The sequence below is a fragment of the Haematobia irritans genome, chromosome 1 (assembly GCF_050003625.1).
Source record: "Haematobia irritans isolate KBUSLIRL chromosome 1, ASM5000362v1, whole genome shotgun sequence".
Classification (NCBI taxonomy): Eukaryota; Metazoa; Arthropoda; class Insecta; order Diptera; family Muscidae; genus Haematobia; species Haematobia irritans.
This window is the reverse complement of record NC_134397.1, coordinates 70,622,904-70,911,261: the sequence shown is the minus strand read 5'-3', so window position 1 is coordinate 70,911,261 and position 288,358 is coordinate 70,622,904. Positions and strand designations below refer to the sequence as shown.

At 33.9% G+C, this 288,358-nt stretch overlaps 1 protein-coding gene across 5 annotated transcripts; it reads left to right on the top strand.

Annotated features, from left to right (window-relative positions):
* Positions 1 to 74,707: 74,707 nt before the first annotated feature.
* On the top strand, positions 74,708 to 266,959 carry Irk1 (Inwardly rectifying potassium channel 1). Of its 5 annotated transcripts, none has more exons than XM_075290700.1 (7): positions 74,708 to 74,915; positions 108,226 to 108,974; positions 248,407 to 248,521; positions 261,927 to 262,457; positions 265,617 to 265,806; positions 265,876 to 266,112; positions 266,185 to 266,959. In XM_075290700.1, the coding sequence occupies exons 2-7, from the start codon at positions 108,538 to 108,540 to the stop codon at positions 266,565 to 266,567; spliced, it is 1,893 nt and encodes a 630-aa protein (XP_075146815.1). In that variant the 5' UTR covers positions 74,708 to 74,915; positions 108,226 to 108,537; the 3' UTR covers positions 266,568 to 266,959. The 5 variants fall into 5 exon arrangements, with proteins under 5 accessions (XP_075146815.1, XP_075146814.1, XP_075146818.1 ...); XM_075290699.1 differs by having other exon boundaries at positions 74,708 to 75,547; XM_075290703.1 differs by lacking the exons at positions 74,708 to 74,915; positions 108,226 to 108,974 and adding an exon at positions 165,999 to 166,849.
* The last annotated feature ends 21,399 nt before the right edge of the window (positions 266,960 to 288,358 follow it).

Sequence of the window (288,358 nt, the reverse complement as noted above, 5' to 3'; positions counted from 1 at the left end):
CACCTCTTTCGGGCGTCCACTGCGTTCACAGTCCTCCGTGCTCATTTCACCACGCTTGAATTTTGCATACCAATCAATTATTGTTGATTTCCATGGGGCAGAGTCCGGAAACTCATTATCAAGCCAAGTTTTTGCTTCCACCCTATTTTTTTCCCTTCAGAAAACAGTATTTTATCAAAACACGAAATTCCTTTTTTTCCCATTTTTTTTTTCACAATAACAAAAGTTGCTTGACAAAAGACGCTCTATCTCACTAACTAATTGACTTACAGCCGTCAAATTTTGACACGAATCATTTGAACGTTGGTACTATATGCATTTAATACCAGCTACGCCACCTATGTGTCAGACCGGGGACTTATCAGCCAACCTGTTACATTTTTATCTGATTTTTTTTTAATTCAATAGCGCTCGTCCTTGTTCCAAAAAAAAACATAGTGTACCAAATTGAATCAGAATCGGTTAATAATTGGGAGCGGAATCCTGCGAACAACTAATACATGGACAGACGCACTCAAAAAAAAGTGAACTCTCTATTTCACTAAAGCCATATTAACTTTATATTAGTTCATAGAATCATTATGTTTGGAAAAAGTTTATTTTAGTCAAATAATTTTTTGCGTATGTTAGTTAAATGAACTAAAAAACGGGAAAAAGTTATACACAAATAAAGAATAAGGATTTCCTAATTTCGTATTTCTTACAAAATAGTTCATTATTTCTTTAAATTTGTAAATTTTACCAAAAATGTGTCCATCATGAACTTCGTATGTCACTAAAGACATTCTTGCAATTTTGAACTCCAAGATTTCTCTTAAAACTACAAAATTTTCTTTAACTACTGAAAAAATGTAGTTATGTCTAATAAATTTTCTTGAATTTGTCGAAAAATATTTACTTATTTTTGCCATATCGGAGTGATGCCAGCGCTTGTAATACCGTTTAGTTAAAATTTTCTAAAAAAGTTCCAAATTTTCTAAAATTAATCGAAAGTTATCTTTCCTGGTGGGTTCACTGTTTTTTCAGTGCGGAAGGACACCAAGGGCTATATCGATTCAGGAGGTGATTCTGAGTCGATCGGTACATATTTTATGAGATCTAAAATCAATATGTTTGGTAGGGACATTATTTTGGCAGTTCAAAGTTATGATACCCTGACCACTATGCGGTTAAAGAAGTCATTCAGTTTTGCCTCTTCCTTAAATAGACTAGAATTTTCTCAAATATATCTTAAAGTCCAGACTTATATTTCTATTTTGTCATGTAAACTGTAAATTAATTGCTGCCAAAAACAGAATTTACATTTCCTTCGACTTCTTCGTATTTGCATTGTTGCATATTTGAATTGTCTAGCTTGACATCCTGTAATATTGCCACTCCAAAATGGATAGCTTTGGCACAAAAAGGTATCTGCCATTTAGAAATCCCATTTACAGTTCATGAAATTTGGCAAGTTTCAAATGTTTCTCTTAACCAGCAGGAAGTATACAATCAATAAAATTTGACCCCAAAATAAAAATACCCCTGAAATGTATGTGTGACCTTGACTTTATGTGAAATTGAAATAAAGTGCATGAGTCTTCTGCCTATCAATGGGACATAGTATATTCGGAGTAGCTTCGTTCAGTTCACCATCCTAGTGCCAAAATAGCTTAATGTTTTTTTTTGTCATGATGCATATATAGTTACAAGAGATTAAGGCTTGATAATGTATATACTTATAAATACACGCAGAGAAGAAATATGATTGTCACAATCATATTCGAAGAGCAAAATAATATGATAGCAGCTATTTTTGCGGCGACCATGTAACATTTTAACCTGCAACCATGTTGGCTCAGTGAACATGGTTCTAAGAAAAATACAATTGTCCTCATCTAAAATGTTATTATATTGATAAAAAGAATTTTGTTTCCATTAAAAGACAATGGTCACGATCTAAAATGTTATTTTATTCGTCAAAAATGTTTTTCTTCTAGTTAAAAGAACATGGTCACAACCTAAAATGTTTTGATTTTTATGAAAAAACTTTTTTCGTCGTCGAAAAAAGGACGCCACTTGAGAAAAGAAAACACAAAATCAACTTTATTTATTTGTTTTTATTTATTTATAAACTAATTCATTGTTTATTTGTATTTATAATGTCGTGCAAGCAAACATCACATATTTTTACACACTCTAGTTTGGTTCAATTTCAACAATAAGTAATCATTCCATATTTACTTCGTGACCATCAAATGTACAAACACAGACATCATATAACTGCAAATAAAATAAATTATACCATATGTCAAAATGCAGAACAAAAACCAGGTACATTTGTTTCAATTACACTTTCCTTTTTTGTATTCACATAAAACCACGTGCCATTTCTGAATAAATAAAATAACACAAAACACAATAATTCCGTATTCTGCGTCCATTCCAAGAAACAATCAACACACGACTGACGCGCAAAATGAAAATCGTGTGTACCTGCTCAATGTTTTTATAAAATTCTTGTCGCTGCAAAAATATTAAAAAAATAAATGGTCACGAAAACAATGTACATGGTCTTTATGGCCATGTAATGGTTGTAGACATGTCTATACGTAAACTATAAAAATACTTTTTTCTCTGCAAAAAAGTAAAAAAATTGAATGGTCAGGTACATGATTTTCCTGACCATATAATGGTGTCAAATTCTATCATTTAAATAATAGAACATGTTTGCGGCATTTGAGAACCATTTAAATGCTTATTGCCAACATATATTTTTCTCCGCTCGAAAATTATTTTTACAAAGATAAAATACATGGTTTTCGCGACAATTACATACTCTAAATAAGCATTAAATGGATGCGGCAACCATGTCCAAACATCTTTTTTCTGTGCGTGTATATAAATATATAAATATGGGATTGTGTCAAACAATTATCTATTCTTAAGTGCCAAATAAGATAGAGTCATTTTTTTTTTAAATCTAGGTTGGGTTGTGGTAACAATTGCCGATGGCAAGATATCTTAAAAAATCTTAACAAAGTCTATGTTAGATCAAAAAGCAGATTATATTGCTACCCAGCAAAAAAATTTGGAAGTTCTTCCAAAGGCACAATTTTAAAAGTACTTCCCAATGATGTTCTTTATTTTAACTACCCAGGAAGTTCTTTTAATTCAATTTTTTATAACTTGGTATTTTTCATACCTTTAAGGGGTAATTTTAGCTTTTTTTCAAATAGGTTAAAAACAGAGTAAGAATTTTTAATATGGTACAAATCATTTAAATTTTGTCGAAAAAAATGCTAAATCCAATCTGAAAAAATTGTGCATATTTGAAGTGGTCAAACGTTTCAGAGAAGCGTTAGAATCCATTAAAAATTATAAAAAATTATAAAAATTATTTATTTGACAAAATATCACAGAATTTTTTAATTTACATTCAAAACATTGAATTCGGATCACACCTAAAGAAGTGATGCAAATTCAGTGCAACGGCTGTTGAAATGGAGGACTATGACAAGCCCATGTTAAATTCATCGCTTCTGCCTCAACTTTGCACCACTTCCGGATCCAAAAAGAACATTTTCACTACTTTTTTGGCGACGCGTTTTTTGCTGGGTTGTTTCGTTCAGAAAGAATCGAATTCGCCACAACCCATATTATATAGACTTTATTTTATGGAATCTAAGACCTCTCCAACCGGATATCACGTACCCCATATTAATTTCATAACTTTCCACTGGTTCCCCATAAATTTCAAGTAAATCACTAAAAGTGAATACCCCTTTGTCGACCAAATGCCGAAAAAAACATGTACACTGAATTAATTGTATCACCTTCTACCGTGTTTCCTGTAAATCGGAGATGTTTGTCTGTCCGAATGATGCAAATTTAATGCAACGGCTTTTGAAATGGTGGACATCCGCAGATAGGCAAATTTCAAATACTTTAAATTATAGAAAATATTGGTGGCTTCGGTCATATTAAACTCCCCCTCTGTTGCTTTACCTACCAACCTCTAGGTTAGATTATCTATTGTTTATTGTATTAGTATTATAAATATAAACATGGTGGACATCCGTCCTGTGACAAACCCATGTTAAATTCATCGCTTCTGCGTCAATTTTGCACCATTTCCGTATCCAAAAAGAACATTTTTCCTCCTTTTTGGCGACGGTGTTTTTGCTGTGATGCAAGGCTGGCATGATTTGGCACTGATCCACGGTGGCCAACTGAAGGTATGTGTCTATCAAATAAAGTTTCTTTACATTGGGTCGTGGGCGCCCAAAACTACTTTCTATAAATATAACTGCTTAACTGTTTGCGTTGCTTTTGCGTTGATGGCTGTAGAAATAATTGTCTGTTGATGATACTAACACCTACGTATAAGGTCCGCGGTTCGAATCCCTCCGCCCAGGCGAAAGATATAATTTAAAAATAGTATATACGGCCGTAAGATCGGCCAGGCCGAGTCTTATGTACCCTCCACCATGGATTGCGTAGAAACTTCTAATACAGACTGTCATCCACAAACGAATTACTTGACTTGCGGTAACACTTGCCGATGGCAAGGTATCTTACAACTTCTTAACACCGTCTTCTAAATTGTAAGTTAGTACATACGGGGTATATATTAAACAAAAAAAAAGGCCGATTAAATACGTATATAATTCAGTTTGACAAAATTTTCTATAGATATAAAATTTTGATAAAATTTTCTATAGAAATAAAATTTTGACAAAAATTTTCTAGAGAAATAAAATTCTGACAAAATTTTGTATAAAAATAAAATTTTGCTAAATTTTCTATAGAAAAAAAATGTTGATAAAATTTTTCTATAGAAATAAAATTTTGGTAGATTATTTTTGGGGATCGGCTATATATAACTATAGACCGATATGTACCAATTTTGGCGTGGTTGTTAGCGGCTATATACTAGCCCAATGTAACAAATTTCACCACGTACCAAATTTCAACCGAATCGGATGAAATTTACTCCTCAAAGAGCTCCGGGGGTTATGTATATAATTAAGACCAATTTTTGCATGGTTGTTAGGTACCATATACTAACAAATTTCAACCGCATCGGATGAATTCAGCTCTTCCAAGGGGCTCCGGAGGTCAAATCTGGGGATCGGTTTATATGGGGGCTACATATAATTATGGACCGATATGGTCCAATTCCTGCATGGTTGTTAAAGACCATATACTAACACCATATACCACATTTCAGCCAAATTTGGGGTTCGGTTTATAGGGGGCTATATATAATTATGGAGCGATGTGGACCAATTTTTGCATGGTTGTTAGAGACCATATACTAACACCATGTACCAAATTTCAGTCGGATCGGATGGAATTATCTTCTCTTAGAGGTTCCGCAAGCCAAATCTGGGGATCGGTTTATACAGGGCTGTGGAGTCGAGCCAATTTTGCTCGACTCCGACTCCGACTCCAGCATTTGTCATCAGCTCGACTCCGACTCCGGAGTCGACTCCGGGTAATATAACTAAATCTCATTTTAATACCACTAATTTGTAGTTCTATTGTGGGGGTACCGTAAGTGGACGATATAAAGTATCGTGTTTATTTATGTGTGCCAAAAAAGATCTTAATTTCACATTAGATGCCAATTGAATTCTATATTTCAAATTTATGGCAATGTTTAAAAAATAAAATAATGATATAAATACCCATCATAATATGAGAATATACCAACAGTATATGTATTTGTGGACCAAAATTATTGATACTATTTCAAATCCTTTAAATTTGTTGCGAGCTATATAAAGGTTTATATTTCCATATGCATGAATTTGAATCTGAAGACAAAATTGTATATACTTCTACAAAATCTATGTACTTAAAATTTAAATCTAACGTTATGGGACGTAACACAATTTTAACGAAAAATAAAAATGCAAGGAAAGTCTAAAGTCGGGCGGGCCGATTATAATATACTCTGCACAACTTTGTATTTAGATCTACATTTTGATAAAATCTCAAATCAGACTTCTACAAAACTCGGGCAATATTTGGGAAATATTTATAATTGTTTAGACAATTTCGCAAAAATGAATTTATGATTCATTCATTGAAAAATTCGAAAATTTGAGTCATTTCTACAAGCTTTCGACTTAGCAGCAATTTTTCCAAAATTGTATGCTCACTGAATACAATTTTGGAAAAATTTTTGTCTAGTAAATAAAATTTTGCAAAATTTTATATAGAAATAAAATTTTGGAAAATTTTCTACAGTAACAAAATTTTGACTAAATTTTCTATAGAAATAAAATTTTGGCAACATTTTCTATAGAAATCAAAATTTCAACTAAATCGGAGTTAAAAATTGGCCTCTGTGGTCATATGAGTGTAAATCGGGCGAAAGCTATATATGGGAGCTATATATAAATCTGAGCGTCGGTTTATATGGGGGCTATACGTAAAAGTGGTCTGATATGGCCCATTTGCAATACCATCCGACCAACATCAATAACAGCTACTTGTGGCAAGTTGATAGCTTGTTTCGTTCGGTAGTTAGCGTGATTTCAACAGATGTACGGACGGACATCCTTAGATCGATTCAGAATTTCACCACGACCCAGAATATATATACTTTATGGGGTCTTAGAGCAATATTTAGATGTGTTACAAACGGAATGACAAAGTTAATATATCCCCATCCTATGGTGGAGGGTATGGTTAGGTTAGGTTATGTGGCAGCCCGATGTATCAGGCTCACTTAGACTATTCAGTCCATTGTGATACCACAGTGGTGAACTTCTCTCTTATCACTGAGTGCTGCCCGATTCCATGTTAAGCTCAATGACAAGGGACCTCCTTTTTATAGCCGAGTCCGAACGGCGTTCCACATTCCAGTGAAACCACTTAGAGAAGCTTTGAAACCTTCAGAAATGTCACCAGCATTACTGAGGTGGGATAATCCACCGCTGAAAAACTTTTTGGTGTTCGGTCGTAGCAGGAATCGAACCTTGTGTATGCAAGGCGGGCATGCTAACCGTTGCACCACGGTGGCTCCCATGGTGGAGGGTATAAAAATATAGAATTGATTCTACATTGTTTGTATTACATTACATTGTTTACTAAGAACTAATAAACATTGTGGAAGTGTGAAAGATGTGAGGGAATATGTAATTAGCCAGAAAAGAAAAAATGTTTTGAGTTAGTCTTTACACCCAAAAATAAGTGAACCCTACATTTTAGAAATTTTTAATTAAAATAGGTTTCTAATTACATCATGTTACAAATAAGTTAATACTTTTTGTCAAAGTGAAGAAAATCTATTAAAAATAATAATTTGTTTTCTGTTGTTTAAGAAAATTGCATGTGTCGAAAAAAAGTGGATTTAAAAATTGTTAAGATATCTTTGGAGCTATATGAAGTTCATGATAGGTACAATTTTAGTAATATTTACTCATATGAGAAACTTATGAACTGAATTTAAGCAAACTTCTCCCATTTTAGAAAAATATGAACTGCGCCACACTGTGGAACAGGGTATTATAAGTTTGCAACATCCAGAAGGAGAAGAGATAGACACATGATGTCTTTGGCAATAATGCTCAGGGTGGGTCTCTGAGCCGCTCTAGCCATGTCCGTGAACACATTTTTGTGATCAAAGTCTAGGTCGCAGTTTTAGTCCAATTAACTTCAAATTTGGCACAAGTTTCTGTTTTGGATCAGAATAGAATCCTATTGATTTTGGAAAAAAACGGTTTAGATTTAGATATAGATCTCATATATATCTTTCGCCCGATATGCACTTATATGAACCCAGAAGCCAGAGTTTACACTGGTTTGCTTGAAATTTTGCACAAGGATAACAATTAGTACTGTAGTCAAGTGTGCCGAATTTGATTGAAATCGGTGCAGATTTAGATATAGCTCCCATATATATCTTTCGCCCAATATGGATTTATATGGGCCCAGAAGCCAGAGTATTAGCCCAATTTGGTTGAAATTTTGCACTAGGAGTACAATTAGTACTATAGTCAAGTGTGCCGAATTTGATTGAAATCGGTTCAGATTTAGATATAGCTCCCATATATATCTTTCGCCCGATTTTCCGTCATATGACCACAGAGGACACAGTTGTACTCCGATTTACGTGAAATTTTGTACTGGGAGTAAAGTATGTATGCGTGCAAAATTTGGTTGAAATCGGTTCAGTTTTCGATATAAATGTATAGTCAAAATACCAACATTTTCCTTGTAAAATCGCCACTGCTCAAACTCAAATTTATAAGAAAATTGTTTTTTAAACTTCATTTCTCCGGAATCAATATCAAAACCATTAGAATAAAGACAAAATTTTTGGAACCGGACAGGCCCTTGTTTTTTTTTCAGTGTATCCCCTCTCGAATGTACAAGATTGTATAACAAGTACTAACTAATAAAGACCTACATCAAATAGACAGAGGAGTATTCATCAACATTGTTAACTAGTTATACAAATATCATTCTTAACTAAAAATCCTTTTTAAGGCAAACACTTCTTTGTATTAGACAAACTTAATAAAGAAAACAAACAAAAAAATTATTCTAGCAATTCACATAACCAAATAAATGCCTTGAATGTTTTGCAAATTCATAACAAATTCTTATGTGGCATTCAGAAAATAAAAAAAAAATTAACATGATGGCCAGACAAATTTTCCTCATGGAAATTAGATTCCCTCTTCAATTGTCTACAAATTGTTCTTCTGATTTGCAAGCCAATCAATTTCCATTTTTCGTACACTTTCCCTACGTTTGATGAGGCTGAGAGAGTGTTGGCTTCATTTCTACATCAAAGGCTAGAATCATTTGGCACTTGATTTTATTTGATTTTTGCCAATTTTCCAAAATTATGAGATTGCTCCATAAGTATTTGTTAACGCACTTGAATATTGCGATTGATTCGTATGGTGTGTATGCTGTTTGGCGCATTTCTAATTGCCATTATTAAAGCGATTCTGTATTTTGTTGTTGTTGTTGTTTCTGAGTCTTAAATGTCTACGCGTGTGAGATTATCATGATACTTTCCTTTGAATATACACAGTGGCGCAGAGGAGTGTGGCTCATATAGACGACACACCCTAAAAACTTCTCCTAAAAGTTTCTTTAACTCGTGTCTCAAACATTTATTGCAAGAAGCATGTGTCTTCTCATATTCTGGATTTATACACAGAAAAAAAAGTGTCTCGTAAATTTAAGAAGATTTTTACAATAATTTATTACAAGAATTTTCCAGAATTTTAGTTCATTTTTCGTATCTTCAACGAAAATTAACTACTCGAAAGGAAATTTTACAAATTCTAAGTAGCTATCGTTTAGTTCATGGCCTACAAAATACGATGGAAATTTCCTTAAAAAATTTCTTAACTGGTAGTTAAAAATTCGTTTGTCATGCTATAAAACTACTTGTGAAATGTAAAGTATTTTCTAAATAATAAGTGCAATTTACTATAAGATTTTTTTGTATGAGAAAATATTTTTTTACGAAAAATGAACTTGAAAGTGGATAGCAATTTCGTACTGACAATTCCTATAGTTAATAATTGTTGGTAAAAAATTACCCAATGAAATATTTTTAGTTCACATGTAATAACATTTATAAAATTTTCGTCAAAAATGGTAGATAACATTTCATGAAGATTTTGCAAATTTTAAGTTAAACGTTTCATCGTTCATAAACTGGTGTGCCTTTACGAATATTATTTTTAGAGTAAATTGTCAACAGATGCGATGAACAAATGCATAGTACAGAGATCTGTTTCGGCATAGTGGAATGTTATTAATGTAAAGATGATATTACTTGAGTTTTGTTTGAGTGAGAGTAATGCATTAATGAGAAATGGTAGCGAGAGCTGGGTATGTTGTGTATACTTCAGCGTGGGGTTGTTTTTATTTTTGTTCATTTAGTTGTTTTTGTGTGTGTGTGTGTGTGTTATACGCGGATGGTTTATTTGACTGGATGAGGTGTTGTTTTCAATAAAGGCACATGTGTTTTTGTTGTTGTAGGAATGTTTTGGCTTTGCTTGGTTTTGTTTGGCATGCTTCAGTTGTATAGTTGGCGTTGGCGTGGGTTGTTGCACCTTTTAAGCAGGTATGCAACAAGGGAATATAAAGGCATGGAATATTTTGGATTTTTGGTGTTTGTTTATTAAACCTTTGAAATGAAAGTTATTAATATATTATCGGTAGTTTAGAAAAAAGTTATTAAGAATATTTAGGAAAATATGTTGAAATTGAAAGTGAATTGAAATTTTTATTATTCAATGTGAAAAATTAATATTCAATTCCAGATGAATTTGGAAAATTTTTGTTATATCTCTGCGTATAGTTTAGTCATAAATTGGTAAGTATTTTTTTAATATGGCATTCTTTTAAAAATAATATTTTTTATGTATATTATTATTAATTAATTTTTTTGGATACCAGTTTAATATTTTTCTTTGTTGTAAAAGCAATATTTAATTTCAGAGAAACTTCAGATGGATTCGAACAAATTTAAAAAATAGAGAATTGGTAAGTTTTCTTTTACAAATTGGCTTTCTTTCAACTAGAATATTTACCTTTTTACCATCAAAATTACAGGTTTTAATACCTTATTTTAGTATTTCTTTAATCACATTTTTTGGAAACGAATGTAATATTTTTAATGTAAAAAACAAATATTTAATTTCAGAATAACCCCTTAAAAATGTGGAAACATTTTTAGTACTCCTTTGCTTGTAATTTAATAGTGAATTGGTAAGGATTCTTTAACTTTCTTTTAACCCTGGACAGCCATCCTTAGTTGTTTTACATTAACGTCATCCTTCGTCATTTTGACTACGGCTCATTTCAAGACGCTATAATTTTCATCGTGAGCGATACTTGAATTTATTTTCTTATTCAATATTCAATTTGGTTTTAATTAGTATAAAACAAAAATTCATAAAACGGTCGAATTAGTATAACTTAAATTTCCCATTTCCCAATAGACTAAAATGCATTTTAAATCGAAAATGAAATTACGTGTCGTCATTTTGACGAATGATGACTGTCTAGGGTTAACCAGAATATTTGGTTTTTTTATGCATATTATTATTTTTTTCATTAGATTGTTTGAAAATCTATTTAGTAATTTTATTTAATGTAAAAAATAAATATTTAATTTCAGAGTAACCCAAATAAATTTGGACAACTTTTTATATTTCCCCTCAGCGTACAATTTAATAGAGAATTGGTAAGTTTTATATTAAAACTTTGGCTTTCTTTCAACTAGAATATTTATTTTATTATATCCTTCACATCGATAACAACACAGTTTTATGAGTTTATATAGAATACTTCATTATTTCTCTAGTTGTTTAAGGTACCAATTTTATGAGATACGTTTTCCAAAGAAAAGTTGAATTCCATACACCATTTGATAAAATGCCCCCAAATATGGTAAGTTACAAGCTAAAATGATGAATTAAAAAATTATATTTCATTACATGGTGTTAATTTTTAACAATTTTCATTATTGCTTCCATTTTTTTTCAGCAAGGTATGTGAAAAAATTACCTACGATGAATAAAAAAGGATAAGTCAAAATGTCCAAACAGCGAGTTCAAATGAACTACTCTCTGTTCCACGTGGTCATAATTTTTATTCACAAAAACATTCTATTAAGAACTTTCATCATAAGTTTTTATAATAAAGTACTTTTGCTTAAAGAAAGTTTATTTTTAATGTATGAAAAATTTCATAATAGTAAAACGGTTTGTTGTTCCTTTAATTATTTAATTTCTCTGTACTGTGGAATGATTGATTTAAAAATAGTTTAGTCGTCGACATTTTAAAGAGACTGTTAACCAAAAAATAAGCAAGTAAACCAAAATAATACTGACTTTTTAACTTGGTAGGGGGTATATAAATCTTATGGTGTTGTAAAAATGAACTAAAATACAATGTTATAGATGAACTAAAATTTAAGAGAATTATAAACTAGACAAGTTGAAAAAAATCTTAAGGGCTAAATCATGGTCAATATTACTACAGTTTAGTTCATTTTGCAATGGAAAAGGGTTCAGTGTTTTTTCAGTGTAAGAACCAATTTTGTTTGAGTTTTAGAGGAATCATAAACATCTCATGTAAGTGTGCAAGAAAATGATGATTTTAAATCTAAAATCTGTAGATTTTTACCGCCATTATTTAAATGGTTACGAAAAGTAAAATCTGGAAATATCGGGATATCGGTCTATATGGGGGTTATACCAAAACATGGGCTGATACACAAAATATTCGGCTCACCTATTCGAGGTCCTAAAATATCTCTCGATTTCTAATTTCAGACAAATTGGATAAAAACTATGGATTCTAGAAGCCCAAGAAGCAAATTCGGGAGATAGATCTATATGGGGGCTATATCAAAACATGGACCAATACAAACCCTTGTCGGCACACTTATTTGTGGTCCTAAAATACCTTTAGATTCCCAAGAAGTGAAATCGGATGATCGGTCTATATGGGGGGGGGGGGGGGGGGGTGGGTGGCTAAACCAAAACGTGGACCGATACTCACCATTATCGGCATAACATTTTGGGCCTAAAATACCTCTAGATTTCCAATTTCAGGTAAATTGGATAAAAACTATGATTTTTATAAGCACAAGAAATAAAATCGGATGATCGGTTTATGTTACATGGGGGCTATACCAAAACATGAACCGATACTCACCATTTTCAGCGTACATCTTTATGATCCTAAAATACCTTTCAGCAAGAACACAATCTTCTTTGGTAGAAAATGCTTCCAAACATATTATATTTTGTGATGTGATATGTTCACATAAAACAAACATCGTAATGTTTCGGCAATATCCAAAAGTATATATCCTTCCAGCAAAATATGTTTGCAATATATATTAGAGAAGCGATTTGTTGAGGGTATTATATTAAGTTGCCCATTGATATTTGAATTGTTAAATATTTTACCAATGGCAATATTCCAAATATGCCAAAGTAATCTCCCCTCATAATATCACTTATTGTTTATTTTTTTTTTTGCCTTTAAAAATATATAAATATAAAAAAAATTGTTTAAAATAAAATTGTCATTTTATTCCAGATTACAATGATTTTCTATATACCCTGAGGGTAAGTTGTAAATGTCAGAATTAAGTTTATTTGAAACTAAAACTTGCGTCGTGGTGAAATTCTGAGTTTAATGTAACGATGTCCGTCCATCTGTCGAAATCACGTTATCTTCCAAAGGATCAGATGGTAGTGCAAATGGGCAATATCAGACCACTTTTTGGGTCTAGCCTGCATCTAAACCGAACCCAAGATTTGATTTCCGGATCAAATTTAATCAGATCCTTTGAATTTTGGCCCACTAAAAACCATCATGGTTGCCACTCGATAAAAAAAAATCTACCTAAATTTCGTGAAGATTTTTTCAAAAATCTATACTGATAAAAATATTGTAATGAGACCAAAAATTTCATATCCTTAAAATACGAATGCGTTTTTTAAGGATAGCATAGAAGACTAATTTTTCTGATATAACGTTTTTTCATTGTCCAAAAGTCAATGAAGTTGTTTTGTCCTTATAGTTCAGTGATTCGACATAAGGTTAGATAGCCCAACCACGGTTGCCACAGTTGATAGAATTCAACCGAAAATGGTAGATTTTTTATTGCTTAGTAGATTGGTAGAATTCTTGATGTTTTGGTAGATTTTCAATTTTTTATAGAAATACAATTTGGAAAAATCTTCTATAGAAATAAAATTTTGACAAAATTTTCTATAGAAATAAAATTTTGAAAAAAATTTCTATAGAATTAAAATTTTGACAAAATTTTCTATAGAAATAAAATTTTGAAAAAATTTTCTATAGAATTAAAATTTTGATGAAAAAATCCATAGAAATGAAATTTGGTAGATTGGTAGAATTCTTGATGTTTGTCTTTATAGAAATACAATTTGGCAAAATCTTCTCTAGAAATAAAATTTTGACAAAATTTTCTTAGAAATAAAATTTTGAGAAAATTTTCTATAGAAATAAAATTTTCAAAAAACAATTTTCTATAGAAATAAAATTTTGAAAAAACTATATGAAATATAATTTTGACAAAATTTCTATAGAAATAAAATTTTGAAAAAAATATATAGAAATAAAATTTTTACAAAATGTTGGTAGATTGGTAGAATTCTTGATGTTTGTTTTTATAGAAATACAATTTGGCAAAATCTTCTCTAGAAATAAAATTTTGACAAAATTTTCTTAGAAATAAAATTTTGAGAAAATTTTCTATAGAAATAAAATTTTCAAAAAAACAATTTTCTATAGAAATAAAATTTTGAAAAAACTATATAAAATATAATTTTGACAAAATTTCTATAGAAATAAAATTTTGAAAAAAAATATATAGATATAAAATGTTTACAAAATGTTGGTAGATTGGTAGAATTCTTGATGCTTTGGTAGATTTTTAATTTTTGTATAGAAAAACAATTTGGCAAAATCTTCTGTAGAAATTCAATTTTGACAATATTTTCTATAGAAATAAACATTTGAGAAAATTTTCTGCAAAAATAAAATTTTGAGAAATTTTTCTATGGAAATAAAATTTTGAAAAAAAAAACTCTATAGAAATACAATTTTGACAAAATTTTTTTTACAAAGAAAATTTTCAAAAAAAAAAACATTATAGAAAAAAATTTTTGAGTAAATTTTCTATATAAATAAAACAAAAATTGTATCTAAATAAAATTTTGATAAAACGTTCAATTGAAATAAAATTTTGACAAACTTTTCTATAGAATTAAAATTCTTGGCAAAAACTTTCTATAAAATGATCAAAAACCTTATTTTTTAATTTGGTAAAATTATCTTAAAATTTTGGTAGACTATTTTTGGCACGAGTGGCAACCGTGATCCTTACATGAAACAAGTATATACGGCCGTAAGTTCGGCCAGGAGCTTATGTACCCTCCACCATGGATTGCGTAGAAGTTAGGTTAAAGTTAAAGTGGCAGCCCGATTAAGATTCAGGCTCACTTAGACTATTCAGTCCATTGTGATACCACATTAACTAAAAGTACCTATTACATATGGGCACTTCTAGTTTTAACCGCTGAACCTTCTTGATTATTTTTCTTTGTTGAACCAACCAGATTGTTCCAAAAACAGTAGCAGACTGCTTAAGTTAACGTTTTCCAGATCCGCCAGTAATCTGAAGCTATATGCTCCTAAAAGTTGCTTGCGCTTTACACAAAATGCAGGACACTCACACAAGAGGTGTTTAATTGATTCTTTTTCCTCCGCATCATGACAGCTCATACAATAGTCATTATACTTCGCGCCAATAGTTTTTGCAAAATCGCCTATCAGGCAGCGACCCGTTATAGCAGATATCAGGAGTGATATCTGACGTCTCGAGAACATTAGCATATCTAGTGTGCGGTTTAAGTTGAAATGGGGCCATATTTGCTTGGTGTCGTTACAACCCTTGCAATTCTCCCATCGAACATTTGCCATCATAACAGCCTTCTCACGCAGCATGAGCTTGCAGGTAGCTAGGGGCATACCAACAAATTCTAGTTCCCCTGGAATATGTAAGGTAGTCCCTAGCCTTGCCAACTCATCCGCTTCGCAGTTCCCCGGTATGTTCCTATGGCCAGGCACCCATATTAGGTGAATATTGTACTGCTCAGCCATCTCATTGAGAGATTTGCGGCAGTCGATGGCCGTTTTCGAGTTGAGGAACACAGAGTCCAAGGATTTTATTGCAGGTTGACTGTCTGAGTATATATTAATGCCCACATTTTTTGGAACATTACTTCTCAGCCAATTCGCCACCTCTCTTATTGCTGATATTTCAGCCTGAAAAACACTACAGTGATTAGGTAATCTTTTCGCTATTCGAAGTTCCAGATCATTAGAATATACTCCGAACCCCACTTGTCCATCCAATTTGGAGCCATCAGTGTAGAAATCTATATATTCTTTATTCCCCGGGGTCTGTGTGCACCACGCCTCACTGTTGGGGATTAGAGTCTCAAACTTTTTGTCGAAAAGTGGACTCGCCAAAGTGTAATCCACTACGTTAGGCACATCTGGCATTATTTTGAGGACAGAACTGTGACCGTAACCTTTTTCCGACCACAGCGATAGTTCGCGCAACCGCACAGCCGTTGTTGCAGCTGACTGTTTGGCCAAAATGTCTAAAGGCAATAGATGCAGCACGACATTAAGGGAATTTGTTCCTGTCTTGCTGAATGCGCTTGAAATACACAAACACGCCATACGCTGAACTTTATCTAAACAAGTCGGTTTCTGAAGTGCCGGCCACCAGACTACAACACCATATAGCATTATAGGTCTAACCACTGCCGTGTATAGCCAATGCACAATTTTTGGTTTCAGTCCCCACTTTTTTCCTATTGCCTTTTTGCACGAGTACAAAGCTACAGTTGCCTTTCTCGCCCTTTCTTCAATATTAAGCTTAAAGTTCAGCTTCCTGTCCAAAATAACGCCAAGGTATTTTGCACATTCACCAAAGGGAATTTCAATACCCCCTAAGGAAATAGGCCTAACCGTGGGAGTTTTGCGATCGTTGCAGTACATGACTAATTCTGTCTTTGCAGGATTTACCCCAAGACCATTGTCTTTCGCCCATTTCTCAGTCATCCGGAGGGCCCTCTGAATAATATCTCTGATTGTGGATGGGAATTTTCCCCTGACTGCCAGAGCCACATCATCTGCGTATGCCACCACTTTTATCCTTTCTTTTTCTAGAGTAACCAGAAGGCTATTTATAGCAACATTCCAAAGAAGAGGTGATAGAACTCCTCCTTGGGGAGTGCCTCTGTTCACATACCTTTGTATGTTTGCTTGTCCTAGTGTGGCTGAAATACGTCTCTTCATTAGCAGTTCGTCTAACAGCCTGAGTATACATGGATCAACATTCAGAGTTGTCAGTCCATTTAATATCGAGCTCGGATGGACATTATTGAACGCCCCTTCGATGTCTAGAAACGCCACGATTGTGTATTCTTTGACAGATAGTGAGCTTTCAATAAAGCTGACTAGTTCATGTAGTGCGGTCTCAGTAGACCTGCCCTTCGAGTATGCATGCTGTCCTTTCGAGAACAACCTTGAATCGATGCTAGTTCTAAGATAAATATCTATCATCCTCTCCAGAGTCTTAAGTAGGAATGAGGATAAGCTGATTGGTCGGAAATCCTTCGCCCTCGAGTGAGAGGCTTTTCCCGCTTTAGGTATGAAAACGACTTTTGTTTCCCTCCACTTTCCTGGGATATATGATAAGTTGATACATCCTTTATATATCACTGACAACCAGGGGATAATTTTGTCAGTTACAGCTTGTAACTCCGCCGGAGTAATTCCATCAGGTCCGGGGGATTTGAATGGTCCAAAGCTATTTAGCGCCCATCTTATTCTAGTTTCCGATACAATTTCCTCGACAGGAAACGACCGCTGAGCAACTGTGGCACCGCCAGTACATGGTTCAACCGTCTGATTTCCAGGAAAATGTGTGTCCAATAGTACCTCCAGCGTCTCCTCACTGGACGTTGTCCAATTTCCCTCCGATGTTTTAATGAAACCTGGAGCGGAGTTGGTGGATGCTAGAACCTTCCGTAGTCTGGAAGCCTCGGACGTATTCTCAATACTGCTGCAGTAGTCATTCCAAGAGTTATGCTGAGCCTTTCTCAGTTCTCGCTTGTATCCTCTCAGATTCTTCTTGTAAGCGTCCCAGTCCTCAGGGGCTCTGGTGGACTTTGCCTTGTTAAAGAGCTTCCTGCAGGATTTCCTCATATTACTTAATTCCGTAGACCACCATGGTGGTCGATGTTTCCCCCTTGGCTTTCCTCTAGGGCATGCAGCTTTCAGTGAGATGTTGAAGGCCTTAGTAATCCGCTCCACTGCGTGTTCGATATCTTGCACATTTCTCATATTTGTCTCTGTTATTTCCGGTATCATCATATTGAACGATTCCCTATACCTATTCCAGTCAGCTTTCCTAACATTTGGCGAAAATATGGTCTTGGTGATATGAACATCAAATTTGAAACTGATGTAGCGATGATCTGAGAAGCTGTGTTCACTTAAAACATGCCACTCAGATATCATTTCATTCAGTTCTTGCGAGGCCAAGGTGATGTCCAAAACCTCTTGCCTGTTTTTAGTGACAAAGGTTGGGGCATCTCCCTTGTTGCAAACTACCAGATTAGTACGCAAAATAAACTCTATTAGCGACTCTCCCCTTGCATTAGTATCACTACTTCCCCATATACTATGATGCGCATTCGCATCGCATCCCATTATGAGTTTCGTCTTTGTTTTCAGTGACTCCTCAACTAAGGTCTTAACGGAACATGGAGGCATCTCCCTGTCATGTCCCATATAGACCGAAGATACCCAATATTTGCATTTGGCTATTTCTAAATTGGCAACGACAGTGTCTGCATTGCACATTGAAGGAAGCAGAAACAAGTTAAGCTCGTTTTTAGCAATTATACAGGCTCGAATTACATCATTACCAGTATACTGCAATAGTTTGAACCCCGGAGTACTTAATTCACATATTTTGTTTCTATAAACATATGGTTCTTGAATAAGAACTATGTCTATGTCCCCTTTCATCAGGAGAACTTTTAAGGCAGCACATGCAGCCTTACAATGATGAAGATTTATCTGGAGGATCCGTAGGACCATCGAGATTTTCAACAACCGTCACATCAGCCGCTTCAATCGAGTCATCAAGAATGTCCTCTTCAGAGATATCGGTGACTCTCGCAATAACCATAGGTTCGACTTTGGTGAGTTCTGAGGCAATAGAAGCCTCCTCACGCATACGGTATCTATCCATGTCTTCAACTTTGGTATCTCCCTCGACTTCGCAAGAGGATCCGCTTACTTCTGATTCAGACAGAGGCTTGTCCATTTCTGAATCCTTTAGCTGATCGTTTTTATACACCTTCATTTGGATATAATGAAAGCCATAACATACACGGCCCTGGGACTTTGCCAGATGTGGCAAAGACTGAGTGTTCAATATAAACACTGCATGCCGTCTTGGTCCATCCACTTCATCCAAACGGCCAACCTTCCAATTAGCTGTTGGAAGATCTGGATTGCATCGTTTCAGTCTATTTAAAATAGATTCAGGGTCAGAAGGGTTTGCAGGTATCCAGGCATGTGCTCTAGGTCTAGCCGGTATGTCTTTCTTCTCGACTAACTCTAGAGCAGCTCCTTCCCAAACTTCATTGCGTAGAAACTTCAACTCATAACTGTCATCCACAATCGAATTACTTGGGTTGCGGTAACACTTGCCGATGCCAAGGTATCATAAAACTTCCTAACACCGTCTTCTAAATTGCAAGGTAGTCCATACGTGGTATATATTAAACTAAAAAAGGCCGACTAAATACGTATATAATTAAGTTTGACAAATTTTTTTATAGACATAAAATTTCCAATGGAAATAAAATTTTGACAAAATTTCCAATGGAAATAAAATTTTGACAAAATTTCCAATGGAAATAAAATTTTGACAAAATTTTCTATAGAAATAAAATTTTGGCAAAATTTTCTATAGAAATAAAATTTTGACAAAATTGTCTATAGAAATAAAATTTTGACAAAATTTTCTATAGAAATAAAATTTTGATAAAATTATCTATAGAAATAAAATTTTGTAAAATTTTGACAAAATTTTCTATAGAAATAAAATTTTGGTAGATTATTTTTGGCTCGCGTGACAACCATGATTATGAACCGATATGGACCAATTTTTGTGTGATTGGGGATCGGCTATATATAACTATAGACCGATATGGACCAATTTTGGCATGGTTATTAGCGGAGGACAAATCTGGGGATCGGTTTATATGGGGGCTATAAATAATTATGGACCGATGTGAACCAATTTTTGCATGTTTGTTAGAGACCATATACCTACACCATGTACCAAATTTCAGCCGGATCGGATGAAATTTGCTTCTCTTAGAGGCTCCGCAAGCCAAATCTGGGGATCGGTTTATATGGGGGTTATATATAATTATGGACTGATGTCGACCAATTTTTGTATGTTTGTTGGGAGCCACCGTGGTGCAATGGTTAGCATGCCCGCCTTGCATACACAAGGTCGTGGGTTCGATTCCTGCTACGACCGAACACCAAAAAGTTTTTCAGCGGTGGATTATCCCACCTCAGTAATGCTGGTGACATTTTTGAGGGTCTCAAAGCTTCTCTAAGTGATTTCACTGGAATGTGGAACGCCGTTCGGACTCGGCTATAAAAAGGAGGTCCCTTGTCATTGAGCTTAACATGGAATCGGGCAGCACTCAGTGATAAGAGAGAAGTTCACCACTGTGGACTGAATAGTCTAAGTGAGCCTGATACATCGGGCTGCCACATACCCTAACCTAACCTAACCTACCACATTTCAGCCGGATCGGATAAAATTTGTTTCTCAGATCCCCAGATTCGGCCTCTAGCAAGCCAAATCTGGGGATCGGTTTATATGGGGGCTATATATAATTATGGACCGATTTGGTCCAATTTTTGCATGGTTGTGAGAGACCATGCACAAACACGATGTCCCAAATTTCAACCGGATCGGATGAATTTTGCTCCTCCAAGTGGCTCCGCAAGACAAATCTGAGCGTCGGTTTATATAGGGGCTATACGTTTCAATATTAATATTAATAATATTAATATATTAATGAAGTCGTTTTTAGGGCATGTTGTTTAACACTTTTTTAAAGACGATTTTTACTTGAAACATAGCATAATTTTTACTTGTAGTCGATTCTGAATTTTGAAATTTAAGTAGTCGTTCACACGTTTTTAAGGTACTTTGATAGCATGTGACAAAAAAGAAAAAATTAATAAATTAAAATTCGTGTCCTAAAATCAAGTACGCAAAACTGAAATCTAAAAGAGAATTGCGTCTTAAATGTGTCCTTACTTGAATTCAATACCAAAATCATTCATGTAAAGGCAAAATCTTTGGAACTGGGCATACTTTTATTCATTGCGGAGAAAACTAACCCAAAAATCGTTGAGCCTTTGCAATTTTTTGGAAATTCAATGCCTTTAATCCAAACTCAATTTTCAATGTGTGTTGCATCCGTTCTCGCGATATCTTCAGCTCACGAACAAGTTTTCTACAACTGAATATCCTGGATATCGATAAAATCTGGCGTTCACTTTTCGGATCATTTCTGGTGTTGTTACCGTTTGTTATTATGGCAACGAGTACACACAAAAAAATTTTTTTCTGATTCAATCACGAAAGTAATTGATCCAATTAATTTTTTAATTGAAATGTCTTCAATCACGAAAATGATAGTATCAATCACAGTTTTAATTGGACATAGAAAAAATTCTTGATTAAAAAATTAATTGATTTCATTACCAAATTTCAATTAAGTTTTTAATTGATTCAATTAAAAATTTAATTGATGTTGATTGCAAAACTCAATTAATTTAGTAATTAAACAAAGGTAACTATTTTCAATTACATTCTGAATTGGCTTAGAATTTTTATTTGGATTAACAATTGATTGTTTGAAAAAAAAAATAATCAAAAATTTAATCACTTTTATAACTGACTTAGTCTTCCGAATTTGATTAAAATTTAATTGTATCAATTAACTTTTTAATTAAAAATTTTAAAATTTTCAATCATTGACTAAATTAACTTAATGTTTCTATCTTGATTAAAAAATTAATTGTACCAATTAATTTATTAATTGAAAAAAATTTCAACTTCAATTAACTTTTTAATTGGAAATATTTTGGTGATATTTTTTTCTGTGTAATGGTACGAAAAAACAAAATATTTATTTACATTTAAAAGCTAGATGGCTCCAACGCCACTTTTATTTTTTCCAGCCAAATATAAAACAATCACACTATTTCGTTTGAATTTCATCACGAATAACTCTATTTCTGAATGCAAAAGATCAAAATGCCTTTGTAGGTTTACCGGTTTAAAAATCCGAAGTTGGTAGCAATACATATTAGCCAACCAGTAGAATTTAATTCCAATTGTGAATAGAAAAGGAACATTTGTTTTCATTAAATTCATAAACTCATTTCATTTACCTGAAATCTCTATTTTTAATAGCAAAATTACTTTTCACATTAAAACCGCCTATACGATTTCTAATGAATCGAAGCAATCGAATGGCTTGACGATAAGGACCAAAAACGTGACATACGTGGGCTTTGAGTTGCGGTCTATATGTGGGTGCACATGTGTAGGAAACATGTAAAGACTATTACACAAGAAATCTCGTGTATGTGAAAATCTTATATGAGGCCATATTGGAATTTCCTTTAGATGTGAACTTTTCATATGCTCAATTACGCAATAACCCAGTAAAAAAATAGAACTTGTTCTAAAGGCATATCTTTAAAAGCACTTCGAAAAATGTCCTCCCAAAGTTGTTCTTTATTTTAACTACAAAGGTAGTTCTTTAAAATAAACTTTTTATAACTCGCTATTTTCATATTTAATAAAATGTTACAAATTATATAAATTTTATCGAAGAAAGTGCTAAATCCATTGTAGAGAAATTGCGATTTTTTTTTAAATATTTGACGTCAAACTTTTCAGACAAGCCTTAGAATCTATAAAAACCATAAAAAATTTTTTTTAAATATATATTTTGCAAAATATCACAAAATTTTTAGTTCACATCTAAAACACTGAACACGGATTGCACCTTAAGAAGTGATGCAAATTTAGTACAACGGCTGTTGAATTGGTGAACATACGTCCTATAATAAGGTCATGTTCAACTGTGGAACAGGGTATTATAAGTTAAAGCATATGTTTGTAACACCCAGAAGGAGACGAGATAGACACATGGTGTCTTTGGCAATAATGCTCAGGGTGGGTCCCTGAGTCGATGTCCGTCTGTCCGTCCGTCTGTCTGTGAACACATTTTTGTGATCAAAGTCTAGGTCGCAATTTAAGTCCAATCGCCTTCAAATTTGGCACATGTCCCTAATTTGGGTCAGAATAGAACCCATATATATCTTTCGCCCGATATGCACTAATATGGACCCAGCAGCCAGAGTTTTATACCGATTTGCTTGAAATTTTGTACAAAGATAACACTAAGTCGTATAGTCAAGTGTGCAAAATTTGATTGAAATCGGTTCAGATTTAGATATAGCTCCCATATATATCTTTCGCCCGATATGGACTTATATGGCCCCAGAAGCCAGAGTTTTGGCCCACTTTGGTTGAAATTTTGCACAGGGAGTAGATTTAGCATTGTAGCTATGCGTGCCAAATTTGGTTGAAATCGATTCAGATTTAGATATAGCTCCCATATATATCTTTCGCCCGATATGCACTTATATGGACTCAGAAGCCAGAGTTTTATCCCGATTAGCTTGAAATTTTGCACCAGGAGTACAATTGGTAGTATAGTCATGTCTGTCAAATTTGATTGAAATCGGTTCAGATTTAGATATAGCTTCCATATATATATTTCGCCCGATATGGACTTATATGGCCCCAGAAGCCAGAGTTTTGGCCCAATTTTGTTGAAATTTTGCACTAGGAGTACAATTAGTAATATAGTCATGTGTGCCAAATTTGATTTAAATCGGTTCAGATTTAGATATAGCTCCCATATATATGTTTTTCTGATTTCGACAAAAATGGTCAAAATACCAACATTTTCCTCGTTAAATCGCCACTGCTTAGTCGAAAAGTTGCAAAAATGAATCTAATTTTCCTAAACTTCTAATACATATATATCGAGCGATAAATAAACTTTTGTGAAGTTTCCTTAAAATTGCTTCAGATTTAAATGTTTCCCATATTTTTATACCCACCACCATAGAATGGTGACGGGGATATAATAAGTTTGTCATTTCGTTTGTAACACATCGAAATATTGATTTCCGACTATATAAAGTATATATATCCTTGATCAGGGAGAAATTCTAAGACGATATAGCCATGTCCGTCTGTCCGTCTGTCCGTCTGTCTTCAATAATAAAGCAATCGTGCTGAAATTTAGTCTTTTGTCTGCAGGCAGGTCAAGTTCGAAGATGGGCTATATCGGTCCAAGTTTTGATATAGTCCCCATATAAACCGACCTCCCGATTTGGGGTCTTGGGCTTATAGAAACCTTAGTTTCTATCCAATTTGCCTGAAATTGGAAATCTAGAGGTATTTTGGGACCACAAAGAGGTGTGCCAAAAATGGTGAGTATCGGTCCATGTTTTGGTATAGCCCCCATATAGACCGATCTCCCGATTATATTTCTAGGGCTTCTAGAATCGGTAGTTTCTATCCAATTCGCCTGAAATTGAAAATCTAGAGGTATTTTAGCACCATAAACAGGTGTGCCAAAAATGGTGAATATCGGATGATGTTTACGTATAGTCCCTATATAGACCGATTTCCCGATTTTACTTCTTGGGCTTCTAGAATCCGTAGTTATTATCCAATTTGGTTGAAATTTGAAATCTAGAGGTATTTTAGGACCATAAAATGGTGAGTGTCGGTTCAGGTTTTGGTATATCCCCCTAATAGACCGATCTGTTGATATGGGGTCTTGGATTCTTATAGAATCCGTAGTTTTTATCCAATTTGCCTGAAATTTGAAATCTAGAGGTATTTTAGAACAATAAAGAGGTGTGCCGAAAATGGTGAGTATTGGTCCATGTTTTGGTATAGCCCCCATATAGACCGATCTCCAGTTTTTACTTCTTTTGCGTCTAAAATCTGTAGTTTTTATCCAATTTGCCTGAAATTAAAAATCTAGAGGTATTTTAAAACCCTAAAGAGAAGTGCTGAAAATGATGAGTATCGAACCATGTTTTTATATAGCCCCATATAGACCGATCTCCAGATTTTATTCTTGGGCTTATAGAAACCGTAGTTTTTATCCAACTTGCCTCAAATTGAAAATCTAGAGGTATTTTAGGACCATAAAAAGGTATGCCGAAAATGGTGAGTATAGGTCCATGTTTTGATATAGCCATCAGATAGACCGATCACCCGATATTACTTTTCGGGCTTCTAGAAACCGTAATTGTTGCCCACTTTGCCTGAAATCGAAAATCTGGAGGTTTTTAGAATACAAATAGGTGTGCAAGAAATGATTTTATTTTTTAGGCTTCTAGAATCCGTAGTTTTTATCTAATTTGCTTGAAATGAGAAATCTAGAGGTATTTTAGGACCTTAAATATGGGAGCCGAAAATGGCGTGTATTGGTCCATGTTTTGGTTTATCTCCCAAATAGACCGATCTCCCGATTTTACTTCTTGAGCTTTTAGAAACCATAGTTTTTATCAAATTTACATGAAATTTTAAATCTAGAAGTATTTTAAGAACATAAAGAGGTGTGCCGAAAATGGTGAATATCGGTCCATGTGCACTGATAATGAAAATTGCTTGAAACTGAATTATAGTTTCCAGATTTTACTTCTGGTAATCATTTAAATAATGGGGGTAAAAATCTACAGATGTTAGATTTTAAATCAAGGCGTTATTTCATCGTTTTCTTGTACACGATGTTTATGATTCCTCTAAAACTCAAACAAATATGGCTCTTATAAATCCAGAATCTGATCTAGTCTTCATAGGTAAAATCTTTGAATTTATCTTCGGGAAGTGTACTGGTTGAACTGATCTGCTTATCATCAAATCCCCCTGAAATTTTCACAGGAAACTATAATATTTGATTCATGGTGGTGGGTATTTAAGATTCGGCCCGGCCGAACATACTGCTTTATGTACTTGTTTTTTACTAACATTGTGTTCCACCCTAGTGCATTAGTCAACTTAAATTTTGAGTCTATAGATTTTGTACAAGTCTATCAAATTCTGTCCAAATCGAGTGATATTTAAATGTATGTATTTGGGACAAATCCTTGTATATAGCACCCAACACATTTGACGGATGTGATATGGTATCGAAAATTTAGATCTACAAAGTGGTGCAGGGTATAATATAGTCGGCCCCGCCCGACTTTAGACTTTCCTTACATGTTTTTTAATTGAAAAAGTTTTCAGACTCGATTAACTTTTTAATTGGAAATATTTTAGTGATATTTTTTCTGTGTGATTGAAGACATTTCTTTAAAGAAAATAATTGGATTAAATAAATTCGTGATTGATGTTTTTGTGGTTTGTAACCCACACTTATTTTAATAATATACCACAAATGCTTTTGGTTAGTAATGTAGTAGGTGGGGTTAAGGGTATGATAATTTGGCGGCGTCCGAGTTTCTACGTTACTCAATGAAAAAAAAAAAAATGAATTTAAATAATTTCGATTACAATAATTACTTAAGTAAAATCTGATAATGACCAATGAAAACACCTGGAGTCACTGAAATTCCCATTATCACTTCTAAGAAGATATTTGAATTTATGTTCGTGACCTTGAATTACATTTCCATTTTAATTGTAAGCAATTAAATGCACCCATTTATCATCTTACGCCTGACAATCTTATCTCCATAATTTATGGCAATTCACAATTAGCACTCACGCTTTTATCTCAATTTTCAGACTGTCCTCGTTTCAATTGGTTTTTGTTTACTTCAGCAGCAGTCATCTAGCCTCGGGGTCTGAGACCAAAAGTCGCAACTTGCACTACTGGTCTCTATGAATTATTGGACTCCAGTGTATATTTATAAGAAGTGTTCCCTATTTTTTTTCCTAGTCTTTGTTTGTTGTTGTTATTAATACTGGTGTTCTTGGTGTTGTTGTATATTGCATCTATTTTAAGTTAAATGTCTGTTTTTGTTAACAAAAACCAGAAAAACGCATTTCTAGCCGCAAGTTTCGTATGTGTACAAAAGAACAAAAAAAAAACAATCCACAGAGATTGAAATGTAAGTTTTTCCTGGTTTGTGTTCTTGTTTTTTTTGTATTTTTTTGTGTTCAATGGAAGAAGGAAACACAACTATGTATCAACTAAATGGAGATGAAAATAATTGTGCATTGCAGCAACTACGTCAGAACTCTTTGAAAGTTTGTTCTTTGTCCCATTTGGAATTTTTTATCTGGCCACCAAATGAAACTAAAAATAGTTCCTACTTGAGTTGTGTGCGTCTATCCTTAGGAAAGATAACTAGATTGGATAATTTAGTTGGCTCTCGAAGAAAATCTTGTTTAGATGGCCAACGATTTGGTAAAACACAATAATCTTTTGGCATGCAATGGATCTTAAGAGAGTTGGCTTCTGGGGCAAACGATTATTTTCCAAGAGTTGAGGGGAAGGCAAATTATTTGGTTACGTCTTTATGGCTAATATTAAACTGGGCCAATATAACATACCCACTATGGTCTCTATTCCTATGGCATAACAATCGAATGTTAACATCATTGATTGGTTAACTAAATTTAATGGCACACTTGTAATGGCCTTAAAGAATTTCTTATGCGTTGCATGACGTTACTCGATTTGTAATGTATGCACATCACGTGGATATCACACCCGACACATCATCTTCATCGATGATGATGATGGTGAACTTCAAAAGTGCATCATGTGTTTATGCACTTAACACATTTCTATGTATAAAATTCATTATGGCTAGCCCGTCAGGCACCCGTAATTTGAGGCCTTATTGTTATAGAATACCCTCCACCATAAGATGGGAGGTATATTCACTTTGTCATTCCGTTTGTAATACATCGAAATATTTTTCTAATGGTCAGTTTCTCATCCTCCGATTAATTTTAACCGGTGGATAGATCTCCGGTTAGTAAAATTTTTGTATGGGATCAGCTGTTTTATCGACACGATAAATAATAACAAGACATTGGGAAACTGGCCCTAAGATCCCATAAAGTCTATCTAGTTTCTGGGTGGTGGTGAAATTCTGAGTCGATCTAGCGATGTCCGTCCATCCGTATGTCCGGCTGTCCGTCCGTCTGAGAAATTATTCTTATTTCCGAACCAAACAAGTTATCGACTTGGAGCTTAACATAGACTCGGGCAGCACTCAGTGATAAGAGAGAAGTTCACCACTGTGGTATCACAATGGACTGAATAGTCTAAGTGAGCCTGAAATATCGGGCTGCCATTATACCTAAGGTCGACGACGATCTTACAATATCAGTTAGAGTAAAGCATCAATGGTTTCCGGAAAAAACAATTGATTTTGGACATCCTTGACTGAAATTCGTATTGGAGTCCTCCAACGAAAATGTTCACGATTTAGTTCCATTTTTGAGCGAGGTGAATCTCTTAAGTTTCTGTAAATAACTCAAATAGCGTTCGTATGTCAAAACTGTGTAAATATAACCTCAGTAATGTCAAGCTTTACGATAGAACTATGTCAGTTGGCCAATTTTCCCAGTCCAATATAAAACCACTATATACGGCCGTAAGTTCGGCCAGGCCGAATCTTATGCACCCTCCACCATGGATTGAGTAGAAACTTCTACTAAAGACTGTCATCCACAATCGAATTTATTTATTTAATAAGAATTATTTATTTATTTATTGAAATATTGGGGTCGCCTTGTAAGGGGGCTATATACAATTACGAACCGATATGGACCAATTTTTTTGTGATTGGGGATAGGTTTATCTGGGGACTATATATAACTATAGACCGATATGGACCAATTTTTGGCATGGTTGTTAGCACAATGTACCAAATTTCAACTGAACCGGATAAATTTTGCTTCTCTAAGAGGTTCCGGAGTTCAAATCTGGGGATCGTTTTATATGGGGGCTATATATAATTATGGACCGATATGGACGAATTTTTGTATGATTGTTAGAGACCATATGTTAACGCCACGAACCAAATTTCAATCGGATCGTTTTAATTTTGCACCTCAAACGTGCTTCGTAGGTTAAATCTGGGGATCGGTTATATGTGGGCTATATCTAATTGGACCGATAGGACGAATTTTTGCACGTACCAAATTTCAACCGGATTGTATGAAATTTGCTTCTCCAAGAGGCTCCGGAGGTCAAATCTGGGAATAGGTTTATATGGGGGCTAAAGGGTGATCCGGTCAAAGTTGGTCAAGGGAAAACGCGTGTAAATCGGTGAAATCGTTTATTTAAAAAAAAAAAAAAAAAAAACAAATTAAATTTCTTTTTCAAGTTCAATTAGTATAAAATTCAGGAAAATTATTCAGTTAGACTTTCGCTTTTCCAAATCCGAATTGCCGGGCCTCACGCTTGACACCTGCCATCAGATTTTGTACAGCCACCTTGTCCACCTCTTCGCCGCAGAAAGCCAGTTTTCCTGGAACTGCTGCTCGTCCTTAGCAGTGTTTTTGGTCTTTTTTAGGTTCCGCTTGACAATAGCCCAGTATTTCTCAATTGGACGGAGCTCTGGCGTGTTGGGAGGGTTCTTGTCCTTGGGAACCACCTGCACGTGGTTGGCGGCGTACCACTCCATGGCCTTTCTACCGTAATGACAAGATGCCAAATCCGGCCAAAACAGTACGGAACAACCGTGTTTCTTCAGGAAAGGCAGCAGACGTTTATTCAAACACTCTTTCACGTAAATTTCTTGGTTGACAGTCCCGGAAGCTATGAAAATGCTGCTTTTCAAGCCATAGGTACAGATGGCTTGCCAAAACAGATATTTCTTTGCGAACTTTGACAGTTTTATACGCTTGAAAATATCTGCTACCTTTCCCTTTTGCCGTATAAAACTCCTGTCCCGGAAGCTGCTTGTAGTCGGCTTTGACGTAGGTTTCGTCGTCCATTACCACGCAGTCAAACTTCGTCAGCATCATCGTGTACAGCCTCCGGGATCGCGCTTTGGCCATCGTATTTTGTTTATCATCGCGATTTGGAGTCACTACCTTCTTGTAAGTCGATAGTCCGGCTCGTTTTATGGCTCGATGTACGGTTGTAGACGATACACCCAGCTTATTTGCGGCATCTCGGAGAGAGAGGTTAGGGTTTCGCTTGAAACTACCGGCAACTCTCTTTGTCGTCTCAGCGGCTTCCGGTTTTCGACTTCCCCCCGATCCAGACTTCCTGGCTGTCGACAAACGTTCCCCAAATACTTTAGTTACATTTGTAACGGTTGATTTGGCAAGTTTTAGCGATTTTGCCAGCTTTGCGTGCGAGTAGCTCGGATTTTCGCGATGCGCGAGCAAAATTTTGATACGCTGCTCTTCTTGCTTGGACGGCATTTTGACAAGTGAAGAGTGAATTCCAAAATCAAAATAGGAGCAACATTCTACACACACACACCTTCAAAATGAGGGGTGTTCAGGTTTTTTAAATGCAAAATTGAAAGAAATACGTCAAGTTTATATTGACCAAATTTTGACCGTATCACCCTTTATAACTCATTGGACCGATATGGACGAATTTTTGCATGGTTTTTAAAGACTAAATACTTAGACCACGTACCGAATTTCAACCGGATCGGATGAAATTTAATACTCCAAGAAGACTCCTGAGGTCAACTCTGGAAATCGGTTTATATGGGGCTATTTCTAATTGGACCGATAGGACGAATTTTTGCACGTACCAAATTTCAACCGGATCGGATGAAATTTACTACTCCAAGAGGCTCCGGAAGTCAAATCTGTAGATCGGTGTATATGCGGGCTATATATAATTATGGACCGATATGGATAAATTTTTGCATTATAGTTGCAGACCATATACTTACACTACGTTGAGTTTTGCTCCCCAATAGGGTCCGGAGGTCAAATCTGGGGATCGGTTTATATGGTGGCTATATATAATTATGGACCGATATGGACCAATTTTTGCAAGGCTGTTAGAAGTTATAAACTAACACCACGTACCAAATTTCAACCGGATCGGATGAAATTTGCTTCTCTAAGAGGCTCCGGAGTTCAAATCTGGGGATCGGTTTATATGCGCGCTATATCTAGTTGGACCGATATGGACGAATTTTTGCATGATTGTTAGAGACCATATATTAACACCACGAACCAAATTTCATCCGGATCGGGTGAATTTTGCTCCTCAAACATGCTTCGGAGGTCAAATCTGGGGATCGGTTATATGGGGGCTATATATAATTATGGACCGATATTGACCAATTTTGACATGGTTGTTAGAGACCACATACTAACACCGCGTACAAAGTTTCAACCGGCTTGAAAAAATTTTGCTCCTCCACGAGGCTCGGGAGTTAAAATCTGGGGATCGGTTTATATGGGGGCTATATATAATTATGAACCGAAATGGGCAAATTTTGGTGTGGTTGTTAGAGACTATATACTAACACCACGTACCAAATTTCAACCGGAGCGGATGAAATGTATTCAATCATAGAAATGATAGTATCAGTCACCGAAGTCAATTAAAAAATTATTTGATACAATTAAAAAATTTATTGATACTACAGTAATCCCACGTTTTACGTCGTGATTTGTTCCGGCAATTGACGACGTTAATTGAAACGACGTAAACCGAATTAAAAATTGTTCATACTTACTCCATACAAGTCCATTTAATTATTTATGTATGTGAGTGTACATAATAAAAAACTTAAAAAATAAAGGTAATCCAGTCGTTTATTCATAAAAAAATAAATAAATATATACATAAAGAAAACAATAAACAAAAAATAATAATAATTCATTATTCAAAAATATCATGGTTAAAAATTAAATTTATTAACAAATGAAATCCCGTTACATTGTAAACATACACGCAGAGAAGAAACATGATTGCCACAATCATATTCGAAGAGCAAAATAATATGATAGCAGCTATTTTTGCGGCGACCATGTAACATTTTAACCTGCAACCATGTTGGCTCAGTGAACATGGTTCTAAGAAAAATACAATTGTCCTCATCTAAAATGTTATTATATTGATAAAAAGAATTTTGTTTCCATTAAAAGACAATGGTCACGATCTAAAATGTTATGTTATTCGTCAAAAATGTTTTTCTTCTAGTTAAAAGAACATGGTCACAACCTAAAATGTTTTGATTTTTATGAAAAAACTTTTTTCGTCGTCGAAAAAAGGACGCCACTTGAGAAAAGAAAACACAAAATCAACTTTATTTATTTGTTTTTATTTATTTATAAACTAATTCATTGTTTATTTGTATTTATAATGTCGTGCAAGCAAACTTCACATATTTTTACACACTCTAGTTTGGTTCAATTTCAACAATAAGTCATCATTCCATATTTACTTCGTGCTCATCAAATGTACAAACGCAGACATCAGACTGCATAACTGCAAATAAAAATAAATTATACCATATATCAAAATGCAGAACAAAAACCAGGTATATTTTTTTCAATTACACTTTCCTTTTTTGTATTCACATAAAACCACGTGCCATTTCTGAATAAATAAATTAACACAAAACACAATAATTCCGTATTCTCCGTCCATTCCAAGAAACAATCAACACACGACTGACGCGCAAAATGAAAATCGTGTGTACCTGCTCAATGTTTTTATAAAATTCTTGTCGCTGCAAAAAAATTAAAAAATTAAATGGTCACGAAAACAATGTACATGGTCTTTATGGCCATGTAATGGTTGTAGACATGTCTATACGTAAACTATAAAAATACTTTTTTCTCTGCAAAAAAGTAAAAAAATTGAATGGTCAGATACATGATTTTCCTGACCATATAATGGTCTCAAATGTTATCATTTAAATAATAGAACATGTTTGCGGCATTTGAGAACCATTTAAATGCTTATTGCCAACATATATTTTTCTCCGCTCGAAAATTATTTTTACAAAGACAAAATACATGGTTTTCGCGACAATTACATACTCTAGATAAGCATTAAATGGATGCGGCAACCATGTCCAAACATGTTTTTTCTGTGCGTGTATAAAAACAACATCGCCACTTCGACAATTGCGATATATTAATCAGAATTTGACGAATTTTCGGTAAGAATTTCAGAAATAAATGTTTCGTTGTCATCATCGTTGGTACTTATTTCACTTATGGAAGGCGTTTCTGATAAAGTTGGCAATAAAATCGACGACGTAAATCGAAGTTGTTACGTTGTTTCGACGTAAATCGAAACAACGTAAACCGAGGCGACGTAAATCAAGGGATTGCTGTACTAATTTTGGTGATTCGGTTTTATTTAAAATAAAAAATTTTTTGAATCAATTACATTTTTAATTTAATATTTTTGAAAGTTCAATTAAAGATTTCATTGGAAATATTTTGTTAAAAATTTATTCTGTGTACGGCATTCATGGCAGACATTTAGCTAAATTAAATCATTTTAAAATTAGTTTTTAAAAATAATTTAAGTAAAAATTACTCATATGAACTAGTTTATTCGAATTAGTAAAAATATTTAAAATAGGGAATTATTTTCCCTATTTTAGATCGGGGCGAAAAATAAAATAAGGAAAATTTCCTCTTATTTTAAATTGGCTTAACTTGGCTGCAGTGGGTGACGTTAGCCGAAATCGACTTTATACCTTGACTTTTTGAGCACATGCATCCAGAAAAGGAATATGACCAACCTGAATATATTTCAAGAGCATAATGTTACATTTTCATGGAAAATATATTGCAAAAATATTGTTTTCGGAAAAAATAATATGGTTGTCACAACCATGTTATTTACTGTGAAAAACGTAAAAGTACGTATTTAAGTAGGCACCAATTTGCCAATCACAAAATAAAGGCCCTTGATGAATCCCCTTACAATCCCTTCTTACTCATTCGATTTTATGGCATGTGTGTTACACATGCCTTTGAAGTAGTGTGCCAGCCATTGTGTGCAAGTGTATGTAGCTTTTCGCTTTATATTAGGTTCGATTGGTTGTTGTTGCTGATTTATTGGGGAAAATATAGACGTCATGTAACATGGCAACACTGTGAATTGTCGCCATAAATGCCTACACGTAAAATACTTGGAAAGGAGATTCTATATTTATATCGACTATGTTGGCCTTTCTTGTCTGATTTCAGTCTTTTAATATTTGATGTTTCTGGGTTGGTGGTGATGAAGAGGAGGCAATAATTGTTTAAGGATTATCATAATTGTTTTGTTCTGTATATTAGATTTAAGTATATCTATCATATGAAAGTAAGCTTAGCATACACATTGAATTTGGAATAGCTAAGGTTTTTAGATGAAACTAATAAGCAATTCAAAATGCTTTCGGTATAGATTTCGAAAAATTGAACAAATAAAATGGGTTGTCTTAATTATTTCATTAAAATGGTTATCTAATTATTGGATAGTGGCTTTTGTTAAAGAACACAAATCTTTGACTTAGTGTATAATTGTGACAAAATTATTGTACACTTATCTAACCAACGTAAATTTTAGGACACGTAATTTAAGCAATATTAGGGATAAATTTCTTAAAAATAAAGAAATTTTTGTTAAAAAAGATAATCTTTGCTTTAAAAATTGGTCTCTTTAAATTTACTACAAAAGTCTTTGAAATTTGTGTCCTTTTGGTAAAGTTGTATGGAATAATAATAAAATAATTTTAAATTAACTGAGATAATGAATTTATGAACTAAAGAATAAAAATATGCCAATATTTTTTTTTTAATTAAAAAAACATGTTTTGCTTTGAATTGTCTGTTATATTTTGGAACAGGTGTCCGGCATATTTCACTATTGGATTCTTCTTTATTCATGCATCAGTATAGACGCATGAAAAGTAGTGCTGTTTTCCATCAGGCCAAAAATGCTATACTCAAGATTATATATCACTTCTGAGCAATATGTCTATTAAAATGAGCAATTATATCAGCGCTATGTAGAAGCTGCTCTAAATCTGGACATCGCCCACAAAAATCAGCGTTGATTCGGTTGTTTTATAAGCAGTTGGTACTGCCTCTCTCCCTTACTATCCTGCTGAAATAGTGCTCCATTTTTTGCTGGGTAAGAGAAGCAAATTTAATTTAAATTTGGTACATGGTGTAACTATATGCTTTCTAACAACCATGCAAAAATTGGTCCATATCGGTCCATAATTATATATTGCCCCCATAAAAACCGATCCCCAGATTTGGCTTGCGGAGCCTCTAAGAGAAGCAAATTTCACCCGATCCGGTTGAAATTTGGTACGTGGTGTCAGTATATGGTCTCTAACAACCACACAAAAATTGGTCCATATCGGTCTTAATTATATATAACCCCAATTTAAACCGATCCCCAGATTTGACCTCCGAAGCTCATCCGATCCGGTTAGAATTTGGTACGTGGTGAAATTTGGTACATTGCGCTAGTATATGGCCGCTAACAATCATGCCAAAATTGGTCCATATCGGTCTATAGTTAGGTTAGGTTAGGTGGCAGCCCGATGTATCAGACTCACTTAGACTATTCAGTCCATTGTGATACCACATTGGTGAACTTCTCTCTTATCACTGAGTGCTGCCCGGTTCCATGTTAAGCTCAATGACAAGGGACCTCCTTTTTATAGCCGAGTCCGAACGGCGTTCCACATTGCAGTGAAACCACTTAGAGAAGCTTTGAAACCCTCAGAAATGTCACCAGCATTACTGAGGTGGGATAATCCAACGCTGAAAACTTTTTGGTGTTCGGTCGAAGCAGGAATCGAACTCACGACCTTGTGTATGCAAGGCGGGCATTCTAACCATTGCACCACGGTGGCTCCGGTCTATAGTTATATATAGCCGATCCACAAAAATAATCTACCAAAATTTTATTACTATAGAAAATTTTGTCAAAACTTTCTTAATACTATAGAAAATTTTGTCAACATTTTATTACTATACAAAATTTTATTGCTGTAGAAAATTTTGTCAAAATTTTATTTCTATAGAAAATTTTGTCAACATTTTATTTTAATTTTGTCAAACTGAATTAAAGGGTGGTTAAATTGTAAGGGCCGATGTTGAATGTGAACCACACCTAAACGCCAAGTTTTTTTTTGGAATTTTATTTGACATTTCTCTATTTCAGACTTACTCAATTTGAACCATGGAGAGATACACAGTCCAACAACGTGTTAAATGGTTCCAAGAAATGGCAACAGTGGATGATCAATTTTCGAAGAAAATCATCTTCAGTGATGAGGCACATTTTCACTTCAGTGGATTCGTCAATAAACAGAATTGCCGCATTTGGACGAATGAGAATCCAAGAGTGATTGTAGAAAAACCAATACACCCACAAAGAGTGACTGTTTAGTGCGGTTTATGGGCTGGCGGCATCATCGGGCCGTATTTTTTCCAAAATGAGACCGGTCAGGCTGTTACTGTGAATGGTGTTCGCTATCGTGAGATGATAACGAACTTTTTATGGCCCGAATTGGAAGATTTGGATGTGGACGGTATGTGGTGTCAGCAGGACGGTGCCACTTGCCACATAGCTAACGAAACAATGGCTCTTTTGCGCAACAAATTCAATGGCCGTGTTATCTCACGTAATGGCGATGTCAATTGGTCGCCAAGATCATGTGATTTGACGCCGTTGGACTTTTTTCTTTGGGGTTATTTGAAAGAAAAGGTATACGTCGATAAGCCAGCAACAATTCTAGAGCTAAAGGATGAGATAATTCGGTACATTAACGGCATAGAACCTCCATTATGCCTCAGCGTCATCTAAAATTTGGACCATCGGATGAAGGTGCGCCACCGAGGTCGTGGCGCCCATTTGGCCGATATTTTCTTCCATACATAATTGAGTACTACCAATATATCATAATAAAATAAAATTACAATAATTTCCTAAATAGTTTGTGTTTTATTCAAAATCAACGTCGGCCCAGAAAATTATCGCTATAGCCATAAACGCACGACAGTTATATTTATATAGCTTTGAAAACTTTATTTGACAGAAACATACATTTATTTGGCCAAAGTGGAGCAATGGTTAGCTCGCCCGCCTTGCATACCAAGGGTAGTGTGTAGTGTGTGCCTCTTCGATCGAACACCAAAAAGTTTTGTTTTGTTTTTTTTTTACATATTTTCCAAATATATTCGGAAGATTCCCAAAAGATGTGTCTAATAAAGGGTGATACGGTCAAAATTTGGTCAATATAAACTTGACGTATTTCTTTCAATTTTGCATTTAAAAGACCTGAACACCCCTCATTTTGGAGGTGTGTGTGTGTAAAATGTTGCTCCTATTTTGATTTTGGAATTCACTCTTCAATTGTCAAAATGCCGTCCAAGCAAGAAGAGCAGCGTATCAAAATTTTGCTCGCGCATCGCGAAAATCCGAGCTGGCAAAATCGCTAAAAGTTGCCAAATCAACCGTTACAAATGTAATTAAAGTGTTTGGGGAACGTTTGTCGACAGCCAGGAAGTCTGGATCGGGGGGAAATCGAAAACCGGAAGCCGCTGAGACGACAAAGAGTGTTGCCGGTAGTTTCAAGCGAAACCCTAACCTCTCTCTCCGAGATGCCGCAAATAAGCTGGGTGTATCGCCTACAACCATGCATCGAGCCATGAAACGAGCCGGACTATCGACTTACAAGAAGGTAGTGACTCCAAATCGCGATGATAAACAAAATACGACGGCCAAAGCGCGATCCCGGAGGCTGTACACGACGATGCTGACGAAGTTTGACTGCGTGGTAATGGACTACGAAACCTACGTCAAAGCCGACTACAAGCAGCTTCCGGGACAGGAGTTTTATACGGCAAAATGAAGGGAAAAGGTAGCAGATATTTTCAAGCACATAAAACTGTCAAAGTTCGCAAAGAAATATCTGGTTTGGTAAGCCATCTGTACCTGTGGCTTGAAAAGCAGCGTTTTCATAGCTTCCGGGACTGTCAACCAAGAAATTTACGTGAAAGAGTGTTTGAATAAACGTCTGCTGCCTTTCCTGAAGAAACACGATTGTTCCGTACTGTTTTGGCCGGATTTGGCATCTTGCCATTACGGTAAAAAGGCCATGGAGTGGTACGCCGCCAACAACGTGCAGGTGGTTCCCAAGGACAAGAACCCTCCCAACACGGCAGAGCTCCGCCCAATTGAGAAATACTGGGCTATTGTCAAGCGGAACCTAAAGAAGACCAAAAAAACTGCTAAGGACGAGCAGCAGTTCAAGGCAAACTGGCTTTCTGCGGCGAAGAAGGTGGACAAGGTCGCTGTACAAAATCTGATGGCAGGGGTCAAGCGTGAGGCCCGGCAATTCGGATTTGGAAAAGCGAAAGCCTAACTGAATATTTTTACTGAATTTTATACTAATTGAACTTGAAGAAGAAATTTAATTTGATTTTTTAAATAAACGATTTCACCGATTTACACGCGTTTTCCCCTTGACCAAATTTTGACCGTATCACCCTTTAAAGTCAGATGAAATCTGTGCTTGATAGAAATGAAATAGACTGTGTATGTGGCAAAATTACGTTTTTTATGGCAAAAATAAAAATTTTGTAAAAAACAAATTTTTTGGGTGATAAAAGTTTAAAATTTTTGAATAAATAAAAAAAAAAATTCGGTATACGTTTTTCAAACGTTTTCTTTGGAGGTTGGCAATAAATTCGTTTATTACAACATATCTGTGTAGTGATGCAATTGTCTATATTCAATATTAGGCAATACTAATTGCAAAAATTACTCCTTTCTAGGTAGCAATCAATGAAAACCCATTGCATCGCCATAAATACTCTGCAATTTTCTATATTGCATGTTGCGATTTGATGAGTTCAGTAACCTTAAACTACAAAATATCATTGACCTGAGTGGCAATGGAATTGAGCTAAATTACACAGTTCACCTATAACAACGGTATGGCAGAGCATGCAATCGTATTGTGAAACGGTAAAAAGGACATTAACAGCGTAAATTAGACGTCACGGAAAACCTTCCCTTCATTGTTCTTGACGAAGGCAAAAACGAAAGGAGAACATCAAGTGAACACAAAGTATGTGAAAAGTGTGTATCAATGTGGTGGTGAAACAAACTTCAAAGCGAAAGGCTAGCAAATTTCCTTAAGAAATCAACAACTGAGTCACCAATACCACTGCAAGTCTGCCATGCCTTTAAGATCGGTTAACACGCACGCACATCCCAAGACTACAATAAGGAAAACAATTTTCCAAGAAATGCATGAAGCACCGAGAAAAGAGTGAAAATCATGACATAGAAATGCATATAAATTTTTAAAGTGAATATAACTTGTGTAAAAGGGCCTTTTTTCAAGGCCCTTGTAGATGTAGAGGGTGATTTTTTAGCTATTATCTTTGCGGCAATACTGTTTTAAAGTGCTCACGCACGTTTCGTGTCTTTTTGCACTCTTCAACACCTTCACTTTGGGCTAGGAGTTAACTAAGAATCGTCTTACAAACAAAAAGCACTTGGATTACCATGCCCGCCTTGCATACACAAGGTCGTAGGTTCGATTCCTGCTTCGACCGAACACCAAAAGGTTTTTCAGCGGTGTTTTATCCCACCTCAGTAATGCTGGTGACATTTCTGAGGGTTTCAAAGCTTCTCTAAGTGATTTCACTGCAATGTGGAACGCCGTTCGGACTCGGCTATAAAAAGGAGGTCCCTTGTCATTGAGCTTAGCATTGAATCGGGTAGCACTCAGTGATAGGAGAGAAGTTCACCAATGTGGTATCACAATGGACTGAATAGTCTAAGTGAGCCTGATACATCGGGCTACCACCTAACCTAACCTAACCATCAATGAGCTAAACATAGAATCGGACAGCATTCAGTGATAAGAGAGTGGTGAACTTCTCTCTTATCACTGTGCTATCACATAGATAAAAGACCGAATAGTCTATGTGATCTTGAAATATCGGGCAGCCAATATACCTAACCTAACGCTTGCATATTATTGGACTTTATGTCTACAAAATTCGTGTTCTGTGAAGAAGTTCATCGCTCGCTTCTTTCTTTTTATGGTCAGAATAAATCGACCCACGGAAGTACTTATTCGGGCTATTGTGACTAAATTTCGCACCAAATTTACATTGTTGGACATTAAACTACCAGCTTTCGTAGAGCGCGAACTGAAGAAAATGTCGCTGCTGTATAGGCCAGTGTGATTAATCACCATCAATCATCGATTCGTCGCAGTTCGCAGCAATTGGGCCTCTATTACCGCAACGCAGAATTTTTGGTGAATGGACTCTTGGAAAGTTGGCCGAAGTTCCACTTTTTATACCCACCACCATAGAGTGGTGACGGGGGTATAATAAGTTTGTCATTCCGTTTGTAACACATCGAAATTTCGATTTCCGACTATATAAAATATATATATTCTTGATCAGGGAGAAATTCTAAGACGATATAACCATGTCCGTCTGTCTGTCTGTTTGGCTGTTTGTGGCTGTCTGTGTACAGTCTTCAATAATGAAGCAATCGTACTGAAATTTTGCACAAACTAGTCTTTTGTATGCAGGCAGATCAAGTTCGAAGATAGGCTATATCGGTCCAGGTTTTGATATAGTCCCCATATAAACCGACCTCCTGACTTGGGGTCTTGGGCTTAAAAAGTAGTAGTTTTTATACAATTCACCTGAAATTAGAAATCTAGAGGTATTTTAGGACCATAAAGAGGTGTGCCAAAATTGGTGAGTATCGGTCCATGTTTTGGTACAGCCCCTTTATAGACCGATCTCGCGATTTTATTTCTTGGGCTTATAGAAATCGTAGTTTTTATCCAATTTGTCTGAAATTGGAAATCTTGAGGTATTTTAGCACCATAAAGAGGTGTGTCAACAATGGTGAGTATCGGTCCACTTTTTGGTATAGCCCACATATAGATCGATCTCCTGATTTTACTTCTTGGGCTTATAGAAACCGTAGTTTTTATCCAATTTACCTGAAATTGGAAATCTAGAGGTATTTTAGGACCATGAATAGGTGTGCCAAAAATGGTGAGTATCGGTCCATGTTTTGGTATAGACTCCATATCGATCGATCTCCCGATTTTACTTCTTGGGCTTATAGAAACTGTAGTTTATGTCCAATTTGCATAAAATTTGGAATCTAAAATTATTTTAGGACCATAAAGAGGTGTGCCAAAAATGGTGAGTATCGGTCCATGTTTTGGTATAGCCCCCATATAGTCCGATCTCCTGATTTTACTTCTTGGGCTTATAGAATCCGTAGTTTTTATTCAATTAGCCTGAAATTGGAAATCTAGAGGTATTTTAGGACTGCCAAGAGGTGTGCCAAAAATGGTGAGTATCGGTTCATGTTTTGGTATACCGTAGTTTTTATCCAATTTGCATAAATTTTGAAATCTATAGTTATTTTAGGACCATAAATAGGTGCGCCTAAAATTGGAAATCTAGAGGTATTGTAGGACCACAAATACATGTACCGAAAATGGTGAGTATCGGTCAATGTTTTGGTATAGCCCCATGTAGACCGATCTCCCGATTTGACTCCTAGAGACCGTAGTTTTTATCCGATTTGCCTGAAATTGTACTGTAATTTTAGACTCATAAAAACGTGTCTCGGATTTTGTTTTTATCGGTCCATTTGGTAAGACCTACATATAGACCGATTTCACTTCTTCTAGAAGGTGCACTGATCATGAAAATTGCTTGAAACTGAATGTAAAATGTCCACATATTACTTCTCGTAATCATTTAAATAATGGGGATGAAAATCTACAGATTCTAGATTTCAAATCAAGGCGTTATTTCATCATTTTCTTGCACACTTACAAGAGATGTTAATGATTCCTCTAAAACTCAATCGAAAATGGTTCTTATAAATTCAGAATCTGATATAGTCTTCATAGGTAAAATCTTTAAATTTATCTTCGAGAAGTGTACTAGGTGAACTGCTCTGTTTGGGAGAATATCTGTCATCGAATCTCCCTGACATTTCAAAGGAAACTATAATAATTGATTCATGGTGGTGGGTATTTAAGATTCGGCCCGGCCGAACTTACAGCTTTATATACTTGTTTTATCGAATAATTGTATTCAGCGACGAATCTCAGTTTTGGCTCAATGGGTACGTTAATCAGAAGAATAGTCGATGATGAGGTAAAAATCAGCCAGACGCATTGCAAAAGCTACCAATGCATCCGGAAAAAAATCACAGCTTTATGGGCTGGTGGCATCATTGAACCGTATTTCTTCAAAGTAGATGCGAGTCGTAACGTAACTGTGAATGGTAAGTGTTACCGTGAGATGATCCCATGCTTCCCATGGTCGCGGCCCATACCTAAACGGTGCTTGAATTCAAATTTTTGGGGTCAGTTTAGATTTATTGGTATTGGCTACCTTTGGCACAAATCCATCCTATTTTGGTCCATTCCTTGAGATGATCGACACTTTGGTATTTTTAATGTCAATGTTGTTCAACGGATTGAGATGCTGAGATTTTGGTGGCCATTTTGCGGTAGTAATAAAGCGAGGTACCACTTTTTTAAGCCATTTATAGATGACACGTGGTGAGTGCGATGGTGTCGAGTCCTGTTGGAATGTCCTTGGTCTGAAGCTGAAAATTTTGTCCTCAATACTGTCTTCAGGACAAATCCCCTATAATACTTGGCATTTATTTTGACCCCATGATCGAGGGTCGACCTTCACCCGTTACAGCGGCCCACACCATTACTATCAGCGACACTTGGGTTCTGTTAGCCAGTTGAAAATGTAAATTTTCAACTGTCCATTTGGCAATAAAATCGGACCATTCTGTTTGATCATTTGCTCCATGGATTTCGATCTGGCATTCATTTCTGGTATTGATATCGTTTTCTTCTGCACTTTTTGGACGCCATGCAACACTGCCAGTATTATGGTACGAGAAAAAAAACATTTATCCACATTTAAATGCTGGAGGTATCTAAAGATTGCTACTTGCGATTTGCAGCCAAATATAAAGCAATCACACAATTACGCTTGAATTCTATCACGTATAACTTTATATCGGAATGGAATAGATAAAAATGCATTTGTAAGCTTGTAAACAATAAAATGCACTGTCACTGGAATAAATCTGTCAGCTGTCACACGAGCTGTTTAGAAATGATAGCAAACTAAGTTGGTTGCAATAACTATCAGCCACCTGTAACTATGGGCCGGTATGAAGAAGTTTTTCCACGAATATTAGAATGCATATACTGACTTCATATAGGAAATTTCAACCGAACCGGATGAAATCCTCCTAGAGGCTCCGGAAGTCAAACCTGGGGATAGCTTAATATGGGGTCTATATAAAATTATAGATCGATCGATGGACCAATTTAGGTTAGGTTAGGTTAGGTATAGTAGCAGCTCGATATTTCAGCCTCACTTAGACTATTCAGTCCATTGTGGTACCACTGTGGTGAACTTCTCTCTTATCACTGAGTGCTGCCCGATTCTATGTTAAGCTCAATGACAAGGGACCTCCTTTTTATATTCGAGTCCGAACGGCGTTCCACATTTTAGTGAAACCACTTAGAGAAGCTTTGAGAAACTCAGAAATGTCACCAGCATTACTGAGGTAGGATAATCCAACACTGAAAAACTTTTTGGTGTTTGGTCGAAACTGAGTTTGAACCCACGACCCTATGTATGCAAGGCGGTGCAAGCTTACCACTGCACCATTGTGGCTCCCAAATGACTACCAATGGTCTCTATACTGCATTACGTATTTCAACCAGATTGGATGAAGTTTACTCCCCCAATAGGCTCGAGAAGTCAAATCGGGTGCAATCAGAATTCGACTCTGCAGTTTACCACGACCAATAATTTATAAACTTTATGGGGCGTGAGACCAATATTTCGATGCGGATTGACAAAGTTAGTATACCCCACTTCCTATGATGGAGAGTATAAGAAATTGATGCGTTGCTTAAAGATGAAGGAATCATTTCTGAAATTACACTGAAGAGAGAGAAGTTCACCAATGTGGCATCACAATGGACTGAATAGTCTAAGTGAGCCTGATACATCGGGCTGCCACCTAACCTAACCTACACTGAATATTTAAAATTTTGCTCATGCCATACTGCTGCGTCCAGACTAGGCCTTTGGAATGTCAGGCCTTACCATTTACCTCTCTCTACATAGTAGCTCGAGCAGTAGACGGAGTCATAGACGTAATAAATGTGACTGACTCAACATTGATTTGCCATAACGTGTCCACATTTACAATGCAAAGCAGCAGCATAGCCATGTTGCATGGACTCGAGAGTTATTGGAATTCTTTTGGGGGGTATTACAGGCGACTGCAGACTTCGTCCTCTTCCCCAGCGTTTAAGGAGTAGAATGGCCAAGAGGATATAATCAACATTTGTCATGTCGTGGCATGAACTTTTTAACCTACTTTCGTTTGCAGTTCGCTTTTGTTTGGCCGTCGCGTTTTCGTTGTTGTAGTCACTCTCGTAAATGAAGTTAACTCTGTCTTTAGTTCAGCATTGGCGCTTGTTTTTGCTCTTTTTTCTGAATGACTGACACTCCTTGAAATTTTATTTTAAAAATAGATTTCATGTGTTTGCGGTGAATTAAAAATAGATTTTGCCCCCCCCCCCTGACTACAGGGTTGTCAAATGCTATGCAATTTTGCCAAAGCAATTGCGAACGAAGTAGGGAAGGAAAGAAGGAAGGATATGTGTTGTTTTTACATTTTGTTTACTCTCTTATTTTCTATAAAGGGGAGCGGGAGCGATTTGAAGCGATTTTCATGCCAGTCACAGCCAAAGGACATTGAAGGATACACTTAACTGCATTCTTGGTTATTACAATATGTTGCGGTTTGGTTTGGTTTTACATTTTGCGAGAAGTATGCAGCAGCAGCAAAAGTCCATTGCGCATTTTGACGTAAACGAGTTATTTTTATGTGATTAAGGCCACATTAATTGCTGGAGTAGCAAGCAATATTCTTCAATGTCCAATGTAAACAAACCACAATTGGAGCATTTGAAATTGGGACAATTGTGACGTCCACAATTTTGTGTGAAATGTATTTTGTATGATGTAGTTATCGTTGGGGCGGGATCCTTAAAATAATGTAAGTCAAATCTATGTTTATATGACTATGGGGTGATATGGTCCGGTTTATATGACTATGGGGTGATATGGTCCGATATGGACCAATTTCAACTGGATCTGATGAATTGTGCTCTCCCAACAGGTTCCGAAAATCAAATCTGGGGATCGGTTTATATATATCGGGGATGGGACTATATATATATATATATATATATATATATATATATATATATATATATATATATATATATATATATATATATATATATATAATTTTTACATGGTTGTAAGAGGCCAAAATCACGTACCAAATGTCAACCGGATCGAAGGAAATTTGCTCCTCCAAGAGGCTCCGGATGTCAAATCAGTAAATCGGTTTATATGGGAGCTATATATAAAGGGTGATACGGTCAAAATTTGGTCTATATAAACTTGACGTATTTCTTTCAATTTTGCATTTAAAAAACCTGAACACCGCTAATTTTGAAGGTGTGTGTGTAGAATGTTGCCCTTATTTTGATTTTGGAATTCACTCTTCAGTTATCAAAATGCCGTCCAAGCAAGAAGAGCAGCGTATCAAAATTTTGCTCGCGCATCGCGAAAATCCGAGCTACTCGCACGCAAAGCTGGCAAAATCGCTAAAAGTTGCCAAATTAACCGTTACAAATGTAATTAAAGTGTTTGGGGAACGTTTGTCGACAGTCAGGAAGTCTGGATCGGGGGGAAATCGAAAACCGTAAGCCGCTGAGACGACAAAGAGAGTTTCCGGTAGTTTCAAGCGAAACCCTAACCTCTCTATCCGAGATGCCGCAAATAAGCTGGGTGTATCGTCTACAACCGTGCATCGAGCCAAAAAACGAGCCGGACTATCGACTTACAAGAAGGTAGTGACTCCAAATCGCGATGATAAACAAAATACGACGGCCAAAGCGCGATCCCGGAGGTTGTACACGACGATGCTGACGAAGTTTGACTGCGTGGTAATGGACGACGAAACCTACGTCAAAGCCGACTACAAGCAGCTTCCGGGACAGGAGTTTAATACGGCAAAATGAAGGGAAACGGTAGCAGATATTTTCAAGCATATAAAACTGTCAAAGTTCGCAAAGAAATATCTGTTTTGGCAAGCCATCTGTACCTGTGGCTTGAAAAGCAGCATTTTCATAGCTTCCGGGACTGTCAACCAAGAAATTTACGTGAAAGAGTGTTTGAATAAACGTCTGCTGCCTTTCCTGAAGAAACACGGTTGTTCCGTACTGTTTTGGCCGGATTTGGCATCTTGCCATTACGGTAAAAAGGCCATGGAGTGGTACGCCGCCAACAACGTGCAGGTGGTTCCCAAGGACAAGAACTCTCCCAACACGCCAGAGCTCCGCCCAATTGAGAAATACTGCGCTATTGTCAAGCGGAACCTAAAGAAAACCAAAAAAACTGCTAGGGACGAGCAGCAGTTCAAGGCAAACTGGCTTTCTGCGGCGAAGAAGGTGGACAAGGTGGCTGTACAAAATCTGATGGCAGGTGTCAAGCGTGAGGCCCGGCAATTCGGATTTGGAAAAGCGAAAGCCTAACTCAATATTTTTCCTGAATTTTATACTAATTGAACTTGAAAAAGAAATTTAATTTGATTTTTTAAATAAACGATTTCACCGATTTACACGCGTTTTCCCTTGACCAAATTTTGACCGTATCACCCTTTAGCCTGCACTCAAAAAACAAAAAAGAACCCTCTATTTCACTAAAGCCAATTTAACTTTATTTTAGTTTATGGAATTATTATGTTTGGAGAAAGTTTCCTTTACTCTAATAATTTTTTGCGTACGTTAGTTAAATTAACTAAAAAATGGAAAAAAATTATTCGCATTTGAAGTATAAAGATTTACTAAATTCGTACTTCTTACAAAATAGTTCATTATTTCTTCAAATTGGTAAATTTTTTCTACAGATCCATCCAACGTGAACTTAGTATGGCACTAAAGACATTCTTGCAATTTTTAACTCCAATTTTTTCTTTCAAACTACAAAATTTTCTTCAACAAGTGAAAAAAATGTATTAACTTTAATAAATTTTCTTGAATTTGAAAAATATTTACTTATTTTTGTGATATCGGCGTGATTGTCAGCGTTTGTAATACTGTTTAGTTAAAATTTTCTAAAATCAACCAAATTTTTTCTTCCTGGCGGGTTCACTGTTTTTTGTGGCCTATAAAAAACTTTATAACAGAGAAATACGTCTTCCATGTTAAGTAAAATTCGCATTCGTATTTCAAGGAGATGAAATCTTTGACATTACGACAATATTTTTTTCAGTGTGTTACAAACTGATGGACAATGTTAATTTAACCGACCATCCTATGGTTCCGCATATAAATTAAAAATCCACACTAATGAGGAGATAAACAAGTCTCTTAATCACATGCTCATCACCTACTGTATCTTCCATTTAAGATCAAGTTTGAGTATTTAAAATTATTAAATTATTTTGTCTAGATCATAACCTTACATCATTGATGTGTTTTTTTTTTGTTTGTTTGCATAATATCGAGAGGAAAAAGCCATTTGTGTTCATTGTTTATACAAAATTTCACGCAAAACGACAATTCAAAATCAAATTTGAATTTGATCCATTGATTCAGAGAGTATTCGAATTCGTGGTGGTTTTTGTGTTGAGATGTCAAATCATATGATTTGATATTTTCGAATATTTTTGATTTGAATACGGTGAGGAAGATTGTATTCTGTTGTATTGTCTTCTAATACTTAGGAATCAGGTTTTTATAAAATAATAAAACAATAAATGCAATAAATTATTTGTGGCTATCACGGATATTATAATTAAGTACACACAAATTCATTTATTTAATCGTTAAGCAATTAAATCAATATGATGTGATTAAGTGACATATGCATTTGAGAAATGTCAAAACAAATTCTTCGAAATTAATTTTTGTGGGGATTTTTCTTTTTATATTGATAAGAGTAAACAAATTTTAAAATGAATATCATTAATTATATCGTGTGATAAATATGATAAAAAAAAATAATTGTTTTAAGAGAACTTTATTGAAAAGGCAATATTTTTTACAAGTAAAAATGACACTTATTTCGGTTCGGCTCATAATTTCCATATATAACTCATTAGGTTTGAGATTCTGCACAACAAAGGGATAAAAATAGTGGAGTATGAAGATGATATGGTCATAATGGCATGATACAAATTTCTGGAACGATCTCCGATATGAGATGAGTGGCGCCTTAAGAATATTATCCGATTGGACAAAGCGGAGCGGATTAGGTGTTAACCTAAGAAAAACGAAGCAAGTGCTTTTCACTTGGGGTAGAAAACCCACCGGGTATAAGGACCCACAATTTCAACGAACAAGATTAAGTCTCACAAAATCGTCTAAGTATTTAGGAGTTGTCCTACACGCTCACAAAAAATCGCTTCTGTAACATATACTCCCAAACATATTTTGCTTCAAGCATATACATTTTTGGGTATTGCCCAAACATTTATATGTTTGATCTCTTCCAATATATAATATGTTTGAAAGCATATTGGTCTAAACAATATATGTTTGGGTAGTCTAAGTTCCAAACATTTTGTATTTTTGCATCCAAATTCAATAATGTTGTCTTCCAAAAAACAATATGTTATTATGTGAACATATAAAATGTTTGGAAGCATTTTGCACCCAAAAATATTATATGCTTAAAAATTAAAAATTCTCCCAAACAATATTGTGCTCAAAATTTTATTTATTTATTTATATATTTACAATCATAACGAATTATGAAAATAAACAGGTAATATAGGTGCTAACAACATAGGTTTTCGACCTGAATGCTCAAAATTTTGTTTCTACCCAATTGTATATTCCCCCACATCTTTCTCACTTCCACGAGATTTTTTAGTTCTTAGCACCTTTTTCTGTAATACAAACATTGTAGAAGAAATTCAATTGTATGATTTTTTTATTTTAATTTTACCTTTTGCCGGACGGGGATTCGAACAGCGGACCACACAGTTTGTAAGGATCAAAGAAGTAGCTGATCAATTGCCCAAGGAAAAATAAAATGTTAATTTTGTAATAACAAGCAACAACCACCAACTTAGTTCAATATCGCTCCCTGTTAAATAGCGCTCCAAGCTACTAAACACATATATGTGTATAGGCTATTTCTAAATTAATATATGTTTGCATCCAAGCATATTATATTTACAAACATTTTATGTCCCAAACATAATATGTTCTAACATATTAACATATATGTCCCAAACATGTTATGCTAGTTTATGAACATTATATACTTGCACTCAAAAATATTGTGTTTAAAAATTTGTGTTCCAAACATATAATGTTTATAGCCAAACATATGAAAAACAGTCTTTTTCATCCGTGTAGACTTCAGACTGAACTGACTAGAGAATACGGTTGTTAGACTACAGAAGACCTATGCGGCACTGTATGCATGCCAAAAGCTGGTTGGGGAACGTTGGGGAATGAAGTCCTCCTTGGCTGTTTATAACAGTTATAAGGTCTGCGGCTACCTATGGATGTCACGTCTGGTGGACGATTACACTCTTAGAAAAATATGTTTTTCATATGTTCCGATATAAACAAAATGTGTTTCGGGCACAATTTTAAAACACAATATATTTAAGTGCAAACATGTAATGTTCCTAAACTAACACTAAATGTTTGGGACATCTATGTTAATATGTTAGAATATATTATGTTTGGGGCATGAATTTTTCATAAAAATCATATGTGTGAATGCAAACATATATAAATTTACACATTTCGACTAAACATACATATGTTGTGATATTTTATTCAAAGCGACAGAGAGAGTATAGAGAAAGAAATAGAGATGGAAACCGGGAGAGTTGACAAAAGATATCAACATACCAAAGTGAAAGAATCAAAAGAGAACAATTTCTGTGAAACCGCTTGTATGTTGTTTCGGAAAAATGTTTTATGATAAGGCCAAACATTTGATATGCTTAAGTCTAAATATTATTTAATTTGAATAAAGAGAATGGACATTCGAAACCAAGAGAATAGACATTTGAAAAACAAACATCATATGTTTTCGCCTTGAGATCAGCATTTTATGTATGTGTGGACATGTGTTTTGTTTATCATTTTGGCATTATGGGCACAATTTTTTTCTTGGTTCGTTAAAAGAAAATGGGTCTTCATAAAAATATCGAAAGGGTACTGTACTCTTTTTAGAGTTGGGACTGTAAAATAAAATAAGGAGGAAATAGTGAAAAATTACACAGTAAACTGTATAAAAACAAAGTTTAGTTCCTCTTTATTAATAAGTAGTCCACGAGGAGTTGACGGATACCTTCAAATATAAAAGCGGGCAATACGTTCGAGTTTTGCAGCTAAAACAATTTAAAAAGTTTATTTTCTTTAAAATGAATTATTAAAGAAAAATAAAAGGCATTTTAGAGCGATGGTGTTAAATGCTAGTAAAAAACTGTTCACGCCTAAATAAATTTATGTTTATATTATAAAATTATTTATGTATGTTTATACTCGACTCCACGTACTTCTTTTGAATTCCTCCCAAATTTTAAAGTTTTGTACCAAAAACAGTTTTTTGTTACAAAATTGTTTTTTTTTTGCAATAAAAAAATATTTTATCCAAAAATCAGTCAATTTCGTTTATATCAAGCACTGTTACTGACTATAAATCTTTAATAACCCACATTTCGAAGTTTCATTATAGAAATTTTATATAGTATAAATCTAAATATGTAAATTAAAAAAAAAAAAGTGTTCGGTCGGAGCAGGGATTGAACCCACGACCCTTTGCATGCAAGGCAGACATGCTAACCACTGCTCCACGTGGCAAACAAATGTATGTTTCTGTTAAATAATATTATGTTTGCATGGGCTCGTGGTCGCTGCAAACTATGCTATATAAGTGTAACTTATAACGATAATTATCTACTGGTGACTATAACAGCTACGTAGTCCAGTGGGTAGTTTGTTGGCTTACAAACTGTATAGTCCTCGGTTCGATTCTCCGTGCAGGCGAAAGGTAAAATTTAAAAAATTTATAAAAGTGAATAATTTCTTCAACATTATTTGTATTACAGAAAAATATGCCAAGAACTACAATATTTCGTGGAAGTGAAAATTACGAGTATGTTAGGCAAAAAAATTCTTCCAAGCATATAATATTTTTGGGCTCACAATGCTTCCAAACATATAATATGTTCATATAAAACAAACATATTAATGTTTCGGCAGTATCCAATAATATATGTGCTTCCTGCAAAATATGTTTGGAACATATGTTAAATAAGCGTTTTTTTTAAGGGTGTATGAACCATCAGAATCATATACAGAAATTCATTGCACCAGTTATTTACATGACTGGTGCAATGAGAACAACGGCCACCGCAGCTCTAGAGGTACTGATGGGAGATTGCCCACTTGATCTGCATACCAGGAAAACAACGGAGATGATATTCGTGAGGCTGGACTCGCTCGAAAACGCGGAATGCAGACACAAAGAACTCGTTGCTTCAGTTGGGCGAGATATTAGGACAGACTTTAGGGCAACTCAGCATGTATATGAGGGCAAGTTGAGATCGATTATACCAAGTATGGAGGAGTTTAAAGAGGGATGCATACATTTTGAAGACCTCAATGGAAATGGGAGTGGAAGGCAGTGATATTTACTGCGCAGAGTTGGAGATTAGGGATTCATACAGAATGAATTGTCGACGCAAAATCGTTCAGGAGGAGGTATTTGCCATTATGAATGCTGCGAAACTACTGTTGATGACCCCGATATACAGGAGCGATATCAACTTCTTCATCGACAGTCAGGCAGCAGTAAAGGCCTTAAGAAATCCGAACATAACGTCGAAGGTAGTCAGCCGCTGTCGTAGAGAGCTTAGAGCTCTCACTGAACAGCATAATATCCCTTTGTGTTGGGTACCTTGACATTATGGAACAGTGGGTAATGACGAGGCGGAATTGCTGGCTAAAGAAGGTCCATGCGGGACGAATAACATCGTTACAGATGTCTTTCCCCTTGCTATCTTTTATTTACAATAGGATCAATGTCAAATGCAAGAACTCTGATTTTCGAATGGAGATACATAGAGATGATTTGAGACCACTGATAGGCGTTTCAACAGGACATAACACACTTGGAAAATACATGGTTATGACTGACTTAATGACTGACGATATTTGTAGATGGTGTCTGGACCCAGAGGCAACAGAAATCTCCTACCATTATCTGTGCCAGTGTGCGGCATTATCCTTTAGAAGAAACAAGATACTGGGCTCCTTTTTCTTTCAGGATATGACGGATAGTGTGAAGTTGCGAATGAGAGGTGTAAAACTAGTAGAGTTTTGAATAAAGCATTTTTTTGCATCCCTTGAGAAGCCAAGGAGTTTTGCTGACACGTAAGTGGCCAGTTCAAATTGTTTACAAACTTAATAACTTCAACCTTATTTATACCACAAAAAAACAATTTATATCACATTTCATCAAAATCGGTCATTAATTGCAACCAGAATCTAGAGAACAACAAATATATGGACAGACGGACGGACACCAAGGGCTAGTTCTAACCAGAAGCACGGTTGCCACAGTTGTAAATTTTGTACTGTGTGGTAAATTGGTAGAATTCATGATGCTTTGGTAGATTTTGCCGAATATTCCTCTCCCTCTAAGAGGTAAATTTTCTATAGAAATAAAATTTGGACAAAATTTACGATAGAAATAAAATTTTGACAAAAATTTCAATAGAAATAAAATTTGGACAAAATTTTCTATAGAAATAAAGTTTTGACAAAATTTTCTATAGAAATAAAATTTGAACAAAATTTTCTATAGAAATAAAATTTGGACAAAATTTTCTATAGAAATAAAATTTGAACAAAATTTTTTTATAGAAATAAAATTTGGACAAAATTTTCTATAGAAATAAAATTTTGGGGGGATGGCCTCGAATTAAAGCCCTTTTCGCTGTACGACTCTAAGTTTAGGAGATATGGCCAAAAGAAGTTTTTCATATAAAAATTTTAATATTTTTAGTTTAGGAGACATGACCTAAAGAAGCTTTTTATAATAATTTCAATTTTTTTAGGACTGGGGTTGATTTTTCAAATTTTTGGGGGTGGTAACGTAGGACGCTTAGTTTAGGAGATATGACCAGAAGAAATTTTTTATATAAAAATGTCATATTTTTAGGATTTGGGTGGATTTTTAAATTTTTTTGGGTGTGGTCACGAATTAAAGTCCTTTTCGTTCTAGGACTCTAAATTTAGTATATATGGCCAAAGGAATTTTTTTTTAATAAATTTTGTAGGATTTGGATGGATTTGTAAATTTTTTCGGGGATGACAAAATTTTCTATAGAAATAAAATTTTGAAAAAATTTTCTATAGAATTAAAATTTGTAAAAAATTTTCTATGTAAATAAAATTTTTGCTAAAACTTTGTATAGAAATAAAATTTTGATAAAATTTTGTATAGAAATAAAATTTTGACAAAATTTCCTATAGAAATAAAATTTTGAGAAAAATTTTCTATGGAAATAAAATTTTGATAAAATTTTCTATGGAATAAAATTTTTGGTACAATTTTCTTCAAATGTTGGTAGAAATAAAATTTGACAAATATTTCTATAGAAATAAAATTTTGACAAAATTTTCTATAGAAATAAATTTTGGACAAAATTTTCTATAGAAATAAAATTTTGGGGGGTGGCCTCGAATTAAAGCCCGTTTCGCTGTAGGACTCTTAATTTAGGAGATATGGCCAAAAGAAATTTTTCATATAAAAAATTTATTTTTTTAGTTTAGGAGATATGGCATACAAAAGTTTTTTATAAAAATTTCAATTTTTTTATAATTTGGTTGGATTTTTTCAAATTTTTGGGGGTGGTCATGAATTAAATTCCTTTTCGCCGTTGGACGCTTAGTTTAGGAGATATGACCAGAAGAAGTTTTTCATATAAAAATTTCATATTTTTAGGATTTGGGTGGATTTCGAATTTTTTTTTGGGGGATGGTCATGAATTAAAGTGAATTAAAGTCCTTTTCGTTCTAGGACGCTAAATTTAGTATATATGGCCAAAAGAAGTTTTTCTTATAAAAATTTAAATTTTTTTTAGATTTGGATGGATTTTTAAATTTTTTCGGGGGTAGTCACGAATTAACATAAAGACCTTTTCGAAATAATAATATTTTGACAAAATTTTCTATAGAATTCAAATTTTTACAAAATTTTCTATGTAAATAAAAAAACTTCATATAGAAGAAGTTTTTCATATAAAAATTTCATATTTTTAGGATTTGGGTGGATTTTGAATTTTTTTGGGGATGGTCACGAATTAAAGTGAATTAAAGTCCTTTTCGTTCTAGGACGCTAAATTTAGTATATATGGCCAAAAGAAGTTTTTCTTATAAAAAATTATTTTTTTTAGGATTTGGATGGATTTTTAAATTTTTTTCGGGGGTAGTCACGAATTAACATAAAGTCCTTTTCGAAATAATAATATTTTGACAAAATTTTCTATGGAATTCAAATTTTTACAAAATTTTCTATGTAAATAGAAAAACTTCATATAGAAATAAAATTTTGATAAAATTTTGTATAGAAATAAAATTTTGACAAAATTTTCTATAGAAATAAATTTTGGACAAAATTTTCTATAGAAATAAAATTTGGGGGGGGGGGGGTGGCCTCGAATTAAAGCCCTTTTCGCTGTAGGACTCTTAGTTTAGGACCAGAAGAAGTTTTTCATATAAAAATTTCATATTTTTAGGATTTTGGTGGATTTTGAATTTTTTGGGGATGGTCACGAATTAAAGTCCTTTTCGTTCTAGGACGCTTAATTTAGTATATATGACCAAAAGAAGTTTTTCTTATAAAAATTTAAATTTTTTTTAGGATTTGGATGGATTTTTCAATTTTTTTGGGGATGGTCACAAATTAAAGTCCTTTTCGAAATAATAATATTTTGAAAAAATTTTCTATAGAAATAAAATTTTGAAAAAATTTTCTATTGAAACAAATTTTTGAAAAAATTTTCTATGTAAATAAAAAAACTTCGTATAGAAATAAAATTTTGATAAAATTTTGTATAGAAATAAAATTTTTACAAAATTTTCTATAGAAATAAATTTTTGACAAAATTTTCTATAGAAATAAAATTTTGGGAGGGTGGCCTCGAATTAAAGCCCCTTTTTGCTGAAGCCAAAAGAAGTTTTTCATATACAAATTTTAATTTTTTTTTAGTTTAGGAGATATGGTCTAAAGAAGTTTTTTTTATAAAAATTTAAATTTTTTTATAATTTGGTTGGATGGTCAGGAATTAAATTCCTTTTTGCCGTAGGACGCTTAGTTTAGGAGATATGACCAGAAGAAGTTTTTCATATAAAAATTTCATATTTTTAGGATTTGGGTGGATTTTTAAATTTTTTTGGGGGGTGGTCACGAATTAAAGCCCTTTTCGAGATAACAACTCAGCAAAAAAAGAGCTTTCAAAAAAGTAGTTTGGATCCCCAATCTGTGATCCGGAAGTAGTGCAACTTGGATCATCCCCAATGAATTTTACATGGGCTTGTATTACGACGGAAGTACTCCCTTTTTGGATCCTTTGCATTGCTTTAGAAGTTGTGCCCTGGAAGTAAATTTGAATGAAGAAATTTAAAAAGCGAAAAAAAAACAATTTTTTTCAACCAATTTCACTTTTTTCATCCATATGTTTTATTACACAATTATTTTCCTATTATCTAATTTTTACAATTTGAAAAATTTGTTCGCTCCGACCAGGGGTTGAACCTGGGTCTGTTGGCACCATAACAGAATGCCTTAGCGCACTCAGCCCCAAACGCCATTGAACATAAAGCGTCGAAAAGTCAATTCAAATGTTTGTGATATGATCGTAATACGACACCAAGGAATAACATTCTAGTTGCTTCCCGAGATGTTCTTTATTAGTATGAACGAAAAAATAAGAGACGCAGGTTCAAATCTCACCAGCGGCAATTTTTTTATCAAATATTTTTCTAAAAAAATATTTGTTTTATGTCATGCTTCGTTTTTATTTTTTATTTCGGCATATATTTTCGTATAAATATATTTTTTCCATTAAAAATCAACAAAAAAATTAAAAATTCTTGTAAGTTGCAAAATCTTCTCAAAAGAACTTCCATGGAAGGGAAAAAGTCAAACGGTACAGGTTCAAATCCCAGCGGGGATGAAATTTATTTTTTTTTTTTATGTTTTTACTTTTTTATTAATTTTCTAATTTTTTTAGTTTTTTATTAGATTTCTATTTTTTATACCCACCACCATAGGATGGGGGGTATATTAACTTTGTCATTCCGTTTGTAACACATCGAAATATTGCTCTAAGACCCCATAAAGTATATATATTCTGGGTCGTGGTGAAATTCTGAGTCGATCTGAGCATGTCCGTCCGTTCGTCCGTCCGTCCGTCTGTTGAAATCACGCTAACTTCCGAACGAAACAAGCTATCGACTTCAAACTTGGCACAAGTAGTTGTTATTGATGTAGGTCGGATGGTATTGCAAATGGGCCATATCGGTCCACTTTTACGTATAGCCCCCATACAAACGGACCCCAAAATTTGCCTTGCGAGGCCTCTAAGAGAAGCAAATTTCACCCGATCCGGCCGAAATTTGGTACATGGTGTTAGTATATGGTCTCTAACAACCATGCAAAAATTGGTCCACATCGGTCCATAATTATATATAGCCCCCATATAAACCGATACCTCGATTTAGCTTGCGTGCCCCCTAAGAGAAGCAAATTTCATCCGATCCGGCTGAAATTTGGTACATGGTGTCAGTATATGGTCTCTAACAGCCATGCTAAAATTGGTCTACATCGGTCCATAATTATATATAGCCCCCATATAAACCGATACCTCGATTTAGCTTGCGTGGCCCCTAAGAGAAGCAAATTTCATCCGATCCGGCTGAAATTTGGTACATGGTGTCAGTATATGGTCTCTAACAGCCATGCTAAAATTGGTCTACATCGGTCCATAATTATATATAGCCCCCATATAAACCGATCCCCCGATTTGGCTTGCGAGGCCTCTAAGAGAAGCAAATTTCATCCGATCCGGCTGAAATTTGATACATGGTGTTAGTATATGGTCTCTAACAACCGTGCAAAAATTGGTCGACATCGGTCCATAATTATATATAGCCCCCATATAAACCGATCCCCCGATTTGGCTTGCGAGGCCTCTAAGAGAAGCATATTTCACCCGATCCGGCTGAAATTTGGTACATGGTGTTAGTATATGGTCTCTAACAACCATGCAAAAATTGGTCCACATCGGTCCATAATTATATATAGCCCCCATATAAACCGATACCTCGATTTAGCTTGCGTGGCCCCTAAGAGAAACAAATTTCATCCGATCCGGCTGAAATTTGGTACATGGTGTCAGTATATGGTCTCTAACAGCCACGCTAAAATTGGTCTACATCGGTCCATAATTATATATAGTCCCCATATAAACCGATCCCCCGATTTGGTTTGCGAGGCCTCTAAGAGAAGCAAATTTCATCCGATCCGGCTGAAATTTGATACATGGTGTTAGTATATGGTCTCTAACAACCGTGCAAAAATTGGTCGACATCGGTCCATAATTATATATAGCCCCCATATAAACCGATCCCCCGATTTGGCTTGCGAGGCCTCTAAGAGAAGCATATTTCACCCGATCCGGCTGAAATTTGGTACATGGTGTTAGTATATGGTCTATAACAACCATGAAAAAATTGGTCCACATCGGTCCATAATTATATATAGCCCCCATATAAACCGATACCTCGATTTAGCTTGCGAGGCCCCTAAGAGAAGCAAATTTCATCCGATCCGGCTGAAATTTGGTACATGCTGTCAGTATATGGTCTCTAACAGCCATGCTAAAATTGGTCCACATCGGTCCATAATTATATATAGCCCCCATATAAACCAATCCCCCGATTTGGCTTGCGAGGCCTCTAAGAGAAGCAAATTTCATCCGATCCGGCTGAAATTTGATACATGGTGTTAGTATATGGTCTCTAACAACCATGCAAAAATTGGTCCACATCGGTTCATAATTATATATAGCCCCGATATAAACCGATCAGCAGATTTGACCTCCGGAACCTCTTGGAAAACCAAAATTCATCCGATTCAGTTGAAATTTGGTTCGTGGTGTTAATATATGGCCTCAAACTCCCATGCAAAAATTGGTCGATATCGGTCCATAATTATATATAAGCCCCATATAAACCGATCCCCAGATTTGACCTCCAGAGCCCCTTGGCAGAGTAAAATTCTTCCCATTCGGTTGGAATTTGGTACGTGATGTTAGTATATGGTATCCAACAACCATGCAGTAGTTGGTTCCTATCAGTCCATAATTATATATAGCTCCCATTTTAACCGATCCCCAGATTTGACCTCCGGTGCCTTTTGGAGAAGCAAAATTCATCCGATCTGCTTGAAATTTGGTACGTGGTGGTAGTATATTATATTTAACAACCATGCCAAAAGTGGTCCATATCAGTCCATAATCGTACATAGCCCCATATAAACCGATCCCGAGATTTGGTTTTGGAACCTCTTGGAGGAGCAAATTTCATCCGAGTGAGTTGAAATTTGGTATATTGTGCTAGTATATGGTCGTTAACAACCATGCCTAACTAGGTCTATATCGGTCTATAGTTATATATGGCCCTCAGATAAATCGATCCCCAATCACACAAAAATTGGTCCATATCAAGTTCATAATTGTATATAGCCCCCATATAAGCGACCCCCATATTTCAATTCTGGCTCTCTACGTACAAAAAGTCCATATCGATTCGTAATTATTTGTAGACTTAACTATACATAACTTTTTTGTCTAATATATACCATGTATGGACTAAATCACAATTTAGAAAACGATGTTGAGAAGTTTTAAGTTACAACAACCCAAGTAATTCGATTGTGGATGACAGTCTTTCGTAGAAGTTTCTACGCAATCCATGGTGGTGGGTACATAAGATTCGGCCTGGCCGAACTTGCGGCCGTATATACTTGTTTTTTTGTAAAATTTAATTGTCAACAAATTGCACTTAAAATAGCCTGATTGTGTTCTTTCTAATACTTGTCCACATGGACTGCATCGGAAGTAGAAAAAAATTATTGTGGGATCCCAAGATGCGCTGTAGAAGAAATGTTTGTGCACTTGTACAAAAGGACTGCATCGGAAGAGGAAAAAAATTATTGGGAGATCCCACGATGCGCTTTAGAAGAAATGTTTGGGGACTTGTCCAAAAGGACTGCGTCGGAAGTTGAAAAAACTCGATGGGGGATTCTGGGATGGGCTTTAAAAGAAATGTTTGTGGAACAAATTCCATTTTTTTTCTGGGAATATTTTGATAAAATTTTTTATAGAAATAAAATTTTACAAAAATTTTCTATAGAAATAAAATTTTGACATTTTCTATGTAAATAAAATTTTGTTAAAACTTTGTATAGAAATACAATTTTGACAAAATTTTCTATAGAAATAAAATTTTGACAAAATTTTCTATAAAAATAAAATTTTGATAAATATGGAAATAAAATTTTTGGTAAAATTTTCTTCAAATGTTGGAAGAAATAAATTTTAACAAAAATTTCTATAGAAATAAAATTTTGACAAAATTTTCTATAGAAAAAAAAAAATTTGATAACATTTTCATGTAACTAAAAATTTTGTTAAAACTTTGTATAGAAATAAAATTTTGAAAAAATTTTCTATAGAAATAAAAAAATCTTCGAATAGAAATTTTGATAAAATTTTGTATAGAAATAAAATTTTGATAAAATTTTGTATTGAAATAAAATTTTCTATAGAAATAAAATTTTGACAAAATTTTCTATAGAAATAAAATTTTGACAAAATTTTCTATAGAAATAAAATTTTGACAAAATTTTCTATAGAATTAAAATTTTGACAAAATTGTCTATAAAAATAAAATTTTGATAAAATTTTCTATGGAAATTAAATTTTGATAAAATTTTCTATGGAAATAAAATTTTGGTAAAATTTTCTTCAAATGTTCGTAGAAATAAATTTTGACAAAAATTTCTATAGAAATAAAATTTTGACAAAATTTTCTATAAAAATAAAATTTTGACAAAATTTTCTATGGAAATAAAATTTAAAATTTTGAAAAAAATTTCTATAGAAACAAAATTTTGACAACATTTTCTATGTAAATGAAATTTTGTTAAAACTTTGTATAGAAATAAAATTTTGACAAAATTTTCTATAGAAATAAAATTTTGACAAAATTTTCTATAGAAATAAAATTTTGACAAAATTTTCTATAGAAATAAAATTTTGATAAATATGGAAATAAAACTTTTGGTAAAATTTTCTTCAAATGTTGGAAGAAATAAATTTTGACAAAAATTTCTATAGAAAAAAAATTTTGACAAAATTTTCTATAGAAATAAAATTTTGACAACATTTTCATGTAACTAAAAATTTTGTTAAAACTTTGTATAAGAATAAAATGTTGACCAAATTTTCTATGGAAATAAAATTTTGAAAAAAATCTCTATAGAAATAAAATTTTGACAACATTTTCTATGTAAATAACATTTTGTTAAAACTTTGTAGAGAAATAAAATTTTGAAAAAAATTTCTATAGAAATAAAAAAATCTTCGTATAGAAATTTTGATAAAATTTTGTATAGAAATAAAATTTTGATAAAATTTTGTATTGAAATAAAATTTTGATAAAATTTTCTATAGAAATAAAATTTTGACAAAATTTTCTATAGAAATAAAATTTTGACAAAATTTTCTATAGAAATAAAATTTTGACAAAATTTTCTATAGAAATAAAATTTTGACAAAATTTTCTATAAAACTAAAATTTTGACAAAATTTTCTATGGAAATTAAATTTTTATAAAATTTTCTATGGAAATAAAATTTTGGTGAAATTTTCTTCAAATGTTCGTAGAAATAAATTTTGACAAAATTTTCTATGGAAATAAAATTTTGAGAAAATTTTCTATAGAAATAAAATTTTGACAAAATTTTCTATAAAAATAAAATTTTGACAAAATTTTCTATGGAAATAAAATTTTGACCAAATTTTCTATAGAAAAGTAATAAAAGTTTTATTTTTTGTAGTTTTTTTTGGCAAAATTTTCTTCAAATGTTGGTAGATTGTTTATGGCTCGAGTGGCAATCGTGCTCAGAGGATGATTCGTACTCTATTGATATATATTTTACTCGATCGGTAAAAATTTAATGGCTTATATGGGAGAGAAATCTCCGGATCTTAATCCTTTGGAATTTTGCGCCTACGGCATTTTGGAAGGTAAAGTTGGCACTAAAAAATACTAAAATGTGCATCATCTCAAGACGGCGCTTCCTTGGAATGTTTTGTCCTTAATAAGCTTAAATTTTTGTATCTTAAAACTTTGGTTGGCATAATTTTTCATATTATGTCTTATGATTATTGTGCATCTGAACAAAATCCATTGCAACAATATTTGAATGTTTTGCCATGACCTGACTATTACCACAACCAGACAAAATTTTGAATACAAAAAGAAAAAAATCCTTTCCTTTTTTAATGGATTCTTTTAACAGTCGTTTTCATTAACAGATTCATAAAAAAATATATATTTTATATTTTTTTTATTAATTTTATGGATCAAGTTATTTTACGATTGTTGTTATTGTGGTTATTATTTTGTTAAGAGCTCTTGGCTGATTTCAATTGATCTTTTTCTCGTTAAAATACGATAATTGCGTCAAGTGGTTAATGAATTTATATAAATCTTCTCATTTCGAGAATGAAACAAAAATCCCAATGAAATATCTTTGAAGGTGTGGTGTTGTAGGTTTTGGGCCAAATGATTGGTAGGCTGCTCCCTCATAATAATAAATTGGTCATAATTTCGATGGAATGGATGACGTCAAACTTTGTCCAAGGAAGCATGGAATGGTTCATTTAAGAGGAATATTTGAGATTTTTTGTTTTGCTCCTCGAATTCGGGCTATGGTCACGATTTATGAAGCGTGTGTTTTTAGGATTTTATTTTGGCGCCAAAACCAAAAAAAATAATGCACATTTTTTATTGACAAGAAGAAGAAGAAATATTTGCATTGGGGATTAGGGTAGAATAATCAGAGAAAAATGACAATGTAGAGATTTTGTCGCTTTAATGGGTTGGAATTCCACCATTAAAGTAATCGTAAACATTTTTGTTTTTTTTTTCTGTCATAAAATGATGAAGGTACATATTTGATAATTGACGAAATATTTTACAAATAATCAGCACCCACCATTTGGATTTGTTAAGAGTTTGCATAAAAAATCTCAATTGACAAACATTCTCAACATTTTACAGCGATTGTTCACAAAATTGTCATTTAAATGTTGCATACAAATTTAATTAGCATAGTTAGCACTTATTTATTTTAATTTTGTTTATGGTATGCTAAAATGTTCATTTTTTTAACTAATTGAAATCTTCAGTTGAAACAATAGTAATATTTATGGAAAAATATTTGAAATATCTCATCACAATCGAAATTTTTGTTTTATGTGTAGAAAGAAAGAGTTTTGTTTTAGGAACCCATTATGATATATATTTCGAATGATATTAAAAAAATTTTTATTTTTTTAAACAAATTGTTCACTTAAAATGAAACAATAGTACGTATTTATGTAAAAGTGTTTGGAAATGCTTAACAGAGGAAGATGTTTTTGATGAATATTTCGATTTTAAAAAGCCCAAATTGTTATACCCTCTACCATAGGATATTGCTCTAAGACCCAATAAAGTATATAGATTCTGGGTCGTGGTGAAATTCTGAGTCGATCTCAGCTTGTCCCTCCGTCCGTCCGTCCGTCTGTTGAAATCACGCTAACTTCCGAACGAAACAAGCTATCGACTTGAAACTTGGCACAAGTAGTTGTTATTGATGTAGGTCGGATGGTATGGCAAATGGGTCATATCGGTCCACTTTTACGTATAGCCCCCATATAAACGGACCCTCAGATTTGGCTTGCGGAGCCTCTAACAGAAGCATATTTCATCCGATCTGGCTGAAATTTGGTACGTGGTGTTGGTATATGGTCTCTAACAACCATGCACAAATTGGTCCACATCGGTCCATAATTATATATAGACCCCATATAAACCGATCCCCAGATTTGGATTGCGGAGCCTCAAAGAGAAGCAAATTTCACCGATCCGGCTGAAATTTGGTACGTGGTGTTGGTATATGGTCTCTAAAAACCATGCTAAAATTGGTCCATATCGGTCCATAATTATATATAGCCCCCATCTTGGAGGAGCAAAATTCATCCGATTCATCAAATTTAGAATGTGGTTTTAGTATATACAAATTTGGTCCATATCGGTCTATAGTTATATAGAGCCGATCTCCAATCACAAAAAATTGGTACACATCGGTTCATAATCATGGTTGCCACACGAGCCGAAAATAATCTATCTAAATTTTATTTCTATAGAAAATTTTGTCAAAATTTTATTTCTATAGAAAATTTTGTCAAAATTTTATTTCTATAGAATATTTTGTTAAAATTTTATTTCTATAGCAAATTTTGTCAACATTTTATTTCTATAGAAAATTTTGTCAAAATTTTATTTCTATAGTAAATTTTGTCAAAATTTTATTTCTATAGAAAATTTTGTCAAAATTTTATTTCTATAGAAAATTTTGTCAAAATTGTATTTCTATAGAAAATTTTGTCAAAATTTTATTTCTATAGAAAATTTTGTCAAAATTTTATTTCTATAGAAAATTTTGTCAAAATTTTATTTCTATAGCAAATTTTGTCAACATTTTATTTCTATAGAAAATTTTGTCAAAATTTTATTTCTATAGAAAATTTTGTCAAAATTTTATTTCTATAGAAAATTTTGTCAAAATTTTATTTCTATAGAAAATTTTGTCAAAATTTTATTTCTATAGCAAATTTTGTCAACATTTTATTTCTATAGAAAATTTTGTCAAAATTTTATTTCTATAGAAAATTTTGTCAAAATTTTATTTCTATAGAAAATTTTGTCAAAATTTTATTTCTATAGAAAATTTTGTAAAAATTTTATTTCTATAAAAAATTTTGTTAAAATTTTATTTCTATAAAAAATTTTTTAAAATTTTATTTCTATAGAAGATTTTGTCAAGATTTTATTTCTATAGAAAATTTTGTCCAAATTTTATTTCTATAAAAAATTTTGTTAAAATTTTATTTCTATAGAAAATTTTTTCAAAACTTTATTTCTATAGAAAACTTTGTAAAAATTTTATTTCTATAGAAAATTTTTTTAAAATTTTATTTCTATAGAAGATTTTGTCAAAATTTTATTTCTATAGAAAATTTTGTCCAAATTTTATTTCTATAGAAATTTTTTTTAAAACTTTATTTCTATAAAAAATTTTGTTAAAATTTTATTTCTATAGAAAATTTTTTCAAAACTTTATTTCTATAGAAAACTTTGTAAAAATTTTATTTCTATAGAAAATTTTTCCCAAATTTTATTACTATAGAAAATTTTGTCAAAATTTTATTTATATAGGAAATTTATGGTGGAGGGTACATAAGCTTCAGCCTGGCCTTGTTTTTCTTTTTCAATAGCGTAACCCGGCCCGCTTCGCTACGCCTTCTGAAGCATATTTGTAGGAACATTTTGCGTTAACTTAGTCAACCATATCCTTCGAGCTGAAAACAAGTACTGGTTTGCCACTCCATGGTCATCACATTCTCTCACTCTCCCTGCAAATTTAAATCGGAGAAAGTTAGATTTTGCTCCATTTTTAAAGGCACGTCACTTATCGACAAATATAGAATAGCGCCCTTAACCTTCCCTGAAAATTCCAAGAAAATCTAAAAAATTTCCTTCAAGTTTCAAAGTGTTGGGCAAGGAGAGGGTTCCCTCCCCGTCCAAATATCCAAAAATCAGGTACATCATATTGATTTCACCTTGATTTCAACCTTCCCGCCAGCCTTTTTTACAGCCTTTGTAAATTTCAAGTAAATTTGAGATTTTTTTTTTTCGTTTTAGAGAAGGCCCCCTTAAAATATCAAGCAAATTATAAGCCCAATTTTCAACAAGTAGGGCAAGGAGAGGTCCGCCTTTTCGTCCAAATATCACAAAATCAAGTATCCCCTATTAATTTCATAACCACTCCCACGTCCTCTGTAAATTTCACGCAAATTGGAAAAGTTTAATTGTTTCAAGTTATGGATGAATTTTTCTCCTCCAAGAGGTTCCGGAGGTCAAATCTGGGTATCGATTTATATGGGGGCCTTATATAATTATGGACCGATATGGACCGATTTAGACCAATTTTTACATGGTTGTGAGAGACCATATACTAACACCATGTACCAAATTTCAACCGGATCGGACGAAATTTGCTCCTCCAAGAGGCTCCGCAAGCCAAATCTGAGCGTTGGTTTATATGGGGGCTATACGTATATGTTTATATGGGGGCTATATATGATTATGGACCGATTTGGACCAATTTTTGCATGGTAACACCATGTACCTAATTTCAACCGGAATCGGATGAATTTTGCTCCTCCAAGAGGCTCCACAAGCCAAATCTGAGCATCAGTTTATATGGGGGCTATACGTAATAGTGGTTCGATATGGCCCATTTGCACTACTATCCGACCTACATCAATAACAACTACTTGTGCCAAGTTTCAAGTCGATAGCTTATTTCGTTCGGAAGTTAGCGTGATTTCAACAGACGGACGGACATGCTTAGATCGACTCAGAATTTCACCACGACCCAGAATATATACTTTATGGGGTCTTAGAGCAATATTTCGCCCCCATATTAATTTCATAACCTCACGGCATGTTCTCTGTAAATCTCAAGTAAATCAGAGTATTTATGTTTTTTTTGCTGTACTTTAAAAGAAAAGTCGTAGAAAGGGGAGGTTCCCCTCCGCGACCAAATATCGAAAATGAAGTCTTTGTCTAGACATCACGTCTAACCTTCCTTGGAAATTTGACCAAATTGGGAAAACTTTGGTTCAATTTTGAAAAAGTCTGGCAAGGGCGAGGTCCCTCTCCCTCACCAGATATCAAAAAATGAGGTACCCTATTTTCACCATATGATCACCCTCTACTTTCTCCGAAAAATACAAACATACTTTGCGTTCACGATCTGAAAGCGTGATGGCTACGAATTTAGAAAAAAAAACCGCTACCGTGACTCGAACCTGTGTTGTCTGCACCATACGCGTTAACAGTCGCCATAGTACATTGCACCACCAGCGGATTTACCATGACAACTTCTAACGATTATTTTAAAACTTTTTTTAAAAACTGCCCAAAAAAAACGAATGCCGTTCATGAAATCGTGAAGGCCCGTGGGCGAAATCGTGATTTTAACGGACGGACAGATCAACTCAGAATTTCACCACAATCCAGAATTTTTGCTTACGACAATATTTTTCTCAGTGTGACCATATCATAAGATATTAAATATAAACCTTCAAAATATTCCCTTCCGTATTTCCAACATTGCAGCAACTGTATATTGCTATAATACATGTGACTTGAAGTGATAAGAACAATTGTTTAATTATTTAAAATAAATTTTCGCGTATTAATTTTATAAAATACCACCAAACAAATAAACACAATAAAACGAATTAATAAATAATTTTTCCCAACTCGAAAGAATATGATGATGTGATGTCACAATACCTTGAAGTGATGAAGTAAGGCCATTAACATCAGGGAATGATGCACATGAGATCCACATGACTCTGCATATCCTCTTCATAAAAGACCAGGCACATGTACATTGGAAGTAGTTTATCTCTATACTAACTATAGTATATTATAGTATATTTAATAAATTATAAGTATCTGTGAGATTAAGTAAGTAGTATTGTACACCCTCAAAAAAAATCGCTTCTTTAACATATGTTCCAAACATATTTTGCAGGAAGCACATATATTATTGGATACTGCCGAAACATTAATATGTTTGTTTTATGTGAACATATTATATGTTTGGAAGCATTTTGAGCCAAAAATATTATATGCTTGGAAGAATTTTTACCAAACACGATTGTGCTCATTCCCTAACATACTCGTAATTTTCACTTCCACGAAATTTATTAGTTCTTGGCACCTTTTTCTGTAATACAAGTAATGTTGAAGAAAATATTCACTTTTATAAATTTTTTTAAATTTTACCTTTCGCCTGCACGGAGAATCGAACCGAGGACCATACCGTTTGTAAGCCAACACACTATCCACTGGGCTACGTAGCTGTTATAGTCACCATTAGATAATTATCGTTATAAGTTACATTTATATAGCATAGTTTTCAGCGCCCACGAGCCCATGCAAACATAACATTATTTAACAGAAACATACAATTGTTTGCCACGTGGAGCAGTGGTTAGCATGTCTGCCTTACCGAAACTTTTTTTTATTTACACATGTATATTTATACTATATTAAATTTTTATAATGAAACTTCGAAATGTGGGTTATTAAAGATTTATAGTCAGTAACAGTGCTTGATATAAACGAAATTGACTGATTTTTTGATAAAATATTATTTTTTATTGCAAAAATAACAATTTTGTAACAAAAAACTGTTTTTGGTACAAAACTTTTAAATTTGGAAGGAATTCAAAAACTCTAACAAAAGAAGAACGTGGAGTCGAGTATAAACATACATAAATAATTTTATAATATAAACATACATTTATTTAGGCGTGAACAGTTTTTTACTAGCATTTAACACCATCGCTCTAAAATGCCTTTATTTTTCTTTAATAATTAATTTTAAAGGAAATAAACTTTTTAAATTGTTTTAGCTGTAAAACTCGAACTTAATGCCCGCTTTTATATTTGATGGTGTCCGTCAACTCCTCGTGGACTACTTATTAACAAAGAGAAGCTAAACTTTGTTTTTATACATTTTACTGTGTAATTGTTCACTATTTCCTCCTTATTTCATTTTACTGTTCCAACTCTAAAAAAGAGTATAGTGCCCTTTCGTTATTTTTATAAAGACCCCTGATTTCTTTTAACGAACCAAGAAAAAAATTGTGCCCATAATGCCAAAATGATAAACAAAACACATGTCCACACATACATAAAATGCTGCTCTCAAGGCGAAAACATATGCTGTTTGTTTTTCAAATGTCTATTCTCTTGGTTCCGAATGTCTATTCTCTTTATTCAAATTAAATAATATTTAGACTTAAGCATATCAAATTTTTGGCCTTATCATAAAACAGTTTTCCGAAACAACATACAAGCGGTTTCACAGAAATTGTTCTCTTTTGCTGTGTTATGTTGATATCTTTCGACAACTCTCCCGGTTTCCATCTCTATTTCTTTCTCTATACTCTCTCTGTCGCTTTGAATAAAATATCACAACATATGTATGTTTAGTCGAAATTTGTAAATTTACATATGTTTGCATTCACACATATGATTTTTATGAAACATTCATGCCCCAAACATAATATATTCTAACATATTAACATAGATGTCACAAACATTTAGTGTTTGTTTAGGAACATTACATGTTCGCACTTAAATATATTGTGTTTTAAAATTGTGCCCGAAACACATTTTGTTTATATCGGAACATATGAAAAACATATTTTTCTAACAGTGTATGTATCCATAAGTATGTATAGTTTTGTAGGTCGCATATCTTGGTCTTTAGTTTATCGCATATTCTAATTAAATATTTAACGTTACAACGATAGTGTTGCATATGTCATTGGAAGAATATTTATATAATAATATTTACGTTGGATAAACAGAAAAAAATATATCACCAACATTTTCCAATTAAAATTTTAATTGAGTTTTAAAAAATATTCAATTTAATTGATTCAATAATTTAACTGAAACAAAACTCAATTACAAAAATTAATTGTATCAATTAATTATACCCTATGCCACACTGTGGAACAGGGTATTTTAAGTTGGAGCAACACCCAGAAGAAGACAAGATAGACATATGGTGTCTTTGGGAATATTGCTTAGGGCGGGTCTCTGGGTCGTCCGTCTGTCCGTGAAAACATTTTTGTGATCTATGTCCAGGTCGCAGTTTTAGTCCAATAGGTTCAGATTTAGATATAGCTGCCATATATATCTTTCGCCCGATATGCACTTGTATGATTGAAATCAGTTTCGATTTAGACATTGTTGCTGCCGACTGTTTGGCTAATATGTCTAAAGGCAAGAGATATAGCATGACACTAAGGGAATCTGTTCCACCAAAAGGAATTTCAATACCACCCAAAGCGATGGGATTCATCCGGAGGGTTCTTTGTATAATATCTCTAATAGTGAATGGGAATTTTCCCTGACTGCTAGAGACACATCATCTGCATAACAGGTTGGCAGATAAGTCCCCGGTCTAACAAAGAAAAACACATTTTTTTTGTCAAAATTCATTTTTATTATTCAACATAGTTCCCTTCAAGAGCGAAACAACGATTATAATGACCTTCCAATTTTTTTATACCATTTTGGTAGTACTCCTTCGGTTTTGCCTCAAAATAGGCCTCAGTTTCGGCGATCACCTCTTCATTGCAGCCAAATTTTTTTCCCTGCTCGGGAATACAACTTTGTGTTTAGAAACGTGTTTGCTGGTAAGAGTTCAAGCTTTATTCGAAGTGTACTGCAATAATATATAGTAAAAATTAAGATGAAAAAGTTATCGCGCGATGGCCATCGACTGCAGCAAATCTCTCAACGAAATGGCTGAGCAGCACAATATTCACCTAATATGGGTGCCTGGCCATAGGAACATACCGGGGAACTGCGAAGCGGATGAGTTGGAAAGGCTAGGGACTACCTTACATATTCCAGGGGAACTAGAATCTGTTGGTATGCCCCTGGCTACCTGCAAGCTCATATTGCGTGAGAAAGCTGTTACGATGGCAAATGTTCGATGGGAGAATTGCAAGGGTGGTAACGACACCAAGCAAATATGGCCCCATTTAATCTTAAATCGCACACTAGATATGCTAGTGTTGTCGAGACGGCGGATATCACTCCTGATATCTGCTATAACGGGTCGTTGCCTGATAGACGAATTTGCAAAAACTATTGGCGCGAAGTATAATGACTATTGTATGAGCTGTCATGATGCGGAGGAAAAGGAATCAATTAAACACCTCTTGTGTGAGTGTTCTGTATTTGGTGTATAGCTTTAGATTACTGGCGGACCTGGAAAATGTTAACTTAAGCAGTCTGCTCATGTTTTTGGAACAATCTGGTTGGTTCAACAGAAGAAAATAATCAAGAAGGTTCAGCGGTTAAAACTAGAAGTGCCCATATGTAATAGGTACTTTTAGTTAATGTGGTATCACAATGGACTGAATAGTCTAAGTGAGACTTAATCGGGCTGCCACTTTAACCTAACCTATCGCGCGATGTGGAGTTTTCTTTACTAATAATGGGTCTTCATCGCGGAAAATAGCGAAGGAACTAAATATAAGTCAGTCTGTGGTCATTCGCGTCCAAAAAAGACGGAATACTACTCCCAAAGATCAAACCAGAGGCCGCCGAAAACTGTTGACCGAAGCGGACGCTCGCCTCTTGATGGCAGAAATGAGGCAGAACAAGTCCGTAACGTCGAAAAATACTACTGTTGTCAAAAAAAAAAAAAAAATCAAAAGGTGCGAATAAAGTTTGCAAGAGAGCATAAAAATTGGACGACAGATGACTGGAAACGTGTTATCTGGTCAAATGAATCAAAATTTAACCGTTTCTAATCGGACGGTAAACAATATTGCTGGCGTCGTCCTGATGATACCATTCAACGCCATCATGTTAAGCAAACTGTGAAGCATCATGGCTTGGGGCTGCTTCACTTCGTGGCACATTGGGCCATTGCAGAAAATTAATGGTATAATGAAGAAGGAAGACTACCTCGCCATTTTGCAGGCTCATTTTACCGAGTTGAAAAAATGGTTTTGTGAGCAAAAATTTCAAGTGATGGATTGGCCAGCGCAAAGCCCCGACCTCAACCCAATTGAGAATTTTTGGTCAATCGTAGGAAGACGGCTAGTATTGTACAAATCAGCTCCATCAAAATTAAAAGACCTGTGGGAACGAGTACAGCTTGAATGGCAGAATATACCAGATGAAATTATACAGGAATTGGTTGAAGTATGTCAAAACGTGTAAATATGATATTAAAAAATAAAGGGATATGGGCCAAGTACTAGAAAATATTCCAACTGACACCGGTATAGAAAAATTCAAAATTGAGTACATGCGAGTTTTTTTTGTTGTTTATTTATCTCTCTGAATTCGTTACTTTTTGTTTTGAGTTTTTTTTGTTCTTTTATTTAGAATTGAAGAAGGAATAAAGAAAAACAGAAATTATTTTGATTTTCTTTATTGCTGCTTTTTTATTCGTTTAGAATTAAAAAAAAAATTATGTACTCATTTCTGCACGCCACTGTATATCTTTCGCCCAATGTCTACTAATATAGCCCCAGAAACCAGAATTTCAGCCAGATTTGCTTTGAATTTTGCACAAAAAGTGCAATTGATGGTGTCGTAAAGTGTCCCGAATTTGGGTGAAGCCATAGTTTTGCCCTGATTTGATTTCAATTTTGCACAGGGAGTAGAATTAATATTGTAGCTATGCGTGCCAAATTTGGTTGAAATCGGTTCAGATTTAGATATATAGCTCCCATATATATCTTTCACGCATATGACCACAGAGGTCAAAGTTGTAATCCGATTTACGTGAAATTTTGCACAGATAATGGAAATAACATTGTAACTATGCATACCAAATTTGGTTGAATTCGGTTCAGATTTCAATGTAGCTCCCATATATATGTTTTTCCGATTAGGGCAAAAATGGCCAAAATACACACATTTTCCTTGTAAAATCGCTACTGTTACGTCGAAAACTTGTAAGAATGACTTAAATTTTCCTATACTTCTAATACATAGCTATCGACTGATACCAACGTTTTCCCTTGCCAAATAGCCCCTTTCCTTGTAAAATAGTCCCTGATTCAATCACGAAATTAATTGATCAAATTATTTTTTAATTGAAATGTCTTCAATCACAGAAATAATAGTATCAATTAAAAAATTAATTGAAAATCAATTAAAAAATTAACTGATCCAATTAAAAAACATGTATATACGGCCGAAAGTTCGGCCAGGCCGAATCTTATGTACCCTCCACCGTGGATTGCTTAGAAACTTCTACGAAAGACTATCATCCATAATCGAATTACTTGGGTTGTGGTATCTTAAAACTTCTTAACATCGTTTTCTATATTGTGAGTTAGTCCATACGTGGTAGAGAGCCAGAATTGAAATATGGGGGTCGCTTATATGGGGGCTATATACAATTATGAACTTGATATGGACCAATTTTTTGTGATGGGGGATCGATTTATCTGAGGGTTATCTATAACTATAGACCGATATGGACCTAACATAATTAGGCATGATTGTTAACGGTCATATACTAGCATAATGTACCAAATTTCAACTGACTCGGATGAAATTTGTTCCTCCAGGAGGCTCCAAAACCAAAACTCAGGATCGGTTTATATGGGGGCTATATATGATTATGGACTGATATGGACCACTTTTGGCATGGCTGGTAAATGTCATATACTACCACCACGTACCAAATTTCAACCAGATCGGATGAATTTTGCTTCTCCAAAAGGCACCGGAGGTCAAATCTGGGCATCGGTTTATATGAGGCTATATATAATTATGGACTGATATGAACCAATTCCTGCATGGTTGTTGGATAACATATACTAACATCACGAACCAAATTTCACACGAATCGGATGAATTTTGCTCATCCAAGGGGCTCCGGAGGTCAACTCTGGGGATCGGTTTATATGGGGGCTATATATAATTATGAACCGATTTCGACCAATTTTTGCATGGGTGTTTGAGGCCATATATTAACACCACGTACCAAATTTCAACTGAATCAAATGAATTTTGGTTTTCCAAAAGGCTCCGGATGTCAAATATGGTGATCGGTTTATATGGGAGCTATATATAATTATGGACCGATATGGACCATTTTTTGCATGGTCATTAGAGACCATATACTCACACCATGTACCAAATTTCAGCCGGATCGGATGAAATTTGCTTCTCTTAGAGGATCCGCAAGCCAAATCGGGGGATCGGTTTATATGGGGGCTATATATAATTATTGTCCGATGTGGACCAATTTTTGCATCGTTGTTAGATACCATATACTTACACCATGTACCAAATTTCAGCCGGATCGGATGAAATTTGGTTCTCTTAGAGGCTCCGCAAGCCAAATCGGGGGATCGGTTTATATGGGGGCTATATATAATTATTGACCGATGTGGACCAATTTTTGCATAGTTGTTAGATACCATATACTTACACCATGTACCAAATTTCAGCCGGATCGGATGAAATTTGCTTCTCTTAGAGGCTCCACAAGCGAAATCGGGGGGTCGGTTTATATGGGGGCTATATATAATTATGGACCGATGTGGACCAATTTTTGAATGGTTGTTAGAGACCATATATTAACACTACGTACCTATCCTATCCGGCTGAAATTTGGTTCTCTTAGAAGATCTGCAAGCCAAATTTGGGGGTCCGTTTATATGGGGGCTATACGTAAAAGTGGACCGATATGCCCCATTTGTAATACCATCCGACCTACATCAATAACAACTACTTTTGCCAAGTTTCAAGTTTCAAGTCGATAGCTTGATTTGTTCGGAAGTTAGCGTGATTTCAACAGACGGACGGACGGACGGACATGAATATATATATACTTTATGGGGTCTTAGAGCAATATTTCGATGTGTTACAAACGGAATGACAAAGTTAATATACCCCCATCCTATGGTGGAGGGTATAACAACGCATGGTGTGATTCTCTCGTTGTCAGATTGACAACGATGTCAGATTGTATTAGTGAAAATGTTACGTTATATCAATGAAATATGTTTGTTGGCTTTATTTTAATGAAATTTTCTTTGTGTGTATGTGTTCTAAAATTTAGCTTGAATAATCGTTCATATTAGGTTAATATTTTTACAGTGTACTTCACAAGATGTTCCTTGTTTTTGAAAGGAATTTACACAATATTAAGGATAAATTTCCTTTTTTCCTTAATTGTCCTAATTTTTAGTTTATATATTAGGTCAATAGTGTTTTGAAGAATATGTGCTTTATACCATCTGGGGCAATGGACAAAACTCCTGCCAAACGAGGGCTTAATTAGTTTTGTTTACTATGATGGCAATGAAAATAATGTTAAAAATGATTATGAATGAAATAATGAAGTTTTCCAGCAATCCATTAACTTAATAATGATGTTGCGTTAATATATTCATATGCCAAATATTATCTAGGGGATGATGAGACTTAGCCAACTTGTGGGGCTATGGCGTCAGTCTTATCACACTAATGATTGCTATGATAATGATGAGCTAGATAATCAGCCAGACAATTCGTAAACATCATCAACAGCAATATGGGGATATTTGTTGCTGACGATAAACTGTTGCTACGAAATGTTGCGATACCCCTCGATGAGATAGAAGGTAAACGATACAGCATCGTTTTTCCGTATATCTTTGTGTGGTGTGATACACACCACCCCCGCTCCCGCCACCCATTTGTATATGGCATCAGGCCAATGGAGCTCCAATTCTGTTGGCTCCAAACAATCAAGCATTTATTCATCCAGCCAGCCAGCCAGCCTGATACAACAATTTGCTCGTTTTGTTCGGTTCAATCCAACCAGTCAGTCATAGCCGTAGTCTCAAACAGGAAGGCAAGCGAACCGGCTGTTCTTTGACGGAAATCCAACGAATTTATGTTCATAGCCCGTAAACGTTAACGCGGATCTATAATCTAAACAAAAGCATCTGAAATTATCCATTGGATGGAATAAATAAATATTCAAAGCGTGTTGTTTTGTATTTTTTTTTGGTTCGTTGTTTTGTTTGTTTCATTTGTGTTGTGTGAGTTTTGTTTTTTTTAATTAAAAAAAAAAATAAATAAAAATAATATTCCAAACGGTTTTGGTTTACAATCGTTACAAAAAAAAAAAAAATAGTGATGTTATTGTGGTTGTTCAAACTCAAATGGAATATAGAAAAATTTACATAAAACTACACATATATATGTTGGGCTAATTTGTTTTTAATGCATCTATTAAAATATCACAACAACGTGACTAAATTACCCCATAAATAAAAATTGAAAAAAATACACAAAATTTTGGTAACATAACACCCTTAAAATTTTAATTTGAAAAATATACAAGTAAAAAAATCTCTAAAATTGAATATTGCAATTTTATACGAATTTTGCAAAATGTTATAAATTATTCATTTATTTGTGTTAATCAATGCAATTACCCAATGTTTTACTTGGATAAAATTGTGCCGTATTAAATATTGGTGAAGTGGTTATTTGACACCCACAATAAGCTCCCCCCCCCTTCCAAGGAAACAAAAGATCAGTGTTTGTTTACAACTGACGTTTAATTTGAAATTAATTAATGAAACAAAAATAAAAATTAGAAAAATAACCAAATCCAAACCACAACATAGAATAAACAAATCATCTAAGTGTAAGGCTTATAAAAAAGGTATTAAAATTTTCCTATGTTTTTTTTGCATTGTGTATCTTAATGAAATATCTTATAAAAAAAGAAATTCTAATTAGTTCAGTGTTCAATGCTCCGTTTTTTTTCTTGTTTTTGCTGAGTTGAAGAAGGTGGTTCAGGTATCAAGTTTATAGATAAGAATAGAAAATATTATTACACTTTTTTTTTGGTTTCGTTTACGTAAAGAAATTTTAAACAATTTTTTGTGTATAAAAAAAAAAATGAAATCATGAGTAAACATCTGTAGAGCAAACAATCAAATTTATTTGAATTTATTTAACTATGAAGTGAGAACCTAATAAAATATATTAAATATATTATTAATCCACTGAAAGAAGAAATATTATGTTAAATATTTCCAAACAAAGAAAAATACCTAGTTTATCAAACAATAATAAAGAAATTAATATTATTTAAGAAAAGATCAATAAAGTTAAAAATAAAAAATTAAATAAATAAAACCTAAAAAAATATTAGCAAAGCTATTAATGATCCACCTGTGTGCGAATTAATGGAAAATCTGTGAATAATTTCAAAATATTTTGAAATAATTTATTTGTTTAATGATATGTGCGCTTGAAGATGTGAAACTACCAATCGTAATATAGTGAAAATATTGTTTTTAAAATTATTAAAAAAAAATCCAAAATATTTGGAAGGAAAGAAGAATATGTGTGAAATCTAAACCAGTCAAATAGGATACTGCCCCAGCAAAAAAAGAAAAAAAAAAACAAGTATATACGGCCGTAAGTTCGGCCAGGCCGAAGCTTATGTACCCTCCACCATGGATTGCGTAGGAACTTCTACTGAAGACTGTCATCCACAATCGAATTACTTGGGTTGCGGTAACACTTGCCGATGGCAAGGTATCTTAAAACCTCCTAATACCGTAGTATATACCACGTAGTCCATACGTGGTATATATTAAACTTTAAAAGGCCGATTAAATACGTATATAATTAAGTTTGACAAAATTTTCTATAGAAATAAAATTTTGACAACATTTTCTATAGAAGAAAATTTGCACAAAATTTTCTATAGAAATACGATTTTAACAAAATTTTCTATAGAAATAAAATTTTGACAAAATTTTCTATAGAAATAAAAATTTAACAAAATTTTCTATAGAAATGAAATTTTGACAACATTCTCTATAGAATTAAAATTTTGACAACATTTTCTACAGAAATAAAATGCTGCCAAAATATTCTATAGAAATAAAATTTGACAAAATTTTCTATGGGAATAAAATTTTGACAAAATTTTCTATAGAAATAAAATTTTGACAAAGTTTTCTATAGAAATAAAATTTTGCTAGATTATTTTTGGCTCGAATGGCAACCATGATTATGAACCGATATGGACCAATTTTTGTGTGATTGGGGATCGGCTATATATACCTATAGACCGATATGGACCAATTTTGGCATGGTTATTTGCGCCCATATACTAACACCACGTTGCAATTTTCAACCGGATCGAATGAATTTTGCTCGTCTAAGAGGCTCAGGGCTTCAAATCTGGGGATCGGTTTATATAAGGGGGCTATATATAATTATGGACTGATATGGACCAATTTTGGCATTGTTATTAGCGGCCATATACTAACACCACGTACCAAATTTCAACCGGATCGGATGAATTTTGCTCCTCCAAGAGGATCCGGAGGACAAATCTGGGAATCGATTTATATGGGGGCTATATATAATTATGGACCGATATGGACCAATTTTTGCATGGTCATTAGAGAACATATACCAACACCATGTACCAAATTTCAGCCGGATCGGATGAAATTTGCTTCTCTTAGAGGCTTCGCAAGCCAAATCGGGGGATCGGTTTATATGGGGGCTATATATAATTATGGACCGATATGGACCAATTTTTGCATGGTCATTAGGGAACATATACCAACACCATGTACCAAATTTCAGCCGGATCGGATGAAATTTGCTTCTCTTAGAGGCTTCGCAAGCCAAATCGGGGGATCGGTTTATATGGGGGCTATATATAATTATGGACCAATGTGGACCAACTTTTGCATGGTCATTAGAGAACATATACCAATACCATGAACCAAATTTCAGCCGGATCGGATGAATTTTGCTCCTCTAAGAGGCTCCGGAGTTCAAATCTGAGTATCGGTTTATATGGGGGCTATATATAATTATGGACCAATGTGGACCAACTTTTGCATGGTCATTAGAGAACATATACCAATACCATGAACCAAATTTCAGCCGGATCGGATGAATTTTGCTCCTCTAAGAGGCTCCGGAGTTCAAATCTGAGTATCGGTTTATATGGGGGCTATATATAATTATAGACCGATATTGACCAATTTTTCATGGTTGTTAGAGACCATATACTAATACCATGTACCAAATTTCAGTCGTATCGGATGAAATTTGCTTCTCTTTGAGGCTCCGGAAACCAAATCTGGTGATCGGTTTATATGGGGGCTATATATAATTATAGACCGATATGGACCAATTTTTGCAAGGTTGTTAAGGACTACATACCAACACCATGTGCCAAATTTCAACCGGATCAGATGAATTTTGCTCCTCCAAGAGGCTCCGGAGGACAAATCTGGAAATTGATTTATATGGGGGCTATATATAATTATGGACCGATATGGATCAATTTTTGCATGGTCATTAGAGAACATATACCAATACCATGTACCAAATTTCAGCAGGATCGGATGAAATTTGCTTCTCTTTGAGGCTCCGCAATCCAAATCGGGGGATCGGTTTATAAGGGGGCTATATATAATTATTGACCGATGTGGACCAATTTTTGCAAGGTTGTTAAGGACCACTTACCAACACCATGTGCCAAATTTCAGCCGGATCGGATGAAATTTTCTTCTCTTTGAGGCTCCGCAAGCCAAATTTGGGGGTCCGTTTATATGGGGGCTATACGTAAAAGTGGACCGATATGGCCCATTTGCAATACCATCCGATCTACATCAATAATAACTACTTATGCCAAGTTTCAAGTCGATAGCTTGTTTCGTTCGGAAGTTAGCGTGATTTCAACAGACGGACGGACAGACTAACGGACGGACGGACGGACATGCTCAGATCGACTCAGAATTTCACCACGACCCAGAATATATATACTTTATGGGGTCTTAGAGCAATATTACGATGTATTACAAACGGAATGACAAAGTTAATATACCCCCATCCTATGGTGGAGGGTATAAAAACGATTTTCCAATTTAATTTCAAACAATAAGGAAAACATTTTAAGGAATTAAACTTTTTGCAAATTTCTCCCCTTTGTCCATATAAGATCATATTTTATGTCAAATTCCATATTAGACGAGAAACGGAGTTGTTTACTTTTAGAATATTTTTCCATTACTTCATTTGTGTCCTTGCTATGTCCATCAAAGTCGATAAACTTTCCAATGAAGTCGTAATGTCCTTATAATTAAGTGTTTTCACTTAAAAATGGATATCATAACATGAAAGAAAAAATATTTGTGCTAAGGTCAACTTGACTTTAATAATTCAGAAAAATTTATGAAATTGTCTTTAAATTTGTTATCTTTTTGCATCTTGACTACAAAATAAAAAATCATTCAAATACACTAGGAAACAAATAACAAAATTTTCTTACACCTACAATTTTGAGCATATCTTTCGTCTTATTTGACCTATTTGATCCTAGTGCTACTCAAAAGAAAATTGAGTCCGCTATTTGTTGTAAGATTTTGTTAAGTAAGGGCTTATTTTCTTTGTAAAAATAATATGTAATATATATAAAAATATATATGTAAAAAAACCAAAATTGCTGTTAGCATCGTGTTTTATATTTTATATGAATTTTTATATGTTTTTTTCTGCCACATTTTTACTAAAAAAACGCCGTTTATAACCTTTTTAAGCCGCCAACATCCAAACTTCTTACCCGATTTGAAAATTTTCTGAGAATGAGTTGTAGACGGCTCAATTCTCTTTAATTTGAGTAGTATTAGGATCAAATAAGTCAAAATCAATAAGAAAAAATATGCTAGAAACAAATCACAAAACGACTGTTGGCTAGTGATATAGGACATGTTTTTCAACACTTTATTTTAAAAACGTTTTTTACTTGAAACATACCATATAATTTCTACAGGAAGTCGAGTCTTAATTAAGAAAATAAAGTTGTCGTTAACTCGTTTTTAAAGGACTTTGATAGGATATGAAGAAAAAAAACTGAAAAAGCGAAAAATTACAATTTGCTTCCTAGAAGCAAGTACACAAAACCAAAATTTAAAAAGAATTGTATTCTGCACTTCTTTGGCTCGGAATCAATACCAACATTTTTAAAGTAAAGACAAATTTTTTGGAACCGAGCATGCTTTTTTTCAGTGCATATATAGCCCTCATATAAACCGATCCCCAGATTTGGTTTTGAAGCCCCTTGGCGGAGCAAATTTCATACGATTAATTTTTTATGTTGTGTTAGTATATGGACTAATAACACTAACATCATGGGAATTTGAACCTGTGCCATATGAATTTTTCTCTTCCATGGAAGTTCTTATGTGATGATTTTGGCAATTACGAAAATTTTCAATTTTCTAATGAGTTTAAATGGAAAAATATATTTATACAAAAACGTGCGCCGAAAATACCAAATACCAAAACGATGTTTAGTATAACAAAAAAATATTTTTTTAAGAAAAATATTTGGTAAAAAATCAACCGTAAGATTTGAACCTACGTTCTTCCATTTTTATTCATAATAATGAAGAACATCTCGAGAAGTAGTTAGAATGTTATGCCTTGGTTACATGTTGCGATCATATTGGAAACAATTGAAGTGACTTTTCAATGCTTCATGTTGAATGACGTTTGTAGCTACGTGTGCTAAAAAAAATTGAAAGTTGTTCTAAAGGTACAACTTTAAAAGCACTTCTAAAAATACCCTCCCACAGATGTTCGCTATTTTTTCATATTTTTAAGGCATAATTTAAACTTTTTTCAAATAGGTTAAAAACAGAGCAAGATTAATAAAATGGTACAATTTGTCCAGTTTTTCTCATTTAATTATTTATAAAGTACATCGAAAATTGCTTTCCTAGAGATGGACTTCATTATACCCTAAACCACACAGTGGTCAGGGTATAATAACTTTGATCGGCCAAAAAATGTGCCTACCAGAAATATTGGTTTTAGACCCCACAAAATATATACCGATCGACTCAGAATCACCTCCTGAGTCGATCTAGCGCTTGGTGTCCGTCTGTCCATGTATTTGTTGTTCACAGGATTCCGGTCGCAATAATTAACAAATTTTGATGAAATTTGGTAACGTTGCGCTTTATATGTTATACACCGATCGTCGTCAAATTTGGCACAAAGTAATATTTTTCATCACTCCTCAAGTCTGCTAAATTCGGTTCAGATTTAGATATGGCTCTCATATATATGTATCGCCCGATTTTATCAAATTTGGCCATAAAACCCTTATTTATCAACCGATTTTATTCAAACTTGGCTTACTTTAATCTTTTATAATACTAGCAATATGTGCAAAATATTTTCCAAATCGGTTCAGATTTATATATAGCTCCCATATATATGAAGCGCCCGATTTTCAAAAATTTGCCTCTAATAACCTCATTATTGACCATAGTGGCCTCATCATCCAAAAATATCATCCAAAGTGGTTCAGATTAAGATATAGTTGGGAGCCACCGTGGTGCAATGTCAGCATGCCCGCCTTGCATACACAAGGTCGTGGGTTCGATTACTGCTACGACCGAACACCAAAAAGTTTTTCAGCGGTGGATTATCCCACCTCAGTAATGCTGGTGACATTTCTGAGGGTTTCAAAGGTTGTCTAAGTGGTTTCACTGGACTGTGGAACGCCGTTCGGTCTAGGCTATAAATATTAGGTCCCTTGTCATTGAGCTTAACATGGAATCGGGCAGCACTCAGTGATAAGAGAGAAGTTCACCACTGTGGTATCACAATGGACTGAATAGTCTAAGTGAGCCTGATACATCGGGCTGCCACATAACCTATCCTAACCTAAGATATAGTTCCCATATATATGTATCCCATATAAATCAAAAATTTACCCCTAATGACTTTATTTATGACCATAATAGCCTTATTTATTTACCAATCTTACTCAAATTTACCACAAGGTAACCTTCTCCGGTATCAATCAAACCTGCAAAATATCACCCAAATTCACATTTAGATATAGCTCCTATGCATATATATTGTACTTTTACTTATTAACCAATGTTACACAGATTTCAAATTTTCAACTAACCGATTATACTTACCCACACTAATTGAGCGATTTCCTCTTTTTATACCCTAAACCACATAGTGGTCAGGGTATAATAAGTTTGATCGGCCAAAAACTGTGCCTACCAGATATATTGATTGTTAGACCCCATAAAATATATACCGATCGACTCAGAATCACCTCCTGAGTCGTTCTAGCGCTTGGAGTCCGTCCGTCCGTCTGTCCATGTATTTGTTGTTCACAGGATTCCGGTCGCAATTATTAACCGATTTTGATGAAATTTGGTACAGGGAGTTTTTTGGGAACAAGGAACAAGGAACTCCCATATATATGTATCGCCCGATTTCGACAAATGGGGTCACGTTGCGTTTGTTTTCAAACGGATCGTCACCAAATTTGGCAAAAGATAACCTTTTTCATCGTTCTTCAAGTCTGCAAAATTTCATCTAAATCGGTTCAGATTTAGATATAGCTCCCATATATATGTATCGCCCGATTTTCCCAAATTTGGCCATAAAATCCTTATTTATTAAGCGATCTTACTAAAACATGGCTTACTCTAATCTTATATGGTACTGACAATATGTTCCAAAAATAATCGAAATCGGATCAGATTTAGATATAGCTCCTATATATATGTATCGCCCGATTTTGCCAAATTTGGCCGTAAAAACCTTATTTATCAACCGATAGTGCTCAAAGTTGGCTAAATATAATCTTCTATACCTCTAACTGTATGTGCGCAATTTCATCGAAATCGGTTCAGATTTAGATATAGCTCCCATATATATGTATCGCCCGATTTGGTCAAATTTGGCCGTAAAACCCTTTTTTATCAACCTATCGTACTCAAGGTTTGCTAAATGTAATCTTCTATAGCTCTAACTGTATGTGCGAAATTTCATCGAAATCGGTTCAGATTTAGATATAGCTCCCATATATATGTATCGCCCGAGTTTGCCAAATTTGGCCGTAAAACCCTTATTTATCAACCGATCGTACTCAAAGTTTGCTAAATGTAATCTTCTATAGCACTAACTGTTTGTGCAAAATTTCATCGAAATCGGTTCAAATTTAGATATAGCTCCCATATATATTTATCGCCCGATTTTGACAAAATTTGCCCCTAATAACCTTATTGTTGACCATAGGGGCCTCATTTATTAACTGATCGCATTCAAATTTTACACAAAGTGACCTTCTGTGGTATCAATCATACCTGCAAAATATTATACAAATTGGTTCAGATTTAGATATAGGTCCCATATATATGCATCGCTCGATTTTGTCATATTTGGCCATAATACTCTTATTTATTAACCTATGTTATTCAAATTTAAAATTTTGATGTACTAGCTGATCGTATTTAAACTTACATGTAGCTTTTACATAAATCTATTGCCCTATTTGCTGAAATTTGGATTAATTACCCACACTAATTGAGCGATTTTCTCTTTTTATACCCACCACCATAGGATGGGGGGTATATTAACTTTGTCATTCCGTTTGTAACACATCGAAATATTGCTCTAAGACCCCATAAAGTATATATATTCTGGGTCGTGGTGAAATTCTGAGTCGATCTGAGCATGTCCGTCCGTCCGTCCGTCCGTCCGTCCGTCCGTCCGTCTGTTGAAATCACGCTAACTTCCGAACGAAACAAGCTATCGACTTGAAACTTGGCACAAGTAGTTGTTATTGATGTAGGTCGGATGGTATTGCAAATGGGCCATATCGGTCCACTTTTACGTATAGCCCCCATATAAACGGACCCCAAAATTTGGCTTTCGAGGCCTCTAAGAGAAGCAAATTTCATCCGATCCGGCTGAAATTTGGTACATGGTGTTAGTATATGGTCTCTAACAACCATGCAAAAATTGGTCCACATCGGTCCATAATTATATATAGCCCCCATATAAACCTATCCCCCGATTTGGCTTGCGAGGCCCCTAAGAGAAGCAAATTTCATCCGATCCGGCTGAAATTTGGTACATGGTGTCAGTGTATGGTCTCTAACAACCATGCAAAAATTGGTCCACATCGGTCCATAATTATATATAGCCCCCATATAAACCGATCCCCCGATTTGGCTTGCGAGGCCTCTAAGAGAAGGAAATTTCATCCGATCCGGCTGAAATTTGGTACATGGTGTTAGTATATGGTCTCTAACAACCATGCAAAAATTGGTCGACATCGGTCCATAATTATATATAGCCCCCATATAAACCGATCCCCCGATTTGGCGTGCGAGGCCGCTAAGAGAAGCAAATTTCATCCGATCCGGCTGAAATTTGGTACATGGTGTTAGTATCTGGTCTCTAACAACCATGCAAAAATTGGTCCACATCGGTTCATAACTATATATAACCCCCATATAAACCGATCACCAGATTTGACCTCCGGAACCTCCGGAAGACCAAAATTCATCTGATTCAGTTGAAATTTGGTATGTGGTGTTAATATATGGCCTCAAACACCCATGCAAAAATTGGTCGATATCGGCCCATAATTATATATAGGCCCCATATAAACCGATCCCCAGAGCCCCTTTGAAGAGCAAAATTCTTGCCATTCGGTTGAAATTTGGTACGTGATGTTAGTATATGGTATCCAACAACCATGCAGGAATTGGTTCCTATCAGCCCATAATTATATATAGCTCCCATATAAACCGATCCCCAGATTTGACCTCCGGTGCCTTTTGGAGAAGCAAAATTCATCCGATCTGCTTGAAATTTGGTACGTGGTGGTAGTATATGATATTTAACAACCATGCCAAAAGTGGTCCATATCAGTCCATAATCGTACATAATCCCATATAAACCGATCCCGAGATTTGGTTTTGGAACCTCTTGGAGGAGCAAATTTCATCCGAGTGAGTTGAAATTTGGTACATTGTGCTAGTATATGGTCGTTAACAACCATGCCTAACTAGGTCCATATCGGTCTATAGTTATATATGGCCCTCAGATAAATCGATCCCCAATCACACAAAAATTGGTCCATATCAAGTTCATAATTGTATATAGCCCCGATATAAGCGACCCCCATATTTCAATTCTTGCTCTCTACGTACAAAAAGTCCATATCGATTCGTAATTATTTGTAGACTTAACTATACATAACTTTATTGTCTAATATATACCATGTATGGACTAAATCACAGTCTTTCGTAGAAGTTTCTACGCAATCCATGGTGGTGGGTACATAAGATTCGGCCTGGCCGAACTTACGGCCGTATGTACTTGTTTAATAATGGGCTCAATATAAGAGACTGCTAACCCCGTAGGTGCAATATCAACTACAGCCAGTGTTGCTAGAAGTAGGGGAAATTCCCTATATGTTCTAATATTTAGCGTCTTGTAGGACGTAGAGCCACGATGTAGGGACATTTTCACTCAACACAATTTCTAATAATTTTTACATTTTGGTGGCTCTAGAGGAGAAAATTAGAAGCCGGCAAGGCTTGATCTTTAACAATGTTTGGTAACAATAGTTACCACTCGTGCCAAAAAAAAAAAAAATCTAACAAAATTTTAAGATTACCACAAATCTACCAAACAAATATTTCTATAGAAATTTTTGTTAATATTTTATTCCTGTAGAAAATTTTGTCAACATTTTATTTCTATAGAAAATTTTGTCAAAATTGTATTTCTATAGAATTTTTTTTTCCAAATATTATTTCTATAAAAGATTTTCTCAAAATTTTATTTCTGTGGAATTTTTTCTCAAAATTTTATTTCTATAGAATTTACTATCAAAATTTTATTTTTATAGAATATTTTCTCAAATAAATTTGTTTATAGAAACTTCTTCCAAAATTTTATTTCTATAGAGATTTAACAAAAAAAAAAAAAAATACTATTTTTGGTAGAATTCTACCAACTGTGGCATCCGTGGTGGTAACACAAATTTATTTTCTAGGTTATATATTTTAATGTTTTAAGATAATAAAGTACTTAGCACCATTTTTGTTTTGTTAAATTTGTATAAACTTAACGAAAATATTGTAGGTAAAATTGTTTGGGAATGTGTGGGGAAGTGGGGAACTTTTTTGTCCTTGTAGGGTATACCGAACATTTTCCCTATGAGCTATAGTCAGATTGAGACAAAGCACCCATGCGGTTTATATCCCAGACCTATATCAATGTTATCCCCCAAATGCTTATGATTACTAACTCAGTAAGGGTGGTTTAGGGTATGATATAGTCGGCCCCGCCCGACTTTCTATTTTACGTACTTGTTTTAATAATGGACTTAATATTATTGGTATACTAACTCTGCAGGTATTAAATCAAATATAGATCCAAAGATCTGGCATTTCTATTCAGATTGAAATACACTCAAAAAACATTGAACCCATCAGGAAGAAAAATTTTGGCTAGTTTTAGAAAAGTTTGATTATTTTTATACAATTTCAACTAAACAGTATTATAAACGCTGGCATCATGCTTATAAGTAAATATTTTTCGACAAATTCAAGAAAATTTATTAGAAATAACTAAATTTTTTCACTTGTTAAAGAAAATTTTGCAGTTTGAAGGGGAAAATTGGAGTTCAAAATTGCAAGAATGTCTTTAGTGCCATACGAAGTTCAAGATGGGCGCATTTGTAGTAAAATTTACAAATTTAATTTAAATTTAGTAAACCTTTTTGCTTCATTTGTGTATATTATTTCCAGCCTTTTAGTTCATTTAACTAACGTACGTAAAAAATTATTAGATTAAAGAAAACTTTCTCCAAACATAAAAATTGCTTGAACTAAAATAAAGTTAAATTGGCTTTAGTGAAATAAAGGGTTCACTGTTTTTTTTTTGAGTGTAATGCTCCCATAAATTTTCATAAATATGGAACTATTTACACTTTAATTCCCAAACCTATACCAATGATGCCCTACAAATGCTTATGTATTCTACATCACTAGGGGTGGTTTAGGGTATGATATAGTCGGCCCCGCCCGACTTTCTACTTTACTTACTTGTTTTTGGCTTGAAATGAATACCAAAATAAATTAATTGAACACTTTACTTTTTGGAACTGGGTAAGGTTGTTTTTCTGTGTGTACTATTAACCAATTTTTTTTATCTTTGAGTAACATACTTCAAATACGGGTAAAGTAAAGAAACACATATCAGTTCTTTCAGAAAAAACGACAAATTTTAATATATGTATAATCATAAATCAATGATTTATTTTAGCAAACAGGAGAAAAGGCGTGGTAGCATCGCTTTGGCGTGTAAATATGATAAAAAAAACCATATTCCATAGGGTGTTAACCCTCTAATGCCCAAGCCCGCCTTTAGACGGGCTTCATTTAATAAGAAAGCTTTTAGTAAAACACTCCTTAAGACAACAAAAATGGGCAAAATAAAAAGAAAACTTATTTGAAATATTCAAGAGGCTTTGCAGCATATGCTGAATTTTACCGTATAAATTTTTCTTGCTTAGTTCTCTTGCTTTTGTGTCGTTAACATTGAAAATTTAATCAGCTGGCAAAAAAATTGGGGCATTAGAGGGTTAATATAAACAATCAAATGAAAAAATAAATTCATTTCAATAAGTAATCAATTTTATTCATTCTCACTTTTAATTGCTGGAGCTGCTATTGCAGCACCTTAAGTTAAGTGTCACACACTTTTTTGCATTTGCAAATACCCAAGGAATAGCAGTAGCCTATGGATATTACTCGTACCTGACAATAAAAAAAAAAATGTAAATTGTATGTATAAACTATTTGTTTTATTTTCTTGTTGCATTCTTTGTTTATTGAATTGTTTTCTTACATCTGGTTGTAGAATGTGGGGGAAATTCATTCATAGAGACAAAAAATTTTGCTGTCTATTTATGAATATTCTGTTGCCAGAAATGAAATAAACTCTCTTAGTATTCATTTACATTTTATTCATTCCGATGGAAATTATTGTTTTTCAATTCCACTAGAGTGTGGAAAAAAAAGAATTTGTCGTCTGTTGTTTTATCTTTTATTATTTAAAATTCAGATTTATTTTATTTACTTATGTAAGTGACTACAATGACGAGTATTAGGATGTAACGAAAATGTAATTTTGACATAATTACAAGATAATATATTTAATAGGGCGGAACCAATTTTATTATACCCTGCGCCACACTGTGGAACAGGGTATTATAAGTTAGTGCATATGTTTGCAACACCCAGAAGGAGACGAGATAGACACATGGTGTCTTTGGCAAAAATGCTCAGGGTGGGCTCCTGAGTCGATATAGCCATATCCGTCTGTCCGTGAACACATTTTTGTAATCAAAGTCTAGGTCGCAGTTTTACTCCAATCGACTTCAAATTTGGCAGAACTATGTGTTTTGGCTCAGAATAGAAGCCTAGTGATTTTGGAAGAAATCGATTCAGATTTAGATATAGCTCCCATATATATATTTCGCCCGATATGGACTTATATGGCCCCAGAAGCCAGACTTTTACCCTAATTTGCTTAAAATTTTGCACAAGAAGAACAATTAGTACTATAGTCAAGTGTGTCAAATTTTATTGAAATCGGTTCAGATTTATATATAGCTCCCATATATAGCTTTCGGCCGATTTACACACATATGACCACACAGGCCAATTTTTTGCTCCGATTTACTTGAAATTTTGCACAGGGAGTAGAATTAGCATTGTTGCCATGCGTGCCAAATTTGGTTGAAATCGGTTCAGATTTAGATATAGCTCCCATATATATGTTTTTACGATTTCGACAAAAATGGTCAAAATACCAACATTTTCCCTGTAAAATCGCCACTGCTTAGTCGAAAAGTTGTAAAAATGACTCCAATTTTCCTAAACTTCTAATACATATATATCGAGCGATAAATCATAAATACACTTTTGCGAAGTTTCCTTAAAATTTCTTCAGATTTCCCATATTTATACCCCTCACCACTACTGTGGTACAGGGTATAATAAGTTTGTGCATTTGTATGTAACGCCAAGAAGGAAAATTCTGAGACCCATCGTTTAGTATACCGATCGTCTTAGAATTAAATTCTGAGTCGATTTAGCGATGCCCGTCTGTCTGTCTGTTCGTCTGTCTGTTGGTGTATTTTTGTGTGCAAAGTACAGCTCGCAGTTTTAGTCCGATTGTCCTAAAATTTGGTATAGGGTCCTGTTTCGGCTCAAAGACGATCCCAATTGATTTCGGAAAAAATCGGTTCAGATTTAGATATAGCTCCCATATATATTTTTCACCGATCTGGTCATAATTGGCGTGTATATCAACCGATTTTCCTCAAATTCCGTACATCTGAATATTTTATGAGTCTCGAAAAACTTGCACAATATCAGCCAAATCTTTCTCTATTCAACCGTCGAACGGAACGGACGTGTTTTTCAATAGCGGATAAACTCATCGTAATAGGTACCTACTACGAATTTCAAGTGTGGTGGGATATTAAGCCACCATGCAGCGAAATTCCAAGTCATCCACTGGGTTGCTAACTTCAGGGCCCAGTGGACGGGTATCGACTGGAGTTATAAATCTGGGCAATGACCAAGAGTTAGGCCCAATTAGTCGACCTGTAGACGGGTCGACAGGTGGCGACACTCTGACAAGTCGAACTTTTTCTAAGGTAACGACATCAAAAGGAGGTAATCCCTCACGAAAGAGATTCAAGGAACGCAGAAATGCTTTGTTTATCCTAAAGAAGTTAGGATCAGTCGACTCAAGCACGCTGTCGGCTAAACAAAGCGATTCCTTAAAATGGGCTCAAGGAATTCTTGAGACTGGAAAAAGGGAACGATCGCCGGATGAGCTGCCATCCTCCAAAAGGGATCAAAGATCGTTTGCCTCAGTTGCTAAAGATAGCCTTGTGATGGCTATCATTAATAAAGGAGCATTGGACGGTATGGTTCCAAAGCAAAAATGGGGGGAAATTGAGAATGCTCTGTCTGTCGTCTACTCACAGGTGCTGGAAAAGTTTCCCGGCCCAGATCCTCGACACCAAGAGGCTGGTTGGTATCAAGGACGATTTAAGCTAGTCGCATTTGAGGACCAGAGGTCTATAGAATGTTTTAAAGCTGCTCTGATACTAATTGGTGAAGTTTGGGAAGGAGCTGCTCTAGAGTTAGTCGAGAAGAAAGACATACCGGCTAGACCTAGAGCACATGCCTGGATACCTGCAAACCCTTCTGACCCTGAATCTATTTTAAATAGACTGAAACGATGCAATCCAGATCTTCCAACAGCTGATTGGAAGGTTGGCCGTTTGGATGAAGTGGATGGACCAAGACGGCATGCAGTGTTTATATTGAACACTCAGTCTTTGCCACATCTGGCAAAGTCCCAGGGCCGTGTATGTTATGGCTTTCATTATATCCAAATGAAGGTGTATAAAAACGATCAGCTAAAGGATTCAGAAATGGACAAGACTCTGTCTGAATCAGAAGTAAGCGGATCCTCTTGCGAAGTCGAGGGAGATACCAAAGTTGAAGACATGGATAGATACCGTATGCGTGAGGAGGCTTCTATTGCCTCAGAACTCACCAAAGTCGAACCTATGGTTATTGCGAGAGTCACCGATATCTCTGAAGAGGACATTCTTGATGACTCGATTGAAGCGGCTGATGTGACGGTTGTTGAAAATCTCGATGGTCCTACGGATCCTCCAGATAAATCTTCATCATTGTAAGGCTGCATGTGCTGCCTTAAAAGTTCTCCTGATGAAAGGGGACATAGACATAGTTCTTATTCAAGAACCATATGTTTATAGAAACAAAATATGTGAATTAAGTACTCCGGGGTTCAAACTATTGCAGTATACTGGTAATGATGTAATTCGAGCCTGTATAATTGCTAAAAACGAGCTTAACTTGTTTCTGCTTCCTTCAATGTGCAATGCAGACACTGTCGTTGCCAATTTAGAAATAGCCAAATGCAAATATTGGGTATCTTCGGTCTATATGGGACATGACAGGGAGATGCCTCCATGTGCCGTTAAGACCTTAGTTGAGGAGTCACTGAAAACAAAGACGAAACTCATTATGGGATGCGATGCGAATGCGCATCATAGTATATGGGGAAGTAGTGATACTAATGCAAGGGGAGAGTCGCTAATAGAGTTTATTTTGCGTACTAATCTGGTAGTTTGCAACAAGGGAGATGCCCCAACCTTTGTCACTAAAAACAGGCAAGAGGTTTTGGACATCACCTTGGCCTCGCAAGAACTGAATGAAATGATATCTGAGTGGCATGTTTTAAGTGAACACAGCTTCTCAGATCATCGCTACATCAGTTTCAAATTTGATGTTCATATCACCAAGACCATATTTTCGCCAAATGTTAGGAAAGCTGACTGGAATAGGTATAGGGAATCGTTCAATATGATGATACCGGAAATAACAGAGACAAATATGAGAAATGTGCAAGATATCGAACACGCAGTGGAGCGGATTACTAAGGCCTTCAACATCTCACTGAAAGCTGCATGCCCTAGAGGAAAGCCAAGGGGAAAACATCGACCACCATGGTGGTCTACGGAATTAAGTAATATGAGGAAATCCTGCAGGAAGCTCTTTAACAAGGCAAAGTCCACCAGAGCCCCTGAGGACTGGGACGCTTACAAGAGGAATCTGAGAGGATACAAGCGAGAACTGAGAAAGGCTCAGCATAACTCTTGGAATGACTACTGCAGCAGTATTGAGAATACGTCCGAGGCTTCCAGACTACGGAAGGTTCTAGCATCCACCAACTCCGCTCCAGGTTTCATTAAAACATCGGAGGGAAATTGGACAACGTCCAGTGAGGAGACGCTGCAGGTGCTATTGGACACACATTTTCCTGGGAATCAGACGGTTGAACCATGTACTGGCGGTGCCACAGTTGCTCAGCGGTCGTTTCCTGTCGAGGAAATTGTATCGGAAACTAGAATAAGATGGGCGCTAAATAGCTTTGGACCATTCAAATCCCCCGGACCTGATGGAATTACTCCGGCGGAGTTACAAGCTGTAACTGACAAAATTATCCCCTGGTTGTCAGTGATATATAAAGGATGTATCAACTTATCATACATCCCAGGAAAGTGGAGGGAAACAAAAGTCGTTTTCATACCTAAAGCGGGAAAAGCCTCTCACTCGAGGGCGAAGGATTTCCGACCAATCAGCTTATCCTCATTCCTACTTAAGACTCTGGAGAGGATAATAGATATTTATCTTAGAACTAGCATCGATTCAAGTTTGTTCTCGAAACGACAGCATGCATACTCGAAGGGCAGGTCTACTGAGACCGCACTACATGAACTAGTCAGCTTTATTGAAAGCTCACTATCTGTCAAAGAATACACAATCGTGGCGTTTCTAGACATCGAAGGGGCGTTCAATAATGTCCATCCGAGCTCGATATTAAATGGACTGACAACTCTGAATGTTGATCCATGTATACTCAGGCTGTTAGACGAACTGCTAATGAAGAGACGTATTTCAGCCACACTAGGACAAGCAAACATACAAAGGTATGTGAACAGAGGCACTCCCCAAGGAGGAGTTCTATCACCTCTTCTTTGGAATGTTGCTATAAATAGCCTTCTGGTTACTCTAGAAAAAGAAAGGATAAAAGTGGTGGCATACGCAGATGATGTGGCTATGGCAGTCAGGGGAAAATTCCCATCCACAATCAGAGATATTATTCAGAGGGCCCTCCGGATGACTGAGAAATGGGCGAAAGACAATGGTCTTGGGGTAAATCCTGCAAAGACAGAATTAGTCATGTACTGCAACGATCGCAAAACTCCCACGGTTAGGCCTATTTCCTTAGGGGGTATTGAAATTCCCTTTGGTGAATGTGCAAAATACCTTGGCGTTATTTTGGACAGGAAGCTGAACTTTAAGCTTAATATTGAAGAAAGGGCGAGAAAGGCAACTGTAGCTTTGTACTCGTGCAAAAAGGCAATAGGAAAAAAGTGGGGACTGAAACCAAAAATTGTGCATTGGCTATACACGGCAGTGGTTAGACCTATAATGCTATATGGTGTTGTAGTCTGGTGGCCGGCACTTCAGAAACCGACTTGTTTAGATAAAGTTCAGCGTATGGCGTGTTTGTGTATTTCAGGCGCATTCAGCAAGACAGGAACAAATTCCCTTAATGTCGTGCTGCATCTATTGCCTTTAGACATTTTGGCCAAACAGTCAGCTGCAACAACGGCTGTGCGGTTGCGCGAACTATCGCTGTGGTCGGAAAAAGGTTACGGTCACAGTTCTGTCCTCAAAATAATGCCAGATGTGCCTAACGTAGTGGATTACACTTTGGCGAGTCCACTTTTCGACAAAAAGTTTGAGACTCTAATCCCCAACAGTGAGGCGTGGTGCACACAGACCCCGGGGAATAAAGAATATATAGATTTCTACACTGATGGCTCCAAATTGGATGGACAAGTGGGGTTCGGAGTATATTCTAATGATCTGGAACTTCGAATAGCGAAAAGATTACCTAATCACTGTAGTGTTTTTCAGGCTGAAATATTAGCAATAAGAGAGGTGGCGAATTGGCTGAGAAGTAATGTTCCAAAAAATGTGGGCATTAATATATACTCAGACAGTCAACCTGCAATAAAATCCTTGGACTCTGTGTTCCTCAACTCGAAAACGGCCATCGACTGCCGCAAATCTCTCAATGAGATGGCTGAGCAGTACAATATTCACCTAATATGGGTGCCTGGCCATAGGAACATACCGGGGAACTGCGAAGCGGATGAGTTGGCAAGGCTAGGGACTACCTTACATATTCCAGGGGAACTAGAATTTGTTGGTATGCCCCTAGCTACCTGCAAGCTCATGCTGCGTGAGAAGGCTGTTATGATGGCAAATGTTCGATGGGAGAATTGCAAGGGTTGTAACGACACCAAGCAAATATGGCCCCATTTCAACTTAAACCGCACACTAGATATGCTAATGTTCTCGAGACGTCAGATATCACTCCTGATATCTGCTATAACGGGTCGCTGCCTGATAGGCGATTTTGCAAAAACTATTGGCGCGAAGTATAATGACTATTGTATGAGCTGTCATGATGCGGAGGAAAAAGAATCAATTAAACACCTCTTGTGTGAGTGTCCTGCATTTTGTGTAAAGCGCAAGCAACTTTTAGGAGCATATAGCTTCAGATTACTGGCGGATCTGGAAAACGTTAACTTAAGCAGTCTGCTACTGTTTTTGGAACAATCTGGTTGGTTCAACAAAGAAAAATAATCAAGAAGGTTCAGCGGTTAAAACTAGAAGTGCCCATATGTAATAGGTACTTTTAGTTAATGTGGTATCACAATGGACTGAATAGTCTAAGTGAGCCTGAATCTTAATCGGGCTGCCACCTTAACCTAACCTTAACCTAACCATCAGCCAAATCGGTTCAGATTTAGATATAGCTCCCATATATAGCTTTCGCCCGATTTACACTCATTTACCCACAGAGGCCAATTTTTTGCTCCGATTTAGTTGAAATGTTGCATAGGGAGTAGAATTAGCATTGTAGCTATGCGTGTCAAATTTGGTTGAAATCGGTTCAGATTTGGATATATCTCCCATATATAGCTTTCGGCCGATTTACACTCATATGACCACAAAGGCCAATTTTTAACTCTGATTTAGTTGAAATTTTGCACAGGGAGTAGAATTAGTATTGTTGCTATGCGTGCCAAATTTGGTTGACATCGGTTCAGATTTAGATATAGCTCCCATATATATGTTTTTCTGATTTCGACAAAAATGGACAAAATACCAACATTTTCCTTATAAAATCGCCACTGCTTAGTCGAAAAGTTGTAAAAATGACTCTAATTTTCCTAAACTTCTAATACATATATATCGAGCGATAAATCATAAATAAACTTTTGCGATGTTTCCTTAAAATTGCTTCAGATTTAAATGTTTCCCATATTTTTTTACTAACATTGTGTTCCACCCTAGTGCATTAGCCTACATAAATTTTGAGTCTATAGATTGTGTAAAAGTCTATCAAATTCTGTCCAAATCGAGTGATATTTAAATGTATGTATTTGGGACAAACCTTTATATAGAGCACCCAACACGTTTGACGGATGTGATATGGTATCGAAAATTTAGATCTACAAAGTGGTGCTTGTTTTTTACTAACATTGTGTTCCACCCTAGTGCATTAGCCGACTTTAATTTTGAGTCTTTAGATTTTGTAGAAGTCTATCAAATTCTATCCAGATCGAGTGATATTTAAATGTATGTATTTGGGACAAACCTTTATATATTGCCCCAACACATTTGACGGATGAGATATGGTATCGGAAATTTAGATCTACAAAGTGGCGCAGGGTATAATATAGTAGGCCCCGCCCGACTTTAGACTTTCCTTACTTGTTTGCGGTTTGCTTACTGAATTTGAATATTCGTCAGATTTTAAGGACATGACATCTTTGGCCTCACGACAATATTTTTTTCAGTGTATATACAAACGTCATACTTAATATATGATTTAAAATTTTAAAACTTATTCATTAGCAACCATTATACCCTGCACGTGCAGAACTATAGTTATAAATTAAATAAGAATGTAATGTCGTTGAGTGAATATCAATAAATGAAATAAAATGAAAGTAATTCTCAAATGAACCGCCCTTAATTGCCTGTCAATTATTCTCAACACATTTGCTTGAGGCCATTCTGTTAGCTGCTTTTGCACTTGGGATATGTTTACAAATGACCTTGTTTATATTTTCTATTGGACTTGTTTAATTCTTTAGCAAATAGAAAAAAATATAAAAAAAAACGATATTTTACAATATTGTCCATTACAACTTTGTAAAATTTAAAAAATAAATCTATCAAATTATTCAATATGCATTTTACATGAATTGATTTACGTGATTTTAATATTCCAACTGCCCTCACCCATAAAAAAAAACAACAAAAACAAATTGACAATGAAATTCTTGGCCCAAAAGCTTAATTGGCCGGAGCAATGTCTATTACACAATTTTTTTTTTTTAACATTTGATTATAAGTTTACAACTAGGTGACAATTTGGTGACACTTCTAATTGTGACTCTTCATTAACCCATTTCGTGTTCACCGTTTGACAACGGGAGCGAGAGATATATATGTGTCTTTTAACTAATGTTTAGTTATGACGTCTTAGCCAAGTTATTACGTTTTGCTAATAGCGGATAACATGAAACTGCAATCAAAACATGAATACAAAAATACTTTGTCCACACCGTTTGGAAGTGGGGCCAGTAGCTGGGTACCTAGCTAGACAAGCTGCTGGTTTGATTGTCATCAACTAATCTACAAATCGCAAATCATTGATGTTCAGCTAATACTCAGCGAATAAAAAAAAAATACAAAAAAAAAAACATTTTTTTAATTAATTCTTCGAACAGTAAGGAGAACTGATAAGATTGAATAACACTATGAAACAATAAGATATACAATTAGTTGTGCATCTCTTCAGTGGTATGATTTACAGATTTGTTGATTTTTTTTTTTCGTCAAAACAATAGAGAGAACAAGTATAAACGACCGTAAGTTCGGCCAGGCCGAATCTTATGAACCCTCCACCATGGATTGAGTAGAAACTTATACGAAAGACTGCCATCCACAATCGAATTACTTGGAATGTTATCTTAAATCGTTTTCTAAATTGTGAGTTAGTCCATACGTGGTATATATTAGACATAAAAGGTATGTGTAGGTAAGTCTACAAATAATTACGAATCGATATGGACTTTTGTACGGTACGAAGGGAGCCAGAATTGAAATATGGGTTTCGCTTATATGGGGGCTATATACAATTATTGATATGGACCAATTTTTTGTGTGATTGGGGATCGATTTATCTGGGGGCTATATATAACTATAGACCGATATGGACTTAGTTAGGCATGGTTGTTAACGGTCATATACTAGCACAATGTACCAAATTTCAACTGACTCGGATGAAATTTGCTCCTCCAAGTGGCTCCAAAACCAAATCTCGGGATCGGTTTATATGGGGGCTATATATGATTATGGACTGATATGGACCACTTTTCGCATGGTTGTTAAATGTCATATACTACCACCACGTACAAAATTTCAACCAGATCGGATGAATTTTGCTTCTCCAAAAGGCACCGGAGGTCAAATCTGGAGCCCGGTTTATATGGGGGCTATATATAATTATGAGCTGATATGAACCAATTCCTGCATGGCTGTTGGATACCATATACTAACATCACGTACCAAATTTCAACCGAATCGGATGAATTTTGCTCTTCCAAAGGGCTCCGGAGGTTAAATATGGGGGCTATATATAATTATTGACCGATGTGGACCAACTTTTGCATAGTTGTTAGAGACCATATACTAACACCATGTAGAAAATTTCAGCCGGATCGGACGAAACTTTATTCTGTTATAGGCTCCGCAAGCCAAATCTGGGGATCGGTTTATATGGGGGCTATATATAATTATGAACCGATGTGGACCAATTTTTGCGTAGTTGTTAGATACCATATACTAACACCATGTACCAAATTTCAGCCGGATCGGATGAAATTTGCTTCTCTTTGAGGCTCCGAAAACCCAATCGGGGGATCGGTTTATATGGGGGCTAAAGGGTGATACGGTCAAAATTTGGTCAAGGGAAAACGCGTGTAAATCGGTGAAATCGTTTATTTAAAAAATCAAATTAAATTTATTTTTCAAGTTAAATTAGTATAAAATTCAGGAAAAATATTCAGTTAGGCTTTCGCTTTTCCAAATCCGAATTGCCGGGCCTCACGCTTGACACCTGCCATCAGATTTTGTACAGCCACCTTGTCCACCTTCTTCGCCGCAGAAAACCAGTTTGCTTGAACTGCTGCTCGTCCTTAGCAGTTTTTTTTTGGTCTTCTTTAGGTTCCGCTTGGAAATAGCCCAGTATTTCTCAATTGGGCGGAGCTCTGGCGTGTTGGGAGGGTTCTTGTCCTTGGGAACCACCTGCACGTTGTTGGCGGCGTACCATTCCATGGCCTTTTTACCGTAATGGCAAGATGCCAAATCCGGCCAAAACAGTACGGAACAACCGTGTTTCTTCAGGAACGGCAGCAGACGTTTATTCAAACACTCTTTCACGTAAATTTCTTGGTTGACAGTCCCGGAAGCTATGAAAATGCCACAGGTAGATGGCTTGCCAATCCAGATATTTCTTTGCGAACTTTGACAGTTTTATGTGCTTGAAAATATCTGCTACCTTTCCCCTTCCTTTTGCTGTATAAAACTCCTGTCCCGGAAGCTGCTTGTAGTCGGCTTTGACGTAGGTTTCGTCGTCCATTACCACGCAGTCAAACTTCGTCAGCATCGTCGTGTACAGCCTCCGGGATCGCGCTTTGGCCGTCGTATTGTGTTTATCATCGCGATTTGGAGTCACTACCTTCTTGTAAGTCGATAGTCCGGCTCGTTTTTGGCTCGATGCACGGTTGTAGACGATACACCCAGCTTACTTGCGGCATCTCGGAGAGAGAGAGGTTAGGGTTTCGCTTGAAACTTCCGGCAACTCTCTTTGTCGTCTCAGCGGCTTCCGGTTTTCGATTTCCCCCCCGATCCAGACTTCCTGGCTGTCGACAAACGTACCCCAAACACTTTACTTATATTTGTAACGGTTGATTTGGCAACTTTTAGCGATTTTGCCAGCTTTGCGTGCGAGTAGCTCGGATTTTCGCGATGCGCGAGCAAAATTTTGATACGCTGCTCTTCTTGCTTGGACGGCATTTTGACAACTGTGAATTCCAAAATCAAAATAGGAGCAACATTCTACAGACACACACCTACAAAATGAGGGGTGTTCAGTACGTCAAGTTTATATTGACCAAATTTTGACCGTATATATAATTATGGACCGATGTGGTTTTGGGGGTCCGTTTATATGGGGGCTATACGTAAAAGTGGACCGATATGGCCCATTTGCAATACCATCCGACCTACATCAATAACAACTACTTGTGCCAAGTTTCAAGTTTCGTTCGGAAGTTAGCGTGATTTCAACAGACGGACGGACGGACATGCTCAGATCCACTCAGAATTTCACCACGACCCAGAATATATATACTTTATGTGGTCTTAGATCAATATTTCGATGTGTTACAAACGGAATGACAAAGTTAATATACCCCCCATCTTATGGTGGAGGGTATAAAAACGAATTTTGACAAAAAAATGTGTTTTTCTTTGTTAGACCGGGGACTTATCAGCCAACCTGTTATCAGAAATTTTCTTAATTCACATCAAAAACACTGAATTCGCATCATACCTTAAGAAGTGACGCATATTCAGTGCAACGGCTGTTAAAATGGTGGACATCCGTCCTATGACAAAATTCATCGCTTCTGCGCCAATTTTGGACCACTTCCGGACCAAAAAAAAAAAAAAAAATTTTCCCCTAAATTTTTGGCGACGCTTTTTTGCTGGGTAGACAAACAGATCTTAGAATTTTTCCCAGAACAAGAATATATACTTTATGGTATATAGTCGGAAATAGTTATTTTGATGTGTTACAATGGTGGTGGGTACAAAAATATTGTTGACGAGTGTTATGTTTAATTGCTGTAAAACAAAACCTTAAATAATTGCTTTGTGATGGAGTGCTAAAATGATCGATGATTAAACATCTTTGTGTGCCTGGAAGCGCAAAAATAACGATAAAGATGACTAGAAAACAATAGAAAATGAATACTACTGCGTCAAAATGATTTGACAGAGCAGAGAACCAAAAACCCATATCGAATTTTAAAATCAAAGGTATATAGAATCCAATTCCCTCAGTGCCTGATTAGGTTGTTTCGTCAGTAACCGCAATCAGTTTTTTTTTTTAAATTATTCACTTCCAGCAAATTTTGAGATAAATACAAGCCACACTTAAAGATATCACCAATTTCTCTGACGAATACATTTCACTATCGCAATTTATTGTGATCGTCATAAATACCCGATCGCATTTAACTTAACTATATAAAAAAATAAACATTGGAGTCAACTAATATGGCAAGTCAAGAGTCTTTGTTTTTCCAAGATTTATGATCAGTCGTGAAAAATTGTCAATTTTGATTTGATGAGTTGGGACATTGGATTGATTGATTTATGATATCTTTAGAATATAAATTTTTCTATTACCAGAGGTATCTTCCAAAGAGAAAGTTTTTTAAAAAATCTTCTAGTTCTTATTTAGAAGTGAAAGTTGAATATATCACACGGTCCTATTCCTCTTCCTCAACGAAAAGAATAAATGTTTTCAAAAGTTTACCTATCAAAGCCAAACTAACAACCCAGCAAAAAGCTAGAAAGTTCTACCAAAGCAATTACTTTTAGTATACCTCAAAAAATGTGCTTCCAGAAATAAGCTTAATTTCCATTAATTGTCAAAAAACTTGTTTTGAGGTACTTAAGCAACAAATTGAAAAAAAAATCTGAAAATCGAAAATACGAACAAATAAATTACTGTAAATTAAAAAATTTTAAGCAACATAAAGGGTGATACGTTCAAAATTTGGTCAAGGGTGTAAATCGGTGAAATCGTTTATTTAAAAAATCAAATTAAATTTCTTTTTCAAGTTCAATTTTCGCTTTTCCAAATCCGAATTGCCGGGCCTCACGCTTGACACCTGCCATCAGATTTTGTACAGCCACCTTGTCCACCTTCTTCGCCGCAGAAAGCCAGTTTGCCTTGAACTGCTGCTCGTCCTTAGCAGTTTTTTGGTCTTCTTTAGGTTCCGCTTGACAATAGCCCAGTATTTCTCAATTGGGCGGAGCTCTGGCGTGTTGGGAGGGTTCTTGTCCTTGGGAACCACCTGCACGTTGTTGGCGGCGTACCACTCCATGGCCTTTTTACCGTAATGGCAAGATGCCAAATCCGGCCAAAACAGTACGGAATAACCGTGTTTCTTCAGGAAAGGCAGCAGACGTTTATTCAAACACTCTTTCACGTAAATTTCTTGGTTGACAGTCCCGGAAGCTATAAAAATGCTGCTTTTCAAGCCACAGGTACAGAATGCTCGCCAAACCAGATATTTCTTTGCGAACTTTGACAGTTTTATGTGCTTGAAAATATCTCCTGTCCCGGAAGCTGCTTGTAGTCGGCTTTGACGTAGGTTTCGTCGTCCATTACCACACAGTCAAATTTCGTCAGCATCGTCGTGTACAGCCTCCGGGATCGCGCTTTGGAGTCACTACCTTCTTGTAAGTCGATAGTCCGGCTCGTTTTTTGGCTCGATGCACGGTTGTAGACGATACACCCAGCTTATTTGCGGCATCTCGGAGAGAGAGGTTAGGGTTTCGCTTGAAACTACCGGCAACTCTCTTTGTCGTCTCAGCGACTTCCGGGTTTCGATCTCCCCCCGATCCAGACTTCCTGGCTGTCGACAAACGTATCCCAAACACTTTAATTACATTTGTAACGGTTGATTTGGCAACTTTTAGCGATTTTGCCAGCTTTGCGTGCGAGTAGCTCGGATTTTCACGATGCGCGAGAAAAATTTTGATACGCTGGTCTTCTTGCTTGGACGGCATTTTGACAACTGCACGCAGAGAAGAAACATGATTGCCACAATCATATTCGAAGAGCAAAATAATATGATAGGAGCTATTTTTGCGGAGACCATGTAACATTTTAAACTGCAACCATGGTGGTTCAGTGAACATGGTTCTAAGAAAAATATAATTGTCCTCATCTAAAATGTTATTATATTGATAAAAATAATTTTGTTTGAATGAAAAGACAATGGTCACGATTTAAAATGTTATGGTATTCATTGAAAATGTTTTTCTCCTAGTTAAAAGAACATGGTCACAACCTAAAATGTTTTGATCTTTATGAAAAAACTTTTTTCATCGTCGAAAAAAGGACGCCACTTGAGAAAAGAAAACACAAAATTAACTTTATTTGTTTGTTTTTATTTATTTATAAACGAATTAATTGTTTATTTGTATTTATAATGCCGTTCAAGCAAACATCATATATTTTTACACACTCTATTTTATTTTATAAGTAATTATTTCATATTTACATCGTGCCCATCAAACGCAGACATCATGTAACTGCAAATAAAAATAAATGATCCATATAGCAAAATGCAGAACAAAAAACAGGTACATTTTTCAATTACACTTTCCTTTTTTGTGTTCACATAAAACCACGTGCCACTTCTGAATAAATAAATTAACACAAAACACAGTAAATCCATATTCTCCTTCCATTCCAAGAAACAATCAACACACGACTGACGCGCAAAATGAAAATCGTGTGTACCTGCTCAATGTTTTTATAAAATTATTTTCGCTGTAAAAAAGTTAAAAAATTAAATGGTCACGAAAATGTAAATGGTCTTTATGGCCATGTAATGGTTCTAGACATGTCTATACTTAACCTATAAAAATACTTTTTCCCCTGTAAAAAAGTAAAAAAATTGAATGGTCAGGTACATGATTTTCCCAACCATTTAATGGTCTCAAATTCTATCATTTAAATGATAGAACATGTTTGCGGTATTTGAGAACCATTCAAATGCTTATTGCCACCATACATTTTTCTACGCTCGAAAACTATTTTTACAAAGACAAAATACATGGTTTTCGCGGCAATTACATGCTCTAGATAAGCATTAAATGGATGCGGCAACCATGTCCAAACATGGTTTTTCTGTGCGTGTGAAGAGTGAATTCCAAAATCAAAATAGGAGCAACATTCTACACACACACACAAAATGAGGGGCGTTCAGGTTTTTTAAATGCAAAATTGAAAGAAGTACATCAAGTTTATATTGACCTAATTTTGACCGTATCACCCTTTAGGTCGTTAAAAAATGTATTTATTTTAAAGAAGCCGGATCTTTGGCTCGGAATCAATACCTTAAATCCTTAAGGGAAGGTCAAAATCTTTGGATCCAAGTAAATTTTTTTTGAGTGTGGCCACCAGCGTTGCCAGAATTGTTTCACCAAAAACCGCTAGATTTGCCCAAAAAATAGCTAAAAAAAGCTAAAAAATGCTAAAAAATAGCTAGAAAAAAGCTAAATTTTTTTGTATCAAAAGTCACATTTTTGATTGAAATTTAACAAACTTAAAGGCTTTATTTCACTTACAATGCCTCTTATTTTCATTTTAGTTCCACTTCTGTGAGACTGTAACAATATCTAAGGCATATTAGCTCTGTTTGCGTATTCGATACATTTTGATTACTATCACAAATTTTTTACTGGAAGTCCTCCGTTTTGTGGGAGCTACCTTCCCAACACCTCTATTTTATTTACTTGTTATTTTAAAATAATAAATGATCTAAGCATGCTTTAGATTTGGTAAAAAAATGATTTTTCTTTTTATTAAATAAAATTTTAGTTTGGATTTGAAATTGTGAAAATTTCGAAATACATTACTTTTATTTAAATTGTAGAAAATACTATCAAAGTGCCTATCAAAGTGCTTTAAAAACGTGCTAACGCCAACTTAAATTTCCAAATTCAGACTCGACTTCAAGTAGAAATTATTGTATATATACGTTTATAAAATAAAGTGTTGAAAAACATCTTCTATTTTTGAACGCTATTTTGGTTTGTGGTTAAGATGCAAAAACTCCTCACATTTAAAGACTATTTCATTAATTCTCCCTTCTTTCATGAAAACATACCCATTTTTAAGTTGAATCGCTTAATTATAAGGACAAAACGACTTTATCGTCTTTTGGACAAGGAAAACATAAAAGAAATTCACAAATGCTATTATAACCAAAATTCGCGTTCGTATTTTAAGGAGACGACAATATCTACTATTTTAATTTAGTAATATCGTAATAACTTTAGAATATTATAATAACATAAAAAGGATAAACGAGTCAAATGATAATATTCCCAATAATTTACTGACAGTTTATCTAACAAATTTGTATGGTAATAGTAGATTTAAAGTTTACGATAACTTTTATGTATATAATGAAAAAACTTTACAACAAGGTGTATTTGCTACAAAAATGGCCGCATAATGGCTGGACTCATTATTAATGTTTCAACTGTGCTTTGAAATATGTGGAAACCCTTATACTTGCAGCAAGGCTTAGATAAAAACGACGATTTATCCATATTTCAATAGAAACATGACGAAAATAAAAAAAGCCAAAAATAGCTAAAAGGGTCATGAAAAAATGCCAGAAAAAAAGCTAAAAGCTAAATGCATTTTTTTCCCGCTAAACGTCTTCAAAAAAAGCCAAATCTAGCGGGAAAAAAGCTAAAAACCTGCTATAGCCCTGCTAACTAAAAAAATACCCCATAAAGTATATATATTCTGGGTCGTGGGGAAATTCTGAGTCGATCTAAACATTTTCGTCCGTCCGTCGGACATGCTAACTTCCGAACAAAACCAGCTATCGACTTCAAAATTGGCACAAGTAGATATTATTGATGTAGGTCGGATGGTATTGCAAAAGGGCCATATCGGTCCACTTTTACGTATAGCCCCCATATAAACGGACCCCCAGATTTTGCTTGCGGAGCCTCCAAGAGTAGCATATTTCATCCGATCTGGCTGAAATTTGGTTAATGGTGTAAGTATATGGTCTTTAATAACTGTGCACAAATTGGTCCATACGTTCGATAATTATATATAGCCCCCATATAAACCGATCCTCAGATTTTACCTCCGGCGCCTCTTAGAGGAGCAAAATTCATCCGATCCGGTTGAAATTTATTACGTGGTGTTAGTATATGGCCTCTAACAACCATGCTAAAATTGGTCCATATCGGTCCATAATTATATAGCTCCAGATTTGTCCTCCGAAGCCTCTTGGAGGAGCAAAATTCATCCGATCCGGATTATATATAGCCCCCATATAAACCGATGAAATTTGGTACGTGGTGTTAGTATCTCTAACAACCGTGCAAAAATTGGCCCATATCGGTCAATAATTATATATAGCCTCCATATAAACCGATCCTCAGATTTGACCTACGGAGCCTCTTAGAGGTTGAACTTTGGTATATATATATATATATATATATATATATATATATATATATATATATATATATATATATATATATATATATATATATATATATATATATATATATATATATATATATATATATATATATATATATATATATATATATATATATATATATATATATATATATATATATATATATATATATATATATATATATATATATATATATATATATATATATATATATATATATATATATATATATATATATATATATATATATATATATATATATATATATAAGACACCTTGCCAACGGCAACTGTTACTGCAATTCAAGTAATTCGATTGTGGATGATAGTCTTCAGCATAAGTTTTTACGCAATCCATGGTGGAGGGTACATAAGCTTCGGCCCGGCCGAACTTACGGCCGTATATACTTGTTTTAAATTAAATTGAGTAAACCAGTTCAACCACAGCTTTATTTCATAAATATCAGACTTCAAACATTGCCATCGGCAACTGCTACCACAACCAAAGTAATTCGATTGTGCTTGAAAGTCTTTAGCGGAACTTTGTGCGGTTGTATATACTTGTTTAATTTTTATAAGAATGTAAAATCGCAAATAAGTTTTCAAATTCTGGTGGGGGCTAAAATTTTTCTGGGGGGTCTAAGTCCCCTCTCCAGAGTCCTTCCTACACTTATGCTCCCTTTGCAAAGTTACACGTAAATCCAATTACAATTTTGACCTCTATGGTTAAATATGTGGTTTAGGGTGCTGTGCCAATACTTATGCGTGGCACTGTATATGGGAGTTATATCTAAAACTGAACCGATTCCGATCATCCAAAATCAATAGGGTTCTTTACTGACCCAAAATAGATACTTGTGCTAAATTTGGAACTGCGACCTCGACTTTGAGTACAAAAATATATTCACAGACAGACGGACAGATCGACTCAGGGGCCGACCCTGAGCGATATTGTCAAAGACACCGTGTGTCTATCTCGTTGCTTACTAAATACAGGGGAAAACTGTTAGGTGAATTAAACTATTCATTTGAGGGCTGCATAAAATGTAATAACGTCTTTCCTACGTGGTTTCGCAAATCTCCTAAAATGCTGTAGCACAGTGTATGTTTAAAATTTGATTGATATTTAATAGACTTTTGTATTATGTGTGGTATGACAAAATAAACACTTGTTGAGATTGAATGATTATCAGTAAAATATAGAAATCCAAATAATGTTGAATGCCAATCGCATAGACCTGTATTAAAGATAGATGTTGAATAAAATCGAAATAAAAAAATACTTCATAAAAATAGATAATTTTCGTTCTAGTTTAGAAATTGATACTGAAAATTAAAAACAACAAGTATATACGGCCGTAAGTTCGGCCAGGCCGAATCTCCACCATGGATTGCGTAAGAACTTCTACTAAAGGCTGTCATCCACAATCGAATTACTTGGGTTGCGATAACACTTGCCGATGGCAAGGTATCGTAAAACTTTTTAACACTGTCTTCTAAATTGTAAGTTAGCCCATACGGGGTATATATTAAACAAAAAAAAGGCCGATTAAATACGTATATAATCTAGTTTGACAAAATTTTCTATAGAAATAAAATTTTGACAACATTTTCTATAGAAATGAAACCTTGACAAAATTTTCTATAGAAATAAAATTTTGACAAAATTTTCTATAGAAATAAAAATTTGACAAAATTTTCTATAGAAATAAAAACTTGACAAAATTTTCTATAGAAATAAAATGTTGACAAAATTTTCTATGGAAGTAAAATGTTGACAAAATTTTCTATAGCAATACAATTTTGACAAAAATTTCTATAGAAATAAAATGTTGACAAAATTTTGTATAGAAATAAAATGTTGACAAAATTTTGTATAGAAATAAAATGTTGACAAAATTTTCTACAGAAATAAATTTTTTAAAAAATGTTCTATAGAAATAAACTTTTGACAAACATTTCTATAGAAATAAACTTTTGACAAAACTTTCTATAGAAATGAAATTTTAACAAAACTTTCTATAGTCATAAAATTTGACAAAATTTTCTATGGAAATAAAGTTTTGGTAGATTGACAAAACTTTCTATAGTAATAAAATTTGACAAAATTTTCTATGGAAATAAAGTTTTGGTAGATTATTTTTGGCGATATGGACCAATTTTTGTGTAATAAGTCATCGGCTATATATAACTAAAGACCGATATGGACCAATTTTTACATGGCTGTTAGAGGCCATATATTGACAAAATGTACCAAATTTCAACCGTATCGGATGAATTTTGCTCTTCCAAGAGGCTCCGGAGGTCAAATCTGGGTATCGGTTTATATGGGGGCTATATATAATTATGGACCGATATGGACCAATTTTTGCATGGTTGTTAAAAACCGTATACTAAGACCACGTACTAAATTTCAACCGGATCGGATGAATTTTGCTCCTCCAAGAGGCTCCGGTGGTCAAATATGGGGATCGGTTTATATGGGAGCTATATATAATTATGGACCGATATGGACCAATTTTTGCATGGTTGTTAGAGGCCGTATACTAACATCAGGTACCAAATTTCAACCGGATCGGATGAATTTTGCCCCTCCAAAAGTCTCCGGAGGTCAAATCTGGGGATCGGTTTATATGGGGGCTATATATAATTATGGACCAATAAAGACCAATTTTTGCATGGTTATTAGAGACCATATACTAACATCAGGTACCAAATTTCAATCGGATCGGATGAATTTTGCCCCTCCTAGAGGCTCCGGAGGTCAAATCTGGGGATCGGTTTATATGGGGGCTATATATAATTATGGACCGATATGGACCAATTTTTGCATGGTTGTTAGAGACCGTATACTAAGACCACGTACTAAATTTCAACAGGATCGGATGAATTTTGCTGCTCCGGGAGGCTCCCCAAGCCAAATTTGGGGATCGGTTTATATGGGGGCTATACGTAAACGTGGTCCGATATGGCCCATTTTCAATACCATCTGACCTACATCAATAACAACTACTTGTGCCAAGTTTCAAGTCGATAGCTTGTTTCGTTCGGAAGTTAGCGTGATTTCCACAGACGGACGGACAGCCGGACAGACGGACAGACGGACGGACGGACAGACGGACAGACGGACAGACGGACAGACGGACGGACGGACGGACATGCTTAGATCGACTCAGAATTTCACCACGACCCAGAATATATATACTTTATGGGGTCTTAGAGCAATATTTCGATGTGTTACAAACGGAATGACAAAGTTAATATACCCCCATCCTATGGTGGAGGGTATAAAAATGAAAAAAATCACAGATAGCCAAATATTTTTCCAATTCCAAACAAACGATTTAGTTTAATTTCATCGTTGATTTTGTGAACATTGTTGATTAAAATGAAAATTTTCGTTTTGTTTTCATTTCATTTTAGATATTGACCAAAACTCCCAGAACAGAACAGAAAATAAAAGAAAAACAAAAACTCGCTCGATGATTGTTTTAAAAATAATTTTATTGGAAATTTACAATTTAAATGCGATAACGTGATAATTCAGGACTATCCTCGAACCTCTTCCTCAACTGAACCAAGCTTCCCGGTCTACAATATTTGGTATTACTACGGCAGCAACTATACTCTACTCCTCCCATTCCTACCTCCCATCTACTATAATACCCGCAAAAATAAATCTCCCTAGAACGAATTTCATTTCATATACGACGTAACAAAAGTGTTTCTCCTAACATGATTGTTGATAAATCGGAAAATATAGGCGAACATGCCTGGACCAAATTACTCGATGATAAGGAGACTTCAGGAAAAGGTGCTGTGATCGTTAAGATGTCCAATAAAAACGAAAATAGTCTAAGACACGATAAACTCAATATAAAAAATCTTAAGGAAAATAGTCCACTGACGGCCAATCTTGTGGACACACCCGCCAAAGAATCCCTGGGTGATGATATCATGGGCGATGGGGGCAATGGAAGCGGTTGCGGCTCTCTGGGGGCCAAAGATGTTAATGAATGCACCAAATTGAATGTGAATTCCACCAATGGTGGTGGCAATGGCGAGGAGAAAAACGTTCAAATACAACGTAAAGAATCTATACTCGGTACATTCCATAGACATTTAAGGAGATCCATAAAGGCTGTTAGTGAATCACCGGGACCTATAACAAGGTGAGTAACCCAAAACAGCGTTTAATGACCTACACCTAGTAGATACTGCTCATAGTTACCTTGAAATGGGGGGTGTTCTATTCTATGACCTAATTTCCTATTTCATATGAATTCCAATCATATTATAACCTTGAAAATGACGTCAAAGTCATTATGGCTAATTGGCGAAAAAAAAATGACCAATTGGATTTCTTTTAGAAAATCGTGTGGATTGCCGTGATTCCATCTTGGCTTGTCTAAATATTTTCATTTGGCATATCAATATTTATTTTAAATTTTGACGTGTGAATAGGTTTTCTATTTTCTATACAAATTTATTTTCATTTGTGTTTTTGTTGTTTTTTTTTTTTTTTTGGTTGCAAGCAAAATTTCCACAAAATATTTGTAAAAGTCCAATTTTGATTTACTTTATCGACTGATGAACATTTGCAATTTTGCAAAATTTATTTCATTTATTCTTAGCAATCATCGAACTATGCGTAGTGATTCATAAATCTCTTGCAAATTGCTAATGGAAATAGGATTATTGCATATACCTTAGGGTGGGTCAGTTTATGCGATTTTCAATAGAATTCAGAATCACAATCAATAAAATTCAGAATCACATCCTAAATCCACATATGAAATTGTTTCCTTATAGTTGAAATCAGGGATGTAAAGTTGGTAGCATTGTACTAAATTTGGTACATCCTTTCTTCCAAAAGTACAATTGTATTACACTGACCTATTTGACACAATTTGGAATATTCATTTTGTCTTCAAAATACTTTAGAAGTCCCAGCGGCAATTTATAATAATTTTGTTCAATATAAATTATATTGTTCATAGCATTTAGGTACTGACTAAATTACAGTCAAATGGGATAAAAATTGTCCATTTAAAATCTGTGTGTTATCTGTATTTACCATCTGTGTGTTATCTGTATTTACCATCTGGCAATAGAATACAATATTTCGGAAGATTAAATGAAAACATCATATGTGACATATTCAAGAAATCAGATATGGACTCCACGAAGACCATTTTTATACCCTTGACCACTACTGTGGTACAGGCATAAGCGTAGGAAGGCCTCTGGGGAGGGGGCTTAGACCCCCCCAGAAAAATTTTAGCCCCCCCCCCAGAATTTGAAACTCTATGATTTTCCATTTTTCAATAAATGTCATTTTTATAAAAATTAAACAAGTATATACAATCGCACAAAGTTCCGCTAAAGACTTTCATGAACAATCGAATTACTTGGGTTGTGGTAGCAGTTGCCGATGGCAATGTTTCAAGTCAGATATTTATGAAATAAAGCTGTGGTTGAACTTATGATTGATTTAGTTTAGTCAATTTAATTAAACAAATAGTAATTGATATTAAAACTATTTTTTCATAAATTAATATCTTAATAATGCTGCGAAAAAGCGTCGCCAAAAAAGTAGTGAAAATGTTCTTTTTGGTCTAGAAGTGGTGCAAAATTGGCGGAGAAGCAATGAATGTAATATGAGCTTGTCATGGGACAAATGTCCACCGTTTCAACAGCCGTTGCAATGAATTTGCATCACTTCTTAATGTGAGATCCTAATTCAGTGTTTTGAATGTGAATTAAAAAAATTTGTGATATTTTCCTAAATAAATAATTTTTATATTGTTTTTATGATTTTAATGCATTCTGACGCTTGTTTGAAACGTTTTTCCTCGAACAATTTCCAAAATTATCGATTTTTCTATAATGGATTTAGCAGTTTTGTGGCAAAATTTGAATAATTTGTACCAATTTATTTATTCTTACTCTTTGTTTAAACTATTTGAAAAAAAAGAAAACAAAAAATTACACATTAAAATATGAAAAAAATCAAGTAAAAAAACTTCCTGTGTAGTTAAAATAATTGAGGACATTTTTGGAAGTACTTTAGAACAACTCACAATTTTTTTGCTGGGAAAAGTGTGGAACTACTTTTAGTTGCTTTATTATAAATTAATAGACGAGTTATTTTGATGTCTAATTTTTTATTAAATTTTATGAAATAAAACATTAATTGAACCTATAAGTTTAGTCCATAAATTTTTAGCTAGGGGGGCTATAGTCCCCCCTAGGAAAATTGTCTAGCTACGCTAATGGGTACAGGGTATAATAAGTTTGTGCATTTGTATGTAACGCCAAGAAGGAAAAGTCTGAGACCCATCGTTTAGTATACCGATCGTTGTAGAATTAAATTCTGAGTCGATTTAGCTATGTCCGTCCGTCTGTCTGTATATGAAATGTTGTGTGCAAAGTACAACTCGCAGTTTAAGTCCGATCGTCCTCAAATTTGGCGCAGAGCTTTACATTGGCTAAAAGACAATCGCTATTAATTTTGAAAAAAATCGGTTCAGATTTAGATATAGCTGCCATATATATTTATCACCGACCTGTTCATAATTGACGTATTTATCAACGTATTTTCTCAAAATATCGGGCAGCCAAATATTTTGGGGCTTTCGTAAGATATGCAAAATATCAGCCAAATCGGTTCAGATTTAGATATAGCTCCCATATATATCTTTCGTCCGATTTGAACTTATATGGCCAAAAAAAAGCCAGAGTTTTGTCCTGATTTGCTTCAAATTTTGCACAAGGAGCACGTTTAATGGTATTGTTAATTGTGCTAAATTTGGTTGAAATCGCTTCAGATTTAGATATAACTCCCGTATATATCTTTCGTCCGATTTCGACTAATATGACGGCAAAAGCCAGATTTGCTTAAAATTTGCACAAGGAGTATGTTTAAGAGTATCATTCAGTGTGCAAAATTTGGTTAAAATCAGTTCAGATTTAGATATAGCTCCCATATATATCTTTCCCGAGTTAGACTCATGTGGCCTCAAAAGCCAGAGGTTTGCCCTGATTTGCTTAAAATTTTGCACAAGGAGTATCGTTAAGCGTGTCACATTTGGTTCAAATCGGTTCAGATTTTGATATAGCTCCCATATATATCTTTCGTTCGGCTTCAAAAGCCAGAGACTTGCCCTGAGTTGCTTCAAATTTTGTATAAGGAGTACGTTTAATAGTATCGTTAAGTGTGCCAAATTTGGTTAAAATCGGTTCAGATTTAGATATAGCTCCCATATATATCTTTCGCCTGATTTACACCCGTATGACCACGGAGGCCAAAATTATTCTCCCATTTAAGTTTTTTGTTGAGATAGCAGGATTATTATTCTAACAATGCATGCCAAATTTGGTCAAAATCGGTTCATATTTAGATATAGCTCCCATATAGGGGATATAGCTCCCAGAGTAGGGGAAATATGGTAGAATGTTTCATATTTTAGATCCATTTTCAATGGGAGTTTCCTCCAATTGACTCGATAGTTTCCACAGAGAATACATTTAATATGCTATTTAAGTGTGCCATCTTGATCTAATATGGCCAAGATACCCACATTTTACACAAAATTCTGTGATGATTTCCCCATGTCGTAGTCATATCCTACACACTGTAATGCCAAACTTTCCACAGAATGGTCGAATTTTAAATAAAGCTCCGACTTGTGAAAATATCGCCCGATTGGCCAAATAATATATCACAAGCCACAATTGACCACATATCTTGGCGAGATTTAACCAATATCCTTGTAAAATCGCCACTGCTGAGTAGCAAAAATTGTAAATATTACTCAAATTGTCCTATATCTCGAATACATATGTATCGCCCGATAAATCATAAATGCTCTTTTGAACAATTGCATCAAAATTGCTCTAGCTTTATATTTCCCATATTTTTTTACTAACACTGTGTTTCATCCCAGGGTGTTAGCCCATTTAATTTTTAATTCTAGCGATTTTGTAGAAGTACAAAAAATTTTCTCCAAATCGTTTCAGATATAAATATTTGTATATGGGAATATAAACCTTGATAATAACTCCCAACAAATTTCAAGGAGTTGAGATGGTAAATTTTGGTCTACATAATGATGAAGGGTATAATATAGTCGGCCCCGCCCGACTTTAGACTTTACTTACTTGTTAAATGGAAAATATATTTTTGGGATTTTATGAAAATATTTCCATTGAACTCTAGTCTTGATACTGAGATAATGTAGAAACTTTTGTCATATCATGGACATCTCCTGAGCGAAAAATTGCGGAGCGAACCCTTTTTTGGCCGGAGCAAAGCGGAGCGGGAGCGATATTTTTAAAACCAGGAGCGGAGCGATTTCCAAAAGAAAAGCCGCTACGCTCCGAAAAACAAATATTACATTTAATCAAATGTGATGTTAATTTCTTTTTATTTCGTTTACTCTGGTACACATTTTGCACAAAGAGTACAATTGATAGTGTGGCAATGAGGTCAAATTTGGTTAAAATCGGTTAAAATTTAGATATAGCCCGATATCCACATATACGGTCCCAGAAGCCAGGGGCCAAAGTTGTACTTCAATTACATGAAGTTTTGTACACACCCTCACAAAAAATCGCTTCTGTAACATATACTCCCAAACATATTTTGCTTCAAGCATATACATTTTTGGGTATTGCCCAAAAATTTATATGTTTGATCTCTACCAATATATAATATGTTTGAAAGCATATTGGTCTAAACAATATATGTTTGGGTAGTCTAAGTTCCAAACATTTTGTATTTTTGCATCCAAATTCAATAATGTTGTCTTCCAAAAAACAATATGTTATTATGTGACCATATAATATGTTTGGAAGCATTTTGCACCCAAAAATATTATATGCTTAAAAAAAAATCTCCCAAACAATATTGTGCTCAAAATTTTATTTATTTATTTATATATTTACAATCATAATGGTTTTACAATTCATAAAGGTTTTCGACCTGAATGCTCAAAATTTGGTTTCTGCCCAATTGTATATTCCCCGACATCTTTCTCACTTCCACGAGATTTTTAGTTCTTAGCACCTTTTTCTGTAATACAAACATTGTAGATGAAATTATTCAATTTTATGAAATTATTCAATTTTATGATTTTTTTTTATTTTAATTTTACCTTTTGCCGGACGGGGATTCGAACAGCGGACCACACAGTTTGTAAGGATCAAAGAAGTAGCTGATCAATTGCCCAAGGAAAAATAAAATGTTAATTTTGTAATAACAAGCAACAACCACCAACTTAATTCAATATCGCTTCCTGTTAAATAGCGCTCCAAGCTACTAAACACATATATGTTTATAGGCTATTTCTAAATTAATATATGTTTGCAGCCAAGCATATTATATTTACAAACATTTTATGTCCCAAACATAATATGTTCTAACATATTAACATATATGTCCCAAACTGTTATGCTAGTTTATGAACATTATATGCTTGTACTCAAAAATATTGTGTTTAAAAATTTGTGTTCCAAACATATAATGTTTATAGCCAAACATAAGAAAAACAGTCTTTTTCATCCGTGCAGGGAGTAGAACAAATATTCCTATTATGCATGCCAAATTTGGTTGACATCGGTTCAGATTTATATATAGCTCCCACAATAGGTTGGCTGATAAGTCCCCGGTCTAACAAAGAAAAATACATTTTTTTCAAAATTCGTTTTTATTATTCAACATAGTTCCCTTCAAGAGCGATGCAACGATTATAACGACCTTCCAATTTTTTGATACCATTTTGGTAGTACTCCTTCGGTTTTGCCTCAAAATAGGCCTCAGTTTCGCCGATCACCTCTTCATTGCAGCCAAATTTTTCCCCTGCGAGCATTCTTTTGAGGTCTGAGAACTAGAAAAAGTCGCTGGGGGCCAGATCTGGAGAATACGGTGGGTGGGGAAGCAATTCGAAGCCCAATTCATGAATTTTAGCCATCGTTCTCAATGACTTGTGGCACGGTGCGTTGTCTTGGTGGAACAACACTTTTTTCTTCTTCATATGTGGCCGTTTTGCCGTGATTTCGACCTTCAAACGCTCCAATAACGCCATATAATAGTCACTGTTGATGGTTTTTCCCTTCTCAAGATAATCGATAAAAATTATTCCGTGCGCATCCCAAAAAACAGAGGCCATTACTTTACCAGCGGACTTTTGAGTCTTTCCACGCTTCGGAGACGGTTCACCGGGCGCTGTCCACTCAGCCGACTGTATTACGAGTTAACAGCTGCAAACACCGCTCATAATCATCAACACGTTGTTGTTTTTGATCAAATGTGAGCTCGCGCGGCACCCATTTTGCACAGAGCTTCCGCATATCCAAATATTGATGAATGTATGTCCAACAAGTTCCTTTGATATCTTTAAGATCTCTGCTATCTCGATCAACTTAATTTTACGGTCATTCAAAATCATTTTGTGCATTTTTGTGATGTTTTCGTCGGTAACCACCTCTTTCGGGCGTCCACTGCTTTCACCGTCCTCCGTGCTCATTTCATCACGCTTGAATTTTGCATACCAATAAATTATTGTTGATTTCCCTGGGGTAGAGTCCGGAAACTCATTATCAAGCCAAATTTTAGCTTCCACCGTATTTTTTCCCCCTTCAGAAAACAGTATTTTATCAAAACACGAAATTCCTTTTTTTCCATTTTTTTCACAATAACAAAAGTTGCTTCACAAAAGACGCTCTATCTCACAAACTAATTGACCTACAGACGTCAAACTTTGACACGAATCATTTGAAGGTTGGTAATATATAAAAATAATATGCATTTAATACTAGCGATGCCATCTATATGTCAGACTTATCAGCCAACCTGTTATCTATTTTTCGCCCGATTTTGAATCGTATGACCATGGAGACCAAAGTTTCACTCCGAATATTTTGAAATTGTGCGCAGAGAGTACAATTAGCCTTTTAGCAAAGTGTGCCAAAGTGTGCCAAACTGTGCCAAGTTGGTCAAAATCGGTTAAGATTGAGACAAAGCCGCCATATACTATATGTTTCCCGTTTTAGTCAAATATGGTCAAAATACGGACATTTTCAATTTAAAATCGCCACTGCTAAGTGCAAACATTACATTACAAATTTTCGCATACTTCTAATACGTAGCTAACAACCTATAAATCATAATTGCACACATAATTGTTCTTCTGAAAAACCTACAGAATCTAGACCCCAACCTCCAGATTTCTAATTTCATGCTAATACCTCTAAATTTCCAATATCAGGTAAATTGAGTAAAAACTGCGGTTTCTATTAGCCCAAGAAGTAAAATCGGGAGATCGGTCTATATGGGGGCTGTACCAAACCATCGACCAATACTAACAATTTTCAGCACAACTCTCTATGGTCCTAAAATATCTCTATATTTCTAATTTCAGGCAAATTGGATAAAAACTTCGGTTTCTATAAGCCTAAGACCCGAAATCGGGGGATCGGTTTATATGGGAGCTATATAAAAACCTGGACAGAAATATCCCATCTTCGAACTTAGTCTGCGTGCAGACCAAAGACGAATCTGTGTCAAATTTTAGGACGATAGCGCTATTATTGAAGGCTGTAGCGTGATTACCAAAGACAGACGGACATGCTTATATAGTCTTACAATTTCTTCATGATAAAAAATATATATACTTTATATAGGCGAAAATCGATACTTCGAGATGTTACAAACGGAATGGCAAACTTATTATACTCCAATCACCATTCTATGATGGTGGGTATAAAAAATAATTTTCTCCAAGAAAGAGCGGAGCGAAATTTTTTCCCGGAGCGGAGCGATTTTTTCTCTCCGGAGCGGAGCGAAAAAAATGGACCGCACCGAATCTCTGATTTCACTAAAGCGAATTTAACTTTATTTTAGTTCATGGTATTACTATTTTGAAGAAAGTTTCCTTTACTCTAATAATTTTTGCGTACGTTATTTAAATGATCTAAAAAACGGGAAAAAATTATACACAAATGAAGCATAAAAATTTATTAATTCGTTATTCTCAAGAAATAGTTCATTATTTCTTGAAATTTGTACATTTTACTACAAATGCGCAGATCTTAAACTGCATATGGCAATAAAGATATTCGTCATTTTTGAACTTACTTCAAAGTACAAAATTTTATTTAACAAGTGAAAAAAATTAATTATGTGTAATAAATTTTCTTGAAATTGTTGAAACATTTTTACTTATTTTTGTAATATCGGCGTTTGATTTATGTTTAGTTAAAATTTTCTAAAAATAATCTAAATTTTCTAAAATTTACCAAACTTTTTCTTTCTAGTGGTTTCACTGTTTTTTTTTCAGTGTAGCTGTCCGTCTGTCTGTCTGTGAACATCTTTTTGTGATCAAAGTCTAGGACGAAGTTATAGTCCAATCGACTTCAAATTTGGCGCAAGTATGTGTGTTTTAGGTCAGAATAGAACTCTATTGATTTTGGAAGAAATCGGTTCAGATTTAAATATAGCTCCCATATATATCTTTCGTCCGATTTACACAGAGACACACACAGAGACAAAATTTTAACTCCGATTTTCGTGAAATTTTGCACAGGGACAGAGAATGAAGCTGACCCATTTTTGTTGGCGGCGGCTGGCACTAAATTGTTGGCTAAGTCGATATAAATTAGTCTATTCGCCAGAGGGCAATTATCCATTATAAAATAGATTTGCAGTTACACGAATGTCAATCAGATTAGTTGTACAACCAATTTTACAATCAAATTTCCATTCATTCACATTTTCTGAGCTAAATTTTTGCAAAATTATTATAGCAACTCGATCCTGATTGATTGTGGGTGGAGGGTTCAAAATTTTAGCCAAACATACAACAGTTATTAAATTAAATTTTCCTGATTTAAATCAATATTTTTATACCCTCCACCATAGGATGGGGGGTATATTAACTTTGTCATTCCGTTTGTAACACATCGAAATATTGCTCTAAGACCCCATAAAGTATATATATTCTGGGTCGTGGTAAAATTCTGAGTCGATCTGAGCATGTCCGTCCGTCCGTCTGTTGAAATCACGCTAACTTCCGAACGAAACAAGCTATCGACTTGAAACTTGGCACAAGTAGTTGTTATTGATGTAGGTCGGATGGTATTGCAAATGGGCCATATCGGTCCACTTTTACGTATAGCCCCCATACAAACGGACCCCCAAATTTGGCTTGCAGACCCTCTAAGAGAAGCAAATTTCATCCGATCCGGCTGAAATTTGGTACATGGTGTTAGTATATCGTCTCTAACACCATGCAAAAATTGGTTCACATCGGTCCATAATTATATATAGACCCCATATAAACCGATCCCCCGATTTGGCTTTCGGAGCCTCTAAGAGAAGCAAATTTCATCCGATCGGGCTGAAATTTGGTACATTGTGTAAGTATATGGTCTTTAACAACCATGCACATTGGTCCACATCGGTCCATAATTATATAGAGCCCCCATATAAACCGATCTCCCGATTTAGCTTGTGGAGACTCTAAGAGAAGCAAATTTCATCCGATCCGGCTGAAATTTGGCATATGGTGTTAGTATATGGTATCTAACAACCACGCAAAAATTGGTCCAAATCGATCTATAATTATATATAGCCCCCATATAAACCGATCCCCCGATTTGGCTTTCGGAGCCTCTAAGAGAAGCAAATTTCATCCTATCGGGCTGAAAGTTGGTATATAGTGTTAGTATATGGTCTCTAACAACCATGCAAAAATTGGTCCACATCGGTCAATAATTATATATAGCCCCCATATAAACCGATCCCAAATTTGGCTTGTGGAGCCTCTAAGAGAAGAAAATTTCATCCGATCCGGCTGAAATTTGGTACACGGTGTTAGTATATGGTCTCTAACAAGTATGCAAAAATTGGTCTACATTGGTCTATAATTATATATAGCCCCCATATAAACCGATCCCCCGATTTGGCTTGCGGAGCCTCTAAGAGAAGCAAATTTCATCCGATCCTGCTGAAATTTAGTAAATGGTGTTAGCATATGGTCTCTAAACCCCATGCAAAAATTGGTCCACATCGGTCTATAATTTATATAGCCCCCATATAAACCGATCCCCCGATTTGGCCTTCGGAGCCTCTAAGAGAAGCAAATTTTATCCGATCCGGCTGAAATGTGGCACGTGGTGTTAGTATATGGTCTTTAACAACCATGCAAAAATTGGTCCACATCGGTCCATAATTATATATAGCCCCCATATAAACCGATCCCCCGATTTAGCTTGTGGAGACTCTAAGAGAAGCAAATTTCATCCGATCCGGCTGAAATTTGGTATATGGTGTTAGTATATGGTCTCTAACAAGTATGCAAAAATTGGTCTACATCGGTCAATAATTATATATAGCCCCCATATAAACCGATCACCAGATTTGACCTCCGGAGCCCCTTGGAAGAACAAAATTTATCTGATTCGGTTGAAATTTGGTACGTGATGTTAGTATATGGTATCCAACAACCATGCAGGAATTGGTTCATATCAGTCCATAATTATATATAGCCCTTATATAAACCGATCCCCAGATTTGACCTCCGGTGCCTTTTGGAGAAGCAAAATTCATCCGATCTGGTTGAAATTTGGTACGTGGTGGTAGTATATGATATTTAACAAACATGCCAAAAGTGGTCCATATCAGTCTATAATCATATAAAGCCCCCATATAAACCGATCCCGAGATTTGGTTTTGGAGCCTCTTGGAGGAGCAAATTTCATCCGAGTGAGTTTAAATTTGGTACATTGTGCTAGTATATGGCCGTTAACAACCATGCCTAACTAGGTCCACACCGGTCTATAGTTATATATAGCCCTCAGATAAATCGATCCCCAATCACACAAAAATTGGTCCATATGAAGTGCGTAATTCTATATAGCCCCCATATAAGCGACCCCCGTATTTCAATTCTGGCTCTCTACGTACCGTGCAAAAAGTCCATATCGATTCGTAAATATTTGTAGACTTACCTATATACAACTTTTTTGTCTAATATATACCCGGTATGGACTAACTCACAATTTAGAAAACGATATTAAGAAGTTTTAAGATATCACAACCCAAGTAATTCGATTGTGTATGACAGTCTTTCGTAGAAGTTTCTACGCAATCCATGGTGGAGGGTACATAAGATTCGGCCTGGCCGAACTTATGGTCGTATATACTTGTTGATGTATTGGCGGCTACAATTATTCAATATTAGATTTCTAAAGAAATTTCGCAAAAATCTTGCTCAAAAGTTATGAATGATATGCAAATTTGATTGTAAGATTGGTTGTACAACTAATCTCATAACTATTCAGATAACCTCAATGTGCACTTATAATGGATAAATGTCCGCCGCCGAATATACAAATTTACATCGGCTTAGCCGTCAAATCGCCGTTATCGCCGGAAGCAAAATTTTAGTATCAGCCGCCGCCGATAAAAATGGGTCGGCTTCATTCTATGGTTTAGATGGTTCACATGTATATGTTTTTCCGATTTGAGCAAAAATGGTCAAAATACTCACATTAATAAACTCACCACTGCTAAGTCAAAAACTTGTAAAAATGACTCAAATGTTCCTATATTTTTTGTAACATACATATCTATCGTTCGGTAAATCGTTTCAGATTTAGATATAGCTCCCATATATATCTTACGCCCGATATAAATACATATGACCACCGGAGGCATGGAATTTTGCACTGAGAGTAGAATTAACATTCTAGCAATATATGCTAGAATTTGCTTAAACTCGGTTAATATTTAGATGTAACGCCCATATACATAATAAAAGTATCCTTACTTGTATTCTTCGCTTCTTTGGCTCGGAATTAATACCAAAATTTTTAAAATAAAGACAAAATCTTTGGAACCTGGCATGCTTTTTTTCAGTGTGGGTACAAAGTTGAAAGATGACATCGAAAATGTAGATCTACAAGGTGGTGCAGGGTATATTATAGCCGGTCCATTTTGCTTATCCATTTGACATCGCCATCAAACTATCTCATGTTCATGGTGAGACATTCTTTCACAGTCAAATTTCTATTCTTCCAGTAATCAAATTAATAAAATTTAAATTTTCTTACCCATCCATAAAAACTAAACAGGAAATCTCATAAGAACTATCACTCACTTCTCCCCACAATACCATACAATGTCAGTATTTTTCTCGAAAATTTATTTTATTTAATAAATAAATGAAAGAAATTTGAATAAGTGAGTGAATGAATGCAATGCAATGAACGAATTGATATGAACATATCTGTCTTTCTTCGAAATTATTAATCTTTCATCACAATTGGGGGAAAAAAGATATGAATTACCTACTCTCAGATATTCATTTTCTAAAAGAAAATAAATTCGTTCACAATGAGGAAAGATCTTTTGGAAGCTCAGTGTCCTATTGATGTACATACGAACTCCCATATCTGCCCATGGGATAGTTTTCGCCTATAGGATGGTCGATGGCATTCACCGAACTGTGATGATTGTGGACCATTATGGAAAATCTCAAAGAAAAAAGAACGATAAAATGTCCATGTGTTGACTGCACATGCTCTTTGAATCTTACAAAGAGAAAAAAGCTTTCCGGGCAGAAAATGCATTTCGACATTTTGTGTCCACAAACGACCCCCACCATCCAACAAGACCGTGTCTGAAATGGAAAATTCTGCATTTGTTTAGATAAATCTATGATGTGTTGAGCGTATTGTCTGCTGGCATTTATTTATTTCTATAAGGAAACCGAATTATAAATAAATTCAAGAGTTGGCCGACAAGAGGTCTGTTCTTTTTTAAGGGTGATATTCATTTACATTCCATAAATTCGAGTCTACTTAAAAGGCATTATTCGAGCATTAAGGTGCTAATTGGTGTTGATTGGTGTTTGGCAATCATTGGGATGGTATCCGATGCTGCATACATAGGCTCGCACGAATGTCGGACAGAAATGCAGGGATCATTAAAACAAATGCACCACCAGGTACCCATAGGATTCCTTCAGGAAATAATCAAACAAACAATGTGGTAATGCAGATCAATAGGAAGTCAATTATAATAATCAGGAAAGATTAGTGCGGAAGATTGATTTCCACAAATCAGTTTCAACACCAAGTACATGCTGCTGCTGAAAGTTTGGTCAGTCCAAATTTTATGTATTTGGAAGTTCATTTAAATGAAGAAATTAAAAAAAAAATAAAGTGCATTATTATCAGGCTGACATATACAAGTATATAAATTCGGCCAGGCCGAAGCTTATGTACCCCCTACCATGGATTGTGTAGAAACATTTACTGAAGACTGTCATCCACAATCGAATTACTTGGGTTGCGTTATCACTTGCCGATGGCAAGGTATTTTAAAACTTCCTAACACCGTCTTCTAAATTGCAAGGTAGTCCATATATGGTATATAAAGGGTGATTCTTTTGAGGTTAGGATTTTCATGCATTAGTATTTGACAGATCACGTGGGATTTTAGACATGGTGTCAAAGAGAAAGATGCTCAGTATGCTTTGACATTTCATCATGAATAGACTTACTAACGAGCAACGCTTGCAAATCATTGAATTTTATTACCAAAATCAGTGGCAGAAAATCCGCTTTTTTATCGACAAATTTTGTTCAGCGATGAGGCTCATTTCTGGTTGAATGGCTACGTAAATAAGCAAAATTGCCGCATTTGGAGTGAAGAGCAACCAGAAGCCGTTCAAGAACTGCCCATGCATCCCGAAAAATGCACTGTTTGGTGTGGTTTGTACGCTGGTGGAATCATTGGACCGTATTTTTTCAAAGATGCTGTTGGACGCAACGTTACGGTGAATGGCGATCGCTATCGTTCGATGCTAACAAACTTTTTGTTGCCAAAAATGGAAGAACTGAACTTGGTTGACATGTGGTTTCAACAAGATGGCGCTACATGCCACACAGCTCGCGATTCTATGGCCATTTTGAGGGAAAACTTCGGAGAACAATTCATCTCAAGAAATGGACCGGTAAGTTGGCCACCAAGATCATGCGATTTGACGCCTTTAGACTATTTTTTGTGGGGCTACGTCAAGTCTAAAGTCTACAGAAATAAGCCAGCAACTATTCCAGCTTTGGAAGACAACATTTCCGAAGAAATTCGGGCTATTCCGGCCGAAATGCTCGAAAAAGTTGCCCAAAATTGGACTTTCCGAATGGACCACCTAAGACGCAGCCGCGGTCAACATTTAAATGAAATTATCTTCAAAAAGTAAATGTCATGGACCAATCTAACGTTTCAAATAAAGAACCGATGAGATTTTGCAAATTTTATGCGTTTTTTTTTAAAAAAAGTTATCAAGCTCTTAACAAATCACCCTTTATTAAACTAAAAAAGGCCGATTAAATACGTATATAATTAAGTTTGTCAAAATTTTCTATAGAAATAAAATTTTGATAAAAGTTTCTGTAGAAAATAAATTTTGACAAAATAAAATTTTGACAACATTTTCTATAGAAGTAAAATTTGGAGAAAATTTTCTATAGAAATAAAATTTTGACAAAATTTTCTATAGAAATAAAATTTTGACAAAATTTACTGTAGAATTAAAATTTTGACAAAATTTTCTATATAAATGAAATTTTAACAAAATTTTCTATAGAAATAAAATTTTAAACAAATTTTCTATAGAAATAAAATTTTGACAAAATTTTCTATAGAAATAAAATTTTGACAAAATTTTCTATAGAAATAAAATTTTGACAAAATTTTCAATAGAATTAAAATTTTGACAACATTCTCTATAGAATTAAATTTTTGACAACATTTTCTATAGAAATATAATTTTGCCAAAATTTTCTATAGAAATAAAATTTTGGCTCGAGTGGCAACCATGATTATGAACCGATATGGACCAATATTTGTGTGATTGGGGATCGGCTATATAAAACTATAGACCTATATGGACCAATTTTGGCATGGTAATTAGCGGCCACATACTAACACCGCGTTGCAAATTTCAACCGGATCGGATGAATTTTGCTTCTCCAAGAGGCTCCGGAGATTAAATCTGGGGAACGGTTTATATGGGGGCTATATATAATTATGGACCGATATGGACCAATTCTTGCGTGTTTGCTAGAGACCACATTCTAATACCACGTACCAAATTTCAATCGGATCGGATGACTTTTGCTCCCCTAAGAGGCTCAGGAGGTCAAATCTGGGGATCGGTTTATATGGGGGCTATATATAATTATGGACCGATATGGACCAATTCTTGCGTTTTTGTTAGAGACCACATACTAACACAACGTTCCATATTTCAACCGGATCGGATGAATTTTGCTCCTCCAAGAGGTTCCGGAGGACAAATCTTGGGATCGGTTATATGGGGGCTATATATATATATATAATTATGAACCGCTATGGACCAATTCATGCATGGTTGTTAGAGAGTATATAGTAACACCAAGTCCAAATTTCAACCGGATCGGATAAATTTTGCTCCTGCAAGAGGCTCCGGAGGTCAAATCTGGGGATCGGTTTATATGGGGGCTATACGTATAAGTGGACCGATATGACCCTTTTGCAATAACATCCGACCTACATTAATAACAACTACTTGTGCCAAGTTTCAAGTCGATAGCTTGTTTCGTTCGTAAGTTAGTGTGATTTCAACAGACGGACGGACGGACATGCTTAGATCGACTCAGAATTTCACCACGACCCAGAATATATATACTTTATGGGGTCTTAGAGCATTATTTCGATGTGTTACAAACGGAATGACAAAGTTATGTTAATATACCACCCATCCTATGGTGGAGGGTATAAAAATAGCAAAAATTAATTGTTTAATAAAAACCACGACCATTTTTATACCCTTCACCACTACTGTGGTACAGGGTATAATAAGTTTGTGCATTTGTATGTAACGCCAAGAAGGAAAAGTCTGAGACCCATCGTTTAGTATACCGATCGTCTTAGAATTAAATTCTGAGTCGATTTAGCGATGTCCGTCTGTCTGTCTGTCTGTCTGTTGATGTATTTTTGTGTGCAAAGTACAGCTCGCAGTTTTAGTCCGATTGTCCTAAAATTTGGTATAGGGTCCTGTTTCGACTCAGAGACGATCCGTATTGATTTTGGAAAAAATCGGTTCAGATTTAGATATAGCTGCCATATATATTTTTCACCGATCTGGTCATAATTGGCGTGTATATCAACCGATCTTCCTCAAATTCCGTACGTCCGAATATTTTATGAGTCTCGAATAACTTGCAAAATATCATCCAAATCGGTTCAGATTTAGATATAGCTCCCATATATAGCTTTCGCCCGATTTACACTCCTTTGTCCACAGAGGCACCGATTTAGTTGAAATTTTGCACAGGGAGTAGAATTAGCATTATAGCTATGCGTGTCAACTTTGGTGGAAATCGGTTCAGATTTAGATATAGCTTCCATATATAGCTATCGCCCGATTTACACTCATATGAGCACAGAGGCCAATCTTTTACTCCGACTTAATTGAAATTTTGCACAGGGAGTAGAATAAGCATTGTAGCTATGCGTGCCAAATTTGGTTGAAATCGGTTCAGATTTAGATATAGCTCCCATATATGACTTTCGCCCGATTTACACTCATATGACCACAGAGGCTAATTTTTTGCTCCGATTTAATTGAAATTTTGCACAGGGAGTAGAACAAGCATTGTAGCTATGGGTGCCAAATTTGGTTGAAATCGGTTCAGATTTAGATATAGCTCCCATATATAGCTTTCGCCCGATTTACACTCATATGACCACAGAGGCTAATTTTTTGCTCCGATTTAGTTGAAATTTTGCACAGGGAGTAGAATTAGCATTGTTGCTATGCTTGCCAAATTTGGTTGAAATCGGTTCAGATTTAGATATAGCTCCCATATATATGTTTTTCTGATTTCGACAAAAATTGTCAAAATACCAAAATTTTCCTTGTAAAATCGCCATTGCTTAGTCAACAAGTTGTAAAAATGACTCTAATTTTCCTAAACTTCTAATACATGTATATCGAACGTTAAATCGTAAATAAACTTTTGCGAAGTTTCCTTAAAATTGCTTCAGATTTAAATGTTTCCCATATTGTTTTACTAACATTGTGTTCCACCCTAGTGCATTAGCCGACTTAAAATTTGAGTCTATAGATTTTGTAGAAGTCTATCAAATTCTGTCCAGATCGAGTGATATTTAATGTATGTATTTGGGACAAACCTTTATATATAGCCCCCAACACATTTGACGGATGTGATATGGTATCGAAAATTTAGATCTACAAAGTGGTGCAGGGTATAATATAGTCGGCCCCGCCCGACTTTAGACTTTCCTTACTTGTTACTCATCAAACTTTGTGTCCTTCAACAAACTTTGTGTCCTTCGTTTGAACAAAACAATGATTGTATTAAATTAATTTTTTAATTAATTATTATTTTCAATCACTTTCTTAAATTGTGATTTTATTTTGATGAAAAAATTAATTGTATCGATTAATTTTTCATCAATAATTAAAAAAAAATCAATAATTTGTATACCCCTCACCACTACTGTGGTACAGGGTATGATAAGTTTGTGCATTTGTATGTAACGCCAAGAAGGACCAGTCCCAGACCCATCTTTTAGTATACCGATCGTCGTAGAATTAAATTGTGAGTCGATGTTCAAAGTACAGCTCTGCTCATAATTGCCGTGTTTATCAACCGATCTTCTTCAAATTCCGTGCATTCCAATATTTACGGAATCTGGGAAAACTTGTAAAGTATTAGCCAATCGGTTCAGATTTAGATATAGCTCCCATATATATTTTTCCTCCGATATGCACTTTTATTGTCCTCTGATATGCACTTCTACAGTCCCAGAGTTTTAGCCTAATTTGCTTGAAATTTAACACAAGGAGTACAATTAATAGTGTCGTCAATTGTAACAAATTTAGTTGAAATCGGTCAAGATTTACATACAGCTCCCGTATACGAGTAAGTGTAAAACTTGCTCATTTTCAGTTTTTATATTAACCTTGTTTGTATAAATTATTTTTAAAGTAGATCAATTTTTCAAGTTTTTCAAATGACTTGGTGGCTGATATGTCTATCTTTTCTGTGATTGCAAATAATTTCAATTAAAAACTAATTGGATCTATTAATTTCATGATTGAAAACAAAAAGTAAATTTTTCTGTCTATGTGTCAAATTTACTAGACGCTAAATATTTACAGTTTAATATTGTATATATTTTTTTAAAGTGAAATTATCATTGATATTGTTATGGTTTATTAAACGAGCTAATATTCCAAATGTTATGCATTCAGTGTTCAAAAATATCCGAAAAATTATATGTGATACACAATATAATTAATGTATGGTAGTTAACCCACTTTTTGTGAAAATCACAAATATCCAGTCACAATATCTCAATGTCAATGACAATGTCTTCTGCGCATTTTTTTTTTTTGATTTTAATATATGTTGATATAAATGTAAACGGCCAGCCAAGTGATGAGCCAAAGCGTCTTTTTATAATAAACACCAACTTTTGGCACATTTATACTAGCATTTTTCCGTATATATTCAGTCATGGGATTTTGGATTTTTTTTATAAATGTTTCAGATTTTCATTTTGATATTGATTGCATGAAGAAAAAAAAATACAAACGAAAATAAAAAGGCAAACTTGAACTTAATAATTAGCAAAAATTGGCCTTTAGCCAATTGTAACAATTAATTAATAATTTTAAAGCCATATTAAAACAATTTGTATAGATCAAAACAACAAAAATGTTATATATACGTAAATGTTTAGATATTTTTAAATGGACCAAAAATTACAAATAAATCGACCATTAATTTAAATATGGTATAACTCAACGGCGATAGGCAGGAATATATGAACGCAAAGAAAAAAAAAAACGTTTGGAAAACTTGTACCGAAAACGTTTTTTTGTTAGAGTTTTTTTTGAATTTCTTCGAAAATTTTAAACTTTTATCACCAAAAAAATCGTTTTTACAAAATTTTTATTTTTTCAATAAACAAAAAAAAAATATTTTTGAGCCAACAACACAGTCCAATTCGTTTATATCAAGCACTGTTCTTTTCTGACTTTAAGTCATTAATAAGACACATTTTACAGTTTCATAGTAAAAATTGTACATAGTTGTATGTATACTGAAAAAATTATTGCCGTGAGGCCAAAGATTTCATGTCCTTAAAATACGAATGCAAATTTTGCTTAGCATAGAAGACGCACTTCTCTAATATAAAGCTGTTTTCCTTGTCTAAAAGTCTATAAACTATTCAATGGGAAGGTCACATGGACTTATTAAAATCGAAACTGTCATCAGGGATTGGTGTTCTGCACAAGTTCAGACAGAAACTTGATCAAAGATCGAAGATGTTGTTGTATCAATCGCTGATTCATTCCCACTTAACTTATCTTCCGATAATTTATTGCGCTAGGAAAAGTGCGGCAATCAAATCATTACAGGCAATTCAAAATAAGGCCTTGAAAATAGTATTCAATTTACATTCTAGATTTCACACAATTGACTTATAAAGGGTGATTTGTTAAGAGCTTGATAACTTTTTAAAAAAAAAAACGCATAAAATTTGCAAAATCTCATCGGTTCTTTATTTGAAACGTTAGATTGGTCCATGACATTTACTTTTTGAAGATAATTTCATTTAAATGTTGACCGCGGCTGCGTCTTAGGTGGTCCATTCGGAAAGTCCAATTTTGGGCAACTTTTTCGAGCATTTCGGCCGGAATAGCCCGAATTTCTTCGGAAATGTTGTCTTCCAAAGCTGGAATAGTTGCTGGCTTATTTCTGTAGACTTTAGACTTGACGTAGCCCCACAAAAAATAGTCTAAAGGCGTCAAATCGCATGATCTTGGTGGCCAACTTACCGGTCCATTTCTTGAGATGAATTGTTCTCCGAAGTTTTCCCTCAAAATGGCCATAGAATCGCGAGCTGTGTGGCATGTAGCGCCATCTTGTTGAAACCACATGTCAACCAAGTTCAGTTCTTCCATTTTTGGCAACAAAAAGTTTGTTAGCATCGAACGATAGCGATCGCCATTCACCGTAACGTTGCGTCCAACAGCATCTTTGAAAAAATACGGTCCAATGATTCCACCAGCGTACAAACCACACCAAACAGTGCATTTTTCGGGATGCATGGGCAGTTCTTGAACGGCTTCTGGTTGCTCTTCACTCCAAATGCGGCAATTTTGCTTATTTACGTAGCCATTCAACCAGAAATGAGCCTCATCGCTGAACAAAATTTGTCGATAAAAAAGCGGATTTTCTGCCAACTTTTCTAGGGCCCATTCACTGAAAATTCGACGTTGTGGCAGATCGTAAGTCTATTCATGATGAAATGTCAAAGCATACTGAGCATCTTTCTCTTTGACACCATGTCTGAAATCCCACGTGATCTGTCAAATACTAATGCATGAAAATCCTAACCTCAAAAGAATCACCCTTTACAAGGATTATGCAAAAACTTTTCTCCCTGTACAAGGAATTTATAAACATCGCCTTTTGATGTATGTTTTCAAAAGCTTGCACGGTATTAGTCCCCATTCTGTAAAATTTGGTGATAATTTATCACAAACGGGTAGAATAACTAGACAAGCAAATCAATTAATTTTTTCTAGATGTCGTTTAGAGTTGACCAAACAGAAAATAAGCTTTAATAGACCTATGGAATACAATCAGTTGCCGTCAAACCTGAGAGATATCACAAATATATCAACATTTAAAACAAAAGCAAAAGATTATTTGATAAATAACGTGGAAGCACTTCTTACATAATTTTTTTTTTTGCTCTTCATTGTATTTTTTATGCTTTTATTATATAATGTACATTTATCTTTTTTTATATGTATTAATATAAGGAAAATTATTATGGTTTAAACCAATTTATCAGCCTCTTTAAAGCCATAGTTGGCGCTGAGGCACAATGTTTCTGTATTAAATACATTTGAATTCAATAATAAAAAAAAAGTCGTATTGTCCTTATAATTAAGTGATTTGGCTTACAAATGGGTATCATAACATGAAAGAAAAAATGTTTTTTTTTTCAGTGTAATGTTGAACACCTTTTCGGTATCTTCCGAACATATCTGGAATATATGTAAAAAAAAAAAAAATTTTTTGGTGTTCGGTCGAATCAGCAATCGATCTCAAGAGTCTTGAGTGAAGACCCTTGGTATGCAAGGCGGACGTAGCAACCACTGCACCACGGTGTCCAACTAAATGTATGTTTCTGTTAAATAAAATTTGTTTAATCGGCTCGTGGGCGCAGCCAACTATGTTATATAAATATAACTTATATGGATAATTGTCTATAGATGCTCCACACTGTGGAACAGGGTAATATAAGTTAGTGCATATGTTTGCAATACCCAGAAGGAGACGAGATAGACACATGGTGTCTTTGGCAAAAATGCTCAGGGTGGGCTCTTGAGTCGATATAGCGATGTCCGTCTGTCCGTGAACACATTTTTGTAATCAAAGTCTAGGTCGCAGTTTTAGTCCAATCGACTTCAAATTTGGCACAAGTATGTGTTTTGGCTCAGAATAGATCCCTATTGATTTTGGAGGAAATCGGTTCAGATTTAGATATAGCTCCCATATATATATTTCGCCCGATATGCACTTATACGGCCCTAGAAGCCTGAGTATTACCCCAATTTGGTTGAAATTTTGCACAGGGAGTACAATTGGTAGTATAGTCAAATGTGCAAAATTTTATTGAAATCGGTTCAGATTTAGATATAGCTCCCATATATATCTTTCGCCCGATATGGACTAATACGGTCCCAGAAGCTAGAGTTTTATCCCAATTAGGTTGAAATTAGGGGTACAATTAGTAGTGTAGTCAAGTATGCCGAATATTATTGAAATCGGTTCAGATTTAGATATAGCTCCCATATATAGCTTTCGGCCGATTAACACTCATATGACCACAGAGGCCAATTTTTAACTCCGATTTAGTTGAAATTTTCCACAGGGAGTAGAATTAGCATTGTTGCTATGCGTGCCAAATTTGGTTGAAATCGGTTCAGATCTAGATATAGCTCCCATATATAGCTTTCGCCCGATTTACGACCACAGAGGCAAATTTTTTGTTCCGATTTAGTTGAAATTTTGCACAGGAAGTAGAATTACCATTGTAGCTATGCGTGCCAAATTTGGTTGAAATCGGTTCAGATTTAGATATAGCTCCCTGATTTCGACAAAAATGGTCAAAATACCAACATCAACAATCGCCACTGCTTAGTCGAAAAGTTGTAAAAATGACTCTAATTTTCCCAAACTTCTAATACATATATATCGAGCGATAAATCATAAATAAACTTTTTCGAAGTTTCATTAAAATTGCTTCAGAGTTAAATGTTTCCCATATTTTTTTACTAACATTGTGATCCACCCTAGTGCATTAGCCGACTTAAATTTTGAGTCTATAGATTTTGTAGAAGTCTATCAAATTCTGTCCAGATCGAGTGATATTTAAATGTATATATTTGGGACAAACCTTTATATATAGCCCCCAACACATTTGACAGATGCACTGAAAAAACAGTGAACCCACCAGGAAATATAACTTTCGATTAATTTTAGAAAATTTGGAACTTTTTTAGAAAATTTTAACTAAACGGTATTACAAGCGCTGGCATCACTCCGATATGGCAAAAATAAGTAAATATTTTTCGACAAATTCAAGAAAATTTATTAGACATAACTAAATTTTTTCAGTAGTTAAAGAAAATTTTGTAGTTTTAAGAGAAATCTTGGAGTTCAAAATTGCAAGAATGTCTTTAGTGACATACGAAGTTCACGATGGACACATTTATGGTCAAATTTACAAATTTAAAGAAATAATGAACTATTTTGTAAGAAATACGAAATTAGGAAATCTTTATGCTTTATTTGTGTATAACTTTTTCCCGTTTTTTAGTTCATTTAACTAACATACGCAAAAAATTATTTGACTAAAATAAACTTTTTCCAAACATAATGATTCTATGAACTAATATAAAGTTAATATGGCTTTAGTGAAATAGAGAGTTCACTTTTTTTGAGTGTGTGATATGGTATCGAAAATTTAGATCTACAAAGTGATGCAGGGTATAATATAGTCGACCCCGCCCGACTTTAGACTTTCCTTACTTGTTTTATTTAAAAAAATCGGGTGGTACATATATGGGAGCTATAGCTAAATCTGAACCGATTTCGATGATTTTGTACACATATAGTTAGTGCTATAGAATATTACATTTAGCCAACTTTGAGTAAGATCGGTTGATAAATAAGGGTTTTATGACCTTATTTGGCAAAATCGGGCGATACATATATATGGGACCTATATCTAAATCTGAACCGATTTCGATGAAAGTTTCAGACATAAAGGGTGATACAGAAAATTATTTTGTGCTAAATTTGACGACGATCGGTTAGTAAAAAAGTGCAACGTGACCCCATTTGTCGAAATCGAGCAATACATATATATGGGAGCTATATCTAAATTTGATCCGATTTCTTCCAAATTCAATAGCGTTCGTCCTTGTGCCCAAAAAAAACTCCCTGTACCAAACTTCATCAAAATCGGTTAATAATTGCGACCGGAATCCTGTGAACAACAAATACATGGACAGACGGACGGATGGACGGACGGACATTAAGCGCTAGATCGACTCAGGAGGTGATTCTGAGTCGATCGGTATATATTTTATGGGGTCTAAAATCAATATTTCTGGTAGGCACATTTTTTGGCAGATCAAACTTATTATACCCTAACCACTATGTGGTTTACGGTATAATGACTTTAAAACAATGTGTTGAAACATTTTATTAATTTTGAAGATTTTTTCAGAAATATTAAATCCATTTTGACTTCATTAAAACGAAATTTTCATTCATGTTAGGATACACATTTTTATGTCGAATCACTTAGCTATAAGGACAAACAGACTCCATTGAAAAGTTTAGAGACTTTTAGACAAGGAAACAACTTTATTTCAGAGAAATACGTCTTCTATTCTAAGCAAAATTCGTATTCGTATTTTAAGCATGTGAAATATTTGGCCTCCCGACAATATTCTTTGCGGTGCACCATCTACTATTTAATATGTGATAGAAACCAAATTTATGAAAATGGACCAAATTCTGTTTGGTCCGACCATCGGACCAAATTTAAAAATTAGAAATCTTTTGGACCAATTTTGGTCCGATCGGACCAAAACGGCAACGCTGATTGGAATTGAAAGTCTATACACAGAGTAGAAGTAACTACTCTCCGAAAGTTTTTTTGTTTTGCAACAGACGTAGAGAAGAGGTTTTGTTATATTTGTAATGTGTGTGTGTATGTTTATGTTTGCAACAACCTCCATCGAAATCAGTCCGTGGTATACCTACGAATATTCTTACTCAGATCTAGTGTTACCTAATTTCGCTTTTTCCCCCTTTATTGTAAAAATACATTTTCGAGCAGCGTTTTTAAGAAATGTTCGTTCTCAAAAAAAGTAGATAACATGCAATAATACAAATCAAGTCATTAGTTTTCAATGTGAGAAAAAATTAAAATAAATGTATATGCGCACATTTTTCAACCAAAATTGAAACTATCCATAATTTTAATTAAATTTTCGAGAACTAATATCAGAAATAAGAGAAAGCTAGGATATAGTACAATAGTAAAGCAAATATGAATGTCCTTACACTGAAAAAAAGAATTTTTCTTACCTCAAAAATTTTATCTTTCATGTTATGATACACATTTGTAAATAAAATCACTTAATTATAAGGACATTACAACTTCATTCAAAAGTTTATTGACTTTTGGACAAGGAAAAAACTTTATTTTAGAGAAATGCGTCTTCCATGTTAAGCAAAATTTGCATTCTTATTCTAAGGACATGAAATCTTTGACTTCACGACAATATTTTTTTCAGTGTAGAAAACTAAAAAATTAAATATAAATAAGATCGTTTAATTGCATTTATTTGACCTTCATTACAAACATCTTTGTAGTAATACGGGATGAAATTGTACGAAAGTACTGTTGTTACTTTTACAACACATACTAGAGATATATTTTGACATTTGCCGTTTTTGAAAACAATTACTAAAAAACACGTTGTGTTTTCCCCAATGTACGTACGTACAAAAATACATATCGTACATTTTAAACGTTTACTCACACTACGCTAAGTACTAGCTATATTTGAAATTACCTACACAGTGTAATTTCAAAGTTACACATTTCATTCAACTAATATTTTATTCGTTTCCAAATGAAAAACCGCTCCGCTCCCGGAGCGGATTTTAGAAATGCCGCTCCCGCTCCGGCAAAAAAGGGCTTGCTCCGCTCCGGATCCCTGGATGACAATAACAACTACATACGAGTAGCTCAGTGGATAGTGTGTTGACTTACAAATTGCATGGTCCGTGGTTCGATTCTCCGTCCAGGCGAATGGTAAAATTTAAAAGAAAATTATAAAATCGAATAATTTTTGCACATTGTTTGTATTACAGAAAAAGGTGTTAAGAACTTTAAAACCTCATGGAAGTCAGAAAGATGTGAGGGAAAATGCAATTAGACAGAAAAAATTGTTTTTTTTTGAGTTAGTCTTTATGAAATTGTTTTTACATCCTGGAAAAGAATAAACGTTTTTCACAAAAAGTATATAAACTTCCTTAAAGCAAAAAGCAAATGAGAAACGAACTTTTTTTGTCTAAAATTTCGTTTGGGAGAAAAAAATAATTTTTTTGCGTGTGCTTCAGGGAATTGGCGGTATATCAGCTTAAAGCTTTCTTGCTAGTAGACACTTTTACTCACACTTGAATTATTCTACACTCAAAAAAAGTTTACTTTGATCCAAAGATTTTGATCTTCCTTTAAGGATTTTGGTATATATTCTGAGCTAAAGATGCAGTTTTTTAAATAGAGGCATTTTTAGGGACCTATCTAGGACCAATAAAATTAAAATTAGGATAGAGATCTAATTTATCGATTTTTTTATTCTCTTTTCGCGCTATATTAGTAAAGCCATTCACGTACAAAGAAATGTCAGTTTAAAAATCGAAATTATAACTGATACTTCACAATTACATATGGCCGTAAGTTCGGCCAGGCCGAATCTTATGTACCCTCCACCATAGATTGCGTAGAAACTTCTACTAAAATTCAATCTGATGAATTTTGCTCCTCCAAGGGTCTCTGGGTATCGGTTTATATGGGGGCTATATATAATTATGGACCGATATGGATTAATTTTTGCATGGTTGTTAGAGGCACTATGTACCAAATTGCAACCGAATCGGATGAATTTTGCTTCTCCAAGAAGCTCCGGAGGTAAAATCTGGGGATAGGTTTATATGGAGGCTACATGTAATCTTTAATATCACACAAATATTTTTTTCAGTGTAGTCTTTAAAGTCAAACCTCTCAGAAGTGGACAATCACATTGGCCTAAATTTGGTTAATGGGTTTATTATAATGTTTAAATTTTGACAGGGGTCCGCTTTGTACCCTGAAAGAAATATCTACGTGATATTAAGGATTACGCAACCTAAATTTTAGGATGGACCATTTTAGAAATATTAAGGACACATTTCTTTAAAATAATGAAATTTTAATTAAAATAAAGTTTATAAGCTTTGCTTCAAAATTTTTTTTATTATTTTTTTTTTTTTAAATTTAGTACACAGATTTTGGAAATTTGCGTCCCTCCGTTAAAGCCGTATTGAACGCAAGCAAATTTTACTTAAAATAAAGAAGCACAATTTTGATTTAAAGAAATTGTCCTTAAATTAACTGTACTATTGAATCTTTAGATTTAAGATTCAAACGCTTCAAATATAGGCTAAGACTTATTTTGAGGATTTAGCTTCTTTGGTTTAAAGTTTTTTTGGAATTAAAATAAAAATTTACTATAAAGTATCCGTTATAATTTGAATTTTTAAACTGGCATTTGTTTGTACGTGAATTATTATTAATATACCGCGAGAAGAGAATGAAAATTCGACAAATCAGATATTCTAATTTTAATTTTATTGATTCTAGATTTAAAGCCAGATAGGTCGTTAAAAAATTTATTTATTTTAAAGAAGCCTTATCTTTGGCTCGTAATCAATAGCAAAATCCTTAAAGGGAAGGCCAAAATCTTTGGATCCAAGTAAACTCTTTTTTAAGTGCGAATGGCCTTATTAATATACTGCGAAAAGAGTATGAAAATTCGATAAATGAGATTTGCATCCATATTTTAATTTTATTGATCCTAGATTTAAAGCCAGATAGGTTGCTAAAAAATTTCTTTCAAGTAATTTTTTCCTGAGTGTAAGTGGTTTCATCGCAATGCGAAATGCCGTTCGAACCCGACTATAAAAAGGAGGTCCCTTGAGCAACCCAGCAAAAAAGCGTCGCCAAAAAAAGTAATGAAAATGTTCTTTTTGGATCCGGAAGTGGTGCAAAATTGACGCAGAAGCGATTAATTTAACATGGGCTTGTCATAGGACGGAAGTCCTCCTTTTCAACAGTCGTTGCACTGAATTTGCATCACTTCTTTAGGTGTGATCCGAATTCAATGTTTTGGATGTAAATAAACAAATTCTGTTATATTTTGTCAAATGAATAATTTTTAAATTTTTTTTATAATTTTAATGGATTCTAACGCTTGTCGGAAACGTTTAACTACAAATATTTTCAAAAATTCACAATTTTTTCAGATTGGAATTAGGATTTTTTTCGACAAAATTTAAATGATTTCTACCATTTCATGAATTCTTACTCTGTTTTTAACCTATTTGAAACAAAAAAGTTAAAAATAACCATTAAAAGTATGAAAAAAACACGTTATAAAAAATTAAATTAAAAAAACTTCCTGCACGGATGAAAAAGACTGTCTTTCATATGTTTGGCTATAAACATTATATGTTTGGAACACAAATTTTTAAACACAATATTTTTGAGTGCAAGCATATAATGTTCATAAACTAGCATAACATGTTTGGGACATATATGTTAATATGTTAGAACATATTATGTTTGGGACATAAAATGTTTGTAAATATAATATGCGTGGATGCAAACATATATTAATTTAGAAATAGCCTATAAACATATATGTGTTTAGTAGCTTGGAGCGCTATTTAACAGGGAGCGATATTGAATTAAGTTGGTGGTTGTTGCTTGTTATTACAAAATTAACATTTTATTTTTCCTTGGGCAATTGATCAGATACTTCTTTGATCCTTACAAACTGTGTGGTCCGCTGTTCGAATCCCTGTCCGGCAAAAGGTAAAATTAAAATAAAAAAAAAATCATAAAATTGAATAATTTCTTCTACAATGTTTGTATTACAGAAAAAGGTGCTAAGAACTAAAAAATCTCGTGGAAGTGAGAAAGATGTCGGGGAATATACAATTGGGCAGAAACAAAATTTTGAGCATTCAGGTCGAAACCTATGTTGTTAGCACCTATATTACCTGTTTATTTTCATAATTCATTATGATTGTAAATATATAAATAAATAAATAAAATTTTGAGCACAATATTGTTTGGGAGAATTTTTTTAAGCATATAATATTTTTGGGTGCAAAATTCTTCCAAACATATTATATGGTCACATAATAACATATTGTTTTTTGGAAGACAACATTATTGAATTTGGATGCAAAAATACAAAATGTTTGGAACTTAGACTACCCAAACATATATTGTTTAGACCAATATGCTTTCAAACATATTATATATTGGTAGAGATCAAACATATAAATGTTTGGGCAATACCCAAAAATGTATATGCTTGAAGCAAAATATGTTTGGGAGTATATGTTACAGAAGCGATTTTTTTGAGGGTGTGGGTAGTTAAAATAAAGAACATCATTGGGAGTGCATCTTCTGGAAGTGCTTTGAAAGTTGTGCCTTTGGAAGAACTTCCAAATTTTTTTGCTGGGTAAACATAGAATCGGTCAGCCCTGAGTGATAAGACAGAAGTTCGCCACTGTGGTATCACAATAGATTAAAGTGGCAGCCCGATTAAGTTTCAGGCTCATATCAGGCTGCCATTTTTCAAATATTTTTTTTGAAAATTACACTAAAAAGGGATTACTCGGACGCCAATGTATTTAACCTTCACTTAAGAATTTTGAATTGATTGCGAAAGAAATTTTTTCTTTCCACCATAGGATGGGGGTATATTAATTTTGTCATTCCGTTTGTAAAACATCGAAATATTGCTCTAAGACCCCATAAAGTATATATATTCTGGGTCGTGGTGAAATTCTGAGTCGATCTAAGCATGTCCGTCCATCCGTCTATTGAAATCACGCTAACTTCCGAACGAAACAAGCTATCGACTTGAAACTTGGCACAAGTAGTTGTTATTGATATAGGTCGGATGGTATTGCAAAAGGGCCATATCGGACCACTTTTACGTATAGCCCCCATATAAACCGACGCATAGATTTGGCTTGCGGAGCCTCTTGGAGGAGCAAAATCCATCCAATCCGGTTGAAATTTGGTGCATGATGTTAGTATATGGTATCTAACAATGATGCAAAAATTTGTCTACATCAGTTTATAATTATATATAGTCCCCATATAAACTGATCCCCCGATTTGGCTTACGGAGCCTCTAAGACAAGCACATTTCGTCCGATCCGGCTGAAATTGGGTACATGGTGTTGGTATATGGTCTCTAATAACTATGCAAGAATTGGTCTACATCGGTCAATAATTATATATAGCCACCATATAAACCGATCCCCCGATTTAGCTTGCGGAGCCTCTAAGAGGAGCAAATTTCATCCGATCCGATTGAAATTTGGTACGTGGTGTTAGTATATGGTCTCTAATAACCATGCAATAATTGGTCCATATCGGTCCATAATTATATATAGCCGCCATATAAATCGATCCCCAGATTTGTCCTCCGGAGCCTCTTGGAGGAGCGAAATTCAACCGATCCGGTTGAAATTTGGAACATGGTGTTAGAATGTGGTCTCTAAGAAACACGCAAGAATTGCTCCATGTCGGTCCATAATTATATATGGCCCCCATATAAACAGTTCCCCAGATTTGATCTCCGGAACCTCTTGGAGGAGCAAAATTCATCCGATCCGGTTGAAATTTGCAACGTGATGTTAGTATAAGGCCGCTAATAACCATGCCAAAATTGGTCCGTATCGGCCTATAGTTATATATAGCCGATCCCCAATCACACAAAAATTGGTCCATATCGGTTCATCATGGTTGCCACTCGAGCCAAAAATAATCTACCAAAATCTTATTTTTATAGAAAACATTGTCAAAATGTTATTTCTATAGAAAATTTTGTCAACATTTTATTTCTATAGAAAATTTTGTCAAACTTTTATTTCTATAGAAATTTTTTTCCAAATTTTATTTCTATAGAAATTTTTTTCCAAATTTTACTTCTATAGAAAATGTTGTCAAAATTTTATTTTGTCAAATTTTTATTTCTAAACTCATAGAAAAAAGTCAGCTAGAAACAGCAGTCAATGTCTGCTGTAATATTTTGTACTTCAGGGCCTAATGAACAACAATTTATAAAATTTTTAGGTTATACATTTTTCCCCAAAGCATATTTAAGAACCAAAAGTAGTTTTTGGTATATTTTTGCCCTGTAATATACTTATAAACTCCTAAATACGATCAGCAAACATTTTGTTTGCTGTTATGCCTCAATTCGATAAATATTCAGATTTTTGGTCAAATACTATAGATATTCACAAAATATTGTTTTAATTATGTTAGGATAGCTCCTAAGTTGACATTTTTATTTGTTTTAGCCAAAATAAAACATGTTTTAGTGTAATCGAGCTTAAAAAATAGCAGGAAATGTTTGCTATTTCAGCTAACAGTGGCTGCTGTCCCTTTTTCAGAAGACTTTTTGCTGTTTTAGCAGACTTTTCTGCTGTCCCTACTAACAAATTTCTTTGTGTGTATAGAAACTTTAAACTTAATTATATACGTATTTAATCGACCTTTTTAGTTTAATATATACCACGTATGGAATATGTGTTATATATTACGGTGTTTTAAGATACCTTGCCATCGGCAAGTGTTACCGCAATCCAAGTAATTCGATTGTGGATGACAGTCTTCAGTAGAAGTTTCTACGCAATCCATGGTGGAGGGTACATAAGCTTCGGCCTGGCCGAACTTACGGCCGTATTCACTTGTTTTATTTGTCCTTGTTGTTTGTGTATGCACAATAAAATGAGAAAATTTTTAACGGTTGCCGTTAAAAACAAAAAAATACATTATCGTTAACTAGACCCAGTCTAAAGGAGAGCTATAAATATTAATCACTCAGTTGACCATTGACTATGAAATATTGACGGATCATTCACTATTTTCGTGGTCAGCTGGGACAGCTTGTCACTCGGCCAATTCATGGATGATAAAACACAAAACATTAGCAACATTTTAAAATATAATAAAATCAAATGATTTTTATATGATCAACCATCAAATGACACCCACCACATTGATTGATGATGAATCCAAAAAATCACCAAAAATTATCACCACCCAATTTCTTAGTGTTATAAATTATTTAATAATAACCATTTATTTATGGCCACCTTTTGAACCATTTTATTTTTATGGTGAATAACAAAATCGTTTTATGACTTCAGTGAGAAATGAAAAAGAAGAAAAATTAACAAAAATATTTAAACGGGTCTTTAAGATTGCCAGGTTGTGATTTCATTTGATTTTATCTATCACTCGTGTTAAATATACTTTTCCCATAAGTTATACGAGTATAGCATTTTTTGTTTCTGAAATTCTTGTGGTGCGATTTATTTTTTTATGATATTTTGATTGTGTTTAGAGAGGGTACTGTAATAAATCAATGGTCGAGTGTTTAACGTAATTTGCTATTTTTTGCAGTTGTAAACGCGTGTGAAAAACCTAATGAGTGGACAAAGTGAAAACTCACACCGAAAAAATTTCCGTAGTTAAACTAACGCTATTTTTAACTTATTTTCATTGGAATATAATTATTTGTTGGTAGTTAAATTTTATTATTTTTTTTCGAAATTTTCCGTAGGCCAATGAAATTTTCCAGTTTTTAAGTATGTCTCAAACATTTTATGAACTAAACGTAGGTATAAAGTTCAATGACCGTACACATGAGTTCAATATGAACTAACACAAGAGAAAATTTTCGTGCGATTCCCAAAAACAATAAGAGCGAACTACAGTATGGTTAAAATGGTCATGATTAGGCGCCAATGATTTTATTCTTTACTTTTATTTAATTTTTTCTTCTATGAGAGGGTGTAATTTCGTGAGTTGTAGATAAAAAGTACAACAGGGCATTAAATTTTCCTGGTTTAACAGCGCTTTGTGGAAATCTCAAAATGTGGAGTATAATTTAGTTAAATTTTCGTACGAGGTAGTTCATTCTTCCTATAAACGAGTTTACTTTTTTTCTGTGTAGAAAATTGATTAGGAATTTAGAATTCGTTAATAGAATAGATTAATGATACTTTGCTTCTGAATATAGACTTACTACAATTACGACTCGATATGGACTTTTGCACGGTACGTAGAGAGCCAGAATTGAAATATGGAGGTCGCCTTTATGGGGGCTATATACAATTATGAAGTTGATATGGACATATTTTTGTGTGATTGGGGATCGATTTATCTGAGGGCTATATATAGACCGAGATGGATCTAGTTAGGCATGGTTGTTAACGGCCATATACTAGCACAATGTACCAAATTTCAACTGACTCGTAGGAAATTTGCTCCTACAAGAGCCTCCAAAACCAAACCTCGGGATCGGTTTATATTGGGACTATATATAATTAGGGACTGATATGAACCAATTCTTGCATGGTTGTTGGATACCATATACTAACATCACGTACCAAATTTCAACCGAATCGGATGAATTTTGCTCTTCCATGGGGCTCCGGAGGTCAAATCTGGGGATCGGTTTATACGGGGGCGATATATAATTATGGACCGATTTCGACCAATTTTTGCATGGGTGTTTGAGGCCATATATTAACCACGTACCAAATTTCAACTGAATCAGATGAATTTTGGTCTTCTTAGAGGCTCCGGAGGTCAAATCTGGTGATCGGTTTATATTGGGGCTATATATAATTATGGACCGATGTGGACCAATTTTTGCATGGTCATTAGAGACCATATAATAACACCACTTACCAAATTTCAAACGGATCGGATGAAATTTGCTTATCTTAGAGGCTCCGCAAGCCAAATCGGGGAATCGGTTTATATGGGGGCTATATATAATTATTGACCGATGTGAACCAATTTTTGCATGGTTGTTGGATACCATATACTAACATCACGTACCAAATTTCAACCGAATCGGACGAATTTTGCTCTTCCAAGGGGCTCCTGAGATCAAATCTGGGGATCGGTTTATATGGGGGCTATATATAATTATGGACCGATGTGGACCAATTTTTGCATGGTTGTTAGAGACCATATAGTAACACCATGTACCAAATTTCAGGCGGATCGGATAAAATGTGCTTCTCTTAGAGGATCCGCAAACTAAATTTGGGGGTCGTTTATATGGGGGCTATACATAAAAGTGGACCGATATGGCCCACTTGCAATACCATCCGACCTACATCAACAACAACTACTTGTGCCAAGTTTCAAGTCGACAACTTGTTTCGTTCGGAAGCTAGCGTGATTTCAACACACTGATGAAGGACGGACATGCTCAGATCGACTCAGAATTTCACCACGACCGAGAATATATATATATATATATATATATATATATATATATATATATATATATATATATATATATATATATATATATATATATATATATATATATATATATATATATATATATATATATATATATATATATATATATATATATATATATATATATATATATATATATATATATATATATATATATATATATATATATATATATATATATATATATATATATATATATATATACTTTATGGCGTCTGAGAACAATATTTCGATGTGTTACAAACGGGATGACAAAGTTAATATACCCCCCATCATATGATGGAGGGTCTAAAACGCATTCGTATTTTAAGAATATGAAATTTTTGGCTTCACGACAATATTTTTTTCAGTGTGTAAAGTTACCATTTCCCAATCATCCACAATCCAATTACTTGGGTTGCGGTAACACTTGCCAATGGCAAGGTATCTTAAAACTTCCTAACACCGTCTTCTAAATTGCAAGGTAGTCCATATGTGGTATATATTAAACTAAAAAAGGCCGATTGAATACGTATATATTTAAGTTTGACAAAATTTTCTATAGAAATAAAATTTTGAAAAAATAAAATTTGGACAACATTTTCTATAAAAGTAAGATTTGGAAAAAAAATTCTATAGAAATAAAATTTGGAAAAAATTTTCTGTAGAAATAAAATTTTGACAAAATTTTCTTTAGAAATAAAATTTTGACAAAATTTTCTATAGAAATAAAAATTTGACAAAATTTTCTATAGAAATAACATTTTGTCAATGTTTTCTATAAAAATAAAATGTTGGTAGATTATTTTTGGCTCGAGTGGCAACCATGAATATGAACCGATATGGACCAATTTTTCGTGTGATTGGGGATCGGCTATATATAACTATAGACCGATATGGACCAATTTTGGCATGTATATTAGCGGCCTTATACTTACACCACGTTGCAAATTTCAACCGGATCGGATGAATTTTGCTCCTCCAAGAGGCTCCGGAGATCAAATCTGGGGAACGGTTTATATGGGGGCTATATATAATTATGGACCGATATGGACCAATTTTTGCATGGTCATTACAGAACAGATACCAACACCATGTACCAAATTTCAGCCGGATCGGATGAAATTTTCGTTTCTTAGAGGCTCCGCAAGCCAAATCGGGGGATCGGTTTATATGCGGGCTATATATAGTTATGGACCGATGTGGACCAATTTTTGCATGGTTATTAAAGACCATATATTAACACCATGTACCAAATTTCAGCCGGATCGGATGAAATGTGGTTCTCTTAGAGGCTCCGCAAGCCAAATCGGGGGATCGGTTTATATGGGGGCTATATGTAATTATGGACCGATATGGACCAATTTTTGCATGGTTGTTAGAAACCATATACTAATACCATGTACTAAATTTCAGCCAGACCGGATGAAATTTGCTTCTCTTAGAGCAATCGCAAGCCAAATTTGGTCGTCCGTTTATATGGGGGCTATACGTAAAAGTGGGCCGATATGGGCCAATTTTTGCATGGTTGTTAGAGACCATATACTAACACCATGTACCAAATTTCCGCCGGATCGGATAAAATTTGCTTCTCTTAGAGGATCGGCAAACTAAATTTGGGGGTCGTTTATATGGGGGCTATACGTAAAAGTGGACCGATATGGCCCATTTGCAATACCATCCGACCTACATCAATAACAACTACTTGTGCCAAGTTTCAAGTCGATAGCTTGTTTCGTTCGGAAGTTAGCGTGATTTCAACACACTGATGAAGGACGGACATGCTTAGATCGACTCAGAATTTCACCACGACCCAGAATATATATACTTTATGGGGTCTTAGAGCAATACTTCGATGTGTTACAAACGGAATGACAAAGTTAATATACCCCCATCCTATGGTGGAGGATATAATACGCATTCGTATTTTAAGGATAAGAAATTTTTGGCCTCACGACAATATTTTTTCAGTATGTAATGTTACCATTTTCCAACTGTAAGGTAGAAGCCTTCCAGTTTTAATAAGTTGCTGCCTAATGATGTTGTCCTCCTTTTACAATTCCAATCTCTACAAATAAAACAAGTAAGAAAAGTCTAAAGTCGGGCGGGGCCGACTATATTATACCCTGCACCACTTTGTAGATGCTAACCATTGCACCACGGGAGTCACCGTGAATCAGAAAAGCATTGTGACCACTATTCTGTTTGTTTCTTTAATAAAATTTCTTTCGTCGTCTGGTTTGATTATTTCTCATTAAATAAACATTTCGATTGTTTCCATCAAAAAAAAAACTTGGTAAAACAGACAGATTTCCTAGTAAAAAATATAAATTTTAAGCAAAATGACGTACTAAATTCTTATTATGTCGGAAGCCAATACAACGTATTTATTAAGCCATATATTTATACTTCATCATTTAAATAAGGGTAGCTGGAGATGGTATGATTGCTTTATCCACAATACGCCTTCGAAATGTTTATAAGCATTTGTAAGCTTTTTTTGACCCGGGTCGGAAATAGCGTCGCCTTCATTGCCATATTTAAACAATTTTATGTTTGTAGAAAATCCATCTCACCTGCATTTTTTACACTTCATTGGCAATGTGTCGCCTCCAATTAAACAATGAGGGAATAACATGAAATTCAAAAAAGAAGAAAAAGTTAAAATAACACACTTTAAAAATGGAATAATGAGTTTGGAAATGGTGGAGCGATAAGTTTTGGAAAAGAAATTTTCCTCATTCGAAAAGTTAAATACAAGAAACTCATTCCTCATTCGAAAAGTTAAATCCAAGAAACTCTAACTCCATATTGAATGTTGCAGGAAAGTGTTTGACATTTTCTTCTAGTACCAAATTCGGTACCTTTTCATATAAAACATCAATAGACGTTTCCAATAGTTGTAGTTGGTACATCGTTTGTAAGAAAGGAACCAACATAAGTGGTTTGTTTTCGGGAAATAAAGTTTCTTTACATCAACTTGTGTGTGTCCAACAATGTGATCTATAACTAATAATGTTCCTTGTGCGTTGATGGCTATAGCAATAATTGTATTTTGGTTAACCCTTACATGCGCACTGTATCTTTTAAGATACAATCAGAAAATCTTACGTCTTAAAATGTTGACCGAATTCTACGAAATTAAGTTTGTTACATTTAAAACATCATAATGCAGTTTTAAAAATATATGCTTTTCTACAAAATCTATAGTACTTCTGCGAAAACTGAAACCAAAATTGAAAGAAAATTGAGATGAAATTTTGCTAGAAAATTCCAAAGCCTACAAATTGGAGAATAAATAATTTTTACAAGATATAAAAGGAATGTTGGTATAAAATTTGTATAGTGTAAACATATCTATATTCTCTATGCTCTACTACAATCAAATTGTTTATTTATTTGTAAACAAAAACTTAGTTTTTAGATACAACTACTATTTTTGCAAAATAACGCTACAAAAGAAAAATTAGTAAAAACAAGTAAGTAAAGTAGAAAGTCGGGCGGGGCCGACTATATCATACCCTAAACCACCATTACAGAATTAGTATTCATAAGCATTTGTGGGGTAACATATAGGTCTGGGAGATAAATCGCAGTTGCATATTTAAGAAAATTAAGGGGTACATGTCTATGGGTGCTTTGTGTCAATCTGACTATAACTCATAGTCAATGTTGCCAGGGAAAATGTTCGGTTTACCCTACAAGGACAAAAAAAGTTCCCTACTTTCCTATACATTCCCAAACAATTTTCCCTACTATATTTTTCGTTAAATTTAAAAAATTTTACAAAACAAAAATGGTTCTAAGTACTTTATTATCTTGAAACATGAATATGCAACGTATATAACTTAGAATATAAATTTGTATTACCACCACGGTTGCCACAGTTGGTAGAATTCTACCCAAATTAGTAACCTTTTTTGTTAAATCTCTATAAAAATAAAATTTTGGAAAAAGTTTCTATAAACAAATTTTTGTGAGAAATTTTTCTATAGAAATAATATTTTGACAATAAATTCTATAGAAATAAAATTTTGAGAAAAAATTCCACAGAAATAAAATTTTGAGAAAAATTTTTATAGAAATAATATTTTGAAAAAAATTTCTATAGAAATAAAATTTTGACAAAATGTTCTATAGAAATAAAATGTTGACAAAATTTTCTACAGGAATAAAGTTTACCACACATTGTTAAAGATCAAGCCTTGCCGGCTTCTAATTTCCTCCTCTAGAGCCACCAAAATGTAAAAATTATTACAAATTGTGTTGAGTGAAAAAGTCCCACATTGTGGCCCTACGTCCCTACAAGACGCTAAATATTAGAAAAACCCTACATATAGGGAATTTCCTCTACTTCTAGCAACACTGGCTGTGTTGATATTGCGCCTACGGAGCTAGTATGCCACAAATATTGAGCCCATTATTAAAAAAGAGAAAATCGTTAAATTAGTGTGGGTAATAAATACAAATTTGTAAAAATCAAGCAATATTCTTATGTAAGAGCTACAAGTACGTATAAGAACGATCGGCTAGTACATCAAAATTTTAAATTTGAGTAACATTGGTTAATAAATAAGAGTACTATGGTCAAATTTGGGAAAATCGAGCGATGCATAGATATGGAAGCTATATCTAAATCTGAACCAATTTGCATAATATTTTGCTGGTTTGATTAATACCACAAAAGGTTACCTTGTGCAAGATTTGAGTAAGATCAGTTAAGAAATGAGGCCTGTATGGTCAAACATAAGGTTATTAGGGCCGAATTTTTCAAAATCGGGTGATACATATATGGGAGCTATATCTAAATCTGAACCGATTTCGATGATTTTTTGCACATATAGTTAGTGCTATAGAAGACTACATTTAGCCAAATTTGAGTAAGATCGGTTGATAAATAAGGGTTTTATGGCCAAATTTAGAAAAATCGGGCGGTACATATATATGGGAGCTATAGCTAAATCTGAACCGATTTCGATGATTTTTTGCACATATAGTTAGTGCTATAGAAGACTACATTTAGCCAAATTTGAGTAAGATCGGTTGATAAATAAGGGTTTTATGGCCAAATTTAGAAAAATCGGGCGATACATATATATGAGAGCTATATCTAAATCTGAACCGATTTGGATGAAAATTTGCAGACTTGAAGGGCGATGGAAAAGATTACCTTTTGCCAAATTTGGTGACGATCCGTTTGAAAGAAAGCGCAACGTGACCCCATTTGTCGAAATCGGGCGATACATATATATGGGAGCTATATCTAAATTTGATCCGATTTCTTCCAAATTCAATAGCGTTCGTCCTTGTGCCCAAAAAACTCCTTGTACCAAATTTCATCAAAATCGGTTAATAATTGCGACCGGAATCCTGTGAACAACAAATACATGGACAGACGGACGGACGGACGGACACCAAGCGCTAGATCGACTCAGGAGGTGATTCTGAGTCGATCGGTATATATTTTATGGGGTCTAAAATCAATATTTCTGGTAGGCACATTTTTTGGCCGATCAAACTTATTATACCCTGACCACTATGTGGTTTAGGGTATAAAAATGTGATATGCAGATGTTTTTACCATATTGCATATCATATATATTTTTTTGGAGGAATCGGTGTATTTGTGCATTTAAGGGCTAACATAACCCAGGTGAGTCGAGTGAGGATGACAGTCGTTAGTAACAGGTTGGCTGATAAGTCCCCGGTCTAACAAAGAAAAACACATTTTATTTATCAAAATTCTTTTATATTATTCAACATAGTTCCCTTCAAGAGCGATACAACGATTATAACGACCTTCCAATTTTTTTGATACCATTTTGGTAGTACTCCTTCGGTTTTGCCTCAAAATAGGCCTCAGTTTCGGCGATCACCTCTTCATTGCAGCCAAATTTTTTCCCTGCGAGCATCCTTTTGAGGTCTGAGAACAAGAAAAAGTCGCTGGGGGCCAGATCTGGAGAATACAGTGGGTGGGGAAGCAATTCGAAGCCCAATTCATGAATTTTTGCCATCGTTCTCAATGACTTGTGGCACGGTGCGTTGTCTTGGTGGAACAACACTTTTTTCTTCTTCATATGGGGCCGTTTTGCCGCGATTTCGGCCTTCAAATGCTCCAATAACGCCATATAATAGTCACTGTTGATGGTTTTTCCCTTCTCAAGATAATCGATAAAAATTGTTCCATGCGCATCCCAAAAAACAGAGGTCATTACTTTACCAGCGGGCTTTTGAGTCTTTCCACGCCTCGGAGACGGTGTCCACTCAGCCGACTATCGATTGGACTCAGGAGTGTAGTGATGGAGCCATGTTTCATCGACGGAAAAACTCGGGTGTATTACGAGTTAACAGCTGCAAACACCGCTCAGAATCATCAACACGTTGTTGTTTTTGGTCAAATGTGAGCTCGCGCGGCACCCATTTTGCACAGAGCTTCCGCATATCCAAATATTGATGAATGATATGACTAACACGTTCCTTTGATATCTTTAAGGCCTCTGCTATCTCGATCAACTTCATTTTACGGTCATTCAAAATCATTTGTGGATTTTTTTGATGCTTTTCGTCGGTAACCACCTCTTTCGGGCGTCCACTGCGTTCACCGTCCTCCGTGCTCATTTCACCACGCTTGAATTTTGCATACCAATCAATTATTGTTGATTTGCCTAGGGCAGAGTCCGGAAACTCATTACCAAGTTTTTGCTTCAACCGTATTGTTTCCCTTCAGAAAACAGTATTTTATCAAAACACGAAATTCCTTTTTTCCACAATAACAAAAGGTGCTTCACAAAAGACGCTCTATCTCACAAACTAATTGACTTACAGACGTCAAATTTTGACACGAATCATTTGAAGGTTGGTACTATATAAAAATAATATGCATTTAATACTAGCGACGCCATCTATGTATCAGACCGGGGACTTATCAGCCAACCTGTTAGAACTTTGTTCGTAATCCATGGAGGAGGGAACATATGTATGTTTCGGCCTAGCTGAATTCTACTTGTTTAAGTCACACGGACGAAAAATACTATTATTCATATGTTTGGGTGTAAAAATTACACGTTTGGAACTCAAGTTTTTTAACACAATGTTTTTGAGTGCAAGCATATAATGTTCATAAACTAGCGTAACATGTTTGGGACATGTTAATATGTTAGAACATATTATGTTTGGGACATAAAATGTTTGTAAATATAATATGCTTAGATGCAAACATATATTAATTTGGAAATAGCCTATAAACATATATGTGTTTAGAAAGTGAGACCTAGAGAGTATAGTGCAAGTAAAAAATGAAAGTAACCAATTTGCGCTTTAAGAATATATACACACAAAGAAACTTTCATTAAAAGTCTTTTCAACCAGTGTATGCCCTAAGGTAAAACATAATATGTTTGAACAATACAAACAATATTTTGTTTGGACCAATTCTGAAAATATATATGCTTGAAGCAAAATGTGTTTGGGTTATATGTTACAGAAACGATTTTTTTGAGGGTGCAGTTTATCACCTAATGTCTATACTTCGTATCAGCGAAGTATCGTATCGCTTGAGAAGAAAGAGTTTTTTATTTATTTATTAAAAAATTAAAATCACAATAAATTAAAGCATTAAAAGGCAGAATTACTTTTTGCGTGTAATTATTGTTATCATGTTTAGAGATGTTTTGTCTTTGTGGTCCACATGAAATTCACATCACCGACTGATTATAATGCCCCTCGTTGCGTGCGTTAAATATTTACTCCTGTATTCTTTTCACAGCGGAACGAAAGGTAAAACAAACAAAATCCATAGACATCGATTCGTGGAAATGGAGCAAATAATATGCAAATTATGACTCCCGCCCAATTAACTTTTAACACATCTAGACAAAGAGACAAGCATTTTGGTGTCCAATAGCAGAAAAATGTTTTGATCTCTTAAAGCATCAATGGGTGTAGAAAAAATATGACATATTCCAGGGATTACGAACGTTAACTGAACTTCAGAAGAAATATTATACAACTGAAGATAAAGCATTAAACATAACGTTATCCACTGCTTAAGTTAATTGCCAAGTGAAATGGATCGTGAAAATATATCCCAGTAAATATGAGCTTAGGCTTTCGACATTCAAGAAACAGCATGATGCAATCGTACTAAAATTCAGCACAGAGTTTTTTTGGCCGCACACAAAAATTTTTTTTCTGATTCAATCACGAAAATGATAGCATCAATTGGACACTAAAAAATGCTTTATTAAATAATTAATTGATATCATTATCAAATTTCAATTAACTATTTAAGTGATTCAATTAAAAATTTAATTGATGTTGATTTCAAAGCTTAATTAATTTTTGTACGCAACTATTTGTAATTACTTTCTCAACTGGTTTACAGCCATTTTCATATAGCTACGTTAGGCTATCTTCTCTCCGGTTAACTTTAACTGAACACTTTTCAGCAGTTAAGGTCTTAACTGTCATATGGAAATATATGTAAGATGACAGATATGCCCATGGTGCGTTTTAAAAGTTCGTTAGCTAACGAAGCACTAACGGAGTTTCTTGAAAATGGGGGTTAGTGTTTTTAGTTTGATTATTATTTGAAATAAATTTTTGTTTAAAAATTAAAAAAATTTCCATCACTTTTTTTTTTAAGTGGGTTAGTCTTCCGACTTTGATTAAAAAGTTAATTTTATCAATTATTTTTATACACTAAACCACATAGTGCTTAGGGTATAATAACTTTGATCTGCCAAAAAATGTACCTACCAGAAATATTGATTTTAGACCCCACAAAATATATACCGATCGACTCAGAATCACCTCCTGAGTCGATCTAGCGCTTGGTGTCCGTCCGTCCGTCCGTCTATCTGTCCATGTATGAACAACATTAAACCAAAAACAAGTAAAAAAAGTCTAAAGTCGGGCAAGACAGACTATAACATATTATACCCTGCACCAGTTTCTAGATCTAAGTTTTCGATACCATATCACATCCGTCAAATGTGTTGGGTGCTATATATAAAGGTTTGTCCCAAATACATTTATTTAAATATCCCTCGATTTGGACAGAATTTGATAGACTTTTACAAAATTTATAGACTCAAAATTTAAGTTGGCTAATGCACTAAGGTGGAACACAATTTTAGTAAAAAAATGTGGGAAACATTTAAATCTGAAGCAATTTTAAGGAAACTTCGCAAAAGTTTATTTATGATTTATCGCTCGATATTTATGTATTAGAAGTTTAGGAAAATTAGAGTAATTTTTACAACTTTTCGACTAAGCAGCGGCGATTTAACAAGGAAAATGTTGGTATTTTGACCATTTTTGTCGAAATCAGAAAAACATATATATGGGAGCTATATCTAAATCTGGGCGATTTCAATCAAATTTAGCACACATGACTATATTACTAATTGTACTCCTAGTGCAAAATTTCAACCAAATTGGGCCAAAACTCTGGCTTCTGGGGCCATATAAGTCCATATCGGGCGAAAACTATATATAGAAGCTATATCTAAATCTGAACCGATTTGAATCAAATTTGGCACACATGACTATACTACCAATTGTACTCCTTGTACAAAATTTCAAGCTAATCGGGATAAAACTCTGGCTTCTGGGTCCATATAAGTGCATATCGGGCGAAAGATATATATGGGAGCTATATCTAAATCTGAATCGATTTCAACCAAATTGGGCACGCATAGCAACAATGCTAAATCTACTCCCTGTGCAAAATTTCAACCAAATTGGGCCAAAACTCTGGCTTTTAGGACCATATTAGTCCATATCGGGCGAAAGATATATATGGGAGCTATATGTAAATCTCAACCGATTTCAATAAAATTTGACTATAGTACTAATTGTTCTTCTTGTGCAAAATTGTAAGCAAATTAGGGTAAAACTCTGGCTTCTGGGGCCATATAACTCCATATCGGGCGAAATATATATATGGGAGCTATATCTAAATCTTAACCGATTTCTTCCAAAATCAATAGGGTTCTATTCTGAGCCAAAACACATACTTGTGCCAAATTTGAAGTCGATTGGACGAAAACTGCGACCTAGACTTTGATTACAAAAATGTGTTCACGGACAGACGGACATGGCTATATCGACTCAGGAGCCCACCCTGAGCATTTTTCCGAAAGACACCATGTGTCTATCTCGTCTCCTTCTGGGTGTTGCAAACATATGCACGAACTTATAATACCCTATTCCACAGTGTGGCGCAGGGTATAATAAATTATAACTTAAAAACTTCTCCTTTCCCTTTGGGTTTTTGCGATTTTTATATCCCATACCAAAATCAAACTCGATATGGCTTTCGTCCAGGACCTCACATTTCCCTACAGCTCTGATCGTATAGAGCACTTCAGTTTCGAATGTTATCAGAGCGTTACGTAGTACTAAGGCTTTTGACGGCTACAATGTTCGGCGAAGCGTAAATTGTTGGGGCTCAACTTTTTGTTGGTTCCATTTTTAATCACACCAATGAATATTTATGATGGCCTATGGGCTACATCGCACGGGCATTTGTCATACATGCCTTGTACTTCTATATACTATGTAGGAATTTTGATAGAGTTTGTATTGTAGTTGTAGTTGTTGCTGTATTTGTTTATAACCAGTGGGGCGGTATTTGATTATTTTCAAACAGTTGTTATTGTTATTTTGCTCAGTTTTTGTTTTTTTTTTTTTTTTGTTTTTGCCTCTTCCCATGACATATGTTCACACATTTCGACAGCGACTAAGCCTTTTTGACTTTCCTTCTCTGGTAGATTGACGCTAGTCAGTCGACGTTAATACAGTGGTTAGAGAAATGCTAATAACTCTTGATTATTACAAAACCTATGTTTGGGTGGTTGGATGATAACTCTTAGAGGAGAAAACCATCAGCATCAAGGTCGGTACAAATATTTTTGGCCAACTTGAATTGACTTCGAAGTTGGTCCATAATGGCTAGCTCTTTGTGCAACCCTCTTTCATTATTAGTTTAAAAAAATCTATATATGTATGCATGTCCAGCAAAAAAAGCGTCGCCAAAAAAGTAGTGAAAATGTTGTTTTTAGATCTGCAAGTGGTGCAAAATTGGTGCCGAAGCGATGAATTTAACATGTCATAACATAGGACGGATGTCCACCATTTCAACAGCCCTTACATTGAATTTGAATCACTTTTTAGGGTGTGATCTGAATTCAGTATTTTGGATGTGAATTAAATAATTTTGCCATATTTTGCCAAATAAATAATTTTTATAATTTTTTAATGCATTTTAAAGATTGTCTGAAACGTTTGACCTCAAATATTTTCAAAAATTCGCTATTGTTCTAGAATGGATTTAGCACTTTTACCGACAAAATTTGAATAATTTGTTCCATTTTATTATACCCTCCACCATAGGATGGGGGTATATTAACATTGTCTAGAATGGATTTGGCATTTCTACCGACAAAATTGGAATAATTTGTTCCATTTTATACTCTTCACACCCAGAGAAGGAATATGATCACCTCAAACATGTTTTAAGAGCAAAATGTTATTTTTGGATGGTGACCATGTAACATGGTTTTCGCAACCATGTTACTTTCTCGGAAATCATGTATCTGATTTCGGCAAGCAGGTTATATTTGACGAGAAAATAACATTTTAGTGACAAACATGTTACATGGTCACCATACAAAAATAACATTTTGCTCTTGAAACATGTTTGAGGTGATCATATTCCTTCTCTGCGTGCACCATAGGATGGGGGGTATATTAACTTTGTCATTCTGTTTGGAACACATCGAAATATTGTTCTAAGACCCCATAAAGTATATATATTCTGGGTTGTGGTGAAATTCTGAGTCGATCTAAGCATGTCCGTCTGCCCGTCCGTCCGTCTGTTGAAATCACGCTAACTTCCGAACGCAACAAACTATCGTCTTGAATCTTGGCACAAGTAGTTGTTATTGATGTAGGTCGGATGGTATAGCAAATGGGCCATAGGTTAAGTTAGGTGGCAGCCTGATGTATCAGGCTCACTTAGACTATTCAGACCATTAGGTTAGGTTAGGTTAGGTTAGGTTAGGTTAGGTTAGGTTAGGTTAGGTGGCAGCCCGATGTATCAACCTCACTTAGACTATTCAGTCCATTGTGATACCACGTTGGTGAACTTCTTTCTTATCACTGAGTGCTGCCCGATTCCATGTTAAGCTCAATGACAAGGGACCTCCTTTTTATAGCCGAGTCCGAACGGCGTTCCACCTTGCTTCCACTTAGAGAAGCCTTGAAACCCTCAGACATATCACCAGCATTACTGAGGTGGGATAATCCACCGCTGGAAAACGTTTTTGGTGTTCGGTCGAAGCAGGAATCGAACCCACGACCTTGTGTATGCAAGGCGGGCATGCTAGCCATTGCACCACGGTGGCTCATTCAGTCCATTGCGATACCACATTGGTGAACTTCTCACTTATCACTGAGTGCTGCCCGATTCCATGTTAAGCTCAATGACAAGGGACCTTCTTTTTATAGCCGAGTCCGAACGGCGTTCCACATTGCAGTGAAACCTCTTAGAGAAGCTTTGAAACCCTCAGAAATGTCTCCAGTATTACTGAGGTGTGATAATCCACCGCTGAAAAATTTTTTGGTGTTCGGTCGAAGCAGGAATCGAACCCACGACCTTGTGTATGCAAGGCGGGCATGCTAACCATTGAACCACAGCGGCTCCCTACATGGTGTTAGTATAGGGTCTCTAACAACCATGCAAAAATTGGCCCATATCGGTCCATAATTATATATAGCCCCCATATAAAAGCGATCCCCAGATTTGGCTTGCGGAGTCCTTAAGAAAAGCAAATTTCATCCGATCCGGCTGAAATTTGGTACATGGTGTTAGTATATGGTCTCTAACAACAATTCAAAAATTGGTCCACATCGGTCCATAATTATATATAGTCCCATATAAACCGATCCCTAGATCTGTCCTCCGAAGCATCATGGATGAGCAAAATTCATCCGATTCGGTTGAAATTTCGTACGGGGTGTTAGTATATGGTATCTAACAACCATGCAGGAATTGGTCCATATCGGTCCATAATTATATGTAGCCCCTATATAAACCGATCCCCAGATTTGACCTCCGGAGCTCTTGGAGGAGCAAAATTTATCAGATGCAGTTGAAATTTGGTAGGTGGTGAAATGTGGTACATTGGTCTAGTATATGGTAGCTAACAGTATAGGTTAGGTTAGGTTAGGTTAGGTGGCAGCCCGATGTATCAGGCTCACTTAGACTATTCAGTCCATTGTGATACCACATTGGTGAACTTCTCACTTATCACTGAGTGCTGCCCGATTCCATGTTAAGCTCAATGACAAGGGACCTCCTTTTTATAGCCGAGTCCGAACGGCGTTCCACATTGCAGTGAAACCACTTAGAGAAGCTTTGAAACCCTCAGAAACGTCACCAGCATTACTGAGGTGGGATAATCCACCGCTGAAAAACTTTTTGGTGTTTGGTCGTAGCAGGAATCGAACCCACGACCTTGTGTATGCAAGGCGGGCATGCTAACCATTCCACCACGGTGGCTCCCATAGCTAACAGTATATGACCATGTCAAAATTGGTCCACATCGGTCTATAGTTATATAGCCGATCACCAAAAATAATCTACCAAAATATTATTTATATAGAAAATGTCAAAATTTTATTACTATAGAAATTTTTGTCAAAATTTTATTTCTGTAAAAAAAAATTTTGTCAAAATTTTATTTCTATAGAAAATTTTGTCAAAATTTTATTTCTATAGAAAATTTTGTCAAAATTTTATTTCATGTTGTCAACATTTTATTTCTATAGAAAACTTTGTCAAAATTATTTCTATAGCTGATAGCCTTTGTAGCTAATGCTATTTCTTTTTTCTTTTATACTTGCCTTATATTTATATAAGCTAAGTTAAATTTAATAAATAAATATTTCTATAGAAAGTTTTGTCAAAATTTTATTTCTATAGAAAATTTTGTCAAAATTTTATTTCTATAGAAAATTATGTGAAAATGAATTATATACGTATTTAATCGGCCTTTTTCTGTTTAATATATACCCCGTATGGTCTAACTTACAATTGAGAAGACGGTGTTAAACAGTTTCAAAATACCTTGCCATCGGCAAGTCTTACCGCAACCCAATAGTTCGATTGTGGATGACAGTCTTTAGTACAAGTTTGTATGCAATCCATGGTGGAGAGTACATAAGATTCGGCCTGGCCGAACTTACGGCCGTATATACTTGTTAGATTTAATTTGAAAAAAGAGTGACTTATTGTAGATCAGTTGAGCACTTCAATTCCATTAAGAATTGCCTATGCGTTACGTACCTTAGAACTTTGATGAATTACCAACTTGTTAATTTTTACCCTGTGTAGCACTGCTACTTTAGTTGTTTCCAAATTAATAATTCGAAATTTCAGTTGGTGGTTGCTAAGTTGCCTCATTATGAGATTTACGTTCGATATATGCTTTTGGACAATTTAAGAAGGCCATGTTTTTTTTGAAAAATTTTTGGAAATTTCAACTTGCTTTTAATTCATACCAAATAATTTTAGAAAACTAGGCAGGCCATGATTTTCTTAAAAATCAGTTTTTCTTTCATTATGCCAACTACTAATTTAAAATACTTTCTTGAATATATTTGGTTCTCCTGTACTTGCCTTGAGAATTTTGTTTCTAACCATAGCAAGCTTTGGATTTTGGTTTGGAGAATTTTGGTTGTGACAAAATAAAATGAGAAAAGAAAAAAAAAAGATATTTGATACTTGAATAGTTCGGTCGCTTTTGTGTGATAATAGACTCTGTAACAAAAGTAAAAATTTTGTAAATTATAGAGAGCTTGGTGACCGCGAGTGATTGATTATATAAACAATTATTGAGGAACTTATTCTGTGAAATCATCGATAATATTATTCCTGCCGTTTTGAATTAGTTCTAATATTCTGGACTAGAAAACTCCATTTGGGTTTGCCAATTTTGTCTTGCTGACCATTAAGGCAGAGAAAGCTGATGATTTTCGTTCGATATATTGCCAGTTTTCAAGAATACAACCAATAAGAAGGACAATCACAAATTTTGGATTTTCAATATCCTTGTGGGGAGATAGTTTCTCAAGAACGCTGCAAAGGATTTATGTGAAACATCTTTTTGATTCCCGGCTATTGGGCTGATATTGGTGAAGATTCCTAATCAGTTGGTTTATGGAAACCCCAGATTTTTGAATATCAAGATATTTCATCTACATTGCGAGAACATTTAATTACCAAGGATCATATAGAGGGATTTATTTCATTAATTGCATAAGAGAAATAGGAAAAATTATTTCATTAACAAAACTTTACGAAGACGTTTGTCTCCATGTGAGAATTCCTAGAATAATTTTGATTTTTTTTTCATAAAAATACATTTTTTTTATTTCCGAATTATTTCAGTTAAATACATTATAACTTTTCTTTAACGATATAATTAACAATTTTTTATGTTTTAAATTTATTTGAGTCAATTTTCATTTAAGATTTTATTTCATTTATAAATGTTAATGTATACCTAAAAATTAGAATTCACTTCACTTATCCACTAATCAGATAATTTTTTTTATAAAAATTTACCTTTCTCGTGAGCTATGCAATTTTGAAATATATATAATATAGATTTTATACCCTTAAAAAAAAAAAAAACAATAGATCCGAAGTCATCAGGCCTGGAGACAACTAAGGATTAAATTGGTGAGTCAAAATTTATTTATTTCATTTTTGTATATGCTCAAAATTACACTTTAATATTTAAATATTTTACTATATCACACCTATAAAATGTTAGCCAGATTTTAATTATATACGATTAATTTTGTTCTAATTCAAAAATCAATTTTATCTTTCGGTCAAATTTAAAACATTTCTCCTAAGTCATTTTTAGTACGTTTAGTAACTTTTATTAATAAATTTTATTTAGTCAGGATTTTTCTTGCAATATTTGTTACCCTATATTTATGTAAATATAATCTATTGAAATGAATTTTTAAGTTTTAGTTTTCCTTACGAAAGGTGAAAAACTCATTGTAGAAGATGGCAATGCAGGTCAACAGACAAATGTTGACATGGTTGAGTGGGAGGTTTAAGAATAGGCGGCAAGTCGACATCTAATGCAGCCCTTTTAAACAAACATCATTCAAAATTTTTAGTTTCTATTTTTCTCTAATATCCCTTCTTTGCTCATCTGTGTCCTATCAAAAGAGCTACCTTATTTTACTTATATGATAATGATTCCGTGTCTGCTTCTAAAGAGCAAGAACCGCCCAAGACTGAGCACGGCCGGCGGCAAGGAGGTAGCCAATCTCGGAGGAAGCAGGGCCCGTGAAGGTGGATCGTTACACCTGTTTTTAATCTATACGAAGCAAAAAAGTTAAAATTACCCATTAAAAAATATGAAAAAACGAGGCTTGTAAAAAAAATTTAACTAAAAGTACTTCCTGTGTAGTTAAAATAAAGAACATCTTTGGGAGGACATTTTTGGAAGTGCTTTTAAAGTTATGCCTTTAGAAGAACTTCCAAATTTTTTTGCTGGGTGCTTAAATGTTTCGACTGCGTTGTATGAGTATAATTAAAAAAATGATGCACTTTATTGAAAACTAATATCTCTTTTCTAAATTTATTAATTTCAGGTAATCATAAAACCCCATTTGATCCTAGTAAGTAAAAATTATCCCATGGGTTTTATTAATTTCCCCAAATAAAAAATTACTCTCATTCCGCACGTATACTCAAAAAAATTGATTTTCATCTTTCCTGCAGAATTTTTTTATTGACTCAGAGTCAAAGGTGATGGTTAGTAAAAAATTTAGGATGAGCAATTTACACACTATTGAGGACAAATTTCTTTAAAATAATGAAATTTTAATTAAAATGAAGTTCATAATATTTGCTTAAATTTTTTTTCATAAAATTTAGTACACAAATTTTGAAAATTTTGGCCCCCTCGTTAAAGTTCCATGCCTTTGAACTAATTTTTCCTGAATGTAAAGAAACACATTTTTAATTTAAAGAAATTGTCCTCAAATTAACTGAAATATTGAATCTTTAGATTTAAGATAAAAATGCATCAAATATAGGCTAAGTCTTATTTTGAGGATTTATCATCTTTGGTTTAACGTTTTTTTTTGGAAATAAGAAAATATTTTTTACTTTGAAGTATCCGTTATAATTTTCATTTTTAAACTATCCTAGATTTAAAGCCAGATAGGTTGCAAAACAATTTTCTTATTTTAAAGAAGTCGCATCTTTGGCTCGGAATCCATACCAAAATCCTTAAAGGAAGATCATAATCTTTGGATATAAATAAACTTTTTTTGAGTGTAGGCTATATACATTTAAATACATCTTGAATTGAATACATCTTGAATTGAATATTCATTCTTTTTTTGTTTATATATCAATAAAGGTATTCGTGTACAAAAAAGTCAGTTTAAAAATCTAAATTACAACAGGTATTTCAAAGCAGCGCTGGTTTTCTTAATTTCGAAAATCTTTAAACTAAAGATGGATACTCCTCCAAATAAGTATTAGTCAATTTGTTACGATTTTTTATCTTTAATCCTAAGATTCGATACCCCAGTTAATTTAAATATCATTTCTTTACATCAAAAATGTTGTTCTTTATCACAAGAAAAAATTGTTTTCGGGAAGAAAGCGAAAATCGGTTTTCAATAAATTTGGATTTTCGGATAAATAGAAGACTGCTTAAAAAACAGTTATATGGGTACCCTGCATTCGGAGCACTCCTAAAGAAAATAATTTATAGCAAATGGGAATTTCGTTTGTGTAAAATTTCGTTCCGGAGGAAAGAATTTTTTCTTTGGGTATAGACTGTTATCAATTATAAAGTGGCTAAGACTAATCTCCCTATGATTTGTCATATTATTTTATGAACAGTATTCATAAAAATTTTTCATTAATGAAATTCATTAATTGTATGAACAAATTTCAATAAATTGGACAGACGATCAAATTAAATTTTTGTTGAAGTCATTACTATTAAGGTACACCCAAAATTATATTTTTTTTGTGCTGGAATTCATTTTTACTTCAAAAGAAGTTCTATTGATGTGATGTGCTTTTTTTGTTCGTGTTTTGGCATTAAATTCAAGTTTTGCGAAGTTTACTGTACATAAAATGCAGCCAGGACAAATGAAATTACAGAAATTTACAAAAAACTATTTGAAAATTGTACCGATCCCTTTCTCGACAGACGTAGAAATTGCGATAAAATATTGGCTAGTATTATTCAAAAAATCTTTAAGTAGCAATTTCAATTTTTTTATTGTTTCCTGGGGAAACAGTTTTTTTTACACTCAAAAAAAAGTGAACTCTCTATTTCACTAAAGCCAATTTAACTTTATTTTAGTTAATAGAAATATTATGTTTGGAGAAAGTTTTCTTTACTCTAATACTTTTTTGTGTACGTTAGTTAAATTAACTAAACCCGAGGAAAAAAATATGCTCAAGTGAAGCATAAGGATTAACTAAATTCGTGTCTTCAACAAAATAGTTCAGAATTTCTTTAAATTTGTAAATTTTACCAAAAATGCGTCCATCGTGAACTTCGTATGTCACTAAAGACATTCTTGCAATTTTGAACTCCAAGTTTTTTCTTCAAACTACAAAATTTTCTTTCAAAAGTGAAAAAACTTAGTTATGTCTAATAAATTTTCTTGTATTTGTCGAAAAATATTTACTTATTTTTATGACATCGGCGTGATGCCAACGTTTGTAATACTGTTTAGTTAAAATTTTCTACAAATATTCAAAATTTTCTAAAATTAACCGAAAGTTTTCTTCCTGGTGGGTTCACTGTTTTTTCAGTGTAATGAAATCCAAAATACTGATTACACATCCACATTTTGCTTTTGAAACATGTTGAGGTGATCCTTACCATGTTTCAAGAGCAAAATCACACAGAAAAAAAGTCGGTTTTAAAACTAAAATGTACTTATATTTATTGCACAGAAATTATTTTGTTTTAGTTTATTTTTAAAATTTTGTAAGAAATTTTCCCCAGCCCAACGATTTTTTCTTTATTCCAAATACGTCTCAAAAAATTTATGAACTAAATGGCAGTAAAATTTTAATGTCAGACAGAAGAAATTTTTCGTACACTTCTAAAAAATAGTAAGAATGAACTAGAGTGTGGTTAAAATGGGAATGATCTGGCTCCTAAGATGTTTTCTTTATTTTTAGTTAATTTTTTTTGTTGGGTATCTCATAAGCCCTTGATGCTTTTGGCCTGTCTTGATACGATTTTTGTGAATTATGACGAGTAACTCTTGCTGCCCGTGGCCTAGGCGTTTGTTCTGACGGAGCAGAATTCGTCTACTTTTGCTCCTGGCAGACATCTCATTGTAGACAGTACATTTCCGTGCTAAGAAATTTGCGTATTTGAGCAGCACTTAGTAGTAAATCCCAACAAATGTACTTCAAAACCTCACTGGTCTGGTCATTTTCAACCTAGACCATTTTCGCTGATTTTTATACCCTCATTCCGTTTGTAACACATCGAAATATTGTTCTAATACCCCATAACGTATATATATATTGGGTCGTGGTGAAATTCTGAGTCGATTTGAGCATGTCCATCCGTCCGTCCGTCTGTTGAAATCACGCTAACTTCCGAACGAAACAAGCTATCTACTTGAAACTTGGCATAAGTAGCTGTTATTGATGGTATTACAAGTGGGCCATATCGGACCACTTTTACGTATAGCCCCCATATAAACCGACCCCCAGAATTGGCTTGCAGAGACTCATGGAGGAGCAAAATTCATCCGATCCGCTTGAAATTTGGTATGTGGTGTTAATATATGGTCTGTAATAACCATGCAAAAATTGGTCCGTTTCGGTCCATAAATATATATAGCCCCCATATAAACCGAACCCCAGATTTGACCTCCGGAGCCTCTTGGTGGAGCAAAATTCATCCGATCCGGATGAAATTTGATATGTGGTGTTAGTATATAGTCTTTAACAACCATGCAAAAATTGGTCCATATCGGTCCATAAATATATACAGCCCCCATATAAACCGATCCCCAGATTTGACCTCCGAAGCCTCTTGGAGGAGCAAAATTCATCCGATCCGCTTGAAATTTGGTATGTGGTGTTAATATATGGTCTGTAATAACCATGCAAAAATTGGTCCGTATCGGTCCATAAATATATATAGCCCCCATATAAACCGAACCCCAGATTTGACCTCCGGAGCCTCTTGGTGGAGCAAAATTCATCCGATCCGGATGAAATTTGGTATGTGGTGTTAGTATATAGTCTTTAACAACCATGCAAAAATTGGTCCATATCGGTCCATAAATATATACAGCCCCCATATAAACCGATCCCCAGATTTGACCTCCGAAGCCTCTTGGAGGAGCAAAATTCATCCGATTCGGTTGAAATTTGAAACGTGGTGTTAGTATATGGTCTCTAACAACACTGCAAAAATTGGTTCATATCGGTCCATAATTATATAGACCCCATATAAACCGATCCCCAGATTTGAACTCCGGAGCCTCTTAGAGGAGCAAAATTCATCCGATGTAGTGGATTTTTGGTACGTGGTGTCAGTATATGGTCTCTAACAACCAAGCAAAAATTGGTCCATATAGGTCCATTATTATATATAGCCCCCATATAAACCGATCCCCAGATTTGACCTCCGGAACCTCTTGGAGGAGCAAAATTCATCCGATTCGGTTGAAATTTGAAACGTGGTGTTAGTATATGGTCTCTAACAACACTGCAAAAATTGGTTCATATCGGTCCATAATTATATAGACCCCATATAAACCGATCCCCAGATTTGAACTCTGGAGCCTCTTGAAAGAGCAAATTTAATCCGATCCGGTTGAAAGTTAGTATGTGGTGTTAGTATATGGTATCTAACAACCATGCAAAAATTGGTTCACATCGGTCCATAATTATATATAGCCCCCATATAAATCGATCCCCAGATTTGACTTCCGGAACCTCTTGGAGGAGCAAAATTCATCCGATTTGGTTGAAATTTGGTACATTTCGCTAGTATATGGCCGTTAACAGCCATGCACAAATTGATCCATATCGGTCCATAGTTATATATAGCCAAAGGCCAATCACACAAATATTGGTCCATATCGCCAAAATTTTATTTCTATACAAAATTTTGTCAAAATTTTATTACTATAGAAAGTTTTGTCAAAATTTTATTACTGTAGAAAGTTTTGTCAAAATTTAATTTTTGTAGAAAATTTTGTCAAAATTTTATTTCTATTTTGTGAAAATTTTATTTCTATAGAAAGTTTTGTTAAAATTTTATTTCTACACGGATGAAAAAGGCTGTTTTTCATATGTTTGGCTATAAACATTATATGTTTGGAACACAAATTTTTAAACACAATATTTTTGAGTGCAAGCATATAATGTTCATAAACTAGCATAACATGTTTGGGACATATATGTTAATATGTTAGAACATATTATGTTTGGGACATAAAATGTTTGTAAATATAATATGCTTGGATGCAAACATATATTAATTTAGAAATAGGCTATAAACATATATGTGTTTAGTAGCTTGGAGCGCTATTTAACAGGGAGCGATATTGAATTAAGTTGGTGGTTGTTGCTTGTTATTACAAAATTAACATTTTATTTTTCCTTGGGCAATTGATCAGCTACTTCTTTGATCCTTACAAACTGTGTGGTCCGCTGTTCGAATCCCCCTCCGGCAAAAGGTAAAATTAAAATAAAAAAATCATACAATTGAATAATTTCTTCTACAATGTTTGTATTACAGAAAAAGGTGCTAAGAACTAAAAAATCTCGTGGAAGTGAGAAAGATGTGGGGGAATATACAATTAGGCAGAAACAAAATTTTGAGCATTCAGGTCGAAAACCTATGTTGTTAGCACCTATATTACCTGTTTATTTTCATAATTCATTATGACTGTAAATATATAAATAAATAAATAAAATTTTGAGCACAATATTGTTTGGGAGAATTTTTTTTAAGCATATACTATTTTTGGGTGCAAAATGCTTCCAAACATATTATATGTTCACATAATAACATATTGTTTTTTGGAAGACAATATTATTGAATTTGGATGCAAAAATACAAAATGTTTGGAACTTAGACTACCCAAACATATATTGTTTACACCAATATGCTTTCAAACATATTATATATTGGAAGAGATCAAACATATAAATGTTTGGGCAATACCCAAAAATGTATATGCTTGAAGCAAAATATGTTTGGGAGTATATGTTACAGAAGCGATTTTTTGTGAGCGTGTATAGAAAATTTAGTCAACATTTTATTTCTATAGAAACTTTTGTCGAACTGAATTATATATGTCTTTAATCGGCCTTTTTAGTTGTTTAATATATCCCCCGTATGGACTAACTTACAATTTAGAAGACGTCGTTAAGGATTTTTTAAAATACCTTGCCATCGGCAAGAGTTACCGCAACCCAAGAAATTCGATTGTGGTAAAAGTTTATTCGTAATCCATGGTGGAGGGTACATAAGTTTCGGCCTGGGCGAACGTACGGCCGTATATACTTGTTAATTTTAATTTTTATTCTTATTCTAATTTTAATTTTAGTTTTAATTTTTATTTTTATTTTAATTTTAATTTTAATTTTAATTTTAATTTTAATTTTAATTTTAATTTTAATTTTAATTTTAATTTTAATTTTAATTTTAATTTTAATTTTAATTTTAATTTTAATTTAAATTTTAATTTTAATTTTAATTTTAATTTTAATTTTAATTTTAATTTTAATTTTAATTTTAATTTTAATTTTAATTTTAATTTAATTAAAATTAAAATTTATATTTTAATTGTAGTTTTTTTTTTAATTTTATTTTTAATTCTAAGTAAAATTTAATTCAGAATATATTATTCAATCGAATAAGAATTTCATAAAGACCAGACCCTTTCGTATAGGGAATAAAAGACGTCCACTTCTTAACCACTGTCCACTACCTAAATGATTTAACACAATAGCTTAACATGTTTTTCTGCTCTCGTGGATTTTCTGCTACCTTTTTGGGTTGATTTTTGCTCTCTGATATTTTGCCCATGTTTTTGGTTTGATTTGTTTTTAATTTGCAGCCTTATTTCTCACCACAAACACAAACCAAAAAGTGTCCCCCGCACCAAACGGGATCACAACAACCTGGGTTGGATAATTTTGTGTTTTTTGTGACTTTTCTTGGATGATTTTATGTCGTTGACGTTGCGTCGTCGCTCTCATTGAGGGTTTTGCACAATAAAAGATACGTACCTGTTGGATGAATTTTTCAGTTTAAACTAAAACGTCTTAAAGGCGGCGACGTGTATAGAAAATTCAAGCGTCTGAGTTGCGTTACATTTAAATTTTCTCAAACATTAAGGCCAAAGGGAAATTGAGACAAAAACAAAGAGAAAACTTAAGCAGCGGGGGAGCATGTAAAACTGCTTTAACAAAAAACAACATTACAAACGAAATGAGTCTAACGGAATTAAAAATTTAAAAAAGGAAAAAAGAGTAGAATTTTGTGTTTTTGTTTCTCAAAAATTATTTTGTGTTTGCAAAGAAATTTAGAAAAAAATAAACATAGCTATGTTTCATAGTAAATTTTGTAAAATTTCCTATATATTTGCCTATCCCACCATAAAAAGAACGCATTTGTTGTGACCCCAACCCCACCCCATCCATTTGAAACAGTGTGTAGCAGAGAGCCAAGAGAAAGTAAAGAGAATATAACGAGTAACGAGTTGCAGTTGTAGCGAATGTTCTCTCCCACAAAAGATCTCTCTTGTTGTCTATGAGTCTGAAACGAGAAAATCCTTGAATTGCCATAGCAGTATTAATAACATTTAATTATAAAATATAAATCGCTCGAATTTGCCAATAATTGCTAAAATAAAAAAAAATCACAAAGAAAATTAAAGTGTGGAAAAGTTATATTAAAGCCAAAATAAATAAAAAATATTCATTAGAAAAATACAAGGCAAAGTTTTTACAAGCTGCCAATTGCCTTTGAAAATTGTGGGAAAATTTTTGGCATTTCATTCCAGTTAAGCAGCCAGTGCCCATCACTGACCACTCATCGTATCGCCGCCCGTAACGCACCTTTAAAAAATGAAACGCCTAATGACTTGGGAACGTGATCTGGTCGATGCCATGTATGAGTAAGTGTGAAATTTCATATGAATTTGTCATTTTTTTATTATCTACCTTCTTTGTGCCCGTTCTGCTTTACTTTGATGATGTTTCAATTAGTGGCGAAAGACCGATGATATTGGTTGTGATACAGATTTGGTTCACGTTAATTTTAGTATCATTTCAATTTTTGATTGTTTTCCACTGATTTGTTAAATTCATTTAATGGATATTTGTAATACAGTTGTGGGCAAAATAATAGTAGTCAGTATTTCTTATATAAAGGGTAATTTTTTTAAGCACATAAAATTCAGAATAATGCTTGAAATGTTTATTTGAATCGATAGTAAGGTCCATATTGCATATTGTTTGAAAATTGTTCCATCCAAGTATTGACAGCGCCTCACTCAAATGGGCCCAACCGCTTAGACTAATTTTGTCATACTTTTTGGCAATATTTATCGGCCTGTATGTCACGAATAAAGGTTTATATTTGTCTTGCAATGCGTCAGTTGAGGCGGATTTGTTTTTACAGACATAGCGCCACAAATAGTAGTCTAAACACGGACGAAAAAGACTGTTTTTCAAATGTTTGGGTGTAAAAATCATATGTTTAGAACTCAAATTTTGTAACACAATATTTTTACGTGCAAACTAATCTAAGCTATCCATATTTACGTATATTAGTATGCATCACTTTTTGTTACTGCCAAATATATACAAAACCACTTATTATAACAACTTTTTAAAATTAATGTCATGTCCAACATAATCGGCAAAAAAAAGAATGTTTTGCGCCAATAAATTATAACAACAATGGGTAGTGTAATTTGTGTTTACACCTATTTGACACATTGAGAACAATTTACAAACAATCGCATATGTTTAAACATTTATAGATAACTTTTTGGTTTTGCTTGGAATTATTTGTTTTTATTTCTCTACCGGCTATTGTTTGTAACGCATTGTGTATACGATACAATTTCCAATCGAAAACAAAAAATAAACTACACAACAACAATTTTCACAAAATTTATTTTTAATTTATGCGCATAGATTTTTTGTTTTTACTTTAGGGTTCTATGTCAATCTATTTTTGGTAATGTGGGTGAAGATTTTACGAAATTAAATATTTGCATTATTGCTGAGAAGGGGACATATAACGGCAGAAAAAGGAGAATAAAATTTTGAGAAAAACGAATATGATTTTCAAATTTCGTTTTATAAAAAAAAAAATAGTTTTTAGTAAGAACCTAAAACTTTAATGCGAAGTTACTGAAATCAATTTATACTCGACTAAAGTAATTTTGAATTTCAAAAGTAGCAAAATTAAATTCATTTACAGTATATTAATATAAAAATAATGAAATTAAATTTATTGTTTGTATCTATATTACATTCAATATAAAGTTGAAATTAAATTGACTAAAGTTATATTAAATAAAACAAATATAATAATGTATAACAAATATTAAATTAATGTAACCTATATTAAATTAAACATATATACAATTATATACGGCCTTAAGTTCAGCCAGGCCGAATCTTATGTACCCTCCACCATGGATTGCGTAGAAACTTCTACTAAAGACTGTCATCCACAATCGAATTATTTGGGTTGCGGTAACACTTGCCGATGGCAAGGTATCTTAAAAAATCCTTAACGCCGTCTGCTAAATTTTAAGTTAGTCCATACGGAGATTAAACAAAAAAAGGCCGACTAAATAAAGGGTGATTTGGTCAATATAAACTTGACGTATTTCTTTCAATTTTGCATTTAAAAAACCTGAACACCCCTCATTTTGAAGGTGTGTGTGTAGAATGTTGCTCCTATTTTGCTTTTGGAATTCACTCTTCAGTTGTCAAAATGCCGTCCAAGGAAGAAGAGCAGCGTATCAAAATTTTGCTCGCGCATCGCGAAAATCCGAGCTACTCGCACGCAAAGCTGGCAAAATCGCTAAAAGTTGCCAAATCAACCATTACAAATGTAATTAAAGTGTTTGGGGAACGTTTGTCGACAGCCAGGAAGTCTGGATCGGGGGGAAATCGAAAACCGGAAGCCGCTGAGACGACAAAGAGAGTTGCCGGTAGTTTCAAGCGAAACCCTAACCTCTCTCTCCGAGATGCCGCAAATAAGCTGGGTGTATCGTCTACAACCGTGCATCGAGCCAAAAAACGAGCCGGACTATCGACTTACAAGAAGGTAGTGACTCCAAATCGCGATGATAAACAAAATACGACAGCCAAAGCGCGATCCCGGAGGCTTACGCGACGATGCTGACGAAGTTTGACTGCGTGGTAATGGACGACGAAACCTACGTCAAAGCCGACTACAAGCAGTTTCCAGGACAGGAGTTTTATACGTCAAAAGGAAGGGGAAAGGTAGCGGATTTGGCATCTTGCCATTACGGTAAAAAGGCCATGGAGTGGTACGCCGCCAACAACGTGCAGGTGGTTCCCAAAGACAAGAACCCTCCCAAAGCCAGAGCTCCGCCCAATTGAGAAATACTGGGCTATTGTCAAGCGGAACCTAAAGAAGACCAAAAAAACTGCTAAGGACGAGCAGCAGTTCAAGGCAAACTGGCTTTCTGCGGCGAAGAAGGTGGACAAGGTGGCTATACAAAATCTGATGGCAGGTGTCAAGCGTGAGGCCCGGCAATTCGGATTTGGAAAAGCGAAAGTCTAACTGAATATTTTCCTGAATTTTATACTAATTTAACTTGAAAAAGAAATTTAATATGATTTTTTAAATAAACGATTTCACCGATTTACACGCGTTTTCCCTTGACCAAATTTTGACCGTATCACCCTTTACGTATATAAGTTCGACAAAATTTTCTATAGAAATAAAATTTTGACACAATTTTCTATAAAAATAAAATTTTGACAAAACTTTCTATTGAAATAAAATTTTGTAAACATGTTTCTATAGAAATAAAATTTTCACAACATTTTCTATAGACATTAAATTTTAATAAAATTTTCTATAGAAATTAAATTTTGACAAAATTTTCTATAGAAATAAAATTTTGATAAAATTTTCTATAGAAATAAAATTTTGACAAATTTTCTATAGAAATAAAATTTTGACAAAATTTTCTATAGAAATAAAATTTTGACAACATTTTCTATAGAAATAAAATTTTGACAAAATTTTCTATAGAAATAAAATTTTGACAACATTTTCTATAGAAATAAAATTTTGACAAAATTTTCTATATAAATAAAATTTTGATAACATTTTGACAAAATTTTCAACAGAAATAAAATTTTTACAAAATTTTCAACAGAAATAAAATTTTTACAAAATTTTCTACAGAAATAACATTTTGACAAAACTTTCTGTAGTAATAAAATTTTGGTAGATTATTTTTGGCGATATGGACGAATTTGTGTGATTGGCCATCGGCTATATATAACTATGGACCGATATGGATCAATTTGTGTATGGCTGTTAGCGGCCATATACTAGCGAAATGTACCAAATTTCAACCACATCGGATGAATTTTGCTCCTCCAAGAGGTTCCGGAGGTCAAATCTGGGGATCGATTTATATGGGGGCTATATATAATTATGGACCGATGTGGACCAATTTTTATGTGCGTGAAGATAAATTGTAAATTTAACTAGTCGAGACACAAACCAGGTAGTTTTTGCCTGCGCACCTAATGGGTTAATTACAATTTGAGGAGATAACATATTTAATGAAATTCAGCACTTTTCAACATATTTGCGCAAAATATTTTGGTATTAAACGAAAGATCTTGACAAGTACTATAAATGCAAGTTGTTGTCATGTTCGAAAGCGTCCCATAAATATTAGTTTTGCAGCTATATTTTAAAAGTCAGTTTGTCCAACTTGAAATAAAGTTATAGTACTCGTCAAGAGCTTTCATTTGATACCAAAAAAATCTAGAGCAGGTTTTGCACAGTGGGCGCTGGTGCGATATTTTCTAAAATTTCGCAAATTAATTTTACTTTTGCTTAAAACAATTTTTTTTGGGAAACTTTCGAAAATAAAAACCACTTGCATTTATAGTACTCATCAAGAGTTTTCATTTGATACCAAACACTGTATAGCAGGTGTTGCACAGTGGGCAAAATCGATATTTTTATGATGCTTTCGAATATAACAACCACTTGGATTTATAGTACTCATCAAGAGCTTTCATTTGATACCAAAAAATCTAGAGCAGGTATTGCACAGTGGGCGCATTTCAGTTTTATTTCAAATTGTGGCGATTAAATTTAAAAAAAATTAACAAAAACCTACATTTCTGGGATGTTTTAGAAAATAAAAACTACTTGCATTTGTAGTACTCGTCAAGAGCTTTCATTTGATACCAAAAAATCTAGAGCAGGTATTGCACAGTGGGCGTAGTTTAACTTTATTTCAAGTTGGACAAACAGACTTTTAAAATATAGCTGCAAAACTAATATTTATGGGACGCTTTCGAACATGACAACAACTTGCATTTATAGTACTTGTCAAGATCTTTCGTTTAATACCAAAATATTTTGCGCAAATATGTTGAAAAGTGCTGAATTTCATTAAATATTTTATCTCCTCAAATTGTAATTAACCCATTAGGTGCGCAGGCAAAAACTACCTGGTTTGTGTCTCGACTAGTTAAATTTACAATTTATCTTCACGCACATAAAAATTGGTCCACATCGGTCCATAATTATATATAGCCCCCATATAAATCGATCCCCAGATTTGACCTCCGGAACCTCTTGGAGGAGCAAAATTCATCCGATGTGGTTGAAATTTGGTACATTTCGCTAGTATATGGCCGCTAACAGCCATACACAAATTGATCCATATCGGTCCATAGTTATATATAGCCAAAGGCCAATCACACAGAAATTGGTCCATATCGCCAAAAATAATCTACCAAAATTTTATTTCTATACAAAATTTTGTCAAAATTTTATTACTATAGAAAGTTTTGTCAAAATTTTAAAGGGTGATTTGTTAAGAGCTTGATAACTTTTTTTTTTAAAAAAACGCATAAAATTTGCAAAATCTCATCGGTTCTTTATTTGAAACGTTAGATTGGTCCATGACATTTACTTTTTGAAGATAATTTCATTTAAATGTTGACCGCGGCTGCGTCTTAGGTGGTCCATTCGGAAAGTCCAATTTTGGGCAACTTTTTCGAGCATTTCGGCCGGAATAGCCCGAATTTCTTCGGAAATGTTGTCTTCCAAAGCTGGAATAGTTGCTGGCTTATTTCTGTAGACTTTAGACTTGACGTAGCCCCACAAAAAATAGTCTAAAGGCGTCAAATCGCATGATCTTGGTGGCCAACTTACCGGTCCATTTCTTGAGATGAATTGTTCTCCGAAGTTTTCCCTCAAAATGGCCATAGAATCGCGAGCTGTGTGGCATGTAGCGCCATCTTGTTGAAACCACATGTCAACCAAGTTCAGTTCTTCCATTTTTGGCAACAAAAAGTTTGTTAGCATCGAACGATAGCGATCGCCATTCACCGTAACGTTGCGTCCAACAGCATCTTTGAAAAAATACGGTCCAATGATTCCACCAGCGTACAAACCACACCAAACAGTGCATTTTTCGGGATGCATGGGCAGTTCTTGAACGGCTTCTGGTTGCTCTTCACTCCAAATGCGGCAATTTTGCTTATTTACGTAGCCATTCAACCAGAAATGAGCCTCATCGCTGAACAAAATTTGTCGATAAACACATTTCGAACCGAACACTGATTTTGGTAATAAAATTCAATGATTTGCAAGCGTTGCTCGTTAGTAAGTCTATTCATGATGAAATGTCAAAGCATACTGAGCATCTTTCTCTTTGACACCATGTCTGAAATCCCACGTGATCTGTCAAATACTAATGCATGAAAATCCTAACCTCAAAAGAATCACCCTTTACTTAAATTCAAAAATACCGAATTTTAATTCATTTAAAATTACTAAACAAAAAATAAAGAAATTAAAATAATTTTTTAATTTTTTAAAAAAATTTGAGTAATTCCAATTCACACCAGTGATGCCATGCGTAGGTAAAAGTCCTTTTTTGTAGGGATTTTTTCCTAAAATTACAACTGTAGGGAAAAAAGGACAGATTTTTCATTTTTTATTCAAATGTAGGGAAATTTTCCAATTTTCAGATTTTACTATATTTTGCAACAAGAAGAGTACTTGTGCTTAATATTTCAAATATTATAAGATCCAAAATATATGGTAGTCAAGACATCATCTAATTATACGTAATTCACCGTCAACGATGTTATTGTAATGCTATTATTTAGAAAAGGTCAGCGGTATCGTTACATGATATAGATTTACTTTTGCAGGTATGAACGCTTCCATTTAGGTACATAAACAGGTGATGGCTTCCCCAACTTGGTGTTTCCTAATATTTTCTTCAGCATTCACTTCAGCAGTGCATTTGCGGTTAGCTTATATAAATATAGAATATTTATTCCGGAATATTTTTATACCCACCACCATAAAATGGTGACGGGGGTATAATAAGTTTGTCATTCCGTTTGTAACACATCGAAATATCGATTTCCGACTATATAAAGTATATATATTCTTGATCAGGGAGAAATTCTAAGACGATATAAGCATGTCCGTCTGTCCGTCTGTCTGTCTGTCTGTCTGTCTGTTGTAATCACGCTACAGCCTTCAATAATGGCGCTATCGTCCCGAAATTTGGCACAGATTAGTTTTTTGTTTGCAGGCAGGTCAAGTTCGAAGATGGACTATATCGGTCCAAGTTTTGATATAGTCCCCATATAAACCGACCTCCCGATTTGGGGTCTTGGGCCTATAAAAACCGTAGTTATTATCAGATTTGCCTGAAATTGGAAATCTAGAGGTATTTTGGGACCATAAAGAGGTGTGTCGAAAATGGTCCGCATCGGTCCATGTTTTAGTATAGCCCCCATATAGACCGATCTCCCGATTTTGCTTCTTAGGCGTCTAGAAACAGTATTTTCTATCCGATTTGTCTGAAATTGAAAATCTAGAGGTATTTTAGGACCAAAAGGAGGTGTGTCGAAAATCGTTCGTATCGGTCTATGTTTTGATATAACCCCCATATAGACCGATCTCCCGATTTTGCTTCTTGGACGTCTAGAAACTATATTTACCATCCGATTTGCCTGAAATTGGAAATCTAGAGATATTGTGGGACTATAAAGAGGTGTGTCGAAAATGGTCCATATCGGTCCATGTTTTGGTATAGCCCCCGTATTGACCGATCTCCCCATTTTGCTTCTTACGCGTCTAGAAACAGTATTTTCTATCCGATTTGTATGAACTTGAAAATCTAAAGGTATTTTGGGACCATAAAGAGGTGTGTCGAAAACGGTCCGAATCGGTCCATGTTTTGATATAGCCCCCATATAAACCAACCTCCCGATTTGGAGTCTTGGGCCTATAAAAACCGTAGTTTTTATCCAATTTGCCTGAAATTGGAAATATAGAGGTATTTGAGGACCATAAAAAGGTGTGCCGAAAATGGTGCTCATCGTTACATGTTTTGATATAGCCCCCATAGAGACTGATATCCCGATTTTGCTTCTTGGGCTTCTAGAAACTATATTTTCTATCCGATTTTCCTGAAATTGAAAATCTAGAGTTCTTTGGGACCATAAAAAGGTGTGCCGAAAATGGTGCCCATCGGTCCATGTTTTGGTATAGCCCCCATATACACCGAGCTCCCGGCTCTATTTCTTGGGCTTCTAGAATCCGTAGTTTTTATCCGATTTGCTGGAAATTAGTAATCTATAATAAAATTATAAAGTGTTTTCGTTTATTCAACGATTGTCTCTAAAATTTGTGTCAAAAGGAAACTTTGCTTGTCTAAAATTACGTTTCTCAAAAAAGAATACACTTCTTTCAGGGTATAGCAGGCGCACTGATCATGAAAATTGCTTCAAACTGAAAGTAAAAGTTCCAGATTTTACTCATCGTATTTAAATAAATGCGGAAAAATCTACAGATTTAAGATTTTAAATCAAGGCGTAATTTCAATATATACACGACATGTTTATATTTTCTCTAAAACTCTAACAAAATTGGTTCTCATAAATCCAGAATCTTATCTGGTCTTCATAGGTAGAATCTTTAAAGTTTGTCTTCGGGAGCTGGCTCGTTTGGAAGAAGATTTGTCATCAAACCCCCTACAATTCTATATATTATCAAGTAACCCACAAGGACCAAGTGTTTTCATAGTAAACTATTATACTTGATTCATGGTGGTGGGTATTTAAAATTCGGCCCGTCCGAATTTACTGCTGTATATACTTGTTAAATAACTGTTTTACGCTGTTTACCTACGGGCAAATTACATTCATAAGAGTTTTTAATTTATTAAATAAATGTCATCTACAAAAACCATTCCAGTAAAATTTAGAAAACAATCTTTTTGTGCAAATTGGCTCACTGTTGAATTAAAGGATTGACTAGAAATTGTGGAAAATCTGACCTGAAGAAACACGCGGCCTTTAAAGTTCACTAGAAAAATGTTGGAAGTGTTAAAAATGAGCAATGATGTTGCAAAGTTTGAAATCCGATTAAGAATGCCAGTATTAATATTATTGCACATTTGGTCCCTCTATTGAAGGATATAGTCCTTGACTATAAATTTTAAAGAAATTTTTGTTATTTTCTTGCCATATTTATTTGAATTTAGTCAATTTTTTACCGTAGCGAAAAATGTAGGGATAAATTTTTGGGCGTAGGGAAAAAAAAGGGAATTTTTAGGAGCCGCGTAGGGGAAAAAACTTCCTGGCATCACTGATTCACACAGAAAAAATAGTAAACTATATTACGGGAAAAATGAACTATCTCGTGCAAAAATTGAACTCAATTGTATTCCAAATTTTGAGGTTCATTAAATTAACGAAAATTTTCCGACATTTTACCATTTACGAAATGCATCTTTCGCGAAAAGTCAAATTAACTAAAAAGAAGGAAAAAATCGTAGGCAACAGATCATTCCCATTTTAACCCCTATTACTATTTTTGTGAAGTTTTGGTTAGAATTGAACTAATTTGTATGTCATTGAAATTTTACTGCCATCTAGTTCATAACATTTTTGAGACATACTTGAAATAAAGAAAAAATCATTGGGCTGGGGAAAATTTCTTACAAAATTTTAAAAGTTAAATAAAACAAAATAAAATGTTTGCTTTTTTTCTGTGCAATAATTTCCATTAACTTAAAATAAAAAACTTCAATTAATACAAGGTAAAAGTATATTCATCTGTCCACGATATCCAATATTCTGGTTTCTAATGAATATCTTTTGTTTATACCAAAAATACTGTGTTCATTGAACTATAGACTCTAAGGTAAACGACACATCTTTTTCGCCTTACTCTCTATTTAAAGAACATCGGCGAAATTTCTTAGCCAACAAATATAAATCAAATAAACATTTGTTTAACATTGAAAATTTAAAAATAATAACATCAACAAGATTAAAAAAAAAAAAAGAAATCGGCAAAAAATAGAAGAGATGTTCATTCTTGTGTATAAGAGGCAGACTAGGCGAGCAAAAAAAGCGTAAAGCCGAAACTATTGGCAATTTGACAATATTTATGTTAATTTCTGTTTTAATTTTAAATTTGTCTTTTGTTTTTGCTGTAAAATAAAGAAATATCTTTTTTTTATTAAAAGAAATTCTGTAAATATGATTTTATCTTGAACTTGGCAACAAAAGTTCGCCACAATAATTTTTAGCTAACCAAATGGTCAATAAACCTCAGAACATCGCGTCATTAGCTAAAATTTGATGCAAATCTGTAAAGATGGCCAATCTTTTGTTAATGTGTTTGCATTTGGTTTCCAAAAAAAAATCAAAAAAGCATGAGATTTAATGGGCTTATTAAAGCGTTTTATTTTAGAAAGAGAGATAGTTAATTAACTCAGATAGAAAACATTTTGTTATGAAAAATAACGAAAAAATAATAATATTAATATAAAAATAAATCTGGTACCATATATAACTCACCAACCTAAACGTATGGTATTTATTTTTAGAAAATTTATATTATTTCTTATTGACTAAAATTTCATGCAGAACCTCGACAAGATCTTTACCAATATACAAAAAAATAAATTTGTTGGATTCAATCAAGAAATTAATTAATCGAATTATTTTTTAATTGAAACTTGTTCAAATGCCAAATACAAAATTTATTTTTCTAATTAAAAATTTATTTTGTTTAATACATTTTTAACATTGATTTTTATTTTGATTAAAAAAAATTAATTAAGTCATTTAATTTTCTCTCCATTTCATTGAAAACTACTTCTTGAAACTTATTTTTTTAGAAAATTAACTCGGTTTATTTAATTTTGACAATTTTCGTTGCATACCTTTAGGCGATCTAAGTTTCCACTCGAAATATTATGGTAAAAAAGGGAATATTCGTCTCGAAACTCCAACTATTAGTTAAGACATCGGTTCTTTACCGAAATTAATTTTAAATAGAAATTTCTTCAAAAGGCCAACTAAAAATGTTGTTGTTCTTATTAAAAATTCAATTGGTTTAATAAATTTCTATGATTGATTCTTATTTTAATCTCATTGTAAACCACTCCTAGTTTATACAATCTACAAAAATTCCATTGCCTACTTTCAGGTGATAAATGATGAGTTTACTCGAAACGTTATGTTAAAAATGGAAACTGGTTTACATACAAGAAAATCATTTGTCAAATTAAAAATTTATTTGCTTTAATACAATGATTTTTATTTTGAATAACAAATAATGAAGTCAATTATTTTTATTTACATTTCATTAAAAACTACTCCTTGAAATTTACTATTCAGAAAATTAACTCGGGTTATCTACTCCTTAACATATATTATTCAACAAATTAATTTAATTTATCCATTAAAGAAAATTTTACTGGTATACCTTTAGGCGATATAAGAGTCCACTAGAAAAAAAAAGTAGTTAGGATCCGCAATCCGTGACCGGAAGTAGTGCAAACTTGGATCATCTCCAATGAATTTTACATGGGCTCGTCTTAGGACGGAAGTACTCCCTTTTTGGATCCTTTGGATCCTTCTGCTTTAGAAATTGTGACTAGAAGGTAATTTGAATGAAGAAATTTAAAAAGCGAAAAAAAATTTTAAACCAATTTCTGTTTTTTTTTCATCCATATGTTTTATTACACAATTATTTTCCTATTATTTAATTTTTACAATTTGAAAAACTTTTTCGCTCCGACCAGGGGTTGAACCTGGATTTGCTGGCTCCATAACAGAACGCCTTAGCACACTCACCCACAAACGACATTGAACATAAAGCGTCGAAAGGTCAATTCAAATGTTTGTGATATGATCGTAATACGACACCAAGGAATAATATTCTAATTGCTTCTCGAGATGTTCTTTATTAGTATGAACGAAAAAATAAGAAACGCAGGTTTAAATCTCACCAAATATTTTTCTAAAAAATTATTTTTTATGTCATGCATCGTTTTATTTTTTATTTTCGGCATATAATTTCGTATAAATATATTTATATTAAAAATCAACAAAAAAATTAAAAATTCTCATAATTTGCAAAACCTTCTAAAAAGAACTTCCATGGAAGCGAAAAAGTCAAACGGCACAGGTTCAAATCCCAGCGGGGATGAAATTTATTTTTTATTATTTTTTTACTTTTTTTATTAATTTCTATTTTTTTTTTAGTTTTTTTATTAGTTTTCTATTTTTTTGTAAAATTTAATTGAACAAAATTTGCACTTTAAATAGCCTGATTGCGTTCTTTCTAATACTTGTCCACAAGGACTGCATCGGAAGTGGAAAAAAATTATTAGGGGTCCCACGATGCGCTTTAGAAGAAATGTTTGTGGACTTGTCCAAAAGGACTGCATCGGAAGTTGAAAAAAGTCGATGGGAGATTCTGGGATGGGCTTTAATAGAAATGTTTGTGGAACAACTTCCATTTTTTTTGCTGGGATAATATTCGACTCATAAACACTATTCTGAGTTTAGACACCGATCATTTACCAAATTAATTTTTAATTTAAATATCTTCAAATTCCAACTAAAAATTAATTAAAACAATTTATTTTTATTTTCATTTCGTTGGAAACCACTACTCGAAATATATTATTCAGGAAATTAACTCAGTTTATTCAATATTGAAAATTTTCGTAGTGCACTTTTAGGCAACACACGAGGCTATTCGAAACATTATGGTAAACAAGGGAAAATTGCTTTTAGATATAATATTCACCTCGAAAATTTGACTGCTATTTTAGACACCGGTCTTTAACCGAAATTTATTTTAAATTGAAATTTCTTCAAATGCCTACTTTTAAGTGTTACAAGACCCCTCTTGAAATATTATAGTAATAGAAGGGAAAATTGTTCACAACCATTAATTCGACTATTAGTTTAGATACCGATTATTTAGTGAAATTATTTTTTAATTGAAAATTTTTTAAATACCATCTAAAAAATTAATTGTTAACTCGGTTTGTTCAATTTTGAATTTTCGTTGCATACTTTTAGGTCATATTAGTTTAGATACCGATTATTTAGCGAATTTATTTTTTAATTGAAATTGTTTTAAATACCATCTAAACAATTAATTCTTAACTTGGTTTGTTCAATATTGAATTTTGGTTTAGGTCATATAAGAGTCCGCTCGAATAACTATACGGGAAAATTGCTCACAAATATAATATTCGATTCGTAGACCCAATTATAAGTTAAGACACCGATTATTTCCGTAATCTTAACGGGATTTGGGATCAAAATGGGCCAAAAAATATTACAGAATATATGAAAGTAAATAAAAGGTGACACGGTATGCAAAAAAGGTGCCACAAAAATTGCATTTAGTGGCACAACAACAAAATGGCGCAAAACTATTACCGCCTGAACTAACTGGGTAAAGTAACACAACGATAACATTGTCTCTAACAGAATATACTTTGCAAAAAATGGGGAATAAGTCATCTCCACAGGCCAGATCTATACTGCAGGCATTGGAAATTCGCTCTTTGCTGTGATGGTACCGCGGTTGCCATAGTTGGTAGAATTCTACCAAAAATGGTAGATTTTTTACTGTTTGGAAGATAGGTAGAATTCTTCTTTTTAGGGAAAAAAATTTAGAAAATTTTTTTAGAAATAAAATTTTGCAAAAATTTTGTATAGACATAAAATTTTGCAAAATTTTTGTATAGAAATAAAATTTTAACAAAGTTGTCTATAGAAAAAGCGAAATTTGAAAAAAATATTCTAAGAAATAAAATGTTGAAAAAGTTTTCTATAGAAATAAAATTTTGCAAAAGTTTTCTATGGAAATAAAATTTTGCAAAAATAGAAATAAATTTTGCAAAAATAAAATTTTGCAAAAATTTGCTATAGGAAAAAAATTTAGAAAATTTTTTTAGAAATAAAATTTTGCAAAAATTTTGTATAGACATAACATTTTTCAAAATTTTAGTATAGAAATAAAATTTTAACCAAGTTGTCTATAGAAAAAGCAAAATTTGAAAAAATATTCTAAGAAATAAAATGTTGAAAAAATTTTCTATAGAAATAAAATTTTGCAAAAGTTTTCTATAGAAATAACATTTTGCAAAAATTTTCTATAGAAATAAAATTTTGCAAAAATTTTCTATAGAAATAAAATTTTGCAAAAATTTTCTATAGAAATAAAAATTTTAACAAAATTATCTATATAAATCAAATATTGCAAAAATTTTGTAAATACATAAAATTTTGCAAAAATTTTTTATAGACATAAAATTTTGCAAAATTTTTGTATAGAAATAAAATTTTAACCAAGTTGTCTATAGAAAAAGCAAACTTTGAAAAAATATTCAAAGAAATAAATCTTTGCAAAAATTTTCTATAAAAATAAAATTTTGCAAAAGTTTTCTATAGAAATAAAATTTGCTATAGGAAAAAAATTAGACATTTTTTTTAGAAATAAAAGTTTGCAAAAATTTTGTATAGACATAAAGTTTTGCAAAATTTTTGTATAGAAATAAAATTTTAACCAAGTTGTCTATAGAAAAAATTTTTTTTTGAAAAATATTCTAAGAAATAAAATTTTGCAAAAGTTTTCTATAGAAATAAAATTTTGCAAAAATTTTCTATAGAAATAAAATTTTGCAAAAATTTTCTATAGAAATAAAATTTTGCAAAAATTTTCTATAGAAATAAAATTTTGCAAAAATTTTCTATAGAAATAAAAATTTTAACAAAATTATCTATATAAATCAAATATTGCAAACATTTTGTAAATACATAAAATTTTGCAAAAATTTTGTATAGACATAAAATTTTGCAAAATTTTTGTATAGAAATAAAATTTTAACCAAGTTGTCTATAGAAAAAGCAAAATTTGAAAAAATATTCTAAGAAATAAAACTTTGCAAAAATTTTCTTTAGAAATAAAATTTTGCAAAAGTTTTCTACAGAAATAAAATTTGCTATAGGAAAAAAATTTAGACAACATTTTTTTTAGAAATAAAAGTTTGCAAAAATTTTGTATAGACATAAAGTTTTGCAAAATTTTTGTATAGAAATAAAATTTTAACCAAGTTGTCTATAGAAAAAAAAATTTTTGAAAAATTTTCTAAGAAACAAAATTTTGCAAAATTTTTGTATAGAAATAAAATTTTGCAAAAATTTTCTATAGAAATAAAATTTTGCAAAAATTTTCTATAGAAATAAAATTTTTCAAAAATTTTCTATAGAAATAAAATTTTGAAAACATTTTTGTATAGAAATAAATAAAAAAAGAAAAAAATTTCTATAGGAAAAACATTTTTGTCAAAATTATCTATAGAAATAAAATGTTGGAAACATTTTGTAAATACATAAAATTTTGCAAACTTTTTGTATAGAACTAAAATTTTGACCAAAGTTTCTATTAAAAAAAATTGCAAAAATTTCTATAGGAATACAATTTTTTAAAAATTTGATCAAAACACACAAAATGATTTTTAGTATAATTTTCTTCAAATTATGGTACATTATTTTTGGCACGAGTGGCAACCGTGGATGGTACGCGTATAGCTAGGCTTTTGTGGATTGCTGTCTGGAATTTTCTTTTCAATAATTTTTTAATATCAAATTATTCATCTATTTGTCCAATAATCTCTTATAAAATTTTACTAATATGTAAAAAAGGCAATTTTGTTTGCCTAAAAATATATTTGGGAGCAAAGTAGTTCTTCTTTGTTGAATAAACATTTTCAATGATATAAATCATCTTGCATATAAAAGTCTTAATTTCATCTTCTTTAAAATTCTTTCTATAGGGAAGCAAAAATATCATGGGTTGAAAATTCTATTGGCGAATTTCTTTTTCTCGAGAGGGTTTCAAATGATACTAATGTGATTGCCTCCTCCATAATTTCCATTTCCGTGAATGTTACTGAAGAGTAATCATAAAAAAATGATTTCTTCCCATGAAGTGTGCTTTTTATCTCCTTAAAAGATAAAAAATGAAATACGGCCGTCTCTAAACAATGTCGAGCTGATAATGTTGCTCTGAACATACACTCCAAATAATACTGTGAAATATATTGGAAACATTCGATTGTATTTTGCTGGACTTGGGCGATGGCATCATCATTAGAATATCATAAAACCACCATGAACTTGACATTTTCCTCCCGGTGATTCCTTTGTTCAATGGAAATTTTCCATTTCGATTTGCCTTTAAGACAAGACAAAAAAAAAATCGAGTCATCAATGTATGGTTATGGAGAAAAATAACGATAAATATTTTGTTTTTAATGATGTGTCTTGTTTGTGCACGAATTAAGGAAAACATGTACATCATCGGAGAGTACACCATTTATTGGATTGATTTCTTTTAAAAGTTCAATGGCCCTTTGTTTTCTTACTCAATTCTTATCAACCATGATACCACCTAACATATGTTTCATCCGTTCATCATGAGCAATGGCAACGTAACTTGGCGAAGTATTTTTCTTGGAATCGAAAGCTCAACTGACATAATAATGAAAGGTTACAGAATTCAACAAAAGTGAAAATTGAATCGCTTAAGTTGTCAGAAACTCTGGTGGTCTTGTGAATTAACACTTTACAATCACAAGGTCATTTATTGTTCACGGTTCAAGTTTTTGTGTTGGAAAAATTCTGCGTCCTAAGTTTGAGAGTAACAAATATCATATCATAAAAGAAATCATAACTACTATTTAAAAAAAAACTTCTATATGTGGTTATATGTAATACCCTCGAAAAAACGGGATACGAAAGCCAATTTAGCTTAAAATGAGAGAGTTTTCTTCACATTAAAAATTATACCCTAAACCACATAGTGGTCCGGGCTTAAAAACTTTGATCGGCAAGTAAATGTGTCTACCTGAAATATTGCTTTTAAATCCAAAATGTATAACGATCGAATCGGATTTATACACTGAAAAAAAAGCATGCCCGGTTCCAAAGATTTTGTCTTTACTTTAAAAAAATTGGTATTGATTCCGAGCCAAAGAAGCAGAGAATACAATTAAGGATACTTTTAAGACACAATTCTCTTTTAAATTTGGGTTTTGTGTACTTGCTTCTAGGAAGCAAATTTTAATTTTTCGCTTCCTCAGCTTTTTTTTCTTCATATGCTATCAAAGTCCTTTAAAAACGAATTAACGACAACTGTTTTTTCCACATTAAGACTCGATTTCCAGTAGGAATTATGCTATGTTTCAAGTAAAAAACTTCTTTAAAATAAAGTTTTGAAAAACATGTCCTATATTTGAACGATTTTGTGCTTTGTAGTCAAGATGCAAAAAGACAACAAATTTAAAGACAGTTTCATTAAATTCAAAGAATTTTTCTGAATTATTAAAGTCAAGTTGACCTTAGCCCAAACACTTTTTCTTTCATGTTATGATACCCATTTTTAATTAAAATCACTTAATTATAAGGACAACACGACTTCATTGAAAAGTTTTTCGACTTTTGGACAAGGAAAAAAACTTTATATTAGAGAAATGCGTCTTCTATGCTAAGCAAAATTTGCATTCGTATTTCAAAGACATGAAATCTTTGACCTCACGACAATATTTTTTTCAGTGTAGTTGCCACAGTTGGTGGAACTTTACCAAACATTGTTGATTTTTTTAGGTTTGGAAAATATTCCCTTCCAAATAAAAGGTTCTTCAAAAATTGTCTATAGTATTAAAAAATTGACAAAATTGTCTATAGAAATAAAATTTTGGCAAAAATCTCTGTAGAAATAACATTTTTCAGAATTTTCTATAAAAATTGAAATTTGGATAACATTTTCTATAGAAATAAAATTTTGACAAAATTTTCTTTAGAAATAAAATTTTGACAAAATTTTCTGTAGAAATACAATTTTTCAGAATTTTCTATAAAAATTGAAATTTGGACGAAAATTTCTTTAGCAATTTGGACAAAATTTTCTATAGAAATAAAATTTTGACAAAATTTTCTATAGAAATAAAATTTTGACAAAATTTTCTATAAAAATAAAATTTTGACAAAATTTTCGATAGAAAAAAAAACTTTTTCAGAATTTTATATAAAAATTGAAAATTTGATAAAATTTTCTTTAGAAATAAAATTTTAACAAAATTCTCTTTTGAAATAAAATATTGGCAAAATTTTCTATAGAAATAAAATTTTGCCAAAATTTTGTAAAAAATTAAAATTTTGCCAAAATTTTCTATAGAAATAACATTTTGACAAAATTTTCTATAGACATAAAATTTTAACAGAATTATCTATAAAAATTAAAATTTTGACAAAATATTCTTTAGAAATAAAATTTTGACAAAATTTTCTGTAGAAATAAAATTTTTCAGAATTTTCTATAAAAATTTTCTATAGAAATACAATTTTGACAACATTTTCTATAGAAATAAATTTTTGACAACATTTTCTATAGAAATAAAATGTTGACAAAATTTTCTATAGAAATAAGATTTTGACAAAATTTTCTATAGAAATAAAATTTTGACAAAAATTTCTATAGAAATAAAATTTTGACAAAATTTAAAGTTTTGACAAAATTTTCTATAGAAATAAAATTTTGTTAAAAATTTCTATACAAATAAAATGTTAACAAATTTTTTTATAGAAATAAATTTTTGACAAAGCTTCTTTAGAAAAAATTTTCTATAGAAATGTTGACAAAGTTTCTGCAGAATTTAAAATTTTGACAAAATTGTGTACAGGAAGGAGGAGCCAAATTCATCCGATTCGGTTGGAATTTGGTACATAGTGTTAGTATATGGTCTCTAATAACCAAGCAAAAATTGGTCCACATCGGTTCATAATTATATATAGCCCCCATATAAACAGATCCCCCGATTTGGCTTGCGGAGCCTCTAAGAGAAGCAAATTTCATCCGATCCGGCTGAAATTTGGTACATGGTGTTAGTATATGGCTTCTAACAACCATGCACATTTTGGTTCACATCGTCCATAATTATATATAGCCCTCATATATACCGATCCCCAGATTTGACCTTCGGAGCCTAATGGATGAGCAAAATTCGTCCGATTCGGTTGAAATTTGGTACGTGGTGTTAGTATATGGTCTCTGACAACCATTCAGGAATTGGTTCATATCGGTTCATAATTATATGTAGCCCCCATATAAACCGATCCCCAGATTTGACCTCGGAGCTACTGGAGGAGCAAAATTCATCCGACCCGGTGGAATTTTGACACGTGGTGAAATTGGTTACTTTGCGATAGTATATGGCCCCTAACAAACATGCCAAAATTGGTCCATATCGGTCTATAGTTATATATAGCCGATCCCCAAAAATAATCTACCAAAATTTTATATCTATAGAAAATTTTGTCAAAATTTCATTACTATAGAAAATGTTGTCAAAATTATATTACTATAGAAAATTTTTTCAAAATTTTATTACTATAGAAAATTTTGTCAAAATTTTATTACAATAAAAAATGTTGTCAAAATTTTATTACTATAGAAAATTTTTGCAAAATTTTATTTCTATAGAAAATTTTGTCAAAATTTTATTACTATACAAATTTTTGTCAAGATTTTATTTCTATACAAAATTTTGTCAAAATTTTATTTCTATAGAAAATTTTGTCAAATTTTATTGCTATAGAAAATTTTGTCAAAATTTTATTTCTATAGAAAGTTTTGTCAAAATTATATTTCTATAGAAAATTTTGTTAAACTGAATTATTTACGTATTTAATCAGCCTTTTTTGTTTAATATATACCCCGTATGGACTAACTTACAATTGAGAACACGGTGTTAAGAAGTTTTAAGATACCTTGCCATCGGCAAGAGTTGCCAAAACCCAAGTAATTCGATTGTGTATGACAGTCTTTAGTACAAGTTTCTATGCAATCCATGGTGGAGGGTACATAAGATTCGGCCTGGCCGAACTTACGGTCGTATATACTTGTTTTATATTTCCATTGTTCCATTTTAATTAATTAATTTGTCCTTGCTGTGTTTTATGCTCGTCTATGGGAAATGGTTTAATCCCAGAACCGGTATTGGACTAATACCTGGTGTGTATGGACCAGTCCCAGTTCTGGTCAAAACGTATGGCTTTCCATATTCGGTAACTTTAACATGGGGCTGCCACTTTAACCTAGCCTAGAAAGAACTTCAAAGTTTTTTTTACTAGGAAGCTATTCACGTAAAATGATATGTCAGCTTAAAAATCCAATCCATCAAAGACTAAAAAATCCTCAAAATAGTTCTTAGCCTGTAATAATACCACTATGACAAAAACCTAAAATAATATTTTATCCCTTCGGTCTTAAGATTGATCTGAAGCAATCTTTAAGGATAATTTCTTATCCGTTTCCATACATGGTATAATTTTAGCTAAATATGAAAATTTCCTGTTTTATGACTTATAAGGAAGGAGGCACATTGTTTTGTTTTTTATTCTATCTTTATATTATTAATTAATTAACAATAATTGCCTTGGGTTTTTTTTATTGTAGTCTATGTGGTTTGTGTCATTTGATCTATGGCTGGTTGGGACAAACACCCTGGGAATATGGCAATTGCAATTAATGTTACAATGGCCCTCGCGGTCAATAGTTCTTTGTTGTCATCTTGATGTTATTACACTTTTTTTTCCGTATTTGTTGCTTTTGTTCTTCTTTTCTCGCATTATTAAAGTTCGCACGATGTCCGCCTTAGGTATTCTATCTATGTTGACGTCATTCACCAAAGATAATGTTAGCAATGGTCATAGGATATTAGATTAGATTATAGATTAGATGGCAGGTTCTTATTTATGTAAGTGCAAAGATATGCCATAGGGTTTGCATCAGTGTGAATATAGAAACCTTCGGGATACATAAATGATTTTTCACAGAGAAAGAGAGAGAGAGATAAAAAGTTTACTTGGATCCAAAGATTTTGACCTTCCCTTAGGATATGTTAGGTATAGTGGCAGCCCGATATTTCAGGCGCACTTAGACTATTCAGTCCATTGTGATACCGCTCCTAAAGCAAAAATACGTTTCTCCGCAACGAAATTTTAGACAAACGAAATTCTGATAAAGTATTTTCTTTAAGAGCAAATTAGCACGAATTTTTTCTTTGCTTTTAGAGAAAACTTTTTAGCGATTCGTTGTTTGTCTACAATTTCGTTCGTCAGAAAAGAAAACTCTTCTGTCAGCGGTGAACTTCTCTCTTATCACTGAGTGTTGCCCGATTCTATGTTAAGCTCAATGACAAGGGACCTCCTTTTTATAGCCGACTCCAAATGGCGTTAGGTTAGGTTAGGTATAGTGGTAGCCCGATATTTCAGACGTACTTAGACTATTCAGTCCATGGTGATACCACAGTGGTGAACTTCTATCTTATCACTGAGTGCTGCCCGATTCTATGTTAAGCTCAGTGACAGGGGACCTCCTTTTTATAGCCGAGTCCGAACGGCGTTCCACATTGCAGTGAAACCTCTTAGAGAAGCTTTGAAACACTCAGAAATGTCACCAGCATTAATGAGGTGGGATAATCCAACATTGAAAAACTTTTTTGTGTTAGGTCCAAACTGGGTTTGAACCCACGACCCTGTGCGTGCAAGGCGGGCATGCTAAACATTGCACCACGGTGGCTCCCACCTTCCCTTAAGGATTTTTCTACTGATTCCGAGCCAAAGATGCAACTTCTATAAAATAATGAATTTTTTTAGCGACCTTCACGCTCACAAAAATCGCTTCTGTAACATATACTCCCAAACATAATTTGCTTCAAGCATATATATTTTTGGGTATTGCCCAAACATTTATATGTTTGATCTCTTCCAATATATAATATGTTTGAAAGCATATTGGTCTAAACAATATATGTTTGGGTAGTCTAAGTTCCAAACATTTTGTATTTTTGCATCCAAATTCAATAATGTTGTCTTCCAAAAAACAATATGTTATTATGTGAACATATAATATGTTTGGAAGCATTTTGCACCCAAAAATATTATATGCTTAAAAAAAATTCTTCCATACAATATTGTGCTCAAAATTTTATTTATTTATTTATATATTTACAATCATAATGAATTATGAAAATAAACAGGTAATATAGGTGCTAACAACATAGGTTTTCGACCTGAATGCTCAAAATTTTGTTTCTGCCTAATTGTATATTCCCCCACATCTTTCTCTCTTTCCACGAGATTTTTTAGTTCTTAGCACCTTTTTCTGTAATACAAACATTGTAGAAGCAATTATTCAATTTTATGATTTTTTTTATTTTAATTTTACCTTTTGCCGGACGGGGATTCGAACAGCGGACCACACAGTTTGTAAGGATCAAAGAAGTAGCTGATCATCAATTGCCCAAGGAAAACTAAAATGTTAATTTTGTAATAACAAGCAACAACCACCAACTTAATTCAATATCGCTCCCTGTTAAATAGCGCTCCAAGCTACTAAACACATATATGTTTATAGGCTATTTCTAAATTAATATATGTTTGCATCCAAGCATATTATATTTACAAACATTTTATGTCCCAAACATAATATGTTCTAACATATTAACATATATGTCCCAAACATGTTATGCTAGTTTATGAACATTATATGCTTGCACTCAAAAATATTGTGTTTAAAAATTTGTGTTCCAAACATATAATGTTTATAGCCAAACATATGAAAAACAGTCTTTTTCATCCGTGTATATGGCTTCAAATCTAGGATCAATAAAATTTAAATTAGGATACAGATTCCATTTATCGGATTTTCATGTACTTTTCACGGTATATTAATGAAGCTATTCACGAAAAACGAATGCAAGTTAAACAAGTGAGTAAAGTGGAAAGTCGTACGGGGCCGACTATATCATACCCTAAACCACCCCTATTGAATTAGTAAAGATAACCATTTGTGGGGTATTATCGGTATAGGTTTGGAGTATATGTTAAACGGCATTGCCATATTCAAGAACATTAAGGGGTACATGTTCATGGGAGTTGTATCACAATCTGAACAGAAATGTCTGATATTAGTAGATGTAGTTGGTTCTGAAGCTACAGAGTTAAAGAGGAAGCTACAGAGTTAAAGAGGAAATCGCTAAATTAAAAATAAATAAATAAATAAATAATAAAAAAATCAACATTTGTGAAACATGGGAAATATATTTATGTAAGAGCTACATGTAAGTCTAACTACACTGAAAAAAAGCATGCCCGGTTCCAAAGATTTTGTCTTTACTTTAAAAATGTTGGTATTGATTCAGAGCCAAAGAAGCGGAGAATACACGCAGAGAAGAAACATGATTGTCACAATCATATTCGAACAGCAAAATAATATGATAGCAGCTATTTTTGCGGCGACCATGTAACATTTTAGCCTGCAACCATGTTGGCGCAATGAACATGGTTCTAAGAAAAATACAATTGTCTTCGTCTAAAATGTTATTATATTGATAAAAAGAATATTGTTTCCATTAAAAGACAATGGTCACGATCTAAAATGTTATGTTATTCGTCAAAAATGTTTTTCTTTTAGTTAAAAGAACATGGTCACAACCTAAAATGTTTTGATTTTTATGAAAACACTTTTTTCGTCGTCGAAAAAAGGACGCCACTCGAGAAAAGAAAACATAAAATCAACGTTATTTATTTGTTTTTATTTATTTATAAACTAATTCATTGTTTATTTGTATTTATAATGTCGTGCAAGCAAACATCACATATTTTTACACACTCTAGTTTGGTTCAATTTCAACAATAAGTAATCATTCCATATTTACTTCGTGCCCACCAAATGTACAAACGCAGACATCATGTAACTGCAAATAAAAATAAATGATACCATATAGCAAAATGCAGAACAAAAAGCAGGTACATTTTTTCAATTACACTTTCCTTTTTGTGTTCACATAAAACCACGTGCCACTTCTGAATAAATAAATTAACAGAAAACACAGTAAATCCGTATTCTCCGTCCATTCCAAGAAACAACACACGACTGACGCGCAAAATGAAAATCGTGTGTACCTTCTCAATTTTTTTATAAAATTCTTTTCGCTGCAAACAAGTTAAAAAATTAAATGGTCTTTATGGCCATGTAATGGTTCTAGACATGTCTATACTTAACCTATAAAAATACTTTTTTCCTTGTAAAAAAGTAAAAAAAAAATTGAATGGTTAGGTACATGATTTTCCCGACCATTTAATGCACACAAAAAATTTTTTTTCTGATTCAATCACCAAATTAATTGATCCAATTAATTTTTTAATTGAAATGTCTTCAATCACGAAAATGATAGTATCAATCACAGTTTTAATTGGACAGAGAAAAAAATCTTGATTAAAACATTAATTGATTTTTCAGCAAATTTCAATTAATTTTTTAATTGATTCAATTAAAAATTTAATTGATGTTGATTGCAAAACTCAAGTAATTTATTAATTAAAAAAGGTAACTATTTTTAATTACTTTCTGAATTGGCTTAGAGTTTTTATTTGGATTAACAAATGACTGTTTGAAATACATTTTTAATTAAAAATTTAAAAAAAATCAGCACTTTTTTAACTGAATTAGTCTTCCGAATTTGATTAAAAAGTTAATTGTATCAATTAATTTTTTTATAAAAAATTTTTAAAATGTTCAATCATTGACTTAATTAACTTAATGTTTTTATAATGATTAAAAAGTTAATTGTATCAATTAACTTATTAATTGAAAAAATTTTCAACTTCAATTAACTTTTTAATTGGAAATATTTTAGTGATATTTTTTTCTGTGTGGTCTCAAATTCTATCATTTAAATGATAGAACATGTTTGCGGTATTTGAGAACCATTCAAATGCTTATTGCCACCATAAATTTTTCTCCGCTCGAAAACTATTTTTACAAAGACAAAATACATGGTTTTCGCGGCAATTACATGCTCTAGATAAGCATTAAATGGATGCGGCAACCATGTCCAAACATGGTTTTTCTGTGCGTGTACAAGTAAGGATACTTTTAAGACACAATTCTCTTTTAAATTTGGGTTTTGTGTATTTGCTTCTGGGAAGCAAATTTTAATTTCTCGCTTTTTCAGCTTTTTTTCTTCATATGCTATAAAAATCCTTTAAAAACTAGTTAACGACAACTTTATTTTCAAAATTAAGACTCGACTTCCAGTAGTAATTATGCTATGTTTCAAGTAAAAAGCGTCTTTAAAATGAAGTGTTGAAAAACATGTCCTATATTTGAACGATTTTTTGCTTTGTAGTCAAGATGCAAAAAGCCAGCAAATTTAAAGACAATTTCATTAAATTTAAAAAATTTAAACTCAAGTTGACCTTAGCCCTAACGTTTTTTCTTTCAGGTTATGATACCCATTTTTAAGTGAAATCACTTAATTATAAGGATAATACGACTTCATTGAAAAGTTTATCGACTTTTGGACGAGGAAAAAACTTTATATTAGAGAAATGCGTCTTCTTGCATTCGTATTTTAAAGACATGAAATCTTTGACCCCACGACAATATTTTTTTAGTGTATGATCGGCTAATACTTCAATATTAGAAATATGTCTTATAGCCAAAATTTGGGAAAATCGAGCGATGCACATATATGGAAGCTATATCTACATCTGAACCGATTTGGATGAAATTTTCCAGGTTTAGTTGATACCACAGAAGGTTACCTTGTGCTAAATTGGAATATGATCGGATAATAAATGATGTCGAAAATTAACAAACGATGGCCAAAATAAGGTTATTAGGTGAAATTTTTCAAAGTCGGGCACTACATATATATGGAAGGTACATTTAAATCTGAAACGATTCGGATGATATTTTGCAGGTTTGGTTGGTACCACAGAAAGTAACTTTGTGCCAAATTTCAGTACGATCGGCTATTATAATCACATTATGGAAAATCGGGCAATGCATATATATGGGAGCTACGAGGGCGGTTCGGAAACATCTTAGCCTATCAATATTTTAGTTATTTTAACTAACGTACGCAAAAAATTATCAATATTTTAGTTATTTTAACTAACGTACGCAAAAAATTATTAACGTTATAGAAGCTTTCTTAAAACGTAAAAATCCTATGAACTTAAATTAAATTAAATCAGCTTTATTGAAATATAGGTTTTTTTGAGTGTATGCTATATAAATATAACTTAAATGGATAATTGTCTATTGATGACAATAACAGCTACATAGCTCATGGTATAGTGTTGGCTTACAAATTGTATGGTCCGCAGTTCGAATCTCCGTGCTGGCGAAAGGTTAGATTTAAAAAATTTATAAACTCGAATAATTTCTTCTACATTGTTTGTACTACAGAAAATGGTGCTAATAACTAAAAAAACTCGTGGAAGTGAGAAAGATGTGATGGAAAATGCAATTAGCCAGAAAAGATTTTTTTTTTGAGTTGATCTTTATAAAATTGTTTTTACATCCTGGAAAAGAATAAACGTTTATCACAAAAAGTATATACTTTTCTTCTAAATAAACTTCCTTAAAGCAAAAAGCAAATGAGAAACGAACTTTGTTAGTCTAAAATTTCGTTTGGGAGGAAAGAATTATTTTTTGCGTGTATATCTAGAACATGTGATATTTTTCTGTGAATACCAAAATATCACCTCTTTTGAAAATACCTTTACTTACGACCCTTTCAAGCAAGAAAATTCCAGAAGAAAATAATTTTGCAGTATCTGATGATTCAAGCTCATTTATGCAATTTGTTAGTTGTGATACCGCATTAACTAAAAAAATCTCTTCTTCCAAAAAAAAAACCCAAAATTGTGTCATTTATGCCTGGAAATCCTGGAAAATTTTCTCATATGGCAAACCCTAACTTTTACATATTCACAATTTAATTTTTATTTTTTTTTTTGGGGGAAATACCATACCATGTGGTATTACCTTCTTCCTGTGTTATAATTGGCCAAATGGCAACAAAAAACAATTGACTCTTCTATGAAATCAATTGTTGGCACCATTTCACACTTAAACAAACCATTATTGATTCAGGCAATGTATTGGCTAGTATTTACTCGAGCGTACGACCCATTGTACAATCATATACGCCCTAGTTCTTCCCAAAATAAATCTGAATCATTAAAAATTTTTTAGGCTCTATTTGTCAGTGTTAAACGTTAATATTCCCAATACAAATCATGACTCCTTATATACATAAAACAAACATCGGTTTGTTTGTTCGAAAACCTTCCTTAATGCGATATGAAACGTGGGATTTCCAGGAATTTATAATCGTAAAATAAATAATCAAGCTAAAAAATATCTTAGATAAAAAATATCTTAAAAAGGAGTACTATAAAGCTAATCTCTAACTAAGCCACAACATAGTCGCATAAAGGTGACGCATGAGTGTACCTTTTGTATAAATGAGGAAGTGACTCAAATCAAGAAAATAATAATACATACAAACAAGTAAGGAAAGTCTAAAGTCGGGCGGGGCCGACTATATTATACCCTGCACCACTTTGTAGATCTAAATTTTCGATACCATATCACATTCGTCAAATGTGTTGGGGCCTATATATAAAGGTTTCTCCCAAATACATACATTTAAATATCACTCGATTTGGACAGAATTTGATAGACTTCTACAAAATCTATAGACTCAAAATTTAAGTCGGTTAATGCACTAGGGTGAAACACAATGTTAGTAAAAAAATTTGGGAAACATTTAAATCTGAAGCAATTTTAAGGAAACTTCGCAAAAGTTTATTTATGATTTATCGCTCGATATATATGTATTAGAAGTTTAGGAAAATTTTAGTCATTTTTACAACTTTTCGACTAAGCAGTGGCGATTTTACCAGGAAAATGTTGGTATTATGACCATTTTTGTCGAAATCAGAAAAACATTTATATGGGAGCTATATCTAAATCTGAACCGATTTCAACAAAATTTGGCACGCATAACTACAATGATAATTCTACTCCCTGTGCAAAATTTCAACTAAATCGGAGTTAAAAATTGGCCACTGTGGTCATTTGAGTGTAAATCGGGCAAAAGCTATATATAGGAGCTATATCTAAATCTGAACCGATTTCAACCAAATTTGGCAGGCATAGCTACAATGATAATTCTACTCCCTGTGCAAAATTTCAATTAAATCGGAGTAAAAGATTGGCCACTGTGGTCATATGTGTGTAAATCGGGCGAAAGCTATATATGGGAGATATATCTAAATCTGAACCGATTTCAACCAAATTTGGCACGCATAGCTACAATGATAATTCTACTCCCTGTGCAAAATTTCAATTAAATCGGAGTAAAAGATTGGCCACTGTGGTCATATGAGTGTAAATCTGGCGAACGATATATATGGGAGCTATATCTAAATTTAGATGATTTCAATAAAATTTGGCACACTTGACAACACTACTAATTATACTCCTAGGGCAACATTTCAACCGAGTTGGGGTAAAACTCTGGCTTCTGGGACCGTATTAGTCCATATCGGGCGAAATATATATATGGAAGCTATATCTCAATCTGAACCGATTTCAACCAAATTTGGCACACCTGACTATAGTACTGATTGTTATCTTGGTGCAAAATTTCAAGCAAATTAGGGCAAAACTCTGGCTTCTGGGGCTATATAAGTCCATATCGGGCGAAAGATATATGGGAGCAATATCTAAATCTGAACCGATTTCTTTCAAAATCAATAGGGTTCTATTCTGAGCCAAAACACATACTTGTGCCCAATTTGAAGTCGATTGGACTAAAACTGCGACCTAGACTTTGATTACAAAAATGTGTTCACGGACAGACGGGCATGGCTATATCGACTCACGAGCCCACCCTGAGCATTTTTGCCAAAGACACCATGTGTCTATCTCGTCTCCTTCTGGGTGTTGCAAACATATGCACTAACTTATAATACCCTGTTCCACAGTGTGGCGCAGGGTATAAAAACTACGAACATTTCATACACTCAAACAACAATGACCCCACCGTGAAGGAAAATTAGGTTAATTTTAGTAAAACTATATTAATTTTAGTAAAATTGGGTTAATTTTAGAAAATTGTTACTAAGCTGTATTACAAACGCCAATGTCATGTCGATTTCACAAAAATAAGTAAATATTTTTCGACAAATTCAAGAAACTTTAGAGTCAGACAAAGTTCAAGATGAGCGCATTTGTAGTAAAATTTATAAATTTTAAGAAATTCTGAACTATTTTATGGAAGACTAAATTCGTGTCTATAGTTCGTTAATTAACTAACGTACACAAAAAATTATTAAAGTGAAGAAAACTTTCCCAAAACATAATAATTCCATGCACTAAAAAAGAGTTAAATTTTCTCACATTACACTTTAAAAGTCCACTAGATTTCAACCGACATTTGCATTATAACCCAGCAGCAAATTGGAAGTTCTTCCAAAGGCACAACTTTAAAAGCACTTCCAGAAGATGTACTCCCAATGATGTTCTTTATTTTAACTACACAGGAAGTTCTTTTCATTCAAATTTTTAAAACATGCTTTTTTCATATTTTTAATGGGCAATTTTAATTTTTATACCCTCCACCATAGGATGGGGGTATATTAACTTTGTCATTCCGTTTGTAACACATCGAAATATTGCTCTAAGACCCCATAAAGTATATATATTCTGGGTCGTGGTGAAATTCTGAGTCGATCTGAGCATGTCCGTCCGTCCGTCTGTTGAAATCACGCTAACTTCCGAACGAAACAAGCTATCGACTTGAAATTTGGCACAAGTAGTTGTTATTGATGTAGGTCGGATGGTATTAAAAATGGGCCATATCGGTCCACTTTTACGTATAGCCCCCATATAAACGGACCCCCAAATTTGGCTTGTGATTGCTCTAAGAGAAGCAAATTTCATCCGATCCGGCTGAAATTTGGTACATGGTGTTAGTATATGGTCTCTAACAACCATGCAAAACTTGGTCTATATCGGTCCACCTTTACGTATAGCCCCCATATAAACGGACCCCCAAATTTGGCTTGTGATTGCTCTAAGAGAAGCAAATTTCATCCGATCCGGCTGAAATTTGGTACATGGTGGTAGTATATGGTCCCTAACAACCATGCAATAATTGGTTCACATCGGTCCATAATTATATATAGTCCCCATATAAACCGATCCCCCGGCTGAAATATGGTACATGGTGTTGGTATATGTTCTCTAATGACCATGCACAAATTGGTCAAATCGGTCCATAATTATATATAGCCCCCATATAAGCCGATCCCCAGATTTGAACTCCGGAACTTGGAGGAGCAAAATTCATCCGATCCGGTTGAAATTTAGAACGTGGTGTTAGAATGTGGTCTCCAACAAACACGCAAGAATTGGTCCATATCGGTCCATAATTATATATAGCCCCCATATAAACCGTTCCCCAGATTTGATCTCCGGAGCCTCTTAGAGGAGCAAAATTCATCCGATCCGGTTGAAATTTGCAACGTGGTGTTAGTATAAGGCCGCTAATAACCATGCCAAAATTGGTCCTTATCGGTTCATAATCATGGTTGCCACTCGAGCCAAAAATAATCTACCAAAATTTTATTTTTATAGAAAACATTGTCAAAATGTTATTTCTATAGAAAATTTTGTCAAAATTTTATTTCTATAGAAAAATTTGTCAAAATTTTATTTCTATAGAAAATTTTGTCAGAATTTTATTTCTATAGAAAATTTTATCCAAATTTTATTTCTATAGAAAATTTTTCCAAATTTTACTTCTATAGAAAATGTTGTCAAAATTTTATTTTGTCAAAATTTTATTTCTATAGAAACTTTAAACTTAATTATATACGTATTTAATCGTCCTTTTTTAGTTTAATATATACCACGTATGGACTATGTGGTATATATTACGGTGTTAGGAAGTTTTAAGATACCTTGCCATCGGCAAGTGTTACCGCAACCCAAGTAATTCGATTGTGGATGACAGTCTTCAGTAGAAGTTTCTACGCAATCCATGGTGGATGGTACATAAGCATCGGCTTGGCCGAACTTACAAATAGTTTATTAAATTGTTTACACAAGAAAGTTAATTTTTTGCATAGAACAGTATATTTGTTTTCATTGCAGGGACTATTTCCAAATGCTAAAATGAAGGCAAAACTGTTCTTAAATACTCTTTTGGTGCAAAATATTCCAACGATATTTAGTCGTTAAAAATATGAAAATATGGCCAATAAATATAAAATATTGAATATAACAAAAATATGATAAGTGTACTTGTTTAACATTTTTAATATGTTTTTGTTTTTCCTTTCGAGTTGTTTTAATTTTGGCACAACCAATTTGCTCTTGTCTTCAATAAATTGTACCATTATTGTCGTTTTCTTATACGCTGATTATTTCAGAATGGTGCCACTTATGTCCCATTAGAGGGTAATCGTAGCAAAAAAAAAAAAAAGATGTTTTCTCTTGTCATTGAAGACCCGCATGCTGAGATTTTCTAGAATTGCATGTGGCCACAAAAGAGCTGCAGAGAATTACGTTTAATTTTATAAAATAATTTTATCAAATCATTCACAGAAAAAGTAGTTGTGTATGTTGGGCTAATAATTGGGCAAAATAAATTATTTCGAATAGACATTTGATTACTTCTCTATTATCGAAGAATAGCCTTGATATTGACTTTAAAAATTTTTTAAGAGCTTGGAAACATTTTTGGTTTATTTATTATTATCAGATAATAAATCACCTGCCGCTAAAAAATAACTACATTCAAAAAACAGTGAATCCACCAGAAGGGAAAATTTTGGTTTATCTTAGAAAATGTACAATGGTTTATCTTAGATGTACACATTTTTGCAAATCACTTTTCCGATGAAAGAAATGAACACGGTTGTACACATTTTCTAGCTTGTTCTCGGAACTTATATTGAAACCAAAATAAGGGCATTCCAGTGGTATTGCTGCTTGACTGACTTCTTGATTTGGAATGGCTTCATAGCTTCGATTTTCTTTGTCAATTCACCGATTTTCATTTCCATATTTCAAATTTGGATGATGAAGAACCTTCCGATGAACTTGATGCTATAGCGTTGATGTCCGATAGCTCGGCTGTATCTGCAATTTTGTCTGCCATTTGTGCCAACTTATTCAAAGATTCACTACTTATGGACAATAGTAATTGCATTCACAGAAATTTAAGTACTTCTTCAGAAGCTTTATTTGCGCTAAAGATGACATTTCACGAAGTAAAACTGATGGTTTCTTATCTCTGATTACAATTTCACGGAGCTACATTTTTAAACGCTTTTCCTTCGAATCCATAAATCGTTCTTGTATGCTCCTCTTCAGAGTTTTGTTCACATTGGATTCTGGGGGATTTATTGTTATATCACTTATTTCTGAATACTAGCATTTATTGATCCAACGACGGCGTGAAACTTAGTGGAGTCTGATACTATGCCGAATGTGAAAGACTGGCAGGACATGCTACGGGAATCTTGACTGCAACTCTTGCAATTTCTTGATGTCCAGCGGTAAAGGGATCATCGGTTGGGTTTGTGGACCGATTGCCTTGTTGTGGAGATGGAGAATTCCCGCCCGGTATAAGAACTTCTTTATGTGTTTCTCTGTTGCCTTGATTTGTCATGGTGATGGACGTTCTTTGTGGGCTGGGTCACCAATTGAAGTGGGGTCGGTTGTGACGGAAATAAAACTCAGGAATTAAAAAACGAAATTATTTTCCTTTCTTCAAATAAAATTTTTCAAATGACAATTAACATTTTTCATTTTCCATATCTCAAGTATAAAAAGTCAAAGTTAACTCGATTTGAAAATTAAGTTTTTAACAAGTAAACTTAATTTCAAGCAAAATAAAAGGTCAAAGATAACTCGATTTGAGGAGCCACCGTGGTGCAATGGTTAGCATGTCCGCCTTGCATACACAAGATCGTGGGTTCGATTCCTACTTCGACCGAACACCAAAAAGTTTTTCAGCGGTGGATTATCCCACCTCAGTAATGCTGGTGACATTTCTGAGGGCTTCAAAGCTTCTCTAAGTGGTTTCACTGCAATGTGGAACGCCGTTCGGACTCGGCTATAAAAAGGAGGTCCCTTGTCATTGAGCTTAACATGGAATCGGGCAGCACTCAGTGATAAGAGAGAAGTTCACCAATGTGGTATCACAATGGACGGAATAGTCTAAGTGAGCCTGATATATCGGGCTGCCACCTAACCTAACCTAACCTAACCTAACCTAACCTAACCTAAACTAACTCGATTTGAAAATTAATTTTTTAACAAACAAAAATTAGTTTTAATCAAAATCTCAAAAATGGTACAGTGGTGTTGCTCCTACAACCACCAAAGAGCTTAAACTTTAACACCATGTAAATATTTTTTCGGTGCAAGAAATCAAATTTGGATATCGGTCTATATGGGGGTTTTACCAAAACTTGGACTGATACACACCATCAGAGAACGAAACCGACACATTTTGTGTCGGCGGCAACTTGACGGCTAAGCCATACAAATTTGTCCATTATAAAATCAATTTGAAGTTATCCGAATGGTAATGAGATTAGTTGTACAACCAATCTTGCAATTAAATTTCCATTACTTTAAAATTTTTTGTGCAAAATGTTTGCAAAACTATTATAGCAAGTTGACTGTGGATGGAAACATTTTGACAAAAAAATACAACAATTATTGATAAATTTTTCTGATTTAAATCAATATTTTTGATTAATTTGTGGCTAAATTTGAGTCGACATATTTGGCGGCGGCATCGACTGGCAAAAACTGGTCTGCAGTGGCTTAAATCGGCGGTGCGACTCTGCGGCTTCATTCTCTGCACACCATATTCGGCACATCTATTTATAGGCCAAAAGTACCCCTACACGGACGAAAAAGACTGTTTTTCATATGTTTGGGTGTAAAAATTATATGTTTGGAACTCACATTTTTTAACACAATATTTTTAAGTTTACCCATACAATGTTCATAAACTAGCATAACATGTTTGGGACATATATGTTAATATGTTAGAACATATTATGTTTGGGACATAAAATGTTTGTAAGCATAATATGCTTTGATGCTAACATATATAAATTTAGAAATAGCCTGTAAACATATATGTGTTTAGAAAGAGAGACCTAAAGAGTATGTTTCAAGTAAAAACAAGTATATACGGCCGTAAGTTCGGCCAGGTCGAATCTTATGTACCCTCCACCATGGATTGCGTAGAAACTTCTACGAAAGTCTGTCATCCACAATCGAAATGCTTGGGTTGTGGTATCTTAAAACTTCTTAACATCGTTTTCTAAATTGTGAGGTAGTCCATACGTGGTATATATTAGACAAAAAAGTTATGTATAGTTAAGTCTACAAATAATTACGAATCGATATGGACTTTTTGCACAGTACGTAGAGAGCTAGAATTGAAATGTGGGGGTCGCTTATATGGGGGCTATATACAATTATGAACTTGATATGGACCAATTTTTGTGTGATTGGAAATCGATTTATCTTAGGGATATATATAACTATAGACCGATATGGACCTAGTTAGGCATGGTTGTTAACGACCATATACTAGCACAATGTACCAAATTTCAACTCACTCGGATGAAATTTGCTCTTCCAAGAGGCTCCAAAACCAAATCTCGGGATCGGTTTATATGGGGCTATATATGATTATGGACTGATATGGACCACTTTTGGCATGGTGGTTAAATATCATATACGATCACCACGTACCAAATTTCAAGCAGATCGGATGAATTTTGCTTCTCCAAAAGGCATCGGAGGTCAAATCTGGGGATCGGTTTATATGGGAGCTATATATAATTATGGGCTGACAGGAACCAATTCCTGCATGGTTGTTGAATACCACATACTAACATCACGTACCAAATTTCAACCGAATGGGAAGAATTTTGCTCTTCCAAGGGGCTCTGGAGGTCAAATCTGGGGATCGGTTTATATGGGGCCTATATATAATTATGCACCGATTTCGACCAATTTTTGCATGGGAGTTTGAGGCCATATATTAACACCACGTACCAAATTTCAACTGAAACAGATGAATTTTGATCTTCCAAGAGGCTCCGGAGGTCAAATCAGGTGATCGGTTTATATGGGGGCTATATGTAATTATGGACAGATGTGGACCAATTTTTGCATGGTTGTTAGAGACCATATACTAACACTATGTACCAAATTTCAGCCGGATCGGATGAAATTTGCTTCTCTTAGAGGCCTCGCAAGCCAAATTTGGGGGTCCGTTTATATGGGGGCTATACGTAAAAGTGGACCGATATGGCCCATTTGCAATACCATCCGACCTACAACAACTACTTGTGCCAAGTTTCAAGTAGATAGCTTGTTTCGTTCGGAAGTTAGCGTGATTTCAACAGACGGACGGACGGACGGACGGACATGCTCAGATCGACTCAGAATTTCACCACGACCCAGAATATATATACTTTATGGGGTCTTAGAGCAATATTTCGATGTGTTACAAACAATACAAACAATATTTTGTTTGGACAAATCCTGAAAATATATATGCTTGAAGCAAAATGTGTTTGGGGTATATGTTACAGAAGCGATTTTTTGAGCCGGATAAAAAATGCAAATTTAATACAAATTATAAAATTATTTATAGTCCCCATATATGTTATATCAAAACCTGGAGTGATGTATACCATCTTCAAACTTGACCTACCTCGGACTATTTTGTGCACAATTTTAGTGAAACACATCTAAAGACAACAAAATTGTTTAAAGTTAATGGAAACATAATTAAAACTATTAAAGAAATTTATATATAGATTTTTCTTTGTTTCTTGTTTTAAATTCTGAATATTTTATCAGTTAGCAAAAAGAAGAAGGTGAAAATTGAGACACAAAATCTTTCTTATTAGATCAATATTTGCTTCAGTGTATACATGTAATTTATTTAATTTTCCCCTTATAATGGGTAAAATTGCTCTAAACTATTAGATGTAACCCCCTGGCCAAATTACATGGGAAGAAGAATTTACGGCCAAGAGGGAAGAAATTACGGCCAAGAAGTTCATTGACGAAAATTTAATTATATCTTTAAATATCACTATTAGACAATTCGGAAGTCATGTATGCCAGTCACATAAGCGCTTGGCAATTAAATTTTACATTCTTGTGAAATTATATTTTTTTTGTTAAGCCGTCCATTCTTTAATTTAGAGAATAAATTAAAGAATATACGGCTTGAATTAGTTTGGAATTCCGTTCCGGAAAAAAATATTATTTAAATTTAAAATGTAAAAACTTTCAATTATTTTCTGAGGTGCCTTATTTATTTTAATTTCATTAAAAAAATTAATTTTATCAATTAACTTTTTAATTGACTCCGTTGTCAACTTCACTCAACTTTTTAATTGAAATATTTTAAAGATATTTTTTCTGTGTAATATTATCGGCTTGGTGTAGGGCACCACACAATTGCCACTGCACGAAATTAGTTTTTGCTTCTAAATCATTTTGATTAATCTTAAGACATTTTTTAAAATTTCTTTTGAGAGATTTATTTCAAAAAAAACTAAAGATAAATAAAAACCAAAAACCGCCACATCAAGAGCAAGGTAAATAAATACAAAGAACACCTAAATTTCGAAAAGAATTTTCAAAAAGAAACCCAAGCAATCGCACAATTGCAAATAGTTGACGTTAATCTAAAGAATTAACAACATCAGTTGTCGCTACAGCTATAGAAAATCGGAAAACAAATTTTTCGCAAAATTTATTTCGGCCTTGCAAAACGAAATTTTGAAAAACCAAAAAAAAAAAGAAATAATTACCCACACGCGTGACAACAACAAAAACTATGATAAAAATTCAATTTTTACAAAAACATATGGAAATTGTGAAAATGTCAAAGAAACATATAATAAAAGTCTTTATAATATGAGTAAGATTTAGTGAAATTTCATAACATCTTAACATTTGAGATAAGCGTGTTTGCCGAATTATTAACAAACAAAAGGAAACGGAAAAAGCTGCCATTAAAATTCGCTCACAAAATGCCAGAGTTGAAACGTAGACTAAGCCAGCTGTCTATGCTGGTATTTCGTGCCACTCATTCCAGTGAACCCAGTTGGCGTGATGAATTACTAAGGTAGTGGAATAGATCTTGACAATTTTAAGTCAATTTAAACTAATTTTCTTTTGCCATGGTCATTATTGACGATATTTATGTATGCATCGGTATGTGTGTGTGTTTGTGTGAGCTCTTCTCTAATTAAATAATTAAAAACAATGCGATCAACGTTAGCAAGATTTCTTCTTGCTTAAATATTCTTCTTTTTTTTTTTGCTTTATGTCAAATGAAATCGTCCGCTGATTTACTTCCTCGTCCGTTATCACCACCGTTTTTTACCCAGATTTCAAACGACTACAGCATCATGTCATTGAAATCCCAAGCGGACCTGGGTCCAGTAGCACACCACTGTGACGACACACGTCGTTGGATTTGTGAAGTTATGGGATTTAAACTCAATTAAATTATTAAGCGAAAATATTTGAGATACAAAAATTAAAATCACTTACATTGTACGCAATTTTAGGAATGACATTTTAGTTACGTGCCATACTAAATATCACATGCTACACGTATACTACCGGAGGAGCAATTGCTGTGTGGGTGTAAATATTGTGACGTCATTGGACCATGGTAGTTTGTCAGTTTAATTTTTTTTTATGAATGAAAAATTTTTATGGACAAATTATGATGCTAAGGCGGCATTTTGCTTTGTGGGGCAGACGATATTTGTCGACTTAGTGCCGCCGAAAGTTAGCTCATAAAGAAGGCCTTCTAATACTCTCGCTGTAGGTAGATAGAAGCTAATTTTTTTCTTAAGAAGCAAAAGTGCAATATCCCTAAACATTAAGTTAAAATGCTTTGATTAAACTAAATTAATTATTTTTACGGGTTAGGGTGGGGAAAAGGCGTTATGCACTTGACAGTGCATGTCCACCGGTGTGCCGGACTCCATCACAAGCGATTATACCGGCTAAAAGTCTATCCCTCTTCCCTCGCGCTAGGATTAACACCTCGGAACCGCTTTCGCATTATTTCGATGTGGACTCCCGACGTCAATGACCGTCTCCTTTCAGTTCGCATTCAGAATAACGCATCAACTTTTTTTTTCTAGGGAAAATATGTTCTACAAAACGCTTTGAACGCATTGATTAAAAAATTAATTGATTTCATTACCAAATTTCAATTAATTTTGATTGCAAAACTCAATTAATTTTTTATTTTTTTTAATTCATGTTTGAAAACGTTTCCAATTACGTTCTTAACTGACTTGGTGTTTTAAGTTTGGTTAAAATAGTGTTTGGCTAACAATTTAAATTTTTAATTAAAAATTAAAAAATAAAATCCATCGCTTTTTATACCCTCCACCATAGGATGGGGGTATATTAACTTTGTCATTCCGTTTGTAACACATCGAAATATTGCTCTAAGACCCCATAGAGTATATATATTCTGGGTCGTGGTGAAATTCTGAGTCGATCTAGCCACGTCCGTCCGTCTGTCACTTTCGAACGAAACAATCTATCGACTTGAAACTTGGCATAAGTAGTTGTTACTAATGTAGGTCCGATGGTATTACAAATTAGCCATATCGGACCACTTTTAAGTATTACCCCCATATAAATCGATCCTCAGATTTGGCGTGCGGAGGCTCTTAGAGAAGCAAATTTCTTGTCATCCGGTTGAGATTTGGTACATGTGTTAGTACGATCTCTAACAACCATGCAAAAATTGGTCCATATTGGTCCATAATTATATGTAGCCCCCACATAAACCGATCCCCAGATTTGACCTCCAGGGCCTCTTGGAGGAGAAAGATTCATCCGATCCGGTTGAAATTTGGTACGTGGCGGTAGTATATGGTCTCTAATAACCATGCAAAAATTGGTCCCTATCGGTCAATAATTATATGTAGCCCCCATATAAACCGATCCCCAGATTTGACCTCCGGAGTTTCATAGATGAGAAAAATTCATCCGATTCGGTTGAAATTCGGTACGTGGTGTTAGTATATGGTCTCTAACAACCATGCAAAAATTGGTCCACATAGGTCCATAATTATATGTAGCCTCCATATAAACCGATCCCCAGATTTGACCTCCGGAGTTTCATGGATGAGAAAAATTCATCCGATTCGGTTGAAATTCGGTACGTGGTGTTAGTATATGATCTCTAACAACCATGCAAAAATTGGTCCACATAGGTCCATAATTATATGTAGCCCCCATATAAACCGATCCCCAGATTTGACCTCCGGAGTTTCATGGATGAGAAAAATTCATCCGATTCGGTTGAAATTCGGTACGTGGTGTTAGTATATGATCTCTAACAACCATGCAAAAATTGGTCCACATAGGTCCATAATTATATGTAGCCTCCATATAAACCGATCCCCAGATTTGACCTCCGGAGCCCCTTGGAAGAGCAAAATTTATCCGATCCGGTTGAAATTTGGTACGAGGTGTTAGTATATGGTCTCTAAAAACCATGCAAAAATTGGTTCATACCGGTGTTAATTATATATAACCCCAATTTAAACCGATCCCCAGATTTGACCTACAAAGCTCATCCGATGCGGTTGAAATTTGGTACATGGTGAAATTTGCTACATTGCGCTAGTATATGGCCGCTAACAACCATGCCAAAATTGGTCCATATCGGTCTATAGTTACATATAGCCGATCCCCAAAAATAATCTACCAAAATTTTATTTCTGTAGAAAATTTTCTCAAAATTTTATTACTATAGAAAATTTTGTCAAAATTTTATTATTATAGAAAATTTTACCAACATTTTATTACAATACAAATTTTTATCAAAATTTTATTTCTATAGAAAATTTTGTCAAAATTTTATTACTATACAAAATTTTGTCAAGATTTTATTTCTATAGAAAATTTTGTCAAAATTTTATTTTAATTTTGTCAAACTGAATTATATACGTATTTAACCGGCCTTTTTGTTTAACCCTTTCACTACCGATGTCCACTTAGGAGGACATTCGAAAAAGACACCAAATTCTATTTTCCCACTTAGTTTCGACTTATTTCTCGATGTTATTTTAAAGTAGAGGCTTTAATCTAAATAAGCCATAAATATTGTCCATATTGGTGAGGCCTAAAATACATTTTTATCAACTTCTTTAACAATAAACGAAAAATACTACTCTATGTTTCTAGTAAATGGACATTTATACAAAAACTATAGCTGATACTTTTCCGGGCTATTTTTTGTATTTTTTCTCACACTTTGAAAGATATTATAGGCCAAATAGCGCTTATTTTCGTAAGGCCATTTGGTCACAATTCAAGAATCAAGTTTTCAGAACAAGCTCATACAGCTCTTGAGGTAATTGAGGTAGGTTTTCAAAATGACAATTTTTGTTCTACATGCTGTTAGTACAAGTAAAAACAGATGAAAAATAAACGTTTTTAACATTAGGTTTATTTCGGTAGTGAAAGGGTTAATATATATCCAGTATAGACTAACTTACAATTGAGAAGACGGTGTTAAGAAGTTTTAAGATACCTTGCCATCGGCAAGTGTTACCGCAACCGAAGTAGTTCGTTTCTATGCAATCCATGGTGGAGGGTACATAATATTCGGCCTGGCCGAACTTACGGCCGTATATACTTGTTTCCATTACAACTTTCGAAAAAAAAATTAAGATTAATGTTAAATAAAACTATAATTGTGATGATAGAATAAAACATTTCTGCTAGCCGATTAAATTTAATTACAATAGCATTCTCAACAAAAGATGTAAAAGATAAATTTCACCCTCAAACTCAACCACCCCTCCCGCTTTCTTGGCCTCGCCATCGCAACGTATCATCATCCATCACCATATGTGTCGTTCATTTTTATTTAGTTTTTAGATAATTTCTTTATAATAATCATTCATTAACAGCTATAATAACATTTAATAACCGTCTAGCGAAAAAAAATTAAGCAAAACAATATTTGTCCGCTTGTGTTCGGTATTATTTATTTTAAAGCGTAGGTTTCCACATTCATTGTGTTTGTTTAACGTGTCGAATTGGATTTTAATTAGTTTACTATAGAATTTTGAGATTTTTCTAAAATGCCAGTGAACGCCATCACTTTGTTGACATAGAAATATTGTTAAAAACAATGAACGATAATATTCATTGTTAAAGGATTTATATTCCAAATATTAAATATTGTAACTGAATATTTCAATGGCAATTGAAGAGTTTAGATTTTTAGCCAATACTCTCAGTTCTAAATTAGGTCTTCTAAAATTTTTGAAATAATTAAATATAGGGTTGTTCGCTTTCAGCACTGAGCTATCGTTGCGTAAATATTTTATCCATATCATCACTCATTGGAAAAATCATGCACGGCGTGTTCATTTCAAAACGATTCGTTCATGAAAGTGAATCAACACACATATGGTGTCGAACGGAGAACAGGCGGTGTCAATCTGATAACGGCAAAATGACACCATGCGTTGTCGAAATAACACGATCACGATTTGAAAACGTTATGGTTACGAATTTATAAACAAAATTAAAAAAGATTTCCGCTACCGTGTTTTCTGCACCATACGCGTTAACAGTCGCCTTAGCACATTACACCACCGAGGGAGTTGCCATAATAACGTCTAATTATTATTTTAAGACTTTTCATGGCCTAAGAAAAACGAATGCCGTTCATGAACGCCCGTGGACGAAATTGTGAACACCGTTTTCATTTTTTTTGTGAACGTTTCCGTTTCATTTTGTCACCGTCTGTTCACGAGTATGGGTAATTTTTCCTATTAGTGATCTAAACTAATAATTCACCATAATATTCCAACAAAAACAAACTGGAAGTTCTTCTAGACACACACTTTTAAAAGCAATTCAAAGAATGTCCTCCCAAAGATGTTCTTTATTCTACTTGCACAGGAAGTTCGTTTTAGTCAATTTTTCTATAAATCGCTTTTTCGTATTTTTAAAGTGTAAATTTAATTTTTTGTTTCAAATAAGTTAAAAACAGATTCAGATTCAATAAAATGGTACAAATTATTAAATTTTTGTCGGACAAAATAAATAAATAGAAATAAATAAAAATACTAAATAGAAATAAATAAAAATTGTGAATTTTTGAAAATATTTGTGGTCAAACGTTTCGGACAAGCATTAGAATGCATTGCAAATCTTAAAAAAAAAATTTAAAAATTATTTTTTGTCAAAATATCACAAAATTTTGTAATTCACATCCAAAATAGTGCAACGGCTGTTGAAATGGTAGACATCCGTCATATGACAAGTCCATGTTAAATTAATCGCTTTTGCGACAATTTTGCACCTCCTCCGGATGCAAATAAAACATTTTCACTACTACGTTTTTATACTCTCCACCATAGGATGGGGGTATATTAACTTTGTCATTCCGTTTGTAACACATCGAAATATTGCTCTAAGACCCCATAAAGTATATATATTCTGGGTCGTGGTGAAATTGTGAGTCGATCTGAGCATGTCTGTCCGTCCGTCCGTCTGTTGAAATCACGCTAACTTCCAAACGAAACAAGCTATTGACTTGAAACTTGACACAAGTAGATGTTATTGATGTAGGTCGGATGGTATTGCAAATGGGCCATATCGGTCCACTTTTACGAAAAGCCCCATATAAACGAATCCACAAATTTGGCTTGCGATTGCTCTAAGAGCAGCGATCCGGCTGAAATTTGGTATATGGTGTTACTATATGGTCTCTAATGACCATGCAAAAATTGGTCCACATCGGTCCCCATATAAACCGATCACCAGACTTTACCTACGAAGCCTCTTGGAAGACCAAAATTCATCTGATTCAGTTGAAATTTGGTACGTGGTGTTAATATATGGCCTCAAACACCCATGCAAAAATAGGTCGAAATCGGTCATTAATTATATATAGGCCCCATATAAACTGATCCCCAGATTTTACCTCCGGAGCCCCTTGGAAGAGCAAAATGCATCCGATTCGGTTGAAATTTGGTACGTGATGTTAGTATATGGTATCCACCAACCATGCAGGAATTGGTTCTTATCAGTCAATAGTTATATGTAGCCCCCATATAAACCGATCCCCAGATTTGACCTCCGGTGCCTTTTGGAGAAGCAAAATTCATCCGATCTGGTTGAAATTTGGTACGTGATTCCCAGATTTGACCTCCGGAGCCTCATGGATGAGAAAAATTCATCCGATTCGGTTGAAATTCGGTACGTGGTGTCAGTATATGGTCTCTAACAACCATGCAGGAATTGGTCCATATCGGTCCATAATTATATGTAGCCTCCATATAAACCGATCCCCAGATTTGACCTCCGGAGCCCCTTGGAAGAGCAAAATTTACCTGATCCGGTTGAAATTTGGTACGTGGTGTTAGTATATGGTCTCTAACAACCGATCCCCAGATCCCCGGTGCCTTTTGGAGAAGCAAAATTCATCCGATCTGGTTGAAATTTGGTACGTGATGGTAGTATATTATATTTTTAAACAACCATGCCAAAAGTGGTCCATATCAGTCCATAATCATATATAGCCCCCATATAAACCGATCCCGATATTTGGTTTTGGGTCCTCTTGGAGAAGCAAATTTCACCCGAGTCAGTTGAAATTTGGTACATTGTGCTAGTATATGACCGTTAATAACCATGCCTAACTAGGTCCATATCGGTCTATAGTTATATATAGTCCTCAGATAAATCGATCCCCAATCACACAAAAATTGGTCCATATCAAGTTCATAATTCTATATAGCCCCCATATAAGCGACCCCCATATTTCAATTCTGGCTCTCTACGTAACGTGAAAAAGTCCATTTCAATTCGTAATTATTTGTAGGTAAGTACCTATACATAACTTTTTTGTCTAAATACCACGTATGGACTAACTCACAATTTATAAAACGATGTTAAGAAGTTTTAAGATCCCACAGCCCAAGTATTTCGATTGTGGATGACAGTCTTTCGTGGAGGGTACATAAGATTCAGCCAGGCCGTATTTACGACCTTGTATACTTGTTTTTTAATTGAAATGTCTTCAATCACAAAAATGATAGTATCAATCACAGTTTTAATTGGGCATAAAAAATACCTGATTAAAAAATAAATTTGAATATTTTTTTAATCGATTCAATTAAATATTTAATTGATGTTGGTTGCTAAATTCAATTATTTTTTAATAAAAAACTATTACTATTTTCAAACACTTTTCTTATTTAGTTTGATTGGTTATTTCAAACAAATTTTTAATCAAAAATTAAAAAAAAAAATCATAATTTATTTTTTCTGACTTAGTCTTCCGAATTTGATTAAAAAGTTAATTGGATCAATTAATTTTTTAATTGAAAAAGTTTTCAAATGCAAACTACTTTTTAATTAGAAATATTTTAGTGATATTTTTTCTGTGTATAAGGTAGAATCAGCTTACATAATTTTTTTTTTTATTGTATCACACACACACAAGCAAGCCAACCAATAAGAGCAACGAAATTTGAAAGGAGGATTACGGGCAATTACACAAACAAACAAAAGAAAATTTGGTTTTGTACACTGACTAAATACCAAACCTTATCTGGTCCATCTAAAAATAACCCTTTTGTCGTTGAAAATAGTAATTTTATTATCTAAATTGGTTACCCCGAATGAAGAATAATTGCGGAATTTTAAAACCTATTAAAATTCATTTTGGTAAACCAGAAGGACGACTGAGCAATTAATGAACTATGAGGATTTGTAGAGAGTAGCGCCGTGCATTGCGCAATTTGGTACATGTTCTGGATAAATACTTTGGGTTATCCAATACTAAAAGAAAACAAGCCTATTATTGTAGCTAATGTACTATTTTTTTTTTTAATTTGGCATAAAATTTTTCGTTTTATTATAATGGTATACTAATTCCGTAGGTTTCGTCGAGGGTATTATAAAATGATTTTTAATAATTTCGTTTGTAATAAATCAAATTTCCATTCCTTGCCCAATTTCATACCATTGCCATTAATATAGGTCATTTTATTATACTGGCAAATTATTTTATAGATCGTGGTTTTACTTCCTTTTCTTTTCAATTGCTAGATTTTCATTTTATTACCAAAATGCATCTATCAACGAGGCATAAAATGAAAAATCAAAATTGCATAAATGATATTATTTACACAAAAAAAAAAAATCAATTTAATTAACAAACAATCAAGATTATTTGTACATATATCTTACGTCAATTTATGGCAAAAATAAATTTCGTCTGGCTAATATGCCAAATGCCGAGGATCAGTTTAAAGCATTTTTTTTTAATTTTGTATATTTAAAGGTGGCATAAAAAAAATTGAAGTGGCAAAAACAACAGCACAGCAATAAAGAATTGTGATGAATTTGTCTGTGTCCTAAAGTAAACATGGCAATGACAATGTTTACCAACAAATAAAATTCAGTATTAACAAGGAAGACCAAATAAACACAAGAGGATTATGACTAACTCCATATTTGGGACTGGCGACAAATAGCAAATAGTGTTAATATGATAAACGAATATAGAGGAAAGTGTGCCACAAAATTTTTGAACGCATATAATAATGTACATATTTTAGGTATTCTTTATTTTTTATCAGTAAGTGCTTCAAATCTCCAATATGATATTGATGATATTCTACATGTATTTTGTTTGTTTAGTAATTCTATGTCATTGGTTTATTGAAATATGCAGTTGTGGCCAAAACAACAGCAGGATATAAGAAAGTAAAAAAGTCTTGTGTGTATATACAGAAAAAAATGAACAGTTTTATGGTGAAAAGCCATTGATGTTACTGACGTTAATTCGAAAATTCCCAGTTACCGAAATTGGGTTTATGATAGGGTATGGTTAGGTTAAGTCTAGTGTCAGCTCGATGTTTCAGGCTCACATGGACTATTCCGTCAATTGTGATACTACAGTGCCGGATTTTATGTTTAGGTCAATCACAAGGGACCACTTTTTTAGGAGGGGATAATCTACCGCTGTACTGGATAGGGCCAGACTTTGTTATATTTCGATTGCATGACCATATTATCGTCAATTCATAAGCGTCTTCCAATTTATAAAAATATGAATCTAGTTTATTTTAAGTATAAATAAATTGCTATAATTATAATCGTTGATAAACAAAGAATCATATGTTTTCTTCATCAACAGATGACATATACCCATACATCGTCTGCAAAAATGCAAACGAAAAACGACAACACAAAAATATCCCAAAACAATTGTTTGGTGATATGAAACAACTCAATCTCTTGGCAATATGCTTAGACAGGGGGCTGTAAGCAATGGTAAAACACAGCAACAACAACAACACAAATAGGGAACACTCTACGCCTTCACACATACTAGCATTTGCCTTACGCCGCGCCGCGGCATGAGTCTCTTATCTCTAAATTGCCGAGCCAAATACTAAACTCGCACTCCTCGTTAACAGAAAAAAAAAAAATAATAATAATAGAGAATAACAAATGAAAATAAAGAAAAATCAAGTAATAACTAGAAAAATCAGAATCTGATGGTAAAAACAAAATTGATGAACTGAAAGAAATATGAGACTAAGGAAAAAAATAGATCACAAAAAAAGTAAAATTGATCCCCCACAAACAAAGAGAGATAGATTTACATTGCAATGTGGGGAAATTTATGGGGATTATTCTAGGTGACAGTAAAATAACAACAACCACAAAAGACAAACATAAATTCTGTTTTTTTTTCTCTGTGACAGAAGAGAGACAAGTGAGATTGAGCGAAATGTTTTAAAACAAAACAAAAAATAATGAAACGGCATACTAATGTGTATTGCGATAAGAAAGAGTTCCAATGCTCATGTGTAAATGTAAATAAAATAAAATAAGGGAAGAACCCTTACCCATTATAGAATACCATTAACCAATGGTCCTCGAATTCACTCAATATCGAATGAATGTGCAGCGATCAGTGCATTCTAGATCAACAAGGGATACCCTATGAGTATATCGATGGTAGTTTTAGATTTTAGGGTCATACGAAATGCTTTAAGAATGAAGAAACAAGCGTCAGAGATTATTATGTTTAACTATTCGAGAACACACTCAAATCGGCTAACGATAAGCGGCGGAAAATATTGTTTCGCAACATCTGTTGATTATGTTGTTGAGGAAAAATTCCCTATAATAGCAGTGGAATGTAAATACAACCATAGCGATTGTCGGTAGGTGACTAATTTCAGGTTAAACAATGTTCGCTAGGGACAAAGCGTGGCAAAGTGTAAAATAAACAAAATTTGTTCGCGTTTATAGAAATAACTTACTAATCAAACAAACGAAAAAAAAAATCATATCGGAAAAAGGACTATTTTATGTGTGACTGGTGACCATATTCGCCTTGCAGTAGTTCATTAATACTATTTTTGGGAACCATACGAAATTTTTCTTCTGCTTTAGTTATGAATGGACTAATTTCATAAAAATGTTGAGACATACTTGAGATAAGGAAAATTGCTTAGGGGTGTAAAATTTTCGAATAAATGTAATAAAACAAGTATATACAGCCTAAAGAATGGCCGTGCCGAATCTTAAATACCCACCACCATGAATCAATTATAAAAGTTTCCTTGAGAAGTTGCTTATTGGAATTAGAATTAATAAGACACGCTACATCAAGAAGATCGGTTACCGAAATTAAATTTAAAACTTCTACATACGGATACTACGTAAGGTTCTGGATTTTTAAGAACATTTTTTGGTTTCATTTCTTCTTTTGGTCCGTTGGGGGGTATACCTCATCCCTGAGCCGATACATACACTAATAGAAACAAGTATATACAGCCTAAAGAATGGCCGTGCCGAATCTTAAATACCCACCACCATGAATCAAATATAAAAGTTTCCTTGGGAAGTGGCTTATTGGAAATAGAACTAATAAGACACGCTACCTCAAGAAGATCAGTTACCGAAATTAAATTTAAAATTTCTACATATGGATACTACGTCAGGTTCTGGATTTAACATTTTTTGGTTTTATTCTTTTGATCCGTTGGGGGGAGGGGGGGGGGGTATACATCATCACTGAGCCGATACATACACTACTAGAAAAAATTGAGTTTCACAATCGTGAACGGACGTTGTCAAAATGAAACGGAAACGTTGATAAAATTTCAAAACGGAATGTTGACGATTTCGTCCACGGGCGTTTACGATTTTATGAACGGCATTCGTTTTTCTTTGGCCATGAAAAGTCTTAAAATAATCGTTAGACGTTGTTATGGCGACTCCGCCGTTGGTGCAATGTGCTAAGGCGACTGTTAACGCGTATCGTGCAGGCAACATATTAGGTTCGAGTCACAGTATCGGAAATATTTTTTTAATTTTGTTTATAAATTCGTAACCATAACGTTTTCAGATCGTGAACAGAGAATGAAGCCGCCGAGTCGCGCCGCCGATTTCAGTCGCCGCCGGCCAGTTTTTGCCAGTCGACGCCGCCGCCGAATATGTCGGCTCATCTCGACTCAAATTTAGCCGCCAATTAATCAAAAATATTGGTTTAAATCAAATAACTTTATTAATAATTGTAGTAATTTTAGTCAAAAATTTGAGCCTTTCACCCACAATCAATCTATTTCGAAGTGTTATAATAATTTTGCAAAAATTTACCTCAGAAAATTTGAATGAAATGTAAATTTGATTGTAAGATTGGTTGTACAACTAATCTCATTACCATTCGAATAACTTCAAATTGATTTTATAATGGATAATTGTCCGCCGCCGAAGAGACTTATTTATATCGGCTTAGCCGTCAAGCCGCCGCCGCCGGATGCAAAAATTTAATGTCAGCCGCCGCCGACAAAAATGGGTCGGCTTCATTCTCTGATCGTGAACGCTGGTTGTTGTTTTGACAACGTATGGGGTCATTTTTACGTTGTCAGATTGACACCATCTGTTCTCAGTTTGACAACATATGTGTGTTGATTCACTTTCATGAACGGATCGTTTCGAAATGGCCACTCCGTTCATGATTTCTTTCTATGGGTGTACCATTTTCGGTACACCTATTTGTGGACATAAAGTAACTCTAGATTTTGAATTTTAGGCAAATCGGATAAAAACTACGATGTCTAGAAGCCCAAGAAATAAAATCGGTAGATTGGCCTTTGTGGGGGCTAGACCAAAAACTACACCGATTCACACCATATTTAGTACACCTACTGAGAACCCAAAACACCCCCAGATTTCTGCCAAATCATATAAATATTGAGATTTCTAGAGACCCAAAAAGTCAAATCGGGACATCGGTTTATATGGGACTATACCAAAATACGGATTAACACACACCATGTTAGTACACCTATTCATGGACCTAAATTAATTTAATTTAATTTAAATTTAATTTAAAATTTGAAGGCTGTGTCTCATATTTCGAAATACCCTTTGCCTGTATCTCACGAATAAATGCTTCAATTGTTGTCTTCCAATGCGTCAATTGTATAGACATGGGCTTTATCATAGCCCCACCAAAAATAGGTTAATAAGCGTTAAATCGTTCGATCTAGGCAGCCAATTGATCGGTACCGAATGTTAAAAAAAATATTCACCGAACTAACATGTTGAAATCATATTTCATTATAGTCAAGCTCTTCAATTTTGGATATAATCTCACTGCACCGCTCACCATTTACAATTACATTATGATTCGCATTATTTTTGAAGAAATTCGGCCCAATGATGTCTCCAGACCATAAACCGCTTCAAACAGTGACTTTTTCTGGATGAATTGGTAGCTTGTGCAATGCTTCTGGCTGATTTTCACTCCAAAATTGACGTTTCTGTTTACTTATGTCCACAGAAAAATTTTTCACGAAAATTTTTCCAATTAAAATCTTAATTGAGTTTTAAAAAATATTCAATTAAAAATTTAATTGATTCAACAATTTTTTTAATTGAAATAAAAATCAATCACACAAATTAATAGTATCAATTAATTTTTTAATTGGATCAATTAATTTTAATTGACTGTCAATTAATTTTTTAATTGATACTATCATTTCTGTGATTGAAGACATTTCAATTAAAAAATTAATTGGATCAATTAATTTCGTGATTGAATCAGAAAAAACTTCTTTGTGTGTACCCACACACAAAAAATATTTTTTGTCTTCAAACACGAAATTAATTGATCCAATTAATTTTTCATTGAAAAGTCAATGATATAGTGATAGTATCAACCATCAAAGTCAATTAATAAATTTATTGTTCAAATTAAAAAAATAATTGCAATTAATTTTTGTTTCAATTAAAAAATTTGTTGAACCAATTGAATTTTTAATTGAATATCTTTTTAAAAAATCAATTAAAATTTTAATTGGAAAACTTCGGTGAAATTTTTTCTATGCATTGAGCCAAAAATGAGCTTCGTCGATGAACACAATATTTCTATAAAACAAAAAAAAAAGAAAAAAACAGTAGAACTTCGACCAACTTTCCAAGAGTCCATTCACCAAAAATTCGGCATTGCGGTAGGTCGTTCAATTCATGCACCAGCTGTAGTCTATAGGCTTTCACACCTGATGGTCATCATTAACACTGGCCGATACAGTTGCGATATTTTCTTCGTACTATACTTAAATTTGATGCAAAATTTAGTCGCAATAACCCGAATAACCGCTTCAGTGGATCGATTAAACTGTCCATAAAATGTAAGAAGTGCGCATTGAACTTTATTAACGTAGCACGCATTTTCATAATTAAATTCAATAATTTCCAATCGATCTTCATGGTTAAATTGTGACCAAACTGAAAATACTTTTCAGTGAAGCAATACACGAAACGTGCGTCAGCTGTTTAAACCAGTGTTGCAAAAAAAAATATTACCTAAAAAATCACTCTTTAATTCATAAAATTTTTGAGACTTTGGATAATTAAAATTACCTTGGGTTGTGGGAATTTTCGAAAAAAAAATATAATTTAATAAAACTAAAACCTATAAAATTAAATTTAGCATCAAGTTAACGATGTAACTTTTTTCCGGTGTAGCCGAGGTGTCCATTTATGTAGAGTTTACTAAATATAGCCTTTACAAATATTGATCTATTTGAAATAGATATAATTTGTATTGACTTAGGTCTACATAATGTGGTCGTAGTAGCCCTATTGCATATTGTATACACATTGAGTTTATTGTAGGGTGCCTCGGAACAGCGGCTTGGGAATGAGTGAATTCCTATACACGTTGTTTACATATGGATGAGCTTCTTTTGCTTGCTTTGTCACACATATAATCTCAAAACTATAGCACTCGTAAAAACAAAAACTACAACAAATTTGAGCCGATTGTTTTGAGTCGAAATTAAAACTCAGATTTTGACAGTTGAATATGGAATTTCATAAACTAAAGAATAATCCATGCGAGTGAGCAATACGTTTAGCTAAGAAAAACGAAAATATTTTTACAAATTCTACACAAACCATATAAACGAAAGAAAGAAAGCGTGCATACAAAGCGAAAATAACAAGAAAACGCAGAAACAAAATTTATAAAAGAAAATTGAGGAAAATGTTAAAATGTTTTAAAATACGTAAAAAATAATATCTTTGTCCAAATAAAAACAGAAAATAAATTGTGAAGTGTGTAACTAAATGTGATATGTAATTTTTAAGAAAACATCCTGCAGCAAAGCAAAACAAAATCAAGTGATATATAATTTTGTTCTTTGTTTTTTTTTTTATTTTTCTGTTAAATATATAAATCTTGTTGTTTTGCTACATACAACGAGTTTCAATCTTAATCCTTGAAGAGATTTGTGCTAATTTTTTTAATTTGTGATAAAAAAACCTCGGAAAATGTACCTTATAGTTGCATTTTTATTTTTAATTATTTTTACATGTTTCCTAGTACAAGCATTATTTTGGTAAAGTATTCAATTATTTAGATTTTGTTTTCTTTTCATTTGTGCTTATTGTATTGTATTGTTTCTTCTTTTAATTATATATTTTGTTTTGTTCATTCGTAATGTATATTCTGATTCGAAAAGTTTGAGTGATATAGTCGATTATAAGCCATAATGATTAAATCACTTTTTTTTATTAATTTGGAATATTGAAGATGTGTCTCAAATTATTTTTTGTGAGCTATGGGAAAATAGTCGCAATTCTTTAACATGTATTTTTCAAACTTGTTAACTACAACTCACGAATTTATACCCTCTCATGGAAGAAAAAAATTAACTAAAAAAAACTAAAGAAAAACAAGTATATACGGCCGTAAGTTCGGCCATGCCGAATCTTATGTATCCTCCACCATGGATTGAGTAGAAACTTCTAATATGGGGGTCGCTTATGTGGGGGCTATATACGCTTATGTGGGGGCTATATAATATGGGGGTCGCTTATGTGGGGGCTATATACAATTATGAACTTCATATGGACGAATTTTTGTGTGATTGGGCATCGATTTATCTGAGGGCTATATATAACTATAGACCGATATGGACCTAGTTAAGCATGGTTGTATATACTGGCACAATGTACCAAGTTTCAACTGACTCGGCTCCAAAACCAAATCTCGGGATCGGTTTATATGGGGGCTATATATGATTATGGACTGATATGGACCACTTTTGGCATGGTTGTTAAATATCATATACTACCACCACGTACCAAATTTCAACCAGATCGGATGAATTTTGCTTCTCCATAAGGCACCGGAGGTAAAATCTGGAGATCGGTTTATATGGGAGCTATATATAATTATGGACTGTTATGAACCAATTCCTGCATAGTTGTTGGATACAATATACTAACATCACGTACCAAATTTCAACCGAATCGGATGAATTTTGCTCTTCCAAGGGGCTCCGGAGGTCAAATCTGGGGATCGGTTTATATGGGGCCTATATATCATTATGGACCGGTTTCGACCAGTTTTTGTATGGGTGTTTGAGGCCATATATTAACACCACGTACCAAATTTCAACTGAATCAGATGAATTTTGGTCTTCCAAGATGCTCCGGAGGTCAAATCTGGTGATCGGTTTATATGGCGGCTATATATAATTATGGACCGATGTGGACCAATTTTTGCATGGTTGTTAGAGACCATGCACTAACACCATGTACCAAATTTCAGCCGAATCGGATGAAAGTTGCTTCTCTTAGAAGCTCCGCAAGCCAAATCGGGGGATCGGTTTATATGGGGACTATATATAATTATGGACCGATGTGAACCAATTTTTGCATGGTTGTTAGAGACCATCTACTAACACCATGTACCAAATTTCAGCCAGATCGAATGAAATTTGCTTCTCTTAGAGCGATCGCAAGCCAAATTTGGGGGTCCGTTTATATGGGGGCTATACGTAAAAGTGGACCGATATGAACCAATTTTTGCATGGTTGTTAGGACCCATATACAAACACCATGTACCAAATTTCAGCCAGATCGGATGAAATTTGCTTCTCTTAGAGCGATCGCAAGCCAAATTTGGGGGCCCGTTTATATGGGGGCTATACGTAAAAGTGGACCCATATGGACTTATTTTTGCATGGTTGTTAGAGATCATATACTAACACCATGTACCAAATTTCAGCCGGATCGGATGAAATTTGCTTCTCTTAGAGCAATCGCAAGCCAAAGTTGGGGGTCCGTTTATATGGGGGCTATACGTAAAAGTGGACCGATAGGGCCCATTTGCAATACCATCCGACCTACATCAATAACAACTACTTGTGCCAAGTTTCAAGTCGATAGCTTGTTTCGTTCGGAAGTTAGCGTGATTTCAACAGACGGACGGACGGACGGACGGACGGACATGCTCAGATCGACTCAGAATTTCACCACGACCCAGAATATATATACTTTATGGGGTCTTAGAGCAATATTTCGATGTGTTACAAACGGAATGACAAAGTTAATATACCCCCATCCTATGGTGGAGGGTATAAAAATCATTGGCGCCGAATCTTGATCATTTTAACCATTCTTACTATTTTGGGAATCGTACGAAGATATTCTTTTGCTTTAGTTCATATCAATCTTATGTGGGCAGTCATTGAACTTTATACCCATTTACCCAAAAATTTAATTGGGATGTCGAAAATTTCGAAAAAAGAATACAATTTAACTACAAACAAATAACTTTTTTGCAATAAAAATAAGATAATTTAGCGTTAGTTTAACTATGGAATTTTTTCGGAAAGTAGACGAGGACGACTATAGCATAGCCTACTAAACCACCACACAGAATTAGTAAACCTAAGTTTTTTGGGGGTTTTAAAACTAAGTTTAGGTTAGGTTAGGTTAAAATGGCAGCCCGATTAGTCTCAGGCTCACTTAGACTATTCAGTCCATTGTGACACCACATTTAACTAAAAGTACCTATTACATATGGGCACTTCTAGTTTTAACCACGGAACCTTCACTATTATTTTCTTTTGTTGAACCATCCAGATTGTTCCAAAAACATTAACATACTGCCTAAGTCAATGTTTTCCAGGACCGCCAGTAATCTAAAGCTATATGTCCCTAAAATTCGCTTACGCCTTACACAAAATGCAGGACACTCACACAAGAGGCGTTTAATTGATTCTTTTTCTCCGCATCATGACAGCTCATACAGTAGTCATTATACTTCGCACCAATAGTTTTTGCAAATTCGCCTATAAGGCAGCGACCCGTTATAGCAGATATCAGAAGTGATATCTGACGTCATGAGAACACTAACATATCTAGTGTGCGGTTTAAGTTTTAATGGGACCATATTTGCTTGGTGTCGTTACAAACCTTGCAATTCACCCATCGAACATTTGCCATCATGACAGTAAGAGCTTGCAGGTAGCCAAAGACATACTAACAGATTCTATTTCCCCCGGAATATGTAAGGTAGTTCCTAGCCTTGCTAACTCATCTGCTTCGCTGTTCCCATAAGCGTAGGAAGGCCTCTGGGGAGGGGGCTTAGACCCCCCCAGAAAAATTTTAGCCCCCCCCAGAATTTGAAAACCTATTTACGATTTTCCATTTTTATAAAAAAATAAACGAACCCAGCCAAAAAAGCGTCGCCAAAAAAGTAATGAAAATTATCTTTTTTGATCCGGAAGTGGCGAAGAAGCGATGAATTTAACATGGGCTTGTCATAGGACGGAAGTTCTCCATTTCAACAGCCGTTGCACTGAATTTGCATCACTTCTTTCGGTGTGATCCGAATTCAATGTTTTGAATGTAAATTAAAAAATTCTGTTATATTTTGTCAAATAAATAATTTTTATAATTTTTAATGGATTCTAATGCTTGTCGGAAACGTTTGACATCAAATATTTTCAAAAATTCACAAATTTTTCAGATTGGATTTAGAATTTTTTTCGATAAAATTTAAATTATTTGTATCATTTTATGAATTCTTACTTCGTTTTTAAGGTATTTGAAACAAAAAAGTTAAAATTTCCCATTAAAAGTATGAAAAAACCAAGTTATAAAAAATTGAATTTAAAGAACTTCCTGAGTAGTTAAAATAAAGAACATCATTGGGAGTACATCTTCTGGAAGTGCTTTTAAAGTTGTGCCTTTGGAAAAACTTCCAAATTTTTTGCTGGGAAATGTGTGGAACTACTTTTACTTGCTTTATTATAAATTAATTTTCGAGTTATTTTGATGTCTATTTTTTTTTTATTCATTTTTATGAAATAAAACATTAATTGAAATATAAATAAATGAAATATAAATTTTTAGCTAGGGGGGGCTATAGCCCCCCCTAGGAAAATTGTCTAGCTACGCTAATGGCTGTTCCCCGGTATGTTCCTATGGCCAGGCACTCATATTAGGTGAATATTGTACTGCTCAGCCATCTCATTGAGAGATTTGCGGCAGTCGATGGTAATTTTCGAGTTAAGGAACACAGAGTCCAAGGATTTTATTGCAGGTTGACTGTCTGAGTGTATATTAATGCCAACATTTTTTGGAACATTACTTCTCGGCCAATTCGCCACCTCTCTTATTGCTAATATTACAGCTTGAAAGACACTCCAGTGATTAGGCAATCTTTTCGCTATTCTAGGTTCCAGATCTTTAGAATATACTCCGAAACCCACTTGTCCATTCAATTTGGAGCCATCAGTGTAGAAATCTATTTATCTTTTATTCCCCGGGGTCTGTGTACACCACGCCTCGCTGTTGGGAATAAGAGTTTCAAACTTTTTGTCGAAAAGTGGTTTCGCCAGAGTGTAATCCACTACGTTAGGCGCATCTGGCATTATTTTGAGGACCGAACTGTGACCGTAAATTTTTTCCGACCATAGCGATAGCTCGCGCAACCGCACAGCCGTTGTTGCAGCTGACCGTTTGGCCGAAATGTCTAAAGGCAATATATGCAGCATGATATTAAGGGAATCCAATACACAATTTTCGGTTTTAGTCCCCAATTTTTTATACCCTCCACCATATGATGGGGGGTATATTAACTTTGTCATTCCGTTTGTAACCTATCGAAATATTGCTCTAAGACCCCATAAAGTATATATATTCTGGGTCGTGGTGAAATTCTGAGTCGATCTGAGCATGTCCGTCCGTCCGTCCGTCCGTCTGTTGAAATCACGCTAACTTCCGAACGAAACAAGCTATCGACATGAAACTTAGCACAAGTAGTTGTTATTGATGTAGGTCGGTTGGTATTGCAAATGGGCCATATCGGTCCACTTTTACGTATAGCCCCCATATAAACGGACCCCCAAATTTGGCTTGCGAGGCCTCTAAGAGAAGCAAATTTCATCCGATCCGGCTGAAATTTGGTACATGGTGTTAGTATATGGTCTCTAACAATCATGCAAAAATTGGTCCACATCGGTCTATAATTATATATAGCCCCCATATAAACCGATCCCCAGATTTGGCTTGCGGAGCCTCAAAGAGAAGCAAATTTCATCCGATCAGGCTGAAATTTGGTACATGATGTTGGTATATGGTCTCTAACAACCATGCAAAATTTGTCCACATCGGTTCATAATTATATATAGCCCCCATATAAACCGATCCCCCGATTTGGCTTGCGTGGTCCCTAAGAGAAGCAAAGTTCATCCGATCCGGCTGAAATTTGGTACATGGTGTTAGTATATGGTCTCTAACAACCATGCAAAAATTGGTCCACATCGGTCCATAATGATATATAGCCCCCATATAAACCGATCACCAGATTTGACCTCCGGAGCCTCTTGGAAGACCAATATTCATCTGATTCAGTTGAAATTTGGTACGTGGTGTTAATATATGGCCTCAAACTCCCATGCAAAAATTGGTCGAAATCGGTCCATAATTATATATAGCTCCCATATAAACCGATCCCCAGATTTGACCTCCGGTGCCTTTTGGAGAAGCAAAATTCATCCGATCTGCTTGAAATTTGGTACGTGGGGATCGTATCGTTATATATATATATATATATATATATATATATATATATATATATATATATATATATATATATATATATATATATATATATATATATATATATATATATATATATATATATATATATATATATATATATATATATATATATATATATATATATATATATATATATATATATATATATCCCTCAGATAAATCGATTTCCAATCACACACAAATTGGTCCATATCAAGTTCATAATTGTATATAGCCCCCATATAAGCGACCCCCATATTTCAATTCTGGCTCTCTACGTACCGTGCAAAAAGTCTATATCTATTCGTAATTATTTGTAGACTTAACTAGACATAACTGTTTTGTCTAATATATACCACAATCCAAGTATTTCGATTGTGGATGACAGTCTTTCGTAGAAGTTTCTACGCAATCCATGGTGGAGGGTACATAAGATTCGGCCTGGCCGAACTTACGGCCGTATATACTTGTTCCTATTGCCTTTTTGCACGAGCACAAAGATATCGTGGCTTTTATCGCTCTTTCTTCAATATTAAGGTTAAAGTTCAGCTTCCTGTCCAGAATAACGCCAAGGTATTTTGCACACTCACCAAAGGGAATTTCAATTGTGGGAGTTTTGCGATCTTTGCAGTAAATGACTCATTCTGTCTTTGCAGAATTTACTGCAAGACAATTCTCTTTCGCCCATTTCTCAGTCATCCGGAGGGCTCTCTGTATAACATCTCTGATTATGGATGGGACTTTTCCCTTGACTGCTAGAGCCACATCGTCTGCCTATGCCACCACTTTTATCCTTTTTTTTCTAGGGTTGTTTATAGCAACATTCCAAAGAAGAGGTGATAGAACTCCTCTTTGGGGAGTGCCTCTGTTCACATACCTATGTATGTTTGCTTTTCCTATTATGGCCGAAATACGTCTCCTTATTAGCAGTTCGTCTAGCAGCCTAAGTATACCTGGATCAACATTCAGAGTTGCCAGTCCATTTAATATCGAGCTCGGATGGACGTGATTGAATGCCCCCTCGATATCTAGAAACGCCACGATTATGTATTCATTGAAAGATAGTGAGCTTTCAATAAAGCTAACTAGTTCATGCAAAGCGGTCTCAGTAGACCTGCCCTAACTTTAGGAGAAAACCTAAATCTCAGACCATGACAGTCCGCATTTTAGAAAATTAAGCGGTGCAATTTATGCGAGCATTGTATAAATCTGAACAAATATTGCAAATCCATTTTTTTTTTCAAGCCGTGATACTTTTGTGCGACCATTTTGTTCTGCCACTAAATGTGATACTTGATTATGGACTGATATGGACCACTTTTGGCATGGTTCTTAAATATCATATACTACCACCACGTACCAAATTTCAACCAGATCGGATGAATTTTGCTTCTCCAAAAGGCACCGGAGGTCAAATCTGGGAATCGGTTTATATGGGGGCTATTTATAATTATGGACTGATATGAACCAATTCCTGCATGGTTGTTGGATACCATATACTAACATCACGTACCAAATTTCAACCGAATCGGATGAATTTTGCTCTTCCAAGGGGCTCCGGAAGTCAAATCTGGGGATCGTTTCATATGGGGGCTATATATAATTATGGACCGACGTGGGCCAATTTTTGCATGCTTATTAGAGACCATATACTAACACCATGTACCAAATTTCAGCCGGATCGGATGAAATTTGCTTCTCTTAGAGGCTCCGCAAACCAAATCGCGGGATCGGTTTATATGGGGGCTATATATAATTAAGGACCGATGTGGACCAATTTTTGCATGCTTATTAGAGACCATATACTAACACCATGTACCAAATTTCAGCCGGATCGGATGAAATTTGCTTCTCTTAGAGGGTCTGCAAGCCAAATTTTTGGGTCCTTTTATATGGGGGCTATACGTAAAAGTGGTCCGATATGGCCCATTTGCAATTCCATCCGACCTACATCAATAACAACTACTTGTGCCAAGTTTCAAGTCAATAGCTGGTTTCGTTCGGAAGTTAGCGTGATTTCAACAGACGGACGGACGGACGGACATGCTCAGATCGACTTAGAATTTCACCACGACCCAGAATATATATACTTTATGGGGTCTTAGAGCAATATTTCGATGTGTTACAAACGGAATGACAAAGTTAATATACCCCCATCCTATGGTGGAGGGTATAAAAATCGATTCACAATCAGAGGACAAAATATGCGACAACGCTTGTACATTTGCAACAGGTATGTCATTGTTAACGAAACGTCTGTTCAATTCTTCTGGATCTATATCACATTGGTTGTCGTTGCCAGTGCCATCAACGCCTATATTTTTCAACTCCTGTCATTTCTGCTTGTCGCTAAGTGCACTACTAAATTTCTCATCATAATAACGAATCTTAGCTTCCTTTATCTTATTGACCACTTCGCTCCATAACATTTTGAACTCATCTTGACTTGATTGATATTTATTTTATGGGGTCTAAACCCAATATTCCTGGTAGGAATACATTTTCTAGCAAATCAAACCTATTGTACCCAAATCACTATGTGGTTTAGGGTATAATTAATTTACATCAAAACAATACCAATGCATGACTTTAATAACAAAGGAGTATAATTAAATTAATTTATAATTAATTTACATCAAAACAATACCAATTCATGATTTTAATAACAAAGGAGAACAGTTAACGGATACTAGTTCAAAACATTAAACCGGTCACCGAACGAATAATCGTATTTATTGTTTAAGTTATTGTTTAAATAGTTAAATATAGCATTTTCATTACGTACACTATTCAATGACAATAACATCTCGACAATTTAAAGTGCAACGATTTTAGAAATCGTAGCAGCTTTAAATATGACATAATGCACTGGCTGTTTAAGTTTTTTGTATATCTATCAAAATACTACAAATAACAATTTATTTGAAATGGGGAAATACCTTAAAGGTCATACTCAAAATTTTAAAACCAAAAATGTGACCACTGGAATCGGTTTATTATGTGCTGAAAAAAAAAAATATTAAAAATATTTTGTCAATTGAATTTTGTATAGAATTTGAAAAAAAAAATAAAATCAATTAAAAGATAAATAGATTCAATTATAGTTTAACTTAAACTAAACTCAATTAAGAGTCAATTAAATTTTTAATTGGGTTTGGTGATTGATATTATCAATTTCTTGATTGGGGAAATTTCAATTAAAACTTAAGTGGATAAATTAATTTTGCGTATGAAGCCTTTGATCTGCAGCTCAATGGAAACTCTTTAATTTTCAAAAAAAAAAAAAAAAAAAAAAAAACATTCCTTATATTAACTTTGCCATTCCGTTTATAACACATCGAAATATTGATCTCAGAACCCATAAAGTATATATATTCTGGAACGATATAGCTATGTCCGTCAGTCCGTACGGCTGTCCGTCTGTTGAAACATTTCCGAGAGAAACATGCTATCGACGTGAAAGTAGTTTTTATTACTGTAAGTCAGATGATATTGCAAAAGGATCATATCAGACTACTTTTAGATATAACACCCATTTAACCCTCTAATTCCCACACACAGAGAAGGAATATGATAACCTCAAACATGTTTCAAGAGCAAAATGTTATTTTTGCACGGTGACTATGTAACATGTTTATCGCAACAATATTGTTTTCTCGCCAAATATAACATGTTTTCCGAAAACAGATACATAATTTCTGAGAAAATAACATGGTTGCGATAAAAATGTCACATGGTCACCATCCAAAAATAGCATTTTGCTCTTGAAACATATTTGAGGTGATCATATTCCTTCTCTGGGTGCAATTCCTCCTTTATAAGGAAGCTTTTAGTAAAACACACCTTAAGACAACAAAAATGAATAAAATAAAAAGAAAACTTAGTTGAACCTGTTCAAGAGCCTTTGCAACATATACTGAAGTGTACCGTATACATTTTTCTTGATTCGTTTTCTTGCTTTTGTGTCGTTAACATTGAATATTTAATCTGATGACAAAAAAATGGGGCATTAGAGGGTTAAACCGATCCCCCCGAAGCCTCTTGGAAGTACCAAATTTTACTTAGATCGGATGAAATTTGTTACGTAATGTACGTATATGCTCTCTAACTACCGTGCAAAAAATATATAGGCGCATATAAATCGCCCCCTGATTTGACCTCCACAGCCTCTTGAAAGAACAAGTTTCAACCGATCCGAATAAAATTATATATAGCTCCTATATAAACCACTCCCCGGATTTGGCCTCTGGAGCTTCTTGGAGGAACACATTTCAACCGATCTGGTTGATGTCAATATATGCCCTTTTACAATCGAGCAAAAATTGGTCCATATCGGTCCATTATTATATGTAGCCCCCATATAAACCGATCCCCAGATTTGATTTCCGGAGCTTCATGGAGGTCAAAATTTCATTCGAGCCGGTTGAAATTTTGTAAGTGATGTTAGCATATCCCCTCAAACAACCATGTAAAAATTTGTCCAAATCGGTCCACAAATATAATAAATAGCCCCAATATAAACCCACACTGAGAGTTAACTTCCGGATCCTCTGGAAGGAGTAAATTTCATTCGATCCAGTTGAAATTTGATACGAGATGTAAGTATATGGCATTTAACAACCATTTAAAAATTCGTCGATATTGATCCATACATTTATGTAGTTCCCATATAAACCGACCCTCTGATTTGACCTCCGGAATCTCGTAAAGGAGCAAATTCTATCCAACACGGTTGTAACGTCGAAAGTCTATTGTGATACTACAGCATATAAAGTGAACCTGAATTTAAGTGGTATATGATCTTCCTGTTTTATTTAACAAAGACTTCATATCGACTTAGTTACAATTTAGTAGACAATTTTAAAAAATTAGTTTACTTGAATCCAAAGATTTTGACCTTCCTTTATAGATTTTGGTATTGATTCCGAGCCAAATATGCGGCTTGTTTAAAATAAAAAAAAAACCTTTTTAGCGACCTATTTGGTTTCAAATCTAGGATCAATAAAATTAAAATTAGGATACAGATCGCATCTATCGGATTTTCATTTTCTTTTCGAGGTATATTAAAAAAACCATTCACGTGCAAACAAATGACAGTTTAAACAAGTATATACGGCCGTAAGTTCGGCCAGGCCCTCCACCATGGATTGCGTAGAAACTCCACAATCGAATTACTTGGGTTGCGCTAACGCTTGCCGATGGCAAGGTATCTTAAAACCTACTAACACCATCTTCTAAATCGTAATGAAGTCCATACGCAGTATATATTAAATAAAAAAAAATTCTATTGAAATAAAATTTTAACAATTTTTTCTATAGAAATAAAATGTTGACATAATTTTCTATAGAAATAAAGTTTTGACAACATTTTCTATAGAAATAAAATTTTAACAAAATTTTCCATAGCAATAAAATTTTGACAAAATGTTCTATAGAAATAAAATTTTGACAAAATTGTCTATAGAAATTTGAACCGGATCGGATGAATTTTGCTCCTCCAAGAGGCTCCGGAGGTCGAATCTGGAGAATGATTTACATGGGGGCTATATATATTTTTAGGGACCGATATGGACCAATTCTGGTACGGTTGTTAGTGACCATATACTAACACCATGTTCCAAATTTCAACCGGATCGGATGAATTTTGCTTCTCTTAGAGGCTCCGCAAGCCAAATCTGGGGAACGGTTTATATGGGGGCTATATATAATTATGAACCGATGTGGACCAATTTTTGCATGTTTATGAGAGACCATATACCAACACCATGTACCAAATTTCAACCGGATCGGATGAAATTTGCTTCCCTTTGAGGCTCCGCAAGCCAAATCTGGGGAACGGTTCATATGGGGGCTATATATAATTATGGACCGATACGGACCAATTTTTGCATGGTTGTTAGAAACCATATACCAAAACCATGTATCAAATTTCAGCCGGATTGGATGAAATTTGCTTCTCTTTGAGGCTCCGCAAGCCATATCTGGGGATCGGTTTATATGGGGGCTATATATAATTATGGAGCGATGTGGACCAATTTTTGTTGTTAGAGACCATATACTGACACCATGTACCAAATTTCAGCCGGATCGGATGAAATTTGCTTCTCTTAGAGGCTCCGCAAGCCAAATCGGGGGATCGGTTTATATGGGGGCTATATATAATTATGGACCGATGTGGTTTTGGGGGTCCATTTATATGGGGGCTATACGTAAAAGTGGACCGATATGGCCCATTTGCAATACCGTCCGACCTATATCAATAACAACTAGTTGTGCCAAGTTTCAAGTCGATAGCTTGTGTCGTTCGGAAGCTAGCGTGATTTCAACAGACCGACGGACGGGCATGCTTAGATCGACTTAGAATTTCACCACGACCCAGAATATAAATATTTTATGGAGTCTTAGAGCAATATTTCGATGTGTTACAAACGGAATGACAAAATTAGGATGGGGGGTATCATCCTATGGTGGAGGATATAAAAATCAAATTATAACGGATACTTCAAAATAAAAAAAAAATTTTCTTATTTCCAAACAGATTTTTAAACCAAAGATGCCAAATCTACAAAATAAGCTGTATCCTATATTTGAAGCGTTTATATCTTAAATTTAAAGATTCAATATTTCAATTAATTTAAGGACAATTGCTTTAAATCAAAAATGTGTTTCTTTACTTTAAGGAAAATTTGCCTTATTTTAAAGACATGCGACTTTAACGGAAGGACGCAAATTTACAAAATTTGTGTCCTAAATTTAATGAAAAAATTGTGTGAAGCAAAGATTATAAACTTTATTTTAATTTAAATGTTTTTGCTTTCAAGAAATTTGTCCTTAATATTTGGTAAATTGGGGATCCTAAAATTTAGGTTGCGTAATCTTTAATACCACATAAATATTTTTTTCAGTGTACCTTGCCATCGGCAATTGGTAGAACTTTCGGCCGTATTTACTTATTTGTATTATTTTTTTCCAATTTTTTATGTTTGTTGATTTTTTTATTATTAGTATTTAATTTTCAGAATACAATAAAATGAGAAAATTGGCGCCCGTTTAAACCCGTATATATTCTGATTATTCCATTTAAATATCCCACATAATGCAGAATTATTGTTAAATAAGTACTAGGGAAAGCTTTACATTGTAATTAATTACGTATATTAATTATTATTAGTATTACTATTATATTATTATGCGGAACAATATGTAGGATATTGGGGGGGGTAAAACACACAGGTAGTGTGATTGATATGAGTTCACTAATTATAATTCGTTTTAAATAGGAAATTCTTCCAGTAAGTACAGTTGCCTTATTATAGATAAATTAGGTAAAAAGTTGAATTATTACATTTAAGACTTATTCTTATTGAGGAAATTTGGGCATCGTGGGTTGATAATTCTACATTGATGTTGTTTCCCAACTATTAAGATCAATATCAATCAATGGTGTAACCATTTCTCAGAAAATGTTATTGAAAATCATCATTAAATTAAATATTCCATAATTTTTGTATTTCATTTTAAATGTAATAATAGTTTAATAGCTCTTTAGCTAAATCTAATTCAATAAATATTAATGGATATTTGATAACTAAAAGTTGTGAAATGTTTGTACTCGCTGCTTAGTTTAAGTAACTTTTATTGCTTCATTGGTTTCTATTTCGTTAAAAGTAACAAAAAATATTCAATGTATTATATTATAAGTGTTGATTATCATATTTCATAGTTTTATTTATTTTGTTTTTAACATAAGGGAAATTCATGAATTCGATATTTATGCATATAATGCATTTTTTCTTGGTAAAGAAAAAAAAAACAAAATTGAAAACAATAAAAGAAATTGCAGAAATCGTTTCAATTACGTTGTTCTTTAGATGACCATTACAATTTCGGATCACCATTTCCAAATCATGTCAATATAAAATGTTGTACATTCGCATGAAATATGAATCATGGACAAGAGACTAATACTGATTTGTTTATTTTTTAGTTTTTTTTTTTTTAATTGTGAAATCCAGGGTCAGATAGCCATGTAAATTCCTAGAATTGGGTTAAAATAACCAGTTTTTGCCACTGCATTTTGACGGAAAATTTGTTTAGGAGAACTTTGGGTAACAATAACATTTCTTTAAGTTTATATATGTTTCTTCCCAATAAACCATTCGTAATAAAGAATGTCACAAAATGTAGCATTCTTTTCCAGAAAGATTACGAATTAAATCCATTCGAACAGCGTGTAACACATACACTCAAAAAAGGGAGCCACCGTGGTGCAATGGTTAGCATGCCCGCCTTGCGTACACAAGGTCGTGGGTTCGATTCCTGTTTCGACCGAACATCGGTGGATTATCCCACCTCAGTAATGCTGGTGACATTTCTGAGGGCTTCAAAGCTTCTCTAAGTGGTTTCACTGCAATGTGGAACGCCGTCCGGACTCGGTTATAAAAAGGAGGTCCCTTGTCATTGAGCTTAACATGGAATCGGGCAGCACTCAGTGATAAGAGAGAAGTTCACCAATGTGGTATCACAATGGACTGAATAGTCTAAGTGAGCCTGATACATCGGGCTGCCACCTCACCTAACCTACATTCAAAAAAAAAAAAGTGAACCCTATATTTCACTAAAGCCGTTTTTAATCTATTTTAGTTCATAGAATTATTACGTTCTAAGAAAGTTTCCACAATTTTTATAATTTTTTTGCGTACGTTAATTAAATTAACTTAAACAAAGGAAAACAAGTATATACGGCCGTAAGCTCGGCCAGGCCGAATCTTAAGTACCCTCCACCATGGATTGCGTAGAAACTTCTACTACAGACTGTCATCCACAATTGAATTACTTGGGTTGCGGTAACACTTGCCGATGGCAAGGTATCTTAAAACTTCTTAGTACCATCTTCTCAATTGCAAGTTAGTTCGTACGGGGTATATATTAAACAAACAAAAAAAAAAAAAAAACAAAAGGCCGATTAAGTACGTATTTAATTCAGTTTGACAAAATTTTCTATAGAAATAAAATTTTGACAAATTTTTCTATAGAAATAACATTTTGACAAAATTTTCTATAGAAATAAAATTTTGAGAAAATTTTGTATAGCAATAAAATTTTGACAAAATTTTCTATAGAAATAAAATTTTGGTAGATTATTTTTGGGGATCGGTTATATATAACTATAGACCGATATGGACCAATTTTGGCATGATTGTTAGCAGCCATATACTAGCGCAATGTACCAAATTTCACCACGTACCAAATTTGAACCGGATCGGATGAATTTTGCTCCTCCAATTCCGGGGATCGGTTTAAATGGGGTTATATGTAATTAAGACGTACTGACCAATTTTTGCATGGTTGTTAGATACCTTATACTAACACCACGTACCAAATTTCAACCGGATCGGGTGAATTTTGCTCTTCCAATATATAATTATGGACCGAGGTGAACCAATTTTTGGGCAGTTGTTAGAGACCACATACTTACACCATGTACCAAATTTCAGCTGGATCGGATGAAATTTGCTTCTCTTAGAGGCTCCGCAAGTCAACTTTGGGGATCGGTTTATATGGGGGCTATACGCAAAGAAAAAAAAAAACGTTTGGAAAACGTGTACCGAAAACGTTTTTCTTTTGTTAGAGTTTTTTGAATTGCTTCGAAAAGTATACACTTTTATCACCAAAAAAATTCGTTTGTTACAAAATTTTTATTTTTTCAATAAAAAAAGTTATTTTTGAACCAACAACACAGTCCATTTCGTTTATATCAAACACGGTTCTTTTCTGACTTTAGGTCTTTAATAAGACACATTTTACAGTTCATAGTAAAACTTTAATATAGTAGAATGTAATGTTGAACATTTTTTCGGAATCTTCCGATCATATCTGGAATATATGTAAAAAAAAAAACTTTGGTCGAAGCAGGGATCGAACCCACGACCCTTGGCATGCAAGTCGGACGTAGCAACCACTGCTCCACGGTGCCCAACTAAATGTATTTTTCTGTTAAATAAACTGTGTTTAATCGGCTCGTGGGCGCCGCAAACTATGCTATATATCAACCGAATCGGATGATTTTTGCTCCTCCAAGACGCTCCGCAAGCCAATCTGAGCGTCGGTTTATATGGGAGCTATGCGTAAAAGTGGACCGATATGGCCCATTTGCAATACCATCCGAAAGATTAACCAGATTAGTGTCTCCCACAAAATAGTCCAGAATTTCTTAAAATTTCTACATTTTGCCAATAATATGCGACCCTCTTGAACTTCGTATGGCACTAAAGACATTTTTGAAATTTTGAAGTAGAATTTTTTCCTACGAACTATGAAATTTTCTTTAACAAGTGGAAAAAATAATTATGTCTAACAAATTTTCTTTAATTTGTCAAAAAATATTTACTTATTTTTGTGAAATCATTTTGACATCTGTGTTTGTAATAGAGTTTAGTTAAAATTTTCGAAAATGAATCTAAATATTCTAAAATTAACCAAGTTTTTATTCCTGCACGGACGAAAAAGACTGTTTTTCATATGTTTAGTTGTAAAAATTAAATGTTTGGCACTCAAATTTTTAGCACTTTATTTTTAAGTGCAAACATGTAATGTTCCTAGACTAGTACAAGATGTTTGGGACATATATGTTAATATGTTAGAATATATTATGGTTGGGGTATCATATTTTCTTAAATATAATATCTTGGATGCAAACATATATTAATTTAGAATTTGCGTATAAATGATATATGTTTAGAATCATCCGAGAGGGCAAGATAGAATAGAGAAAAAAAAGATTATGACGAAGACGGAGATAGATATCGAAAGAAATCTACGTAACGCAGTGAGATAATTAAATGAGAATGGTACTCCGCTTGAAAGACACATTTTTTATGTTGATTTACATACTAAATTGTGTATTCGGAGACTTACACCCATTTTCACAAAGCTCCGTTAGTGTTCCGTTAACTAACCAACTTTTAAACCGTATTATGGACAAAGCGGTCATCTTGCATATATATTCTATATGCTAGTTAGGAACTTAACTGACGAAAATTTTTCAGTTAAAGTTAACTGGAGAGAAGATATTTGCAATTTACTTTTTGTTAACTGGCAGTTAAAGCCTAACGGAGATACATGAAAATGGCCGTTAAAAAAGAAATGTGTAGGGTGAAAAATAAAATATGTTTGCACAGCACAAACAATTGTTTACATAAATTCTGAAAATATATATGGTTGAAGCAGAATATGTTTGACAGTATATGTTACAGAGGCAATTTTTTGAGGGTGTCGTGGGTTCACTTCACCCAAAAAAAGTTTACTTGGATCCAAAGATTTTGACCTTCCTTTACGGATTTTGGTATTGATTCCGAGCCAAAGATGCGGCTTCTTTAAAATAAAGACATTTTTTAGGGACCTCTCTGGCTTTAAATCTACACTGTTAGAAAAATATGTTTTTCATATGTTTCGATATAAACAAAATGTGTCTCGGGCACAATTTTTAAACACAATATATTTAAGTGCAAACATGTAATGTTCTCAAACTAACACTAACTGTTTGGAACACATATGTTAATATGTTAGAATATATTATGTTTGGGGCATGCATGTTTCATAAAAATTATATGTGTGAATGTAAACATATATAAATTTACAAATTTCGAGTAAACATATATATGTTGTGATATTTTATTCAGAGAGCGAAAGAGAGAGAGTATAGAGAAAGAAATAGAGGTAAAAACCGGAAGGGTCGACGAAAGATATCAAATTAACACAGCGAGAGAATCAAAAGAGAGCAATTTCTGTGAAACCGCTTATATGTTGTTTCGGAAACTGCTTTATGATAAGGCCAAAAATTGTATATGCTTAAGTCTAAATATTATTTAATTTAAGCCTAATTATTATTTAATTTGTGTATATTATAAAATTATTTATGTATTTATACTCGACCCCACGTTCTTCCTTTGTTAGAGTTTTTGAATTCCTTCCAAAATTTCAAACTATTATACCAAACCCAGTTTTTATTACAAAATTGTTATTTTTGCAATAAAAAAATAAAATCTTAGCCAAAAGCTCAGTCCATTTCGTTTATATCAAGCACTGTTTCTGACTGTAAATCTTCAATGTGGGTTACATTTCGAAGTTTCATTATAAAAATTTAATATAGTATAAATATAAATGTGTAAATTAAAAAAAAAATTGGTGTTTGGTCGGAGCAGGGATTGAACCCACGACCCTTTGCATGTACGGCAGACATGCTAACCACTGCTCCACGTTGCCAACACATGTATGTTTCTGTTAAATAATGTTATGTTTGCATGGGCTCGTAGGCGCTGCAAACTATGCTATATAAATGTAACTTATAACGATAATTGTCTACTGGTGACTATAATAGCTACGTAGCTCAGTGGTAGTGTGTTGGCTTACAAACTGTATGGTCCTCGGTTCGATTCTCCGTCCAGGCGAAAGGTAAAATTTAAAAAAGTTATAAAATTAAATAATTTCTTCAACATTATTTGTATTACAGAAAAAGGTGCCAAGAACTAAAAAATTTCGTGAAAGTGAAAATTATGTTAGGGAATGAGCACAATCTTCTTTGGGGAAAATTCTTCCAAGCATATAATATTTTTGGGCTCAAAATGCTTCCAAACATATTATATGTTCACAAACACATTAATGTTTCGGCAGTATCCAATAATATATGTGCTTCCTGCAAAATATGTTTGGAACATATGTTAGAGAGGCGATTTTTTTTGAGCGTGTAGGATCCAAAAAAGTTAAAATTGGATACAGATCGCATTCATCGAATTTTTATTCTCTGTTTGCGATATATTAATAAGGGATTCATGTACAAACAAATTCCAGTTTCAAAATCCAAATTATGCCAAGTACTTCAAAGTAAAAACTGTTTTCTTAATGTAAAAAAAAAACTTTAAACCAAAGATTCAAATCCTTAAAATAAGTCTTAGCCTATATTTGAAGCATTTTCTATCTTACATTTAAAAATTCAATATGTCAGTTGAGTTAAAGACGATTTCTTTAAATTAAAAATGTTTTTCTTTATTTTAAGGAATATTTGCCTTACTTAAAAGAACTACAACTTCAACAGAGGGATGCAAAATTTCAAGATTTGTGTCCTAAATTTAATGAAAAAAATTTTTGAAGCAAGGATTATAAACTTTCTTTTAATTAAAATGCCTTTATTTGATAGAATTTTATCCTTAGCATTGCGTAAATTTCGAGTCCTAAAATTTAAGATGCCTAATCTTCCATATTAGGTCAATATTTTTTTCAGTGTGTTTGGGTGTGGCCAAAGACTTCTTGTTCTTAAAATACAAATGCGAATATGGCTTTGCATGGAAAACGTATTTCTTTATTTCCTTATCAAAAAGTTGTGAAGTCGTTTAGTCCTTGTAGTTAAGTGATTCGATTTATAACGTTGTGTCTTTATATGAAAGAAAATTTCATTTGATTAAGGACAACTTGGACTTAAAAATTCTTAAAAATGAATGAAATCGTCTTTAAATTTCTCGTCTTTATGTAAAAAAACAGCGTTCAAAAATAGCAGATGTCTTTCAAATCTTTGTTGTTAAGTTGCCCTGAACAAGTTTGTCAATGACCTTGAGTGCACATGAAGTAAAAAAGCTAAAGCCCCGAATAAATTAAAATTTGTTTCCTACAATCCAGTGCAAAACTCGAATCTAAAAGAGAATTGGGTCGTAAATGTATCCTTACTCAAACTCTCCGCTTCTTTGGTTCGGAATCAATACCAAAATCATTAGGATTAGATGGAAATTTATATAATTCAGAGTATTTTCCAGCTTATGAGAATTATGGTTTTTGGTCTTTATCATAAAGTAACCATTTTTCAGTGTACATCCACAAATAACTTGTAGTTTTATTACTTCTCTTATACTATGGCCTTAATTTCCAGAAATCTTTTGTATATTATTCTTCAACCTACAAAGTGTTTATTTTTGTTTTTCGTCTCCACGAGCCAGATATTAATTACAATAAATAAAGTCTGCAAATTTTATTCGAACGATTGTTTATTGGGTGCATGGGTGTAACAAAAACAAAAATATTTTTTATTTATCTTTTGAAACTATCAGTTTCTGATTGAATTTGAAGTCGTGCTTGTTAGTTTCCCAAGAGGCTTTGTTGTGCTACAAATTTCGATTTTAAATTTTATTGACATGACAAGGCATGAAATACGCATTTTCATTGCCTTGCAAGATTCCCCTAGAATTTTATAGGGGAATCTTGCAATGACAATATGAAAGAAAAGTTAGGATTTAAAAATAGTTTCGTCAGAAGAGTTCACTAGCCATCAAGGTAAATGGATGGAAGAAAAGAATCCTTGACCTTGAAGTGAGGTGCCGTACTACACAGAAGAAATGTAAACTTGTTTATAGGAAATATGAACCAAGAACGTCTTGGGAAAATTGAAATAAATTCTATTCCGTTTGTGAGGGATTTCCACATTGCATTGTTGAAACTAGGAAAATTTAATAACCTCAAAAAGGAAAAAAAGTGAACTCACAGCTAAGAAAAAATCTTTGGCGCCAAATCATGGCCATAATAACCAATACGTATTACACTAGTTTACACTGAAAATGTACACTTGATGAGAGTCAACTTTTCTTATGTATTTTGATCTGCTGAATTCGAAAAGCAATGTTTAAAAATTTAATTTTTTTATGGAGCAGTTTTTGAGATATCCCGTTATTTTTAGTTGTTCGCTCTTTTTTCACTAAACAAATTATATCTCTGTCTGATTATATCGTTGGTGGTACTTAAATGAAAGGTATTAAGATCGTGTATAATTGGATCTGTGATAAGTTACGAGTAAGTGGTTCAAAAAATATCGATGCGAAAAAGCCAAATTTTCAAAAAAATCGTATTTTACAATGAACATTTTCCGCCAGAAAAATATAAACCATTAAAAAAAGTCCGGTTTCTCTTCATGGTCGTATTAGTGTATCGTCTATACGTAAGTAATAAGACCAACTAGAAGAAAATCGACCGAAAAATGACAAAGCTATAAGCAATTAAATGATGTCAAATCATGCAAATATGAGCCACTCACCCACGCAAAAATGCATTCCTCTGTGGCCGAGAGGCACACGGAGAATCCACGAGGGGGGAAATTTTTGCTTAATTTTAACAAATTTTAAAATAAGTAAATATTTTTCCACAACTTCAAGAAAATTTATTTTTTTAAAGACTAAATTAAATTTCGTAGTTTGAAGGAAAGAAATGGAGTTCAAAATTGCAAAAATGTCTTTGGGGAACGAAGTACGAAGTTAAATCAAGAATGGCATATCCTCAAAATAAACATGATACCATCCATGTCTCGCATTTAATTAAATATTAAAAAAAAAAATGAAAATGTTCCTTTCTTCAAAAGCCATTCGACTTCAAGTCACGGACGGAAATTTCAAAAATGAGTGTCATAAATTTAATGAAAACAAGTATATACGCCCGCAAGTTCGGCCAGGCCGAATCTTATGTACCCTCCATCATGGATTGCGTAGAAACTTCTACTGAAGACTGTCATCCACAATCGAATTACTTGGGTTGCGGTAACACTTTCCCATGGCAAGGTATCTTAAAACCTCCTAATACCGTAATATATACCACGTAGTCCATACGTGGTACATATTAAACTTAAAAAGGCCGATTAAATACGTATATACTTAAGTTTGACAAAATTTTCTATAGAAATAAAATTTTGACAACATTTTCTATACACACAAAAATTTTTTTCTCTGATTCAATCACCAAATTAATTGATCCAATTAATTTTTTAATTGAAATGTCTTCAATCACGAAAATGATAGTATCAATCACAGTTTTAATTGGGCATAGAAAAAATTCTTGATTAAAAAATTAATTGTTTTTTCAGCAAAATTCAATTAATTTTTTAATTGATTCAATTAAAAATTTAATTGATGTTGATTGCAAAACGCAATTAATTTATTAATTAAAAAAGGTAACTATTTTTAATTACTTAGTTAGATTGGCTTAGAGTTTTTATTTGGATTAACAAATGATTGTTTGAAATACATTTTTAATAAAAAAAGTAAAAAAATCAGCACTTTTTTAACTGAATCAGTCTTCCGAATTTGATTAAAAAGTTAATTGTATCAATTAATTTTTTAATTAAACATTTTAAAAATTTCAATCATTGACTTAATTAACTTAATGTTTCTATCATGATTAAAAAGTTAATTGTATCAATTAATTTATTAATTGAAAAAATTTTCAACTTCAATTAACTTTTTAATTGGAAATATTTTGGTGATATTTTTTTCTGTGTAGAAGAAAATTTGGACAAAATTTTCTATAGAAATACGATTTTAGCAAAATTTTCTATAGAAATAAAATTTTTCCAATTAATGAATTGTTGATTGAAACGAGCTCGAGGTCTGAGAAATAAAATTTTGACAAAATTTTCAAAAGATTTAAAATTTTGACAACATTCTCTATAGAATTAAAATTTCGACAACATTTTCTATAGAAATAAAATTTTGCCAAAATTTTCTATAGAAATGAAATTTGACAAAATTCTCTATAGGAATAAAATTTTGACAAAATTTTCTATAGAAATAAAATTTTGACAAAGTTTTCTATAGAAATAAAATTTTGCTAGATTATTTTTGGCTCGAGTGGCAACATGATTATGAACCGATATGGACCAATTTTTGTGTGATTGGGGATCGGCTATATATACCTATAGACCGATATGGACCAATTTTGGCATGGTTATTAGCGGCCATATACTAACACCACGTTGCAAATTTCAACCGGATCGGATGAATTTTGCTCGTCCAAGAGGCTCCGGGGTTCAAATCTGGGAATCGGTTTATATGGGGGCTATATATAATTATGGACCGATATGGACCAATTTTCGCATGGTTGTTAGAGACCATATACTAATACCATGTACCAAATTTCAGCCGTATCGGATGAAATTTGCTTCTCTTTGAGGCTCCGCAAGCCAAATCTGGGGATCGGTTTATATGGGGGCTATATATAATTATGGACCGATGTGGACTAATTTTTGCAAGGTTGTTATGGACCACATACCAACACCATGTGCTAAATTTCAGCCGGATCAGATGAAATTTGCTTCTCTTTGAGGCTCCCGAAGCCAAATCGGGGGTTCGGTTTATATGGGGGCTATATATAATTATTGACCGATATGGACCAATTTTTGCATGGCTGTTAGAGACCATATACGAACACCATGTACCAAATTTTAGCTAGATCGGATGAAATATGCTTCTCTTGTAGGCTCTGCAAGCCAAATTTTGGGGTCCGTTTATATGGGGGCTATACGTAAAAGTGGACCGATATGGCCCATTTGCAATACCATCCGACCTACATCAATAATAACTACTTGTGCCATGTTTCAAGTCCATAGCTGGTTTCGTTCGGAAGTTAGCGTGATTTCAACAGACGGACGGACATGCTCAGATCGACTCAGAATTTCACCACGACCCAGAATATATATACTTTATGGGGTCTTAGAGCAATATTTCGATGTGTTACAAACGGAATGACAAAGTTAATATACCCCCCATCCTATGGTGGAGGGTATAAAAATTATAAATGCACCTAACACAAAGGATACTTGGATCCAAAGACAAAACTTTTATTTGATTAGATTTTAAAACAAAGCCATTATTTAAGGAGCTATCTACACCCTCAAAAAATCGGTTCTGTAACATATACCCCAAACACATTGGTCCAAACAAAATATTGTTTGTATTGTTCAAACATTTCACTTGCAACTTACTCTCTAGGTCTCTCTTTCCAAACACAAATATGTTTATAGGCTATTTCTAAATTAATATATGTTTGCATCTAAGCATATTATAGTTACAAGCATTTTATGTCCCAAACATAATATGATATAACATTTTAACATATATGTCCCAAACATGAACATTATATGCTTGCACTTAAAAATGTTGTGTTAAAAAATTTGAGTTCCAAACATATAATTTTTACACCCAAATATATGAAAACAGTATTTTTCGTCTGTGTAGGTTATCTTAGGTTTGGTATAGAGACAATGGGTCTTAATTGCCACTATACCTAACAAGAGTAAACAAATTTGTCTTGAAGCCAAATGGGTCAAGGGCATTTTGTCTTACTTCCATTCTTAATTTGAATAAAAATAAGGAAGGGGTAGGTTTTTTAATGGAACTTTGTAAAACCCAATTTTTTGAATTAATTTTACAAAATAAAATTAAAATCAAGAGGAATTAATGTCAAAATAGTACTAAAAAGTATTAAAAAAAGGCTTTCGCGAGTAAGGGCGAATTTATATGTAATAATGTTTGTTCAAAAATTTCTAAAAATTTTTATGGGTAAACGAATTTTTTTTGAGTAGATTTTTATGTTAATGGTTCTTAATTATCATAAAAAAGTATAAATAGGCTTATATGTATTTTTTTTAATTAAAATATAATTTTATCAAACAATCTTATGCAAATTTTGCGTTCATAAAATACAATTCCTCTTATTAAATTAAAACATTCTTGTTGTTAGTCTTTGTTTTACAATTATGAAGCCCTCCAGACCAAAAAGATTTTTATGATTCTTTACACTATTCCATTCCATAAATTATCCAATTTCCCTTACAATTTCAATTCCTTTATTTGTTGTCGATACAAAAAAAAGTAAACATAGTCATTCTTACCTCATTTTACCTTAACCAACAAGGATTTCTACAAATATTTCTCATCTACACCATTAACAATTCCAACCATTTAATCGAGCCATAATAATCGAGACAAAGCATTGTAGTACCTTATTGTCTTTTATTTTCGCTGCTAAAAACACACCTTAATATTTCTTTCGTATGACCAAAGCATGCTCTGTTGAATACCGCCCCATTGAATTGAGCAATTAAAGTTCCTGCCAATCAACATTAGTAACATCAGTATGAATGGATCTGAGAAGTGAAGTAGTGTTTAAGGATTTATATCCTAAGGCCATAAAACATTCCATTGTGTCTGCTTTATCTACACTTGAGCAAAAAAAAAAAAAACAAAAACTCGGGTGGCGTAGAGCAAAAACACTATTAAAAATCTATCGAATATTTTCTCCGATTAATTTAAAACTTAAGAAATTTTTTATTTCATATTGGGACATAGGTATTGGATCATAAAAATTGTTTTCTTTATAAGTGGTATAAAATCCCAATGGGCAACTTCAGTTTTAAACTTCAAAATTTTTTCTTATTATACCACTAAATGTGACACTATTTACATTTTTGTCCCACTTTTTGTCATGTTTATACCCTGCTCCACACTGTGGAACAGGGTATTATAAGTTAGTGCATATGTTTGCAACACCCAGAAGGAGACGAGGCAGACACATGGTTTCTTTGGCGAAAATGCTCAGGGTGGGCTCCTGAGTCGATATAGCCATGTCCGTCTGTCCGTGAACACATTTTTGTAATCAAAGTCTAGGTCGCAGTTTTAGTCCAATCGACTTCAAATTTGGCACAAGTATGTGTTTTGGCTCAGAATAGATCCCTATTGATTTTGGAACAAATCGGTTCAGATTTAGATATAGCTCCCATATATATATTTCGCCCGATATGGACTTATATGGCCCCACAAGCTAGAGTTTTACCCTAATTTACTTAAAATTTTGCACAAGAAGAACAATTAGTACTATAGTCAAGTGTGCCAAATTTTATTGAAATCGGTTCAGATTTAGATACAGCTCCCATATATATCTTTCGCCCGATATGGACTAATACGGTCCCAGAAGCCAGAGTTTTACCCCAATTTGATTAAAATTTTGCACAGGGAGTAGAATTAGCATTGTAGCTATGCGTGCCAAATTTGGTTGAAATCGGTTCAGATTTAGATATAGCTCCCATATATAGCTTTCGCCCGATTTACACTCATATGACCACAGAGGCTAATTTTTTGCTCCGATTTAGTTGAAATTTTGCACAGGAAGTAGCATTAGCATTGTAGCTATGCGTGCCAAATTTGGTTGAAATCGGTTCAGATTTAGATATAGCTCCCATATATAGCTTTCGCCCGATTTACACTCATATGGCCACAGAGGCCAATTTTTAACTCCGATTTAGTTGAAATTTTGCACAGAGAGTAGAATAAGCATTGTTGCTATGCGTGCCAAATTTGGTTGAAATCGGTTCAGATTTAGATATAGCTCCCATATATATGTTTATGTCTGATTTCGACAAAAATGGTCAAAATACCAACAATTTCCTTGTAAAATCGCCACTGCTTAGTCGAAAAGTTGTAAAAATGACTCTAATTTTCCTAAACTTCTAATACATATACATCGAGCGATAAATCATAAATAAACTTTTTCGAAGTTTCCTTAAAATTGCTTCAGATTTAAACGTTTCCCATATTTTTTTACTAACATTGTGTTCCACCCTAGTGCATTAGCCGACTTAAATTTTGAGTCTATAGATTTTGTAGAAGTCTATCAAGTTCGTCCAGATCGAGTGATATTTAAATGTATGTATTTGGAACAAACCTTTATATATAGCCCCCAACACATTTGACGGATGTGATATGGTATCGAAAATTAAGATCCACAAAGTGGTGCAGGGTATAATATAGTCGGCCCCGCCCGACTTTAGACTTTCCTTACTTGTTTTAAATTAACTCATTTCCTGTTGATCACACAACCGAGTATATAATTATGTTTTTTTTTATGAACCTTAAAATATGCAAAATTTAAATTAAAATTCCTCACAAAAATTCGCAATAAATTTTTGACAATTTTTTTTTATGAAGAAAATCATTTATTAAAAATTAAAAAAAAAAAAAAAAACATAATAATAAAACCAAATTTTTTCGTATTTTGTTAATAGATGTCGTTTAACTTTAATGTTATCAATCACATGGTGTCTTACCAACATTTTACAAAAATCTACCAAACAAAAAAAATCATATTTTGTCAAAATTTTATTTCTATAGAAAATCTTGTCAAAATTTAATTTCTATAGAAAATATTTTCATGATTTTATTTCCAAAGAAACTTTTGTCAAAATTTTATTTCTATAGAAAATTTTGTCAACATTTAATTTCTATAGAAAATTTTGTCAGAATTTTATTTCTGTAGAAAATTTTTATTTCTATAGAAAATTTTGTCAATATTTTATTTCTATAGAAAATTTTGTCCAAATTCTATTTCTATAGAAAATTTTGCTAATTCAACATTTTATTTCCATAGAAAATTTTGTCAAAATTTTTTTTCTTTTTGTTTTGTTATTGTTGGTTTTGTTCTTTAAGCATTGTTGTTGTTTTTTATTGCAGCTTAAAACCATACATTGACTAAAGTACAAGTGTAGCTTAACCAACAGAGGAAAAGAATGTTTGTCAAATTTATTTGGGCAAAGCCCTATAGACTGCAAGATGGTTGGATGGACGCACGTTTCGGAATTACCACATTCCTCATCAGCATCCTCTACTTGCAGCAAAACTATCAACCAATTATCAGAATAAATTCAGGCAGTTTATTAAACCCAACAAAAACCACACTTGAACCCTCCGAAAAAAGGTTTTACATTGATAGCCGGCTTATGCCGAAATAAATTCGAAACAAACATATCTCTTTTCCTATGCCACTGTCAAATCATCGATTTGAATTCATTTTTGTCTATAGTAAGTTTTGTAAAAATTTTATTTCTATAGAAAATTTTGTCAAAATTTTATTCGTTTTGTTTGTTATTGTTGGTTTATTCTTCAATCAGCTAAAACCATGCATTGACTAAACTACAAGTGTAGCTTAAGGAAAAGTATGATTGCCAAATTTATTTGGGTAAAGTCCCATAGACTGCAAGATGGTTGGAAGTACAGCTGTTTCGGAATTACCACATTTCTCATCAGCATCCTATACTTGGAGCAAAACAAAAAATTTTTCTATAGAAAATTTTGTTTCTATAGAAAATTTTGTCCACATTTTATTTCTATAGAATACTTTGTCAACATTTTATTTCTATAGAAAATTTTGTCAAAATTTTATTTCTATAGAAAATTTTATCAAAATTTTATTTCTATAGAAAATTTTATTTCTTTAGAAGATTTTGTCAACATTTTATTCCTATAGAACATTTTGTAAAATATTGTATTTTTATAGGAAATTCTACTAATATTGCCAAAGAGAAAAAAATCTACCATTTTTGGTAGAATTTTACCAAGTGTGGCAACCATGGTTGGAATGGTGACATGTTTATACCCTGCGCCACACTGTGGAACAAGGTATTACAAGTTAGTACATATGTTTGCAACACCCAGAAGGAGACGAGGTAGACATATGGTGTCTTTGGCAATATTGCTTAGGATGGGTCCCTGAGGCGATGTAGCGATGTCCGTCTGTCTGTCTGTCTGTCCGTGAACACATTTTTGTAATCAAAGTCTAGGTCGCAATTTTAGTCCAATCGAAAATTCAGCACAAGTATTCGCCACAAGTATGTATTTTGGGTCAGAATAGAATCCTATTGATTTTGGAAGAAATCGGTTCATTTTTAGATATAGCTCCCATATATATATTTCGCCCGATATGCACCTATATGTCCCCAGAAGCCAGAGTTTTACCCTAATTTGCTTAATATTTTGCACAAGAAGAACAATTAGTACTATAGTCAATTGTGCCAAATTTTATTGAAATCGATTCAGATTTAGATATAACCCCCATATATATCTTTCGCCCGATTTGGACTAATATGGTACCAGATATTGTATGAAGCCAGAGTTTTACCCCAATTTGGTTGAAATTTTGCACTAGGAGTACAATGAGTAGTGTAGTCAAGTGTGCCAAATTTTATTGAAATCGGTTCAGATTTATATATAGCTCCCATATATGTATATCGTTCGCCCGATTTACACTCATATGACCACAGTGGCCAATCTTTTACACCGATTTACTTGAAATTTTGCACAGGGAGTAGAATTAGCATTGCAGCTATGCCTGCCAAATTTGGTTGAAATCGGTTCAGATTTAGATATATCTCCCATATATAGCTTTCATATGACCACAGAGGCCAATTTTTAACACCGATTTTGTTGAAATTTTGCACAGGGAGTAGAATTAGCATTATAGCTATGCGTGCCAAATTTGGTTGAAATCGGTTCAGATTTAGATATAGCTCCCATATATATGTTTATGTCTGATTTCGACAAAAATGGTCAAAATACCAACATTTTCCTTGTAAAATCGCCACTGCTTAGTCGAAAAGTTGTAAAAATGACTCTAATTTTTCTAAACTTCTAATGCATATATATCGAGCGATAAATCATAAATAAACTTTTGCGAAGTTTCCTTAAAATTGCTTCATATTTAAATGTTTCCCATATTTTTTTACTAACATTGTGTTCCACCCTAGTGCATTAGCCGACTTAAATTTTGAGTCTATAGATTTTGTAGAAGTCTATCAAATTCTGTCCAGATCGAGTGATATTTAAATGTATGTATTTGGGACAAACGTTTATATATAGCACCCAACACATTTGACGGATGTGATATGGTATCGAAAATTTAGATGTACAAGTTATGTGGGGTATAATATAGTCGGCCCCGACCGACTTTAAACTTTCTTTACTTGTTTAATTAAAAAGGCGATCCACGGTGAGAAGTATTTTTTTTTTTGATTGTTGTTTAATTGAGTGCATTTTCTTTCTCTGCAGTATCATCTTTTCTAGGAAATGCTTATAATACCCCTTTCCCATAATTCAAGTTGTTTGACCAACATTGAGTATCCACTGGAACATTTCCTTCCATTCTTTAAACATCTCGTTTTGTGGGTGGGAATCAGGAAACGGAAACGTTATTGCTAAGCTGGAGAATGTGCGAAAGGTGACAATGAAACTCAAAAATACTTACCAAGCTCTAGCACAACAGGAAGAATAAAAGAATTATTAAGAAATTCTTTGTCACTGTATTGTGAATATAGAAATAAAAAATATTTTATGTGGCACTCTCTACATATACAATATTGTATATTATTCATGTGATCTAGATGTTTATCGATGTCATTAGAACTTTAATGGGGAACACATGTTTGTTAATCCTTATTATCCTTTCTTATGGTTATAAAGTTTGTAGTTTATGTGATACAAGGTATAATACGCTGTGAATATTTTGAAATTCCTATTAACTTATTAAACAGAACATGTGGTAGCAGTAATTACGGAATAGATGATTTCTAAGAGTCTTTTTTGGTTTATTCTATAATTTGTGATAGTTTTTTGGGTAAAAGTACAATTAACCGTGATCGTCGGAGTAAGTTTTCTAAAAATCTAATAATGTCAGAAAATGTTTTTTTTTTTTTTTTGGAAAAATTGTTATGTGACAATATTTGATTCTAAATTACCATTCATTACTTGTATTGAGGAATTTAATGAAAATACAAAACTACATATTATTACAATATTTATTGGAGCTTATTGGACAAGAAGATTAAGGGAATTTATACTATTAAGTTACTGAAAAGAAAATCTCGCAAGCCTGATTATATATACATATGTTTCAGTGTTGAATAATAAACATTTCTATAGTTTTTAGTGAGATCTGGCCGGGTGATATGATTCAATTAAACATTTTTTGTCTCAATTTTAATGTAATTTTGTTTTGTGTGTACATAATTTGTAAACGAAATTTTTATAATATATAATTTATTTTTTATCTTTGCAGGTATCGTCAGACACGTTTTAGTTCTAGACGTATACGAAAACGAGTGATATTTAAACATGGTGATTGCAATGTGGTACAGGGTAATGTTGCCAAGAGGAGAAGAAGATATCTACAGGTGAGTAGTCTTAATAAAAAGATGAAATAAAACAAGTATACAGGGCCGTAAGATCGGACAGTTCAGACAGGCCGAATCTTATGTACGCTGCACCATGGATGGCACAGTTCAGTTCAGTTTTACTAAAAACTGCATTCATAATCGAATTACTTCGGTTGTGATAATACTTGACAATGGCAAGGTATCTTAAAATTTCTTTTAAATTGTAAGTTAGTCCATATGAAGTATATCCCCCATGTTCCGAAATTCGGAATCGCAAAATTTTCTTTTGGCCATAATTTCTTAATTCTGAAACTTAAAAACATAAATCTTTGTAATATAGTTCACTTCAATGAGAAGTTCGAATTAAAATTGTTTTGGAGTCCGAGAGAGTCTCAAGTTTTTCCTTACAAGAAAAATAAAATCTTGCGATTCCGAATATCAGAATATGAGGGTATGTTATACATAGAATGTAAGATAACAAAACTAAATAAGCCTCCTTTGTTTCCAATTGTTTTGTATAGAGAAATCTATAAACCGCTATGAACCAAGTTCCGCAAGTTAATCAGAGGGCGAAAATTCAACCGGATTGGTTGAATTTTTTTCCTCAAACCTCATTGAGAATTCACACCTTAGGAGTCGGTTTATATGGGGGTTATTTATAATTATTGACAAATTTCTGCATGATTATTAAAAAGCATATAATGACATTACGTATCAAATTTAAACCGGATCGTATGGCATTTTTTCCTCCATGACAAGGAGCCACCGTATGCATGCCCCCTTTGCATACGCACAGTTGTGGGTTCAAACCCTGTTTCAACCAAACCCAAAAAAGTTTTTCAGCGGTGGAATATCCCCTCTCAGTAATCCTGGTGATATTCCTATGTGTTTCGAAGCTTCTCCAAGTTGTTTCACTGCAATGTGGAACGTTGTTCGGATTCGGCTATAAAAAGGAAGACCATTGTCATTGAGCTAAATGTAGAATCGGGCAGCACCAGTGTGGTATAAGGACTTGGACTGAATAGTCTAAATGAGCCTGTAATATCTGGCTGCCACTATACCTAACCTTCCTCCATGAGAAGGTATATGATCACCTCAAACATGTTTCAAGAGCAAAATGTTATATTTGGATGGTGACCACGTAACAATTTTATCGCAACCATATTATTTTCTCGGAAATTATGTATCTGTTTTCGGAAAGCATTTTATGTTTGGCGAGAAAACATGTTACGTGGGCATCATCCAAAAATAACATTTTACTCTTGAAACATGGTTGGTGTCATCATATTTCTTCTCTGCGTGATATGGACAAAGCGTTGTCAAAATCAGAACTTTTGTACTTTAGAGGTGTACATTTTACAGGTGTACTTTTTACTTGCAATTAACGAAATTACGCCCTATTACAGAAGAAAACATTAACTAAAAGTAAAGAAAAAACCATTGGCGGCAAATCATGACCATTTTAACCATACAGTAGTTCATTTTTAATATTTTTTGGTCATTGAACTTTATACCCATGTTAGGTTCATAAAATGTTTGAGACATACTTAATTGGCCTCTGGAAAATTTTGCAAAAAATAATAAAATTTAACTATAAACAATAAAATTAAATTAAAACAAGTAAGGAATGTCTAAAGTCGGGCGGGGCCGACTATATTATACTCTGCACCACTTTGTAAAGGGTTATACGGTCAAAATTTGGTCAATATAAACTTGACGTATTTATTTCAATTTTGCATTTAAAAAACCTGAACACCCCTCATTTTGAAGGTGTGTGTGTGTAGAATGTTGTTCCTATTTTGATTTTGGAATTCACTCTTCAGTTGTCAAAATGCCGTCCAAGCAAGAAGAGCAGCGTATCAAAATTTTGCTCGCGCACCGCGAATATCCGAGCTACTCGCACGCAAAGCTGGCAAAATCGCTAAAAGTTGCCAAATCGACCGTTACAAATGTAATTAAAGTGTTTGGGGAACGTTTGTCGACAGCCAGGAAGTCTGGATCGGGGGGAAATCGAAAACCGGAAGCCGCTGAGACGACAAAGAGAGTTGCCGGTAGTTTCAAGCGAAACCCTAACCTCTCTCTCCGAGATGCCGCAAATAAGCTGGGTGTATCGCCTACAACCGTGCATCGAGCCGGACTATCGACTTACAAGAAGGTAGTGACTACAAATCGCGATGATAAACAAAATACGACGGCCAAAGCGCGATCCCGGAGGCTGTACACGACGATGCTGACGAAGTTTGACTGCGTGGTACTGGACGACGAAACCTACGTCAAAGCCGACTACAAGCAGCTTCCGGGACAGGAGTTTTATACGGCAAAAGAAAGGGGAAAGGTAGCAGATATTTTCAAGCACATAAAACTGTCAAAGTTCGCAAAGAAATATCTGGTTTGGCAAGCCATCTGTACCTGTGGCTTGAAAAGCAGCATTTTCATAGCTTCCGGGACTGTCAACCAAGAAATTTACGTGAATGAGTGTTTGAATAAACGTCTGCTGCCTTTCGTGAAGAAACACGGTTGTTCCGTACTGTTTTGGCCGGATTTGGCATCTTGCCATTACGGTAAAAAGGCCATGGAGTGGTACGCCGCCAACAACGTGCAGGTGGTTCCCAAGGACAAGAACCCTCCCAACACGCCAGAGCTCCGCCCAATTGAGAAATACTGGGCTATTGTCAAGCAGAACCTAAAGAAGACCAAAAAAACTGCTAAGGACGAGCAGCAGTTCAAGGCAAACTGGCTTTCTGCGGCGAAGAAGGTGGACAAGGTGGCTGTACAAAATCTGATGGCAGGTGTCAAGCGTGAGGCCCGGCAATTTAGATTTGGAAAAGCGAAAGCCTAAGTGAATATTTTTCCTGAATTTTATACTAACTAAACTTGAAAAAGAAATTTAATTTGATTTTTTAAATAAACGATTTCACCGATTTACACGCGTTTTCCATTGACAAAATTTTGACCGTATCACCCTTTAGATCCACATTTTCGATACCATATCAAATCCGTCCAATGTGTTGGATGCTATATGCCCCCATATATACTCTATATGTCTGACCAGATATGGACAGAGCTCTACAATACTTATGGACTTTAAATTTAAGTCGGCTAATGCCCTGAGGTAGAACACAATGTTAGTAAAAACAAGTAAGGAAAGTCTAAAGTCGGGCGGGGCCGACTATATTATACCCTGCACCACTTTGTAGATCTAAATTTTCGATACCATATCACATCCGTCAAATGTGTTGGGGCTATATATAAAGGTTTGTCCCAAATACATACATTTAAATATCACTCGATCTGGACAGAATTTGATAGACTTCTACAAAATCTATAGACTCAAAATTTAAGTCGGCTAATGCACTAGGGTGGAACACAATGTTAGTAAAAAACAAGAAAGGAAAGTCTAAAGTCGGGCGGGGCCGACTATATTATACCCTGCACCACTTTGTAGATCTAAATTTTCGATACCATATCACATCCGTCAAATGTGTTGGGGCTATATATAAAGGTTTGTCCCAAATACATACATTTAAATATCACTCAAGACGATAGCCTTTGTAGCTAGTGCTTTAATGTTTATTATAGTTTTTAGAATTGTAATAAATAAATAAATAAATAAATAAATATCACTCGATCTGGACAGAATTTGATAGACTTCTACAAAATCTATAGACTCAAAATTTAAGTCGGCTAATGCACTAGGGTGGAACACAATGTTAGTAAAAAAATATGGGAAACATTTAAATCTGGAGCAATTTTAAGAAAACTTCGCAAAAGTTTATTTATGATTTTTCGCTCCATGTATATGTATTAGAAGTTTAGGAAAATTAGAGTCATTTTTACAACTTTTCGACAAAGCAGTGGCGATTTTACAAGGAAAATTTTGGTATTTTGACCATTTTTGTCGAAATCAGAAAAACATATATATGGGAGCTATATCTAAATCTGAACCGATTTCAACCAAATTTGGCACGCATAGCTACAATGCTAATTCTACTCCCTGTGTAAAATTTCAACTAAATCGGAGTTAAAAATTGGCCTCTACGGTCATATGAGTGTAAATCGGGCGAAAGCTATATATGGGAGATATATCTAAATCTGAACCGATTTCAACCAAATTTGGCACGCATAGCTACAATGCTAATTCTACTCCCTGTGCAAAATTTCAACTAAATCGGAGCAAAAAATTGGCCTCTGTGGTCATATGAGTGTAAATCGGGCGAAAGCTATATATGGGAGCTATATCTAAATCTGAACCGATTTCAACCAAATTTGGCACGCATAGCTACAATGCTAATTATACTCCCTGTGCAAAATTTCAACTAAATCGGAGCAAAAAAATTGGCCTCTGTGGTCATTTGAGTGTAAATCGGGCGAAAGCTATATATGGGAGCTATATCTAAATCTGAACCGATTTGGCTGATATTTTGCACGTTTTTCGAGACTCATAAAATATTCAGATGTACGGAATTTGAGGAAGATCGCTTGATATACACGCCAATTATGACCAGATCGGTGAAAAATATATATGGCAGCTATATCTAAATCTGAACCGATTTTTTTGCAAAATCAATAGGGATCGTCTTTGAGCCGAAACAGGACCCTATACCAAATTTTAGGACAATCGGACTAAAACTGCGAGCTGTACTTTGCACACAAAAATACATCAACAGACAGACAGACGGACAGACAGACAGACGGACAGACAGACAGACGGACGGACATCGCTAAATCGACTCAGAATTTAATTAATTAATTTAAACAATTTTTCGACTTAGAAGTGGCGATTTTATGAGGAAAATGTGTGTATTTTGGCCATTTTAGCCCAAATCTGAAAAACATATATATGGGAGCTATATCGAAATCTGAACCAATTTCAACTAAATTTGGCATGGATACTTAGTATGTTAATTCTACTCTCTGTGCAAAATATCACGTAAATCGGACTGCAACTTGAACTATATGGTCATATGACGTAAAATCGGGCGAAAGATATATATGGGAGTTATATCTAAATCTGAACCGATTTCAATCAAAATTGGTACACTTGACTATAGTACTAATAGTTTTCTTTGTGCAAAATTTCAAGCAAATTAGAGTAAAAATCTGGCTTCTGGGGCCATATCAGTCCATATGGGGCGAAAGATATATATGGGAGCTATATCTTAATCTGAACCTATTTCAATCAAAATTGGTACACTTGACTATAGTACTAATAGTTTTCTTTGTGCAAAATTTCAAGCAAATTAGAGTAAAAATCTGGCTTCTGGGGCCATATCAGTCCATATCGGGCGAAAGATATATATGGGAGCTATATCTAAATCTGAACCGATTTCTTCCAAAATCAATAGGTTTCTCTTCTGACCTAAAACAGAAGCTTATGCAAAATTTGAAGTCGATTGGATTAAAACTGCGACCTAGACTTTGATCACAAAAATGTGTTCACAGACAGACGGACATGGCTAGATCGACTCAGGGACCCACCCTGAACATTATTGCCAAAGACACCATGTGTCTATCTCGTCTCCTTCTGGGTGTTGCAAACATATGTACAAACTTATAATACCCTGTTCCACAGTGTGGCGTATATTTAGCTTTGATTTTCAGTGTACAGACATATTAGTAATATCACTATGTAAATTCATCCGGGAAATCTGTTTTTGAAAAAGTTTAAAACTCTAAAAGTCGACTTTTTCAAATTTTCAAAAGATTGGCTTTTTGAGTTTGATTACAAACCCTACCCAAATCGTTAGTTTTTCATTAGAAATTCTTCGTTTTGCCTTTACCCGTTTACAAATTGCCGACATTTTATCAATTAATTTTACGATTTCATCCCACTGTACATACCATTATCTTGAGGCTATTTCAAGGAATTTTATCAATTTTAACTGAAATCAAATCTCGTCTCTTAATTAAAATCTCTAGACGAAAGATAGTCCACGCTATTCAATAATCTGTTATCTGTTTTCTTTTTTTTTACAATTATTACCTCATCATAAAATGCCTACCCAGTCGTAGCAATTCATTGATTATCAGCATCAAATATTGGCCTTTTCTATCGAATATAGATTTTATTTTGATCATTGCGATTTGTGTTTTACACTCTACTGCTGCCAAGATGTCTGTGAAGGCAGTCAATGTCATCGAGAACCTCGTAATGTTGTCAAGTGTTTGCATTGCACCACAAAGCGAAAGCAATTTGACTTAATCTCACATCGCTCGAAGATCTTTCATGTTTGAATTTTAGTTTACATTCGATTAGGCACACATATCCATTTGTTAATTAGTGTGAAATGTTCTCAGTTCCCATCGGAAATGATGTGAACATTAACAGGTTAATTGGATCTAATGTGATTACATTGATATCAACACTATTAGATTAAATGCTTTTGTGAACGTGTCATTAACTATTTAAAATTTGCTATGAACAATAACTTTAATTAGGAAAAATGCTGAATAATTTGATTACTCTGAAAATCATATTAGAATTGAAGGAGAATTGAATTATGCGAATTTCTTAGGTAAAGGTAAAGCAGGATCCGGGTAATTCATTACATTTACAAAAGAAACAAGAAAAATATAAATTCTTCCCGGCAGCCACTGTAGAGCAATGGCCCGCTTTGCATATACAGTGTTATGGGATTTTCAGCGGTGGATTATTCTCTCTTAGTAATGCTTCAAAGTTGTTTCACAGCAATGTGAGACTCGGTTATAAAAAGTAGGTCCCTTATCGGTTTCTAAACCACTCGTCTGACACCGAACAAATTTATTTCAGTAATAGTTCACTTTATTTGTTACAACCTTACAAAAGCATTTCGATCTATTGCATTGAGAAATGAAGCTATATATTTCTATTTGGCTGGCTTTCTTTAGAGTACTCCAGCAGTTTTTATTTCTCGTACGAGTTTTCGTTACCGTAACACTGTCAGTGTTATGCCAGAAATTATTTAACTCTTTGACGAAAGAACGAATGCAACACATATTGCAAAATGATCTTGGACCATTGAAGTTCAAGTAAATATGGTCGAAAGCTCGGCCAGACCATATCTTATGTATCTTCCACCCTGGATTGCGCAGAAAGTTCCACTAAAGACTGTCATCCAAAATCGAATTACTTGGGTAACAGTTGCCAACGGCAAGCGTTCTTAAAATTGTAAATTACACTAAATTATAACTTAGTCCATATGGAGTTTTTTCAAATAAAATAAAATAAAATAAAATAAAATAAAATAAAATAAAATAAAACAAAATAAAATAAAATAAAATACCTACACGGATGAAAAAGACTGTTTTTCATATGTTTGGCTATAAACATTATATGTTTGGAACATAAATTTTAAACACAATATTTTTGAGTGCAAGCATATAATGTTCATAAACTATCATAACATGTTTGGGACATATATCTTAATATGTTAGGACATATTATGTTTGGGACATAAAATGTTTGTAAATATAATATGCTTGGATGCAAACATATATTAATTTAGAAATAGCCTATAAACATATATGTGTTTAGTAGCTTGGAGCGCTATTTAACAGGGAGCGATATTGAATTAAGTTGGTGGTTGTTGCTTGTTATTACAAAATTAACATTTTAGTTTTCCTTGGGCAATTGATCAGCTACTTCTTTGATCCTTACAAACTGTGTGGTCCGCTGTTCGAATCCCCGTCCGGCAAAAGGTAAAATTAAAATAAAATAAAAATCATAAAATTGAATAATTTCTTCTACAATGTTTGTATTACAGAAAAAGGTGCTAAGAACTAAAAAATCTCGTGGAAGTGAGAAAGATGTGGGGGAATATACAATTGGACAGAAACAAAATTTTGAGCATTAAGGTCGAAAACCTATGTTGTTAGCACTTATATTACCTGTTTATTTTCATAATTCATTATGATTGTAAATATATAAATAAATAAATAAAATTTTGAGCACAATATTGTTTGGGAGAATTTTTTTAAGCATATAATATTTTTGGGTGCAAAATGCTTCCAAACATTTTATATGTTCACATAATAACATATTGTTTTTTGGAAGACAACATTATTGAATTTGGATGCAAAAATACAAAATGTTTGGAACTTAGAATACCCAAACATATATTGTTTAGACCAATATGCTTTCAAACATATTATATATTGGAAGAGATCAAACATATAAATGTTTGGGCAATACCCAAAAATATATATGCTTGAAGCAAAATATGTTTGGGAGTATATGTTACAGAAGCGATTTTTTGTGAGGGTGTATATAAGCCACTATAACTCTTGATCGATTCATATAGAGATATCTATAATTATGAACCGATATGAAACAATTTCGGTATGGTAAATAGAAGGCCAAATTCAAAGCACCAGGATGAAATTTGTTTCTCCATGAGCAAAAATTTGGACATCAGTTTATATCTTTGTATGAATATTAAAACGCACGTACAGATTTCCCATTTGCATCGGATGATGATGTCAAATCCGGAGATCGGTTTGTATGGGAGCTACATATAATAATGGACCGATATCGACCAATGGTTGCTAGAGATCATATACTCGTACTTATATCACGTACCAAATTTTAACAGGATCGAACGAAATCTACTCCTTCCAGAGGAAACGGAATTCAATTTTTTTCATATGGGGGATAAATATAATTATGGACAATATGAAGCAAGTTTTGCACAATTGTTAGATATATCATATATACCACATAGGAAAACATTTGTGCCTTCCGAAGGATCTGGAAGTCAAATCTGGCGATCGGTTTATATGGGGGCTATATATTATTATGGACAGATTTTCACGATTGTTAGAGGGCATATACTGGCATCAAGTTTTAAGTTTCAACTTAATCGGATGAAATTTGATATCGAGCTTGGAATACAAAAATAAAATTTTGCTATAATTGACTAGAACTATTTTTAAAAAAATATTTGAACTTTAAGCTTTTTTCGAAAATGGGGTTAAATTACGTGGATGGTGTAAATGAATGAATGGTACGATTTTAGCCAAGTTAAATATTTTGTATTATGTATTTGTAGTGGTTTTTGAACTAAAACCACAAAAAATAAATTTGACCAAATTAAATTTTGAAAATTGTTTAAAGTTTTAAGATTTTCTACCCAAAATGAATAATCTTCAAAGGACTCCAAAAAAAAAAAAAAAAAAACAAGTATATAAAAACAAGTAAATAAAATTCTGACAAAATTTTATTTCTATAGAAATAAAATTTTGACAGAATTTTCTATAGAAATAAAATCTTGAAAAAAATTTTGTATTGTAATAAAATTTTGCCAAAATTTTCTATAGAAATAACATCTTGAAAAAATTTTGTATTGTAATAAAATTTTGACAACATTTTCTATAGAAATAAAATCTTGACAAAATTTTGTATTGTAATAAAATGTTGACAAAATTTTCTATAGAAATAAAATTTGGTAGATTTTTTTAGGGGATCGGCTATATATAACTATAGACCGATATGGACCAAGTTTGGTTATTAGCGGCCATACACTAGCGCAATGTATCAAATTTCACAACGTGCCAAATTTCAACCGGATCGGGTGAATTTTGCTCTTCCAAGGGGCTCCCCAAGCCAAATCTGGGGATCGGTTTATATGGGGGCTACATATAGTTATGAACCGATGTGGACCAATTTTTGCATGATTATTAAAGAGCACACTCAAAAAAAAGTGAACTCACTATTTCACTAAAGCCAATTTAACTATATTTTAGTTCATGAACGTATTATATTTGGTGAAAGTTTCATTTACTCTAAAAATTTTTTGCGTACGTTAGTTAAATGAACTAAAAGACGGGAAAAAATTATACACAAGTTAAGGATAGAGATTTACTAAATTCGTATTTGTCATAAAATAGTTCATTATTTCTCCAAACTTGTAAATTTTACTACAAAAGCGTCCATCATGAACTTCGTACACGCAAAGAAAAAAAACGTTTGGAAAGCGTGCACCGAAAACGTTTTTCTTTTGTTAGAGTTTTTTGAATTGCTTCGAAAATTTTAAACTTTTATCACCAAAAAAATTCGTTTGTTACAAAATTTTTATTTTTTCAATAAAAAAAGTTATTTTTGAAATAACAACACAGTCCATTTCGTTTATATCAAACACTGTTCTTTTCTGACTTTAGGTCTTTAATAAGACACATTTTACAGTTCAAAATTTAATATAGTACAACGTAATGTTGAACATTTTTTCGGAATCTTCCGAATATATCTGGAATATATGTAAAAAAAAAAACAAAAGCAAAAAAAAAACTTTGGCCGAAGCAGGGATCGAACCCACGACCCTTGGCATGAGAGTCGGACGTAGCTACCACTGCTCCACGGTGCCAAACTAAATGTTTTTTCCGGTAAATAAACTTTGTTTATTCGGTTCGTGGGCGCCGCAAGCTATGCTATATAAATATAACTTATATGGATATTTATCTATTGATGACCATAACAGGTACATAGCTCAGTGGTTAGTGTGTTGGCTTACAATGTGCATGGTCCGCGGTTCGATTCTCCGTCCAGGCGAAAGGTAAAAAAAATTTTAAAAATTTATAAAATCGTATAATTTCTTCTACATTGTTGGTATTACAGGAAAAGGTGTTAAGAACTAAAAATCCTCGTGGATGTGAGAAAGATGTGAGGGACAATGCAATTAGCAAGAAAATAATGTTTTTTTTTGAGCTAGTCTTTATGAAATTGTTTTTACATCCTGGAAAAGAATAAACGTTTATCACAAAAAGTATATACTTTTCTTCCAAATACACTTCCTTACAGCGAAAAGCAAATGAGAAACGAACTTTGTTTGTCTAAAATTTCGTTTGGGAGGAAAGAATTATTTTTTTGCGTGTATGTCACTAAAGACATTTTTGCAATATTGAACTCCAATTTTTTCCTTCAAACTACACAATTTTCTTTAAAAAGTGAAAAAATTATTATGTCTAATAAATTTTCTTGAATTTGTAGAAAAATATTTACTTATTTTTGTGATATCGGCGTGATGCCAGCGCTTGTAATACTGTTTAGTTAAAAATTTCTAAAAATTTCAAAATTTTCTAAAATTAATCAAAAGTTTTCTTCCTGGTGGGTTCACTGTTTTTTCAGTGCATATACTAACACCTTGTACCAAATATCAACCGAATCGAATGAAATTTGCTTCTCTTAGAGGCTCAGCAAGCCAAAGCTGGGGATCGGTTTATATGGGGGCTATATATAATTATGCATCGGTTGGGACCAATTTTTGCATGATTGTTAGAGACCATAAACTAACACCACGTGCCAAATTTCAACCGGATCGAATGAATTTTGCCCATCTACGGGGCTCCGGAGATCAAATCTGGGGATCGGTTTATATAGGGGCTATATATAATTATGCACCGACGGGGACAAATTTTTGGATGGTTGTTAGAGACCATACACTAACACCATGTACCAAACTTAAATCGGACCGGATGAAATGTTCTTCTCTTAGAGGCTACGCATGCCAGATTGGGAGATCGGTTTATATGGGGGCTATATATAATTATGAACCGATGTGGACCAATTTTTGCATAGTAGTTATAGACTATATACTTACACCATGTTCCAAATTTCAGCCGAATTGGATGAAATTTGCATCTCTTACAGGCTCCGCAAGCTAAATCTGGGGATCAGTTTATATTGGGGCTATATATAATTATGAACCGATACGGATCAATTTTTGCATGGTTATTAGCGAGCATATACTAAAACCATGTACCAAATTTCAACCGGATCGGATGAAATTTTCTTCTCTTAGAGGCTCAGATAACCAAATCTGGGGATGGGTTTATATGGGGGCTTTATATAATTATGCACCGAGGGGGACCAATTTTTGCATGGTTGTTAGAGACCATATACTAACACCATGTATCAAATTTAAACCGGATTGGATGAATTTTGCCCATCCTCGAGGCTCCGGAGGTCAAATCTGGGGATCGGGTTATATATAATTATGCACCGAGGGGGACCAATTTTTGCATGGTTGTTAGAGACCATATACTAACACCATGTACCAAATTTAAGCCGGATCCGATGAAATTTTCTTCTTTTAGAGGCTCCGCATGCCAGATTTGGAGATCGGGTTATATCGGTTTATATAATTATGAACCGATGTGGACCAATTTTTGCATAGAAGTTATAGACTATATACTTAGATCAACCGGATCGGATGAAATTTGCTTCTCTTAGAGGCTCAGCAAACCAAATCTGGGGATCGGTTTATATGGGGGCTATATATAATGATTGTTAGAGACCATATACTTGGTTAGGTTAGATTAGGTGGCAGTCCGATGTATCAGGCTCACTTAGACTATTCAGTCCATTGTGATACCACATTGGTGAACTTCTCTCTTATCACTGAGTGCTGCCTGATTCCATGTTAAGCTCAATGACAAGACCATATACCAACACCATGTGCCAAATTTCAACCGGATCGGATGAATTTTGCTTCTGCAATAGGCTTCGCAAGCCAAATCTGAGCGTCGGTTGATATTGGGGCTATACGTAAAAGTGGTCCGATATGGCCCATTTGCAATACCATCCGACCTACATCAATAACAACTACTTGTGCCAAGTTTCAAGTCGATAGCTTGTTTCGTTCGGAAGTTAGCGTGATTTCAACTGATGGACGGACATGCTTAGATCGACTCAGAATTTCACCACGACCCAGAATATATACTTTATGGGATCTTACAGCAATATTTCGATGTGTTACAAACGGAATGACAAAGTTAATATACCCCCCATCTTATGGTGGAGGGTATAAAAAATTATATCTCGCAATTTTGTTCTCACACTATTTTTTGCGTTGATTATAGAGTATATTATTGAATAAAAAAAATAAAATTCTGCAAGTTTTGCTTAGAAGTAATTTTAAAATATTTTTTTCTTTTGGAGTATAGTTTTGGTAAAAAAACCCTCATTTATAACATTTATGCAAATAACAGAATTTTATTTGATGAATGAATTTTTGTCATGCATTGCGTTTTATGTTAATCTTATGAGGTTTGGGTTTTCGATTTCGATCATCCACAAATCAGCCATTTTTATCTACCATAGATTGGATAACCTAAAATTTGGAAGACAATGTTAAGGAGTTGAAAGATACCTTGGCATCGGCAACGATAACTCCAACCCAAGTTATTCGGTTGTGGATGAAAATCTTTAGTAGAATTTTGCAAGCAAGCCATGGTGGAGGCAACATAAGATTCGGCCTGGCCAAACTAATGGCCTAACTTTTAAAATGTATTGGGAACTTTTTTCAGTATTCAGTTATTAGTTAAAACTATATTAACAAAATTATTTTTTGTCTGTGTAGATCTGTTTGTATAATGTTTTTTGTTTTCACAATTTCTATTATTTTATATATAAAATAATTAACTCTCTGTCACTCTCATTTCATTCTTGTAGGACATCTTTACCACACTTGTCGATGCCCAATGGCGATGGACGTTATTGGTTTTCGCTTGTAGTTTTCTCATATCATGGGCCTTCTTTGGTCTCATCTGGTGGACAATAGCCTTTGCCCACGGCGATCTGGAGTATATTAAACAGTACGAGGAGAATCCACTTGCCATGCAGAATGTGACACACACCATGTGTGTGACACAGATTCGTTCATTCATATCAGCATTTCTGTATTCGATTGAGACACAACACACCATCGGTTATGGCAATCGTTTTGTAACCGAAGAATGTCCCGAAGCCATATTCACCATATGTCTCCAGTGTATAACCGGTGTATTTATCCAAGCATTTATGGTGGGCATTGTCTTTGCGAAATTGTCGCGGCCAAAGAAGAGAGCCCAAACACTGCTATTCTCGCGTAATGCTGTGATATGTCATCGTGATGGTTTACCCTGTTTGATGTTTCGAGTGGGCGATATGCGTAAATCTCACATTATTGAGGCACACGTAAGGGCGCAGCTAATCAGGAAGAAGGTAAGTTGGTAGCACGTGGGGTTGAGAGAGAAGAACAGAAGAATGAGGATGCTTCATAGTTGTGAGTCATTGTTGTGACTTTGTCTTGTATGAGAGGATAAAGGAAACGTTTGTTTCACTTGAATTCACATACTAAGAAATACAAAATGCAATAGAAACTTTATCGATGAGTTTGTAGTGAAAAGCAGTTACTGTTGCATGTTTGAGTTGATATTAAATTCTCTATATATATAGTTTGGAAAAGTATATTACTCATTGATAAAGGATGAAGGATTACACATTTCTCGCAATAAGATAATTTAATGCAAGGAATTAGATGAATGTTTTTTTTATGGAAATGCACTAATTTTAGCTGGAGAATTTGTTAGCATAGGTTGCCGTAGCCCAAATACACAGACAACAAATATTTTGTTGGTTGGGGGAAAATAAACTAGCTCGAAAATTGAACTAATTTGTTTTCCATTTTTTTGAGATTGACCATTAGTAAAATAATAAACATTTGCAAACGTTTTTGAGGTTTTATCTACCGTTTACGAATTTTTTCCTTCTCATAAAAGTAAAAATTAAATAAAAGTAAGGAATACAAGTATATACAGCCGAAATTTCACATAGGCCGAATCTTATGTACTCTCTAACGTGATTACGTAAAAGTTCTACCAAAGACTGTCATCTGCAATCGAATGACTTGGGTTGTGGTAACAGTAGTACTCCCATGTGTAGGTTTATGTATATAATTATGAACCGATGTGGACCAATTTTTGCACGAGTGTTAGATCGCATATATTAACATTACGTAAAAATTTTAACCGGATCCGATGGATTTTTTTCAAGAGGACCCTGAAGACAAATCTGGGGATCGGTTTATATTGGGACTATATTTAATTATGGACCGATATGGACCAATTTTTGCACGGATGTTAGAGGGCATATGCTAACATTGCGCCATCAAATTCTAACCGGATTGGATGAAAGTTTCTCTTCCGATAGGCTACGCAAATAAATATGGGGGTCGATTTATATGGCGACTATACCTAAAAGTTATCCGATAGGGCCAATTTGCGATACCATCCGACCCATATCAATAACAACTAAAGGGTGATTTTTTGTCAACACTGGCTTAAACAGCTGACGCACGTTTGCTTCTTTAGTCAACCACAATTACTGTGATAAATTACTGAAACTGGTTTCAAGGAGACAACAATTCTAACGAGTAGTACGACGGTCTCTTCGAAAATCATGTTTGTCAAACTCTCACATTTCTTATCAGAATCCTCTACTTGCAACGGAACTATGAAGCAATTTTCAGAATAAATTTGGATAATTCACTAAACTAAAAGTAAATTACATTTGAACCTCCTCAATAAAGGTTTTTGGTAGTCGTCTTTGCTTTAAGAAATTTGCACAAAAAGATCCGAAACCATCTTGCAGTCTAAAGAGCTTTGGCCAAAATAAATTTGACAAACACACTTTTTCTCTGTTGGTTAGCTACTACCCTGCCAGCATTTCAAAGTTCTATTTCATCGCTATCACAGACTCGTGAGTGACACTACAACAATCGCCAACTGTGATAGGGGAAAGGTATCAAAAAGTAAGAAATGTTCTTGAAAGTATTTTACCATCGCTATTGTTATAAGAGCCATTTTATATTTTGTGATACACAAAGCGCAACTGGCTTATTAATTATTATTTTACTTAAAAACGAAAATGAAGTACTGAAAACATAGTTATTAAAATCGTGAAAGGTAACAGGTTGGCTGATAACAAAGAAACACACATTTTTTTGTCAAAATTCGTTTTTATTATTTAACATAGTTCCCTTCAAGGGCGATACAACGATTATAACGACCTTCCAATTTTTTGATACCATTTTGGTAGTACTCCTTCGCTTTTGCCTCAAAATAGGCCTCAGTTTCGGCGATCACCTCTTCATTGCAGCCAAATTTTTTCCCTGCGAGCATCCTTTTGAGGTGTATATCAAACTAATTGACTTACAGATGAATTTTCAAATTTTGACACGAATCGTTTTAAGGTTGGTACTATATAAAGATAATATGCATTTAATACTAGCGACGCCATCTATGTGTCAGACCGGGGACTTATCAGCCAACGTGTTATATTGGTGAACAATTTTCGACTTTCCCAATTGAATAAAGTGATAGTTTCGGATACGCTGCCTCCATCAAGATTAAGCACTGATAGACGCTGGAACCTCAGCAGTATATAGCAGAATTGCAACTAATAAATCAACATAATTCTTTTTTTAAGGCATTATGTTCAATGTGTTTTTATTCGTATAAATGTTATACCTGGAATAATTTGTAAAATCTTATTCAAATTAATAAACATCTAAACAATCGTATTTTCTTTTACAACTATCTTAGAATGCACTTTTTCTTTATTGGCGTCGATCTAAATTTATCTAAAAAGGCACCTAATAATTGCACTCATGTGATACTTGGCGTTGTGCAACTTCTCAATAGTGATGGTACTTTTGCGATGAATTTTGGATATTGTATACGACTGTTTTCGACGTGGTGGGGATTCTCAGAAGTACCGTCAAATTCAAAAAATGTCGACAGGGTATGGTTTTAAGCTGAAATCAAAGCAATAATAACTTTTAAAATATGTTGTTTTTAAATTTCCGTTATTTTATTTTTCCTTTCTGTGTTTTGTACACAATAAAAAACGCAACAAATGTTTGTATATCACCTAAGAAGAACTTCTTGTGAAGTGAAAATTAAGTCCATCTCTAAAAGAACATTTTTGGATATATATTAAAAATAATAAATTAGGTAAAACTTGTAAAATGATGTATTTTGATGGGTTAGGTTCGGTGTATAGTGGCTGCCCGTTATATTAGGCTCACTTATAGCGACATTCTCCAAATGGATTGTCAGATATGAAGGACTCTGTCATAGATTTTGGATCCTATATCCCTGACAATATTCTGAATTAACAATAACTTTGGAAAGACACTATCATTTGGGTGGAAAAAAGTAGTGTAACACCAGGGCAACATATTGTTTGCGAATCGAAAATGTCCTTTGATTATTCCTTTCCACATACACGGCGTTTACAAGGTTTTTTTCTATTTCTTGTTTAATTTTGTTTCGTTGACATTTACAGCAATCACATACATCTTGTCTCTTTTCTTTTTAGGTGACGAAAGAAGGTGAAGTACTGCCTTTCTATCAACAAGAATTAAAGGTGGGAGCTGATGGTGGTGAAGATCGCCTAATGTTCATTTGGCCCACAACAATTGTGCATAAAATAGATAGGCATAGTCCATTGTATATGCTGTCAGCATCGGATATGCTAAAGGAACGATTTGAAGTGGTGTGTATGTTGGGTAAGTCCAGACTCCATTGATAATATTTGGAAATCTGTACTAATTTTTCTCTTTCTCTTTAAAATATAGAGGGTGTTATTGAGTCCACGGGCATGACAACCCAGGCACGTAGCAGTTATTTACCCTCAGAAATTCTCTGGGGTCATCGTTTTGTCAATGTTGTATCATTCCGTAAAGAAACTGGAGAATATGAGGTCGATTATACTCTATTCAATAATACATATGATGTGGATACACCACTATGCTCTTCCAAAGAACTGGATGATCTCAAGGAAGAGTATACGAAAAATCACAAAAGTGGTTTGGGTAAGTTGAGTTGGGTTAATAAAATTTTGAATTGGATTTTTTCTTTTTTCACACAAAAACTCCCTCTTATAGATCGTGCCCTTTCGGTGGGTCTTTTGAAACACATCTCTTCGGTTGCTTCAGTGGATCACATGGATCCTGCCAGCGATGAGTCCTTGGACTCGGGCCGTCTACACACACGCTCAAATTCTATACCCAATGGAGTATTGGCCTCCGAATTGGAACCCCTAAACAATAATACACCCTCGTTCACAGTGGGTGGCTCATCAATTCTGCCCTCCATAACCTCAAACTTCCAAAGTATTAATGAGAAAATCAATTCCACAACACCAAATGGTAGCACCACTGGCTCCAGCATACACCGCTCTGGTAGTAATGGCAGTCTGAAAAAGGCAAAAACTTCACGACGTCTTTCCATAAAACAGGATCAACTTCCAGTGGATTCATTGTGCTGATATTTAAGAACACTTTTAAATAATGTATATTAGTGATATCTCTTCCTATCATTCTTTATTAACTATTTTATTTCTTGTTTTTTATTTTTTTTTATTTTATTTTATTCGTTGTCTTCCATCCTCCTCTTATTTTATTATTTTTGGAATGTATTATTTTTTCATTTGCCACCACAATACTTGTGTCTATTTTACCATAGGATTTTGTGAAGAACTATGTATTTTTGATGATGTTAGGGAAATATCTGAAGGGAATTTAGCATTTTTTTAAGAATTGATTTTATAGTCTAAGAAGAACAAATTGTACGGAAGAAACAAAAAAATTATTCTGTGTTTTAAGAGAGATTAAACAACAACAAAAAATAAAAGCAAATACAATAAGAAAAAAATGTGAATATTATGATTTTTATAATTGACAATTTGAAAACGAAAACATTTTCAAATATTTGTGTTTAAGTTAATTTCAAAAAAATTTCAAACAAAAATGTATTTTGTAAAGGATCAATTTGATCAATATCAGACCAATTATATTGATTGCAATAATAGTACAAAATGTTTTAAATGTGTATAGAATTTTTTGAATTTAGAAATATTTGCGGTTAAATTAAATTCTTCATAACCCAGTCTAAAATATCATGCAAATTCATAGGGCATGTTAGCCACTGTAAAGATAATCAAACATTAGACTTTGCAATATTTTCAAAATCTATAAAAATCGATTGTCCATTTCGCCAAAATTTAAAATTGAGTTTTCAACAGCAAATTCTACTTTTTCAGTCGATTTTTGTTTTCAAAATTTAAAAAATCGATTTTTTTTGCCTTGATTTCAGTTTAAAGCCATATGATGACTAAATTACAAGAGTAGTTAACCTAACAGATGAAAATTGATTTGGGCAAAGCCCTACACAGAAAAAATATTTACAATTAAAAAGTTGATTGAAGTTTATAATTTTTTTTTCAATTAATAAATTAATTGATGCAATTAACTTTTTAATCGAGATAGAAACATTAAGCCAGCGAAGTTATTGATTGAACATTTTTAATTTTTTTTTTATATTAAAAAAAAATAATTGGTACAATTAAATTAAACTCGGAAGAATAAGTCAGTTAAAAAAAGTGATGCAAAATTTTTTAATTAAAGATTTATTTCAAACAATCGATTTTTAACCAAACTAAAAACTGTTAGTCAGTTAAGAAAGTAATTGAAAATAGTTAAGTTTTTTAAATAAAAAATTTATTGGGCTTTGCAATCAACATCAATTAAATTTTGAATTGAATCAATTAAGATATTAAATAAAATTTGCTAATGAGATCAATTATTTTTTAATCAAGTATTTTTTATGCCTAATTATAACTGTGATTGATACTATTATTTTCGTGATTGAAGACATTTCAATTAAAAAATTATTTGGATCAATTAATTTCGTAATTGAATAAGAAAATAGTTTGTGTATATAGACTGCCAGATGGTTGGATGGACGCCCGTTTCGGAATTACCACATTCTTCATCGACATCCCCAACTTGCAGCGAAACTATCAACCAAATATAAGAATTAATTCGGGTAATTTACTAAACCCATTACACTCGAACCTCTTGAAAAATGGGCTTCGATAGTCGGCTTTGACAAAATAAATTTATGTAAAAGAAAATTTTATGTATACATCGAGAAAATTTTGTGACGAAAGACATTTTACCAGTTTCTATTAGCGCTAAACAATATTCTTCAAAACAAATCAAAAATAATAGAGACAAATTACATTACATGGCTTGTCAGAATTTCGGAATTATTTACCAAACTAAAATTTCTTTCCAGAGAAATGCAATTTCCTTTATGTATAGTACTTTATGTGAAAGACTCGCATAAAAATTGGGCCAGTCTATATTTAGCCACATATACTGACACTTTAATTTAATTAATCAAAAGGACAAAAAATGGCGATGTAAAAATCAACTTCCAATAATTGTTTTTCAAAATTTCCAAATTTTGATGAGATGTTATTCTAGACCTACATGCTGATGTTGTTGTGGACCGACATATATTCATTCCCTGAACATGGGTTTGCCTTAGTTTGTTAGTTGATATAACCCCCATGGGGACCAATCTTCCGATTCGGCTCCATGAAACAAGTCCCAACAGTCAAAACAAACAAATACAAGTAAATACTGCCGAAAATTCGACCAGGCCGAATCTTATATACATGTAATCTTATGTAATTCTTACTTGGGTTCTGATAACAGTCTTCTTAAAATTGTCTACTAAATTGTAACTTAGTAAATATTGATGGTTAAATAAACAAGGAATTTTAAATATCTATATAAGCCAATTAAATTCATGAGGTGTCTATAAATACGATCCGATATGACCTATTTTCGCATGGTAATTAGATGGCCAAATTCATCTCTGTGGTACAGTGTTGCCAGGCGATTTTTGATTCTTCCCCCCAAATCTTAAGAAAAAATCCCTAAATTGGTCTAGGCTTTTTTCAAAACCCCCCAAAAAATGTAAGAATGTAAAAAGTACAAAAAGGGTCCCAAATTTCGTGAAAAAATCCTGTAGTGACACACTATAAAAATTAAATTTAACACAAATATATATACTAAAAGAAGAGTTTTCTTTTCTGAGAAACGAAATTTTAGACAAACTATTTTTTCGTTTGATGCTAAAAAATTTTCTTTTGAAGTAAATAAAAAATAAAATTTGCTCTTCAAGAAAATACTTTATCACAAATTCCCTGAAGAAATTATTTTTTCTTTGGATGTAATAATACAATATCGTTTTAAAAAGCAGGCTTACTCCGAAAATGCTTTCAGATGCTAATTTAAAATACGATTGTTTTTAATTGTGGCAAATATTAAAAATGCCCTTTCAACAGAAGCGTTTAAAAAAGAACGAAAATAATGATATTGCATACTTGCTTGTATTTAGGATCTTCTTGTTGACTTCCCTCATCTTTTTATACCCTCCACCATAGGATGGGGGGTATATTAACTTTGTCATTTCGTTTGTAGCACATCGCAATATTGCTCTAAGACCCCATAAAGTATATATATTCTGGGTCGTGGTGAAATTCTGAGTCGATATAAGCATGTCCGTCTGTCCGTCCGTCTGTTGCAGTCACGCTAACTTCCGAACGAAACAAGCTATCGTCTTGAAACTTTGCACAATTAGTTGGTATTGATGTAGGTCGGATGGTATGGCAAATGGGCCATATCGGACCACTTTTACGTATAGCCCCCATATAAACCGACGCTCAGATTTGGCTTGCGGAGCCTGTTGGAGGAGCAAAATTCACCCGATCCGGTTGAAATGTGGTACATGGTGTTAGGTTAGGTGGCAGCCTAAGCCTGAGCCGAGTCCGAACGGCGTTCTACTTTGCATTGAAACCACTTAGAAAAGCTTTGAAACCCTCAGAAATGTCACCAGCATTACTGAGGTCGGATAATCCACCGCTGAAAAATTTTTTGCTGTTCGGTCGAAGCAGGAATCGAACCCACGACCTTGTGTATGCTAGGCGGGCATGCTAACCATTGCACCATGGTGTTAGCATAGGGTCTCTAACAACCATGCAAAAATTGGTCCACATCGGTCCATAATTATATATAGCCCCCATATAAAACCGATCCCCAGATTTGGCTTGCGGATCCTCTAAGAGAAGCAAATTTCATCCGATCCGGCTGAAATTTGGTACATGGTGCTAGTATATGGTCTCTAACAACAATGCAAAAATTGGTCCACATCGTCCATATTTATATATTGTCCCCATATAAACCGATCCCTAGATTTGTCCTCCGGAGCCTCATGGATGAGCAAAATTCATCCGATTCGGTTGAAATTAAATTTGGTACGTGGTGTTAGTATATGGTCTCTAACAACCATGCAGGAATTGGTCCATATCGGTCCATAATTATATGTAGCCCCTATATAAACCGATCCCCAGATTTGACCTCCGGAGCTCTTGGAGGAGCAAAATTCATCCGATCCAGTTGAAATTTGGTACATGGTGTAAGTATATGATCTTTAACAACCATGCAAAAATTGGTTCACATAGCTGCATAATTATATGTAGCCCCCATATAAACCGATCCCCAGATTTGACCTCCGGAGCCCTTTGGAAGAGCAAAATTCACCCGATCCGGTTGAAATTTGGTACGTGGTGTTAGTATATGGTCTCTAACAACCATGCAAAAATTGGTCCATACCGGTCTTAATTATATATAGCCCCCATTTAAACCGATCCCCACATTTGACCTCCGGAGCCCTTTGGAAGAGCAAAATTCACCCGATCCGGTTGAAATTTGATACGTGGTGAAATTTGGTACATTGCACTAGTATATGACCGCTAACAACCATGCCAAAATTGGTCCGTATCGGTCTATAGTTATATATAGCCGATCCCTATAAATTATCTTCCAAAATGTTATTCCTATAGAAAATTTTGTCAAAATTTTACTACTATAGAAAGTTTTATCAAAATTTTATTACTATACAAAATTTTGTCAAGATTTTATTTCTATAGATTATTTTGTCAAAATTTAATTTCTATAGAAAATTTTGTCAAAATGAATTATATACGTATTTAATCGGCTTTTTTGTTTATTATATACACCGTATGGATTAACTTACAATTGAGAAGACGGTGTTAAGAAGTCTTTAGTACAAGTTCCTTTGCAATCCATGGTGGAGGGTACATAAGATTCGGCCTGGCCGATTTTACGGCCGTATATACTTGTTTCTCATAATTCATGCCAGAATTGTTCCGAATTTGCTTGAGAATTGCTCCACATTATAAGGTCTAAGATATTTTTGTACCCCCTAAAATCCCCCTAAACGTGAAAAAACCCATAAATTTGGGGAGAAACCACCTAACCTGGCAACACTGCTGTGGTATCACAATAGACTGAATAGTCTAATAGTCTGACCTAACCAAACTTAACCCTATACTGACATTACGTACTGAATTTCAACCGCATGTAAACCGATCACAGAGGTGATATTCTGTGATCGGTTTATATGGGAGCTATATATAATTATGTACTGATTTGTACCAATTTTTACAAGGTTATTAGAGGGCTATACATACATCACGTATCAAATTTTAGTCGGATCGAATGAAATCTGCTATTCCAAGAGGCTCCGTAACCCACACCCGGGGAGTGGTTTATATGGGCGCTATATTAAATTCCCAGCAAAAAGTTCTTACAAAGGCACAACTTTAAAAGCACTTCCAAAAGATGCACTCCCAATGATGTTCTTTATTTTAACTACACAGGAAGTTCTTTTAATTCAATTTTTTATAACTTGGTTTTTTCATGGGTTATTTTAACTTGTTTTGTTTCAAATAGGTTAAAAACTAAGTAAAAATTCATAAAATTGTACAAATCTTTTAAATTTTGTCGAAAAAAATGCTAAATCCAATCTGAAAATATTGTGAATTTTTCAAAATATTTGAGGTCAAACGTTTCAGACAAGATTAATTAAAAATTATAAAAAAAATATAAAAATTATTTATTTGCAAAATATCACAGAATTTTTTAATTTACATCCAAAATATTGGATTCGGATCACACATAAAGAAGTGATGCAAATTTAGTGCACCGGCTGTTGAAATGGAGGACTTCCGTCCTATGACAAGCCCATGTTAAATTCATCGCTTCTGCGTCAATTTTGCACCATTTCCGGATCCAAATAGAACATTTTCATTACTTTTTTGGTAGACAAAAGACGCTCTATCTCACAAACTAATTGACTTACAGACGTCAAATTTTGACACGAATCATTTGAAGGTTGGTACTATATAAAAATAATATGCATTTGATACTAGCGACGCCATCTATGTGTCAGACCGAGGACTTATCAGCCAACCTGTTAGGTTAGTTTTTTTAATACTGGATGCAAGACTTATATGAAATATCCAGAATATTGCATCAGTGCAAATTCCGTCAATGTTGTCAGATTCAATTTTCGCTAAGTGATGTTTCTTTGATTCAGAGTGGCAATTTTTTCTGGCTAATTTCTCCAATAAAACGAAATTAAAATCATGAAGTTAGCATTTGAGATACCGTTGCAAAGACATACGAATTAAATGATTTTCTCTCAGTTTTTGTAAAGAATAATTCGAAAATGAAATTAATCATTTTATCTCTATTCTATCCAAGAGCACTCCTTGAACTTTACATTCAGGGTAATATTTTATGTAGAAAATTTGTTTAGCATACTTTTAGGCGGCACATGTCACCGCTTGAAAACACTATGAAGAAGAAAAAACCATTCTTACAAAACTTGAATTGGACGATCAAACAGCGCACATATAGCGCTATATACTAAAAAAAATCTTTCCTACCAAAAGAAATTTTAGAAAGTCTGTTTAAAGAAAAGTATCGACTTTTTTGATAAATGTGGACTTTTTTGAGTAGTTATCTTATCTGTTTTACTAGTCGATGGCAGACATGATTTTGAAGATTTTTATAATTCAATCCTTCGGCCATTTGAAAGGAAACCCTTCTGTCAGTGTAATGATTAAATTCAACGTTCTTATTCTTTTTGTATATCATATTTTTTTTTTGTTTACTGTATTTGCATACGTTTTATCAATGAAACATTTACAAATTTTAAAATAATAAATAAACACTATAAATGAAATTAAATTACCTGAGATATACTATAGTATTACCATTGGCCTTTTGATTATTTACATAAAATTCAAAAACAAAATAAAAACAAGATTTTATTTATGGACTCAAATGTACACACTATGGAATGTATGTAGCTAACCCTTCATGCTCACCCTTCAATCCGAAAGTCGTTTTCCCGCAGTGTTTTAAATCTATTCAATTTCTGACTATATGAAACTAAGTTTTAGTATATATAAAAATAAAAATTGTACATATGTATTTCTATTTTTTTTTGTTTTGATTTTGAGAAATGAAAAGTGTGCTATTAAATATTTTTCTTATGATATAATAAAATAACATTTTTATTATATATAGAACATATATTATATGCAAACAATGTTATTTGCATACAAACATATATTTTTTCTAAATGGACAATAAAAATTGAATATGAATTTTTTAATGTTATATAAATTAAAATAACACAAACAAATTTGCTTAAGTGAACACTAAGAACACAACAAAATGAAAGAAATGTAAAATTATTTTAATATTGGTAAATTTTTAGGAGAAAATATAAACAATACACATACACTCACGCAACAACTATACATATGAAAAATGAGATCATATATATTTTAAATAAAAAAAAATATTAATTATGTAAAAGACGTAAATTATACGAATTAATATGTGTTTCATTATATGATGGGGATGGATGTCCACGAAGATAAATTGTAATTAGTTAAGACACAAACCGGTCAGTTATAGCCGGCTACTGAATGGGTTAATTGAGTTGTGAAAAAATTTTGTTATATATATTATTACTACTTTTGATCTGTAATAAATTTATTATGTCGAAAATTTGGGTACCGCAAGAAAGGCAAAGGGGTGGACTTTCAGAAAATAATTCCACATATATCAAAAGCGTAATCACAATTGTGATATTGTACAAATAAAGAAATGATAATTCTGCCATTGATAGTTTGGTATCAGTAGAAAGGCAGAGGAGGAGTACTTTATAGCTATATAGCCTCTATATTTAATATCAAGAAAATAGCGTTTTATACAATTTACCTCCATTTTCAAGAAGTTCCGTTAGTGCCCCGTTACAGCGTTACACTTTTTTTCACGAGGTGATACTTTTTGTTGTGCCACTAAATGTGATACCTTTTGCTATTTTGCGCCACTTTTCCGTCATACTGTGCCACTTTTTAATTACATTCATTTATACTGTAATATATTTTGCACATTTCGATCGCAAATAGCGTTAAGATTACAGATATGATTAGATTCTTCGCAAATACTTGAATGCACAATGCGATTATTATATTTGTGAGCAAGTTTGCTTTTTCGCCATAATATTATCAGTGTATACTTATACTGCCTAAAAGTATGCATGGAAAATTTTCTATAGTAGATAAATCAGTTTAATCTTCTGAATATCATATTTTAAATAAATGTTCAAATAAGGGAAATAAAAATTAATGGTTTACTAGTTTAAGCCTAGTACTAAGATCACGTTTTCAAACGAAAAACTGTTATACTGCATATAAAAAACGTTAGCGCGGAACAAATGCGAAATCTTTGTTTTGAGCATTTTCAAACACATATTTATACAACCCTGGATTTTTCGCACAAAAAAAAATAGGCAGACATCATATTATAAATAAATTAACTTCCCTGCGTTTGAGACCCTATTTACAAAGATAGATGAAGATATTCGAACTTAGTACTAAGCATTACATCTAAATTAAAACAAGTATATACGACCGTAAGTTATGGTCTGGCCGAATCTTATGTACCCTCCACCATAGATTGCGTAGAAACTTCTACGAAAGACTGTCATCCACAATCGAATTACTTGTGTTGTGGTATCTTAAAACTTCTTAACATCGTTTTCTAAATTGTGAGTTAGTCCATACGTGGTATATATTAGACAAAAAAGTTATGTATAAGTAAGTCTACAAATAATGACGAATCGATATGGACTTTTTGCACGATACGTAGAGAGCCAGAATTGAGATATGGGGGTCGCTTATATGAGGGCTATATACGATTATGAACTTGATATGGACCAATTTTTGTGTGACTGGGGATCGATTTATCTGAGGGCTATTAGAGGTTGGCTGATAAGTCCCCGGTCTAACAAAGAAAAACACATTTTTTTGTCAAAATTCGTTTTTATTATTCAACAAAGTTCTCTTCAAGAGCGATACAACGATTATAACGACCTTCCAATTTTTTGATTCCATTTTGGTAGTACTCCTTCGGTTTTGCTCCAAAATATGCCTCAGTTTCGGCGATCACTTCTTCATTGCAGCCAATTTTTTCCCTGCGAGCATCCTTTTGAGGTCTGAGAACAAGAAAAAGTCGGTGGGGGCCAGATCTGGAGAATACGGTGGGTGGGGAAGCAATTCGAAGCCCAATTCATGAATTTTTGGCATCGTTCTCAATGACTTGTGGCACGGTGCGTTGTCTTGGTGGAACAACACTTTTTTCTTCTTCATATGGGGACGTTTTGCCGCGATTTCGACCTTCAACCGCTCCAATAACGCCATATAATAGTTACTGTTGATGGTTTTTTCCCTTCTCAAGATAAAGAAAGCATCCCAAACAACAGAGGCCATTACTTTGCCAGCGGACTTTTGAGTCTTTCCACGCTTCGGAGACGGTTCACCGGTCGCTGTCCACTCAGCCGACTGTCGATTGGACTCAGGAGTGTAGTGATGGAGCCATGTTTCATCCATTGTCACATATCGACGGAAAAACTCGGGTGTATTACGAGTTAACAGCTGCAAACACCGCTCAGAATCATCAAAACGTTGTTGTTTTTGGTCAAATGTGAGCTCGCGCGGCACCCATTTTGCACAGAGCTTCCGCATATCCAAATATTGATGAATGATATGACCAACACGTTCCTTTGATATCTTTAAGGCCTCTGCTATCTCGATCAACATCATTTTACGATCATTCAAAATCATTTTGTGGATTTTTTTGATGTTTTCGCCGATAACCACCTCTTTCGGGCGTCCACTGCGTTCACCGTCCTCCGTGCTCATTTCACCACGCTTGAATTTTGCATACTAATAAATTATTGTTGATTTCCCTGGGGCAGCGTCCTGAAACTCATTATCAAGCCAAGTTTTTGCTTCCACCGCATTTTTCCCTTCAGAAAACAGTATTTTATCAAAACACGAAATTCCTTTTTTCCATTTTTTTCACAATAACAAATGTTGCTTCACAAAAGACTCTCTATCTCACAAACTAATTGACTTACAGACGTCAAATGAAGGTCTGAAGGTTGGTACTATAAAAAAATAATATGCATTCAATACTAGCGACGCCATCTATGTGTCAGATCGGGGACTTATCAGCTAGCCTGTTATATAACTATAGACCGATATGGACCTAGTTAGGCATGGTTATTAACGGCCATATACTAGCACAATGTACCAAATTTCAACTGACTCGGATGAAATTTGCTCCTCCAAGAGGCTCCAAAACCAAATCTCGGGATCGGTTTATATGGGGGCTATATATTATGGACTGATATGGACCACATTTGGCATGGTTGTTAAATATCATATACTACCACCACGTACCAAATTTCAACCAGATCTGATGAATTTTACTTCTCCAAAAGGCACCGGAGGTCAAATCTGGAGATCGGTTTATATGGGAGCTATATATAATTATGGACTGATAGGAACCAATTCCTGCATGGTTGTTGGATACCATATACTAACATCACGTACCAAATTTCAACCGAATGGGAAGAATTTTGCTCTTCCAAGGGGCTCCGGAGGTCAAATCTGGGGATCGTTTTATATGGGGCCTATATATAATTATTGACCGATATCGACCAATGTTTACATGGGTGTTTTGAGGCTATATATTAACACCACGTACCAAATTTCAACTGAATCAGATTAATTTTGGTCTTCCAAGGGGCTCCGGTGGTCAAATCTGGTGATCGGTTTATATGGGGGGCTATATATAATTATGGACCGATGTAGACCAATTTTTGCATGGTCATTAGAGACCATATACTAACACCATGTACCAAATTTCAGCCAGATCGGATTAATTTTGCTCCTCCAAGAGGCTCCGGAGGTCAAATCTGGGGATCGGTATATATGGGGGCTATATATAATTATGGACCTATATGGACCAATTTCTGCTTGGTTGTTAGATACCATATACTGACACCACGAACCAAATTTCAACAGGATCGGATGAATTTTGCTCTTCTAAGAGGCTCCGGAGGTCAAATCCGGGGATCGGTTTATATGGGGGCTATATAATTATAGACCGATATAGACCGATATAGACCAATTTTTGTACGGTTGTTAGAGACCATATACTAACATCATGTACCAATTTTCAGCCGGATCGGATGAAATTTGTTTCTCTTAGAGGCCTCGCAAGCCAAATTTGGAGGTCCGTTTATATGGGGGCTATACGTAAAAGTGGACCGATATGGCCCATTTGCAATACCATCCGACCTACATCAATAACGACTACTTGTGCCAAGTTTCAAAGCGATAGTTTGTTTCGTTCGGAAGTTAGCGTGAGTTCAACAGACGGACGGACGGACATGCTCAGATCGACTCAGAATTTCACCACGACCCAGAATATATATACTTTATGGGGTTATGTTACAAACGGAATGACAAAATTAATATACCCCCAATCCTATGGTGGAGGGTATAAAAAGTTATTTCATTATGATATATAATACACTGATATAAATTAGAGGTGTGCACGTGAATAATAGTTTACTCACGCTCACGCACAGTCACGACTGAAAAATCATACTCACGCACACTCATGCACCATTTTTTTTGGTAGGACTCACGCTCACGCACACTCATGAAAAGAAAATTTGTACTCACGCACGAAAACGTCGTGACTCACGAAAAATATCGTGACTCACGAATAATTTTATGATTAATTTACCATACCAAAGTGTCTGAAAACATGAGCATTATTAAAATCGAGAGTGTTATTAAACTCTTAACATCCCAGGTGTCACTAGAATTGTAATTGAATTTAACTCTTAAGCGTTTTATGTTGGTGAGCAGGAATATTTTCGTGAGTGTAATTCGTTACTCACGCACACTCACGAAGATATTTTTTTCGTGACTCACGCTCACGCACGACATTTTGGTTTGTTAATCACGCTCACGCACACTCACGCTGTTGTCATGAGCGTGACTAACGCACGAATCACGAAAATTTTCGTAAGTCACGACAATTTCGTGTCACGTTCACACCTCTAATAAAAATGCGTTTAATTGTTGAATTTTCTTTATGGAAAAGTGTGCCACTTTTTTAAAACTTGTACCACTTTCTAGAAATTATCAACGGTAACGCTGCTTCGTTAGCTAACGAACTTTTAAACCGTACGGTGAAGATATCTGTCGTCTTGGCTATATATTCCATATGCCAGTTAGAAACTTAATTGTTGAAAAGTTTTCAGTTAAAGTTAACCGAAGAGAAAATATTTGCAAATTACTTCCTGTTAACTGGGAGTTAAAGCCTAACGGAGCTACATGAAAATGGCCGTAAATGGAAAAATATTAACTGCGATTGGTTGGTATAAGGAAAAATTTCCACTGTGCAATCCTGCCCATGATATTTTGATATATTTTTCCATTAAATTGTAAAAAAACGAGAAGTGCCTACGAGTATATCTAATATGTTAGGTACTTTTATTTAATGTGGTATAACAATGGACTGAAAAGTCTAAGTGAGCCAGAATCAAATCGGGCTTCCATTTTAACCAACCCATCACAAATACAATGAAATTTTTTGTTATTGTATTGAAATTTTCTTTTAAGAAAAAGACACATTTCATATTCTCAATGCATGTTTTCAAAATCTTCGTTATAACAATGAAAAATCTCGGTCACCATGGGTTGAAATAGCAGACGAATCCAGAGGTTATCGTTGCCTTAGAAGTCTATTTTAAATTCCACACTGGAAAAAGCGTAACTGTTACAAAGATTTTGTCATTACTTTAATTAATTATTTTATTCCAAGGACATAGTATAAATTACACAATGTAAAGAGCGTCTTAAAATAATGTTTGAAGCATAAGAATAAGTTATATATTAATAAAGAACCAAGTCGACCTCGTATTCGATATTTATATCGAAGTTAGTCATTCACTCAAACATACTTAGCCAGTGCAGTCGCACACTCTATCTCACACCATTTAGTTTTCAACATATGAATATAAAGTTTGTTATATAAATTTTCTTTTCTCATCGTGGAAATCCCCATATTTCTTCCTAGTGCCGCCAACACATATGCTTTACTATTAAAATATTTTGTCAGTATAACACTTATAAAGGGTGATTCTTTTGAGGTTAGGATTTTCATGCATTAGTATTTGACAGATCACGTGGGATTTCAGACATGGTGTCAAAGAGAAAGATGCTCAGTATGCTTTGACATTTCATCATGAATAGACTTACTAACGAGCAACGCTTGCAAATCATTGAATTTTATTACCAAAATCAGTGGCAGAAAATCCGCTTTTTAATCGACAAATTTTGTTCAGCGATGAGGCTTATTTCTGGTTGAATGGCTACGTAAATAAGCAAAATTGCCGCATTTGGAGTGAAGAGCAACCAGAAGCCGTTCAAGAACTGCCCATGCATCCCGAAAAAAAAATGCACTGTTTGGTGTGGTTTGTACGCTGGTGGAATCATTGGACCGTATTTTTTCAAAGAAGCTGTTGGACGCAACGTTACGGTGAATGGCGATCGCTATCGTTCGATGCTAACAAACTTTTTGTTGCCAAAAATGGAAGAACTGAACTTGGTTGACATGTGGTTTCAACAAGATGGCGCTACATGCCACACAGCTCGCGATTCTATGGCCATTTTGAGGGAAAACTTCGGAGAACAATTCATCTCAAGAAATGGACCGGTAAGATGGCCACCAAGATCATGCGATTTGACGCCTTTAGACTATTTTTTGTGGGGCTACGTCAAGTCTAAAGTCTACAGAAATAAGCCAGCAACTATTCCAGCTTTGGAAGACAACATTTCCGAAGAAATTCGGGCTATTCCGGCCGAAATGCTCGAAAAAGTTGCCCAAAATTGGACTTTCCGAATGGACCACCTAAGACGCAGCCGCGGTCAACATTTAAATGAAATTATCTTCAAAAAGTAAATGTCATGGACCAATCTAACGTTTCAAATAAAGAACCGATGAGATTTTGCAAATTTTATGCGTTTTTTTAAAAAAAAAAGTTATCAAGCTCTTAACAAATCACCCTTTATTAAGAAACTGTAGCTACTATGTCATTCTAAAGATTTTAATACTCCTCATCATTGAAGCATACTTTTAGGCATATCGGATTTATTTATGATACATGGTACTCTCGATTAGAGGTGTGCACATGACACGAAATTGTCGTGACTCACGAAAATGTTCGTGACACACGCGTGAGTCGTAATATCTTCGTGAGTGTGCGTGAGTACGAATTTCGGAAAAACACGCTCACGAAAATAATCCCTCTGACGAACATAAAATGCTTACGATTTGAATTCATTTATAATTTTAGTGACATCCAAGGTGGTAAGATTTTTATAACGCAAACGATTTTAACCATACTCATGTTTTCAGTCAGGCTCTAAAGGTAAATCACTCATAAAATTATTCGTGAGTAACGAAGTTTTTCGTGAGTCACGACATTTAAAAGATTTTCGTACGTGAGTACAAATTTTCTTTCCGTGAGCGTGCGTGAGCGTGAGACCTACCAAAAAATATCGTGCGTGAGTGTGCGTGAATAAGATTTCTCCGTCGTGATTTCACTTAAAAATGGATATCATAACATGAAAGAAAAAATGTTTGGGCTAAGATCAACTTGACTTTAATAATTCAGAAGAATTCTTTAAATTTAATGAAATTGTCTTTAAATTTGTTGTCTTTTTGCATCTTGACTACAAGGCAAAAAATCGTTCATATATAGGACATAACACTTTATTTTAAAGACGTTTTTACTTGAAACATAGCATAATTTCAACTGGAAGTCGAGTCTTAATTTGGAAAATAAAATTGTCGTTAACTCGTTTTTTAAGGACTTTAAGAGAATATGAAGAAAATCAAGTATATACAGCAGTAATTTCGGCCGGGCCGAATCTTAAATACCCAAATATTAGGGTTTCCTTTGAAATTTCAGGAGGGCTTGAGGACACTTCCGGAAGATAAATTTAAAGATTTCACCTATGAGGACTATATCAGGTTCTGGATTTATAAGAACTATTTTTGTTTGAGTTTTAGAGGAATTATTAACATCTCTTGTAAGTGTGCAAGAAAATTATAAAATAACGTCTTGATTTGAAATCTTAAATCTGTAGATTTTCACCCGGGAAGTAAAATTTGGAAATTTTACATTGAGTTTCAAGCAATTTTCATGATCAGTTGGCCTTCTGCACCCTCAAGAAGTGAAGTCGATCCATATGGAGGCATTACCAAATGGACCGATAAAAACTTAATCCGATACACGTTTTTCTGAGCCTCAAATACCAGAATATTTTGAATTTCAGGCAAATCAGATAAAAACTACGGTTTCTAGAAACCCAAGGAGTTAAATCTGGAAATCGTTCTTATGGGGGCTATACTAAAATATGGACCGATACTCACCGTTTTCGGCACACCTCTTTATGGCCCGAAAATACCTCTAGATTTCCAATTTCAGGCAAATTGGATAAAAACTTTGGATTCTAGAAGCCCAAGAAGTAAAATCGGGAAATCGGTCTATATGGGGGCTATACCAAAACATGGACCGATACTCACCATTTTTGGCACACGTATTTGTGGTCTTACAATACCTCTAGATTTCCAATTTCAGGCAAAATGGATAAAAACTACGATTTCTATAAACCCAAGACCCAAATCGGGAGGTCGGTTTATATGGGGACTATATCAAAACCTGGACCGATATAGCCCATCTTCGAACTTGACCTGCCTGCAGACAAAAGACGAGTTTGTGCAAAATTTCAGCACGATTGCTTCATTATTGAAGACTGTAGCGTGATTACAACAGACAAACAGACAGACAGACAGCCAGACAGACAGACGGACATCGTTATATCGTCTTAGAATTTCTCCCTGATCAAGAATATATATACTTTATATAGTCGGAAATCGATATTTCGATGTGTTACAAACGGAATGACAAACTTATTATACCCCCGTCACCATTCTATGGTGGTGGGTATAAAAAGCTGAAAAAGCGAACAATTAAAATTTGCTTCATAGAAGCAAGTACACAAAACCCAAATTTAAAAGAGAATTGTGTCTTAAAAGTATCCTTACTTGTATTCTCCGCTTCTTTGGCTCGGAATCAATACCAAATTTTTTAAAGTAAAGGCAAAATCTTTGGAACCGGGCATGCTTTTTTTCAGTGTAATATTCAATTTTTTCTTCAATCACTGAAATAGAGTATTTGCAAAGACTTGGTCAAAAGAACTTCATCGAAAGTGGTAAGAAGGGGACAGAGGATCATGGAATGCGCTTAAAATGAAATGTTTGTGGAACAGTTTCCATTTTTTGCTTTGATGATGATTTTCTAGTCACATTCCTCGTCTACAATAAGACCATTACGGTAGTAAGTGATCACTTTGTGACCTCCACGATTATAGAAAAATCTCTGCGCCCAAGAAACATAAAGTATCATAACTAATATCAATAATAATAATAATACAAGTAGTTCTAATATTAAATGAAAATATATGTAAATAACAATTTCACTTGGTTAAGAGTAAACATAAAAATTATTAAAATGACTTTCCCCCACAGTAGAGAACCCATTCATTTGCATGTCTTCCGTCATCTGGTTGACAAAACAATGTCATAATCTAAATAGATTTATGCACAAATACAAACATACACTTTTATATAAATACGGCGTATATATATATACACAAATATATGTATATAATAAATATATGTATATAATATACACAAATATATGTATATAATAGATCTGTTACATATATAAATACTAAATTTTAGTTATAATCCAGCAAATCAAATAAATAAAATAGACTGTTTGTCGCAAAATTGTCATAGGTATGAATGACGACGGGCAGACTGGCATACTGCAACCTTAACCATTCCGAAAAGTCCAGTAAAAGAGAATACCAACGCCAAACAATATGAACGCATAATTAGTTGTGAATTTGTATCGCGAATAGGCACTAATACGGCAGGCATATTAAAATGTACACAGTCATCGACCACACGATCCTCTATAATGATGCCATGCCATAATGGGGCACCCCAAAAGCAAAGTGTATTCATATGGAGGTAGTAACCACAATAAATGACAAGTGGAATAAATAAGTGTCACATATCACACCAGGGAGAAGAATACCCACCACGGAATGTAAAATAGAAAACTGTGATAATTGAATAACAACAGATAACCCAGCAAACAAAATTTCCATCAAATTAAGTGAAGCAATGGAGTAGAAACCCTGAACTAAAATGCAATGGTATAGATGAACTTAAAATTAATGATAATCATAAACTAAACAAGTAAACACAAATAAAGAAAGTCTAAAGTCTGGCGGGCTGACTATAAATATTATACCCTGAACCAACGTTTTGATAATATCTCAATTCCTTCAAGTTTGTTGGGTGCTATATTTAAAAGTTTATGTTCCCACATACACCCAGCAAAAAAGTGTTTCTATCTCCAATGAATTTTACATGGCCTTATGATAGGACGTCGTTTTTTATACTTTGCATTATCTTAGAAGATGTGGCTTGGAAGTTCATTTGAATAGAGAAATTTAACCCTTAAATGCGCACTGTTTCTCTTAAGATACAACCAAAATAAACTGGTTATGTCTTATAATTTTGACCGAATTCTATGAAATCAAGTTTGTTGCATTCAAAACATCGCATAACGCTATTGCAAAAAATATGTTTTTTCCGAAAAATTTGTAGTACTTCAGAGTAATCTGCAGTCAAAATTGAAAATCAAATATTGACTAAAAATTAAAGAAAAAAACTACAAATTGGAAGTTAAATAATATTTACCAGATATGAAAGTAATGTTTGGTAAAAAACTGTGTGGTGTAAAAATATCTCTATTCTCTACTAAAGTCAAATTGTTTATTAACAAATAAAAACTTAGTTTCATACACGCTGTCTTTTTAAAGAAAAACACATACTTAAAACGTAAGTAAAGTAAAAAGTCGGGCGGGGCCGATTATATCATATCCTAAACCACCCTTACTGAATTAGTAAACATAAGCATTTGTGGGGTAACATTGGTACAGGTATGGGAGATAAACCGCAGTTGCATATTTGAGAAAATTAAGGGGTACATGTTTATGGGTGCTTTGTCTCAATCTGACTATAGCTCATAGTCAGTGTTGTCAGGTAAAATGTTCGGTTTACCCTACAAGGACAAAAAGGTTCCCTACTTTCCCATACATTCCCATACATTCCCAAACAATTTTCCCTACAACATTTTTCGTTAAATTTAAAAAAATTTTACAAAACAAAAATGGTTCTAAGTACTTTATTATGTTAAAACATGAATATGCAACGTATATAACTTAGAATATAAATTTGTATTACCACCACGGTTGCCACAGTTGGTAGAATTCTACCCAAAATAGTAATTTTTTTTTTAAATCCCTATAGAAATAAAATTGTGGAAAAAGTTTCTATAAAAAAAATTTTTGAGAATTTTTTTTTTATAGAAATACAATTTTCATAATAAATTTTATAGAAATAAAATTTTGAGAAAAAATTCCATAGAAATAAAATTTTTTGAAAAATTTTATAGAAATAATATTTTGAAAAAAATTTCTATAGAAATACAATGTTGACAAAATTTTCTATAGAAATAAAATGTTGAAAAAATTTTCTACAGGAATAAAGTTTTGACAAAAATTTCTATAGAAATCTTTGTTTGGTAGATTGGTGGTAATTTGTGGTAATCTTCAATTTTGTTTTTGGCACGAGTGGTAACTATTGTTACCACACATTGTTAAGGATCAAGCCTTGCCGGCTTCTAATTTCCTCCTCTAGAGCCATGAAAATGTAAAAATTATTACAAATTATGTTGAGTGAAAATGTCCCTACATTGCGGCGATACGTCCTACAAGACGCTAAATATTAGAAAAAACCTACATATATGGAATTTCCCCTACTTCTAGCAACACTGGCTGTAGTTGATATTGCACCTACGGAGTTCGTATGCCACTAATATGGAGCCCATTATTAAAAAAAGAGAAAATCGCTCAATTAGTGTGGGTAATAAATTCAAATTTGTACATATCGAGCAATATTCTTATGTAAGAGCTACAAGTACGTATAAATACGATCATCAAAATTAGAAATTTGAGTAACATTGGTTAATAAATAAGAGTACTATGGCCAAATTTGGGAAAATCGAGTGATGCATATATATGGAAACTATATGTAAATCTGAACCAACTTGAATAATATTTGCGGGTTTGAATAATACCACAAAAGGTTACTTTGTGCAAGATTTGAATAAGATCAGTTACGAAATGAGGCATGTATGGTCTATCATAAGGTTATTAGGGGTGAATTTTTCAAAATCGGGCGATATATATGGGAGCTATATTTACATCTGAACCGATTTCGATGAAATTTTGCACATACAGTTAGTACTATAGGGTACTGGATCTAGCCATCTTTGAGAAAGATCGGTTAATAAATAAGGGTTCTATGGCCAAATTTGGGAAAATCGGTCTATACACATATATGGGACCTATATCTAACTCTGAACCGATTTCGATGATTTTTTGCACATATAGTTAGTGCTATAAAAGATTACATTTAGCCAACTTTGAGTAAGATCGGTTTGATAAATAAGGGTTTTGTAGCCAAATTTGGGAAAATCGGGCGATACAAATATATCAGAGCTATATCTAAATCTGAACCGTTTTGGATGAAATTTTGCAGACTTAAAGGGCAATGAAAAAGATTACCTTTTGCCAAATTTGGTGACTATCCGTTTGAACAAAACAAGCGTAACGTGACCCCATTTGTCAAAATCGGGCGATACATATATATGGGAGCTATATCTAAATTTGATCCGATTTCTTCCAAATTCAATAGCGTTCGTCCTTGTGCAGAAAAAAACCCTGTACCAAATTTCATTCAAATCGGTTAATAATGCTAGATCGACTCAGGAGGTGATTCTGAGTCGATCGGTATATATTATGGGGTCTAAAATCAATATTTCTGGTAGGCACATTTTTTGGCAGATCAAACTTATTATACCCTGACCACTATGTGGTTTAGGGTATAAAAAAAAAACTAGTAAGAAAAGTCTAAAGACGGTCTGGGACGACTATATTATACCCTGCATCACTTTGTAGATCTACATTTTCGGTATCATCAAACCCGTCCAATGTGCTGGCTGCTATATATAAAGGGTTATGTTCCCATATACATATACTTAAATCTGACCAGACGTGGACAAAGCTTTTAAATCTGAACCAATTTTGAGGCAACTTCGCAAAAGTGCACCCAGAGAAGGAATATGATCACCTCAAACCAGGGTTGGCCTGTCACAAACTGTGACTTTTGCGACATACGTTTGCGACTGTATAATACGTATGTCGCAAAAGTCGTAAACCTACTGTAGAAAACCAAATTTTGAATAGAAGAAATCCTGAACATTTTATAATTTAGTTAGTTTGGTATCGAAATTCCCGTTAGTGAGTGTGTAAAATACCTTGGAGTTATATTGGACAGGAGACTGAACTTAAAGCTAAGAAAGGACGAGAAAATCCACGGTTACTCTGTACTCGTGCAAAAGGCAATAGGGAAAATGTGGGGACTAAAACCGAAAATTGTGAACATTCCTAAGAATTGAAACTTCTTCGCACCTATCGTCGTCTTGGATATCATCGAATTCGCTGCATAGCCGACGCGACTAAAGTATTTTCAGTTTGCGACTTTTGTTACTTTTTCTACATTTACGACGCGTATGTGACGTTTACGACGTTTACAACTTTGCTACAGTCGCAAACCTAAAAAAGTTTGATACAGACCATCTCTGCCTCAAACACGTTGTAAGAGCAAATTGTTATTTTTGGGTGATGACCATGTAACATGGTTTTCGCAACCATATTATTTTCTCGGAAATCATGTATCTGATTTCGGCAAATAGGTTATATTTGACGAGAAAATAACATTTTAGTGACAAACATGTTACATGGTCACCATACAAAAATAACATTTTGCTCTTGAAACATGTTTGAGGTGATCATATTCCTTCTCTGCGTGTGTCTTTATGATTTATCGGTCGTCACAAATGTATTAGAAATAAAGGAAAACGTGAGTCACTTTTACAAGTTTTCGACTTAGCAGTGGCGATTTTAAAAGGAAATGTGGGTATTTGAGCCATTTTTGCCCAAATCGAAAAAACATATATATGGAAGCTATATCGAAATCTGAACCAATTTCAACCAAATTTAACATGTATACTTAGTATTTTAATTCTACTCCCTGTGCAAAATTTCACGTAAATCGGACTACAACTTTGACCTCTGTGGTCATATGACGGAAAATCGGGAGAAAGATATTTATGGGAGCTATATCTAAATCTGAACCGATTTCAATAAAATTTAGCACACTTGACTACACTACTAACAGTACTCCTAGTGCAAAATTTCAATCAAAATGGGCTAAAACTCTAGATTCTGGGGCCATATAAGTCCATGTAGGACTTATATGGCCCCAGAAAAACAGGAACTTGTGAAAAATTTGAAGTCGATTGGAGAAAAACTGCGAAATAGACTTTGATCACAAAAATGTGTTCACAGATAGACGGACGGACGGACAGACGGACATGGCTAGATCAACTCAGATACCCACCCTGAGCATTATTGCAAAAGACACCATGTGTCTACCATGTGTCTATGCACTAACTTATAATACCCTGTTCCACAGTGTAGCGCAGGGTATAAAAATGTGGTATGCAGAAGTTTTCTTTTTACCAGTTTGCATCTAATATATATTTTTTTGGAGGAATCGGTGATCTTGTGCATTTAAAAACTAAAAAAAAAAACATTTTTTATCCATTTCTTTTTATAGTTATCAATATAATACGCTGGTCAAAGGGTTAAGAAAATCGATTTACGACGTTTGCATCCCAAGT

Excerpts from the sequence above, each read along its gene's own strand:
- Irk1 (XM_075290700.1), top strand. The coding sequence starts at position 108,538 with ATGATTGTTGATAAATCGGAAAATATAGGCGAACATGCCTGGACCAAA. Across the intron at positions 265,807-265,875 it reads TGAAGTGGTGTGTATGTTGG|AGGGTGTTATTGAGTCCACG; the intron begins GTAAGTCCAGAC and ends TTTAAAATATAG. Across the intron at positions 266,113-266,184 it reads AAATCACAAAAGTGGTTTGG|ATCGTGCCCTTTCGGTGGGT; the intron begins GTAAGTTGAGTT and ends TCCCTCTTATAG.